Source organism: Corvus hawaiiensis, chromosome 3 (assembly GCF_020740725.1).
Source record: "Corvus hawaiiensis isolate bCorHaw1 chromosome 3, bCorHaw1.pri.cur, whole genome shotgun sequence".
Taxonomy (NCBI): domain Eukaryota; kingdom Metazoa; phylum Chordata; class Aves; order Passeriformes; family Corvidae; genus Corvus; species Corvus hawaiiensis.
In genome coordinates, this window is record NC_063215.1 from 115,490,813 (window position 1) to 115,779,170 (window position 288,358).

General features: G+C 43.4%; 1 protein-coding gene and 3 long non-coding RNA genes across 8 annotated transcripts in view; all 4 read right to left on the reverse strand.

Moving 5' to 3' along the window:
* LOC125324052 overlaps positions 1-16,108 on the reverse strand; it is a 23,150-nt gene extending 7,042 nt beyond the window's left edge. For 2 of the 4 annotated variants that reach the window (XR_007202776.1, XR_007202775.1), the window contains exons 1-4: positions 10,117-10,245; positions 7,290-7,369; positions 3,852-3,944; positions 2,984-3,147 (exon numbers count right to left, since the gene is read on the reverse strand). This is a non-coding gene — a long non-coding RNA (uncharacterized LOC125324052). Of the gene's footprint in view, positions 1-2,983; positions 3,148-3,851; positions 3,945-7,058; positions 7,135-7,289; positions 7,370-10,116; positions 10,246-15,938 lie in introns of those variants that run through there. The other 2 variants (XR_007202777.1, XR_007202778.1) reach the window with 2 other exon arrangements.
* Positions 16,109-21,842: 5,734 nt separating this feature from the next.
* BTBD3 (BTB domain containing 3) lies at positions 21,843-45,129 on the reverse strand. Of its 2 annotated transcripts, XM_048297466.1 has the most exons (5): positions 45,086-45,129; positions 31,350-31,614; positions 30,707-30,797; positions 30,089-30,207; positions 21,843-26,194 (listed from the first exon to the last, which is right to left on the reverse strand). In XM_048297466.1, the coding sequence occupies exons 2-5, from the start codon at positions 31,490-31,492 to the stop codon at positions 25,162-25,164; spliced, it is 1,386 nt and encodes a 461-aa protein (XP_048153423.1). In that variant the 5' UTR covers positions 31,493-31,614; positions 45,086-45,129; the 3' UTR covers positions 21,843-25,161. The 2 variants fall into 2 exon arrangements, with proteins under 2 accessions (XP_048153423.1, XP_048153421.1); XM_048297464.1 differs by lacking the exon at positions 45,086-45,129 and having other exon boundaries at positions 31,350-32,151.
* Positions 45,130-83,468: 38,339 nt separating this feature from the next.
* On the reverse strand, positions 83,469-88,442 carry LOC125323818. Its single transcript, XR_007202656.1, has 3 exons — positions 88,174-88,442; positions 84,708-84,875; positions 83,469-84,185 (listed from the first exon to the last, which is right to left on the reverse strand). It is a non-coding gene; the product is annotated as an uncharacterized LOC125323818 (long non-coding RNA).
* A 28,202-nt stretch (positions 88,443-116,644) lies between these two features.
* LOC125323554 lies at positions 116,645-242,594 on the reverse strand. Its single transcript, XR_007202555.1, has 6 exons — positions 242,469-242,594; positions 137,735-137,821; positions 134,521-134,607; positions 130,678-130,789; positions 128,284-128,508; positions 116,645-119,028 (listed from the first exon to the last, which is right to left on the reverse strand). It is a non-coding gene; the product is annotated as an uncharacterized LOC125323554 (long non-coding RNA).
* Positions 242,595-288,358: the final 45,764 nt, after the last annotated feature.

Genomic DNA, 288,358 nt, shown 5'->3' on the forward strand with positions numbered 1-288,358 from the left:
TCCTCTCGGACTGACAGGGCCCACAAGGGAAGTTTTTACCTCTGTGCACAGCACTGCTTCCCTGCCAGTGCTGAGCAATGCAGACAGGATGATCCATGCAGGCTGTGCAGGGGCCCTGTGCTTCCCAGGTGAGTTATAAAGTCACACCAGCTTGTGCCCTGTTTTTAACCCGGTGTATCTGGTTTTTCTCCACAGGAACTGGGCTTCCACAAGAGGAGGAGAGAGACAGAGCTTGGGCACAGCCTGGCCACCCGAGTCACAGACACATAAGGGACTGAATTTCTTCAGGACAGGAAGGGGAGCTGGAACACTTTTCAGTGTTCTTGGAGAGAACACTGACCACTAGGATATTTCTAGTTGGAAAGCACTACCTCCTCCTTCTCCTTCAGTGAATAATAACACAGCTACATGGAATAATTTATTGTTGTAATAGGAAATAATAAAAATGCCAGCAACTGTTCACGCATGACCTCCTAAAAGGAACCTTTGTGCTTTTAAAAATCAACAGTCCAAAAATGAAATGGGAGGTTAATGTGATCCCCTTGGTGCAGCTGAGCCTGCTACATATGGAAGTGCTTTGTGTCAGGTTTTTGTACTGGCACGAGCATATGGGATCAGACACAGAGGAGGAGTTCTGAACTTTCCTGCAGACAGATGAATGAATTCAAGCTGAAGTAGCAGCACAGATCTTGCACTAGCCAGTCCAAAAATAGTAAAGAAATCCCTTTTCTACATTTAGCACTGTGTGGATGGGTTTCTGTGTTCATTGATAAGCTCTTAGGCCAGCTCAAGTTTTACAAGAGCTATAGCTCTTTATTTCTACAGTCAAAAGAGTGCAGGAGTTTTGAATATTAGCACAATATTATCTCCCTTTTTGCTTTCACTGCATTCAGCACGGCTGGCTCCACTAAATAACACATAAATCTTAACAGTCTGTTATACAAAGATTATTTTGAAAAAGGGTTTCTTGCCAGACTATCATCCATTTTGTACCACTTTTTCTTCTTTTGTTCTGTCTTTTTTATTCTTCTATGAGAAAGATTTTTCCTCTCCTTTTTCTTTCTTTTTGTCCTGATCTAATTCTTGTGGCTGATATATAAGAGCACTGATACAATGTAGTTTTTCATTTTGGCAGCTTTTTTTAAACAGATTCCATAGCATGATCCGACCAGTGACAAATGACCCAGCACTTCCACTTGGAATACTAACGCTGAATTATCTGGCTTCCTGGGGTCTGATGGAGATGCAGCGAGAATTAAAAAAAATTACTGCACAGGAGCAGTGGTGACTGATGTAGGGCCTGCACGCTGAGCTTCTGACCTCCACCGTTTCTACAGTAAATGTGCAATGCATTGTGCTTTCTATTCTCAGGCTCTCCTTGGAAGCCAATTAAATTAAAAGGCTATTCATTTCATTCTATTTGTCTCCAGGACGCTCACATAGAAATGCAAACGATTCCTGTTCAGAGTTCCCCGCATCAGAGAAACTGATATTGTACTGCTAATTTGTGATAGCACTGTAAACCAATATGCAATCTGCCCTGCTTTAAAAGATGTGCATAGGATGTACAGTGAACTTACGAAACACTGATTAGGGAGATCATGAAATTAAATCTCCTGAAGGGCACGTCTTTCAAACCCTCAAGGCAGCTCTTTTTCTTGGTTTAATCAGATAGTTAATCATTGCAACTCCCGCTTTCCAAGAGCCAGATTCATCAATACTAGGAAGCATGGATTTGTAATATTGAACATTTACAGTCTCAGGAAAGCTTGGTGAAAAGCAAACCTGTAAAAGGTGGTTGGTAAGCACTTTGCTGCTTTAAAAAAAGCAATGGAGGAAATGAAATAATATTTCCTAGTAAAACCAAAGAATCATTTGAGGACTGATCCACCAATTTGAGCAAGAGACAAACATAGTCCCAAATACGCTGTTCTCTTAAGGCCTAGTCTTGTCTCCGGCTCCGTGACAAATTAACATTTTTGTTAAACTGTCGAAAACAAATTGATACAAAACATTATTTTCCTGTGTTTTTATTCTAAATTAAGCTTGTGGTATAGTTCCCCATGCCACTTTGAGCAAGTGTAATTTCACATTTGGAGGAATGACCTTCACATTGAAGTGAAACAGGAAGACTTCAACACCGTCCTGCAGGATATGAAATTACATCCTGCAACCTGCTATTTGTAGATCATTTTTGCAGGCTAGCAGCCACAAATTGGAACGTGCCTATCATCAATGGCAGATCAAATGTTAGGGCTTGTCTAATGGTCATGGTACTGAAGGTTTGTTGATAAAGAAGATGTGAGTTTGTAACAGAGGCAGCAGCCTCTGTTGCACTTTATCTGGATGTGGCTGGCAGGGTGTAATAAGCTAAACAAGGCTGAAATGACAAAAATGTCTCCAGGCTTATGAAAACCTGGAAAACTATTTCTGGGAAAACCTGGCAGTTTAGAAAAAAATGTCAAACACTTAACTACCTTTGTCAGAGAGATGAAATCATTCTGGCCCAGAATCATTCACCTGCAGTGCTAAAACCCACGGACCTTCCACCAGGGGTGAGCTTGAAGACACTTCCCTGGCTTGAGAAAATGAACTTGCTTCCCCCTGCTATGGTTAAATTAGTTTTGTTTTCTTCCCTCCCTGACTCTCAATAAAATTTCAATCAGCAATCAGTTATTGAAGTATTAGAAGACAGAAAATTTTGAAGCGAAAAACTGATAAGTGAGAATAGGCTTCTTAATATGGCTTGGAAAAAGAAGCAAATATGAAAATTCCAAGAAGATCACTTCAGCCTCTCTAGTCATCCTGTACTGTGTTGACTGGAAGGAAGTCAGTAAAATGAAGGGTGAATGATTTCGAGATGACTGAAGGAGAAGCCCTTTTCAGCCCCAGGATTTTATGCCACAAAGTATCAAACAGGTCAGCTGTTCAGCTGGCTTCCAAAAACCCTGTCATAAATGTAGCGTGTTGCAAAGCAAAGCACCTGGAGGGGTTTGTGCAGATCTGTATTCAGCAGCACAGGGGGAACAGCAGAAAGCAGGACCTGCACAACAAGGACCAGGAACTCCGGGCTGGCACCTTTGTCTGTAAATTGCCCTGCTGTGAAGTTTCTTGATCCATCTCCCGGCCTGGCTGGAATGGGCCCTGCTGAAAGAGAAGATGCTACATTATAAAATCCATAGGTCTATGGGATATGGAGCTTCAGGTGCTTCTGTGTCCTTTGCTGCCTAATTTCCTTGCTTTGAGATAGTTTTCCTTATTATTGTAATTCCTCTGCAGAACATTAACCTTGAATTTGATGCAACAATGACGGGGCAAAACTTCTTCTACCCACCTCAGTTTTGCAGCTTAGATGATGAGGTGTCCAACAAGAAAGCTCTGTCTTTGATAATTTATTTTTGTTTGGTTTTCTAAGTGTAACAGCCAGTTTCTAACAAAAACTCCCACAGCTTCTCAAAGCTTTTGTTTTTTTCTATGACAATTTCCAAACTAAGGCTTTTCCTGAATGGGATTTTATTTGAAAAGAGAGGACAGAAGGTGTCCAACATGTATTTTCAATTCATTTTTCCCAAATGAAAAGAGCTCTTTTAATAGACTAATTTTTCTTTTTAAAAAGAAAAGTAATTTTGGTGTTCAGAAAAACCCGTAGGGAGAAATTCTAAGTGGAACTCATTGCTGTAATGTAATTGTGACCAAAGCTAGTTTTGAAAGAGAACTTGATTTTATGGAAGAAACGATATTTAATTACAATAACTAATGATAAAAGGAAGTATAATGGAAGGGAAAGAAAACTTGTTTCATGTAAGGACTTAACAATGCATTCGGGGCAAGACCTGATGAGGACAGATTACCTTGTTTCTTTGTTTGTATGAGGTGTTCTTCACCATCACTTCAGGCCCGGTGTCCTGTCCAGAGGTACGAGAAGACCTGAGAGCTGGAAGTTTCTTCCAGTGAAAGTAACAGAGAAAATACACTTTTGAACATGAAAAAGTATTTCCCCATCCTGATGACTGTGAATAGTGGCAATGTTAGCAGATACTGCACCACGCACATACTCTGTTATTCTGCTTTTGTGTTTTTGTTAGGACAGAAAATTGAGTACTTCTTTGCATGACAGTGCTGAAAAAAAGAAAAACAGAAAAAACACCCTAAAGATGGCTTTGGTTTTCTGTGTAAACTTGAGTGTTTTTAAAATGTACCTCTTTCCAGAAATAAAATTATCAAGGAAGAAAAATGTTTGGTGAAGAATAAATCAGTGGAAGTTTTTAATGGTACTCCTCTTATTCACTGAAACACAGCAGCTCATTTTGGGTACATGCAACATGGAGGAGGTGATACTTGTAGGGAGCACCTATGTCTCACTAAGAGTAAATTCAGGCAGACTGTGCTGTCCAAAGTGACATAGAAGGAGGACATCTCTAAAAATAAGCCTTTCTTAAGGAAGGTGAAAAAAAAAATCTGAGTCACATCATCAATAAAGGATTACTAAAGAAAAAAACCTCTGAGACTTAAAAAACAAGCTTATAACTAGACCCCTCTTAGTTAAAGTTACATTGTTTGCCAAGGAAAGATATTGAGGTAAAAGGTGTATCACTACAGAAGAGATAATTTTTTTAGTTCATTTGTCTAATTAGAGGTTTAAGCTGTAAGGACCAGCCATATTCTGGCTTGAAAGGTCAAATGTGAAGCTCTGGAGTAATTAGATTTTAGAAATTAGGCCAAAAGAAGTTCCAAAATTAGAGAGTGTTTTGATCAAAACTTTATCTCTCAAGTAAACCAAAGTTAATTAAATAAAATGTTTCATGACTGATTAGAGTGTACATTTGACCATCAGTTGCATCTCACATTCTGCTACCCACCAGCTGGAAAGCTGAGGAGACTTTTTATAACTTCATTAGAGCTACCTTGTGGAACAATTTAATCATATAAAATCTTATAATGCAGATGCACCAGTACAACAATACCAGCTGCTGGCTTCTGCTTCTGTCATGCTGCTCTCTCCCTGTGCCATACACACTCCTCCATCGCCTGGGGACTGCCTTTGAAGGAGGCTTAGCTGCAAGAGCAAGTGGATTTTTCCTGCCTAATATCCAAAATGCAGAGTTCCTAAAGGAGCAGGAGAAACACAGGGCTTCCTAGGCCCAGATCCTACCGAGGCAAAACCGAGGCAACCTCCTGAGTGAAGTGCTTGTCTGATAACGTAGAGAATGTTTGGGGAGGGGGAGAGGGTGGGGAAGAGGTAAGTTAATATTGAGAGGACAATACCCACCCATCTAAATGCTTGAAATGATTCTTTTGACTCTCTTTCTCAAAGAACTGCAAGGCTCTGGCACAGCACTTCCCTCTCTAGCCAAAGAGAGGAAAAACCTTGGCTAAATCAAGCATTTGGATTGTCAGGATGAAATGGCTTAGTGTCATCTTTGTCACTGGCTCCACAGCAAAGCAATGGAAGAAGAATGGGAAGCATTGCAGAAAAATGAGGTGACACAGCCCCTCAACATGCAGCACTTCATGCCATGCAGCACCCTTGCATCACACTGGAATGGTACCATTTATCTTTATAACCTTTTGTTTTGCTAGACTGTAATTCATTTCTTTCTTTGTCTGACCTCCAACTCCTCTGTCAGAGGTGGTACAGAGAATATGCAGCAAGAGCAGAGGCAGAGAGAAGTATCAGTTTATGTCTCAGTCTTCATGACTAATCACTGGGTAGCATCTCTTCAGAACTAGCAATGTCAGAAAAGTTCCCATGTGTTCAAGGCTAACTCTGTGCACGTTTGCTCGTCATCTTCAAATTATAATCAGGATGTTAGAACACAACTTTGCAAAGCAAGTGGCAGGGAAGATCAGCAAATACTCCCCAGTGAGGAGAAAACAGAGCTTTGGAAGGGAGGATGTGACTCCCACCAGCTTCTGGCTGATCGGTCACACAGCCTGGGAAGGGACAGAGCCCTTGCAGAGGGACCATGCTGATGGAATCTTTCCCTCACCACTGAGAACAGGAGCAGCCAGGCTGTGTCTCTCCTGTTTCCCTCCAAAAATAACCCTAAAATAATCACCTGCAATGCAGAATGGATGTTGTCCAGATAAAGTCCCCTTGCCATGACTGGAGAAAGGATTATTTTTTCCTTCTGTGAGTAGTCTCACAAAGCAGCGGGGTGCTGAGTGATTCAGCTTTTCTGCACAGCAACAGCAGGACAATGTGCTTCAGTCCTGCCAGGCAGGCATCAAGCTGCCTTCTCCTCCTGTAGGCCCAAGGACTTCTCTGCCACAAGACTCCCCCAGCAATGCCAGAAGTGCAGCCCGTGGTGCCATGGGCAGGCCGTGGCACAGATGGGGTGCAGGCGCTGCGGGCTCTGTGTGCAGCAGCCTCTCCCATGCGTGCGTTCCTAACAGAGTTGATGCTGATGCTTTAAACCTCTCATTTCCTCTTGCTCCCAACTTGGTGCCCTGGTTTTGGTACATCATGGAGGCCTCTGCACAGGAAAAGCAGGTGTGGGAGTAGCTAACAAGATACTCATTAAGACCAGATTTTGATAGAGATGACAAGCCAAATCACTCCCAGACTTCTGCTTCTCAGTGTTCAGCTTTAAGGATCATTTGATTTACAGCCAGAAAAGTCACCTGCAGTGATACTGCTGGGGAACTAGAGCCTCCAGTCATATTTAGTTTCCATTTCAGCTACTCTGCATTGAATATTCCCCTTGGAAATTCAGAGAGCAACTATACTGTCTGTTACATGTGTTATATAAAGACAATCAGAATGAGGTATTTGGGCACTGACCTGCTTGATTTTATTTTCAGCATTTTCTCCTTCCCACCCCCCCAACATACATTTGTGAAGCATGAAATAAATTCACCCCTCCTGACTCAGTTCTATTCTTTTTCAATGACAAAACACTTGAGGTTGGTAAGTGAACTGTGCTAGGCTGGGTCATGTTTTCAAATGAAGAAAGAAACGCCCCACAACCCTGAAGCAGATTGATATAATTTTGGTTTCATAGCTGACAATCATTTTTCATCATTGTTTCAAGCATGAAGGATTTAGTGGCACAAACCTTTGATGTTCTGTCAAGCAGCTTTGCTTTTCTCCCTGTCAGACAGACTGCAGTCACAAATTACTCCCTGGCAATCCTAGGTGAGGATTATCAAGATTATTAGAAAAAGATGAGGTTTAAAGGTTTATTAGAAGTACCTTTGGATTTCAGCAACACGCGAACATGCAATTGTGTCCTTCACAAAAAGCCTGATTTTCTTATTTTAATATGCTGGGTTTTTTTCTCTCTCACCTGATCTCTTTGGTTGGGCATTTTCACCTCAGATTCCATGTAATCAAACAGTCAGGAGCATCACCTCCTAAGAGAAAGCACTGAAACAAACAAAAAGACCACATTAGCAATCTGCTTGTGAGCTGCAAACACATGCACAGAAGCTGAGCACAGCACATGTCTCTCTGAAAGGACAGTTGTGCTGCTCCGAGTGTGCCTCTGCAGGATAAAACTACGTGGCAATACAGAATTAGAATAGAGAGCTCTATTTTTTTTTGAAACTCCGGCCTTCACAAAGGAATTCAGGACAATTTTTTTGCCCTGGCTTGAGTTCCATTGGGCTGTCCTGAGTTTTCTTGTGGATACCCATTAAATTAAACAGGTCAAAATGTAACTGTTCTGTCACCACAAGAGTTGGTGCTTAAAAATTCACCTCTTACCCAGTAAAGTCTTTCACCTAAACAATGTGTACTCTTAGCTGGTTTTTTTTGGTTTTTCTGACTTGCAGTTTTACTTCACCAACAGCATCTACAGTTCACTGTATTCTGTATTTTGCTATGACACTGGATTCTGTAGACCCTTGGAGCATTCCCCTAACTGCTACTGCAGTTTTGGGGATGCAGCTCTCAGATCTTTGCTTCATGACTGCAAGAGATTTTTATCATCCAAATGGGCTTTAGGTGTAAGATGGGGATAACAAAACTTCTCCAAGTAATTGATCTGCCCAAGGTTATACAAGGAGTGGAGGTTAAAGAATATCAGCATCTTCCTCAGAGCCTTGGAAATTAATACTACAGATCATTACTAAGGTATTTGAATTTTAGAATGATGCTTAGGCTCTATTGCAAGTATTTGACAGAAAACTGCCCTATTTCAATAATCTCTAACACAGTGTGGGAAGAGCACAGAAGTTTAATGAAGGGATGAGAGAGAAGTAAGAGTAACTAGTAATAAGTCAAAGAAATAGGCTTAGTTGTCTGTGCGAGATTTGCAGATGAGTGTTTCCTGAGTACAGTCATATACAGACAGATAAGTATTGAGATCCTCAAAACTGGATAATTCACTCCAAATGCCTCAGATTTCATTGCTTACAAGATTTTAAGTGACCTCTTCAAAGATTAGGCAGTGATGAAAGTTCAAATCAAACAAACTTCCCTTTATACCTTAAGAATTCAATGAGACTGTACAAGCACCATTTAAGTGATTAGTTTTTGGTCTGCTAGTACTCTCACTTATTTCTCAGTATTTAATTATCAAATACCTCAATGAACTCCTCAGGATACAGCTACAACTCAAAAATTATTCACTGAAAAGAGCTGTTGAATAACATTTGACACACACAGGAATCCATTTGTAGATAATCCTCTATCAGCAAAATTCATTGACTAAATTATACGTGGTTAATTATTCAGCCATCTCTCACCACACAACTTTCCCCCCTCCCCTCTGACAAATTCCTAAAATGATCAAAATGCTGATCACAGCCCAACAGTTTATGCAGCCTCTCGCCTCTGTCTCCCTTCCAGTTTCTTCCCTCCAGTCCTTTAGTAAGCAAACCTTTCTGGTTCAGCAATTTGGCAAACCAGGGAAATTTTGACTTGCAATTATATAACTGCTGCAAGGCACTCCTGTCAGCAGGAATGCCATCCAGGGGATTCACAGCTGTAAAAATGCAGAAACAGCTGTCCTTCCCGACCATAGGACTTCTATTGGAACTGCAGTCCTCAGTTCTGAATGCTTTGATTTATTGGAGGGAGAAGCAATGTGAAAACACTGCCAGGCTTCTGCAGCCACTGAGATATGAGACTGATCCATTCCTGTACATCACGCTCAGGAAAAGTGCAGGAATCTGGAAGGCTATAAATTAGAAGATCTTGGAGGTGTGGGGTGGGAGGAGGAACCAGAAGGGTAAACTTAGCTTGTGATTAGCTTTAAATCCTGAGAAACATTAAACAAATTCTGGCTGCTTCATGAATTACACCTTGCCTTTCCCAATTGTTCCTTTATTTGTAATTCTCCAGCTCAAGTGCAGACCCACACCCCCCCTTGCTCCTGGCTTGCAGCCACTTGGGCCAGCAGGATCTGCCTGCTCTGTTGTGCTCCATTTCCCACATATCTTCTTTAGAAACCACTTATTAAGATCTTAGACCTGATGTATTTTTAATTCTGCTGTGAAATCCTTACTTAGGGAAGATGCTGCTTTGGCTGACAAGGCCTTCCACCCATCTGTGATTCCCTTCCCTTCCCTTCCCTTCCCTTCCCTTCCCTTCCCTTCCCTTCCCTTCCCTTCCCTTCCCTTCCCTTCCCTTCCCTTCCCTTCCCTTCCCTTCCCTTCCCTTCCCTTCCCTTCCCTTCCCTTCCCTTCCCTTCCCTTCCCTTCCCTTCCCTTCCCTTCCCTTCCCTTCCCCCCACTTTTTAAGGGATCTCTTTTAGACTACAGAAATAAACTCTCTTTTCCCACCCCGTCTGCACAGTGCCTCGTTATACTATTTATATAACAGCTCTCTAGCTATTAAAGGGTAAAACTGCAGCTACAAAATTCATGCTGCACATATTTCTAAACCTGAATTAGCCTTCCCTCGCTTGTGACAGTTTGTATTAAATTCCATGGTCCAAGGCTTTGGTGACCATTCTCAGCCCTGAACCAGACCCATAGCTTACTTCACATCTGATTTCTGGAGTATAAGGTTCTGTATGATATTATGTATCCTATCCTAATCCTGTTTGCAGGTGATCCTCCTCTGCATTGACTGATCACAATTAGCCTGAAAAGGCCTTGCTTTAGCTCCTGTCCTGCACATGAGCATGGGTTCTCTGAAATTCCCTGCACAAATATCACCATTCCTACCTTTGGCTCCCCAGACAAAAGGGACCTTTCCAGCAGAGTACATCAGATAAGCCCTTCTTACTGCAGAGCTGTCCTTTCAAGGCATTTCCTAGGGCTTTTTCCTGGGGCATTTCCTGGGTTGCTGCGGGAGATGACAGGACAGCCTGCCATTTTGGGAGGGGCGATTGGCTGCAGCCCTTTACTAGTCATCTTGCAGCTCACCCTCTGTAAGGCAGCTCTGTTCCACGTGGTAAACAGGCTTATTTATTCTTCTCACATCTCATTACTAATGCTTTCAATGTACCCTAAGTAGACAAGCAACCAGCTTCTGTCCTTGGATACCAGCCCAGTTCTCCTTGACTTCACCAGCATGCACAGACTATCTGAGGAAAGAATTCAGCTCAGTGTAGCATTTACACTGCATCCTGGTTATTAAAACAGCCACCAGCTCCTGTTTCATAAGCAGAGGTACAAATTCCAGGCCATTACATAAAACGACTTTACAGAGCATTTACTTAGCTACACCTACAACTTGCAGACCTCTGCTCACCCTTCGGACGAGGAACAGGGACAGCCCTGCTCCCCTCTCCTGCAGAGGTGCTGCCACAAACCAGGAGGAACAATGCCCATCCCACTCACTGCCTGGGCCCCAGTGGGAACTCGAGCTGAATTCTGTGAGGGATGGGGATTCTGCCCCTCTGCCTCTGCTCTGGTGAGACCCCCACCTGCAGTGCTGTGTCCAGATCTGGGATTCTCACCATAGGAAGGGCATGGAGCTGTTGGAGTGAGTCCAAAGGAGGCCACCAAGTTGATCAGAGGGATGGAGCAGCTCTCCTTGAGGAAAGGCTGAGAGAACTGGGATTGTTCAGCCTCAAGAAGAGGAGGCTCAGGGGTCACCTAATTGTGGACTTCCAGTACCTGAAGGGAGCCTACAAGAAAGATGGAGAGGGATTATTCACTAGAGCATGGAGTAACAGAACAAGAGGGAATGGCTTCCAACTGACAGAGAGTAGATTTAGATTAGATGTTAGGAATAAATTCTTCCCTATGAGGGTGATGAGGCACTGGGGCAGGTTGCCCAGAGAAGCTGTGTCTGCCTCATCCCTGGAAGCATTTGAGGCCAGGCTGGATGGGGCTCTGAGCAACCTGGTCTAGGGGAAGTGTCCCTGTCCACCTTTGGGGGATTGGAACTGGATGATCTTTGAGGTCCCTTTCAACCCAAACCATTCTGTGGTTCTGTGATTCTGTGGCATAGCAGGAAAACCAATCTGAGATCTTGCAGCTGATCCAACTAACATGAAAAGGTGAGATGGGGTCTTCTTGTAAGACTGTGCTACAGAGCAGAGCAATTTCCAAGCCTTTCTCAGGTGTCCTGTGCCTCATTTCTTCATCTGTAAAAGAGGGCTGATACTTCCCTCACCCACAGGTGATAGGGAGATGAAAGATGCTCAAAGATTAAGTATAGTCCATAAAAACATGACAAGCTTGATTCAGTATAAGCTGGCAACCACTGTAAGTTTCAAAGGCAATTCCATTCACGGATTTTAGTGCTGTTTCGGAACGTTAATGTCTACTCTGCTACTGCAGTTTGCTCTGCAAACCCACAGCTGTTGAATAGAAGTCATTAGGGGAAGCAGGGAGAAGCCAGAGTTTTTGTAAGGATTGATCAGGAGCAAATTAATTCATATTGGCTATGAATTTTGCATCAGCAGATTTCAGTGCCAATCCAGTTGTAGTAAACAGTTTATATTCCCCCTCTGGCTATTGTTTTGAGCTGTCTTCAGATGCATACTGACCTCCCTAAATTGCTTTATATGCTGTTAACATCTCAGAGCTTTTCTTTGCAGCTGATAACCCAAGGTTGGAACCTTCAGGCTAAAAGCTGACACGGGAGCTCATGTGTACCAGTTCACTGGAGCTGTGCTGATGGATAGCTGAGGGTCTGATTTGTAATTAAAGAGTAAAAAAATTGACTTCCGATAAACAATTCTGGGAAGAAGGTGGAGTCTGCTGTGAATTCAATGGCTCTGGAGTTTCAGACAGCTTTTAAATGTTTTCTGTGCAGGGAAGCAGCCTGTCAGAAGGTGTATGCTTCTGTCCCCTAACCAGTCACAACCCATTGCCCGCACAGTTGTGTTAACAGAGCACAATATTCTAGGCTGAATTTAAAAGAAATTAATTCTAGCTAATTTACCTAATCCAGTTACAGCACAACTCCAGAGAAAATTTCATGAGCAAAGCCAAAGGAGCAGGAGTGTGTGAACATCCCTAAAACTGAGGATTTTCTGGGGAAATGAAGCTACTTCTAGTGGCTTTCCCAGCAACTAGCCCTCGCAGAAATCATCCTCATCTGATACCACCTAAAAGCAAATGATGAGAGCCCATAGCCTAGAAGTCAGTTCTAAAGAAAAAAAAGATAAGGCCTAATGGAGCCCTCCTGACACTCACTGTACACGGCTCCGTGTCTGTTGTTAATAGCCAATAAAAAATTTCTTCCAGGAATTCTTTGTGCCACTTCCACTGCCCCTCATACTGCTCATTGGTGGTATGCTGCAGACCTCTTCCTGCCAGAGCTTTAAACAATGCACACAACTGACTCCAACTTAGCTCTGACACTTTTCCTCAAGATTAAATGGGCTACTTGCAGAGACAGACAACTCGGGAACTTCAAAGTTCCCTGCCTCAGTGAACAAGAAACAAATTGCTTCCCCAGTGACTCCTCCCGAGGGAGTAATGCAGGATAAACCTGTGATATTTGCATTAATTCATCTTTAAACATAAAGCAGAATAGATTCTGTGTCTTTAATAAATTTTCACATTATTTAAATGGACCTGTTTTAAAAGCCAATAACATGTTTGCTTTGGGAATATTTTGCATTTATATTTACCTTTTTGCTGGTGGCTCATTATATGGGAAGATCTGTTGAATCTAAGGCAGCTGAAGATTATAAAGATTTTAGAAAGGATTTACATCTGAGGCCCCTTTGATTGTGATTTTCAGCAATGTTACCTTTCCCAGTTCAGTGACATTTATGGGTACTGGGAATCTTTCAGTGACAGCACACCAGAAACCTTGGCTCCTGAGGAGAGCAGGGCTTTGCTGCACCTGTCCTGATTCCTGCTGCGTATAGAGCAGGTTTGATCAGCAGGTACCAAAGCACTGCTGAGGGGCGGGATTTCATCCTCCCCTTTTTGCAGTGAGGGAAATAGAGGGATATGGAAGAGTGAAGGGAACAGTATTGCCTGAAGGCCAGCAGAAGAAGGGTTAATTTTTTTCTTGTTTGCTCACAACGAACACCACAGATTACAAGGTGCTTACTCATTTTGTCCTCTCCAGTTATGCCAAAGTGCTTTGAGACCATTACTGGGGTATTCCTGCGATACCAAGTCTTGTTTTAGAATTCATTATCCAGCTCCCTACGCTTCCCTCTGCTGCCAGGGGAGCTCTGCAAAGGGAAGGTCCTTCTGTAGAAGGGACCACGTATCACCCCAGAGCACTGTCAGCATCTGAGTTTAACCTGACAGTAAAAGTGGGCTTCAGTAAAATGCTGTCAGTGGAAGGACCTGAGGCATGACTCAGTTCTGGATAGGAGGGCGGATGTACGCGCCAATCTGTGAGGCCGTGTAAGCTCAGATATCCATCAAAGTGAAGGAAAACCTTTCTGGGGCTCAGCTCCTCTTGAGCCCAAAGAGCTCCCAGGCACTCAGAGCATCGCTGTCCTGAGAAAGCAGAGCTGCTGTGCTGTGTTCATTGCCGGCCCAGCCCACAGCAGCAGTGCAGTGTCACACGGCGTCAGCGGTGACACCCCACCGCCTGAGCAGCTGCATCACTCCCAGCCTTTGTTTTAGCGTCTGATTAGCTGCAAGGAATTAGCTGTCACACAGAAATCACACTGACTCACAATCCACGGCTTGGGAACAGTGTTTGTGCAAAGATTCTCTTAAGGCAGACATGAGGTTCTGTATTTTTTAATAAAGTTCACAACTGAATATTACGAAGTGGCAAGGGAAATCAGTACTTTGGTCACTGGTTAAATACTTTTGAGTTCTTTACTGGCTTTAAGATTTACTGTTTAGCCACTCCAATTCCTATCATGTGCAAATGTTTCCTACATTAACAGGAGAAGAGTGATTTGTGGGCAGTAAATGGGAAACAGGACATCAATTTAACGGGGCCATTTGGGGTTAACACAAAATGACAGAACAGCAGGGAGCAGTTAAAAGCTTCCCTCCCAGCAATCAAAGCCCTGCAATTTTGAGTCTTTTCCTCCAATCAAGTAGCGTATTGATGAGAAACCAGTTCTGATAATGACCTTTGAAAGACCTCATTCTGGCCTTCTGGTGTAAGCCATTTCTCTAACTATGGAGTCTTAACAGGAGCTCAGCAAATGGTTGTCCTCTACACAATCACTCAAGATGCATGACAAATAGTAAGAAACCAAGGGTAAGAGACTTCTTTTCCCTTAACTTGGCTGAAGTTTTTTCCTTTGAAGGCTCCTGATCTCAGCCTGAGTTGCTGGTATTAGAGTGCTGCTTCCTCTCCTGTCTGTCCCAGCTCATCGAAATTATGGATAGACCATCCTTACTAATTCATCAGTCCTCCTGTGACTCAATGCATGAGTTCCTTCCTGTGCTGCATATTTTTAAATCTCATTCTGTAAGGCTGCTCCTAGATCAAGTCACCCTCACATTTCATTCCAAGCTTTATTTTAATTAGTATCACTTTTTTGCCAGTGCTGAAAAGAAACTCTCATTTTTCTTTCAAAGGCAGACATGGAGTGTGGAATGCTAGATTTCCTAGATGGGAAATGGTAGGTGTTGGCTCCCAGTGCTGCTAACGTCAGGAGATGTATTTCATTACACAAAAATACACCTTCACCCAGTGACAACAAACCTGCCAGCACAGACTATGCTACTGGAAAATCAGAACAATACAGTAGCTTCCAGCTGGTTTTCCTGACCATTCCACAACCTGCTTTTAGAGCTCCAGTTTTCAGTTGTAAGCCTCTGCCTTTTCCCAGGGCCCCAGAGCCGGTGATACCCATGCTCACTGTGACAGCTCTGCTGGGGAGTTCTGCCTGTAAAATGGGATGAAAAATGACTGCCATGAGCTGGTAGGAACCCCAACTTCTAAATATCTCACGTTGCACTTCAGTGATTTTCAAAGCTCCTAATACCCGCTCAGAAACGCCGTGAAATGCTGACCTGGTATGAACTCCCTCTGTCAGTTCACATTTGTCCAAACCCTCAGCAGGCGTTATGCCAGATCTGGGATCATCCATCCCCCCGCAGCTGGCAGAAGGGTGACACAGAAATCACAGTGCCTGCAGAGGCCATCCTGTGTGCCCCAGCTAATTCACCACAAAAGCAGCATGGTGAGCCTGTGCCCGACTCACACCAGGGCAGTACCAGTGTTTGATAAGGGAACACAGCACCCTGCTACTGCCATCCTGGAAACACAGTGGGGTGCAGGGAAAGCTTCCTCTCCCAGCCGTGTCTCGGGGCTCCTGCCCTTTGCCATCTTATTATGAGCCAACAAAGATCCTAGGTAGAGGGGTGAAGGGGAGTGCTCAATAGGACAATTACAGGCTATACTTGGAGATTATTTTCCTAAACAGGGTCAACCAACATGTTCATCCCCAGGCACTGAGGAGGAAAAACATCTTATGTAGCACATATGGTAGAGAAACTACCAAATGAAGCATGGAGGACAAAGGCAAAAACATGCATGGACTCTATTCTAAGGCAGCAAAACAAATTCTCCCTTTGTAGGGTCTAGGGAAGTCTTGAGCATAATCAACTTTTGCAAATCATTTAAATAGTTGTCATGACTCTATTTTTACCTTCTGTCTGTTGATTTGGCTCCCATGATGCCTGAATAGTGCTCCTGAAGCCACTTTACTGTCTATTGTCTGTGCCTGATGAGAGCTGTTATTTCTGATTAGATACTTTCCCTCTGTATTCCAGATCTCTGCCCTTCATATTCTCCCTCAGCACTGGTGGTGTCTGATGTGAGTACCACTTGTAGCAAGCCCTGGTGGGTAAGAACAAAAGCAAGAACATGTCACACCTTAGCCCAAGGCTGCAACCAAGGGATGGTAATCTCACATCTGGAAATGCCTTTATGTTGTGCTACCCCCTGTTACAGTGCGGATACTGTAACACGCATATATCAAACCAGGAGTCCAGTGGAAAGGAAATATATATATGGACTGATTCTTGATAGGTGTTTCAGAGATGTTTATTTCTCCAGCCACATGGCCGGGGCTCTGCCGAGGAACTGTTCCAGTCACGGGACCCGAGGGTCCTTCCCACGCAGGGGAACCCAAACCAACCAATGGGGAATGAAGCTGACCAGGGGCAGGGAAACCCTGTGCCTCCCCCCCCAGGGCCCCTCTCCCAGGGCTCCATGGCAGGGGGGGAGACCCCAACATCTCACCCGTTTTATTTTAATAAAAGGAGAATGAAAACAACTGGATAAACATAACAAGAACAGTTTCAAGACAAAACAAGCCACCCTCCTGAGTCTTTAAATGTCCAAACAGATTCTGTGGAACATCTTAGGGCTGACAGAAGGGAGACAGAACTCTCTGAGCATGCTTTGTGGGGAAACTGAGGCAGGAGAGGGTTTAATTTCTTCCCTCCCCCTCTTCATCCCCCACTCGGCATTGGAAAGGGATTTTTGGGGAAACAATTGGCAAAGGTATGGTTTTGTGAGGGAAACCATGGATGAAAAAACGGATTGGGAATACACTGGGGGTAATAGGACATAGGGTAAAAGGGAAAGGTGGGATTAGGAAAGGGAGACTGTAGGGGGGGCTTACAATGGAGATATTGTCTAAAATGACTACGATTTTTTGCATATATACTGCCTTTTACAGGAACACCATCAGGCCCAGTGACCTGCGATGCTTGTAACCCTTTTCTACCTTGTATAATTTTGAATTCCACCACCTCTCCATCTCCCAAGCTTGGGATGCTTTTTCAGGGTTATTCTTTTTAATAGCAGTTCTATGAACGAATATGTCTTGCTGGTTGTCACCCCTTGTTATAAAACCATAATTTTGCTTAACATTATACCATTTTACTATCCCTAAGATCTTAGTTACTATGATCTTTTCCTTTTTCCGAGTGGCTGCTGTTTTCTGTCTCGCTGTGTCTTTGCTCTCTCTTTCGGTCGCTCCCGTGTTGGAATTGTCGGGGCTGCTGGTGCCTGTGCGCTCTTCCCGGGGTCGCGTTCGGGGCTGCGCGGGCCGGGCCGGGCCACGCCGCTCAGTTCTCCGTGCGTCGCCTCCTCTGGTCGCAGCTTCGCTGCCGCTGCCAGGCGCTGCATCTCGGCCAGGCTGCTGCTCGCAGAGCGCTCGGTGCACGTGGCCTGGGCCGCACGGTCCCTGCGCCAGGCTTCCCTTTGCCAGGACACAGCTGACATTGCTCAACAGTCTCGGTAATTAAATAATATTCACGAAAATATTCTTCCATCGGTATATATTTTGACTCAGAAATTAACTGTGTCCAAACGGCCTTCCAAAACTCCTTGGTAAGAATTAAATCCCAAGAAACATAGAAAAAGTTCTTAAACAACCATGCTGGGAAGTGTTTCAGTTCTTTTTGAGCTTGAATCAAGCTAAAATTTACAAATCGTTGTTCAAGAATCATTTTAAGTTTAAGATAAATGTCCATATGCGGCTCTGAGAGCCAAGAGTCTTCCCACAGTTCCTCCATAGTTTAGATATGGAATAGCAAAACAAAACCAAGAAGAGGAATCCAAAGTTTCTAGGGTTTACTCACACAAATCAGTCGCTTAGGGATCGGGGATCGTTCTGCTCTCAATTCTCCACCATTTGTTGCAGTGGGGATACTGTAACACGCATATATCAAACCAGGAGCCCCGTGGAAAGGAAATATATATGTGGACAGATTCTTGCTAGATGTTTCAGAGATGTTTATTTCTCCAGCCGCATGGCCGGAGCTCTGCCGAGGAACTGTTCCAGTCACGGGACCAAGGGTCCTTCTGCCCGCGCAGGGAACACAAACCAACCAATGGGAACGAGGCTGAGCAGGGGCAGGGAAACCCCGTGCCTCCCCCCCAGGGCCCCTCTCCCAGGGCTACATGGCAGGGGGAGGAGACCCCAACAACCCCCATGCTCTGGAAGTTCTGCAGGATTTAGTATTTCTAAGCTAAATACATTTCCATCATTCTTTCATTCATAACAAGTCCCACTACAAAAACAAGCTAGACAAGCCAGGTCTCTGTGAATTTATTTTATCGCCTCACAACTTCCTACAAGCAGGGCATTAAAGAAAGAGATGTTTTCATGTATGTTTTCAAGGTAGATGCGAGCCCTGTCTCCCAACACCTCCCCTGAGCCCACTGGGACTACTGACTCTGGAAAGACAGAAGCATAAATTCGTCTTATACTCACAACTCTTATACCCTACCAAAGAAGTGAATTAATGCTCATTGTCCCTTTTAAGCACAACCAGCATTTCGCTGGAGAAAACTGAAATACATCTGTACCCACAAAAGAATTATCCTGCCTCTCCTGCCATGCTAGGCCAGCGTTCAGCACATCCAGGGCAGCTCGCAAGCAGTGCACTGAAACATTGGGATGTCCCACCCTCCCTCAGCCAGTCTTTCTCCACCAGGTGTTTCCAGTGCCCCCAGTCTCAGCAAAAAGGAAATCTCTGGGCTTTGAGCACATGGAAGCCTCTGGCACAGAGCAAGAACAGGCAGCTCAAGGGAGAGGAGAGCTGGAGAATCTCCCAGAGTAACAAGAAAACAAAATGAGATTCTCGGCTGTGAAAAATCACAACCACATGCCATTCAGCAGCCCAGCCATAACCCTCCATCACCAAGGGTGTTGACATACAGGATCCCAATTCTTTGGCTCAAAAAACCACCTTGCTCAGCACAGCCCCGTGTCTGGGAGCCTCCACCGCTGCCTTCATGCAGGGCATCCCCAGGGCACTTCATGCCTCCAATTCCTCGCAGCTGCTGAACTGTTTGACACGATGCTCAGCATGTTGTTGCTACCAGCACGAGGCTACACAAGGTGTTTTGCCCTCAGGGAAGTGGAAACTCTTCCTCTCTACACAACCACAGCAGCCCCACTCAGATTCCTCCCCATGCAAACCCCTGGTTGATGTCAGGCTAAAACCAGCCACGGCTGTTTTTGAAAGGCTGGTGCTCCCCAGGCAGCACTTAACATCCCTGTGAAGCTTTAAAATGAGATCTAGAAAATTGCACTTGCTACTACCTGTTCAAGTGCAAACCCCATTGGACCAGGGTGGAGAGTCCCTCAAGGCCAGCTATGTTATCTTTGTCTATAGAAAACAATTAGACAGCTGATTTTAAAATGCTACAATTAAAGGCTTAATATAAATGCATTTCTGATGGTATCAACAAGCACACAGACTTCAAAAGCTCTTTCAAAATACCAATACCTTCAAGCTAAAAAGCTGGTTTTGTTTTTTCTTCATGGTGAAGGGATTATGGGCAATTTACAGACACTTTCTAATCTTAAAAATACTTTATCTGTGCTATGCATCTTATGTGCTATGAATTCTATACACAGATTGTAAAAATATACATAAAGCCTTGTACAAATTTACTGTTCTGTCTATAGATTCATGGCTGAAGATAAAGCATTCTAGTAGAAAAGCCTGGGGGCAGGCATACAAAATCTGATGAGCAGTTCTGTAAAATTTAACAGAAATATTACTACCTACATTTTAGATAATCAGATTACAGTGAGATTTGAAAATTAATTTCCCTTTGTTTGGTGGTTTTATGTTGTGTTTTGGGAATAATCATACAAAATGAACACTACAAATGAAAATCCTGGGTTTATTGAGGTCACTAGGGCAACTCCTACTGATTTCAATTGGGCCAGGGCCTCATTTTATGAGGAAGTCTTGGGGAGAAAATAAATTCAGACTTCTAGAAACGGAGCAGCATGCCAAAAAGCCTTTTCTTAATTTTATTTTGAACATGGTCACACTGCCATCTGAGAAAGCAGCTCCTTTCATTGCCTTCAGGAAATCAGCAGGTACTCCTGCTGCCACTGATTCCCCGCAAGCATGGAAGGACAGGCTGGCTCTCAAAGCAGCTGCTTTTTACCGTAGCCAAATACTGCTCATGGGCTCAACTCCCCATCGTGTCTCACTCTGGGCCAGGATCTCAGCTGCCACCGAGTGCTGGGCTTGGGAGGCCCCAAAGGCTCTCTGAGCTTCCTTGAGCTTGTCCTGGGCTGTAGGATAACTACTCTTGCTGACCAGAGGCCAGGAATTCCTGGGCTCCTACACTTGAGAGCTGAGTATTCAGAGCCTGTTCTAGACAGGATCTTGCCCTCATGAGAAGCAGCAGCCATGTGCTCCTCAGGAGTTTCCAGCTACATGGGAGCAGGGAGCCCCTTTTCCACCAAGCAAGATATTACCTGCAGGACAAACAACTGAGTGCACCTCTTGGAGTCTAATTCCTCCCAAGCCCAGAAACATCCCAGCACTTTTTCCTTCCACTTCAAACTCCTTTTTTTTCTGGCACAAATACACATGTGATTCTCTGCCTCACCAAACACAGTGCATGAGACTGACACTGCTCTCCCTAAAATCAATTTCCAAAGCAAGTGTTCTATCACTTCTGTCATATTTCAGGCAGAAGCAAAAGAGAATGAATGGCCCTTTGGATGAGACAGGCCATCCTTTATTCGTCTTGTCCACTTAGTTCTGGCCTGTTTACCAAAGCATCTGAGGCTGCCAGCAGCAGCAGCAGCAGCAATCTCTTCTGCTACACCAAGCTAGGCTGCTGCTGCCAGTGTGGTCCTTGCTGCACCAAATCACACCGGTATCTACCACGCATTTAAGAGCTGGTGGCATTAGTACAGGACAAGGCATAGGACAGTTCCTGCTTGAAGCCAGTTCCACATGAGAAGTGTTGGGCACGTAAGAGAACTTGGATCAAGAATGGAGCAGTGCGGTGCCAAGTAGTGAAGTAACAATTCTAGAGAAACAACTTACCAAAAGTGGCAAGTTTGATGCCTGTAAACATCCTTCAATCAGAATTTTGGATGAACTATGAAGGTATTGATTTTTTCTGGGGTAGACTTCCTCAAATTTCCATATCTCTCTATCAGACTACAGAGTATTTTTTATCATTAGCCAGTAATATATGAAAGGCCTTGGACATGGACATCATGGAAGTGGGGCTTCAGCTTCACTGACCTTAAAAGTATTTAAAATGAAGTCTCAAATCTCCTGGAAGAAAATTGTTAATACTCAGAATTCTGAATACTATTATATAATTAACTTTTCAGCAGAGAACAGCCTCTTGGCACTAACCATGTCCTTTCTGATCCATCAGAGACTGAAAAGCATGGCCTTTCCTGTGCCAACTGTCTTTTAGAATAAACAAGAGACCCTCCCCCTTCATCTCCACATGCTTAATAATATTAATAGAACATGAAAATATTAATGCTAGTAGACAAGGTCTTTCATAAAGCACATAAATGAATTCATTCACTCTAGCTCATTAGCTTAATCGTCAACCTTTTTACAATGTAACTGATTAACATTTTCATTGTTCTTCCTTGTTTTTTCTTCAGACTTTTGCTTCTTTGGGGATCAAAAGATCTCTGAATACATAAGCTCAACAAATATCCCTGCACAACTGTACAACAATAGGAACTATTAAAAGAGATAACTAAGGGCGTTCACAGCTCATGCTTCAAAGATACTGCAGGAAACAACCATTTAAGAATCATTTTTATTTTTATGTTTAACGCGATTATACACATTCATGAGTCCAACAAGATCTGCACTGTGACATTAAAGATACAGTACAATAACATTCAACATGAGGTACTTCATATATTTATATATATCTGTCCTTTATAAATAATGCTGTAAGCCTGCTAAGGTCAAACACTGCTTCAGCACAAATGGGTGCTGGGACCTGAAGTGAGCCGAGTTTATCACAACAAAAAAACAAAACCCAAACCAGTTCAGTGCAATAAGTGTGTAGAAATTAAAATGTTTACTTAAATACTATTTTAGATATGCAGAAAGTATATTACATTATACTCTCTTATCACAGATTCCTCTCACCAGCAGATCAAAGATACAAGTAGCAAACACAGCCAGGAACAGTTTAGACAGAATCTGCGAGGTGATCTCTATTGACATGACGTTTACATTCCAGGCTGATATATATGGCTGATGCTTGCGAAATGTCAATCAATGTATTCAAGCTTGGGTGCTTCTGCTAAACCGACCAAATCCACATTCAGACACCTACTCAAGTGCTCTGATGTCCTAAGGTGAGTGGCACTGCTCACCTTCTTACATCCCAGTACTTGTTAGCATCACGAAGTGCTCAGAAGCAAGTCACACTGTGAGCATCAAAAGGTGTTTTGGGTGCCTTTGTTTGATGACCCACACTGGAAACCTTTCCCTGCACCAGCTCCTAAAACCTGGAATGGACTCAGAGGAATTAAGCTAGAGGCTGTTTTCATCCTACTTCATCAAAAAGACTTCGTAAAAGAATCAAATAAGAACAATAATTAAGTAACAGCTCATTTTCTACGTATTACAGCTACAGAGTATTCTGATCTCTGAACTTCTCTTCCAGCCAGTGAACGTAGCAGATACGTCACGTTTGTTTGCAGGTAAGTCAAAACAAAGAATAAATTAAAACTGAGAACCCGAGACTAGTTACACCAACGCAGCACTCTCTGACTTGTCCCACCAGCTGTGGCACATGGGTTTTTTACCAACCAAATTGGAATGCAGCTTGCTACCACAACTTGTCAATCTGATCATCACTCAGTGTAATTACGTCTGCATCAGCCACTTGCTGTAAGAAAACTTAATCAGCTGATTAGCATCTTTCTCTGCTTTGAAATTTATCTAAATAAATGGAACTGCCGCTCAGATGTTGTCTAAAAGTAAATGACCATTACCTCATCACAATCTCAGATTCTTTTTTACGATCTCTTCAGCAACTCTTTCTCCACTCCATACCATTTATACTCTTGCCTATTTTCAGCTGCAGATCTAAATATAAATGACTAGAGTTTTTTTTAAATCTCTCTCTGGGAGTTTTCCATGGAGCATTCTGTTTAGATTTCACGAGCAGTCTGGATTATGTACATCTGTTACAAAAAACAAAACCTTTTTCTATGTATTTTGAGGGTATTTACATTTCAGAAAGAGCACTGCTTACACACACATGTATGTGTGTATATAAAACATTAAACGCTAAGATGGGTGAAAGGCATAAATCCTGCAGGGTACTTTTTTACCTGGCTCTCTTTTCATTACCTAGAAAGAAGATCTGGGCTTTGGCCATAAAGTGTTTGATGACTACACTCCAGTTTTCCTTACTTCAGATGGTATTTTGGACACTGCAAAGATGTATTGGCACTTTCCGATGGCCACGGGCCAGTATTCCAACCGTCAAGCAACACTTAGAGTAATAGTATTAAACTGGTAAGAAATCATATGAGAAAAACATTTTTATTACAGAACTGACAAGTGAATTTAGGGTTATGCTACGTTAATGTGTTGATATACTGTAACATTAATCTTCAGCCAGTCTAAAGAATCATTTGGTCCTCTCCTTTTGTTAAAACGTACGCAACAAACAGAACCCACTTCGGAGGTGAAGCAAGAATGAGATGCTTTACAATGGGCAGCGTAGCCTTTGAGGAACAACTGTCCCAGTGCAGTGATGAAGGATTTTCTTATGTTTAAGTAGTACCTGTAGTTCTTATTTATACTGGTTTCCTTCCCTCATACAAGGAGTATCCCTCATACTTTTGCAAAAATGGTACAGACATGTAACAGGAAGTTTGGGGGGAAAAAAACTCAGGCAAGGAAAAGGTTCCATACCACATAATCCTCTGATTGATGTGTAACCATAAGCAGTTGCAAGAGCTCCAACAATAACACATTAGAGGAGACTTCTTCCCCCTCACTGCTATCTGATAACATACACTAAGTGTAGTATGACCACAGCTGAGAATCTTCTGTCTTTGTCTAAATTTCAACTGGTAATAAAAAGAAAAAAACCCCCTCATATTACAGAAAAAAATCGAAGTCAAGATTGATACATTCTTTTGTTCGTCTAAAATCTGCCTCTACCATGTTTTTAGGAAGAAAAACAAGCCACCCAAAACAAACAAAAAATTATCCTGCATCAGATGATTGGTATTAATTCCCATTTATTTAGCAAGGGTTCAGAGAAGTGCCATTTAAAGAATCAAGTCTGACATAGCCAAAGCTGGGTCATGGGAGTAGAGTTTCAAGAGCTGCATATACAATTTGAACATGTGCAAGTACTTCCTCACCTTCATGGTGGGATTCCTAGAAAATGAACTCCAAGGGTAACTAGCCAAGCCTACATCCCTTCCTCACTGTGAGCATGTCCATGCACTGGGGACATGGTCAGCATGCCCTGGAGCTTCCTCAAAGATGCTTCCTTCTCCCCATATTCCCCTGGAGCCATCCCAAACAACTGGCTGCAGGAGAATCTCACAGGATAAAGGTTTAAACTTGCGCTTTTTCTGCTTATAACTGAAGGACTTCTTTCAGCCCCTGTTGTCAAAAGCAGCTTGGTTTACTGGAATCTCCAAAGTCTGCAGAGCAGACAGCAGAGAGAGCTATAAAACAAAGCTCTTCATTTTCTATCCCTACCTCCCCAATACAAGCAGAAAGCAGAAAATGGAGAAAGAGAAAACAGATCAATGAAGACAATGTTTAGTGAGATACAAGAGGGGGACATCCTCTGGTGATTCACAGGTGCATCAAAGAAAAGGTCAGCATCACCAGCAAACAGGCACCCCTCTTACAAAGCCTTTAAAACTCGCTTGTTTCTAAGAGCTTCCAGTTTAAATATTACACTTAATCACCAACGATGCTACAAGTACAGCAAGCCAGGAACTTGCCCACAGCATTTAGTTACCTATTCCCTGTACTGATCACATATCTGCAGATAAAAAGCTAAGTGTCAGTAGGCCTGAACCAGACAGGTTCTTCATAGCAAAATGCTTTGCAGCCACACACTCCCATTCAAGCATAAAATATGAGTTCGGGAATTTGCCCTCCCTGTACCCCCGTGCCATTTGTACTGTCCGAGGAACACTGAAACTGAACAGTCACCTTCCCACACTGAACTTCTGTCATTCCTTCTTGTCCAAAATAGCTGAGTTCGTTACCATCCAGAATCACGCTTGCTGTGTAAAAGGTGTCAGGCTCAATCTGCACTGGATATTCAAACCACACAGGAAAAGTGTTACTAGAACCATCCGAGAAGTATTTACTCAAGTTCTGGCCCAGGATAACCCCTTGTCGCTTCAGTTCAATCTTGGCACTGTACTCTGCCGACCCACAGCTGGAGCCGTAGAGCCCAAAGCCAGCAATAAACACTCTCTTATCAACAGCAAACTGGATGCTATCACAGCGGCCCCGGTAGCGCCACTGGTTGCTGCGGTAAGCGCAGGACTGGAAGCGGTGGCAGCGCTGAGGGACAAGGCCCTTCCGGGGCTTGCTGACAAACTGCAGCTCCGGCTTTTTGGCAGCCGTGTACCACAGGAAGATGTCATTGGTTTCGTTGAGAGTCAGGATTCCGGACTGAGCAGCACCGTTGGCGAAGTCGTCGAGGGCCATGGTAGGGATGCGGATCAGGTAGAGAGCCTTGCCCAGCACCTTGCGCTTGTTCTCTATGGTGGCCGTCAGCTCTTGGCGCTGGCACTCCACTTCAGCCCAGTTCAGAGCTGCCTCGAAAACAACAATTTCTTTGGCATTCAGAGTCTCCCTTCGGAGAATGCTTTCAAGTGTCTGAAAATCAATGTCACAGAACCCCTCAGACTTCAAAGCGAGCTCAGCTTGGGCATCAATCACTTCCCAGCAGCGCTGGGTCAGGTCCGGTTCCTCGAATAAGCAGCTCTGGGAGAGCAGCACACAGGCATTCTTTGCACTCAGACTCGTCTCGAGGAAGTTGACGCAGGCGCGGGCCAGGTGAGGAACAATGTACTTCTTGGCAGCATAAAGAGTGGCCAGGACAGTGTCTGCAGCCAAATCGATCTCATCACAATAGATGTACCTGAAATAAAGCACACGGGTGTAATCCTGCTGCTTAATGCAAAACCAGAGTTTGTCAACAACAAACTCACAAAAAATCATAAACAAAGAATATTTAAATGGCTCCACATTAAAACGAAGCAGTGCTTTTGGTGAGTATTGATTAAATCCAGAAAGAAAGTACAAAAAACATTCCGCACTTAAGACCATGGAAGAGAATGGGCTTAAATCTAAGGTGAATCCAACTCCCCATTTGGGGTACATGCTATGAGACAATTGTTTAAAAACTGTGGCCCCTGCAGCTCTGTGCTCCTTCCACAGAGGCCTTGGCTGATGAGAGGCCCCAGGCAGGAGCTCCTGCCTCACTCAGCTACCACAGGAGTCTGGAGCATGTGTTACCGAGAGTCCCCGGACTGCATGTCCCCTGACCGTGAACCATGCTTTACTGAGGCGTATGCACAAAATCAGGAATGGTAACAAGTTTGTAGAAGGTAACTAGGTAATCTAAGAAGAGAAATGCTACTCAAGTATATGAGGTGCTATCCATTTCTGTAACTACTGGATTGGGTTTTTTTAGGAGGTGGCTTTTTTGTTTGGGCTCATGTTTTTGCTTGTTTTTTTTAAAGGGTGATGAAGCATATAGGAAATGGAACATTTCAGGTTTTTAATGCTCACAACATCCTACCTCAACCAGCACAGCATTTTCACTCAGTCTCACTGCATAAGGATGAAAAAAGCTTTACTGCTATGGTAGCGTGGTGGAAGAGATGAAGGTGAAATTCTATTTATGTGACTAAACTGCTGGGATTCATTGCTCAGAGAAATGAAGCATTGTACAGTTTGTTCTTTTCAATATCTCATGCTTCAGGGCCCCATTTGCAGCTGGTGAATGCAATGTGCTAAAACCATGCCAAATGCAATTTCACTCTTCACAGGGATAAGCAAGTCTTGATGGTTATGGCTGATAAAAGAGTCTTCCTCCAGAAAAGCTAAAGTTGTATGGAACCCTGTACTAATTAAAATTTTCTAGTTAGCAGGTTTCCCTACACAGTGAGTTTTCTGCAGAACAGATGTGCCTATAAAGAGAAATTAGTACCTACACTGGTCTGATTATAGATGTAAATAACTATTTGTATTTTTGCAGCTGTAAGATAGTATCCTCCATGCCACACTTGGAAAACACACACAGAGGGGATACTGCTCCAGCAATATAAAATCTAAGAGGTTACAGAGAAAAAGAAAACTTACACAGAGCCAAGCCTATTTTTAGTCTTTACTACTTGGTTTCAGCTTATTTGTAAAACCAAAGAGCACATCTCTATATCAATGGTTACAGGCGTAGCCCCTTTACCGCCCAAAAAATTCCATTCAATTAATTTGTTTTTATGATTGTCCTCATTGCTCTCCAACTCTTTCCTCCCTTCCATTACTTCTCTTTGCCTGCTAGTACAGCAGAGAGTGATGACATCTGTTTTAAATCGAAACAGTACAAAAGTTGCTATTTTAATATTCCTGAAAATCAAGAACTAATATCACTGATGTACAGCAGACACAGCACAGATCGGCTGTCAGCAATACTCCACACCTCTCCCTCTGCCAATGCACCTTGACTCTGGTCTGCGGTTACTGATATTCCAGTTTCACCCTGTTCTCAAACAGAGGATTCTGCCAGAGCACGGGGTTTGATGGTTTAGTAACACATTCAGCCTGGGATGAGATCACAGTTCTAACTTGAACAGTCAAGACTGAGATAAGATATAATACATTAAAGCACCAGTTCAGTTTGACAACTAGACTGTAAGTTTAACCCTGTTTTTAAAACTGTAGAGAACAGTCAAAGCAGTTTTACTGGGAGAATAATTAGTATCTACCAGTCATGGTGTTTCCTGTATTACACCTGGCAATACCTTGCTTGTTGTCAGAGTGCCCACTGTGTAATAAAACACACCAAAAAAATTATGCTATTTATGCTATTCATTGGCCCAAGAAAAAAGAAAAAAAACAAAACAAAACAAAACCCAGCAAGATGTCAAAACCAAAAAACCCAAACTCAATGTATTTTCTGATAAAGTTTATGATGTGGAAAGAAGCATATGAAGGAGAGGCTGCTTTGGGATAGAGTCTTTCCCTCTGTAGCAACAGTATCATGAGCCTTCTGCCATCCACAGCTCACAGCAGTTGCAAGCGACACTCACAGGGATGATTTCCCAGAGGGAGAGGAGTGAAGGGGGATGGTGGCTGCCCCTAAGCTCCACGTGCAGTGGATCCTGTAGCGAGGGGACGCTGCACTGCTGAGCACCATCCCTGTGCCTTCCCTGCACCACCACGGCTGCACTGGAGCACTCTGCAGCCTCAGGCACACTGCATCACTGGCAAGGTTACCTCAACAGCCACACAGCCCACAGACTTTTTCTGGTCTTTTGGGTTTTTTCAACAAAAGCTGGGACGGTGATGAATCCCATGGTTCTGGTCATGCTCCCATAGATAGTTTCCTAAATTGCCATGGGCTAAATAACATGCCAAGACCTAGATGTCAGTATTGATACACTCTTTTCTAGGCTTGCTTTCTGCACGCATTTCTTAATGATAAATTCAGAAAGCATTGTTTTTATATGGCACATCATGTTTAGTCACAGTGAAATAGAATTGCTGTTCAAAAAGAAAGGGAGGGGCTTGGAAGAATCCAAGTATCTTGTATTTGTGATTTGCAAAATTCAGCATGAAAGTAAAGCATAAGTCTGAGCTCTGCCACAAAACCAAAAGGGCCCAAAGTAAAGATCCATAACACACCTCCCTACATAATGTCATATCTTAACTTTATTTTTCAAGTCTATAGAACATCTGTTGAGCTCTTCCTAGCAGTTACTGATATTTGCACAGAACATTCCTGATGTTGATGATAACCTAAAAAACTCTATATGCAAGTTTGAATGTTCATCTATGGTGCCACTGAAATGCAAAAAAAGAAAAAGAAACTGTTCTGTAATCACAAGCTAATCAAAACAATCTATGAAATACAATAAATTGCTAGCTAGTGATTATATCATTACATGCAAGAAAACCTGCAGCATATTAAAAGGATCACGATCAGATACTGATGTATTTTCTGTAAAAGAAAGCAATGGCATTTATTTAAACTGAAGGAAAAAAAAATCCTCAAAGCCATAGCATTTCTGTGATAGGGCATTTCTCTTTGACAATCAGAGTTTATAGATACATTCAAGGACAATTCGGCAGGGAAGCTGCTTCATTATGCCCATTTAGGAAAAGACAGCATTTCTTACGCAGTTTGCAAGAAGGAAAATAATGATCATGTGAACTGACTAGTTTTCCTTGTTAGATAAAATCCCCTATTCATGTAAACAGGCTTTTTATCACTTTCCAAATGCATCAATATGATATATGAGGAGAAATTTATTTTTCAGGGGCTATATTGAATAACTTAGGGTCATTTTTCTAAGACAAGACCTGCATACTGCAGGTTTCTAAAAGAACTGGAACAATGTCAACCTACAAACCCAGAAATTTACTGGGTTTGAGGGGGCTTTGTGCATGTATTTTTAACTTTACACTATGCTTGCAAAGTAGAACAGTTGGTTTGGGTTTTTTTTGTTACAGCTGACAAATCTTTTTAGTAACTCCATTCCTTTGTGTAACGTGTAGTGACAAATCAGATCGATAGGCATTACAGTACACAATGTGCCCAAAGATCCCCTGTCAAAGTCATTATTTACAGCTGCCTACATTAGTCTAGGGGAGAGCAAAATGAGGGGAAAGTTTAAAACACAAAAAGAGGAACATTTTAAGCGACTGCTTTCTTTCTGTTTATATGCAAGTCTAATACTTCAGCTATGACATTGGCAGCGTATGTATACATCAGACAGGGAAACATATCCAGCAGATGAATGATGCTTACTTCAGCATTGCAAGAAAAGCAGCAGGCTCAACATCTGGTATACGGATTTCATCTTTGTCCTCAGCAAGCTCTCCGTAAAACATCGCGTGGAATACAGAGCTCCCAACAGCCAGGACGTACTGTTGAGAAAGGGAAACCTTATTTCATGCTTTGAACTGAAAACACTGCCAACACAAACAATGTGGGAGAGCCACTCTGAGCATACTGGGCTGCACTGACAGGCTCTACAGGCACACTTCAGTAAGAAATGTAGTCCAAGTTAGGAACAAATTACACATTTTCCTTGTGTTTTACTCTCCTGGGCATACATGCATTAGCTACTGGAAAACGCTCATCTCCACTGCAGAAGTGAACTATTTCTAGAAAATCTCAAGAGCAATATTAATCAACAGCACAAAGCAGTATTCCTAACTTTACTGCCCTAGCCCAACAAATGTACTGTTTAACTGAAAACACAAAGAAAAGCCAGGGATGGATTATCCCACTGCATGTGGCCTTTTCAGATACAGACTGCTGCCTGTCCCAGAAGAGCCGAGCCTCCCACGCTCTGTCCCGGCATAGCCGTGGGAGCTCTCTCTGGCTCTCCCTGCCCGAGCAGATCGTGCAGCTGTTGCTTACTTTGTGTCCCGGCAGCCGCTGGGTCCCACCTGGTGGCCCGACCACAAAATGAACATCTGCCATCAAGTCATTGTTGAACATCACTGCATTTCTACAAACAGAGGTAGCATGTTAATTTGTGGCACCCAGGAACTCTCTGCATGCCCCAGACCCATGAAATTTAATTTCTTAGCAACTTCAAGTTGCTTGTTAGCAAAGAGAAGCCAGTCACACTTTGCTTCAAGCTACTTTACACATCATCGCATAAATATACCAGAGAAAATACTAAGGAGGAAAAAGCATGTGTGGGGGGTGTGTGTGCAATAAAACCAACCCCCAAACTTCCGAGAACTTTCCAAGAAGCGGAAATCAAAGTCCAGCGCATGTATCACTGAAAATCCCCACTGAGGTCTAAAAGCAAATCTTTACGGGTATGCTGCAGCTTTCAGCAACATTTTTATTTACTGAAATAAATGCACTGTCTGGAAAAGAGATATTAAAATATTTTTCCATTACCAAAACTCTTATTTCATGCACACATACAGGGAGACAAAAAGCCCAAATAAAATATAACAGTGTTTTCCTCAGCAAATAAATGCATTCTGGACATTTTGCTACTTTTCACCTCTCCATTCAAACACCAAAAAAACTGCCCTGAACTTACCTCTCTCTGATGGTTGGATAAAGTCCTTGCCAATTAGGTGCAGGAATAGTGTTGTTGTTATTGAGATTTTGCTGATGGTACTGCTGGACAGCAGTTGTATTAGTGTTAGCTGGTTTCTTTCGGGGAAAAATATCAGCAGCCATCTTCTTCTTCTTTTTGGTCTTCAAGGTAATGATTTCATAGCAAACTGGAGGCAATTTGCTGTTGCTACTGCCGCTGCTATTTCCTTTCTTAGAGCTCTTCTTAGACCTGTTTTTGACCGTCTCTGGAAGCATCAAGAAGAAGGTGAGACATTTCATGTTCTTTCCTTTCTCATCTACCATGAGTATACTCGTGTGTAAAGCCCGACAGCCTAACTAGTTAGGAACATTTAGGAATGCACGTGGAAGCTGTTACACCAAAAGCAGCAGAGCTGAGAGTTTTCTTCTTTTCCAGCAAGACAAGGTGACCTTTCCAGCGCACCGAGCAAGAAACTGACTTTAAGTTTGATCCAGAACTCGAATCGTTAAATACATCCCCATCATTCCAGCCAGCTTTCCTTCTTTCCAGCTTTCCCGATCAGGAGCCGCCTGGCAGCGCTATGCGCCGGGCAGAGGGCAGGAGGAGCGCACGGCGGCAGCGCCAGGCTGCCGGCGAGCCGAAGTTGCGCGGGCAGGGCTGGTGGCGGAGCGGGGCCGGCGGCGGAGCGGGGCTGGTAGCCGTGTGGGGCTGGCGGCCGTGTGGGGCTGGCGGCCGTGTGGGGCTGGCCGCGGAGCGGGGCTGGCCGCGGAGCGGGGCTGGCGGCCGTGTGGGGCTGGCGGCCGTGTGGGGCTGGCGGCCGTGCGGCCGGAGCGGCAGCGCGGAGCCAATGGCTGCAGCCGCCGAGAGCGGCTCGCGCACAGTGACACCTCTGGCAGCCCGCGCCGCTCCCGCGCTCGAGCCGCAGCGGCGCTCCCGCAGCTCCCACGCAGCCGAGGCAATTAAGGAATAAATGGCACACGCCGTTGCGTAAGCGCGGGGCTGGCCAGGAGAGTGTGCGTGCGTGTGTGCGCGTGTCTGTGAGCTCTCCTCCGTGCCGCTTCAATTTTCACAGGGGAAGCAACAAGAAGTTGAAATCAGGTAGAAAGATCTATCTGAGTCTATTGCCGTGGGAACTATTTCCACGGGCGTTCGATATTAGCACAGCTTCCTTTGCCTCTAGCGTTCCCACAAATCCCTCCTGTGAGAGTTGTTCAGCAAGTGTGTGACAGATATCAGAACCGAATTAAAGCAATCGAGCAGCAGCAGCACAGACAGCGATGCAGCCAAACAATCCCTTTCAGCGCAGCTTCTACTCCAGTGTAACATGAACAGGGATGAGGTCACAGCTTCAGCTTTAACTCCTTATGTTTCCAGATAACATAACAGCCTTTGACAGGGGTCCCAAATCAATAAGCAGTGCTAATTAAGCCAGCTTACACCAGACACGGCTGCACCACATCAGAAGAAAACTTCTAGATGTGCAAGCAGATTAAAGCAAACCAGAGTGAATATATTTAATCAATATTTCAAAGCATTAAATGAAAAAGTCTGAATGATTTAGAGAGTCTTGGGCAAAAACCACTCCTTGAGATGCAAACACAATCCAATTTTACACAAATACTTTCTGAAATAAACAGGATATAAGCTATGCCAACCAAACCACTTAAATAAAAAAGAAGTCTAATTTTCAGTCATTAGTTTACTCAGAACTTAAACTTAGATCAGATTTCTTTAACAGCAGGTCAAGTGTATAGAAAAACCACCAAGCAAGCATATCCACTTAAAAACAAAAGCAGGGAAATAAAATATACTTGATATGAGGAGTCAACATATCACACCTTAAAATACCGGGAAGCAGATAATTAAAATATTATTTCAGGCTTACTTTCAGTTTTAAAGAAAAAACTCCTCTGCTTTCAAAACTAATTTAGCCACATTTTGCCATAATTAGTTTTGCTGGACAACAATACAGCAGGGAAATTAAAGTGAGAAAAGGTTGATGAAGAATGTTGTTGAAGCCCCTGACAAATCTGCCACTGATTACTCAGGCCATTTATTCAATCTCCATCCCAACTGCTTGAATCACAGCTGTGGCTTCGTGACACACACTCAGGATGTCTTTAACCTGAGAGTGTGCAGGTATTTCAAAGATTACCAGGCCTCCTTGGGACATGCTCCACAAGAAGCACTAACTGTGTGCCCCAGCCATCTGGAGGCTTTGCTGCAGTGGTTGGAGATGATGCCATTCCCAGACACATCTGCCCTCTCTGTCTGAAGGCACTACTCATGGAAGGGGGAAACAGAAGAAGACATGTCCATGCCTCAGCTGCTACATTTCACAATCTTAGTGCAAGATCTCCTTGACTGCTGCTTTAAAGGAAGATGGTGGGTTATGCCTGGTGTAGCTGAAAGGCAGAGACACGTTGCTAAATACATTGAGGAGAGGTTATGTAACTTCCAAAGAAATTATTTCTAGCAACCTTTTCTGTCTCCTCCCCGCTTTTTCTTTTTATCTGCAACAGTCTGATTAGAAAGGGAAACTAACAACCTAAACCATATTGAACCGTAGAGAGGGAAAAGGAGGAGTAAAGGAGCAGAAACTCATCCCACAGATGGGATCTTATAACTGCTCACAGCTGAGTTTATACCATGAACACAGCAGGTATTCCCTTCACAGAATTTGAGTTTGTTGAGTTTGCCTAAGTTTTTTTACTCTCCTTATGTAAATTTCCAGCCCTTCTAGTTACAAAAATAACCCTTGTGCCACTGCACAGGACAAACATCTCAAAAGAAAGAAATCTTAAAGAACCTCTTAAAGATATAGATAACCACAGACTCCAGAAAATCTGGTTCTCAGTGTTGCAGTTGGCAGAAGGTGAAAGCAGGGGTTGGAAGATTTGATTGTCGTTCCACAAATCCATTTTATAGACTTCCAAAGTATATAAAAATCAAGGTCTCTGCACGTTTCTTCAAACCAATGACCAGGAAGAATCCAAAGATTTTACACACACACCAGATAAGGTCACTGGGAGGCTACAGGAGATAATGAGGGACAGACTGACCACTTAAATCCATGTGGGAAAAACAGTAAATGAGAATCCACAGGAATCCCCACCAACCTTTGAGTTCTGTAACACACCACACATGTACAGCACGTTGTACTTTCTGGGAAAAGAAAGGAAAGGAGGGAAAAACTGCAGCTGAAGCATGTTCTGCCTGAACTCAGAAGTCAGACAGACCCCAGCACACAAGAAGGATCTGCATGACAGGATAAAAGCCCACCCCAGTAAATAAGAAGCCAAACTGCCATCTTTGCCTGCTCTTAAGCCACCCAACAAAATCTGGTCTGCTCTGACTGGAAAATAGCACTGATTCCAGAACAGAATCTAAATAGATTTAGATTTTAATAGAATTCCTATGAAAAACTATAAACGTCTCACAGGTTCATACCACCTTCTACTGCACTTCATCATCTCAGCAACTAAATCTCATAAACTAATCATTAGATGGATGTGAAATGGGAAAAACAACCCCCAAAGCATTAGTGCTATTCTCACTCACTATTCTTTCTGTTTTGGCAGCAGCTTCCACTTATTTTTGTACAACGGTGTTTTCTCCCTTTACTATATACATACTGTCAATGAATTTAGAAATCAATATGCTGGCAGTCAGTAAAAACAACCTAGGAACTGCTGCCTGTTGAAAGACCAGTCAAAATCCCCAGTTTAGATCAGTTTGCCTCCAATAAGAGGATCAAGGAAATTGACCTTCTCTGACCCAAAGATCTAGCCATTTCTGAAATCTTATTACAATGTACTCCTAATCTTCCTCAGCAAGTCTCATTTTTCTTCATTAATTATATATTAACAGAACTAAACTTGATATATACAACTGAGAAAAAGGGAAATACAGTTTTTCAAAGGCACATTAATTTTTATTTTACAAGCAAAGTAGTCAGACCAGGAATATTTCATGTTAAAGCGTGTAGGAAATTCCATGTTTAAATCTTAACACTGGCCTAATGGGTATTCAAAATGCCAGAAGAGAAGAATTAAGCAAAGGACTATATTCCCAGTCTGAGATACTACACACCAAGTTACATGTCCCTTTCAAATTATTAGGAGCAGGTTACGAGCCCTTGGAAATCAGTTCCTGACTAAACATAGTGAACTGAAGCAGCAATTTTGCTGTTCAAACCCAAGTGTGTGCAACACACGTGCCATCCCAGTTTCATTTATCCCTTAAGAACATAATATACCTTGATACCATTGTGTGGCACAGGCGTCACAGCAAAGCCCAGCTCCTGGTACAACTTTTAATAGTATGTTACTACTGTAATTATGCCTTTCTATAGGTAACTTCCAATAGGGAAATCAATTTCAGGGCTGATGGGAGTATTCTTCCTCATACTTCATCAGTTTCTCCTGCTGCAATAGAAGGGATACCAAAGTGTTTCTATCTTTTTTCTCCTTCTAACAAATTGAGTTTTTCTACATCTCTCATTTACAGGCCTGTTCCTCATATCGTAACATGAGCTAGACAATTCTATAAAACACAAGCTTTCATCAAAATTCCCAATTGTTTGTTACAACCACATCATGAATAAAGGAAAGGATTCTTAGTAAGCAATGAGGAAATGCATACATTTCTTTTTCTGTAAAGTTGCCAAGCGTCTTCTTTGGCAGTTACTATGTGCATGCATTATTAACATTGTTTAAATTCTGAATTTCCCCTTACAAGGAAACAAATTTCAGATGACACATCTTGATTAACCAAAATAAATACACAATGTTACTGTTTAACAAATCTACCTGTCTGCCCACTGCTAGTTCTCACTGAATTGAACTTTAAGCACTCATTTAAAAACTGAATATACATGTTCAAAAACCAAATAAACAAACAGAAAACCTCATTAAACCCAACCCACACAGCTGTGGTGTCTTGTTCTGTTTACCTCTCTATGAATTATTTAGTCACTTGGAAGAGTCCTTCCCAAGCACCATTCCAACCGTTCTGTTTGTAAAAACCAATTTGGAAAGGGGACTGATAGCTCTACCCTTCATTTCCTCAAGTAAAAAAAAAAAAAAAAAAAAAAAAAAAATCATTACAGTGGACAAAACCATCCAATCTCCTCTCTCCTAAGTTTCTCAATGGCAGAAGAAGAAAGATGGAAGAAGCCAAGATTGCATCTACTTCTGTCTGCTGCACGGAAAATCTGGCAACGAAGTCTTACTCAGTAAGGTCTTCTATGGAAAAATAATAAAATAAAAAGACTACTAGAAGCAGGAAGAAAGATGGGCAAAATTATAAAGACTCTCAAAGAAACCAGATTAGATGCTAAAAAAATAGCATTTACTTCCCAGAATAGCCAAGAGCCGTGAAAGAGTAGAATAGTATCAGAGTAGAATTGCATCTTGAACCAAGACTAGAAGCTTCAAACCAAAGTCCAAAATAGCTGAATTGTATTTTTCCATAGAGCTCATGCTACACCAGCAGCATACTTGTTACCAAATATTCCTGACTGCTTAGTGTTTATGAGGATTTAAATACTTTGCGTAACATTATCCACTAAGATAGCTTTTCCATTTTTTTTACTAAATGCCCTTAATGCTTTGAAGAAAACAAAAGTAGAAAGCCCTGAGCAGCCCAGTCAAAAGGTAAACACAAACTTACACAAGACAGAAACCTAAAGAATGAGTATTCACAGTTATTTTTTACTCTTGTAGTCTTTGCTAGCATACAGGCTACACATGGCATTTGTTTTTACTCTCTCTACCAAAGGAGCCTTAATCTTTTTAACATGTCCTTTTTGTACCTGCAAAATAATTTTGTTTTGTTTTTTTAAGCAATATCTATTTTGAGAAAAAGCAATCAAAACAAAATGTATTTAAGAATACTATCTAGTCCTATGTTTACTTGCAAATAAACTTCCCTTGTATGGATTTCAAGTCACTTTCCATAAACCTGTTCCTATGTCAACTGCAACATCTCCTATTCTCATTTTTTCCTGTTACTTTTCTTGCTTAGCTGCTTAAAGCCTGCAATTTAACCTCAGTGAGAGGTCGAATAACTTTGTATTTATGCCCCAAACACCAAAGACTTTGCTATGCTGGGTTTTTTTCTTTTAAAGGTTTTGTTCCCTGATGGACCAAAATAAATACAGCTAATGTATCAGAGTGAGAAAAAAAATGTTCAAAATTTTCTTGTATTTTCATTCTGATTTCAAGACCATGCCTGCTGCATGAATGACAGTCCATATAAACCACAACTGTGAGAAGGAAGGTTAAGGCTTAAACAACCCGCAGCAAAAAATATACTTGATCCCGTTACAGTGAATTACCCCACAGATATTCTCTTCTGGGCATATGGAAAGAAATAATGTCAAATGCTTCGTTACAACCTAAAATATATGATTTTACAAGCCTGCTAAGACATATTCCTCAATATCATAGTTTTGGAGCTGCAGGTAGAAAATATCCCAGTGCAGAATTTGCAACGCATTCTATGAGCATTAATTTGTTTCTTGATAGTTCAAAGTAAAACCAAGAATTATAAATGAACTCTGAGAACAGAAAACCTGCAACCACAAAATGAGAATTCAGTTCAAGGTTACAGGAGATAAATTGTTTTGCTACTAATTTAAAAGAGACAAATTATGCATTTGTTCCCTATCACGGCTACTTGAGCTTGTCCACTTCATTTCACGTAGAGCTTTGCTCTTGACAGTCCGTGGGGTCAAAAAATAAGCTCTTTCTTAGTGGCTGCCATTTATTTATTTATTTATTTATAAACACGATATTGCAAACCTGAAAGCACTCAACCCTTTTTCTAAGGCAAAGGTCAACTTTAATTCTACTCTGCCTCTTACCAAAACTGACTTACAAAGGAAAGATCAGATAGCTCAGGAAATTGGTAATGAGATACAGTGGTTTTCCTCTCTAGGTCACTAATTCTAAATTGACCAAGGTCAACAGTAATCAAAAGTCATTAGCATTTAATGATCCTTCAGTGCCCTGTGAGAAAGAAGCTAGTGATCTTCCTGCACTTCAGAAAAACCATCACTACAATCAGCACTCACATGCTGCCTGCTTCAAGGGAGAGGTCAGATCAGATGACTACAGACAGAACTTCCAATCTTGCAGACAGATCTCGCCTCTGCAGACAAACCTTTATACGAATTTTAACTTGGCTCAGAAACCATCATTTTCAAACTGAACAGTTAAATTAATACAGGCTCTCTGAGGGGCAGGCTGTGAGCTGCCTGGTCCTGCTCCTTCACATCAGCAGTTCCCAAATGTCTTTGTTCCCCTACACACAGAAAGTCTGCAAAATGCAGATGGAAACAGACCCTTCCTCAGAGAGGAAGGTTCTCACTTGTGAGAACCAATGGCAACAGAAGTAACTACTCCATGAGTATCCACAGGGGAACTGCATCACAGTAGATTATGTTGGTGTATAACTCAAGGACTACATTTTCCATGTGCAGGTAACCTACATTCACCATGTCAGATCGCTGTGTTGAAGTTCCCAGTGAGACAGAAGAGGGGGAGAGGATATTGCTACAGTGCACAACCACACCTGCTCTGTGGCCTGCACACTTCAGTCCCCTGGGACTGTCATAGTAACAGCACCTTCAGCAAGGGTAAGGGAAACAGAGGGTGTTGGGGTCCCTCCCCTGCCATGTAGCCCTGGGAGAGGGGCCCTGGGGGGGAGACACGGGGTTTCCCTGCCCCTGGTCAGTTTCATTTCCCATTGGTTGGTTTGTGTTCCCCGGGGTGGCCGAGGACCCTCGGGTCCCGTGACTGCGGGGCTCCTGAGCTGAGCCCCGGCCATGCGGCTGGAGAAATAAACATCTCTGAAACATCTGCCACGAATCTGTCCTTATATACTTCGCTTTCCACGGGGCTCCTGGTTTGAAATATACTTGTTACAGTAATCCCCACTGCAACAAACTGGTGGAGGAATGCGGGCAAGACACCCATCCCTGAGGAAGATTCGTGAGTAACATAATCACTCTAGACCTCTCTCTTCTCATCTTGGTTTGGATATTCTCTCTGGACTATGGAAGAATCGTGGGAAATGGGGCTCTCTGAGCCACAGAAAAAAATGTATCTAGAAGTAAAAGGAATCCTTGAAAAACAAAACAAAAAAGTAGCGCAACTGGGAGATCTAGAACATTTCTTCATCTGGCTTTTCAAAAGGTTCTCCTATATTTCTCGAGACTTACTTTTTGATATCAAACCTCCTGTATCTTGTGAGGGGTGTTTCTGGGACGAGATATGGGATAAAGTATGGGATCAAAGAGAAGCTTTCCGTGCATACCTTATAATCAGGGAAGCTCTTGAGGAGCATTTGTATGGTCCCATTACCCCTAAAGCAACGGATCATACTTATCCCGTGGCCGAGACCGCGCGGCCGCCATCCCGGGAGCACATGACTGCAGCCGCGCTGGCGGAGGTGCCTGTGCTGGATGCGCCTGGCCCCCTTGGGAGCCCGTGCCTTATCGCGGACCCCATCCCTGTCTCAGGGTCCCCGGCCACGCGACAGCGAGTGAGGGAGCAATGCCGCAGGCGCCGCGGGTGCCGTGGGCCACGAGCAGCCAGGAACCGGGCATCGGCGTGGCAGGCCGCTCTGAGCACACGGCTCGGAGAGCCCTGCGGAGGGAGAAGCGGCGGTTTCCACAGCGACACGAGAAGCCGCGCAGCGCAGCACCGAGCCGGAACAGGGCTGCTCTCAAAGCAGCATGGAGTTTGCGGAGCGGAACCACTCACAGGGCGTGGGGCCGGCGGCGACGGCAGCGTGGGGCCACGCAGAGCCCAGACACGCGCCGGAGCAGCACCGCTCGGAGGGCGCGGAGCAGCCACAACGCGGGGGCCCGGCCGAGACATCGGAGTCGGCGAGGCGGCGGCCACACGGGACAAGCAGCCATGATGAACACGCAAGCACGTGATAGGAGGAGTTATAGCAACAAAAGTCACAGGAACTGTGAAATGGTACAATGTCAAAAACAACCATGGGTTTATAACACAAGATGATACAGGGGGAGATCTATTCATCCATAGAACTGCCATTAAAAGGAATAACCCTAAAAATTACCTGCAAAGTGTAGGAGATGGAGAAGTTGTACAATTTGATATAGAGCAAGGAAAGAAGGGTTTACAAGCAGCAAATGTTACTGGACCTGGAGGTATTCCTGTCAAAGGCAGCCGTTATGCACAAAATTATAAACAATATCCATCCCAGCAATTTCCCTACTCACAGCCTACTTTCCCCTTTTACCCTATGCCCAATATAAACCCCTTCCTAAGTTTACCCTATCCCCAGTTTATTCCTAATCCATTTTTCACCCCATGGCTTCCCTATACAATTCCATTTCCCTACAATTCCTCTCCGATGCCGAGGGGGGGATGAAAAGGGGGAGGGAAGAAATTAAACCCTCTCCTGCCTCAGTTTCCCCACAAAGCATGCCCGGAGAGTTCTGTCTCCCTTCTGTCAGCCCTAAGATGTTCCACAGAATCTGTTTGGACATTTAAAGACTCAGGAGGGTGGCTTGTTTTGTCTTGAAACTGTTCTTGTTATCCAGTCGTTTTCATTCTCCTTTTATTAAAATAAAACGGGTGAGATGTTGGGGTCCCTCCCCTGCCATGTAGCCCTGGGAGATGGGCCCTGTGGGGGAGACACGGGGTTTCCCTGCCCCTGGTCAGCTTCATTCCCCATTGGTTGGTTTGGGTTCCCTGGTGTGGCCAAGGACCCTCAGGTCCCGTGACTGGGGGGTTCCTGAGCCGAGTCCCGGCCATGTGGCTGGAGAAATAAACATCTCTGAAACATCTACCACGAATCTGTCCATATATACTTCGCTTTCCACGGGACTCCTGGTTTGATATATACTTGTTGCAGTAATCCCCACTGCAACAAGAGGGGACTTTTGGAAAGCTTGGTTAGGTATTGTCATGGAAAACTACATCATGCCAATCCGTTTTACATCTAGGGAAGCTTAGGGAACATGCAGCTTACAACTCCACAGCAGATCAGCAACCTGTGTGTTTACAGCAGAGCATCACGGCCAGCAGCATTCGTATGTTAAACAGGAAAAGTCTGCTACAGCTTCTTGCTCCCACTGCGTTTTAAATTACAGAAGAGGAAAATCATGCCAGTGAAAGAGGAACAGGTCAGTACATCGGCAAACCAAGCACTTGATAAGAAAGACATTCTCAGCCACAGTGGCTCTCACTTCCCAAAAGTGAGAATTAAAACAAATGAGTAACAACTCTTGCAGTGCTTTTACAATTGTTTACTAACCCAAATTTTTAGATATGAGAGACCGATTGCTGCTAACCTGAGCCTATTCCAAATAGTTCAAGGAATGGAACCAGACACAACATCCATTAAACTGCATTGTCCTCAATGATTCTCCCTCTGCCACACATTAGAAGCAGTGGATCTTATTACCTGCCCTTAACTTTGTTTCCAGACTCTCCCAGCACACAGCCTCTATTTGAATCCACATGGACATAAAGATGTTCCCAAATTTTTATCTTATCCACCACTTTAGAAAATCAGATTTATTTTCCTTTGCTGCAAATACTTCAGTCACACTTGCCTTTCTTAGCAGTCAGTTATGCTTCAGTATTTCCATCAGTTTCTCCTCCTCTTTAGAAGTGAATGGCAGCTACTGCATCATGAATTTTCAAGACAAACACATACATACTCCTCAAATTCTGGTTTCAGAATATATTTTTGGGCCTTAAAATGTATTTGTCTATCAGTGTTAGGATATCTTAAATGTTCTTCTTCACAGTAACTCTGTGACACGTCAGAACTGCAGTAGAGAAAGACACTAAGGAAGCAGCAAGTAAGCAAACAGAAGAGCGTAATTAAGGCACTGTACAAGACAAACACAAATACTCATTAGTTTTATGTATTATGAACTTTTATATAGTAGGAAAACCTTTACTTTTTCTTTATATACATGGGGTAGTATCACTTTGGTCTCACAGAAGTGTAAAGGTAAAAGGCAAAGAGCTCTAAGGAATCCTCACACCTCTCAGACAAGCAAACATGCCTGAAGAGCTGCTTTCATTTCATACTCCCAGAAAACCCTTGCAACCAAGTAAGGAGACAGCACAGCTCTAATTCCAGAGAATGTAGTTTTTTGAAGAAAATGATTCCTTTAAATTGCCTTTAAATTGTGAAGAGGAGAAAATGTAGCTAGGGTGGTTATGGAGTATAACCTGGTACATAAATATCCTGTCACAGAAGGATGTTATCAACAAGTCATTCAGCCTGGTATTTATGTAGTACATGATCCTCTAGTGAAATATTTATTCAGGATATCAGGTAATCTTGGGGTACAGGTGACAGGGCTGGACAAGGTGATGTCTCAAGATACCTTCCAAATCTGTTTGCTGCCGTTCTTCACCCCACACAGCCAGGGCAGACAGCAGATACTCACAGGCTGCCAACCAGCTCCCCAGTGTTTTAAACTGCAAACACTTTCCAGACGCTGGACTTGCTTGGTTTTCACGGCAGCTTGGTGAGGTATCAAACTCATAGAGGGCAGCAGAATCAGAAAACAGATGAGCCAGGCCCCAAAAATGGGAAGTTTGCAAATTTGAATGAAGTGATGTCTTACTTAAGCTTCCCCGCTCAGTTTTCTGACACATATATAAAAGTGCTTTTGTAACCAAGACGGGTGATTGGAATTCAACTTAATGGCAGAAAACACAACCAATGACAACTTCCACCACAAAAAGCATTTAATCTTTTCCTTCCGAGATTCCCATCTCTTACTTCCCTCTTTTGCCTCGTCTATCAGCCCTTTAAGATAGAAGCTGCTGCTTTATCACTTATTTACAGAGTGCCTCAGAAAACAGAGCTTCCACACCAGCTCAGGTATCTGAACATTTGTAAAACAGAACAACAGCCAGCGAAGCCTGAGGAGTTACCAGAGACAGTATCGGGGCAGAATCTTCTTGAATTACCAGAGAAAGCTAATGCTGGGCATAAACAATATTCTGCTGCAAAACTCATTTGCACAAGTTTCTACAACAGGCGATCTAAATTTCTTCTGACAGCATAGCACATGGCCTACCATCATCAGACCTCTGTTTTAATGGAGCCTACCCTAGCACTGCTGCTTTCATCCTAACTGTTTGGTAAATTAGGAAAAAAAAATTTGCTCACAAGCTCTAACAAGCAAGTGGTCAAAACATAAAAATACTGTTGCAACTTGCATTTTTTCCCCCAGCCTTAAAGGGCAAGCTGAATGAATCCCATGCTCCTTCTGGAAGGTGTTTCCTCTGAGGCAGAGCTGAGGATCACTGGCAGGGAAACACAAGGGAAGTTATTGTGCAGTTATAGCTCCAGTGTACTTACTGTGGGGGATTTAAGAGGGGAAAGAAAAAAAAAAAAAAAGAAAGTACTGCAGTCCACGTTCAACTTTAGCAATCCTGCAGAACTTATTTCAAATGAAGGCCCTAAGAGATTTGATTTGCAAAGCTAAATTACCCAGTAAACCCCAGATACTGGGCACTGTGACATCCTGCACATACACTCTTTAGGAAACAGTGAGAACAGTTCTCTCTCACTAAAATAAAAGCTATTTTGAGCCTAACACTGGCAAAAAAGTTAACTAATGCCAAATAGAGTATTGTACACCTATAACCAAGCACTACCTCTCTCCAAAAAGCAATCAAAAAACCCAGGGCACAGATTAAAATTTAACACACAGATCACATGCTGAAAACAAAGTATGACGAGGACTAAAAACACGGCAAAAAAACCTGCATTAGCACTTCTCAGATGAGACAGTCTGTGGAATTAGACATGTTAGTAACCACAGTTCAGGAACACGCAGGTATCTTAACTTCAATTCAAACTTTAACTCACAACAACCCGCTACTCCCTCCTGTTTCAAAATGCTTCGGCACTCAGGAAACACCACAATGAATTGGATTTATAAAGCTCGAAGTTCACACGTGGCTTTCTCAAAACAAACAGGAAAAAAGGTGAACTGTAAAGGTGTGGGCCCTTTACGTGAAACCACTGAACCTTCAGACGCAGGAACATCAGGAGGTTCGGCCAACAGCGTGGGGAAAGGAGGTGGTATTTATGCCAAACCGGGTACAGCTATTTATTGTGCCTCTGGAAAGTTTACTGAATTAATGCTTAAAATACTTCTTTTATGAAAGAAGCTTTACTTTAAGCAGGAAAAAAGCCCCAAAGCCCAACTTTTGGGCTGAGAGAACGGAACGCGTCCCGGTGAAGGCTCCAGCCTGGCCACAGCCGGGTCCCGGGGCTCCTCCCGAGCCCACTCCATCAGCTCACCAGCGGCACCGCCGCGAACCCACCCCGCTGCTGCACAAAAGGCGACCGAGGGGGCACCAACACCCCCCGCGGACCCGCACCGCGACTCCGACCAAGCAAAGGCCGTGCCCGGGGGGCTCTTTGTGCGGGAGAGCCGGCGGCTCCACTCCCCTCACCGACCGCCCCCGCTCCGCGAGTTCCGCGGCGCTGCCGGCTCTCAGGTGCGGCCGCCCCGCCCCACCCCTCCCCTCCCCTCACGGCGGCGCCTCCGCGGGGCGCGGGGAGCCCATTCCCCGCCGGCACCGCCGCAGCCCGGCAGGGGAGCGGGATCCGCGGCCACATCCCGGAGGGGCGCGGCCGTGCCCTCGCGGCCGTGCCCTCGCGGCCGTGCCCTCGCGGGTGGCCCCGCGCGCCCCCCGCCCCGCACTGACCTGAGGGCGCTCCCGGGGCGGCGCGCGCGGCCCCTCCTCGCGCCGGCGCGCGCGCGCGGCCCCGCCCCTCAGGCGCGCGCGCGCGCGCGCGGCCCCGCCCCCGGCCCGCCCCCCGCGTGCCCGCCCCCCGCGAGCGGCGCCTGTGGAAGGGTTTCGCACCCCAAAAACGCCGCCCCGCTCTGGACTGGCCCCCCACACCCCGCCATGGGATCCCGGCAGCGGCGGAGAGTTGGCATTTCACCTGCGGATTGATTGGGAAACGGACCAACAAGATCCCCCCCCCACCCCCCTCCCCAATTAGAAATCATGTTAGTGCCCGAAGTTGTAGCATCTTCGTACAGCCCAGACTTATGATTTCACCTCCGGAATAAGATGGGAGACAACCTACCTACACCTTAAAAAAAAAGACAAAAAGCGCTTTTAAAAAAAAATTTAAAATTCTGCTAGTGCCTGAAGTCGAAACATATTCACACTGCGCATACGAGATGAAATAAGTTGGGACACAACCTAACAATATCTTTTTTAAAAAACAAAATAAATTAGAAATATATATTTTTTTAAAATTAGGAATCTCATTAGAGTTCAAGCATTTCACGGCTTACTGCAACCAACCTGTTTGAGGATTTGCCCTCTAAGAAAAAAAGTGATGGTTTTTGGTGCACGTACCAGTATCTCTGAAAAAGAGAGCTCACCCTTCCCTTTAGACAGCAGTTTTGGTAGATTAAAAGTTATAAGGAAAACTATTTGGTAGTTGAAACCCTTGCGCTCTTTCATCCACTCTTATTCACAACCTCCAAGCAAAAAAACCCAAAACAAAAACACTAAACCCCCCCCAGACAAACAAACAAACAAAACAAGCCCCAAACAAATACAATCAAACAAACAACCCCCAAACCCAACAGCTTACAAGAGAAATTCCCCAGGCTGCAGCAGCCACGTTTCATCTCAGGGCCAGCAACAGGCAGCCAGAGGGAAGAAACACCCTTCCCCCTCACATTTATTTGTTTTTCCCAAATAAACTCAATCACACAAGAGGAGATTAGTGCCATACAGCCTTCCTTGCTCCTGCTGCTCATAGGGTGTCCAGGTGAAAAAAACCCAAAACACGAAAACCAACCAAAAAACCCAACCCCAAACACCAAAACTTTTTCTTTCTTAGCTGCTGAAGAAATAACCAAGAGGGATGGAGCATTTTCAGGACCAGCACCCAGGATTATCCAGGAGCTTCATAAATAAGGGATTTCTCATAATGCCAGCGTATGTAGCCACGTGGGAAATTAAAATGCATTGCTAGCATTTATTTTTAAAAGCATAGCAAAAGGCTTTGCTTGAAGCTCTAGGGCAAGTTTGGGTTTGTTTTTTTTTTTATTATTTTCCCTCTGAAGAAACAATTATTTCTGGAATTGCTGCTGTGTTCCAGCTTTAGTCTCCCGTGAACACTCATTACCTATATTATATACACATTATTCTAGCAGATACCTTCACAATGTGAAATTAGGCATATCTGTGGATAATCAGCGCTTTGCTTTTCCCATTTTAATATTTTTGCTATTAAAATAGAGAAGAAACCAAACAGCAACAATAATGACTGTACACACACACACACACACACTTCATAGCTGTTACGGGTTTTACCAGCAAATCACACGCTTTAAATTACAGTGTGTAAATGATCATTTAACTGGGGCTTGGGAAGCCAACAAAATAATCGTTGTCTGAAGTGAACTTAAACATGCTGTAGAAAAACACTGCAATTTTCCATCCTTTTTGCAGACTGAAGGTAAAAGGCCCTTTTGCAAGGTGGGCAAGTTGTGGGGAGAAACCTTTTCCTGCAGGTTAGAGGAGGTTATTCTGCAGCCTGAATTCGAAATGCCATGGTAGGAAAACAAATTCTGGCTTTAATCTCAGCACACACAGGGGCTAAAAGGTGAAGCCTTTCTATGGCTCTATGATTTTTCTGCATATACACTTCTAATTGAGAGGCAGTCAGGGGCTGCCCAGATTGGGGCCTCCACTCAATAACATTGGTTTTTCTTTTTTCTGGGCTCCTCCTGCATTTCCAGCCCAGTTGTTTTGGCTGTGCAGAGGGGTTTGGACCATGACTACCTAGCTTCCCCCGGAGAGCTCCAGGCCCTGGTTTAATACCAGTATCCACATGGAATTAAACTCAAGCAGCCACCACCACCCTGGAGCAGACTTGGCACACTGGGCTGAAGGTGCAGGACACTGTACACAGCACTGGAGCACCAGTTCCAGCCCATTCTCGGCCCTTTTCCCTGGCAGGGACTTACGGACACGGGATGACAGGTGACGTTGCTCCTTGTCTGCGTGGTCTGGCTCAAACACACCCTCACAGCGCTGGCACCAAAGCGCTGATGTTTGGAGCTGCGGTCTCTCCTCTTCCTCCTGCACTTGCGCACCCAGTAGTCATTCCCTGCTTCTGAGCACACAGACCTGTCTGGGTTAAACACACCTCACTGCGTTTCTCGGGGATGTCTTTAGCTCCAAGCACTGCAGTTTGCTGACAAGTTTCAGCTCAGCTCCAGAGCAAATGAGCCACCAAATAAGCCAGACCTGGCCAGAGCTGCAGCACTGGGCCACCAAAACCATCTTCCACTAGAGGAGTTAAAGTGCCAAGCTCATGGTGCTGCTGAGTGTTTGATCTCTCCTTGTGCTGTCACCCCCCAGGGTGACTATATATATAAAATATGTATGAAACAGCTTAGGAGGAAGAGGAACCATAGCCCAAGAGCAGCTGCAGAGAAGGTCTTTGGGGCACTCCTTCATGGCTTTGGGGTCTTGCCTCGTCCCAGGTTTCTGGACAAGATCCAGCATTGCCTATGGCAAACCAAGGGCTGCACTGCCAGGGAAGGTAAAACTGAACAAATTGCATGTTGGGGAGAGCTGATCAAAGGATTTTAGCTGGTGTTTCCAGAGCCATTTAACTGGGATAAGTTCTGCTCTATGGTGGTGGTAAAAAAAGCCAAGTGCTTGTATTGAGTCACATTCAGACTCATCCGTTCTTGTGTCATGGGTCTATTTTCCAGGTATTGAGCAGTGCTTTCCAAAGGCTTACTAACTTGAAGAGCCGTTTAAATATTCATTTCCCAGCTGAACTTGCATGCTGGGTAGGTTCTTCCAAGTGCTCCAGGGTATAATTAGTTCCTCCAAAAGCATCTTCCTACCAGACACTTTGCTAGCGCTGACCACATTTCCCCTCCACATCTCCCCTCCTCCCCAACCTCTTAAAGCTTCACTGAATTTCTGTGCACAGCCTCCCACACAGGTTATCATCTTATGTTTAATAGTGGGGAAAAAGACAGCACACAAGATTTACTGCAAATGGAAGCCATTACTGGAGCAGTTATCAAATGAAAGAACAATATAATAATGTCTAGTCATAAAGATATGAAGAGTTGCCTGTCAAAGGCAAACACCTGACTTGTAAAATTAGCCTGTGCAGCTGCTGGAAGCTTTTGGCAGGCAGGATGAGATCCTTGAAGCACGTGGCTAAGCACCCAGGTGTTTTGCAACTATATAGGCTGGAAACTGGGCACCCAAACTGGGACCAGTTGGAGGGAGATGTATCGACATCCCAAGGCCACAGGACATTTGCATGAAGCAGAGCCGGGGGGAGCAGCTCAGCACCATCCCAAATATCCCCAGTGGGGTTATAACATCCCCTGGGCTGATTCAGGCATCGGATGCCTTTCAAAGCCAAACCCATTATCTCCAGCTGTAGCTCATTGAGGCTGCTGACCCCAATTTTTTGGTTAAGTATTAACTAACTAATAGCAGATGGTGTTGAATTTTGTCTGCCCCTTGACCCATAAGGTCAGGTCACGCAGGCTGTGAAAGTGCAGCCAGAAGATGCTGATTTCTAGTCCAGTGTATTGACATGGGTGATTTTCCTCATCTTTCCCAGTCCTGCCCTCCTGCCAAGAGTTGGGGCAGAAACCCTTTCAGGCTTAACCAAACGGTCATTAACCTTTCCAAAATAAAATACATGGACAAGTGGGTGCCAGTGTCTATCACGAGGGAGGAAAGTGTTATATTGGCAGAGGGGTGTTGCCTCACTCCTATGTGAGAGCTGACATCTCCTATCAAGCACTGTCCAGCCTCTCTCACCACACACACTCAGCTCTTTCCCCATCCCCCCAAAGAATCACTTTCAGTAGCACAGTCAGTTCTCACCAGCCCTTTTGTGCCAGCCACAGTTTCTGTAACAAGTTCCTAGACTCCATTACAAGAGCTTGTGCTTCTCCTGCAGCCCTTATAGCTGGAATTTGTCATCCTTAGGCCCGAGGTGCAATAGTCCAGGTGCTTTTTAACCTTTTCTCATCTATCTCAGAAGGGTCCGTGATTCCTGTGGCAGCCAGAGGTGCTGCCTGTCTATTTGGTGAGTGCAGTGTCACTTCTTTTGGTGTCTGGATGCAAAAGTGTTGGCCCCTGTGACCTGTAGAACAGTTTCAGACATGGAAAAAAGCCTGTTGGGAGTTGTCCCAAAACTGGCTGCTCATGGAGATGGTCAGCTTAGCCTGACCACAGAGAAAATCCCATCACAGCCTTGCTACCAATACTTGCTTTTAGACAGCATGAAGATTGATTCCTGCTGTCTTTAGCCAAAGCTAGAGAGCTCGAGAAAGAGCTGAGGTCCCTGTAGTAACTTCAGGAGCATCTGTACATGCCAGACCAAGGCATTTGGTGTGAGGGGTCCAAAACCCAAAAGAGCTGCTTTTCAGCATTGTCTTTTGGAGACAGAGCTCAAAGCCTGTCTCAGAGGGAGCCTTTATGTCCCCAGAGACTAAAAAGTATGCAGGAAAACTTCCCTGAACTTGAAGCTTCATATCAACCATCCAAATTACAGAGAGACACCATTGTCTGAATGCCAGGTGAACAAACCTCTGCTTCTGTCAGTAAAAAATATAAATAAAAAGATGAGAAACTTTTCTTTTTTGTTGTTGCCACGATCAAGGAACCACAATCTGTGCTCATGTTTTTTTCCTTTCTAGCAGGGTTGTCCATCAAAAAGGAAAAGATGGGAACCTGAGGTTTTCCAGGTATGGATGGGCTGCAGCAGACCTGTGGTTTTCCCCCTGACCTTGGGAACACAGAGAATTGAGATGTCATCTCCAGTCCTTGATGAATGTCACCTCCCAAAATCTGTGGGTGTTCAAGCCTGCCTCAAAGTCCTTGGAAATACTCTTAATAACTGGGAGGGTCTCCGCAAGCAGCTGCTTGCAGGATGTGATGAAAGAGCTGCACAAGTTCCCCCAGTTTCTGGCTGGTCCAGCCCACGGAAGCTTAACTTGCTTCTGAGCTCTGATGATGAAATAAGCCGGTGCTTAATAGAAAAACTAGAAAGGAAAATGATTATTGAATTTTACTGCAAAACCCCGAGGCAGCATGAGGAGTAGGATGTAAAAATGTTTGAGGAAATTAAACCAGTGATAGGGAAGGGCAGAGTGTCAGTAGCACCAGCCTTAATTATCCCAACTTACAATGGGTGCAGCCCGTAATAATTTTCAAGTATCATTCAAGTGATCTCAAGTTTGACCCACCTTTTCTTAAATAAAATGCTGTAATTATGAATAGTCCTGTATTATCAGGAGCTGCCGGAAACAACAGCTCAAGTCTCTTACTTCAGAGCAAAAGACTCACGCAGAAATCTTGCCCTTGGTAATTTTGTGCACGTGGGGCATGAACCAAGCAGGCGGCAGAGGGTGTGCAAGAGGGTGCACACAGCATCTACACAGTGTGTGGGAGGGGGCATGGGTGAATCTTAACCTCCTACAAAGTGACTTGAGGAGATCATATGTGCCTCGTTTCTCTGCCAGAGATACTCACTCATTCTTCCCCATCCATCCCTTTGCATGTTTTTCAATGATGGTGTATTAGTGGGGTGGGCAGTCTGACCTCAGCTCCATGGAGAGAGCTGGTAGCAGTGATATTCACTGGCTTTGCCTCCTGCTGAGTAAGTGTGTGTTTTTTAATCCTGTCCTTGTGGTGCCTGGAGGAAGAGGACAGGCTCCCTCTGCTCCTTGATTCTGTGCAAGAGGGATGGATTAGCCCTGAGTGAGACATCTTGAGAGCTGTGACCATCTGGCTGTCATTAGTTTGACTTGATTTGATGGAAATGGACAAATGCAACAATTAGTGTAGCAAAAACTCCTAATTAAAAAAAAAGAAAAAGAAAAAAGATGATGGTGATTGAGGATGGATTTTTTTAAAATTTAGTGCATGACATTAAAAAAAACCATTAATTAAAATCAATCAAGATTTTTATTCATAGAATCATGAATCATTTAGGTTGGAAAAGACCTTTATGAGAAGACCTTAAAGTCCAGCTACTAACCTAATATGGCCAAGCCCACCACTCAGCCATGTTCCCAAGCTCCACATCTACGTGTCTTTTAAATCCCTCCAGGGATGGTGACTCCACCGCTCTCCCCAGTAGTGTGTTCCATGCTTAGCAACCCTTCTGGTGAAGAAATTTTCCCCAATATCTAATCTTATCCTCCCCTCGTACAACTTGAGGCCTTTTCCTCTTGTCCTATGAGTTGTTGCCTGGAAGGAGAGGCAGACTCATTTTCAGGCAGTTGTAGAGAGTGAGAAGGGCTCCCCTGGGCATCCTTTTCTCCAGGCTGAACACCTTCACCTCCTTCAGCTGCTCCTCACAAGATTTGTGCTCCAGACCCTTCACCAGCTCCACTGCCCTTCTCTGGGCACGTTCCAGCGTGTCCTCAATGCCTTTCTTGTTTGTATTTTTATTCTTGTATTGGTTATCCTTGCATCACAGCGTTCTTCTGTTAATATTATTGTTACAGTATCCTTGTTCGTCTCACTTTGTAGCAAGCTGCTCCAGGGTCCCTGAACCTGCTGACAGCTCACGTCTTTGGGCCACGGCCCTTCAAGTCCTCCACTCTCTGTTCCCCTCTTCTCTCCTCCTGATTTGGGAAGCCACTGGGTGGCAAATGCTTTGAATGTGATGGTCCTGCCATAGCACCACCAGTACGTGGTGGAGGACGCTGCCACCAGCCCCTGCTTGGGGGGAAGAGGGGCGACCACCTTTTTTGTTCATCTCGTAATAAACCCCACAAAATTAGTTTTAAAAGGCCACGTAGCAAAGAGGGTTAACAAACCTGAAAATTAAACCGAGTGGTTTATGGGGCTTTTTTTTCCTCCAGTCTCCTCTGGTTCAGCCAGTGAACCAAAACTCCCCATTATTTATGGGGCTGAACTGAGTTGCACGAGCACTCAAGAATTAAATGCAATTAAATATGTGTATGCAGCCCAAGAGCAAGGTGATTTCTCTGTGAGTTGCCTTGCTGTGTATTAAGAGTTGCTGCTGGTGGGCTTGTCGCCGAGTTACATTATTTCCCCTGAGATCAAAACAAATCAACATTTCCCCGCTCGGTGTTTTTGCAGACGATGTTTCAGTAACAGCTGAACAGCAGGGTCTGGAAGAAAACGGGATTATAGACAGAATACTAAAGGAGGAAAAATTCAAAGACTATAAGAACTAAAGGAGAGGAGATGGAACAAATTATTGTTACTATTATTATTATTGTTATTTGGTTTATAATGATACCATGTGTGTTTTCTCATGGTCAGAATTTTAATACAACTGCACCATTCCCTTGCCAAAAGCAATTTGATAAAACTGGGCCAGAATATGGCCAAGGAGATGGGAAAAAAAAAGAGCAGGAGATTCAGAAATAAGGGGACCAACCTCTAAACACACCAGATTTCTTGTTCTGAAGGAAAAATCACAAGAAAACTATAGCTGCAGGCTCTCAGATAGGCATTGCAGCATATACAGTTCTTCAGTTTAGGGAATAACCAGGACATTATATTGCTGTTTTTTTCTTTGATTATACACACTTCTGTAAGAGGTCAACATCTTAAGATTATCTTTTTTGTTCAATGTTCTGGGAGCACTTTTGCTGTGTCTTTCCTCTGTCAATCTTCAGCTTTCCTCTCCTGACAGCTGCTGTCTTCCCTAAATGAAGGACAGGCTTTTCTGCAGTGAAAGATGCTTTTTCCTTTAGGAAAAAAAAGGCAAAACACAAAACCAGCAGGGGGGATATAATTGTACTCATCACCTGCAGACAGATATATTGCAATTTTTATGTGGTGTTTCAAGGATATGATGAAAAGTCCAGTTTGCTCATCTGGGTTTAATGGAAGAAATTGAGCTGTTTTTCTGCAGGTGCATGAGAAACCGTGGGAATAAGGATCCCCACGGTCTTTGGCTGGACTGATACCCACAGGGAACATGCCTCCTCGCTCAGGACAGTCTCCCATCTCTTGGACTGCCTGATCCCCACAATCAGTGTGCTCCCAGGGTTTTACAGGACTGGAAACCACTGGAGAAGATGGGGCAGGCTCTTTGCTGGTGCAAACAGTGGGGCCTCTCTCAGTTTTTAGGGTGATCTCTGCTCACACTATGCAGTTATCAGCTCTACTTTATCTAGCTGGGAGCAGGACAGGTCTTGGGGTCAGCTTCAGCCTGGGGGTGCTGTGCTGGCAATGCAAGCCTAATTTATTATTTAATAATAAGTGGCTGTATGCATGACTTTTATCATCCTTAATGCTCCTGTTACAAACCTCTTTGTCAGATTCGGTGTGAGATACAAATATCCTTTAATTTGATCAAATAAGAAATAAACCCCATCTGGCTCAGCTGGCTCGAGCACCCACCAGCCAGAGCAGCTATACTGTTTTACACCTGCAGAGATTTTGGCCCAAGTTTTGCTATAGCTGAGCCCCAGACAGTAAAAGCTAACATTGATTTTCAATTCTCCAAGTAAAAAAAAATGGATTTTTTTTTCTATGCAGGCAGGCAGAAGAATGTTACCACCAGAACAGCTTTTCTTAGCATGGAGCTGGGCTAATCACCCTCTGGCAGCCTGCATGATAAAGAGCATGGTGCCACAGAGATGTGGGAAAAAACCCCCAAACTCGCATTCAATAGAAATGTTTCCTCATCTGTAGAAATGCCATTTATTTGTATCGTGGACCTACCTGAGAAGAAATTAACTCTACCCTAGCTGAAACCAGGACAGACATAATTCCTCACAGATGTTTTCCTGGCATGGCAGGGCCTTCATTTCAAGCTATTTTCCCACTATATATGCATAATATAACGTGTCCCACCTGGAACATATAGAAAATTAGTTACCTGTCTTTCCATGTTTCTGTCAGAAGTATCTTAAAATTTTTAAAGCTTAAAGATGACTGAGATCCAGGACAATGGCAGAAAATACTAGAGAGCATCAGTAGGTCCAAACTTATGTTTTTGATGATTTTATAACAATTCTATTTTATTGAAAACTCCCTCCTTAGCTCCCAGTGTCGGGCTATTTATAGATGGTGGGCAAAGGAGAAGCTCCTCTGATAATCATGCGTATCTCTTTCGCATTTTGAAGATTTCTCCACAAATATTCATCCTGGTGCATGTTAAAGCAGCCTATTTTTGGTCTCTTCTCATAGTAGGGTCTTATTAATCTGTTGCAAAGGGTGCAATAAATAATAGTAAAGAACACCATCAGCTGACATCTGCTGCACAGGACCCAGTCACCAGGTCCAGACTGCAGGTAGGAAACTGAGGTGAAAGATGATAAAAGATGCTGGGAGCAGGGAAGAAGCAGAACTGAGGGAAGTGCTGGAGCCTTGCCATTATAAGCTGCCTCTGCCCATGGATGACAACTCCAGCCAGCTGAGGAGTGACTTCCTTCCTGGAGACCAAGATCTGCAGGTTTGGTATGAATTCAGTTAGAAAAATACATGACATAATGAGTTACTCCCTTATGCCAAGTTTGGCTTAGAGGTCTCCCACCAGATCCTTGATAAGGTTCTTCTCCTAAATTAGCCAGATCTGAAAAGAGCAAAGCCCTACTGTGTACAGCTGCCAGTGTGGCAGAAGACAACACGTGCATCTCCAGGAAAGAGTATTTTCATCATTAGGATAAACTTGAAACTGAGTTTTATTCATGTAACCAAAACATCTTTGATGATTCACTTCCCATCATTCCTGCACAGTATTCAGGCTATAAATAGCTGTGTTTTAGATATAAAAGACGTGCAGACCTTCCTTCCCATAGTCTCCAGTGTGACAGAACAACTCCAGCAGGGTTAGTGGCTGCTGGGTATAAGAGGAATATCAGTCTTACTTCATTTGTCATCAGGTATCCGGGCTGGATGGACTTGTCAGGATACATGGGGATCAGTGGATCAGTACCAGGAGAGACCCTTTCATCCTGCAGTGAGGCATTTAGGGTGAAGACAGAGATAACTGGTGAAGTATTTCCTAACTGGTCACCCAAGGACAAGGAGCATTTGAAAGGGAGCTGGAGCTTTCCTTGGCCAAATACTCATTGAAGAAATGAAGAAAAATAAATGCAGTGAAAACCTTTTCTAAAATAGTGGTGTAGCCTGCATAACCTTTATAAATGCACTGGCTAAGAAAACTGGTTTCCTCTATGTGTGTGAAATGGAAAAGTACCAGAGGTTTCAGATGAAGGTCAGGTGAGTTCTGGTTCAGGGGAAGATTAACTCCACCACAGCTAGGAGCCTTTAATGGAACATGTCCCATTAAAGACAGCAGACACAGGGCTCAACAGCAGCTTTGCTGTCCCAGCTGCTTTGGATATGAGCCTGAGCTTACAATGCAACCCCTTATGTATCCACAGCAATGGCATGGTCCTGTTAGCCAAGTCCTTTGCTCAAGAACTTGCTGCTATGGGAGCTACCCTAGAATCAAGGAATATCCTGAGCTGGGAGGGACCCACAAGGATCATCAAACCAACTTCTGTTCTGGGAAGGGTGAAAGGTGGCACCAAAGTGATAGCTGTGTGTCAGGGACCAGTAGAAAATACAAAGCCTTGTGGAGGATCAAGGCATGTGCTGATGGCTGCTGACTGGCAGTGGTTATGACAGCCAGATGTCCATGGTGCTGCCAAGCACAACCCAGCCACAACACTAAGTCATGCTCTTGAGTAGAGGACATCAAACTGCCAAACACTGTGATTGCTGTAGTGCTGGTGTTGGAGCTCAATATTGTTTTCATGTATTGCTCACCCTTCATGAGTTTTCCAGCTTGAGCCTCTGGGAGTAAAAATAATCCAGGACTTGATTCCTAGATGTAAAGTGGATGCTCTGCAGGGCTTAAGCAGGATGTGGCTGCAGCCAGCCAGCCAGCCAGTGGAAGCATTCCTAAATGCTTCCACTGTGCTTTTGGCTCTTAATTACTGGTGTTTTGAAGAAAAACACTGGATAAGATAAACACTCACTTGTTCTTGGAAAAAAAAAAAAAAATCACAATATAATTCAGATATGGCAGTGTTCAGGAAGATTTCAAAGATGCAGCCTCATGAGCTTCGAGATGGAGCAGCTTCTTGTGGCAGGAAGGAGCAACACAGGCTGCCCTGACAGCGTGGGCAGTTCATCCCCTTTAATGTGGGCATCCCGCTGCCACCCACCATCCTTGTGTCTCCCAAGATGCTGGGAATGGCCATGGGCATGGAGCAAGCGCTTGCCCTGTGCCTGATGAGTGTCCATCAGCAGCAGATTGATAGGAAGGAGGAATCTGCAGGGAGATCAGCAAACCGATTCGGACACCGGACCAGGCACCCGCAGCCGCTCTTTGAGGAGCGCATTTGTACACAAGCTAACAACTCTGCTACGCTTTCATACGTCATTAGGCTAATGGGCTGCTTAAATAGAGTCATCAATCATTTTGTTATTAAACCCCTTTGTGCCTGGCAACAAACTGATGGGAAATGAAAGCATTAGTAGGTTGTTTGAGGATTATAAAACAGTACTTGTAAAGCTCCCACTGCTTCAGCGGAAGGTGAAAAAGCACAGAGGAGCTAATTGATCGTGCCAAAACAAGCCTCCAAAAGTACTTCGACTTAAATGGAAATAACCAATTGAATTGCCTTTTATTTGTTCTGACATGCTCCAGACTTCCAAGCATACATTTGGGTCGCATTTGCAGCTTCTTTCCTACAAATCCTGAAACTTGCAAATCTTAAAAAAAAAAACCAAACCTAAAAAAAAGGAAAACTGAGGGTCTCATGAAACTTGTAGTTCCTTGTAGTAGTAGTAAGTAGTAAGTAAGTAAGTAGTAAGCTTGTACCTTAAGGAGGATGAACTGACACTAGTCTCCTTATTTCAGAATTAAAACACTATATTCTTACTCAGAACTTATTGAGTACCTAAAAAATTACATCTTTCTGCTTTTGCTATTGGATATCTTTCTTTCACTTACCAGATGCAGGGAGATATTCTAGTAGTGCCCCACTTAATTCTGTATTGAAGCTTTGCACTTAAACCATGAATAAAACTTTTCTGTCTCACAATCACATTGTTAAGTTTAACTTCCATATTACGGTCATGGATTTTTCAAGGAAACCACATTTTGTGCATCACATCCTGTATGACACACATTTTGGCTTTTACCAGGAAGCAGTTAAAAATCACATTTATTAGCCCTGTCAACAGCAGCTGTCGAAATGCTATAGCCCAACTTGTTAATTCCCACAGCTGTAGCTCCTTGAGGAGAACAATGAAAGGTCAAAGGCAAAGGCTGCCCATTTTCCTTTAGCACCGAGGTCTAAGTCTTTCCTCAGACCTTATCAACTCACAGCCCTGAGTAGCACAGAGCAGGTGAAGGCACTGGTTGTTCACTCTCTCTTCCAGCATAAAGGAAGTTTCTTTAAATGGCCCTAGCTTGAGCCGCATTCAAAAAGAGGCAAGAGGAGATCTCAGAATCACAGAATATTCTGAGTTGGAAGGCACCCACAAAGATCAGTGAGTCCAACTCTTAAATGAATGGCCTGTACTCACAACCATGGTTGTTAGCTCCAGCCAGCTGAGCTGGGGAGAAGAGCCAGGGCCTCCCTTCACGAGGATGCCAGCACGTAGGTGCTCACTTAGATTCAGGAGTAACACTCAGACTGCACAAGCACTTGGAAATCTCATGAGGATTAACAGACAGGTGAAACACTTTAGGCTATGGACCTCTTAGGGGTTGAGGGAAGAGAGCTCTATTCCTGCCCACAGGCTTCAGTGCAGGGAGCACAGAATAATGGACTGGTTTCTTTTGGAAGGAACCGAAAAGACCATCTGGTTCCAATCCTGCTGCCATAGGCAGGGAAACCTTCCACTAGACCAGGTTGCTCAAATCCCAGTCTAACCTGGCCTTGAGCACTTCCAGGGACAGGGATGAACCACAAGGTGGAAAGAGTCTCCTGCTTTCTTGTGCCAAGCAAATTTTGAATACCCACCTTGTGTTTTGACTCTGACTGGTCCAAAAGCAAGTCGGATCAGCTGTCTGACTATTAAGGGGCTTTTCTACTTACACAGCACCTTGAATTATATAAACATGGGAATATGGGAAGCAAAAGGCCTTTGAAGCTTGATTGTGTCAAGCTTTATGAGAAGCTTGATGAGAAACAGCAGATTTGTCTGCTTCCTAAGCCCTATGGAATGAGTATCTGTGGCTCTCAGCTCCGATTCCGCTGCAGAGAGCGCAGCCCGGCTCCCTGGCAGAGTGCCTGGGGAGGGTTAGGGCTGGTCACCTTGCTGTGACACGCTCCAGACAGTGGCCTTGCAGAGCAAACAGACCTTCATTTCGCACCTAGAGGACAGCAGAGCAAATTGAAAAGCTCTGGGAAGCAATGCAGGCAGCATAAGTCTTCTGCCTGTCTACTGAATGCGCTAAAGACAAAATAGCTCCCTAAACCTCAGCATGCTATAAAAACGCCAAAAGCAGAAAAAAGAAGAGACAACTATTGCACTGTTATCCATAACAATTTTATGTCTCAGAATCCTCTGTGTATGAATTTTTCATTTTTTTCTTTAATAAGTACTAGCATGCCAGAAAGTATCATAAAAGAGAAAGAGAGCATCAGGGGTAATATAACATTGGGGAGAGGAATGAATAAGAGTGAGCAGGCCCCATGATCTGGAAAGACAGCTTGTTCTCAGATATTTGGGGATGGAAACAACATTTATTTTAATTTCCTTATTGAAGCTGACAGCCCTAATTCTTCCTTCATCACTAATTAGACAAGTAACCATGACTAAGTCAATTTAGTTGGAGACTAAATAATGAAAGAGAAAAATCCCAAATTAACATTTCCACCTAAAACATTAATTCAGGGAAGAATTAAGGTGACTTGGATGCTTATTTTTTGCATTTCTACATCTTAACAACTTTGGGCTTCTCTCTAAAATGTAACTTAAATTGAGATTTGAATTCAACTTCCCAAGTGTGTGTTTTCTTGGGGCTGGAGCCTCCCTGCTGTGTGCTTTACCCATAAGCTCAACCCTAACTCTCTCCATGTTGCTTTCTAGAGCTGTAACCAAATAGATGGTGTTAATAATACAGGCTCAGACCACACGCTGTGCCCAACCTTGCCTCCTAACAGAGAATCCCTTACTTTTAATGCAAGTAAGTATGATAGCAAATTGATACATTTTCCCATTCATTTTGGTTTTGAGAGGAGCAGCGGATTAGCAAAGGAAGCAGATGCACAAACATTACAGGAGCACATGGGACGTTGGCTGGTATAATCTGCCACAAAGTCACCTCTCACTCGTGTCCTCTGAAATATTAATCAGCTGCTGCGCTGGCAGTGCCATCGCTGCCTCCACACCGAGCTCATTCCTGCTCTACTCCTTGAGGAGGTGGCTGTTCCCTGCTGGAGCTGCTCCGTAGTGTGGCACCAGGGGTGAGCTGTGTCTGACACCAAAGCAGATGTGAATTTTTGAAGTTCTTTTTCTCATGGAGTCCGTAAGCTCAAATATAATTAGCTAAAAGCCTTTTCTAATACCATCATCCTCCTGACGGGGTGTCTTTCTGCAAGATTGGGGTAAAACCTAGGCTGATAAAGGACTGAAGGTGCAGCCAGAGTGAAGCAGAGGGCAGGTGGATGCTACAGCCAACAACTAAAACCCTCTCCCCTTCCCAGCTGTGCCCAGGCACTGCAGCCCCTGCCCCTCCTGCACTCCCACACCCAGGCTTCTTCCCCACTTTCCCAAACATGGAGCAACTTCACAATGGAGATACGTAGTTACAGACCTGATTTTGAACCCACTCTGTGTGTGACACAGAGAGGCATTAAATCCACAATTCTGGAGACACCAGCTCCGTGACAGCCTTGCTCTGCTGCCTCTGCCAGCTGTACTTTGATGATTCAACGCTGCTGAAAGCCTCAAAGTGAAAAGGCAGGAATACGCCATGGCTCTGCAGGCTGCTTTTAGCCAGACAGCTGAACTCCTGGCACGCTGGTGCTATTACTTTTGTTAACAATATGAAAGATGGTAATGTGAGAGCGGGGCCTGGGGCTGGTCTGCAAAGGGCACTCTGATCACCTGCAGGGGACTTATCTCTATAATGCAGCCAGTCAAGCTTCTGGTGCATGTGCTTCTGTTAAAGGTAGATGAGAAAAAGTCCCCTTGGAGTAGGACTGCCAAAAACTAGCTCCTCTAGTCGTCTAGTTAGCCAAGCTCCTCTCTGTGGAAGAGCATTTCTTGTCCCTAAAGACCTCCTTTGTGCTCATTCCCTGCTCCCACACCTGCATCTCAGTATGGACATCTCCAGGTGAACAGGCAGGACACCTTTATAAGCTTGTTTAGAGGACAGAAAACTCCAGCAACCCAGCCCAGTCATCAGGACATCACCCAGAGCAGGGGAGACCCCAGCAGAAACCTCGTGGGGAACTTCCACCCCTCCACCCCAAGCTTCAGAGCATTTGGGGTAGGAGAAGACTCTGCTGTTTGAGCTTTGCCATTTTTTATAGCTCAATTAAGGGTTTGTTACACCACAAAGAGAGGGAAAATATGCACAAGGTGCTGCAGCTTTGGGGCACCATAGATAGCTCCAAGATATAATGATACTGTGCAAAATGTTTCAAAAAAACCCAAAACATAAAGCAAACCTGAGATCCAGAGCTTCTGAGTTTCTGGGGAATGCTCAAACCAACAGAGGCCTCACGGTAACAAAAGGATTTAGCAGCAGCACCACCACCCCTGGTCAGGATTGTGAAGATATTTTTGGGGCTCAGGTATGGGTTGGGCCCTTTGGTGCATCTGCACAGAGATTCCTGATCCCCTGAAACTACAGCATGGCTTGCAAGCTTAATAGAACATAATTAAGACAAAAACCTGCGTGTCACCAAGGTGCTGCAGCAGCTCCAGGCACAGCTAGAGAAGTTCAATGCAACAGCAACCCTCCACCACTGCTGTTCCATGCCCTAAAACCTCAGAACCAGTACAACTGCTTTAGCAGTGCCAAGGACAAATCGAAGAGGAAAAAGCGAAATAAAAGAATCTCTTCTACTTTGTGCCACAAAAGCTCTCAGAAACAATAATTCATGCTACCAAAATGCATATTAAAATATTAAAAAAAAAAATACCGTGCCCTCAAAGGAATTATTGTAAATAAATGACAAGGGAATTTACTGCTTAATGAAGTCATTGCTGGAGGTACCTTAAAGCACACCAACCAAATCCTTATGTTCATTTGGCCACATTTGGAAGGGAAAGTCTTCTGGTTTCAACTATAAATGACCTAAAATTAATTCCATCCTCAGCCTTTGACACTGCCCACATTAAGCTTTTCTCAACAGCAAGGTTAAACATGGAGAGACCCCCTGGAAATGTTCAAGGCCAGGTTGGATGGGGCTCTGAGCAACCTGCTCTAGAGGAAGGTGTCCCTGCCCATGGCAAAAGGAATGGAATTAGACGAAGCTTAAGGTCCCTTCCAGCCCACACCCTTCTATAGTTCTCTGATTTAAAAAGCCTGCAAATCAGTCATAGTCAAACATAACTTCACAAAAGGGCACAAGTAGCAACTCAGCAACCAGATTAATAAAAAATTAAGAGGCAGAACAAAGAGCACAAGGGAGATCTGCAGTGTTACGGGAAGAACTGACCTCCTGGAGGACTCGGGCCCCATATCTCACTGCAGACAGCAGTTTGCCTGCTGAAGTCCAGAGCTTGCAGTGCTCAAGGTAATGCTTGCCAGCGCCATCAGGGCCGTGGCATTTCTTGTGGCAGACAACTGGGTTGAAGCATCTGTGTGCTCTGCAAAATACAAGTGGATATGATAATTCAGTGAAATTACACTGTGCATCCACCCAGCACTATTAGGAACACTTGCTCAAAAGCTGCTTGTCCAAAGAAGCTGGGACTGGGCCAGCTTACCCAGTATTTATCAAAGCAGCAGTTCTGGCAAACCCCGTGTAAATAAGGGGTCATTCCTAGCTGATAATCCAATACAGGGATGTATGCCACAGACCAGAGAGCCCCAGGTTTGGTGCTGTGAGCCCTCCTCACTATGGATCAGGTCCAGGAATAATATATGAGAGTCCCCAGACTGTTTTCAGGGGTTCTCAGCAACTCAGTGCTGAGTTGAAAAAAAGAAAGCTGTGTTTGAGAAGCAAAAAAGCCCCAATTGTCTTACTGTGTAGTGAAAACCTACTGCAGCCAGTGAACTCCAGAGAAAGTTATTACTAAAATTAAAGCAGAAATATACTGAACACTCTTCTAGGAAACTTAGGGAGACCTCCCAAACACCACTGAAGTGAGAGAGAAAACTGAGATCTGTATTTCTACGGTACCTGTGAAACAGAAAAGAAATCAAGAATCATCCCCACACTCATCCCACCATGATCAGGGTTTTCAATACATCCAATGCTGACCTAGGAGTCCCAGGCAGCTCCAGCTGGTGATGCAAGATGCCAGGAGGAGTTAAGAAATTACTCAATCCAACTAAATATTTTAAGAAGGGAAATAATTTGGTTATAGAAATATTTCTGCCCTGGAGTGGGAAGAGTTAAAACCCCCCAAGTCTGCACAGGATTTTTTAATTCTTTGCCTTTTTTTTTTTTCCTTCCTTTGAATGGGTTTGTTTGTTTCCCTTGGAGGCTGCAGTCACACACAATAGGCAGATTTTTCAATTAAGCCATTTTTTTCCACTTTTAGTCTTCAATGGAACCCAGGTGCCAATTGTTTGCTGCTTGGTTTCTGCCTTCCCTTTCCTGCCTACAGCTTAACTCCTTTCTCTCCTTCCTGCTTTTGGGGGTGTCATTGTACAAATCCCCTCCTCATGCAGATGGCTGATAAATAATTATCAAACAGCTTGGGAATGGTCTGTATCAGGTATCAGTGACATTAAACAATGCAGTATATGCACCATCCACTGATGAATTAGCAACAGTGGAATAGTAACTACTCATCTTTCCTTTGAAACCCTCTTCATAGCACATTTATTTCTAAAGTGAAGGCATTTGGCTTTTATTGAAAAAAAAAGCCACAAATCATCAACAGCCAGCTTAAGTGAGCCTCTCCTGATTTATTTCAGGAAGACTGACAAAGACATTGTAGTGGTTTTTCTTTTAAATCCCTCACCACCCCATCGCTTACTGGGGAGGCAGCTCAGCAAGTTTTAGCACACAGCTGCCATCCTGTGCTCATGGAGAGCAGCCTCTCCAGCTGTCCCAGCCTCTGGAAAGCACAGAGGGGTTTACACAGATCAGGGATTAAGTTAGGCCCAGGCTGGGCTCAGCTCAGTCGCGGTGTGACTGCCAGAGATTTTAAACCCTTCCTTCTCTCAGATCGATTCTGTGCTGCTGTCAGCGTGCTCCGCTGCGCCCGAGCCTGACATCCTGACCAAGTGCTTGGGGTTCTGCCTCATGTATTAAACATCAAACCAGACGAGCAGATGAAACCCCTGCCCTGCCATGTGCCTCACTCTGCAGCACTGCTATCAGAGAAGGGCGAAAGACCCGGCCAGTTTTACCTCCGTGCAGAAGTCACAGCGCGGTGACGAGCGCCTGAATGCGTCCCCTGCAGCCATCAGGGGAGAGAGGGCAGGGAAAAGGGAGCAGAAGGGGAGGTAAATAAAAAGCCAACAGAACCACCAAGACTGGAGAATGCGAGGATAAATCTGAAACTACACCCTCCAAGAGCTGAAAAAGCACATTTTTAAGAACAGGACATCCAACCTGGGAGGAGGGATTTGCCCTCTTTCCACATCCTCCCAGCGCCATAACCCATTAAAAAAAAAAAAAAAAAAAAGCCATCTATGGAAATGGGATGCTCCTTTCAGCCTTGCAGAGACCTTCTCCAGCGCCACAAACCAGCCATTGCTCTTCCCATACCACTCAGGGCTGAGCCATGTGTGGGCACCTGCTTTTTTTTGTGTGTGCGTATTTGTTTTTTTTTTTTTTTTTTTAAACCAAGAAAAAATCAATATAAAAATTTTAAAAAGTACCCCCAGAGATTTGGGGAAAGTGGGCATGAATATCCAAATGAAACACAAAACAAGACTGAGCTACTAAGAGATCATACTTAGAGCAGCAGTGGTGGGGTGGAAGAAATATAGCAGACAAATTTAACACCATTTAGGAGGGTTTATACACAATGTTTACATCCCAAGCAGCATTTAGATGTGAAGGTTTAGTGATTTATCATATCCCATTTCACTCCTCCCCCATTAAAGTGATAGGCAGAACCAGCAGAGCATCTCTGAACACACTGTTCACTACAAGGCACCACCCACAAACCCAGAACAGCTTCACCCTTGGCAAACACTGTCCCCTTGAGCCTTCTGAGGAGCTGGGATTTAGGAGAAGGACTTGCCAGGGAACAGAATTTCAAATGTCAAAGGATTTAAAATATATATTAGGCTGTGAAACCTGATGGGACCTGAAAGAATTGAAGGAGAATGTGCCTAGCAGAGCATTTCTGGCCAGTGAAGCCACATAACCCTCAAAATCCATTAATGGAGGATCTGGGAGTGAAGCCCAGCAGGAGATGCTGGCAACGTGACTCCTGCTCCACACGAGAGGTCCCCAGAGAGCCCAAAAGCCCATGCCAAGCAGACAGGATCTGGCTTGGTACCAGAACATCTACCTTGGGCCAAACCTGCTCTTTATTTTTCATGAGCCACACAGAAACCTGGTGTATTTATGATCACTGCTCTCTACCAGACTTGGTTGAAATCAGCACTGGATCCCCGAACTGAAGGAGAAGCCTTGTATAGACAATTCCTCCTTCAAGGCTCAGCTCCAGTACCAGGCTCAAGGCCTGGCATGCATATGCATTTGGCAGGAGTAATAAATCAAGTGAAAGAACATTTCAGGGGTTTTTTTCAGCTGATTGTTTAGGAATTTACTTGGAATAAGCTTCCTCCCCAAGAGGGATTTCAATTCTACCCGTGCACAAAGAGGAGAAAACATTAATGCAGTGTTAAGACAGCTCAGCACTGAGAGCAGCATGCACAGGCTGAGCAGAAGGCCACTGAAGTTATGTGACACCCAAAACTAGGTATTAGCAATTTTTCAACGACAAAGTTGTGAAGTTTCCGATGACGACAGCAATCTCCCCCCCTTGAATTTTGGCCCAGTAGACACAAGTTCCCCTGAGACTCAACTGTGTCATAGGACAGAGCTCCTCACCCCTTGGCAGGGGACTGGAATGCTGCTGGTGCCATCAAGGGACACGCTTGCACCAGGTCCTCCTGTCCAAGTCATGGGAATTGTTTCTCTTCAAAGGCACACTTTAAAGATTGCACTTTGCAAAATAAAATTTTAAAAACCCCAACAACTGTGGCATCCTAAGAACAAGGTATATCCAGGTGAGACTTACCCTCTGGCTCTGCTTTCCATGCAGGTTTCAGGCTGGCTTTGCCTTCAGGATCCTGCCTGGTTCCAGGCATTACACAGCTGTAGTGATTAATTACAGCATGTTACAACTGAGATTTAAGCTTCTGTTGAATTTGTGGTTTTTATTTACCTGCCATGACCAGCTTGTGCATTCCATGGACTTGGGAGCCATCAGTAAAATGGTTCATAAAATATTAAGGGCGCTGCTTCCCAATGGCAAGGGAGAGCTGTGGGAATTGAACTGGTACCAGGGTACAATTAATCCAGGGTAAGTTTAGATCATTATGTTTTCAAGCAAAAAGGGGGTGCATAACAGCACTGGGTCTTCAGTGGCCAATGTATTTTGGAAATAGGCTAACATATGTAGTCTTTCTGAAGACTCTGAATCCAAATCCATGTGTGGATGTAATTTAATGCACAGTGCTTTATGCAATTATACCTACAGATGCCTAAGTGAGAATTTAAATTAGCATTAACTTGATAGCTTTTGCTAAAGGCAGACAAACGCAAACGGGTGCTGGGCAGATTTTGCTGTGAAGCTCTGCCGATCCCCATCAGTTCCTGAGGCACTGTTCCAAATGTAAACCCTGGGGATCTTTTTCAGCAATTAGGCACACTCCAGCAAGAGCCTGTCTGCCCAAGTGGGTTCAGAAATGAGACCCCATCTCTGTACAAACCACATCTCCACTGCGCAGTGTGTCACCATTTGGGTGACAGAGAGAATGATGCTCAAACATAAGGACCCCACAGGTTCATGTAAGGGTGATCTTTACCCAGAAATTCTTATAAATCCATATATACCAGTCTGAGGACCTGGACATGATATGAAAGAAGACCATTTTGGAATAAATTTTTGACAGAAATCTGTGAAGATTCACCCATCACTACCAATAAATATTTGCTTCTGAGGACTGTCAGACTCCGTGCAGAGGCATTTCACAGCTGGTCTGTGCACAGGCTGAGTCTCAGGCGTGTTGCATTTGCTGCACACGTCTGTTCCAGCAACACCTGCACCCAGAAAACAGGCTGACCCCTCTTCTTCTGTCCAGAAGCCCTAAAGAAGACAAATTATCAAGTAACACATGCACAAGGGTCAGTATCTCACAGTTCTTCTGAACTGAACCACAAGACATCTCTTGCCCTTAATGCTCCTTGGATGGTCAGCATCCAAACGCCAACAGGACTAAAGGACTCGATAGGACGTCTCTTTTAAACACTGAGGTTTGCAGTCAGAGCTTGTTGCAACTTCAAAGCTCCCTATACCCCCAAAGCAACCTTTACTCTGATCTCAACAAACCACTGAACTTTTCATCTCTCCAATGGGAATTTTGGAGTCCTCCAAATCAAATAAGTGGCATTTTTTTTGTCTAACTGGTGACTACACAAGCTTGCAGTGGCAGAGAGGTTTTCTCCCGGTCACTAATGAGTATTAGGAGGGCTGGCTTCCTGATGAGCCAGAAGTGTTGGCAGCAAACACACAGCATAAAAATGATTGAGAAGCAGCCTGATACCCTAATTTTATGAAAAAACAAAGCAACAGGACACATAATCAGCTGTGGTGGGGAAATGATCAGCTGGGGAGAGCACCATTTGTTTGCTGCAGATGCAGCAGCAGACTTGGATCCTTCGCTCCCGGAAGCAGGTGCAGGTCAAGCAAACTGAGATATGCCAGGGCATTGAAGCTATTGGGCATCTCCCCATTGGGCAGAAGGCAGACTGACATCAAAGGACTGCATGTCACCTGTTAAACAGCAGATTTCATTTTCCCCACTCTGCTGCAAGGAAACATGTGATGAGCTGACTCAATCCACCTTGGAGCAGTTTCTCCCTTCAGCAGCTTTCAGAATTGGCACTGGAAGGCTGATAGGTTTTTAAAACACCTGGGAAGCATTTCTGGACCTCTCACCTGTCTGAGGAATGGCATGTCTCAATGAGCACACTCCACTGCTCCCATAACCCAGAGGCTGAATTTTCCTCTTAGTACAGATCAGGTAAAGAGGCACAATTGCCTTGTATGGAAAACAGGTTGTGAATGATTTTTAAAGGAGTGGTATTAAGATGAGCCTCACTCTTGTATCCAGAGAGGGGACAGAGGACAGTCTCTCCTTTCCTGGGATCTCCTCTGGGATCCTCCATAGTTATAGGACATTCTGCAGTTTGGGTGAGCCAGGGTGCTTCCCGTGGAGAAGTTCAAGCAGCAATAGTGCAGCTACATGTCCTTCAGCAAGACTCTCATCTCGGGGTAGCAAAGCTCATATCCCAAAACTCACCACAGTAAATTCTCAAGCTCACTAAAATGTTTCAAGCCTCTTCATTTCCCCCTGTAAAGGAATAACATGACCTTGGAGCGCTGCTTTGTAGTTTGGTTTTCTTTTTTTTGCTGAACAACAAAGGAACAGCTGTTCAGATTTTTTTGTTGCTGTTGTCTTTCATGACAGGAATGTGTGTACTGAATATTTAGGACACATTATCTGAAAATAAAAGTACCATTACTAAAGCAGCTCCTGAGCAAACATGTGATACCTCCCACAGTGAGTTCCCAATTCCCATTATGGTGTGACCAGGAAAGTGGGATGGTGCTGTCTGGGCAGCATCAGGGAGGCAGGTGCTTGTTGCAGGAAGGTGCTGCAGTGGTCAGCTGGATGGAAAGGCCTTGCTCAGGAGCACAGGAGTGACTCAATTTCCTTAACTCTGACACTGTGGGACAGCACAAACAACGGCTCACTTCAGTGCTCCACCAGCTCACACTGGTTTTCCTGAATATTTCATTTCTTTCGTCATTAAACTCCCAGAGAGGAAGGCATTAACAGCAAAATGGACTTGTACCTGCTGCCCCTGATCCTGACCCAGTCTCATCATTGGTCTTTGCTCTGTCCATCAGCCCAATTCACCTTCTCTAAGGTGACTCACTGAAGGTCATATTCCTGTACCAGGACAGAGGGAGCATTCTGAAGGCAGAGAAAGCCCCACACTACAGTGCTTCAGCTAAGACACATCCAAACTCCTCTCCAAGTCTGGGAGGATGCATAACTGATGTTTCAATGCCAGGTGGTTTATTGCCAGCTAGGAGGAGGCACATGGCCACAAAGCCACTCCTGGAAACTCCTGCTGGTTTAAAAAGCAGACAAGCTTTTTCTCTTGTAATTACAGCTAATTACAAGACAATACTTTTCTAAGAGTTATTCTACATCAGTGGGCAACAGGTCTCCCAAGGAAGAAGCCACCAACCTCAGCCTAACGTTTGCTACCTAAATAGGAGGTCCCAGGCCCCACCTATAAGTCCCAGACCTCTTCAGGTGCCCACACAACTCACCCTCAGGAGCTGGACAGGAAACTTGGTCTGAAAAGCTCTCAATACCAGAACACTGCTGTTTGTTCACATTCCTGCTGTTCTCCATGTCCCCAGCCAAAAGCCACCACCGTGTGACAGGGTGTAGTTGCAGCTACGTGTGGACTCTGTTGCGGGGAAGCAGCCAGCCAGAACTTGCACAGAAAGAGCATCTATACACTGGATTCTTACACAGCTTATGGATCAGGGCTCCAGAAAAACGTGGTCAAAAGACAATGATTTAGATTTTTGAAGTCTAAATTTACATGTATAAAAGAAAATTCTCAAATACTGACAGCACCCAAAATGCACTTTGGACATCCAGAATTCTTAAGGCTCTTATCTGGAATTCCAAAAAGCAAAGAGAAGCTGGGGATGACTGGAAAATATAAACCAATTCCGTGGAGTCCAGGCTCCCAGTGGTTTTACTGCATTGAGAGGCTGCTTATCAAGAACTGGAAGAAACTAATTTTGAAACTTAGACTTCGAGGTATTCAAGAAAAATTGCCCTTCATTTCCTAAACTCTCATTTCTCAAAAGTTTTTGTGACTATTTAAATATAAATGTTAAACTGATCCTGATTTGAGTGACTGCTTAAGTCACTCAGGGGAATTAATTTAAACAAAATCCACTTCCATTTTGTTTATCTCAAAAATATCTGCAGCAGTCAGAGAGGATTTACACTGCAGTCAATAAAGGTTTGAATAAAACCTCCTGCTATTCAAAACATGCCAGACTAGGCCATAAGGGAGCATAAGCCAAGATGGGGCCCCAGTGAAGGCTACAAGAGGAAAGTCCTCTGTTTTCCCATTTTGCTGCATTCCCATGGTTAGCTCCATCAGCTGTGCTGTGTGTAGGCAGAGCTCATGCCCGTGGGCTTTAGGGGAGATGAAAGAAAAAAGTAATTTTCGAGAGGTGACGTTACTGGTGCTCTCCCTGAGGCAGCTCTGAGGAGTGCTGCTCCCCTCCACGGGCACTGCTGACCACTGCTTTAGCACGGTAATGTCAGAGTGCACAACTAAACCCCAAAGTACCTCCCCCTGCAGTTAAACAAATGAGAGTGAGAATCCTGACAGCTGATCTGGGTCTGCTGTCTTTGTTCCAAGCACAAATACAGGCTGGGCAGAGAATGGATTGAGAGCAGCCCGAGGAGAAGGACTTGGGGGTGTTGGTGGATGAGAAGTTCAACACGACCTGGAAATGGGCAGTGGGAGCACAGAAAACACCTCTGTCCTGGGCTGCATCCAAAGCAGTGTGGGCAGCAGGTGAGAGAAGGGATTCTGTCCCTCTGTCTCACTCAAATGTGACCCCACCTGCAGTGCTGTGTCCAGATCTGGGGTCTGCAGCACAGGATGGGCATGGAGCTGTTAGAGTGAGTCCAGAGGAAGCCACCAAGATGATCAGAGGGATGGCGCAGCTCTCCTTGAGAAGAGGCTGAAAGAATTTGGGTTGTTCAGCTTGGAAAAGAGAAGGCTCAGGGGTGACCTAACTGTGGCCTCCCAGTACCTGAAGGTGGCTACAAGACGGACTTTTGACAAGGGCCTGGAGTGACAGGCCAAGGGGCAATGGCTTCAAACTGCCAGAGGCCAGGATCGGATTAGATGTTAGGAAGAAATGTCAGAAGATGTCAGGGTGTTGAGGCCCTGGCACAGGCTGCCCAGAGAAGCTGTGGCTGCCCCTGGATCCCTGGAAGTGTTCAAGGCCAGGTTGGATGGGGCTCTGAGCAGCCTGGTCTGGTGGAAGGTGTCCCTGCCCATGGCAGGGGGGTTGGAACTGGATGATCTTTAAGGTCCCTTCCAACCCAAACCATTCCATTATATCCTCGATTTCTATTTGATATACACCACTAATAACCAGGGAATGGCAGTCTGGAGCTTTGAGGTAGCAGATGAAGTTTACCCAGACTGGCACGTGCAGGGCTTTGGTTTTCACTTGCACAGACCAGATTTTAGCAAGGTGATGGCTCCTCTCCCAGCCTATATATTTTTCCTGACTATAATGCACAGCACAAAATTAGAGCAGAACACTTTTTCCTTTTCTTTTTTCAATCAAGGTGGAAAGCTGAGGGTGTTTTGCGAGGTGAGGGAAGGAGGGATTCATGGCTGGGTTTAGAAGCCCACAAGCCTCAAACAACCTTTGCCTCCTGGGAGCTGCCATGAGTTATCCAACCTGTCACCAGAGCTGGAGGCTGCAGCACAGCCCTGCCTCTGCCTCTACGGAAAGGAGACCTCACGTCTGAGTATGCGGCAGAGAAAAGCTCAAAAATCCTTTGGGGAGGAAAAAAAAAAGAAAGGAAAGGAAAAAAGGCAGAGGGAGAAATGTGCACAACAGATACTATCTGCGAGCAGGCTCAGAGCTCCCACTCCTCCTCCTTTGGAAAAGCTCTCCTCAAAAGGTGAAAAACATCTTTCTCTATTTGTCTCACTCAGTGAGCAGGAAAATATGCCCCTGACCCAGCCTTATTTACCCAGGACATATTATTGAGGGAGGTTTTGATCCAAACACAGTGCTGAAAATAGGATGCATGATTAAAATGCTGACATAGGGCCCCATTTGTGTCTCTAAAGGGTGAGTGTAATTTTCCGCCTTTCATAATTGCTCTGTCTACCCCTTTGTGCCTTTCGCAGAGCATTTGCTCTTCTTGCTCTGGCCTCAGCTTTCTAAATAAAGCGTTTTATTGATTCTAGACTTTCTGTTCACTCTAGACAAGCATCACCAAGGCTGAGAAATTGGTCAGTAGTGCTTTGTCCCTGCTACATAGATGTGTTTTTTTCAGTTTTGACACAGGTACTGTAAGGACAGGATGGAAACCTAACCCCTGCTGCCTCGCACGCGACGCTGGCACCTCTGGTCTGATCCAAACAAACACAGACACCAAGAAATGGGTCCTGACAGCCTCTTGCTCAGTGCAGAGCTGCACAGCCTTTAGAATAAAAACCAGGTCACACTCTAAGGCTTGTTGTGTCTACCCTGGAAACTCAGCTCCCCTGAACAGCAGGTATCAGTAAGACACTGCTGGGGATGCAATATTTGAGATCTTTGCTGATCCAATGATATGAGATGTGCTTGTCCACGTCCATATTCCAGCTGCCCTCCCTTGGACGAGCTGTCCTGCACTCTGTGGCACATCTGATCCAAGTCCCCATGGCTGTTGTAAAACACCACATTGGGTGATTTCACAAACAGGTCGTACAAGGTTTAGGTGCCTTTTGCTCTTTCCAGCCAGGGTGCTCCCTTTCCTCCGGGTCAAAGGATCATGGAGTGGTTTGGGTTGGAAGGGACCTTACAGATACTTCTTTGCTTTATCCACACTTCAACAGATGAGAGGGTGGTGCGTCTGCTTCAGAGCCACTTCACAACCCTTCACAACCAAAGCCTGAAGGACAGGACCTCAGTAAGGAGATATTTACAGAGGCATTCAGGAATTTGTGCAGAGCTGTTTCATCACTAGTGAACAAACAAGGCACTAGGTCTGTCCCTGATCAGCAGGGTTTTGTTTAAGAGGCTGCTCATAGCTGTAGCGAGGCAGATCCTTACCAAAACCAGATCCATCCCAAAGGCTTTAAGAGCTGAAGCTGCTTAAGCATTCATGTAGCCCTAACACCAACCTCTAGCAAAGCCAAAAGCAGTTCCCTCAGGGAAAAAAACAAGGCTAGAGCAAACATAGCCATGTTGCTTCCACATACTCCTGCAGCCTCCAAGTGTTGCTGTTTGTGGAGAGCACAGAGGGACATTTCTGTGCCTTGTGCTGGAAAAAGCCAGGAGTGCAAACTCTTTCCGCCCTCAGCACATTTTCATTCAGACAAACATAGGTTTTGTGTCTCCCCAGAGTGTCTGGGGAGGGATAAGCAAGACCTGGCCAGAGTAGTGGAAGCAGAGAACAGCTATACATCCATCAGGAATTGCAGACTCCAGGCATGCTGGCCTGAACTGATGTTTTAAAGGAAATACTGCTTATAACCCCCCTGAAATGCATAACTGAGTGGCAGAGGCCAGCTTTGGTACAGCTTTTCCTCAGCTGTCCCTGGAAAGACAACTGCCTGAATAAGCTTCATTTCTGTACTTGGTGAGCAATTTGTGCATCAGTCAGGATACTCCTTGTGGTTCAAAGCACTCAAAACATATGGGTTCTGCATCTTCATTTGTTCATCATCATCATCATCATCCCTTCCCATCCTTGGTAATCTGGGGGTTTGCAGATGAAGCCAGCAGATTCCCTTTCTTTTGACATCCATGAAAGAGCACCTTCATCCAAGATGGACTCTGAACCCTTCTTCCTCCCTTTCCTTTAAATGCCCCAGCAAAGGACAAGGTCTCTGTGCCAGCAGGGCCAGCAGCAAACAAATCCCCTCACAGGACATTGACACAAGCCCCAAGATGGACCTCAGCAACTGGGCTGGCAAATTGCTGCTACCTCTGCACTAAAAGAGTGGTTTTATCTTCCACATTAGAACATCATAAAAGATTTACTTTATCATCTGAGTAATTAAAATACATGAAGCACAGAAATTAACTGACAAACATCCAAATAAAACCTCTCAGCCAGTAAGCAGGCTCAGGGGTAAGCAGTTTCCTGTGCAAACCTGCAGAGCCCAGTGCTCAGGAGCATCCACCTGGCGCTGCTGTCAGGGGAGGTCACCTTCACAGCCCTAATATCACACATCAGCAAGAGCTGGACTTGTTGAAAGGTGAAAAGCAGTGTCTCAGCTTAGTGCAACGAGGGGATAAAGTTCTCATCTCCTTTCAACAGGGAGGGCCCCACAATTGTCACTGCATGGCAAAGAACACCCTCAAGGTGTGCTGGCAGTTTTGAGCCTCTGTGTGAAGTCCTTCCAAGCATCAAATGAAGAGGGTTTGGGTTTTTTCTTTAATTGCAAGTTTAAATATAATTTATCAGCTTTTTTCCAGTGTTGCACTGCTTTCAGTCATGGCACTACCCAAGGAATTACAGCACCGCAAATATTTGCTGGGTTTAATTTGTTTTTACATAATTATTTAATCCTTCCACAGAAAAAATAAAAAACCTCACTGTGGGTGCTGATAGCATCTAAAATTAAGTCATTAGAGGAGCAGATCAATGTATTTCCAAAAATCAAGGTCTCCTAGACTCAGCTTTGTGCCAACAATGGAGACATTTCTGTCTTTTAGCAATGTGCATTCCTCTTCCTTTCTAGTTAAACCTGGAAAAAGATTTTTCCCCTTCTCTCAGCAGCAGGTTTATTTTCAAGTTGGGTAAATAAGCACCCCTGAGCGATGGCCACAGGGATTCGCTTCCCCTACTGGCCTCTCATTGTGCATTTCAGCCCAGCATCCCTTTCCTTGGGCAGTCCTAACTGGAAAATAGTTGTGTTCTGCAAACAGCTCCGGGAGACCTTGGATTAGCGCACCGTGAAAGTCGGGGTTAGGAGGCGATCATTAACAATGGCTGCATGCCCTGGAAGCCTCTCATTTAATGGAGTGCTGAGAGATTATTTACACTGTGACATTAAACATCCTGATAACCAAATGTCTCATCAGCCCAAGATGTGCCCTTTAATTCCTGCTACCTTGCTGAAACCTCGTGTCAAACCTGCATGGACTCTGCCCACACCAAAAATGAATCACTTCCCACTGCTGGAAGGCGATTTTTCCTGACCAGATTTATGTATCTGGGTAATGGGGTGTAATAGAAAGGTGTTTAGGATTCTCACATCAGCTTAGATGAAAGGATTAGCACTTAAAGAGAACAGATGAATCTTTTCTAGACCCAAAACCATCCCCTGGCTCCTGCCACAGAGACCTGCTGCACCTAAATTACTTCCTCTACCAGGTATAAAACTAAAGTGACTTTATTTATGGAACTAAAACAGAAATGGGCACGTGGTACAACTCAGACACAGACTTGTAGATCATCTCCACACAACCTTGGACCTCGTGCTTGATTAGGCAGTGAGAACATGAGCTGTGTACAGGACACACTTCGGTGCCTTTCAGAAATACTGGAGCAGATTTCATGGCCAGGCATTGCCTGGACAGGAGTGTCAGAGCATCCCCACTGTCTCCCTCCCTCCCTCCCTCCCTCCCTCCCTCCCTCCCCATCCACCAGGACGTGCCATACTGTCTCACTTGACCCTATGTTGAGCAATTTTATTTCTTAAATACATTATTAATTTCATTAACTTTGATGCTTGGGAGATTTATTTCTTTTTTAAACCCAGCCTAAAGCCGAGAAGGGCTTATGGAAGAAGTAATCACTGCTTGTACAGAAAGACAAATAGGCCAAAGGGGACCATTCTGATACTCTTTTCTGATCTCTTGCCATCTCCCAGCAAGGTCTGAACAGTCTGCAGTAAATAAAGGCTAATCTTAAACTCCTAAGAACATCTGACCCTGAAAAGACAGGTCTTTGACAAGGGGTCACCTCCTTTCTGGTATGGGTGTCCCAGGAATGGAAGTCAATGCCAGACAAGTAGGGTCTACATAATAATTTAAAAAAAAAAAAATTTAGGCTTGAAAGGCCAATACTCAATATGCATCAAGCTCATAGATTCAATTTTTAAAATTATTTTAAGAAGTTAATCCCAGCTACCACTGAATGGCTAGAAGAAGGCAAGAACAACAGGGACCAAGGTCCGACTTCTCTGAGCAACCTGTTCCAGAGCCTCACCACCCTCACAGGAAGGTGAGGAATTTCTTCCTAATGCCTAATTTAAAACTTTCCTCTGTCAGTTTAAAGTCTTTCCTCCTTATCCTATCACTGTGCATCCTTGTAAAAATCCCTTTCCAACTCTCCTGTAGCCCTTTTAGGTACTGGAAGGTGCTCTAAGTTCTCCCTGAATCCTTCTCTTCTCCAGGCTGAGCAGCTCCAGCTCTCTCATCCTGCCTTCATAATAGAGGTGCTCCCTCCCTCTGTTCACCTCCATGACCCTGCTCTGGACCCACTCCAACATGTCCACATCCTTCCTATGCTGAGGAGCCCAGAGCTGGATGCAGCCCTCGAGATGGGATCTCACCAGAGCAGGGCAGAATCCCCTTCCTCGGCCTGCTGCCCACACTGCTTTGGATGCAGCCAGGATAATTTATGCAGATTACTTTTCAATTCAAAGCAGACTAAATATAGAAACCCCACACTCCTCTTCAATAAGTTATTTGCTAAATCATATCAAGTGGCCAACCCCACACTCAGATAGATTGCTCCAGCCCTGACCCTGGAGCGTGCTTGTGGTAGAAATTGCAGATAATTCAATGATTCTTTGTGCTGGCTCAGCTCAAGGCTTCTCTTGAGCCCAGAGTTCAGTGCTATGAAATTCGCATCCCAATAAGCCAGCCCTGTGATAAAGCTAATGCCCATTTGCTTTGGGCTGGAACCAACATGTTCATTAATCCCAGTGCCTCGGGATGGACTGGGGCCAGCTCACCTCACAGGAGAGGTCACTGCTTTGTCAGCTTTGCTCCTTACATCCTCTCATTAAATTTCCATCTAGGTGCCGCATACTTGGCTTGTTAAGAAGCAAGAATTGTTTTTTTGGATTAGCTTAATGTTTGCCTGAGAGGCACAGGGCTCAGGGAGTGGGACAGGTCTGCATCCCCAGAGCACGATGCTGCCAAGCAGTTGAATTCAGCTTGGTGTCTGGGAGCTGACACAAGATGATCTTTTCTTAGGTCTGGTGAGTCCTGACTGTTATTTTAGGGCTGGGCGAAGGGAGGAAGATGTGGTACTTGGATGTTTGACCAGACTAAAGCAAACCTGCCTCATCAGGTACTAAATCTGCTTACCCTGAACCCTGAGCTAGAAATTCAGTTACAAACAGCGAGATAAAGGAAAAGAGTCAGAGAAGACAGCACAAAGAAACATTGGGAACGATTCGCTCTTGTTAGGAGCTAAAGTACACAAATGAGGAAGCCAGCAACTGATTTCTGGAAAGCAGAGGGCCAAGGAGGGGTATCCGCAGGCTGGAAGCCTTATATTTCTGGATCATTCCCTGCATTTCAACCAATTTCTAGCTCATCTCCCTGACCCAGGAAAGAAAGGTCATTTATAGGCTCCGCTCACTTCTGAGAGCTGGAGATGGCACTGCCAGCTTTGTGCCATACCAAGGCTGCCCAAAAATGTCATTTTGGGAAGCACTGGGCTTTATAATTAGTTAAGCTCTGCACAGCCCACTGGGGATCCCAGGGCAGTGAAGATGTGCCAGTGATAATTGTAGTTTTCTGCCCCATGAGAACTGAGAAGTCAAAGAGGACATGCTCCAGAAACAGCTGTTTCAAGCCTAAATAAAAACTATGCTCTCCCTAAAAAAACATTAGATACATTTTTCATCCTCCTGAGACGAAAAGCATGGGAGAACATGTCACATGGGAGAAGCATGAGGCACATTGCCAGCAGCAGAGGGGAACGGTTGATACCTCAGATCATTACTTTTCTCTCGTCAGCAGATATGTTCAGCAGAGATGAAAAACTCATTTTGTGATGGCAATCCTTTATCAAGCTCTCCCATGAAGAGAAAGTGCTATAAGCAGGCTGCTTAGCACAGTGCCTGCTGTAAAGTGACCACAGGAGATAGCTCTGGGTGGGAGTTCCAGTCTGCAGGCAGAGTAGCACACGAACCACATCATTCCCATTAACTTTTCTTTGCCCCTGGTTCAGATTCTTTTTTTATTTTTCATCAAGTGGATAAAACTGAGCCTTCAGAAATGCAACCTTCCCACCACATACATCCCATTACACTCTCACCAGAGGCACAGGCAATCCCAGAAAAGCCAAGATTCAAGAAACAAACGGGAGAAGGACTCAGACTGGCTCCAAAAGTTATTACTGTTTTTTTTCCACACCCAACCTTTGTGGTATTTTATTTCTGCTCAACACTGTTCTGTATCTCCTGCAGATTATCCCAGCTTGGGGTAATTTGGCGTTCATAAAACATCAGCTTCACAACTTTGCTGCTGCGGCTGGCAGGTAAAAACATGCTCTGCTTCGCAGCTGTTCATTGTACATCTACTAAAGCATTCCAAAGCCACAGGGGCAGGAAAAGCAGGAAAAAGTACATTTCATCCTTTTCATCATTACTGCAGTGGGCCAAATGCACAGCAGGTGCAGATAAGCATGAGATCCTCCACCTTGTTACACCACCTGCTTTGCACTTTAGTCACTCAATTCAGCCAAAACCACAACAAATGTTATTTTAGGCTGCCCAGCAAATTCTCTACATTTAAACAACCAAACTGAGGGGTTTGGGGTGTTTTTAACCCTAATGACCATTCAAGGCTTCCAGCTATCCCATTGTTCTGCACTCAGCCTGAACTAGACCTCTTCAACACTCAGGGCAGCTCATCTGCATGAGCCCCTGTCATTTTTCAGGTAAATTGGTGCAGACACAGGAATATTTGAGTCCCCATCCACACCCTCTCCCTGCTCCCACAGTCAGCCTCCTCTGGCCAGGCTTCCACTGCTGGCCCAAGGATGTCCCAGAGCTGGTTTATGAACACTCCTGTTTCACATGAGAAGGTGCTCCGGGGCAGAACTGGCACTGCGCATTCATTTCATGGAACTGAGGCCCTCTCCCCACCCCCAATCAGCAGCATCACCTGGGCAAGGCAAATCCCCCGCCCGAAGGTGCTTCCCCAGCAGCAGTGCAAACCCAGCTGATAGCATTTACAAAAAACATGTGCCCAGATCTTTGCAGAGAAAGAAGCTTAGCAGCAGGAACAACAACTGCAAAATATTTTACGTGTAAGCTAAGGCTGATGGTGCCAGGAGGAAGGTGACTCAGATCCATCTACACGTTCCTCCTCGGAGCTCAGTGCTCGCGTCATCCTGCGTCAGCCATCAAACCAGCTCTGCTTTACTACTGCAGAAACCTGTTTTTCATGTCCTTATTTCCTGCCCAATGGTTTCTTGTGTGGGAGGCAGCAGAAAGTCTATGGCACAACATTTGTAGGACCTGTCTGATGAGAGATGATTTCATTTCTATTTGAACTGGTATTTATTACACTGGGGAAACGGGGAGTTTATCCCTCGGGTTAACTTGGATGGCTTTGTTTCAGCTCACATTCCAAAATGATTGAAGAAAACAGCTCTAAGGCATTTCTAAAAGAAAAAGATGTCAGCAAATTAACAGCAGCTTTAAGGCCCTTATATTTCCAGGAGGGTGAAACCTCTGTGTCAAACCCTCTGGCTACCTCAGGCTCATCACTTGGGCTTCCCGCGTTTCTCATACTCTCAAAGTATAATTGACCCACCAAACTCACATTTGTCTCAATCCTAATCCCTGCATCATCCTTCAGGTGTATTTTCTCACCATGAAATTTGAGTAGAAAGTGCTTTAGGAAATGCTTTGCAGCCCCTCCTTCCCCAAAGGCCCAATCTGCTTTAATTAGGAATGTTCTCCAAGCACAAAGTTTGGATGCAGCCAGTGAGACTCACACTTCAGAAGGGCCATAAATGGTATGATAAAGACATAGCACTTTTGAGCAGGCTACTGGGACTTAGGAAGATATTTGAAATCTGTCGGCATGCAGTTCTAGTAGTGGAAAATGAAATACTGTTAGACAAGCCTGCTCCCCAAATCAGCTTTGCCTGGATCCACCTGCTCTGCAGCACAGGCTTCTCCCTTTCTCTTTGCTTCCCTCTGCTCAGGATCAACCCAAACCTGGGGTATTTAAATTCCTGTAAGACACAGTGCAGCTGACGGGCAGCAAATGCAGTCTTCCCAGAGCGGCTGCCGACGACCCTGCTTCCAGGGGAGACTTCAGGGAGGAGGTAGCAGTTTCCTCAGAGGGTTTGCATGTCCTCTCTGTGCCGGGCGGAAGATGGCATGCATGGCATGTCTCCCTTGTGGCAGTCAGTCCCGAGGCAGGGCTGCGGTGAGGACACAGTGAGCTCTCTCCTCCTTGCTCTGACACCTGGGCTGGCAGCGATGACACGGTGACTTGGGCGAGCTGATGCTGCCTGTGCCATCACCGGCTTGAGCCCATCTGGGCAGCACCATGGGAAGAGCTTGCTCTGCTGGTGGGCTCAGTGATGACCTTGAGACTGCTTGGAACATGGTGCTAAAAATGCCAAGGTTGTGGGTTTGATCCTGTGTGGGCCATTTGATGATCCTTGTGAGTCCCTTCCAACTCAGGATATTCTGTGACTCTGTGATGGGATACTTCGTACACAGCGGGAAGCTTTGGCTGAGAAGTCAGTGCTACCAAGGCCTGGGGAACAGGTTCCTGCTGGCAGATACCCAGGCTAATCCTCACTCTCTCAAAGGATCAGCACACAGGCATCTGTTTCCCTGGCCCAATTCAAAACCCCAGTGATGGGGGGTTTAGCAGCCGTCAGAGAGCTTCAGTCACAGCCAAAGAGCCACCACCCTTCAAGTCTCACTTTGTACCACCTCCCCTTGTGGTTAAATGCAGAACATCACGAATAAAAATCTCTCCTTGCCTCTCTCCAATCCGTGGTCCTGCAGGAGACAGAGAGGAGGAACACTCTGACCTCAGAAGTTTTGCAGAAGATTTGTACACCTACAAAATCCCTCCCTTTCTGACTCTGAAATTGGAGCCAGCAAAATCACACAAAAGGTTGACTTTTGTTTGTCCTGTCTTCAGTTTGAATAATTTCCAGCATTAATGGGTTCTTAAAATTGGTATGGTTGGAGAAGTAGATGGATATGTCCCACCAGCAGACCACTCCCAGGAATTGCTGGTGAGCCCTTCTCAGCCAATTTCCAGAGCACCAACCACCCATGGACACTATGCTGGGGGTTTCTGGTTTCAGGGCTTTGGGGCTTTTTTTTGTATCCAGACCCTCCCTACTTTTCCCCAGTTCCAAAGGCTTTTCCCAAGGCTTGCTCCTTGCAGTAGGCACTGTCTCCTGCCTTTCCTATTTACAGCTAAATGACACAAAACTCATGCATGTAATTACTGCGGAGAGCTCAATGCTTCCAGCAAGAGTGGTAAACACTGGGCAAAGGATGCAGGAGTTTTTAAGGAGAATCTGATAAAAAGAAAGGCAGAACAACCTTATATGAAGAGCCAATTGTTTTCTTTCAGGGAATAAGACTAAAAAGTGTGTATTTTTTTACTGTGCTCATGATAACAAAATCCATCCTTCACTGCCCTGAATGCTGGGGCTTAGGGAAAGAGCCAGTGAAGATTTTTTGTTTTCTTGTAATTCAAAGGACGTGGGTAGACAAAAAGGATTTTCTAAACTTGGCTCGTGCTGTAGGTACACAGATGTATAACAAAATAGGTGACAGATTTGCCCAGCTCATTTCAAGCAGCAATATGGATATTTTCCTTACTAATTGCATCATTAGCTAGTCCGCCCTCAAATTTACAGGACTTGTGATCAAATTACTACTGTGATAATCAGCTATGTGATCTTTTCCAACTCTGCAGAACAGTTCTCTTGCCCTCTTCGTGCCTCTGCTTTCCCATTACAGAGGTGATAATTTCCTTTTTCTTTTTTCTTTTCCTCTGAAAACAGGAGGCTAACCTCAGGGAAATTACACTTTTTTTTGACAGAAGATAGTGCATCAGACAAACTATTTGTGGGTATTAAGTAAGTGCAACTTCAAGACATATGTGCTGTTTCTCTTGTTTTTCATCCAAAGGATAATGAATCCTCAGGTCCTTTTTTTAAAGTTTATAAATAAGGTTTGGAAGTGCATTGAGCATGAGGGGACTCATCATTCTAATGCTGTGCTGCAGTGCCAAGACCAGGCTGGTAAATTAAACCTCCTTTCATCAGTCCAGGAGAGGGAATCTGCTGCTGAGTTATCTCCCATCCTCTTTGTAGGACAGATTACAGGGAGAAAAGGGCAGCCTGCCAGGGAGGGATGGCTCTTACTCTTTGAAATCATGAGTGACCTGTCACCAGCGTTTCTTTTTTCCCATTTGCTCTGAATTTCAGTCGCTTCTTGGCCTCATTAGAAGACTCCAGGGGCTGTTTTGGGACTGTGGTTGGTGGAAAATTGAACCAGACCCAATGAATATTCAATTAAAACAAATGAATCACAGAAAAGCCCACAATACAATTAAACCTGAAGATAACTCAGTGGCTGTGAGGAAGCCAGCGGTGTTGCAGCAATGCAGCCGCTGCTGCAGGATGGATTTGGGAGCACTGAGAGAGTAGGAATTCATTTTTCCCCTTTTTTTCAGCATGACTTCTCCTCCTGGGTAACACCAGCCGTTGTCCTGATGCAAGGACATGCGAGCCATCCAGCAAGGTCAGCTGTCCCTCCCTCCTAAGGGCCTGAGGGAAGGAGCAGCAAGGAGCCCACACAGCATGAGCGGGACGGGGAGAGCAGGAGAGCCAATGCTCTCAGTGCTGATGGTGGCAGCTGAGCCACTTGTTACTTTTGCAGCATTTTATCTGCCCACTCTGCCCATGAAATGGTCAATGGCAAGCTGGGATCAACCCTGGTTGCTCTGGAGCTGACTCCATCTAAGTAATTCTCTGAGTTGCCCCAAGAGGAGCTCCAAAGCTAAACCTTACCTGCAGCCAGAGTTAAGGGTTTTTCCTTCCTGAGAATTCAGAGAGCAACAAGGCAGTGAGATTTTTCCTGTGGTTTGTCACTGATATTTGGCCATGACCAACCTGCCCCTGTCATGCTGCACACGGCTAGAGGCGTGTGAAGTACACAGCTCCCCACAGCCCATCCTGATCTTCAAGAACACGTTTGTGCTGAACATGCCCATGAACATGAGACCTGTCTGGGGGTCATCCAGTGCTGGTCTTGCACTCCCTGGCCTGGATTTGGCCTGTGCCAACTCACTCTCAGACTGTGGTCAGACATGTGTGAGACCACTCTGGTGGAGAGGTGAAGAGGTCTCAGCTGTAGGACGCTGGCTGGGTCACGCTGCTTTCCCTCAGCACTGGCCTGCTGTAATTACTGTAGTTGTACTCTCAGGTCAAGGCAAAGGTTGTTTAAAATGTCAAACAGGCTAATTAATGCAGGTTTTCAGAGGTACTGAGTGCTCATTAATGCAGAGAATCACAGAATGGGTACGGTTGGAAGAGGCCATGGTGGGTCATGTCCCAAGAGCACCCTGGAGTCACAGAGCTGGTTAAAGGGTTGCTTTCACCTGCTGCAATCCCTTTTTGTGATGAAGCAATGGCGGCATGGATGGGTGCTTGGCAATGTCAGGAACCAGCCACAACAACCCCGCAGCAGTGCACAGGTCAGCTGGGAAAGCTGGGACAGTTTGTTGTGAAAAGCCTTTTTTGGCATCACTCAGGTGTGCCTAAATGGACAGAGAGCAGGGAGGGTGTAAACACAGAACGAGCCAATGAGGCTGTAAAATGTGCACCAGCTCCTGCTCCTCAGCTATCTCCAGCTGAGCCCTCTAAAGTGTAGACTCATCTCTGGGAATTTTTCCAGAATTATCTTTTATTTTCCCTCTACCACCAGTAGCAATAGGCACAGACAAATCAGCAGAGCCCGTGCTGTCCCCTGTTAACCAACTGATCCCAATGGGAAGTTTCCAGTTCCAACATCCTCTTTTTGGGTTCTTAGACAGTCTTGGTTCTGCAAACTACAAGCACTTAATTCTTGAAAAATGCCCTCAGCTTCACTTCTTAGCTCCCAATCTCTTACTTGTGGGAGGTCACACATTTGCCCCGGGTCTGCTTAGGCCATTTGAAGCATGCCGGGTTGTTCCCTCCCTGGGAGCAATGGCTGGGATGGGTGTGTGGCTCGGAGGGGCTGACACCGCCGCGGCAGGAGCTGGATCTGGCAGCCTGTGCCGTGCTGCTCCCTAGGCAGTGACATGTTTCCATGCACCGCTGCTCCAAAGCTAAAAGCTTGTCATAACATGTCAGGTGGCAAGGCTGAAATGCGAGTCTGACGAGACAACTCTCAGTCCAGAGCAGACAGCCTGCTCTGGGTGCTGAAGAGAGGGAGAGTCGGCATCTGAGCTACTGGGAAAAGGGCTTCGTTTGCTTAGGGCTGATCTCTCCCCTTCCTCTTGCTAGAGGAAAGCACCAGAGAAAGGAACCAGTTGGGAATTTGGAGAAATGGTAGTTTTAAAAATTGTAACCATTCATTTTCTTGGAGCTGTAAAATATTTCCATGAGCTTCAGAGTTGAGTGAACAGCAGGACAAGGTTCCCATCCATTTCCCTAAAAAAAAAAATAGAAAAAGTAAAGAACACTTGAACTCCTCAATACAGGGAAAAAGTCATTTTCCAAGTGCTAGTGCTAGGCCAGAACGTAGAGAAATCTGGGTGTTTTCCACTCCAAAAATCACATGGCCCAGCCCAGATCCCTTAGTATTTGGGGAATGTGGAAGCAAATTATTAGTGCACACTGGTTACAGGAAACAACATTGGCACAGGTTGCCCAGAGAAGCTGTGGCTGCCCCATCCCTGGAAGCATTCAAGACCAGGTTAGATGGGGCTCTGAGAAATCTGGGATAGTGAAAGGTGTTCCTGTCCATGGCAATGGGTTGGAACAAGATGTTCTTTAAGGCTCCTTCCAACCTAAAGCATTCCATGATTCTATGATTCCATGAATATTGGTTTTAAATTTTTTAGGGTCTCTCATGGGATGGCCAATTGCATGAAAGAGAGCAAGGTAGCTGGCTGTGGACATTACAAAAGGTAAGGGCAAAAGAGAAATGAGGAAGAATCCAGGCTGATGCACCTTTCCTGACACTTTCCCCTTCACAGCTTTTCCAGGGCAGTGCTCAAGTCCTGAGGGAGATGGGGAGATGCTGGTGCACATCAAGCCTGAGGTGGATGAGCACCATGGCTGTCGTCTGTATGACACTTTACCAGAGATCTTGGGTGACATGGAGCTTTCAGCTTTTCTCTGAGGGGAAAAAAAGGGTAAATAAAGAAAATAGTATCGTTTTAAATCTGCTGCAAATCAAGAGTTGCTTCAGCAGCACAACCCACATATGTGCCCTCAATAGATTATTCCAGTTTCATACCCTTTAGGCAACTTGTCCACATACCAGCACTAGCAAGGAAAAATCCTTCAAAAGCTTTTTTTCTATTTTTATCCTCTGAGTGTCCAACTCTTTTTGCTAAATCTCTACAGTTTGGAGCTCAAATTACCATTTCTGACCAGTGCAGAGACAAATGATGAAATATTCATGAGTTATTCTTACTCTTCATCTTACAGAAGCACCAGCCAGCACTAAATTTGCATGACCTAACCAAGGAAGACATTTCAGAGAAAAGCACTTTCTGTAGCGATACTGAAAACTTCTATATATTGAGGTAAAACCATCAAGTTTCTGCCCTCCCTGGTGCAGAGTCACACGTTGTTTGAAGAGCATCCCACTAAATTTTCTAAAGATGTGTAAATGTGTCATCTGGACCACAGGAGATAAAGCAGGGTTAAAACACTGAGCAAAACTGAAGTTAACAAGTACGAGGTTCATAAACCTTGCAATAGAAGCTTGCAGAAACCTTTCAAGGCTCATCCAATAATGCCCTGTGGCACTTCATTCTTCCCCCTCCTCTCAAAACTCCATCTGTCTGAGCCAGCATCAGCAGGAAATTTTGCATGGAAGCTTGCCAGTTAAAATAGCTGCTTCATCTGGCTTTCAACTGCCATTAGTTTTAGAAAGTTCTTCAAAAATATGTTAAAAATCTCTATTATTTTTTAACTATGTCCTAAGTTAGAGATGGGCCAAGTCTCGTCTGTTTGTATCTGTCTCACAAAAAGGTGATTTGTGTGTGCCTTTATATCATATATGCAAATATTTCCAATCCACGTTCTGTCCTCCTCACCTCATCCTGTACTGAAAGCTGAGAATGTTCCTGCTTGCTGGAAGTGCCCAAAAGTCCTTTTATTTATTTAAATCCATCTCACTGCTGTCTGAATTGCCCCAAAACTTCCAGATACAGCTGTCTCACAAGGCTAAGTGGACTTTACCTTTAATCCTTGCAGGGGTTAGACTTCGATATCCCTGTTCACTGGCTGACACAAAACAGGAGTTTGTCACCACGAGCTGGGGTGACAATTGACCTCAGCTCCTGGTATCTTATTTTACAAATAACCTCTTTGATATCCCTTCCCACAGCATGGCACAGGTCATGTAATGTGCCCTTAAATGCTTAAAAAAAAAATCCGTTTAATTTGACACGTGGTAGGTTTATTTTCAAGAGGATGGAGACCTCCTCAGACAAGGGCTGCCTGTGTGGGTCGAGGTGCATTTTTGTACTGTTGAGTCTTTTAGGAGATGCGTGCATGTTCCTCTACAGTGTCTTTGTAGCTTCGATGAAATTACAAGGATTGTGCTCTGTTACTGGGGTAGATCCCACCCAGAAGACTTCCAAAGTGAAAGAAACTTGACGTTCATGTGGTGAGATGTCCCGTTATATTATTTGTCCCATTATATCTGCTTCTCTTGGAAGGCTACATGGGACATTCTCATAGAATCATGGAAAGGTTTGGGTTGGAAGGGACCTTGAAGTTCATCCAGTTCCGGCCCCCTGCCATGGGCAGGGACACCTTCCATCAGGCCAGGTTGCTCAGAGCTCCATCCAGCCTGGCCTTGAACAATTCCAGGGGTGGAACATGCACAGCATCTCTAGGCCACCTGTGCTAGTGCTTTTTAGCAAGGCAAGGACACACAGAATTGCTGGAAATTGGCAGAGAAATGCAGGAAAATAAGATTCATCATATTTGGGGTTTACCAAACCTGACAGCATCTCTTTAAATTTGTAGAGCAAACATTTTCAGAGCAATAAATTTTATTTGGTGTTCTTTATTAATACAGCAGTGACTTTTCTTTCTATATTTTTAATAGTTGGGAAATGTCATTTTTGATCTACACTTTAATAATAAGTAGAATATAATTTCCCATGAAAAGTGCCAAGGAGGGTATTTATGTGAGGCTGTTCTGCCTCGGGCATTCATGAAGTATGAGATGGTGCAGCAGGTGCAGTTGTGTTATGTGTAATGATACAAATTGAATGTAAGTAATATAATTATTTGTGGTGTAACACAACGGCTGCACAAATAGTGTTCCTGGCAGTAAATGTCGCTGTTATGATAGGAAGGCACTGCTAATGCCACTAAGCATTACAATCAATTCTCGATAACATCATGTGAACCAAGCTAATAAATTGCGAATTATATGCTTCCTGCACATTTCTGCCCATGCGAGCCAGGATTTGTTTGATAATAGAGCAACAAATAATCCTGCTAGAAAAAATAGTCAGAAAAGCTGGAAGTTAACAAACCAAGAAGAATAACGTAGCACTTAAAATTAAGGATGCTCCACCCCTGGAAGTGTTCAAGGCCAGGCTGGATGGGGCTCTGAGCAACCTGGTGTAGGGGAAGGGTTTCTTGTCCATGAGGGTTGAAGCAGGATGATTTTTAAGGTCCCTCCCAAGCCAACCCATTCCCTGATTCTGTGATTCTGCTCTCCCAGCTTGCCAGCTGCACCTCTGTGAAACACAGGGCTCCTACCTGCACAAGCACGGGGTGCCCAGGCACCTCTGCCTGGACCAAAACATCCCGAGGGAGCCAAGAGGAATGACAGGCTGCCCATGCTTTGGTGGAAAGCTTCTCTTCAACCCCCCAGTTCAGGAGGTCTGGAAAAGGCTGTGAACCACAAGTCTCTAGACCGGAAAAACAGAAGAGGAATTATCCCGAGAAGTTGCATGAGCTCCCAGATAAAGCACTGGTGCTCCCTGCGGAGGGAGCGTTCGCAGCTCTCGTGGGACAGACTGAGAGGAGGGATGAGGGCTGACATAAACCTCATCATCTGCTAACAGAGAAATTGGAGAAATCACTCAAACGAGGCGGGGATTAAACTGGGACTGAGTTCTGGTGAGAGAGCTCAAGGAAATTTAGCTTACGATGATGGAGAGGAGGAGAAGATTAAAACTCAGGGCTGAGTGAGTAATGCACAACAAATGTATTCAAATGAATCTCTTCCATCGAGGCCCTTCCAGGACTCCCATCACCTCGCAATCTTTAATGCACTTACTCTGCTGGAAGGAAGACAGTGCTGCTATTTCTGTCTCTCACTTGGGGAATGGAAACACGGGGAGATTAAGTACCTTCCTCAAGGTGACCCAAAATATCTCTTCCAGAACAGGAGAATTTCAGGTCTCGGCATAGCCAGAGGAGCATTGCTCCCACCCACCTGTGAACAGCAGGTACCTCTGGGAGACACATTTGCTCCTCAGGTGTTTCCTTCAGTTGGTAGCTGTGGGCTGCACATCCCTGGTCTGGGACTCAACACCAAAGAGCCCATCAGTACCTTCCCCAGGCTCCTCTTCTCTGCTCATCCATACAATTCTGCTGAAGGCACCAGGAATTGTTTTTGAGGGTGCCAGACAGCGCAGGGTGAGGGTGACACGTGTGTGCTGGCATGTTTGGCACTCCTTTAATGACTCCAACAGGAGGTGGGAAGGGTAGAGCCACCTGCAGTAATGACAGTGTGGGGACTGTGCTGTGGGAGGGAGAGAGATACTGGGGGACCTGCCTGACAACTTGATTTGCAATGAAGTTGACTCCATTTGAATCCCACGCAGATGCATGGATCTTGTCACTGCAGGGCTGGATCCTCTTCTCCTGGGACCTGTGGTTGAAGGAAGTTTCTGGGGAGTCTCTTCCTTGTGTCTTCTGAGCTTCAGTTGGCAAAAATTTTTGAACGAGCTCCTGTGGTTATTTAATTTTAATATAAATGAATTTGCCCAGAGCTACTGGAAATTGTTCTGCTACTCCTTCCACTGCTACCAGATGGGCTCTTAGTACCCAAGAGTTTGTAATAAAAAAATCCGTCACTGATGGCAGACAAGGGGGAAGAATTCATTTTAGACTCATAGCTATAGTGCAGCTTGTCCCCAGTGCTCACACCATGTCCTAGCAGGGACCATCAGCTCTCCTGCCCTGCCAGCGAGGTGCGAAACAGCAAATGAAGTGTCCAGGCAGCACAGACTGAAGCCAGCTAGGGGAATGGTCCAACCACTTCATCACAAGCCTCCTCCTCCTTTGTCTTGGGGCCACTTCTGTTTGTGGCTGCCCACTGGCCCAGCTCCAAGAAGGAGGAGATGAGTTGCAACCAGAGCCAAAGAAGGTGCTTTCCAGGCAGAGAAGGGCACAGCATTGGCTGCAGAAGACAGCCTGGACCCAAGTCCTGGTGAGCAGGAGATTCCTAAGGGCCTGATGCAGCAAAGGTTGAGCAAAGTGAGCCCTGCTCTCAGAAGATGCCTGCAGGCTCTTGCTCTCAAACAGGTGGGAGTGATAAAATGCGCTCCTTAACCTCATGGTCCCAGATCTTGCAAGAGGTGAGGACAATTTTTATTTTATATTTAATTAAAAAAAAAAAATCTGGAATAGCTCAGCATTTATCATTTTGTAGCCAGCTGTCTGTGGCTTCCCACCCAACCTTTGCTCTCCAGAAGCACCTTCCTCTGGCCCTGGAGCCCAGAGCCTACTCTTCCTTCTGCTCCCATCCCTGTGGCCCCCCTGGGAGCCATCCAGGTGCTCCTTCTGTTCTCCTTAATGAAAAGAGAGTTGGATGCCCTTGGGTGCTTTTCAAGGTCTTGCTGTGTCTGTGCAGGGTTCCTGGGAATGTGGGGGAGATGGAGAGCCAGGGCAGCTCACAGGCCCTCCCCTGGGCCCTCCTGCACATGCCAGGGATGTGCAGGGATGCCACCCAGTCCAGGCTGATGGGTGGCTTGGAAGAAAAAAAAAAATACTCCTGGGGAAAAATCTTGTTTCTGCAGGCACATCTTGGATCTGCACTGCCCCTGAGGCTGGCAGCAATTTTTAGCCCATCTATATTTTGCCTGGGGTTTCACAGACCTGTCCAGCTGCCAAAACACATTTTTTGTTGTTATCTCATTTGCAAAAAGTTCTTCATTCTGCTTTCTCTCTTCATCCCACCAGGCCACTTGTCCCAAGTTCTGCTCCCAAACAGGCCAATCCCTGGTGTTTTCTCCAGTGTGTGGTCAGCTTGCTTCCATGCCTGCTGCGACACGTTCAGCATTCCCACAAAGTTTCATCAAACGCTCTGCAGTCCCCCAATATCTTCTGAGTGTCTCAGGGGGCTGCAGGGCTGAGCCTGGACTGCAAGGAGCAAGTGGGGCAGCTTCTGTTCCTCCTCCTGGGAGTGTGTTTTAATCCAGAGCTGCCTTGTTTTACTGGATTCACTCTGCACCCCATCCCAAACCATTATATTCCAGTGAAGTTCTCCCATCTGCTTCAGTAAGTGATGGATGGGGTCGCATCACTTTGTAAGTGGAGCCACGTGGTGTCCGGTAATCTTTGTCCCCATCCCTGGCTTGGGCTGCTTTAGCATCTGCCACCCTCCATCCCGCCCTCAGCTCCCAGCCACCATCCCACCATCATCCCACAGCCCCATCCGTGTCCTTTCCCACACAATTCCTCACAGCAGGCGCCTTGCACAGGCACAGGGATCCTGCAAATCCCCCTCCCCACCGCAGCCAGCGGCAGTGGCCGAGGGAACGTGTTAGTAACTAATTTATATGGGCACGATTTACATGCTTAATTAGCTCTGCTTTTATTTGCTGTATTCACAAGGCAGAATATTTTCCCACGAAGTTCTGTGCCTAGAGCCTGTTTGATTAGCTACAGAAAGGGAAGCATTCAGCTGCATAAAGCTGAACCACCAGAAAGTCAATACATATTAAAGGATTTGAAAGGCTCCCCCCCGCCCCTGCAACTAAACACATTTTACAAACAGCAGGGAAGACAGAATTCTGAATTCAGTGCTAGTTATTAATTTTTATCTTGCTGCTCTGCTGAAAATAGTCTCAAGGTCTTTGGGTTTTTTTTTCACTGGAGGACAAATAAGTGATGCAGAGCCTGGAATTTTTCTTAGCCCAACTTATTTCCTCTATCTCAAACTTTGTAAAAGGGCCAAACTGGAGATATGAAACCCCTTTGGCAAGAATTCTGCCCACACACCAGCAGTCTCAGAGGCTTATTCTGCTCAGAGAAATTGAAGTAAAAACTGTGCTGTTTGCAGCAGCTCCCTAACAAAAAAAAAATTATAAAAATCGCATCCCAAACTGCAGAAAGCTTGTGTGGCATTTTGGGAAGGAACCTGGAGCAGCCGTGGGTACGAGCACCATCTGTTGGCTGCATTGCTGCTTACAGGGTACAAGCTGCGGCCCACTCCCGCAAAACTGCAGCTCCATGGCATGACACGAGGGACAGTCCCAGCTTTAGGGAGCGTTTTCTGCACAAACAGCCAGGCAAAGGGCAGCAGGGATCGCCAAATGATCCAGCAATTTGCTCAAAGCCACCCACCTCCAGATGGGGAACTTGGGGTCTCTCTACTGGGGCTCACCATCCTGATGCCCTCTAGAGCTGCCTGACAATTGTTACAGTTAAGGATGCTCCGTCATCCCCTTTTCCTACACAAATAATGTATTTTGGCCTCAGCAGCTGAGAGAATTAATTCAACCAAGGTTTTGGGAGCATTCAGGGTATTTGGCCACTACTCCCGTTCAGTCATTTTAAGAACAAAGGGCTACAAATCTGCAGCAATTTACAATCTGACTTTCCAGTGAAGGATTTGATGTGGTTTTATGCCTTTTAAGTGACAATATTTGTCAGGCCATTTGTTCAGTGCATTGTCTGCATGTGCAGTTACACAGGAATTGGTTTAATTAAGGTTAATTGGTGCATAATTAGAGCCACTGCCAACACAAAAGAATGGCTGCAGACCAGGGAGAGAGTCGATTTCTATCCGGCTCCAAAGGACGAATGGTGTAAAGGGGGCATTACAGCTGAGTGGTAAAAACCGAAACTGCTTGGACCTGTAGCTGTAATTTTTGTAAAACCAAATGCCTGACTGCCTGGCAGCGCTCTCCCCAGGGCACAGAGCCCTGTCCCACCCAATGGCACATTTTTGAAGGTAGAAGGTGCTTGTGCTAATGAATCTTTGCAGCTGGGTACTCTCATCGGGCAGAGCAGGGGAACCATGCAGGATGCACCTCTGGGAAGCAAAACTGAGCAAAAGCAGGAGGAAGGGGGATGCTTTGAAGAAGCTGTGATTTATTGCACTTTAAACTCACCTGGGATTGCTGGTCTGGCACAAAGCCAGTGGGAGCAGCACCTCGGCCTTTCCACGATGCTCCCTGGTTATGCCAGCAGTGGCTGAAGGAAAACTGTGGGGCAGTTCTGGCACTGGTGACTTGTTCTGCAGCAGTCCAGTGGGATGATCCCCACAGAGCATTTGTTATGTTGTGTTTAACCCTCCTTCCCAAGGTTACCCCATGTTTTAGTACTGGAAGCAAAGCCAAAAGGGCAGTGCCCAGCTGTGAGCTCACCTGCTGCCTCCATCCTGGCCCCATTTGCTCTCCAAGGCCAGGGCTCCCAAAGATCCCAGTCCAGGGGTGCTGGGAGCACCTCCCCTTCTCCTCTGAGGTTAAGGTGGCTGGGACAGGGGGTCCTGGGCCACCATGCAGCCTCCTACTCCAGATGCTGCCATGGGCACACGGCCCTGGCAGCCTTTCCAGATGGCAAGCCTTGCTCCAGCAGTGTGTGGAGATTTCAAAATAATGAAGGAACATGAGAAGTGGGGAGTGTAAGAGTGTGAGATATGAATGAATAGGCTGAAAACAAGGTGAAGACCCCACTAGACCATAATTAAGGTCTGACCACTGTGGCCCAGACACAGCAAACTAAGGAGGGAGGGGGTGTCCTCCATCTCACAGGGGCAGCTGCTTTCTCTGAGTTATTATTTCAGCACTGACCGAATCCTGCATCTGCTGAGGGAAACGTGATCCTACTTTTGCCAAGCAAGGAACTGCAGGGATCTACCAAAAAGGCAATTGCCTCCTCTGCTCCCCTTGACCAAAGAGTTTTCACAAGAAAAGTCTCCACTGCCCCTGGTAAAATACTACAGACCTTCCCATCCCCAGTGCATACAAATTTCTCCTCGTTACCATGGTGAAAGGAGTAGCAGTGACTCTCCCAGCCAGATCAGCATCAACTTCCCCTCTGCCCCCATGCACACGCTCCTCAGGAGAGCGCAAAATGGTCAGCAAGACAAAATCAGAGAGAAGAAAACCCTGTTGTTGGCAGAGATCCTCCATCTGTCACCCTGTCCACAGCAGCTCCTGAGAGCCAGGGCAGTGCTGGAGGAGAGCAGTACATGCAGCTGTGTCAGAACTACTGGAGGCAAGTTATGCTGTTGTTGGTGCTTTAGAAAAGCTGGGGAAATGGCTGTATAGATTACAGGGAGCTGCAGAGAGCCCTGCCAGGGCTGGAAATGGGGTTGGATCCTCACACCCTGACATTCCCATACCCCTCCCAGAAAATCCCATTATCAAAACAGACTGATTTCTTTTTTTTGGGGGGAAGTGGAGGGCAGGGGGGAAGCTTAGAAACAGCAGAGCAATTTTTAAAGCACAAGCAGCTGAAGTTTCTTGATATGCGGAACTTCTGTTTTTTGCCCTCATTGGAAGGTGTCCCTCTTTTCCACCTTGGTGACACTAAGGCATGGTGTGTGGTCATGCCAGACCTGCCCCTCTGCCTGTGCAACCCCTGAGAAGGATCAGGAGCTCCTTTGAAGAAATACATAATTCTGTAATTTTAGACCTGCGGGTTGGAGTCTGTTGGCCTTAACCTCTCTATCCTTCATGTCTGGTGCTGCAGCTGAGGGCACAATGAGGGCATGAAATGAGGTGTTTCAGCACTGAAAGCTCCACAATTAATCATCTTGCTTCTACCACAGAGCACCTGAAGCTCCATGGTGCTTTCAGTGGGATCCATCCTCTCTAATTTAGCTGTCTGGGAATTAGGTGTCCAGTCAGGATCCCTCGGTGATCCCTGGGAGACACTGAGACCACCTGAGGGCAATTCTTCTTTCCTGAGCCAAACACCCCAGCCCAGAAGGCAGCCCTGTAGCTGCTGTACGTGGTGCAGGTCCCATCCCAGCTGCTTCATCTGTCTGACTTCCTGAGTTGTGACCCTATGGAAAGCCATACATCGAACAGACTTCCATGCAACCTCCTGCTGAACATCTTGTCCAGCAAAATCTAAAGGCAAAGCCAATTCCACATCAGTCCAAAGGAGCAGTCAGCACTTACACATAAAAAGCCAATAAATTATGAATTAAAAATGAGCAAGGGGATTGAGGAAAGAATTATATGCCTGAGACAGACTCGTGTTGTACAGGTGGTTTCAGGTTGCTAAGCTGCAGAGAACAATTCAGGAAAAGTTTCCAAGGGACAAAGCAATCACAGTGCCACAGAAATCAAAGGGCTCAGTATCTGTGTGAACAGGAAGAGCGGCTTCACTCGAGCTGTAGGAACAGAGCAAAAATGTAAATGAGTAAATACTCCTTCAGTGTGGTGCAAGTGTGTTAACAACCACTGTTACGTGTTTTTAATTACCATTTATGTGTATTTGATCTTTGCACTGTGATTTTCCAGATAAACCCTCCCTGTTTTAACTCCAAGTAGTTCTTGTGACTGTGGAGTTGCAAAGTGTCAGGAAAACACCACGGGAGTGCAGCAGCCAGGTCTGGGGTGCAGGGAATGTGGTTTGGCAGGAGGCATGGAAAATATCAGGATGGCAAAGCCGTCACCATGCAGTCAACCAAACAGTCTGACAATGCAGAGGATTTGTGATTTCCCCAGTGCTGCTGTAAGAAGCTACTTAGCACCTTGGTAAGGGAGGGATGAGCTTATTTCTCTGCTGAAGACCAGGGAAATTCAGGAATGGCAGCTTCCCAGGGACATGGAAAAGCCTTAAGTAAAGATGAAAAAAGTGAAAATAGCTGCTTCTTCAGAGTTTTCTGTACAAGAGCCAGAAGACAAACTGGTGTAAGTCACCACAGCTCTACTGATGATCTGGCTGGGGCCAAGTCTGAGCCCAAAAATAAGCTGAAGTCCCCTCCACCCATAACTTAAGGCAACAAAATGCTTTGAACTTCTTGAAATACCTTAACCTGAGAAAGGAATGGCAACTCAAGGGTCTTCCATGTGAGGTGGGAGCCTCACAGTAAGGTTACCAGCCATTTCTCTATGGTTATTATTAATTTCAGGATTCAACACAGCTGTATAGATCATCTCCATCCCTGAAGGCCACCCTGCCTTTGGTATGACCCTGGGGTCTCATGAATGAGGCCATGGATTAGCATCATCATCATCATCATCATCAGTGTTTTGGAAGGTAAGAGCAGCATATCTCGGTGAAAAAAAGCTTTCCACATATTTTTGATCACCTCCTTGTGCCCAAAGGGACACAACTCCTCTGTTGGTTCAAGAAGGCATCAGTTGTGTTGGGGTGAGTGTCCCCGCTAAGAGATTGTGGAGATGATCGCAGCATTTGACAGAATGGGAATTTGCTGCCTCTAAATTCATGAAGACCTTCATGCAGGAATAGGACAAACATCCAGGTGGACCCTTGCTCTCCTGCTTTCCATCTGGCCTTTCTCTCTTTCTGGATGGGCATTGGTATTTAATGTGCTCTGTTGACTGAACTCCATCCCAAGCATGCTTTTTACCAGAGGTTTTTGCTCTCAGGCTCAGGTTTACAGCTGAACAAGCAATCCCTGGTGGACTGTGAAGTCTATTTGTTGACTCACAGCATCCTGTTTAAAGGTTGCTGATGTATTGATCATCCTGTTCATCAATTGTAGCCAATAATATACTCCCAGTGAATTTCTAAATGTAACAGCAGAGGAGATTGCACAGCTCCAATTCTCTTCTTACACAGCCTTGCTTCAGCTCACAGTAATAATATTCTGAATATCTTCTCTAGAATAGGTTTAACAAGCCTGATTTGAGGATCAGAAACAGCTCATTATGCATTTATTACTCGCTTGTTACAGTAGCCTTGCTGAGCTATCAATCCAGTCAGTTATGCAAGGAATTAGGTGCCCATTAGCTACTTTAACTCTGTTAATGTGATGAACTTTGTTTTCTCATTAATAAGTCTGTTGAAACAAAATGTACAATATATGGAAAGGTTTTATGGCTTGTATAATGAAACACGTGTTAGGCCATTACTCAGGGGCCAACAAAAAGTCATTTGCCTATTAAAAAGAAATTGTGCTCCAGTCCATTCTGTCAAGGCAGTGTACGTGGGAGAGGAAAGGGAAATGGCAGCAGCAAAAAGAAACAAGTGAAAGGGGATGTTTTAGGACACAGCTGAGTAGGTTGGTGTTGGCTCTTAGCTTTAGCCCAACAATGTGAAGAGCATTTTTTAAGTGCGGGGTCAAAAAGCAAAAACAGCTTAAAAAAAAATCTCCAACCACCAATCCGAAAGACCCATGACTGTAAGTCTGGTACTGGTAACTACACTGGGTTGTAGCTACTGGCAATGTTTTCCAGTAAAGGGAGGATGGGATAGGATAGGATAGGATAGGATAGGATAGGATAGGATAGGATAGGATAGGATAGGATAGGATGGGATGGGATAGGATGGGATAGGGTATTTTGGCATTTGGGAGCAGTAGTCCCCAAGTATCTCCAATGCTGTGGAACTATCCCAGCTCTGGCTGCAGTGCTCTCACAGCCTTGCTCTCCTCTCCCAAGCTTTGCCTATAACCCACTGGGCATAAGGCCTTTCCACTCATGTCCTAATGTTCTTCTCTGCTACTTGCAAATGATGGGAATCAAGGTGGTGCTCCCAGCCCTGCATGCCCAGATGACTCCTCAGACAGTCTGTGAGGACCAAGCCAGGGCCAAAACTCTGCCAATGGCTACTGCAGAAGGAGGTTACAAGCACCCTGACACTTCAGACAGTGGCTTATTTTCCAGATGTGGCAGCTGATTCCTTTTTAGCACAAAGCTAAAGTATCCGTGGTGCAGCAGTTTTCCCTGGATTGTGCTATGATGTGCGCAGCAGGGATTTTTCTCCCGTGCACCTTGATTTTGTGTTTGGGGATGCAGTTTGTTGCTTAGCTACTGGATGCTGCCACAGCTGAAAAGTGCTGCTTGAGGAGTTGACAAGAAGGAATTGCTTCTTCAAGGGGAGGAAAAGGGAGAGGAATTATCTCCTGGAGGTTACTGTGGGTACAAAGCACCAGTGGGAAGGATGTATGAATGCCAAGCCAGGATGTTACAGGTACTTCACTATCTTACATTCGGTTAAAAAAAAATAGTAAAAAATTTTGGGCACTATGGAACAAAAATAATAAAAAAGAACAATAAACAAGAGCACAAAATTGCTGCAGAATCTGAACATACTTCTCATGAAGTGAACTCTGTTGGAGCAAGAAGAGCCCCTGTCCCTGGTGGTACCATTACCATTAATGGTGCTGCGCCAGCTCTGTACCTGTAGGCAAAGTTGCTTCTGTGCAATTTGCACTTCTTTCCATATTAATGAAGTAATTGGGGGTTGGAATTATTTTTATTGCTAATTACATTGGTTTTATATGCTTCTGGTTTGCTTCAATAAGCATTTGAGAAGAGAGAATTTTAATAGAACATTAAGTAATATGGAGAATTAAACAAACAGCTTAGAGTGATAGAAGAGGTTTTAGCCACAGTTTTGAAGGGAATTACACTGTGATGCTGGATGAAATCTCCCTTTTGTGCAGATGGTTACTTTAGGATGGTACCTAAAGTACTGTCATCTGCCAGGAATGCTGACCCCTGGAATCACACCTGGGCTATCCCAGACGTGGCACCAAGACAGGCTTCGGGAAGGAATGCCAGGCAGCCAGGGCAGGGCTCAGTCATGTGCTTGCTCCTGTGGCTGGGAAGTGAGGCTGTGTTTGAAAATCTCTGCAAAAACACGAGTTTCAGCCCGTCTCTGCTTCTGCTCTCACCTGCAGACCAGGCTGCTCCTGCCTCTCACAGCATAGCTGGAGTGGGAAACTAAAGAGATTGGACTTCTTCAGTGTAACTATGCTGATACCTCCCAAATAGTAGCTTTGTTTCCTAAGCTCGCAAAATGGTTTAATCCAACTGGTATATGGATTAATACATGGTATATGGATTATGTATGGATGTGCAAAAATTCATTTGCATAAAACTTACGGTGTACAAAACTCACTGTTTTCAAACAGCACCTAAACCTTGGGTTTTTTCTGTATTTATTTACTTGTCTATATATAGTCTGAGTTGCCTAATGAGAAACATCCAATGTATTTTAATGGTTAGTACACATCTGCCCTAAGAGAAAAGCACTATCACAGCCCCCCCGCTCCTTCTGCACATGCAGTTTTGCCTCCCTGAGTTGGTTCAGAAGAGGCTGAGGTTCTGCACCACACAGAAAACCACCATGGGAATGGCCACATGCCTTTGGATCTGGAGCTGCAGCCAGATCCGTCTCCAGGTCTGTGGATGCTTGGCTTTCATGTTTTTCCCACCATCTGCCCCCTCCACCCTGAGCTTAAAGTCTGCATTTGCTGTCCAGTGCCAGAACTGACATGACAGAAGCTGTGCTCTGGCTCTTGTGGGCACAGGTTCATCCTTCATTTAACCCCTTAAAGTCTCAGTCCCTGTCCTGTTTCCCAAGGGAGGAGACCAATCTTCCTGAGCATGGGTGGGATGGGCCAGGTTCAAGGTCTGAATTTATAGACAGAGGTGGGGTCGTTTGGTTTCTGGGCACAGATGCGCCTTGGTGCATGGATGATGCAAGAAAACCTTTTCATTGATCTCAGAGGATTTGCTGGCAGGCAATGCTTCTGCCCATGTAATCAGGAGGTATTTTGCAGACACGACAGCACCAGAATCCAGCTGCTGTCGTGCAACTGGTTCTCACTGCCTTTGGTGAGACTGGGACAGTCCTTCAGCGACCCTGAGGGGCAGATGATTGACTGAAATACTATATACCATTGACTGACTGATAACTGCAGGGGAGAGTCAATGACAGGCTTTATTAATGCCTAATTAAGACAGATAAAAGATGACTTCCCTTGGCTAATTTTCTCTTCTAAACCTGGTCACACTCTCTTTCAAAGTGAGTGGAACTTAGAAAGGCAAAGCTGGTGTGCTGAGCATCACAACTGGCTCCCTTTGCCTGCTGAGCATAATGCTTGCTGGGCCTGGAGGCTGGCTCCCGAGGGATTCTGTCCTTACAAGCAGATAAGGCAGCTGGTGCAGTGCCAGAGCACATTTATTACACAGAATAAAGCTGAACCAGCAGCTCTGCCTGGCTGACTGCCTGAACCACTCCAGAGCAGGCGGGCTGGGCTGGCAGGCTCTGTCTCAATGGCACCAAAACTGGAGCTGCTGTTCAAGGCTGCTTTGCCCTCTGTTCCCAGCAAGGACTGGGGAAGGCAGCTGCATTCGGAGCCTGTGCTGCAAGGCAAAGCAAGGCAGGGCATCTTTAAATGGTCAGGGGAAGCAAAATTGTCTCTTGTCACCTCCAAAACTGCAAATCTCTCTCACCACTTCCCACACCATTCCCTGTGCAGCTGATTCATTTGTGATGGGATGTTTACTTGCTGTTGTAGCCTTAGTCACAATATTATTAATGCTGAGAATTCAAGAAAAAGGCAAAGAAAAAAAAGAAAAAAATAGTGTTAGTCTCATATCTCAGGCTGGCTGACATGCCAGTAAATTTAGGGTCTGACTTTCAAAACTGAGATTTTCTTCTTGAGCTCAGGGCCATGGCACAAGCTTTGGCTTAGAGCAGAGCATAGCATCATAAAATCATTTAGGCTTTAAGATCACTGAGAGCAAACACTAATTCAGCACGGCCAAGTCCACTGCTGAACCTTGTCCCAAAGTGCCACATCTACACATCTTTTCAATAACTCCAGGGAAGGTGATTCCACCAATTTTAGTGCTTGATAACCCTTTCAGTGAAGAAAGTTTTCCTAATATCCAAATTAAACCTACCCTGGCACAACCTGAGGCCATTTCCTCTTGTCCTATTGCTTCTTATTTGGCAGAAGAGATCAACCCCCAACTCATTACAGCTTCCTGTCAGGGACTTGTAGAGAGTGATAAGGTCTCCCCCGAGCCTTCTTTTCTCCAGGCTAAACACCCCAAGCTCCCTCAGCTGCTCCTCATAGGACTTATAAGTCCTCATAGATTGATGGAGTCCAAAACCTGGCAGAAGCCTCCAGGCAATGCTATAATGAATTTTATAGAACCAAGAGTGCAGATGTCTGTATGTTGTGTATGCAGTCAACTTAAAAGAGAGAAGATAAACCAGAGACATTTCAAGAGAGGATCAGCCTGCAGCACCCTCAGTACAGCAGTGTCGGGGACACCAGCAAGCCCACCCCAGAACAAAGGCAGTCACACGCAGGGAGGCCAGTCCTGCTTCCAGAAACAGCAGGCAGCCCAGGATATCAAGTCCTAAGAAAACACCACGCTCCCCCAAATCAGTTCCACGTGTAGGGAATGAAGCAGAGCGAAGATTATTTGCCACAGCTTCTTTCCAAGGATGATGTAAGAGAAAAACAGTAATGAAGATGTCTGGGAGAGAACATTTGGTACCACGCTGCAAACAACCACAACATCCAAACTGGGAATGGCAGGTGTGGCCACCCCAGCTGGTGACACTTGGTCTCAGGGATAACGACCAGCACCAAGATACTTCTGATGGCACAGCGCCAAGGAACAATCTTCTCAGTATTCTTTCACTGAGAATACCTCATGCTTTCATCTTAAAACTGCAGAGCATTTTATAAACAGAAGTTACATTTCAAAAAACAAGTATTATTAACTCAGTTTCCAAACCCGTTATTCTTGTCAGCTGAGCAGTTTTTCATTTATTTGATCACATCAGTTATGCTTCATTAGTGAGATTCCAAACATGCACTGTGAACCAGTAGAGAAAATGCACTGGATTCTGTTGTCTTTGAAGAGTCTGTGTCATCCATTACTGTGGTGAGGGTAAAAAGCTTTCTCTGACACGACTCTCCTGTAATTTGAAGCCAGCAGTTTCATTTTCATTCTGAATCACCCATCCATGAGACATATTTCTGTTAGTCTGCAGCTAAAGATTATACTAAACTACAGGTAAAATGAAAGATCTCTGCCGTCTGAACCAGGGTACGTTCTCCTCACGCACTCATGCACAAGGGGTTGAAGTCACTATGGAAAGCTGGGAGCTCCCACCAGCAAGAGCAGGGCAGGAATCACCAATTTCCATGTGCACTTTCTAGGCTCAAGAGGGTGTTGATGGCATGGCTGTAACCACAGATTAGGATATGTGAAATGCACTAATCAACAGACGTTCACCTGGACACCAAACTAGGTCTCCTGAATAAAGCAAAACTACCTGATTTTTCCAGAAGTTTCCTGAATGAAGAAAATAACCTGAAATAAAAAGTTTAAAGTTGACTTCAAATGAGGAGTGGGGGTAGGGGGCAAAGGGATAGAGGGGGTTCAGCAAAACAAAAGTTAAATGAGTTGTTTGAACAAAATGTCTGGTTTGAACCGAAATTAAGTGGCTTCATTGAAGCTTTTTAAAAGAAATATAATTTAGGTCTGTCTCTAAAGAAGATACTGCTTCAACACGAAAAGTGCTAAAAGTTCTGCCTTAAAAATGCCTAAATGAGCTTTTTTCAAATTTTCCAAGAGTTTTTCCTAAAAAGAGCTTAAAGACTTTGATGTGAATTTCTGACTGGTATCAGTCCACTCCAAAAGAGTTCTTGTGTAGAAAAAGTAAAAACAATGATTCCAGTTTGATCTTTTTCCCCTGCCCTGCTCCAACATGTCCTAATCACACCACTACCATCCTGCAGCAGAAGTTTTCCCACTAGATCCTAACAGCAGGCACTGTGTGATATCCATTTCCCACACTCCCTGTCTGCCTTACACATCCGGGTAGGGGCTGTGCAGTATCTAACAGCAGGCCACCTTATTCTTATTTTCCCTTAGGCATTGTAATGCTTAGCAAGATTAATATATTTTGTGTGTATGATTAGCATGCTAAAAAAGGAGGGCAGTTGTTATTGTAGCTTTCATAAGGGTACAAAGAAATCCAACTATTGAGTAGATCCAAATGAAACCACTGGGAAACAAACTCTTTTCATATATTAGTCTTTCTTTTCCTCTACCTGTTTACTGAGAAGGACTCAAACACACCAAAACATGAGTCATGATCCTTTTGCTTTCCTCCTACACTTTCAGTTATTTTTCTCCTACAGTTGCCTAATTAACAGTTTCTAAGCACAAAAAACCACAACATTGTTGCTAATTACAGACATTGTATTGCCAGGATTAAATAAGGATTGTGAAACAATAAAAAAGTTAAAGACCGGCCCTATCTGCTTCAGTCACCCCAATGTTGTGCAATGACAATTCATATCCAAGAGTAACAGGTTTTGTCGATACTCTTGAAAGGAATAGAAAATATTCTGCAAGGTGCAAGTTTACAGAATGGCATTCACCCTTACAGTCAGAAGCGGTGTTCAGGAATAAAAGGAGGATACAGCTGGAGCAGGCCACAAACCAAACCCTTCAGCCTGGGAGCTGCAGCCCAGGACTTAAGTCCATAATTTTACAGATACAGTCATGATATCATAGAAACATAGAATGGCTTGAGTTGAAAGGGACCTTAAAGATTATCTTGTTCCAACCCCCCTGCCATGGACAGGGGCACCTTCCCCTAGACCAGGTCGCTCAGAGCCCCATCCAACCTGGCCTTGGACACTTCCAGGGATGGGGCAGCCACAGCTTCTCTGGGCAGCCTGTGCCAGGGCCTCAGCACCCTCACAGGGAAGAATTTCTTCCTGACACCTAATCTAGACCTACTCTCTGTCATTTTGAATCCATTGCCCCTTGGCCTGTCACTCCAGGCCCTTGTCAAAACTCCCTCTGCCTCTCTCTTGTAGGCTCCCTTCAGGTACTGGGAGGCCACAGTTAGGTCACCCCTGAGCCTTGTCTTCTCCAAGCTGAACAATCCCAGTTCTCCCAGCCTTTCCTCAAGGAGAGCTGCTCCATCCCTCTGATCACCTTGGTGGCTTCCTCTGGCCTCACTTCAGCAGGTCCATGTCCTTCCTGTGCTGGGACTCCACAGCTGGACACAGCCCTGCGGGTTGGGTCTCACCTGAATGAGGCAGAGGGGCACAATTCCCCCTCACCTGCTGCCCACAGGGCTTTGGATGCAGCCCAGGACACATTTGGCTTTCTGTGTTCCCAGTGCACTTGGCTGGGGCATGTCCAGCCTCTCCTCCACCAAGTCCTTCTCCCCTTCTCCATCTGTCCGTCCCCCAGCCTGGATTGACACTAGGGCTTGCCCTGACTCAGGTGCAGCACCAGAACTTGGTCTTGTTTAACCTCCTGAGATTCCTGTGGGCCACTTCTTGAGCTTGTCCAAGTCCCTCTGGACTGCATCTGGTCAACTGCACACTGATCTTGTGTCACCTGCAAACTCCCTGACCATGTTGAGGGATGCCCCAAGCCCAGATGCCAGATTTGGAGATGCCAGCCCCGGAAAGGCCGGCCTTGGAGCAAGAGCCCCCATGTGTGAGCAGCCAAGGGCAGCTCAGTGCCGTTCCTGCACGTGCCCGCAGTTCTGATGCTGGCTCTACCAGGTATCCCATACAAGTATCCCTCACTACAAGGTGAATTCCACACAAGCATGCCAGGAGTTTTGCAAAATCATGTCAGTCATGCTTGAAGTTGCCAAGTATTTCTGGATGCTGTAGTTTCGCCCCAGCTGGCGACAAAGTACCACGTGGCCGCTTGCTCCCCCCACTCTGCACCCCAAGTGGGATGGGGTGGAGAGACAGAAAAAGGCAGAACCTGTGGGCTGAGATAAGAACTGCAATCACCAAAATAAAATATTATTATAGTAGTAATAATAATAATTATAGAAGTAGAAGTAGTAATAAAAGAGGACATAACAAAAAGAGAGGAATAAAACCCAAGAGAAAAAAAAGTGGGAACCTAGAATGCAGAGAATATTTCTCTGCATTCTAGGTTCCCACAAAAAAGTGATGTTTCATCAGTGTGTCATCAACATCATTCTCATACTAAACCCAAAACACAGCACAGCTGATAGGAAGAAAATTAACTCCATCCCAGCCCAAACCAGGACACCTGATAACACTTCTGTGCGCATGACAACCACAACCAGGTAACTATTATTTTTGTGGTGAAGTTTACAGCTTGCTGGGGGGTGGAAACAGCAGTCGCTTGGTTTATTTTCAGTGTACAGCACATTTAAATCCCAATTTGATACGTTCTGCACCATTATGTCCTCCTAAAGTTGGCAGCATCTGGAACCCAAAGAAATGCTGAACAAGCATTACAGTGCCCAGGACTGCCAGATGGCATCAGCACTCCTCAGAGGGTCTTCCAAATGAGAAATTTTGCAGCAGGAAATAGTCCCAAGTAGCAAATCCCCTCCCAATCCACAGTCTGGGATGCCCAATTCTTCTAAGCAATGTGTTAAAACATGTCAGAAATTATTATTATTATTTTTAAAGTGGAGTTCAAGCTGAACATTTTGGTTTGGATGGAGGGGAGCTAAATTACAGCAGAGGTAAATATTGAAATAAAAGTGTATTTCGTTTCGATGGCAATGGAAAACTTCATTTTGAAAGTCTTAAAGTGAAACAATGGTTTGGGTTTGTTATTTCCTCAAGCAAAGCAATGCAGAAATCCATCCAAAAGCTTAAGTGATTCCATTGCCCTGAAACTACAGTGTGAACTGAGAGAAGAAAAAACAAATTCTAGGTACTCCTTGGCAGTAATATAGCAAGGAACACCAGGTAGGGCTTTACGTGCCCGAGAATCACTTGGGGCTTGGTCTCAGGGTGAGTGGAACATTGGATTTCACTTTTGTGGTCTTCTCTCAGACAGGCACTGTCAGTCAGAGGGAGCAGCAGATGTCCAAGGCCACGCTCCAGGTTGGTGTTTCCAGTAACTGGGGACACCTGAGCCTGTGATCCCCATGCTCAGTTGGTTGCAGGGTGCTCCCTCCTTGGAAGTGGATTTGCTGCTGGCTGCTGCTCACACATGTGGTTGTGGGATCAGGGTATCTGAGCATGGGTGTTTGTGGTTCCTGACGAGACCAGTTTGGGATTATTGCCTACAAATAGTTGTGGCTTGGAGCCCTACATGCTGTCACCATTTGGGTTTTGACTTTTGTCAGTCATTACTCAGCTCTGATAAATCTATATAAGAAAAAGATCCTTTCGCTAAAACTGATAAGATATTAGATCCTCTCATGTTCAAAGACAGCTGACAGCAGGCATGGATGAATAGGCCTGACAGTGGAATAAAAAGTTATTTGCCCTAACCAAACTCTCTTTATGGGGAGAAATATAATTCACAAAGAATATGTAGCAGATTGCTCCATGTAACCATAAAACTGGATGGCTGGCAAACACTTTCTGAACAGCTAATCCTCACACTGTTTCCATTACTCTGGCTGGGTAGGCAAGAAATACCATGAGACAACAAGTTCCCTGGGAGAAACTGTGGGTCCTAACCCATATGTCAGTAGCAATCATAGAGATGTAGGGCTGGCTGCTCTTTGGTAAATGCTGATGCTTTTTCAGAGTTGCTGGTTTGGCGACTTTGTGACTTTTTGCAATATATTTATGTACATATTTATAAAGGAGGGTGACTCAAAAGACTGAGATATTGTTATTTAAGATGATATATTTTGGAAAAATCTGCATGAATTTTAATTGCTGAAGAAAACCAGAAAGTGTATTTTTGTCCTGAAATCCACCTCTCAGTGCTGTCCCTGCCTGGCAGAAGGAGGAGGTGCACAGGAACGCAAGATTTCATCCACATCATTATTGCTCATTTTTGTTTTCTCCCAGGAATAAGGCAGAATAAAACCCAACATCAGCCTCAGTGAAGAGGCACACATTGCAGCCCTGTGTTTTCTTTGCATACTGCATTTTGGAAACCAAATGATGGATTGTGCATTCACACCAAGGTTACTGAGCTGTTCCCTGTGCCTAGGGAAAAGTCTGTGAATTCCTGTTCCACCTCCTCCAACAACCCATCTCTTCTATCAGTGATAACACCAGTGATGGGCTGAAATTCACCTTCATGGTGGTTGGAGCAAGGTGTGAGGTGTCTGTCCCATCCTGCTTGGGTGACAGCAGAGCCATCCCTGTCTTACTTGTGAGCCTGAGTTTCACATCAAGCATTCACACCTCCTTTTTTTTTTTTTTTTTTGGTCAAATAAACTGTGTTGAAAAGTTTAGAAAAGAAAGTATTTTTCTTAAAGGTATTTGGAATGCTTCAAAAACCAGTATTTAACTGCTTGGAGGTTTCTCCCCTCACTTTGCGTTTCTCTGCACTTATGCCTATCTGGAAAAGTTGAAACAGGTGGGTTTTTTTCCAGAAAAAAAGAAAAAAAAAATAAAAGGATTGAAATTCTACTCTTCCAGTGGTTTACAAGTGCATATTTTTCACTATATTGAAAACCAATAAGAATAAAGTTATTTTTAATCTCTTCTGGAATAAATCCATTTCCAGAAGCTTGGCTAGCAAAAGCCAAGTCAATTTGCACCTAAAGTCTTTCACTTGCTCACTTTCGTTCCACTTTGAGGACTGCAGGAAAAATTCAAGGTTGCCTGATGTATGAGTCTGTTTTTGGTGTTGCTTGCTGTTACTGAATTTAGAGCGCAGGGGGCCCATGACTTTCCCCTTCCTAACCGTATCATGTTGTCATTCAGCTTCACAGCAGGGATACAAAACTCTCCGCTTTTGAATTACTGGCATGTCAGTAACTCACTTACCACATCCTGCTTCCTGAAGGAAAAATACCCTCCAAACCCTATCAAATGTACATTTTCATTGATATGGACAACATTTCCAAATCCTTATTTCAGTGACAGATTAAGTCATTTGTAAAATGACCTCTGACATGAGCATTAATATCTCGGTCCCTGCTTTCTAAATGCTTGTTCACTCACTTTGCCACCAATGTTGGCATCCAAATTTCTAAATATCCAAATGCATGAGAGGGCATCTGAGCCACGTAGGACTGCTTCTTCTGACCTCTCTCCCTTGAAATTGTTCCTTTAAAAACATCTTTCCATGTGCTACCAGATAAGCCTGGTCGGGTTTGACCTGACTGTGAAGCAGCTTGGGCTGGGGACAGCTGGGGGATGGGAAGTCACGGTGCAAAGGGTGCTCAGAGTGTATTTGCCCATCACAGGATTGAAACCGTGTCTGTAAATCACAGGGACTTTTAATAAGCTCTTGAAAAATTAAATCCCTGGCACTGAGTCTCCTGAAGGGAGCTGCATGTCCTGCAGAAAAACAGGAATATGTCATCTTTTCCCTCTGCCAAGGTACAAAAGAGAAGGACAATGCTCCTGACTCCCCACACAGTGCAAAGGAAACTGTACATCTCTTCCCATCAGCAACCACACCGAGATCCACTGGCTGGAAAAACAGCTCCACTGCTCCTTCTCTCATTATCCTCCAGAGAGTCATTGTTTAAAATATTTGGCTTTTGATGTATCTGCATAGATTAGAGGCAGAGGAGCTGCTGACCACAGGGGTATACACACAGAGCTTCCCTGTTAACTACGCACCCTGCGTCTGTTCCAGAGCCACAAAGCTTTGCACTCCAGGGCTGAACTCGGGGTGAGCAGTTCAAACAAATCCCAAATCTCCAAGCTGAACTCAGTCAAACTGCTCGGTTCATCTTCCATATCAAAAGCATACATAATTACGAAGATAAAGGGATACACGAGCCCTGGTGTACTCAGAAGGCTGGTGAACTTTAGCCTTCACCTGGAGATGGTTCTCCTTTGCTTAGATCTGCTTGGGAATGACATATTTGATTTTTTTTTTTTTAATGAGCATTAAAAAAGCAGTGATTGTATGGAGCTGCTTTTCCAAACAGATTCATTTATCATTTCCTGAAGAACTATTACATCGCTTTGTGTTACTCAGAACTACAGTTTGCAAAATGAAAGATGTACCATTTGGAAAACTAAAATCCTCTTGGCCGTTCTCCATGTAACACCATTCACCTACTAAAATTAGCAGTAACTTCTTCCTAAGGAAGTTTTTAGAAGGGGAGCAAAAATACTTGGAAATGTTTTTCCCATGAAACCTGCTGAGCAGCCACAGACCTGAGCTTCTAATTTATTGCAGACCTCAAACCATGTTGGAGTCCAAACTAAAGTCTCAAATGCTGCTGCAAACAGTTCTTGCAGCCTGGTGTGGGACGCAAATCCTGTGTTGAAAGACAGGGTACAGCTTTGTGTCCTTCAGATACAAGACAGGCTTTCCTCCTACAAAAGGCACCTGAACAGAGGGAGAGCAGCCTCAGACCTGCTGAACCCATAGGGATGTGGATAACCATAAACAGGTTTGGGGGCACGTTGCTTGACCTCTCCACTTTTCCTTCTTTTAACAGAAGGTGCGCAAGCCTGAGGTCCTTTTGGTAAGCACTGCATTGAACAGGTAACTTCAAAATTAAGGCCAAAAGAAAGGAACCTCTCTGGGTTTTGTGTATACTTCAACTTGTGAAATAAATATTTTGCTAACCTGAGGCTGAAGTAATTTCCCTTATGTCAAATATATATTTCTTTTGAAGGAAGTGGTTTTTAAGTGTCCTGGCTGCAGGGGAGGTGGAAGATATGCAGGTCCAGAGCTGTTTCTCTGCTGCCCTGTACCTCTGTAGCACCTGGCGGCCTTTGGTAGAGCAGATATCTTTTTGTTGGGTTTGGCCCAGTCTCCTTTTAGCAGTAAGAATACTGCTCAGAAAGAATGACACAACAGGTTTGGTGTAATTTAGGAGTCCTTGAGTGAATGTTTATTTACTGTGTAAGGAGAGTCAATAAATTGACTGGCTTGTCACTGGTTGGGGGGTGCCAGAATGCTCCTCAGAATGAAAGCACCCCAAATCCACCTGTGTGCCCAAGGCACTGATCAGGACAGACACTCGGGTCTCTGAACACGCCTTCAGGCACGGGGCTGTGACATATGGCAGGCACTGAGCTTTGACAGCACCGAGGGGTCTGGGAGGAGACACACGACAGGACCCACAGCCTCAGAGAGTGATGGAGCTGTGCAGGTGTTGGTCAGCACAAATTCTGCACGCTTCAGCGGCTGAGGAACCACGGCCAGGCTGTTCCACAGAGCTGAGCACAGCCAGCCCCTCACCTGCAGCCAGAAACACCCAGGATAAAAGCAGAGGAGCAGCCTTTGCCAGCTGCCCTGTATGTATGAACAGGGTATTACAGTAGATTTTGTGGGGCTTTTTGTAATAAAAATGATATTAGATTTTCTCGTCTAAAGGCTTGAAATCCCACAGAACACCCAAAGCAGAAACCCCATAATTTTGCCTTTCATTTACTGGCCAAAGTACAATCTGGATAAGATCTGAGCCCCCAAAAACAAAAGACAAAATCTTGCACAGCAAAATCTTGGCAGCCTCTGCTTGCAAGCAGGTACTGACCTCAGCCAGCTCACCAAGCCAGGTGCCCAGCCAGCTGTGACTGGAGCTGTTGCAGAGCTTTTCCCACCAGGATTTCTAATTAAAATTGAAAGAATAAGAAGACTAATTCAGCAAAAGCAGAAAATCATGGACAAAACACTTATTCCATGCAAGGGATGCTAAGCACATGTTTGTGCCACTGGCTCCACGCACTTCTGAGCTTGCCATGCTGCTGGAGAGCTGCTTCAGCCTGTGGAGCTGATGTTGGGATGGAAGCTACTCAAGTAATCTGGCTGCAAAGTCCTCGTGCCTCAGTTCCCAACCCCCCCCCCCCCCCAACAGGCAACATTTCTCCTGTAAGGTCTGTGAAGAACCAAGCAGGAAAGGGGAGAAGGTGCCCAGCTTCAATAACACAACCAATGCTCAAGTAGAATTCCTGCCACGCCTGTTCAGCAATTTGGCCCTGGCTGCGCTCATCCTCAAAAGATGGGACCCTGAGGACACCAGGCAGCTGCTGCTGCTCCTGAGCCTTTGTTTAGTCCTCATGGTATCACCTAGTGTTAGAAAGCAAACACAAATGTGAGAGCTGCCCTCCAGTGTTTAAGCAGTTAATCACTCCCACTTAGCATGCCAAAACACTAATATAACTTTGGGACCCCCTCTGGAAAGCTTGAGGTCCTGCCTGGTTTGCAGGGACAGCAGAGCATCACTCAGGTCAGTTGTTTCCATTCCCACCACACTCCTCTCATGGAGCCTGAGCTGCCTGTGATCCCCTGGGGCATGGCAGCTCTTTAAAGGCCAAGGGTTTGGTGTAAAGCACAGCCTGGTGGCTCTGGTATAGCTGTTCTGTCTCCTGCTATGCTGACAGAGGGCTGCATGTGTGGCTCTCCCTGTATTCACAGAATTCCTGTGTTCCCCACAGCCCTTCCAAAGCTTGTTTGCTGTGTGGAGCGTGTGCCTCTCCTAAAGGGCACTCAGGTGAGGTGCTGCAGGGCAAATCTGAAAGAATCGAGAGGAGAGTGGTAGAAGAAAAGCAAAGTGTCAATGCAGAGGGATCCTAAGGGATGTGGGGATTTCAACAGAGAGCAATTCAGCCTGCCCTGGACACACACACCCTCCGAGGGACAGAGAATATTGGCAGTGTTACAGCAGCTGTGACTCTAAGCCAGGCTCTGCTGACATCTCTGTGTTGGCAGCAGCCCTGCCCTGACCAGGCTGCCCAACAGCCCTCCATCCATCCATCCATCCATCCATCCATCCATCCATCCATCCATCCATCCTTCCATCCATCCATTCCTCTCTCCATGCCTGTCCCCAGCCTCTGGATCCCAAACTCCAGCCCCATCCGCATGGGTTTTAACATGGTGCTGCTGTGATCTGCTGAAATGCTGAATTACAGCTGCCTAAAGCCTGGGTGCTGCTGAGCCAGGCCTTGCAAACTCCCATCTTTCCCCTTTTAACACGTGGAAGAAAATGGCAGTGCCTTCCCTAAATGGACCAGGTGCATTAGCGCATTCAGTGTGTGCTGAACAAGAGCGGCTAAAATTGAAGCTCTGTCAGTTTTTTCATTACAAACTGTATTGTTGGAGCTTTACTTCTCAGCTGCAAATGGCTGTAGGCTGGAACTTGGCAACATGATCTCCGACAAAAAGAGCATTTTTATTTTCTGAACCTTCTTTTTTTTTCTAATGCCCATTTTTGCATTATGCATAAAGAGTGTGCTGCTGTTAGAGGTGCTTTTGCCACCCTTATGGAATGCAGGAGAGCTGACAGCCTGTGTTTAAAGGTGAATTTAGTAGTGCAGGCCTGTGGCTGACCCCTGGATGATTTTAACATAGCTTTAGGAGTGTGAAAACAGAGCTATGGGCTAAAGCTACCCTGCCGAAGGAAAAGAGCAATGAGATCCTCCTCGATGTGCTACAGACACACGGTGGCTGCATGTGACGTTTTTCTCTCTGATTTTGCTGTCTTTGTTAAGCTGACAAGCTGTTCTGTGGAAATAAACACACCCAGCACAGCCGTCTGTCTGTCCAGGGCACTGAACTTCCCAGCAGGATTCTCAGCTGTGCCGGTACCTACAAAAAATCTGACTTGTGAAATTGTGGGTGGCAGGCAAGTGTGGGGGGAAAAAAAGGGCTTATGGCAGAAAGCACCAAAGCAAATAATGTTATGGACTTTGTTGTTATTCTTGCCCTAGATTATCTTTGTCCTCTAGTAGAAAATCTCTCCCTCAAAACTGGATTCAGGCCTGGCGCTGAATAGCTCCTTGCTTTTCTGTATCATATGTTTTTTTTCCTCTCCCTTTTACTATTAAGGGGATTCTTTGATGCTCTTTCTCCTACAGAGTCTGTTTTCCAGTTGCTATGGCCATGAACAGCCAGAGAAGCAGGGTTCCCAGGAACCAGAGAAAAATGTGGTTGGTGACAGCTTAGCACAGTGTTTCAAAGGAATAAATCAGTTGTCCTGACTAATAGATCACACAGGCTCTGACACAAAGTTCAGGTCTTGAACTTCAAGCCTGGCAGCAAACAGCTGGAATTTGGTAAAAGGACATATTTTCCTCCAGGATTACCTCAGTGTGTCCAGGCTGGTGAGAAATCTGCAGTCAATTTAAGAAATTTGTCATGCTTGAAACTAAAAAGCAAACATCACAAAAGATAGAGATTTTAGCAGATCTTTACTTTTCCCTGCGAGTTTCTCTGATGTCGTGCCGGGAGGTGTGGTGGACCATTCTGCCCAGATGTACATTTGCCAGGAACTTAAATCGCCTCCATGAGCCCTGTATGAGGTCTGGAGGCTGTTCCCTGGCAGGAGATTCAGAGCTGGGATGGATTTTCTCACGGAAGTTCACTCTGATGTTAAACCTGAATTGAACGTGAGGATTCTTGAGACCTGTGATGTGACCAAAAGTTGCCAAAACAAGAGGAAAACTAGAGGGGCCCACAAGGAGAGTTATGGTGCAGCCTTGGGGACGTGAGAAGTGGCAATCAGGAATGGCTATTTCACATCCAATTGCTTGTTCCTGAATGTAGCCAACTTCAGAGGATGATGAAAGATATTTTCCTAAGGCAGAAGGAACTCAGCCTTGCACCAGTTTAACCCAACTCCCAACTGGAAAAGTTTGGGGCAATTAGGCAGCCCTTGCTGTATTGTATTTTCCGCTTCAGTAAGATAAAGCTGTGCTGAAGACAAATGGAACTTTTTAGTCTGATATTGCATTCACTGGAAAGCATTGATTTACTTCAGTTGAAGCACTGCACAAGCCCATGTGAAATTCCTTGCTTAGAAAACAGCACACGACAATCGACAGGTAGAGTCCCTACGTTCTCAGAATGAAACATTCTGACCTTCTTCTCTGAAACCAATTCATCTTGAGGTTCACCTAGCTTTCATTTCAGTAGACAAAAAGACCTTTGCCATCTCATTCCCAAATTCCTTGCAACTTTGAGTTTAAACCAAACCAAGAAAGCAAAGTTCACGTATTTGTGCATTGGATGCCCTTGTCACCTGTCAGCTTCTCCATTTCACTCTACACCTTATTACACTTTCAGTCTTAATGCTGTCCTGCAGTGATGAGTTCCACAGGTGAATTGCCACATGTTAAAAAAGGATTTTCCTCTCTGCCTCCCAACTAAGAGCCTGCCTCGAACTTCAAAACTGGTTTCCTCAGTGTATTTAAATAAATTGCAAGCTTGCAATGATACACACTCACCTCAAGGTTCATAATAAGCATGTAGGAGCTCAGACTTACTTGGTTCTGTGGGTCCATGCTTTAGATAGCTGAGAAAACATCTGATTACTCTCTGTTCCAATAAATTGGAATGCAAACCTCAGGTCAATCTCAGAGCCTCAGTATGAAGCAGGAGCACATCCAGCTGACCCACAAAAAAATCCCTTCTTGGGCCACTGCACTGTGCTGAAAAGGGGAAATATTTGCTAGAGAACAGCAGCTCAGAAACAATTATTTTCTAATGTTGCCTTCTCTACTTGGGCCATTTTCTGCTCGTTTCCTTCTGCTGTGCCAATGCCTCAGCTCTGCTGTGGTCTGGTTCTGACTTGGGGAGCAGCAGGCATCCTGCACATCCGTTTGTGCAGACCTGAATTTGGATGTCAGCAATTTGTTATGGACGCCTCCTGCTGCATGATAGGGATGTTTTCTGCAGAGTGACAGCTGAGTAATCTCTCACTGCATGTACTGCAGATTAAAAAACCCCAAAATCCCCAGTCCCTGAAGACTGCAGGCAAGCAAACATAAGGAGACAGGGATCAGCTGGGACTCCAGCGATAAACTACATAATTACCTTGTGGTTATTAACAGCTTATTAACACAAATCTGATTTTATCATCACAGGTAGAATTCTGTATGAAACTGTTTGATGAGCAGTGACAAAGGTTTCACTCCCTGCTTCACAGCCTGCAGCACCCTTGAGAGAGCAGAGTAGTGAAATCACAAAACCCCTGGTATGTGAAAGGGTAAACGATTACTGTGGGAGGCATATAAAAAGAAGGAAAATGGTCCTATAAATGCACAGACATTTGCTTTCAGAAGCTCAGAGTTAAGGATATTGTCTAGGAGGCCAGAGCTAACATAATATTACTGAGGTTTTCCTCTCCATTGAAGGAAATGCATGTATATATACACACCTATGCATGTCTATATATGTATTTTTTTCCTTTTGAAGCTACAAGAATGATTTCCCATCTTCAGTTATTTAGGAAGAAATGGTCCCTGTGACTCAGGACAGAAGGGCTGCCTGCTCTTTAATCATCACAGCTTTTGGGTTTAACACAAAAGCAGCAGCAGCCAGAGCTAGCCAGACCAGCCCCTTCCTCATTTCCCCATGTCGCAATGACTTCCAGGCAGAAGGATGCAAAGCAGTTTCTTTTTCTTTACTCTTCAGTGCAAATAGATAAAATACTTAGGCTTTGAAATAACTAATTACCCTCTCTTTGAACTATCTCAAGGACAGTTTTAAAGAAAAGACAGAAGATTGCTGATAAATCCATATTGGATAAGGAGGAAAGCAGCAAGGAGTTGAGGCCAGAAGTGTGCCAGGCAGTGTCACGTCCCTGCCACCTTGTGACAAGGCACTACAACTGCAAAGCCCCAAGCCTGCAAGCCCTGGAGCTGTCAGATGGCTGGACCTGGCTCTCTTCGGGGATCCCCAGAGGGACACACAAGGGCAGGTGTCCATCCCCAGGGGTGCACACAGAGCCCCAGGCAGGGATGGAGTCACTGACTGCTGCCTGGGGACGAGACCCTCCCTGCAGGTGACAGTGGCTTGTCCTCTCCCTGTGGGATGGGCACCTCCAGTGTCTACGACCAGCCTCATTTTGCCAGCATCCAGGTGCTGTATTAGAGCTGGAGGGGTCAAGGCTCGCTAGAACCATAGGATCCTTTAGGTTGGAAAAGCCCTCTAAGGTCATCGAGCCCAGCTGTTCCCCCAGCACTGCCAAGTGCCCCACCAAACCAAGTCCCTAAACACCATACCTACACGTCCTTTAAATATCTCCAGGGATAAGGACTCAGCACTTCCCTGGGCAGCCTGTTCCAATGCCTGACCACCCTTCCAGTGAAGAAATTTTTCCTAAAATCCAGTCTGAGCCTTCTGTGGTGCAATTTGAGGCCATTTCCTTTTGTCATATCACTTGTTACTTGGGAGATCTTGTTTCTTAAAACTTATCTGCTTGTTACCTAGGAGGTCTCTGGGCTGCCTGGATGAGAGGAGAAATACTCCCAGCACAGGGAATGGAAGCTCAGGGATTCCCACACCGAGGCAGGGAGAGCAGCGGTCCTCAGCAGAGCTCGGGTATCAGTTTTCAGTGGTTGGCTCTGCTTTTCCTCTCAGGCAGATCTCTGCAGAGTGCTTCAAAATTGGCTGTTTAGGAGGGGGAAAATATAGGTTAGCCAAGTTTTTCATCCAGACTTATCTGATGTTTTTGCCTGCTTTGCCTCTTCCTGACTTCCTTGTGCTAAGAAAACAGCTGCCTTTGGACTTCTAGGGTGAACTTTTATGTAATGCTTGAAAAGGAACAACAGAAAAGTGCCTTATTTTTAAAGAGTCAGCCAAGAAGACACATTATTGCAGCTTCTCCATCCCCACTGCATGCAGAGCTGTGGCACCAGGCCAGCTTTGCTCCTCCTTCAATTTGTTCCCAAATCTGCTGGAAGAACTGGAGGCTCCTTTGGTTTTCCATTGTTCTGGTTTTCCTGAAAAAGATCTTTTTGTGCTGTTATCCTTCCACGGAAAGGGCCTTCCTGCTCACACACTCAGTGACACAAGGTTACACAAGGCTATGGCAGCCTCTGCTCTGGAGAGGAGGGGTTTTCTTTCTCCTCTGGCACCTGGCTGGCACAGGGTGCCCAGGGAAGCTGTGGCTGCCCCATCCCTGGAAGTGTTCAAGGCCAGGCTGGATGGAGTTCTGAGCAATGTGGTTTAGCGAAAGATGTCCCTGCCCACAGCAGCAGGGTTGGAATGAGGTGATCTTTGGACACCCTCCAACCTAAACTATTCCATGATTCTATGAACTTGATAGAGCAGGGCACACAAATAGGTTTGTGCCTCTGATGCTGTAAAGGATGAGAGGTTGTCTGTGAGACAGAGGTGCATTATCTTCCTTAATATTTGCTTTGCAGAGATGCAAACACCTGAAGGAGGAATTTTTCATTGCAAAGGTCTCTGTTGGCTGCACAGGACGTGGACAAGGTCACAGGGAATGTAGCCAAAGGAGGGGACTGGCAAATTTCATAGAAAAATGATAAAATGCAATTGAAAGAATTATTTGCTCTGCTCAACACCACTTGGCTCAGCTTTCCACAGACCCTGTAAGAGGTCGGTTTCACCACTGATAAAAAGACAAAATGTATGGTTGTACTCAGAAGTAACCATCTGAGAAAGGAGGGAAGAGGAAACAGGTTCTGCCACTGCTGATGTAAGAACATGGGGTAGCAAGTCAGGGGATCAGGGCTCAAAGCAGCTAAAGGAGGCAGTTTGATATCCTGATATCCTGAAATGGCTTGGAGGCCTATAGAAAGCGTTGCTGGAGGATGGGGTGGACACAAACAGCTTACACAGGCTCAAGAGGAGGCTCAAAAACACCTGGAGAATTAATCTGTAAAGGTCACTAAATACATTTTTATGTATTGCACATCCCCATCAGGATTTTTTGAATGAAAACTAATTCTACAAAGAGGGAGAAGTATTATCTGTATTTGCCCTTTCTAGCTTTCAGGTTTGATTTTAGCTATCATTTAAAGTTGTATTTTCTTTTTAAACAATAAATAGTATTAAAATAGCACTTTTACACTATTGCAGGAATAAAAATTGCTGCCGCTGAGGCCATGTCATTCTTTATGGAGCAGAGCCACAGAAATCTATGACAGAAATTTTATAGGACAAGTCACTCCACAGTGGGTACAAACTTCCATGTGAGTTGGCAATTCATCTCCTCTACATCAGAAGTCCAACTAGGACAAGCCAACCTCGGGCTTCACGAATGGCAAGATAATAAGAGACACATTGAGGACATGCCTTAATAATACCATTACAATTTCTGCATCAGGCAGGAGTTTGGATGGCACAGAGAGGGGGCAGATTCCGTGCTCTCCCATTCTAGAAGTCCCCCAAGCTGCAGTAGATGCTTGGGGTCTGCATATGTTAGTTTTGAAACTGAAGATGCTTAATTCTGCTAGTGAGGGTTAATCGAGGTTCTTTAAATAAAAAGGAGGCTTGCAAAGGTGCAAGTTGTCTCTGTCCCCACGCTGAGCCAGCTGGAGGCCAATGAACACAGTCAATGCTGTCTTGGGTCGGGGCTAACTCGCTTTCACACCTTCTCCACCAGGTAAAGCGGCACCAATTCCCTGTGCTGCCTGAAACAGCCCGTCACCCCTGGCCAGGGTTTATGCCCTAAACATCCCTGTTCTGTAGTTCAAAGGCACACGGCAGGACAGCTTTCAGGCAGTGGAGGTGTAGCTCGGAGACAGCGCAGTCACGGGTCCTGTTATTCTCATCTCTGCTGGGGGAGGATTCACAGCCCATCGACTCCTCCTTTGACAGACACTTTAAAGCCCTGGCACCAGCAGCAGCAGCAGCAGCAGCAGCGACGTTTCCTGAACGCGTCCCGCCTTTGTTAGCACCAGCTCCGGGCCGAGTAATCCTTCGAGCTGGAGGTGATCAGCCACCAGCGACGGATTTAATGCCACGGCAATTACACCTCGCAGATTAGACTGGGCCTGATGACACGGAGTTAAGGATGCCCGTGGCAACCAGCAGCCTGTCTGGCTTAAGGCTGCGTGCAAGCAAGAAGGGATTTCGCCTGTCCCACGATACTATGCGCTCTTACACTTTACAGAATGATGAGCCACAGAATCTTTAAGAGAAGGAAAGGATTTTTGAAGACTCCTGCTGCGAGGACAAGATATCTGAGGGAAAAGGGAATGATATCCAATGCCTCTGAAAATCCCACAGGAGCAGGCTGCAGAAATATTTTTCTGTGATAGTTTGAGATAGATATAAGTGCAAACAGTGTAGAAGAAGAAATAAATTCTAGATTTAATGTGTTGGGATGAACAGGACCTTTAGGACTTCTGCTTGTGTAAAAGTCTGTGTGGTCTCTGTGTGAACGTGTGGAATGGGGATTGCTCAGCTCGGGTAACACATCTGGGAGCACAGCAAAGCAGCCTGGTCGAGGGAAAGGTGTCCCTGCCCAGGACAGAGGGTTGGAACTAGGTCGTTTTTAAGGTCCCATCCAACCCAAACCGTTCTATGGTGTGATGAAGCAGGAGAGTTGTAAGAGAGAGGAAGGATGAATTCCTTTGGAAGGATAATTTTTTGCCTCTCTAGTAGCAGGAAAGTTGGAAGAATTGTTTTGCTCTTACACTGGCCTGGGTTGAAAGTGTTTCACTGTGCAGAGTGGTAACAGCCTGATGCACACATTGTTCTTTGGCAGATCACAAGGACCGAGAGGAGAAAAGCCTGTCCTAAAAAGCACAAAAAGCCCCTAGTATCTCTGTAACAGGAGCTGAACTCCTCGCCATGTTTGGAAATATCCGCTGGGGATTTTTCCAGCAGATGGCAACAGCAGACCGGTTTGTAGTGCAAGGCCAGCGTTTGCAGGCTGCAGAAACCTGGCTGGGCTGTACCCAAAGCATCTTCCAGGTCTGCTTCTCCCACTCCCGATATTGAGCCTACCTGGTACCCCAGGGCATGACTGTAAAATAGAATAAATCGGTGCTGCAGAAAACTGCTGTACAAACTCTGGAGCTCTCAGTGCGTCTGCAGGGCTTAAAACATACCTGGTGCACTTCTAAACAGCTGAAAATTATGTCTCTCTCTGAACAAACATAATTTCTCTCCTATATATCTTTTTGCAAAATAATAATTCGAGGGGTGATCAGAGTGGGAGCACAGACAAACACAAAGATAAAAAATACAGTGTTTGACTGGAGTTTTATCAAAAGGTGTCTCTTCCCTGCTGTGTGCAGAAGCTGGATTGATGGACCAAAATTTCACATCATTCTTGTCATTGCTCCTTAGCCATCTTAGCCAGCTGCTCTTGGGAAGTGCTTGTTATTGCCTTGGAAAGGTGATTATCCTGCTCGAAATTGTAGACTCAGTTTGGCCTCTGGAGGAAGGAGTTGTGCCGCAGATCCCAGGTGCTGCAGATGCTGATATCCGTGGAAGAATCAGGGGGACTCCACAGCCAAGTCCCACCTCACTCTGCCCAGGCCCTGGGGAAGATGTGGGAGTTATTTTTCACAATCATCACCCCTGCAACATCATTTTTCATCAACATTTTGAGAGCACTACCGTTTTTAATAAATAGCAACATTGTTTTGCCATTTGCAAGTTTACTATATGAATTAACCTTGAAGACATAACACAGGATAAATTTACAGCTGAAGGTTCCAAACTTTTTCTCCAAAATTCAATCAATGTGTAGCTTTTCCCTTAAGCTGAAGTACAGGCCAGATTCATAGAATCATTCAGGTTGGAAAAGGCCTTCAGGCAGTGAAAATGAACATTTAGGTGTGATATGAGGCTTGGGGAGTGCTGAAGAGGCTGTAAAAGTCAACTGATATTCTTTGGAAATAAAAAAAAAGTGGAAAGAATTAATTCATAATGAATACCCTGCAGAAAAGACACAAGGGACAGGCTGCAGGGGAGATCCCTGAAAGCCAAAGCTGTGCCTCAGTGGGATCTAAGGTGGGAATTCTGCAATATGCCTGTACACAATTTAGTTTTCACTAGGGTCAGCGAGCAGTGGCCGCCCCAGGGCAGGAGGTGTCCCATCAGCTGTGGCTCAGGAGACTTGGCTGGGAAAAATGCAGGTTATTGTCCCCAGCCACATGGCAGTGTGCAGGAAAAGGGTGATATTGGTTATTTTTGTTACTCTGTTGGCTAAACAGAGGAGCTGCCCAGCCCTCTTCACTTGACCGATGCTCTCAGCTGTGGTGCAGGTGAATGCCACCTGTCTTGGGTGTTCCACCTCCCTGGGTATTTCTGTGCAGGGAACTGCAATGCCATTGTAACTTTTCTGCTCTCACATAATTCTGTCAGAAAAAACTGTATGTTGAAGAGGAAACTGCCTCTCACCGTCCTAAAATTCTTTATCTCTCGTGGTAACTTGCGGCACACTCCCTGCATATGTTATCTTTATGTTAACACTGTTTACAAGTGCTGTGAATAAACCCAAATCCAATCGAGAAAGTTCCTCTTTGCTCACATTTCCATGCAGGGGTGGGATTATCTACCTCTACCAGTGGTAGATGCAAAAGGAAAAAAATCCAACCTATGAATGCCTGCCACACCACAGCACACAAAGCTACTGCTTTTAGTGGGTTAGGCTGAGGGCTTTTCTGTTGTTCCTTTGCTCTTCTAATGAGGAGGACTGTGAGATGTCTTTGAACTAGCTACAGACATGAAAGATTTAGTAAACAAGATTCTTTATCCCATTTCTGGTAAGAGCTTGTCCTGACGGATATCTTCTTCCTCCTGTGGTTTAGACCACAGTTTGATCTTTTTTTTCCCTGTAGCCCCTGAAGCATTTCACAACATGATGGGCAAGGGCCTAGCAGTAATTAGACTGATTGAACACTGGAAGTGTAGACAAAAGAGAAGGTTGGGAATCGCTGTTGTTCTCCAAGCTGACACTACCAGGTCCTGAGGTCTCAACCCTCACAGCCCATGTTTTCGAGAGTACCTGCATACTGGTGTGCACAGACCTTGGGTCCTGCTGCAGCCTGGGGGATACGGGCTGAGATATCCCCGCACAGCTCCTGTATCTCCTGGGACAAACCCACCTCTCCCTGCTGCTGCTCCAGTGTTGTGCCTGTGGATAACAGGTTAACACGGTGGCAGTGCACAAGCTGCCAGGTGGCACCCACCTGACCTGCACTGAAGAGAAAATCTTATTTTTCAAAACTTTCCATCATGCCATGCAAAACACAGATTCCTTCCAAACCTGGAAGTGATAGCCTGGCATGATGCCCCAGGTCATGTCTTACATAAAGTGTTTTTTTCCTTCTGCACAATACTCTACATCCTACTTTTTCAGATACTCACCAAAGCTACCTTAACTCATAACAGCCAGGCCTCTGTATGACTGTGCTTAACTCTTGCTCAGCTCAGGGCATCTTCCCATTCCCCAGGCTTCAGAAGCCACTGAAACTCCCATGTTTTCCTGGTGGCTTGCAGCTGCCCTCCTCCCACCGACTGGGTCACCTGCCAGGCTCTCCACTGCACTGGGCATGGCAGCCTCCAAGAGGAGTATCTGTCTGTTTGAGAGCTGATTAAAAGCCTGAGGAAAAAAAAGCTGACGGTGCAAGCTCTGAAGGTACAAGAAGCATTAGCCCTGGAGATGTGAAGGCCACCTGGTTATGTTGAGCACACACTGTGGTCAATTTACCCAGCTGTTCAGCTGGAGAGATCCATTTCCATGTGCTGGGGTTGGTCCATCTCCAGCCATGCTGTGAGAAGGTTATTAAAATGCCCTAGGGTATATCATTGTGTCCCGCAGCCGTAGGGAGGAGGAGAGAAGATCCAGCAGGCAGGAATGGTGCAGCAAGATTGATTTATTTAATTATTTTACAAACTCTTTTATAGACTTTTTTCTTCATAGTCTAATTGGACAAGGATCAGCCACCCCTTGGGGTGATTGGCTAAAATCCTAAAACATCCATTGTCAAAATATTTTTCTATTATACCATAAACAAGATTTTTCAAGGTTGCAGGTGGCTTGTTTACATTCCCTGCTACCTCTTCTGTGAGAGACAAAAGTCTCTCACGGACTTAGAAAATAGCAAGAAAATCCTTGCTAGCAGCATTTTTGTATCCACAAAGGTGTTCTGGGGTGCTACCCCTGCCTGCTCAGCAGAGGCTTGCACACACCCTGCCATCAGCAGGGGCAGCCTTTGATGCCACACCAGCCTGGCAGAGATGTGAGTGAGCCCTTCTGACAGTGTTAACATCACCACTGGTGCCTGAACTTGAATCCCGAATTTTGCCAGGGCAGTTCTTCCCAAATTTCTGCTAAGAGCTGTACAGTGCAGCTCCTCTGCTGTTTCCCAGCTGCTGATGTGTGTCCATCCCACAGAGTCCCAAAGGAGGGGCCCTGGGGAGTCCTCTGTGCTGACTTGAGGGGACCAAAGGGTCTGATCTTGAATTTAAGGGCTGTTCTACCCTCGGCCAGGATTCAAGCTGATGGTGCAGTTGAACAATCTCTCCTCAGAGAGAGGTGGATCTGAATCCCTTTACTTGCCTCGTTCCGTGAGGTTTATCCTAAAGAAACCAGGTTACAATTGTCCCTGCTCTGCTTAAAGCTTTGTGGAGTAGGTTCAGATGACCAGTTACTGTGAGCTTTTTGCTGGTGCAAACGAGCAATTTGCCAGAAAAACTTCACATGACAAAACTTTTATCCCAAAATCAATTTCTAGTCATTCTGAATTCAGAGATGTCCAATGACAAAAGGCAAAGGAAGCCATGCAGATTGATGCATGGCTACAAGGGACAGGAAAGTTAGACACTGATATTGAAATATTCAACCTTTAATCAGCAATGCTATATTTCTTATGGGGGAAGGAAATAAAGAAACATACAGCCACGTCGGCCAAATGAAACCAATAGAGAGTAATTAAACTTGCGTTTACCAACACAAATAGCCAGCACAGAAATACCAGTGTATTTTCTTTTCTCAACATCTGTCTGATAAAGACCTTTTGGCTGTAATATTGACATTTTTGTGACTTTTAACTCATTGGAGTCTCACTTACAATAAAATAAAATAAAATAAAATAAAATAAAATAAAACAAACCCCTACTTTTAAGCACCAAATTCTCTTTACTAAAGCCAGCATTTTACTACTGTGTACTTGGGCATACTGGGCAGCTTATTTTCATTCAGGAAAATAAAATAAAACAAGCTTTCCCAGTACAAAAACCCTCTCCAGCAGCAGAGGATATGCTGGCACTAGTGTAATTAGAGAGGTCAGGAATCAGGTAACACCACCAACATTGCTTTATCTTTATCAGCTGAAATAAAGAGTTGAGTAAATGCCTTTAAAAAGTTAAAGCTGCTGAGGTTAATGCATTTGGGGTGGTTGAATGTGCTTTATTTGTGTGGTAAATTTATTTGTCAGGTACTGCACAAGCACAACAAACCATGATGTTTACCTGGAATTCATGAATACTCAGTTATGGGCAGCTTTAAGCACCAGACTGAGTTGGGACGCAGTACATGGTAGTGTAATTTGTTGGAATAGACTGGTCTGCTGGAGAAAAATGTTTTGAAAGATTTTACATGTTTGGGGAAAGAGCTGGCAAAGTCTGCAATCCAATTCCCATCATGAGGTAACCTATCATCAAACACTGGCTTCAAAAACAAAATCTGGCAGATCCGAAGTTTACCACATTATGTCTCCCAATCTGCTTTTGTAGCCTTTTCCCTTCCCCGAACGTTGGGGCTGCACTGTGTTTTCCGTGCAGTGCTGAGAAAACAGAGCGCTGTGCCAGCGCACTCCTTACTTTTGGTTATTTTTAAATCTCTGCAAAAGCTCCCGCTTTCTTCTGTAGCCAATGCCTCTTGTTTGTGGAAGCAGTTCCAATTTACTTTCTATAAGGAAAAAAAATTCTACTGCCTCGAAAGCACTGCAAGTATCCACATTGTTCTCCTGCATTGTTTTCCTTACAAAAAGGAATTCTTTGGAACCACAGAGGCATTGAGTGGCCTCCACTCACTTTTTTTTAACCCCTCCCAGCTCTCAAATAATGGCTTTCAAGCAGTGACCTTTCCTTTTCGCGAAGGCCACCTTGTTATTTTGGGTTGGATTTCCCTGCCGATTGTTCTGCGTTTCCTCCCGCGTTGCTCTGCGGCGAAGCTGCTGCCGCCGCTCCTGCTCCCGATGGGATAACCAGGGTGAGCACCCTGGGCTCCTCACCCACAGCACTGCTGCTCCTGGGGGGCTGTGTGTAACCATAGGGAGAGCCAGACCCCTGGCAGCCTTTCCCATCTTCATGTGGATGGCCAAAAAACATCAACTTCTCATAACAGCCACAAATAATAAAATCCTGGCAACAGTGGCCATTAACCACCTTGTACACGTTATAGCCGTCCATCAGATGCTCGGAAATGCAACAGCAGCTCTCTAGAACTGCTCTCAAAGAGCTTCACCCATGAGTGTCATAGGAAGACACACATAAAAACCTGACCTTTCCTAGTTAAACAGCTGATCCACTTCTCTGTGTGGGAATAAACACTGTGTTTGTACTCTGTAGGAGTAATTATTTGTCATCCCTACATTCTCTTTCTTGTAACAAGCTTTTTTTAAAAATATTACAAACTTCTTGGAGGGACGTACAGAACCCATCCCTTTTCACACAGTACCTCTGCAGGACCTGAATTAGTTTGTGTCACTACAAAACACTGAATCCACAAGCAAAAAGTGTGAGACACGTGTAGGATCCAGAGCGAGCCTTGAAATCAGTCAATGTCTCTAATATAATCTTTAAACAAACACCTTGGCTACTTGAAGCAGAGAGGAGCAAAGTCCACCCACTCTGGGATTTTGTTTTTGAGAAAGCCAAGTTAAGCTGTAAAATACAGATTCACTCTGCTGAAGGATCTCATCTCGATTTCTAGATGCTGACACTGAGCCTGGCAACAAGTCCTGTCAAAAATAAACTGGGACATTCTCAAATACACTCAGCAGCAAAACATGTGCATCTTGATTCCTTGAGGACTGCTGCAGGCCTAGGAATCTGGAGCTCTGAGCAGACAGGCTTTGTTTTAGAAGCAACATGTTCTGCTGTATTCATAAGAAAATATTCTCAGAAATTCCAACTCACCAGGAATTTGAAAGCTCCTCATTTTGGTTGGATTTTGGGATGTAACCCAAGTGTGAAGAGATGAGGTTTCTTGGGGTCTTGTGAACTTGAAGTGCTCCTTTTCAGCCAAAGTCGATCGTTAGACCCTGCCCTCAACTTGCACATACAAGGCACAGAGACAATAAGTGGAGTTTCCTAAATACTCATTTATTTTTGAAGTTGTTTATATTTCAGAGTTCAAATTGAGACAAATTGTGTTCTTTCACCCAAAATATTTGTAAAATTTTTTGCTTCTGTTTCTTTCCCAGTAATAGTTTCCATCTGCAACTGGCTGTGTGAAAAACCTCAGTGTCAACATTTTAAGAAATGCTTATCTGTTTTTACATCTGTTTTACAAACTTCAGGTAAAGGGGAAAAAAAAGATGATTCTAATATAATCTTTATCTTGTACTTATTTCATTGAGAGGTGTGATAGGAGGCCGAGATCCTGTGCTAGCCAAACTTTAATGCACTACACTAACAATATAGGTAAAGCCGTAAGTAATTGGAAAAATAATAAAATAAGTGGGAACAAAAAGGAGATAATGACCCCCCACCAATCCTTCAACCTTGGAAAACATCTACTGTGTTCAGAAAACAGAGCGTGAGACAGAAGGAAGGTGACAAAAAGGAGAAAAAACAACGTCTGAAATTTCAAAATGTTTTCGGAGGATCGAAACGAGATGAAAATTTAAATTTAAGGGAAATATTTTGGTGCACCAAATACTTTTTATACAAAAGTCTCTATTTTGCAGGATAAATGTTTGAGACACAAATGTTGGCCATCTGTAACTGCAGCAGTGAGTGAGGCAGCAAGATGGAAAAGGTGTCGTGGCAAATTGCCTTGCCTCCCTCTGGAGCGCTGCATTGCAATGAGCTGGCCCGAGTCCCAGAGGCAGCAATGCCATATTCGTGTTGTGAGAAATGCAAGGTGCTCAGGCCTGGGAAAAGACCTCTTCTTGTGTCCACACTGATTGTTCCAGAACTGCTTCAATGCCACACTTCTCACTGTATCCAGAGTGAAAATTTTCCTCACCTCTATTTCTGCTTATAGACAAATCACTTTTCCTCCTTGTGGGTAATTTGGGCTACAAATACAGTGATGAATATGCTACCTAGTAGTAAAAAGGGAAATAAATATGTATAAGTGACTCTCCCCCTATTCGTGTGGGCCTGTGCATGCCTGAGCACAGGCAAACATAAACACACACATATCTTATGCCTCCAGAATATTTGTGTGTGTTCAGTGGCTCAGTTCCAGTCCAACTACAAACACCCCTGCTCATTACAGGAAAATGTGTGATGCTTATTTTAAAGCCCTCTGAAATCTCTGAAAACATAAAGGCACCTGCCTCACACAAGACATCTCCCCTGAGCTCGTTTTATCTAGCAGTGTTTGTACTTGAAGTGTACGTGACACTGCTCACTTGAGACACCATTATCCAAAAGTCCTCCAAAGCTCATTCCAAACTAGCTGAGAAAAGTCATCCTTCTTCAATCCCTCTTTTAACCAGTTCTTAACACATCTCCTCACCCCTTCATCGATGCCTCTCCCTGGAACACTTCTGTTCATCCCACTAATGAGAGGCAGATTGATTTCCATCATTTCACCTTCTGTTGCCTTATTGATGCCCTGCCTGCCCAGAGGGAGGACAGTCACCCTGTGGTGGCAGCATCAGAGAAGCTCAGTCAGAGGACACTGATGCTCTGAGTTGCAAGGAAGTGGGGTCTATTCTGATTTACACAAATCCAGTGTCTTTCACCTTAATGATGAGGACTTTTCGAAAGCTAAAGCTAAATTATAAACTGATCAGAGCTTCCCGGCAGCAGCGAGTTTGGTCTTTGTTTCAAAATGAATGGCTATCTTTACAGAATCTGAGATTATCTGCTAAGTGATTACATACCTACACACATGGCAAAAGATTAGCACCTTCCTGCACCCCCCTGTCAGTGTTATTCTTACGTGCCCAGTCACCTCCACGGACCCACGCCAGATGTGAGCCGTGAGAAACGCAGCAGTTGAATTACAGGGAAAGTTAAGAAAGTGGTGTGGGGGGCACATCTTTCCAGCAGTTCAAAGACTGTTCAAACAGTTCCGCTTCTTCTGCTTGTCTCTTTTTTTTTTTTTTTCCACACTGAGGCTTTAGTGTCTCTCTCTTTTCCCAGGGGTACATATTAAAGGAAGTTCAAGTGATCATCAGGCTATATCCCATTTCCACGTTATTCCAGCCTCGCTTGAAGAGATGATATATCTGATAGCTTTTAGCTTGGCTCTATCACACTGAATTTCCCCTCTTTTTCCACTTCGCACTTATGATTTGTGATGGGCAAATCTCGAAAGATTAGAAGCTTGGCTTGGATAGGTTTGAAGTTTACATTTCAATTTTCAGAGATCAGGGTCACTGCAACAAGTGTATGAATTATCTGCCTAAGAGTCATGGGATCTGAATGACCGAAGACTTTGGCATACTTCAGGAAGAGGAACAAGCTGATATCTGTATTTCCAGCTAACATAGTTACATTGCCCCAAAATTAAACAGACCAAGGGGATTTACTGATTTTCAGTGGCATCAGAGGAAATGAGAGCTGAAGGCATCAGAGGGTTGTTTGACTTTGGAGCAGGACTCAAATGCTGTATCCCATGTAAGGGCTTTACCCCTTGGATCCTCTGGCCAGACAAGGGGCAGGGGCAGAGCTGAATGCTGTGAATGCTTTACAGGTGGTATCCTCTCAGAAAATAAAATGTGTGTACTTCCCAAATGGACCAGTGACACCTATATTTTCCTCTGGGCTGCAGAGTGCACTCTTAGCTCACCCTCCCTACAAGACTGTGTTATTGTTCCTGTGAAAACTCTGATTCTTCACTGACATTTGGCACCACTTTAAAATCAACTTTCCATACAGATAGATTGACTGCAAAATTGGCCTTGACTGTATTTTCTCACTGAGAATGCAGACAGGAGATGAAAATCAAAGTTTAATCCTGTTGCCTGCTGTAGCAAAACACAATACAATGCCTATCTGGAATGTAGCATCTCTCTTTTTATTTATCTATTGTATGTCTCTGTCTGAGACAAGTATGTTCTTGCTCTGTTTCCAAACAGAAGAGCATCACAGAAAACACTTCTGGTGAACAAAACAAATATACCTACTTTTCTTGTAAGGTTTTACATCACCTAAAGAAAATCTGGCTACAGACAACAGAAAGGTCTGACTAAAACTGGGTGGGGGGTTGATGAAATTTTGCTTTGTCAAAAAAGTTCTCCTCAGGGAGCTCAGAGGATCATAAGCAGGAGACAAAGCAGTTTACAAGTTTTTTAACTCAGTTTTTGCAGACCTGAAGAAGTCTAGCTGTAAGCATTTTGGGCAGGAGCTGGGTAAACATTACTGATATTGGCCACAGGTATCTAAAGTGGCAACACAAAGGGAATAATTTCTCCAGTGCAGGCAAAACAGGGGCTGAGCTCTTTGGAAGGTCTGGCCTGAGAAAGTGGCACAATGAAAAAAAAATGGTTTCCTCAAATGGGTGGTACAAGGCTTGGGGAATGAATGTTTGTGGAGCACTCAGCCCCTGGTATGAAAAGGTGCTGTAGAAGTTCAAAGTATTATTGTTATGGCATACTTACTCAGCAAGGCAGGGAATATCAAAGGCTTTCTTCTCCCAGCTGGCTCGGCCTTATCTCCAGGAACTGTTGGTGGGTGGTGATTGCTCTCAGGGACTGGTGATGACAGAGCAGTGAAGGCACTCACTTTGCTTGCAGAGCTGCTCTGGGCACCCTCCTGGACCCGCCAAGGCTCCAGTTCCTCCTTGGTGCTTTTTGGTGCGCACACACCTCGTTCCAGAGAAAAGCCTGGAATGAAAACAGAGAGCTCTGACACCTGGCTAATGGAGGCACTCAGGCAAGGGCTTTCACTTGCCACGTCGGGAAATAATTGATACAAATTGCTTCAGACATTCAAGGTTGCCGGTCCTCCTTCCCACAGGTTATTTTTAGGCCCAATTAGGCAGATGAAATGACACCAGAATTAATTTGGGTAGACTCAAATACTTGGGCTCGCTTTTTTTTTTTTTTTTTAATGCTTCTCTCCAGATATATGGCAAATGTCTGAATTACAAAAAGCAGATAAAGGGATTCTTTTCTTTCCCCCCTCTTCTACTAAGCGATATTCAAGCACTGAAAGACTTGCTCACTGCAAAACCACTTAGGGCTGATTGCTGGGGAATTTCCTCTCACCACCTTAAACCCAAAGCAAATAACAGAATATGAAATAACACATATTCTTGGCATCAGGCTGGACGAGAGCTCCCCCAGGTCTGTCATAAAGGAAAGGCTACCAACCCACCCATCAGAAGATAAAATACAATTAACCGATTCATTATATAAATATTTTGGGTGGGGAGATATGAATTGGCTTATCTCTATTATTCTTATCATTATTATTAGCTACTGTTTGCTAAGACTGAGTTTTTCAAAGCCTTCTTTCGTGTTAAGGATCCCAAATTCCCATGTTAAATCCCACCCTAAATTTGATGGTGATAGCTTTTGCAAGCTACTGGGGAACACAAGCAGGGGGAGAAATAAGACAGGTGAGATAATATTCATGGCTGTTATTGCCAGAATTTATGGACAAACTATTCCCGTGCTATTTGAACATAATTCGTACATTTGGGCAAAAGGCAGATCCATAAGTGTTCTCCAGCAAAGCCCCAACCTGTGCAATGTTTTCTCAGAGAAGGAGCTACTGTAACTACCATGGAATATGCAAAACCTGACTGCTGGCCTCTGTGGTTTTTGCACTTTCCCAAACCCTTCCAAAATCAGAAAGCTTCCCAGCTCTCAGGAAGAGGCAAATCATGAACTACCCCAGGCTTGCAGGCTCAGAGGCTGCAGATCAGCTGGTTGAAATGTTGGCATTGCCCAAGGCAGCAGGAGTTCTGCCCCTGAGTTCAGCAGGGCAGTGCTCTGCCCTCGTAGGGCGAGCTGGTGAAGAGGTCTGCCTCCCATGCACATTCCTGTGGCTCAGCGTGTGAGGACACGTTGTCGGTGCGGGGCTGACAGCTCCTGTGCAGTGCTCAGCCTGCAGGATGTGCCAGCAATGCCACTCACTTGTGGAGGGAGGAGAGGGGGAGAAGTTGCATTTTGGCCTTTGCAACAGGCAGGGCTCGTAGGATCAGCTGCCACAGCAGGTCTGACGTGCCATGCCTTGATTTCTGCTGAGGCCTCAGTAACCCCAGGCTGATACATGACGGGAGGTGGTCATGAAAAGGCACCTGATTGTGAGATACAACCATCCCACCCTGGGGAAACGGGGGCTCCACTCTCTGCTGTAAACACAGCACTGGTTCAGAGCATTCCAAATGGAATTGAGTGACAGGCTTCCCTTACTCTTACGTCACAGGCCCAACTTTTCACTGTGCCACGTCATAATTAAGTACAAGAATTTGAGTCTGACTGCAGTTCACCTTCACATAAGCCAAGCTTTAATAAGTATCTGACACTTTGGAAAAAACCTCTGGTAAGTCAGCAGGAATGAGGGTTTCTTTCTCCTTATTAGTACCTTTTATGATATCACAAATATACTTCCCCCCTAATCTCTTTCTGAAGGCAACACATACATAATTTTTGGGCTTGAGTTTTTTTCTCACCTGTATCTTCTAAGCATGTCTCAGCACTTGGATGGTTGGTGACAGGGGAGTAATTAATACTTTCTGATAATAAACTAATAAATCTGAGGCAGAAAAACTTAAAATATCACCAGCTGCTCAATATTGAACTGCTCCAAGATGCATTTATTTTAGACAATCCAGGCTGTAACCTTACCTCAAAATACTGGGTCATTATAACTACTACATGAACAAAAGTCCTGATCCATTGAAAAAGTTCTTTTAAGTATGGCTTTTAAACCTGAAGTCTTCATAAGGTGCTTGCCCTATTTCATCCCCTAAAAGGGTTCATAGTTCCTGTGAATTCCTGCCTCATCACCCACTTCCCTGGTTCATATCTAAGCACCATATTCACCTTCATATCTCCACCTGTGCTTTGCAGTGAATCTCACTGTGGCATCTCTTCCAGCAATCCCAGCTGGTGGTGCTAAGACCCAGTAACAGAAAGATCTTCAGTCTGTAAAAAACTAAAAAAAAAGAACAAAACACACCGTTTGTTAATAATATATTTTCGGACACTTGCAGGAAACACTGGCAACTGGTCTCTACCAAGATGATGAGCCATGAGGAAAATACTGAGCTTCCAAAATTACAAAAGTAATACTCTCACAGGCACAACATCAGGGGAGATTTGTCCTCTTTCCTGTCTGTGACACAGATAATGAATTCCTCAAAATCCCTGTCTCTCAGCAGCTTCATAGCAGGACATCCCTGCAAGGTCGTTGTGTGAACACTAAAGGCTGGATCTCACAGACAAAAGTCACTTTCCCATAGTCTTTCAAGAAGTCTTTGTAAAAAGGGACGATGGAGGGGAGAAGGGAAAGGAAGATCTGCTGTAAACATCTGAAAGTTCAAAATTAAAAGAAAGTTGGAATTTATCTGCAATAGCGTTGTGTTGACACTAGGTATTCATGCATGAAAATTTTCCTGACTTTTGTAATAGAAATTACTCCGAAGGAGTAAATGCTTTGCTTCAGTCTCATTTTGTCATGCCCATGAACATACCAGAGATGAAAGGTACCTGGCTGAATTTGGGTAAAAATAGATGGGATTTTGAAAAGCGGGAAGAAATGCCTGGGAAAAGTCACCTACATATGGTCTTAATCATGCCAATGGATAACCCCCACATTACCCTTTAAAAGGTCATCTGATAAACATCAACACTGGGCTTTTCTCACAAACCCAACACCTAAAATTGCTTCAGGCTACTGTAATACAGCATGAGAAGTTAAATTAGAAGCATATATTTGGTAATAGCACCTCTGAGAGGGACTCTTCAAAAGCCTGTGCCCCCATTAAAGGATTAGAAGTCCAGCACACATATCAGCAACGACTCTCCATCCAAAGAGAAGCAGAACAGGGGACAGAAATCAGCATTTTGTTCTGATTAGCTGCTCTGATTGATGTAATGTCTTAATTACCTTTTTTTTTAAACATTGCTGCAAACCTGCCATTGAGGGAAGTACTATAAAGAATACCACTATGAAGCAGAGCTTTCAAGCTTTCCCTTATCTCTTGTGGGTCTGGTGCTGATCTTTCCAGAATATTTTTTGGTGAGACACACAGAATGAAGCAGTCTCCAAGCAGCTGGTAGTCTTGGGTTCAATTGCTTTCAGGAGCACCCAAAATCCAAGTTACAGACTTGGAGGTAAAGTCATTCAAAAAGAAGAATGGAATCATTAAATACTTCTGGAAAAGTGCTATTTCTGTATGAAACAATGGAAGAGATATTAAAAAAGATGCAGGGATAATTAGAGTCAGCACATTCAAAAGCACTTCCTTTTTATTTGGGCATTTTCTCTCCTGCAAGCAAATCCGTTCAATTTTCCCTGAGTGACAGTATTTTGAGGTTATCTGCCCCAAAGGCAAATAGATCTGATTGTCCAAGAAATAAGGATGAAGGCAAAGGGCACATCCTAAAGATTGAAGACTGGCTGAGAAATTGGAGGGTGTAAGATGAAAGAAGTTCTCTGTCTCAAGGTCACTGATGATTTTAGGATGTCTTTAAATGGGGGAGAACACTCCTAACCACAGTTTTTATACTTTTGGTGTTTTCCTCTTGTTCCCGACTCAAAGTGGGACAAGTTCAGGTTTTCTCTCCTCTTTCCAAATAGAGTCCTGAGTTTTGCTCTGGCACTTGTGGGCTCTAAGAAAGGATAGATGGAAGCAGAATTTTGCTCCCATTTTGAAAGCCTCCTGCAGCCAGTCAGAAAATCCTCTGCACGTGGGCTTTCATGGAATTTCCTATTTATTTCATCCCAAATTCATCTTTTCAGTTCATGAACCAGGAAACAAAATTTCCTCAGTGCTGGCTCTACAACTCTTGCCCAAGAACTGATGATCGGGCTCTGCTCCTTTTCCCAGATTTCAGGGTTTGATTTCTGAGACTGTTGGAGGTAAGCAGGGCATGACAGAAGTGGCCTTGCCCTCTCACAGACACAGTGACTCTGAACTCCTAAATTTTTGTCTCTAAATTCCTAAGTTATCCTCATGGGTTTTCTCCCCTGGACTCATGAGAGCAGTAGAGTAGTTCAATGAAATTTTCTTTCCCAGCTCCCACTGAAGAGGGGACATTTCTGAGCCCATTTTCCCTGGTGTTTCTGTATTTAACAGGTCCTGCCCCCATGGACTCCTATCTTAAGAGCATACAAGCAGGAGCAGGCTGCTGCAGCAGGAATCCAGAAGCTGGAGCTGTCAAACTGAGCCTTATTAGATACCAAAGGGGCTAATAAAAGAATGGGTGTTTGTTGTATTTCTGGCAGGGATGGTTGCTGAAAAGCCTGGAGAGAAGGATCCCGAGACACTTCAGCTCCCAAGTTCCGATGGATGTATTTCTAGTTGATCAATCTCTGTCTCTGTGGCTGAGCTAACTTCCCACTTCAGGCCTCTGACAGCTGGACAAAGCAGGGTTTGAGCCATGCCTTGCTTTAAGTAAGTGTAGAGAGATGTTTTCAATCTGACCTTGCCAAATCAGGCCCGGGCTTGGGGCGTTTGCTGAGGTCCAGGGAAGATTTTCCCACTGAATGGCAAGTGGCAAAAGCTAATTCTACCCAGAGCAATGTGATGGAGTACTGAAGTGACAAGTGTTTGGGGAGATAGGAATCTACCTTGTGATCTGCAGAGCCTTTAGCTTCATAAAACAGAAGAAAATACTTATATATGCTGATTTGGTAGTGGTGGTGGAGATTGTTAAAAGCTAATTACAAAGTATAATTTTCAGAGACAGAGGAATATATTTAACCACACAGTGGATGTGTTCATGATTATCCTTCTATATTAAAGAGATAAGATTTGGCAAGAGCAAATGTGGGCTTTGTTTGGCTTTTTGCTCTTAAGTTCTCATCTTTTCTTAAAGTCCATCAGATAATGAGATGTAAAAGCACACATACAGCAATAACGTGGTACAGTAATGAACAAAATATAATACCAGACAACAAAAGCAAATCTTCCACATTTAAACACTTCTGTGCATTTTTCCTCTCTACTTTTTTTCTCCTGTCCTTAAGACAATAAAAAACTCCATTCAAATAATAGCAAATTCTTGTCAAGATTCTACCCAGGATTTCCATGCCATACAAAAATAGGTCCCCTCCCTCGCTTGTTACCCTGCTCTCTGTTTCTTCCCTCTAGTCAGAATTCTTGCTGTGCTAAATACTTATGATGTCACTGGCCTTTTCAAGATCACTTTTGACACCTAGGGCATTTTTATTTCATATATCACTCTGAGTATTTTTACTGTCATCATCAGTGTTGTCTCGAGACAATATTTTGCATGAGTGTATCACATGTTAATGGTAAATACAGCAGCTGATACTTCATAGAGGCAATAATGGGCCTTTTAAGAAACTGCAGAGAATTGCCATTATGCTTTTAAATAGCAACTCTTCCATAATTTGAAAATTAATAATAACAATAATAACAATAATAACAGCAATAACAATAACAACAACAACAATAATAATAATAATAATAATAATAATAATAATAATAATAATAAAAATATTCTCGGGCCTCTACCAAGTGTACCAACTTGTGTCAGAGATGGAGAGAGTAGAATTCACCCTATTCATGTCTTCCTTTCTCCATAGGAGTAGAAAAGGTGTGACAACAAAACATGCTTCAAGACTTGCTCTTGAACCTTCTTTTCAGCTGGCCGTAGCTAATATTTGGGACTAGAAGAGGGCAAGCAGCCAGGCACCTTAGCTTGTATTACTCTGTACCAGTCTGGCTCCACATTTCTGTATTTCCTGGTAATCTTCAATCAGGCACGAATGCAAAGGGGAGCCTAGAATGAGTAAGAGAAAAATGAGATGTCAAATCTTGCATTTAGAGGATTTAGCAAGGTGCGTAAATAAGTTATGGCATTGATATCCTGACAGATTGCTCAGCCAGGGGACTGGGAATGGAAAATGAAAAGTCTATTGATTAAATAAATTAATTTTTAAATCTAAAAGTGGTTTTAGTAGATTAATAGCCTCTTACACTGAATCCAAATTTTCTCCCCTAGGCAAGCCTTTGACTTACACATATGCTGCAACTTCTCCACCTCAGCCAGTCAAGCCTTTCTGCTTTACACAGGGGGAAGCTGTGACCCTGATTTCAAGAACCATACCGTGTGTCCAAGGCCAGGAATCCCAGATTATCCTACAGAAGTCAGTTCCCGAACTCCCTCCTGGCATATTAAACAGCAACATGTTCAAACAGAGCATTGCAAGGGAAAAGCCAAACTAACCCTTGTTGCTTGAGCACACCCTTTAATGCATTTCTACCAGCTCCTGTGAGCAGCCTTTCCCGGCACAGTCATCATTTGACTCCCAGAGAACTGGATATTGTAGTGATGTGAGAAACCTGCTGCCCCAGAAAGGCTTTGTTTGCCAGATTTCTGTTGAGGGAGCAAGAAACAGCAGCCCTTTTTGGGGCTTCTCTCTGCAGGAGATAACTCAGACAAGCACTCGGTGGGTGGAAATGTGGGCTCGGCAGATGCGGGTTCCACGTCCGGGTCTGTCGCTGCCCTCCTGCACAACATCAGGCAGGTCATTTCATGCCTCTGTATAGTGCACATAACGATACTGAGCTCCTCTGCAAAGTGCTTTGAGACTCACTGGGAGAAAAATCTGTAACCCCCCCCAAATATTTCATGAATAACAAACTGCAGGGATGATAATATGTGAAACATGTCAGAAAAAAAAACCATTTAAAAGCTCAGTGCATGGCAAGTTAACAAAATATTGGTGAACTGGAGGCTCAATTCTCATAATTCTCCCTCTCATCTAACAAAATGGCTTTTTGAAGTCTGGACAAGTGAAAATGGGATTACTAATTGCATCTCTAGATGGAAAGATTAATCACAGGAGCCAGATGGGGGTTTTTTTGGCCCTTGACTGGTTTCCTCTAAGTGGTCAGGGACATTAGTAGGATGTATTAGTGGGAATCACTCAGCAGTACCAGTTCTGTCTGAATCAGAAAAGAAAAAATTAGTCTTCTGCCCGTTGTGAGCTTGATCCTTTTGCATGTTCAACTCTTTCAAACATGGACCAGGCTGATCCTAAATCCACTATGCTGTGTTTAACTCTGGAGTCACTTTTCCTACCTGATGACTTAAGACTTGGGAGTGGGTCTGTCTGCCTGCTCAAACCCGAGGTGGGAGACAAGGCGACTGGTGTGGCGGGATTCTCCACAGCGCCGAGTTATCCCCATAAACACGCAACGCCCGAGTGCTCTGCACCACGGCTTTGTGTGTGATTTGGATGTGTGGAGGGTGGCTTTCAGCGTGCTTTTACATGTGGTTTGGCCATGTTGAGGCTGTTTCACAGCTTGCTTTTACATGTGGTTTGGCTGCAGCCAGGCTGGTTACTGTGAGCCTTTACATGGAGCTTGGCTGTGTTATACTGAGGTCTGCATGTTTGGGATTTTACTACCCCTGCACTAAGACAGTGCAGGTCGTAATGCTGGGGAGCAATTTAGATAAAGTGAGAAGTCAAACCCAGCCTGGCACTGCTTCCTGTAGCACCATAATAAAAATCCTGGAGCACTGTTATGCCCCAGCTTCCTCCACCACAACCAAAGTCCTGCTGCTCCAGCTCCTGAAGTCGAATGTTTTCTGTTTCAGATGCAGGGGATTAGACATAAATCCTTCCCTCCATTTCGGAGGTGGGATCCAAATGGCTTCCAGCCATGTCAGCTGCTCTACCTTTGTGTGGGTTGAATGTATAGTCAATAATATATTACATAAAGAATGTGAGTTATTAAACCTTTTCTTAACCAGCAGTCTACAACCAATATTTCTCCAGGCAGTTTCAGCTGCATATATTTTAAAGTGACAAAACTCCCAGAAATCATTATTCCTGACCCACACAAAACACGCAGGGAAAATTTAATGGGTAACTCTGAGGTATAAACATGGAAGTGTTATTTTGATGCAAAGATTCAGGCATGACTTCTGTCTAACATCAGCTCCTTTTGAAGCATTTGTCTGCAGATTGGCCCTTAAAAACTGTAATAACTTTTGTCTGTGTAATATTAATCAAGTTAATTCCTTTCAGAGAAATGGAATTATTCACTAATTTTTCAGTCTTACTCTTCTCTCCCCTGTACATCCCTGGTTTTCATTGCCTGGATCAAAATCCCCATTATCTGCAATTCTCTTGTTTTATGCTTCAAATGCAAGATGGAACAAAAGCCTTCCATGTTTCCTATCACATAGCTGCCAGTACTGTTCTAATTTTGATTTTCCTTCCTTTTATGTGCAGTAACTTAGGTTTACATGTACACAGGTTTTATATCAATTGTCTCATAACTTGTCTTTTTTTCTGCCTGTCAGGTCTCAAAGGAGATAAGGCTAGGAAGGAAGGTAAAGGGGGAATTACAGTTATAGTGAATTCTCTTCCAAGAATCCACCTAGAGAGACAGATATAATTTCCAGATGCTATTGCAGGACTTAGAAACTTAACAGGGCATTAGGTGTCACTCAAAACTTTTAATCACATACCAGGGACTGAGCTGCAGAAAGAGTCCAACAAGCAGAATACTGTAATAAAGTAGAGCAAATGCTACTCAATGTGCAAGTTGTCTAGAAACAAACATGCTCAGCACATGAAGTAGAAAAGGCAGAACAAATCCTTTCGTCTTTGCTCGGTTCTTGAAGCAGTAATCTGAGTGAGTCATCAGAAGAAACAAATATTTTCTGAGTGAAAATGCAAAGGAAACACTCCACCCATTAATGCTTTGACACAGAGAGAGCATTTGATATTAACGATTTTTAAATACTTCTCTGTATTCGCTCTTTGTAAATTCTGCCATTTGGTGAAAGCGTTCTGCATCCAGTGCCACTGCTCTGACCTGGATGAGTGCTGCATCTTCCAAGGAAGATGTGTGACTGAGCACAGCATCGTCTGGATGTCACCGTATTTTACCTTTTTCATTTTCCCTCAGCACAGCAAGCTTGGTAGTACCTCCCTTTCCTGAGTTCAGAGTGGGTTTCCAGAATTTCCTCTCCGAGACTGGAAGACAGATGAAAAAATAAGTTTAGAGGAAGGTCTTGCTTTGTTGTTGTTTGCTTGGGGTTACTTTGTTTTGGTGTTGAGGTGGTTTTTTTCTGTGCTTTCTTTTTTTTTAAACTTTATTTCTGAATTCCATAAAATAAAATTTTTGATGATATAAATACATCTCTTTTTGCTTCAGAAGTGAGATTTTTTTTTTCCGTTAGCATTTATAGAATAATTTAAAATTTCAGGTCAGTTTTCATAAACATAGAAAAAATTCATAATAGAAAGTATTTTCATTGAAATTATGATATGCTCTTAGTAGAAGAGATGCACTTCAGATCACTTTTCTCTCCAAATACTTTTTTTTTTTCAGTAGAGTTCATGACTTGCCATGCAATGAGGGGACACTGGAATTTAACAGCTCCATGTTTCATTTATCTTTGTGATCATGCTGTAAACAGTCCACATGGAGACACCCGGGTCATCACATGCACTCATAAAACACAGCAAGTAACACTGGCAAGGGAACCTGCACTGTCCTCTCACACCAAATTCCTGGCTAAGCCTCTGAAGATAAGAGTCAAATTAAGCTGCTTCTTCTGGTAAAAAATGGCGCTGCTGGAGGCAGAAAGGCTCAATATTCCCTGGGGGCTCCAACTATGAGTTAATGCTTTCCAAACCCTTCCATATGTTGGCTGAAATGGACCCAGGGTTTCTTCACCACTGTTGTCATATCGGTTTATATCAGAGTCAGGCATCTGAAGTGAGAGGACTTGTTTTCAAATTAACCACATATCACAGTTATTTAATCTGAAATTTTTACTGCCACTAGTTTATTGGATCCTCAGGAGATGGATTCAGAAGTTTTAAGAGCTCAAAATCAAGAGTTTCAGAGTTCTTGCCCAAACTTGCCTAGAACTTCTCATTGTTAGGTTTGTCTCCCAACTAAGAAAAGATAGAAGCCTCTTAAATTTATTTTGGAACAAAGTTATGACTTTTTTCTCAAGAGCATCATTCCCATCTACACTTGCAGGAAAAGTGCTGATAGCAAGTTTGGGATACAGTCAGAAGAGCTGCCTAAAACAAAAGCAAAGTTTCTTCACCTTTGCACCTTTTGTGAGTTCTGGTGTTTCCCCTGTGGGTTTTCAGAGATAATGAATGAACAATTGTCCCCTTGTCCTCAGAGGCAATGTGATCTCAGCTGTGCTTACCAACACCTGACACCTGCAGGCTCCCACAGGGCAGAAGATGTTTCCAAGACCAGTAGGATAGGACCATGCCCATGGTATGTCTATCCCAGTATTTCTGTTACTATTAGTGCCAGGCAGCAGGACAGTGGACTGAGCACAGGGTATTGCTTTTTAAACACCCTGCAGGTACAAACACCAACAGCTTTTCCCTTGGGAAGTTAGTGCTGAGCTTGGCTCTCCCAAGGCTGGTTCCTATCGTTCCCAATGACCTGTGCTGGAGCAGCAGACTTCGTGACAGAGCCAGTTGGAGCTGCCTGAGTTATTTCTTTGAATTGTTTTTTCAAATGATCCCTTCTGCCAGCCCTCCCTCCCATCCTAATACCACCTGTGGAGTCACACTGGCAGCTGGTGGGAATGCTGCACACATTGACAGCCAACATTCCTGCTGAGGGCAGAAACAGCCAGCTGTGCAAGGAAGGATTGGCAGGTTGTGTTGTTTCCTCTACCTACTGTGAGCAGACACCTCACTGAACTGCTCGGGCAGTCCTGAAACATGGAGATGTTTCCAGACATCTCAAGGGAAGGTAAGGTGAAGAAAGTTCAGAGAATACTGTAATGAAGACTATTGTTGTTCTACTTTTACTAGAAATTCCTATTTTCCTCCTTTTCCTTTTGAAAACAGACTAAAGGTTAGCTGAATGACTCCTGAAAAACTTCCTCTTCCACTTGGGTGCATCGGGAAAGACCTCAGGCTGGGATCAGGGTTCTGCCATTCCATATCTTTGCTAGCAAAGGATGGAGGGAACGAGGGTACCACAGGCAATGCTGAATCTCTCAATAAGGAAAGGAAAAAGAAGACGAGGATGAAGAGCAAATTCAGCCCTGGGAGAATGGACATCCCCAATCCCTGGCAGAAATAAATGAAGATAATGCCTTTTCCATTCACTGCTGTGAGACACAAGGGCTGGACTGGCTGCCACAGCATTTCTCCAGCAGCCACTGCTCCACAAATAACAAACCCCATCCAGTCAGGGTGAGCCACTTACAGAAACTTGCCAGATGCACAAAAAGATTATGTTTTCCTCTCCTTCTACCCAGTCAACCCTCCTGCTGGACACAACACTTCTGCATATCCACATACAAATACATATTGCTGCTAATGGAACATATCACTGAATTCTATTAACCAAATATCCACAGCATCAGAAGAGCAGTTCAGCCTGAACTGGTGTTTTGCACTGACCACTTAAAATGCTATAAAGATACTGAATCCTGGGAGCTCAGGGAAAAAAAAAAGATGCCATGTCAGTAGATGAACTCAAACTTCAAAAGCTTTTCCTATTATTTTTCTACTCATTAATGGCTCTCGATTCAGTCTGTACGGAAATGACTTCTTTCCTAAGTGCTAAACTCTGCACTGGACCCTCCTGTTGATAGAAGAGTTTGATGCAATCTGTCTTCTCTCACTGTTCCTTTGCCTACAGAACTTGAATTAGGTCCCAAAACTAATTCTCACGTTAAAAAGAAGTTCCTCACATTTCTCAGAATTGTTTGAGCATGAAGAAGGCATTGAGAAGGGATGCTTCTGTCTACAGGGTGATTAGACCAGAGAGGTTCCTAAATTATAATCAGGAGAAGAAAGACTTTGCCATTAAATAATGTAAAGTGTAAGCGATGAAATAGAAGAAGGAATCAAGGTAGGAGACCCAATTTCTGGAGATTCCAGAATAATAATTCATTCATTACTGGGGATAGGTCACACTGAAAGTGCTTGTAGATGTAAATTTTGACTGATATTTCTAAAAACTCTTCATCATCGTCATTTTAATTATATTGAAGAAAGAGGGATGCAGGAACCACAGAGCTGTAAGGACTGAGTAGGATCCAAGCAGTTATATGCATAAATGCCAAAAAAAGTCTTCTGATCTAGAGAGAATCACAGACTCTGCCCTTTCCCCTGCTTCTTCTGGCCTCGTGGGCACTACCAATTAGCAGTTAGTGGAATTGTTACTGCAGCACTCGGAGAACCTGCCGTGCGCCACTGGAGAGAATTTCCAAATGAAATTACGTACCTTGGCTCTATAACCAAAGAAATTTCACAGGCTCCAGGCCCTCCTGTAATGCACAAGAAAATCCCACTTACTGAATTTGCTTGCAAACCACCCTAGTTCTGGAATATTATTTAGCTGAGCAATTACAGAATGATATTAGTGCTCCGCAGATAAAAATCAACTGGAACCAAATCCTTTGTTAGTTCTGTTTTCCTCCTTCTCTAGGTTTTCTCTTTTCCTTTGATTTTTAACAGCAGTCATTGCTCATTATAAAGTTTTTCATCAGCACTAAAGCCTCAGTGCTGCAGTCTGAACAGGCAATGATCTGCAGAGAGAAAATGCCACACGTGCAGAAACACTGGGGCCTGCCTAACCCAGCTGGAAAACTCCTGAGGCAAAGGAAAGAGGGAAACTAGGCAAAAAAACTGTCTGTGGAAGTATATCCCATTGGAAAATTCAGGTTTCACATCTGCCTTGGCTGGATTATAAATAAAACAATAAAAACAATTCAGTAGCTTGCCATCCTAGTCTTACCTAGTTGCTTGTGTTAGAAATTTAGCAGCATTAGTAGAGAGTTTATTTGGCTGCTGAAGAAAACGTCTTTCCCATGACTTACTGTGGTGTACACTCAAATGAGAGCTCTGAACACAGTCCATGTTTGAGGTGAAGAGGAAAAATATAAGTACTTTAAATCTAAGCACAGAATGGCCGTGCTTTGATTTAAAATTCATATGTAAATGGATTTTTAATTTGTGAAAGCCCTAGACAAGATGCAACATGACCCTCCACAAAATTGTTCCTTGGCCTCAGTGGTGAAACTCCTGATTACGATGGTTCCCATGTTGCATCCAATTTCAGTGCAATTTTGAGTGTGGTCTTCCAACAAAAATCATCATCTCAGCATGTTGTCCTGGAAATACATCTTAATAAATCACAGCCAGTATTGAGACTAAAAGGGGGAAGGGAAAATTTTTCACTAAGTTGTAACCAGAAGCCTTGAAAATGAATTATTCCTGCTAAAATCCCACTAATTTTTCTCCTGTGAGCAGGCTACATTGACTCTTGTAAATAAAGGAGTCATTGCTTCAATTAGATGGAAGAGTTGCATCAAATTTGATTTAAATTCTGAAAAGCTAAAGAAAATTGCTGGTTTTCTGATTAGCCATACAACAAGTAGGTTTCTCAGTTGGATGCCCTACCTTTCTCACTCCTCGACAACTTAGTCCTAATATATCATCCCTTCCTCCTGCTTAGATTTTATTTCAGTCATTTATCAATTTAATTAATAATTGGTTGATAATTGTGCAAATAATCTCTATATGAAGACAGTCAACTCTCTTCTGAAATGGTTTAGGATTTACATTGCCTTGGAGGAGATGGGCTTTTTTCCCTCTCACAAGAAGCAGGAATAGTTTTTCTGTCATTGTGGAAGTGAATAAATGCTCAAAGGTTTAAAAACGTCCTCTTCTGGCCATCAAGGGGTTTATCACTGCATTTTTTTAACACTATCATGTAAGATTTGAGACTGCTCTTAATTTTGGGCCCATCAAATTTATGGGGACTCGCCTCTACTTAGCGCTGGCACCGCGTGGGGTCGGGTCAGGGAAACCTTAGGGAAAGCCAAAGCCTGCAGAAAGGTGAAAGGAACACCTTTTTCTCTTTCCCACTTCATTTTATAACCTTCTCTAGATCCATATAAAGAAGTGTATGTTATATATATTTTGTCTTGCCAAAATCTGTAAACAGGAGTCCACTGTGTGTGTAAATATCCTATCTTTTAAGAGATACTATTCATAATTTCTAGGAGTTAAAGAGGGGAAAAGAAAAAGGTTGCTTTTCAGAAGCAAAGACTAGGAAACACAAAATTAATTGCCAATGCTCAATAGAGGTGAGTCCACCTAAGTCTGATGGGCCCAACCTTAGGAGTAGGTCTCAATTCTTACATTATACTCTTAAAAGGCCGCATTGATAAACAACTCCAAATATATGTAGCTAGGAGGTAAATGACAAAAATAATTGGAATTTCTACCTCCTGAGCCAGAATAGAGTCCAGGCTGTCAAAAAGATTCATGATGCACCCCAGACTGGGTTTAACAGGCCCAAGCTGGGTCTATTAACTCGGACCCAGAGTCAAAAGCAGAGGCCAGGGTATGTAGGTGGCCTGTTCTGATGGAAACATTTTCCCCACTGCTGCTACATTAACAGTCTGTTCTTGAGTCAGGGAGAAATATCCCACCCTCCCTGACCCATCCAGTCTCCTGGACAGAATTGTCCTTGGCAGGGTCCTTGCTGCCCACCCTCCCTCATTTCCTCCATGCTATAGTGTGGAGTTCTCAAGAACCCTGTGAACTTAAGACAAGGACTCAACAGGAGACAATTTTTCTGACTATAGTGAGCATTTATAGCATCAGAAACAACTCAGGTTAAGGTTTTTTTCTTTCTCCCTGCTTGGACACGAGCCATTCCAGAGCTTGTATCTGAATATTTGGTTCTCATGTATATTTATTTACTTAGGAGTGGCATTCCTATTTTTATAGCTCTGAGTTTTTAACTTTCTTGTTAGCAGAATTAACAAGGTTCATGGCATATAAAGTGAGCTGTGGCATTTAAAAAATGCTGGCCTAATGTAACACCAGCCTTTTTTTATATATGTGTTCAATGGCAAACTCCTACTGACAGGCAGAATGCAATTCTATGTCTGGGCAAGTTTATAGATGGTGTTCCCACCTCTGGGCCACAAGGTCACAAATTTGTTTCTGATTCTATTAAAGAAACACTCAACAATGGTAAGTTTGTGTGCTTCTTTTCTTTTTTTTCCTTTTTTTTAAATGAGAGGGGACTGTTTTATATGATCCACGATCTTAAAGATACTCCAAGGGATCTCTGTTGAGTTCTCGGCTTTTCACCCCTGTGCCCTGACCAGAGAACACTGGTAGCAGATTTGAGAAGCTTTGTCTGTTAGCAGCTAGATAAAACAGATTTTGGAGAAATCTTGCATGACTGAAAAAAGAACAGGCCCTGGTTTCAGTGGGGTTTCATGGGATTTGCCTCTGCAAGCGAAAGGATGTGGAGAAATTACAGATTCACAGTACCTGTTGTCTGCTCCTCTTTCCTCAGCAGATCCTCTGTATGACTCTGAGCACCTCACCAGCTTTGCTGCCTGACCCTGCACACCTGTGGGATGGAAGGAACAACACTCCTCCCTTCCCTGCCATCACCTCTTTTCAAGGTTTTAGAGGCAAGGCAGTGAGAGATGGATAAAGGCCTTTGCACCACATACATTAATAAGGATATTTACTGAACTCATGGCTAGGACAAGCAGAAAGATGGATCAGAGGTGGCTGCTGTGCCCTAGGAAACACCAGCCTTATTTTCTCTTGGAATTAGTTTAGGTATGTTCTCCTTTACGCCATGTGATGGCTTCAGCTGCAGCTTCCTCACCATAAGTGTTTACTGCCTCACACCCAGCCTCGTTTAACAAGAGAGGAGGCACAATCCAGCCCGGCCTCAGCCATGAAATCCCTTCATGCTGGAACACGCGCTCTGGGACTTTGTGGCTACAAACATACAGAGCCTCGGCTTGAGAAATGAGCGGGGGCCAGCAGAATGATTGAACTGCTGGGGTGAAATTAAGAGCATGGGAGAGAGAGAATGCTGGTGAGCTTGGAGGAGGGAGGATAAACTCGAATGTCTGCTGAAAGAATTCCAGCATCATCCATTACTGTCCAGAAGGCAATCAGAAAAAAGCAGAAGGGCAAGGAGCACAGCCCTTTCTGTGGGATGCTTTGGCTTGTTGTGGTTAGGAGGATCAAGGCTAGGTATCACATGCCTCCACTGAAGGGAGATGCCCTGGAATAAAGCAAGGAGCAGGAATTTCTAGGCTAGGGAAAAGGCTGATCATGTTGAAACTGAGCACAGGAAAAAGAATTTGGCTGTAGTGTCTGACTGGAGGACTTTTAGCTACATGAGAGGACTCCAGGTCTATTCTTTCTCTAATTTCCTTATGCCCCCAAGGAAGCTTTTGCTGGAAATTTGCTTCCACTTATGGGAGCACTGGAAGAATGAGAGCCAGTCTGTGACTGAGCATCTGGCAATCAGAAAGAGGGTTCAAAGGAGAGGAAACTGCTCAAGCAGGATCTGAGAATGCTATTCTGCACTGAAAATTGACCCCTGCAAGCGACAGGCTGCCACTGCTGGTCATTCCAAGTGGGTATTTCTGCAAAGTGACAGTTCAGGAAACTCTCTGTGGCCTGGATCCAGTAAGCTGACTTTGCTCTCTGAAAATTATCATCACCACACAGGTTCTTGTGGCCCAGTGAATTCCTAGTCGATCTTTTGTTATCACCTGCTTCAGATTCTCTCCTCCATGATAACAATGGGTCTGGCTACCAACAACAACCACAAAACCATTACTGAACATCTTTGCTCAGAGGACACACATTGCTTCCTAGCAAGTTTTTTCATTTTTCTGTGCTGTATTTTGTCACCTGAAATATAATTGTTTCTGATAGCCGTGCAAAACCTTTACTAAAACAGGTTTCAGGTCATCTTGCTTCTCCTGAGAAAGGCAGGTTTTCTTTTGGCGTTGGAGAAATCTGCGATCTTCTTACATTTTTAAAGAACTCTGACAGAAATCCCCTTAAAATAAAGATGTACAGGTAGGGAGCAGGTGCATATCTCCCACAAAGCACAGGCAGTCCTCCACTAGAGCAAAGAACCTTCTTCAGTTCCTGTGATCTCTGTTAATTTGGTTACTGTTACAAACAACTTGGACAGTTTACAGCATCAATTCTGTGAGAAAAGCAAAAGCAGGTTTAATGTGTTTGTATTTTGGTAAGAAAAGAATCCAGAACAGCTGGGGTGGCTTGTCCACGAGAGACAGGATTAATAAGCAAGCAATGATCAATTGCTTTGCCCCGTATTTAGGCTTTCTACTTTATTAAATAATATAGACACTATGATTGTCCCAGAAATGCTGGTGAAATGGCTGCAAGGTAATGAGGAGCCTGTGCCTTTTTTTGGGTTTTGTTGACATCATGAAACCAAGAAAGAAGTTGATCACAGTCTTCTATATAGAAAAGTAGCAGTTATTTACCTTTCATCCCTATCCCCACCTACAAGACCATCCTGTGAGATAGTTTTCCATAAATACTCTGTACCATTAGGCATGTATAACAAAATACTTCCAAGCCATTTAACACTCCTGCTTCTGCTGAGGAGTCTCCCCTCCTGCAGTGTTCTGCACATGTGAGCCCAGTGCTGAAACAACAAAGTACGGTGACAAGCAGTGCTACTCATTATTCCCAGCAGCATTCTCTACAAAGCACCGTTTATGTGACAGTGCTGGAAGACTTAGAGCTTGCTCCTGGGAGGTAAGGATGAGAACCACGGCTGCTGTGCACATCTGGTTTGGGTTGGATCCATCACTGCAACCCCCCCAGAAGTGGCTGTTCTGCAGCACAGTAGCAGACCTCGAGAGTGCCCTGGACTAGACCCTCCCTGGGTATAAATCACAGGAACTGCACTGAAATCAGCCCATGTGCTGCTCTTTGTCACCTCTGGTGTGGGACTGCCAAGGACCACGATCACCCTCCAATGTCTTCTTAGAGACAGCCACAAACATGCCACATGCACCCAGCCCTTCCAGTAGCTACACCCTGTGCTCTCAGGGATTCTCTCCCTCCCCTCTACCCTTTCTTCCCTCCCTTCTTCCCCCCAAAACCAGCATCTCTCAGCATTTTGGCCAGGAGACTAATTCTTCAAACTGAAAACATCAAAACATATCTCTGGTTAGATCTCATCCCAACCCTCCGAGTCTGTTGACTTGGAAAGTGAATAACTAATAAGGCAGCATGCCATTGTTTTCTGTTTATGATAATGGAAATAAATTGTTGGCTCCAAGTCAGGCACTGATTGTTCCTTTGATACCACTGCCAGGAAGCAAAATAAAATGGATTTTTAAAAATCACCTTTCACAGAGAGTGCCACAGGCATTTGAAAGATGAGACTTTTTCCATGTCAAAGGCTCTACCAGAAGTGCCAAATACATGAGAAGAAAAATTCAAATCCTTTACTATTTAAAAAACCAACAAAAATAAGAGCACAAGAGAGGATATGGGATAGCCCGGGCAGCAGGATGGCTTGAGTGGGCTGGCACTCCACAGATGTCCCAAGAGTGCTCCTGAGGGAGCAGCGGAGCTGCCTCCATGGTGAGGAACGCTTCCTGAAAAATATAGAACACATCCTTTGCATTTCCCCCCCAATAAAAAAAGCACAGGTGGGCTGGATGAATTACTCTGTCTGCCGGCAGCTCTTAAACTGATGATAAGAGACTTTAGGAACAAAAAAGGCAGGGGGGTGCTTTGCCCCAGAACCTGAACCACTCATAAATCTTGCCTGTGTTTCTTTCATGGTTTGGGGGGTTTTTTTTAGCTACATGAAGCAGCAATTTCCTTGCACCTCCAACGCCTTCACAGCATTTTAGTGCCTTCCCCATGGAATTTTGGGTGCAGTCTTTCAGCTGTTTGAGTTTTTCTCAGGGTGCTACCACTCCTACCTAACACGTCAGGCATGGGCACCACTGTGACACACAGAGAGAGGATGTTCCTCCTCGGAGTTTGGTGCTGGATGCAGATCTTACACGATCAGAACATGGCAGTGTTTGGTTTTCGTGACGTGCTGCAGTTTGATTTGGCTCAGAGCGGAGGATGGAGCAGAGAGCCAGATTCAGATCTCTGGCCAAACTCAGATTTTGTGTTTCAGCTACCAAACTTCATCATGGTTTGGCAAAGATGTGCTCTCACCTGCTCACCCCATGTGGGGAACACCTGTGATTTGCTGGAGAAGAACTTGCTCCTGCTGTGAGAAAGTCCCAGCAGGAAAGCTAGGCTTCGAGAGCCTGCTTTGGCTGACCCTGGCAGCTGCAGGTGGACTGGGAGTGCAGAGCCACTGGAACACGCTCAGACTCCTCAACTGTGGAGGAAAAAGAGTGGTGTAAAGAAAAGCTGTCAGAAGCAGAGCGCAGCTTTGTGCCTTTCCTTGGTGCCACGCTTCTCTGAACCTTTTTATTTCTAGCACTGGGACTCAGATGCACAACAGCAGCAGCAGGACCTGAGAGCAAAACAGGAGAACTCAGAACTAAACCAGTTTCCACAAAAGCCTGCTTTTGAAATAATCCCCCATACTGCCTCCAGCCAGTGTTCTTGGATATCATTTTTGGAAGAACATGCTAGAAGACTCTTTTTTCCAAAGCTCAAACCAATGCCATGACTTAAATGGCAAGAGATCTGTGTGACAAACAGCGTGGCCTGCTAAATATTAAGGCTGTTTGACATAGATTTTAGGCCTATGCTCGGCTCAAAGTGCGTCCTTATTCTGCAAAGCATTTAAGCAAGTGATTACCTGAAAGGCTGTAGCTGTGTCCCACGGAATGGGGCAACTTAATTGGGACTTTATGAAGTGCTTATGACATAGGTGCTGTTCTGAATCGAAAGGTTTGAAGGGCTCCCACCAAAGTGCCCTGGAATAAAGTAAAGACTTTTGATTGGCTTCAGCAAATATTCAGCCAGGTCATACTTTTTACACTTATTACTAGCTTACAACAGGATATTTAGAAAGAAAAAGGAAGGACCTTTTTCTCCAGATAATACCATCTACTTTATTTCTGAAAATTAAGGGTGTGATTACTGACCCATAAGTACTTTATGATCACACTTTGGTTTGAACTTTTATGAGTGTATGTAGGTTTACTAACTCTAGCACTGCCCAGTAATTTATTTCCCAGGTGGGCTACGAAAGTCATCTGGAAGAAGGAAAACAGTGTCTAAGGGCTTGCTGTGCAAAGGGATGATTGTGCTAGCTGGATTTGTGCATGGATGTTTTTGGAAAGAGTTTTCAGAGGAGAGGTAGAGTTAAGTTTTCTAATAAAATCCAACGTTTTCCTTTAACCCAGAAGCAGTGCTTCAAATTCTTGCTTATTTTTTCAGAAGATTGATGATTGCTATCTGCTTCTCTTTTGAGGACAGAAACTGAGCTCAAAGGCAGCAAAATCCTATTCAGACCCCAAAAGCTGCTGTGACAGAAGTGTGAAGAAGCTCTGAATGTCTTTGCAACCCTGTCACTTTTCTTTCCCCAGAAGACAACCAACCTCAGGGGCTTTGCACAAACTTTCATGCACTGAACAGCATGACCCAGAGTTGTGGTACCTCCAAGGGCAGCACAAAAGCTTCAGGTGCCAAAGGGAGCTTCTCTGTGCTCAGTGACTGCCCCTTTGCTGGTGAGAAAATCTGAGTAAACGATGCTCACCTGAGGCAGCTGCAGATGCTGTGGAACTCTACAAGTTGACTTTTTAGTGCTGTTTGAATCCCAGAGCACCATAGTTTAGCTGGCAGCACCTGGCACACCTGTAAATCACTTGCTGAACATTGATCTGGCTTGGCTGAAGAGACAGAAATTAAACATCAGACCTGAAAATGCAGTCGGCAATGATGTTCTGGCACATGAACCATTACAGGATATTTACAGGCCCCTGGAGACCATGGAAGTGTTACACTGTGCCATGCAAACCCAATATTAAATGAAATCTCTGCTTCTACAGCTGATGTGGCCTCTACTCATTCCACCCAGCAAGTTCCTGGGAATATTTCAATGCAAAGAAAAATTGACTTTGTTCTCTTAAAAAAATTCTCTTTGGCAATATCTATGAAACTTCAGGAAAGTGATTCCCAAGGAATCACATCCTGGACACAGCACAGTTCAGATTGCTGCGACACTCATGCTAAAGTTATCTTGGTTTAACTTTAAAGCAGCACCTCCCTGAGGACCCCTCAATTCTGGCACGAGCGACGTGTTTCTCTGTTCTGTGAGAGCCTGGATTATTTTTAATCTTCTGGACATGTTACAAAGATCAATTTATAGTCTCACAGAGACGGCAAGGACAAGGGTTTGCGAGCAGACAAAATGGGGGTTGGCTGTTGTTGATTAGGGAATATTATTATTTCTGAAAAAGAAGAGATTTTTCAAGGCAACTTTGACTTCCTTGCACTGCTTGCTTCATTTCAGAGAAAAAGTGGTGGGAACTGGCCCAGATGCATGGACTGTAATGGAGCCGTATTCTCTTTGCCCAGCAGAGAGTTTGATCAATACATTACAAGCTGTGCAAGCCCTCACAGCTCTGGACAGGTGCTGTGCACTATAAAAACACAGAAGACAATAAGAGCAATGCTTTCTTTTAGTCTCTCTGTCACCATTTTATATATGCTATAATGAATTATCTCAATGACTTTGTTCCCAAATTTCCTGAACCTGGAACAGAGTCTTGCTTGTAATTTTGAGAGATACAGCTTGTTAGCATTTCCAATATTATGCAAGGCTTCCAATGAAAATAGCAAGAACAGAGTTTGAGCAAATCTATGGGATGTGCTTCCCATAATATTCAGCCATGTATGTTTTCAAATTCTCTCTTCCTTCAGGATGCAGACCTAGCAGTTCAAGTATTTACCACAGAACATAGCACAGACATGCAGACAGAATCTGGATACCTTGCAGGCGTCATAAAAACCAGTGAGCAGAAATTCTTTCAGTTCTGCTCAAATCTCACTTGAACATTGCTTAGTAAAATGCAATTGCTAACACTTCAAAGGACACCAGTACAACTGTTTCCTTAATTTTGGCAGATGAAAAGCAAGAACCACAAAGTTTTGTGTTATTTCCAACCAAAAGAGTCAAATGGCCTAAGTTTGCCCAAAGTTTTACTAACAGTTTTGCAAGAAAGAATGTCAGGACACTTTTACAAAATGCTGGTCATGTCCAGAGTTCCACACTCCTGAATTTAAAGCTTTGCCACACTTGTTTTACACAACTTCCACCATGATTGTTTTCATACCCTTGTAAACACGGCCAGGACTTTTTAGACTGGATCACTCTCCAGGAATTACAACAAAGAAATTTAACTTTTGGGGTAGAGAAAGGGCTTTTTTCTTTGGGAAATGTCATTCCTGGAAGTGCCATTCACTCAAATCCCAAGGGACCAGTCACAAGAAGCACTGAGATGAGGTGACACTGTGCAGGTGGCTCCCAGGGCAGGTCCCTCGGTTGCCATTTCAAACCACATGGGCCCCTTTCAGTTCTTGGAAAGCCCTCAGTGACACAAAGAGACATTTAAAAGTGTGGCATGTCACCAGGCCATCCTCGACTTTCGGTGGGAATTTACTCAAGTTCTCCAGCTCCATCATGTTTCTGTCCCCGTGGAGATGCCCAAAGCCTGGGGTGATGAGACAAGGCTGTGCCCTGCTTGGCCTGAACCCAGGCACTGTGAGCAGGAGGGGTGGCAGGTTCACTTCCAAAGCTTCTCATCTGAGCTAGCCCCTTCTGTGGGCTATGGAAGTGCTTGTGGAGGTGCACCCTGAGTGGGAAGAGCTGCTACAAATACAAAACAGATGCCAAAGGCCTGAGAAACATATTCAAAGAGTAAAAGTGACATTTTCAAAACCAGGGTTAGAAGCCAGAGCCAAACCAGGATTTGCTCACTTCCTCACCATTGTTTTATCTAGACTGCTGCTTCTTGAATTCAATCTTAAATCTTGACAATTCATAGCCTTTCCTGGACATCTTTTATGCCATGGTTAGCACTCTGTAATGTTAAAGGTTTGAATATTAAAATAAACATCCCAGTTACAGACTGTTATCTGACATCAGTGAAATGGTGAAGTTCCTATTCCCCAAATACCTGTAAAGCTTTCATTTTCTCTCTCCAACAAAACCAAGATGACCTTCTCTTCCCCTTCCCCTGGTACTTCTCTTCCTAAGACCCATGGGACTTTCTTGGCCTGTCTTAGCTTCAAATCAGAATAGAGATGGATTTTCAATATGGGCTTTATGGTTAGTAGTACCCCCTTCCCACTGAAATACTGCAGATCTCTGTGGTAATTCTACTTCCAGCACTGTCAGAAGTATGCAAAAGCCAGGCTTGTTACACATGAACACAATTTAAAGGGATAATAATCCAGTAGGGAGTTATTTTTTTATAAAGGCAGAGTTTTACTGAGATATGGTATGGTCCAGAATTGGAACCTCCTATAAACCTGTGGGTCTTCTCTTATGGAGGTCACTATGTTCTTCGGACACTGAGAACAGCAGTCCTTACTCTCTCACCGCACCTCTAATAGCTCAAACATTGCCAGTGGCATTTTAATTCCCTCACTGAGAGTTCTGACAAGCACTCAAAGGCTGTGACTTCAGCTTGGCCCAGAGAACTTTCTCTAAATGGTCTTTTACACTTTTCACAGACTGGATGTCTCAAGCATCTGTGGCTGCATCAAAGAGGTGCAGACTTCAGTTCATGTAACCAGAGTGAAAAACCCACTCTCCCAAGCTGGCATGTCACCTCAGAACCTTGTTGGTCTCTTTCAGAAGAATCATTCTTCCCTCAGAGCATCAGAAAAATGATCATCCCTTAGTAGCACAGGCCCCTGTAGACCCAGGTTTCTCTACCTGCCCTCCAGGTTACCCAGCACACGAACTGCACCCCTGTTAGCTCAGTCCTGCACCTGATGCCAGCCCAGGCACATTTTGGCACTGTGGGCTACACCACCAAGCTCCTTAGCTCCCACTCTCTAAAACCAGCATGCCACTGTGGGAGCTGGCTGGGAGGAATCTGTGCAAGCAGCATCTCCCAGCTCAGAGGTTTCTGCATCAAAGGAACACGTCCAAGAATTCAGAGATGATGGCTGGAGTCTATCCAAAATTAGACCTTGTACCCCATCTCCAGCTGCTCCTGGCTGGGGCCCCAGGGTGCACCCTGGCCCTGCTTCATGCACTTGCTATGTTTGCAGCAGCTGTGCTCGTGTACTGCTTGCATGGGGGTCCCTTCTCCTTGGCCTCATCTGGGGACAGCCCTGCTCCTGCTGCTCTCTGGCAGCAAGGCTCAGGCATATCCTTGAGAAAGGCTGTTTCAGGTTCTGGCTGAAAAAACAATCCTTTAGCCTTCAGCCCTGGCAGTGGTGTTGCTCTCCATTGCTCCGTGTGTATGAGCTGCAGGGATGACAGCTCTGTAATTTTCTTATAAAGCAAACACGCTTGTTTTACCCCTGACAGCAGCAATCCAGGGCCAGCAAATTACTGGCAAATGCCTCCTATATTCATCTCTTCAAGTGTTTTGGCTTTTCTTTACTTTTAATTTGCCTGGAGGCAGACATTTGAGATAACAGCTGTTATGGTGATATTATCAGTCAATCTGCATGTCAGAGAACGCCAGGAAAATGCCTGTGGAGAGGACCTCTTGGGTTTTTGGTTTTAACTGCTCTGGGGCAAATCCACTCCTTTGTCAACGCTCTGCTCAAAACATGAGAAGAGAACATAATGGGACTGGTTTCTACCCTCTGATTATGAAAAAATGCCTTTTCCTGCTGATAGAGCATGGGTTCCCTTCCTGCTCTTTGACGATCTAGAGCAGTCCTTTGGCAGACCATGTCACATTTTTTTCTTGCTGGTGAGGAGTGTCAGAGCCCACCTGCCACCAGCAACATCCCTGCAACCCTCTGGTGATTTACTTGCTGTAGAATAACCGGGGAGACCCTAATGAGCCTGCTAAAAGGGATCTCTACCCTCCCATGGAAGACCCTGCACAGCTTTCTTGGGTCCAGTTATAATGTTTGCTGGGGAGGAAAGTTTCTTTGCTTCCGGAGGTGGAGGGCTCAGTGTCAAGAACCATCAACAAATAGGTCCAGAACTCCCTCTCACAGAGCTGAAACATCTGCAAGAGGGTCAAATAGATTTATTGGTTCTTTAGAGGAGATGCCATGATGCCACCAGGAGGGTGTTGGCTTGGGAATTATTGCTCCACATTTTTATTTTTTTTCCAGAGAAATACAAGATGACAATCCAAAACTCTGTAGCTTTGGAAACAAAGTGGGATGTGCCCCTGTCTGGTACACTGATGATGATAAGCCAGTTTTTCCTGTTAGTTTGATGAAACCTGACATGCTTTGAACTAGAGAAACTTATTCATTATGCTTTGACTGAAAACAATTTGTATCTGAAGACCTTAAACTACTTTACTGACATCAAACCTGTGGGAAGATAGGTGGTTACACCTATGAAATGACCGTGGTTCCAAAGGAGCAATGGAATGCAGGCATTTTGTGTGTCTGCAGTCCCAAAGGAATGGAAAATAAAGGCGTCTGCTTGCATCTTTAACTGCTTTCCCATTCCCTAATATTGCTTAATTATGTAGCAGCAGAGATTCCTCTTGCCCATTACGTTAACATTACAAAAAGCTGTTTTGATGGAAATTAAGAGCCCAGTTCGAGTCTGTACCACACATCTCCTGACCAACTGTGGGCAAAATATTCCGACTACTGTGGTCTGTCTCCTCACTTGGAAAATGAGGCTATATCCTAAAAATAGGGTTAAGCATTCCAATACTGCCGTGACAGAGTTCACACAGGCACCTGCAGTAAAAGAAATACATGTGAAATAGAAAGGTGATCTGGAAGGCAAGCCTTGAACAGAGATCACAAAGGTTCCATTCAAGCAAACCGTTACCAAGTAAATCTTGTGGTTTGTTTCCCAAAAGTGGCTTTCTCAGCTTTGAAATGCCTGTTCCCAAGTATCATCAGTTTATTAAAAGAAGCTGGCATTTTTGTGGGCTTGGAAGATGCACAAAGTAGGTGTGTGAAATTTATTTTCACCCATGGCACTCAGGTGCAGCAGTTTGGAACAAAGTTAAACGAGTGCTCAGGAGAGTATACTTCATGCTCCAAAAATTTTCACTGAACTCAAAGAAAGTATTAGCAGCCTTTCTTTTTGGGCCTTCCAGAGGCAAGAAGAACCTGCTGCCTGCTCAAACATGGTGGAACCAAACCAGGTAATCTGTACGACAGTAATTTACCAAGCACTGCTTTGCCTACGTGCTTTCATCACTGCTAATGTGGAAACAAAAGGATTTGTTCAGCACAGCTGAACTCCCTCTTCCAAATGTCTCCAGGCTTTTGGGAAATTGCAGTTTCTGGGACTGAGGTCTCACAGTGAGTAAGCTTTGAGGGATGGGCTTGCAATTGTGAATTTCCTATATCAGTGTGACAGGACTGTTGGGGCTAAATAAAGTGGCTGAAAAATGTTTTTTCTTTGATTTCTAGGGAGGTTGACCCAACAAGAAAAAGTTAAATATTTGAACTGTAAAAGTTTGTGTTTCTTGTGAAAATTTGGTCCATGAGATTCGCATTATCACACAGATGGACTGCCAAGAGGACAGAGATACAATTTCCTGCTGTGCATCAGAGACTGACCATGGCTGAAAACAGAGGTTGGTCTTAAAGAGCTGATATCTGATAAAGACATCACACTCTTGGAGCTGAGCTGCCAGAAACAAAGGTGAGAAGAAATTCAAGGTTTCATTACTTTAAAGCTACTGGTTATTACTTATGGTTTCATTTGGATACTTTCTCTCTGATATTATAATATCAAATACCCTCCAAGCCATCTTCCACTAAGATGTGGTTTGCTGGATAACAGACAGTGCCTTTCTCTGTACTCACCACCTGGAATTTAGAAAAAAGGGCTGCGCAAATCTGCAGCAAGGAAAATTATAAAAGGCAAACAAGGAAATGTCAATTAAGATTAATAAGATACTACCTGGAGTAACTGGCTTGGCAGTCATGCATTTCCTTTAGCATTTTCTGTGTAATTCCTTTCTGTCAGATAAGTACAGCCATGGACGGTAAGAGGGGATCACTGATGAAACAGAAAATTTCAAAGAAAAGCTCTCTTTCATACTTCTGGACTTTTTTTAATCAACAGTAACCTATCATTTGTTAGGCACAATGACAGACAAGTATCCCACACCCAGGGGTTGGAGTGGGAACTCAAACACCCAAGAAGGTTCTTGGACACACACAGGTAGTCTTTGTTGGTGGCACCTTTGATCTTCTTCCTGAGGTTTTCGGACTCTGGAGGAAGGAAGAGGGGTCTTACAGAGACCAGAAGGGAATCTGGGAATGACTCTAACTCCTTGGAGAAGAAAGATCCCTTCTCCAGAAAATAATTATGAGTTTCAAATGTAATCATCTTTAGACAAAATATGGAAACAGTCTGAGGGAAGAAACCAAAACAAGGTGTCTCCTGCACCTCCTTTCCCAGACAGCATCCCTCATCACCCATTATTACTTTCCCCTTTCAGCTCTAATCATTTCTTTCAGCACAATGGCACCACTCATAATGGAGCTGGGAAAAAACCCATCCTAGCCCAGCCCACAGCCTGGTACGAGCTGTGGGTTTGAAGCCCTGAGGCAAGGAAGCTGTGGATCCGGGGCTCCCAGGTCTCCCAGTTGGCTCGCTGTGGGATAACTACATGCAAAAGAGCTGCCTGCCAGGAGGGCTGGCCGGGAGCCTTGCGGCGTGAACAGGGGCGGATGGAGGCAAAGCCTGGTGTTGTAAGACAAATATGTGATGGGAATTCAGGTGTCCAAATTCCCGTACGAAAAGAGGAAATTCCCATTTCTCTCCTATCTGATCTCTGATGTGCCCACATTGTTTGTAGGGAGGGAGTAGAAAAAATACATTTTAAAGGGTAAGCAGCTGGATGCCACTCTTCTCATAGCTGGAATTAGAATGAAATGCCCTATCTTCTCCAAACTGTGCTAAGAAACATGGCAGACTTTAAATAAGCATTTAGCTCCTTTTTCCCTTTCAATGATTTATTTTACAACTGGGGCATTTTTTTGCCTGATGTGTGTAGCTGTACTCTTGTTCACAGACACAACTGCATACAGGACTACATGTTAAAGAAATAAACCTGTGAGGCTCTAGGAGGCTGGAAGGGAGATGTGTAGAGAGTGGATAGCATTAACTAAGGGCTCTCACTTTTAGGATGGCAGCCAGAGGAGATGTTGGCCAAGTGAAATAAAGGGATTACCACTCAAGTCATGGAGCCAGACATGCTGTAGCTTTGTTCTGGGAACCTAAGTGGGGGCCTGGAAGACAAAAGCAGACTATTGCTGCCCTAGAGAGATCACCATCCCTTCTTGAGGAACACCAGAGTGCTTTAACATGGGCCCAGAGAGCATTCCTGTAGGACAGGCTGACACATCAGCTCCTTTGTTGTAGACATTGCTTCAGATCTTCCTTTGCAGAGGTGCTGGGTCTCATTCAGGTCCCTTTTCGAGCTTTGCACAGCTCTGGTGTGGTGGGTCTGCACTATACTGCTCAGAGAGAGCTTCAAGAGCTTGTAGGGTTACCAGGTTATGCTTGCAGGGTTACTGTGCCAGTCTTGGGAATAGGGTCTGTGGGAGAAGGGACAAGCAGCCTTTTGAATTTCCTTTTGAATTCAGTCTGATTGTCTTTTTTATTGACCAGAAAAATAGTGAGGCTTCAGGGACAGCTCAGAGGGAAAAGGAGACGTGTGTTGGAGTGGTTACCAGTGTGGGATGGGCCCTGCTGCCTGTCCTGGGCTCCAAGGAAGTTGGCTGGCTGGCACAGGGACTGGGACACTTCCCTGCTGCTCATTTTGATGCAAGAAATTCACATAACCTGTAAGCACATGTCTTTGTTGCCAGAGACTGTGCCGTTCTCTCTTGCCTCATCCAAACCAGCCCGTTATTTCCCAGCTCCTCTCTCTGAAGGCTTTATCTGCTGGGAGTGACCCACTGCTTGTTTTTGTGGGGCACTACAGGCAAGAGGGCCAAGGATACCTCAGTGTTTACATACTAGGATGTAATGGCCTTGTGATGCCTGCAGATGTATTCATACCACTGCAAGCCCAAGGACAGAGATCTTGTTGATGAGTGGTGTTTCTGAGCTCTTGCTATTCACACACACAGTTCCAAACTGGGCTAGACTTGCCACAAGCTGCTTACAAGAGGCAAATCAAGTCCTGCTCTGCTCTCTCTGTTCTGGCCGTTCATTCTGTGGGAGGCAGGAACACCACTGGAGACTGGCAGTGCTTTGGAGCAAAATCCATTATCTAGCAAAACACTGGATGCACGAGACTTATGAACATGCAAAGATCCACTTGCACCAGTGGGATGGTGGTTTTTTGGAATGGATCTGCAAGGCTGATCCTCTAAGATGCCACCAAATGACTTCACATTGACGTCAATAATAAGAATACTCAAATATTTGAACACTGGGGGGGACAATGTGGCATTTTAAACAATTGCTTTTCTCTGAAAGTATTTGATCTGTGAGGGGTAAAATCAGCACTTAATTGGAACATATGTCTGAGGCATTCACTGACAGGCATGATAAAGAAACTATGCAGTGCATATATTTTAATTTTAAATAAATCAATGTGATAATTTGGGATCAGGTGGGATTCTGCAGCTGGAAGGAAAGGACAAAGGGAGGCCATTAGTTATACTTTTAATAAATCAATTTGTTAATTAGGGATCAGGTGGGATTTTCCAACATGAAACAGAGGACAAAGAAAGCTCATTAGCTGTGTTGTAAATAAATCGATGTTTTAGTTGGTGTGGGATTCACCTGAAAATACAATGCAAAATGGAAAATATATCAAAACCTATCACTGGAGAACATGCCTGATAAGAAAAAAGAAAATTTCCCTACTTAGGGCATCTGTATTTTCTAGGCACTCTTTAATACAAAGCAAGTGTGGTCAGACAGGAGCTCTCAAAAGGTTCAAGGAAACAAAGAGAGAAGACCTGTAGTATATTCAAGGAAATAAAGAGGAAAGGTTGTTTCAGACTTGCGGGGCTCACCACAGCTGGAAAATTGATTTCAAAACACTGCAGTGTTAAGAATCACCAGATATGTCTCAAGACCTGGGTCCTTGTCCTTTACCCAAGCCTGCCTCACGAAGGTAGGCACTTTCTCTGCAGCAATAAAGCTCTCTGGGCGCTGACCTCATCTCCCCCATGACATATCCAGATGTGGACAACATTGTGGTGGTGCAGCAGCTGGCAGCAAAACATTATCCAAGAAAGGAAGGCAGGAAGGACGGAAGAAAAGAAGGTTAAAAAGGACGATGTTCAAATGACCAAATTGGGCAACATTCAACCTATTTATTCTTTGATGCTGCAGTGGAGGAGAGGAAATCAAAGCCATCAGAACATATTAAGGAATGCCAAACACTACAGGAAGTGAAAGGTTTCATCATAATCAGTATCCATTTGTTCCCTCCTGTGCTGCATGTTTAAAAGGATCTTTAGAGGCAGCTTTGCTTCAGCAGCTTTCCTTCTTGTCTTGTTGCAGTTCTGTTCTACCTGCACTGCACACAGGCAGTCCTGCTTAGTGCTGATGGACAATAACATGTCCTGCAAGGTTCAAAATTTCCTGAGGATACATCTTCTCTTGCTGTCTGCAGAACAGGATGCACATGAGAATTACCTCCTAGGAAGGCAATGGCTCATCTGTGTCACTGCCATAGCTGCCCGTGGCTAATAGGTGTGCAGGACTTGCTGTGAATTAAGAAACCACCTCCTTTCAAAGGCCGTGAGATCAAAAGTTCAGGTTTCATTGGGAATTGCCAAAGTTCCGCTCAGTGCCCCAGCAGGCTCCTCGTCTGCAATACCCAGGAGTCATGAGCAGATTAACTTGTGGTGCTGTTTCAACAGACATATAAAACCAGAGACCCAGTCAGCTGCAGCAAGAAATAATAAAGATACTGAGTTTGCATACAATCCTCAAAAATTTCCTCAAAGGGTCTCCAGTTTATTTTCTCACCTCAGTGTGAGGCCGAGCTTTAACAAAATGGCTGCCAAAGGGATGATTTAGCCCTCGGCTTAGACGGGCTGTTGTGATGGATAGTGGATACTATTTCCACAAAGAAACAGGGCCTCGAGTTTTAATCAGCTATGTAAACTAATAGAACCTAACTCAAAATATTTTTGGCCCTTCCTTTGTGAGCAGAATCTCCACAGCAAGTAGAAAAACACATCCTATACATGACTTACAATGCTACTCTTCTAAGAGGAGTCACACCGAGTCCAAGCACAGCAGCATCTTCAGAGGTTCAAAAGTCAGCAGCCAGATTGAGGCTCTGCTGAAACCTGACCCATGAGACAAAGGGCAGTTTTATTTCCCAGATTTTTCAGTAAAAACTTTAAAGTGATTTTAAGTCTCCAGAATGCAAATAAAGAGCTGAAGATTAGTATCTCAAGACTCTTCTTTTTTCTTGAAGCAGTAACTTAAAGAACACTTCATTTCTTCAACTGAAGATCCAGAATCTGTTGCCCAATAATTTTTTTAAAGAAAAAAACTTAGTGACTTATTTAAAAATAATTTTCTATACATAATCTTAAAAAAAAAAAAAAAAAAGAAAAAGAGGAAAAGTGGTGTCCTTGTCCCTCAAGACAGGGCCAAGTTTCTAGAAAGTTCCAACCGAGATTTAACAAACGTGAGCTTTCCTGTAGTTCCCAGGCAGCCACATTAGCTTGCTCTCCTCCTTCAGAGGAACTACCACATCCCTGGAAGGGGCAGACACAGAACTGCAGCTGCAATTCAGAAGAACATCAGTCAGCGAGACACTCAAGTGCATACTTGACTGCTATTAGCATAACTGGGACACGAGTGCATGATTGAAGCTAAGTATGATTAAAGTTAAATTTCTTTAAGATAAATGGATTAATGCAGATGTTTAGGTAATCTTGAGCATTAAGGACAGCAAATGTAAGCAATTTGTCCAAATTTTTAAGTGATTTTTGCAGGAAACCACCATTTCGACTCTCACAAGTCCCAATCTCAGCCCCATAAATGCTTGATATCTTGTTATTCCACTCATGTGAGTATTAACATTGCCTGTTTTCTGCCTAGTCCCATGCTGCCTTTGGAAACCTCATCAAGGAAACAACAGGGCTCCCTAGGCTCAGCTTGAGGACAGGACTGGGCTGAAAGGGCCAAAACTTCATTACTAAGAAGTTTGTCAAGGCGATTTCTGGACACTGGCAAGCAGAGACACCAAAAGTGTGTGCCTGGCTCTTCTATAAAGCCAGAGGAGAATCAGGGGCTGAACCTTTGTGCCTCTTATCCTGCACACATAGAATCCAATGTCAGCTATAGGCAGTCAGGAGCTCCCACAACAACAACCAAACCCGCACAGAAGAGCCCAACCCACCATGGTGCTGTTCATTAATTCACAGTGACTTCTTCCTCTTCTTTGCAGTCTCTGATTAGAATTTGAAAATCAAATCCATTAACCTCCAAAATGCTAAAATGAGACACTCTATGAGCACACAATGGGTCTCACTCCCTTCAGAATCTGCCAGAGACAAACACAGCCTGGGCTCCAGCCTGACTTTATCTGAGTCTTCCGCCTGATATCCACTTTGGTGATGTTGAAGCTCTGCTGGATGGCTTCAGATTTGCTTCCAGACTGTTACTAATTGTTCTCCTTTATTCTTTCAGCTGTGTTAGGAGAGACAGTATGCTGGTAGGGGAACCTGCCACTTTTGGAAGAGTTTTGATTAAAATATAAGTTGCTGAGATTAGTGGCTTCCCTGTAGTGTAAGATAAACACCATCAGCAGTTTTGGTTGATGCTCATTCCTGAGGCACATGCTGTGAAGTTACTGCACTACATCAAGCAAAAGTTTAAAATGAAATTATTGTAGCCAGCTAGGACTTGGAATTATCCTGAGACCAGAAATCTGAAAATCTAAACCAGAGCAAACCAACACTACCTTCCCCCATCTCTCAAGTAGGGTTTTCCACAATGGCAAGTCCAAGAGATTAGGGGTGAGTTTTTTCATAGCTGGGCATTTATGTCAGAGGAGGAGAGGTATATTCCATAGCTAATTTAATGCTTTATGTCTTTTCATTCGGCACCAGAAATATCACAGATTTACCCTTCCCTTCGGGTGGTGAAGCTTGTTTGAATCTCCCGGCTGGAGCCTGGAAGAGCTCTCTGAAGTGTAGCGATGGTCTTTATGTCAAGATTTTAAATGCTACTTTTCCTTCTTCTTTTTTTTTCTTTTTGCCTTTTTTCCTTGTGAAGGCAAAACGATGTCTATTACAGGAAACTAGGATAGCTGTTAGCACATAGAGCCTTCGTGGAAATTGTTTGTTGTCTGTACTACAGCTTTGTATGCAAAATTTAAGTTTTGGAATTTGTTTTAAATTTTCTAATGCTTGAGGCCTACATTTCCAGGGAAGAGAATGCAAAAAAATTACATGATTAAATATGGCAAGAGAATGGAAAGCAGCTTAATGGTGCTACTTAGAAGCTCATAAAAGAAACACAGGTGTAAGAGGAAAACATAGGGCTATACTCTGATTTTTAAAACTGAGCTTTTAATGACATTTTATTATTTCCTAGGAGAAGGGCGATTTCTCTGCTCGGGGTAGGAACCAGCCCATCTTTCCTTTTGCCATCCCCAGGACTGGGCCAGATCCCCAGTAAATACAAAAAGGTTGAGCATCCCCAAAGTCAATGAAACTGCCCCAAACGAGATCCAGGTGATGGATTCTCCCACTCCTTGCAAGGGTGGGGGCAGTGGGTGGGGGCTGCTGTTGAGCATGGCCCAGTGGCACCAACACCTCTGTGCACCTCTGTGCACCCCTGTTCTGTCCATTCGAGGGCCTTTTGTCATAAACCTGCCATAAAACTGTTTTACAAGCCAGGTCTCACTCTGCTCTCCAGCTTTTTCTCATTAAGGGCATTGCTGCTACAAGGAAGTTCAAGCTGCAGCACATTTCACATCTGCATTCCTTGACGTGTTTTGAAATAATTTTAAAACAATTGGGAGAGAGGAGGACCAGGTTTGGGGGGTAGGGGGGGCTGAGTTCTTCAAAGAGAAAGTAGATCAATGTGTGAGCCCCAAATTACATAACCAGTCCCACCAAGGAAATAAATTAATTTGTTTCCCAATGGCTTATTTATATAACCCTTTAATTACAGCCAACTGTATCACCAGTATTATACCATGGGAAAATGTAAAACTGTTAAGAAACCTGCCACTCCGCCCTCCCCAGACCAACAGCACAATCATTAAGCAACTGCTACATGTTGGGACATCACCTTCTCTTTTGTCTTTCAGAGGTATACTTCAATAATGTGGCTATGAAAATGTGACCTCAACTCTAACTCCTTTTCTAGGGCTTTTGTGTGCTCCTAAACTCTATCTCCCTGCTGGGTTGTAAAAATGGGACAGCATTTGACCTGCTCACAGCACAAAAAGGGATATTGTTCAAAAATTTGCTATTTTCCCACTCTGCCCGTGAGTCATAATCAGCCACTGAGTCCTGTTAACTGCGGGTGCTGCTCAGCCTGTGCTGGCTCCTCAAATGTGGCAAGTTTAGGTGGCTCTGTTGACTTCAATTAAAGCATTTCTAATTGTTCCTAATTCCTCAGGCACCAGCTGAGCTCTGGCTTTTGCCCTACAAAGGGCCAGTGTGTTAAAGCAGCTCTCTGCAGCTCCCAGGGCCTAATGAGCGCCACCCATTAGGAGTCATTAGAGCCACCCGCGGTGCCAAAAGCATCTCAGCAGCCACAGGGAAGATGTCGCAGGTGAGAAATGGCAGAATTTTCTGAAAGTGAAATTGTCTAAGCTGCTGTTTCAGTCTGCTTCAGAAGACAAGATGAAAATATTTCTAACAAAAATTATCCTGGTGATTGGAGGTAAAGCTGGCTGTGGATGTGGACAATGCTATCCCTTCAACTATGGGGCTGCAAGAAGTGTTTTGTTATAAATGATGGAAATTCTTCCCAATATTTTTATGTTTGCATTGTCTTTCAGCACTTGCATTAGTGGAATCTTTCAGGTACCGTGATCTTTTCTGGGAAGGGGTAAGCCTTGGTAGCTTAGCAGCACTATAATTTAAAAAAAGCTTTATTTAGGGACAAAGATAACTCATCTTAATGCTAGATTTACCAACAGAGTTGCATATTAATGCCCTATATATGACCAAATTAGAACAGATAATCAAGGAGGCTTTGGAACCTCCATCAGGCAGACTCCATCCATCAAGCTCCATCCATCAGTAGGTTCTGGATGTGCCAGGTGTTTTGGGAAGGCCTTCTTTGATTAGAAGAGTCATTCCAGGCTCTGTATTCAAGAATTAAGGATACTCTGTCCAAAGCTCAAAAAGAGCTAAACAGAAAGTACATGCAGGAATTACCCACAAGAAAAAGCCTCAATTAACTTGCTAAATAATCCTTTCTTTGTATTAATATTTAATTTAAAGATGGCATGAAGTGAGTTTCAGCAAACCATTCCTGCATGGAGAGATGAAGCAACGCTGTAATTCTATCTTCTCCACCCTTTGAAGCAGCATTTCGCTGGCCATGTCTGTGATGCCTGAGGAAGGCCTTTAGACTGAGTTCCATGTTAAAAACAGATCAAAAGAAAGTTGGTCATGTCCTTCAAAAGGCAGCTGCTCTCCTCTCTTTTCTCACAGAGCTGCAACATGAAACAAGGCTTAGAGTGAGGAACATCTTCTCTAATTCCGTATAAATGTTTTGGCTCCCAGTCTCTGCTTTTCAGATGGGAAGAGCAGGTTACCCAGTTCAAGGGAGCTTAATTATTTCAATCTCTGTTCTGAGCTAGGAGGGGGCAAAAATGAGGATTTCAAGAAAAAGTGGTGGTTGTGTAAAAATTAAAATGTTGAGCCTCAGGCTAGCTGCTAATATACCAAAGGCATTTTATCACTGGGTTTTATTATGACTGAAGAAAGATACAAGATTACTTTAAAATCTTAGCTGCAATAAATAAATACATTTCCAGCCCTCATGGTGGTAGAATAATGCCATCAAATGTGAGCAGCGTGTACCTACCCCAAAAGACTGACAACAAGAAAAAATAACAAGACAGCAACATTCTTGAACAGCATGCTGTAATTTCATGATTTCTCATCCAGACCTGATTATGGCTTGCAACAACGAGATCTATAAAGACCCATACACCTCTTGCTGACATTTCAGATGATATCCTTACACAAAACAGGATAACTGTCCTGAGATGTAGAGGATAAGATTGGTCTGGAGGAAGCACAAACTGGTAGAAATCCAAAAGTCGAATTCCTGAATCTTTACAAAAGTTTAGTTAATATATGTTTATATATTTTTCTCACAAAATATCATTTCCTAATTTTGGCTGGAGATAGTAAGGTACTTTGACAAAGCCTATTTCCATGTTGTGTTTAGCTCAGCAGAAGCCAAGACCTACAAGAAATCTCTAGGGAAAACAGCCTTTCCTTTCCTCCTTTCACTGGTTGGTTGGCTGTCAATCTTCTCCAGGGTTCCCTGATGATTCTGCATGGACTTAGCAACATAAAATCTTTCACTGTACTTCAAAGTCTTATTTTAAAACAAATGTTCTCATTCAGAAATGCAAGAGCAGAAAGCTGAGGCTCTCCAAGCCTCCCAGGTTAGTCTAGACTCAGCTGGCTGGAGCTCTGCAGCCCTGGGAGCTGGACTTTAATGGGAATATCCTACTGGAGAGGCCTGGTCTGCATTAGAATTTATTTCTGCACTGTGAATTGGTTGCTTCATTGCATCTTGCAATAGCCAGAACTGAGTAGGAGCTGTGAGCGGACAATTGGCAGGCAGATGGGGCTTCTAATAATCTGCTCTTCTTTTGGGAAAGTAAGGAAAAATATCCGGTAGCCAAAAAAAAAAAAAAAAGTTTAAAAAAATCTATCAGAAGACCTGGAGAGACATTATCACCTGGAAAACAAGAGTATGATCTGGAACTCATTTCCATTCTCCCTAATATTCCTCAGCAGAACAAAACGTCTGTGAGTTAGATTGCTGTAGACAGCTGGTTCTGGAGAAAGGCTGGAATTCACCCCACCAAGACATAACCTACTCCAGTGGGAATAATACCACCACAAAACACCATCAAACCAGAATGGTTCTCGCAACTGTTTGCAGTTCAGGAAATCAATGTGCCGCACTGCTATTTGTAACCAATATAATTTTATCTCCACTCTGTGCCCACTGTCTGGTAATGCAGCTCAGTCACGCTGCTGACAATGTGTGAGGAAATGGGGATTTATGGTCCTCTATGCTATGGCTAATGAAGTTAACAGGGAAAAAGAAAACCAAAACCAAATTCTGTGTTATAATTCTTTGGGTTACTCAGCTGCGCAAATGATACATGGAAAAAAAAACCAAACTGGACTTTTCTAACGAAAAAAAAAAATGGAATCATGTTGACTGAAAACTATACAGTTAAATTCTGCAAGAAGAATCTTTTCAGTGGAGAAAAGCCAAAATTAGATCCCTATGGGCAAAAATTACCAATAAATAGATTTTTTTTTCAGTTTGCAGAGAAAATGTTGGCATTTTCAGTTACCTCATGAAAAATTAAAAAAAAAAAAATGTATTCAAGGAGCACAAAGGAGCACAGGCTCTTTCCTGTGAACGTCCATGTTCAGCTGAGAGCTGCGTTTTCTGACTATAGCAACTGTTTACAAATAATTTTGACCAGCCGAGGACACTTTGGCACCACGGGTATAAATGATGCACCACTGGCAGCTCTTGTTCCCTGTGTGGCTTCCTTCTGTAGCCTAGACTCCAAAGGAAGAGCCCATCCATCAGGAGCTGATGCCTCAGGTTTTACTTTTATATTTTTCAAATCCTGTAGTGCCTAGTGTGTAACTCTGAAGTTTCTTGTAGCCTGTTAATTTCTGCTCTCTTGTGCTAGGCAGACATAACAAAGCCTCTCCAGGCTTTGTCTTCAAGGACACCCAGACCGTCCTAGGCCCAAAAAGTACAAACCAAAAGCCTCTGAGAGGGGGGCAAGCTGAGGGGAATTACATCATTAAACTGAAGCTTTAATTGGAGAATTAACCCTGATACACAAATGAACCAAACCTATAAAAGTGTGAAGAACTCATGACCTGTCATCCATCTTGGGGTCCATCTCGGCAGTAGCCTCTGGCTCCCCAGGGTGTACCTTTGAAGGCCCTTCAAATAAATACCTACCTTTGTTCCCTTATTCCTGTCTAGTCTCTGTTTCTAGGTGGCTTCTTCAGGCATCAGAGCTACCTGGAAGCTGGTGGGATGTGCACTTAATCTGACAAGGCCATCCTTGGTGCAGCATTTGCTAAAATACTAAAGTTTGTTTTTTTCCCCTGAATCCTCATTGATCTCATAGCAGAAGTGTTTATGCTGACAGCACATTCCTACCAGCCAAGGATCTGGCCTTATTTCAGCCTCCTTGACTGATTTTTTGGCATGTTCCTGCAAGCGGGATGGGACTGTGCCAGTGCGGGGGTGAACAGAACAGCATTCCTGGCCTCTTAGTAGTGTTGACCATTGTCTTGATGTGAATGTATAAAAACCTTCAAAGGCAGAAAGGTGACTCCCTGTCATGTGCCATGCTCCTTCAAGTCCTTTCAAGGCAGAGATGATCAGCATAGTCTGTCCCTGAACCCAGGGCACCGCTGCTGTCTCCCGTGAACGGGCGATGGAGATTACTGTGGTGAATAGTAACTGTAGATGAGGTGCTATCTTCTCCTTTAAATTGAGCCATTCAATTTGTCATGAATGGCTGAGTATTCCTTGCTGGCATCTGGGACTTGGATTTCAGCGCTGGGAATAGAGTGAATAGGATCAATGATGAAGCTGGAGTACAAAAAGAAGGAGCAAAAAAGGGCAAAGGACTAAAACCGATAGAGACAAGCAATTACAAGGTGTATTAATGTACACTGGGCTAGGCTGGAAAGAGGGAAGAACATATTGTTATTCTGGGGGATTTTTTTCCACGGAAGATAAAGGGGTTGGGAAGTGAATATTTGTTATTCGGGCAAAGCCATGGCTGCAAAGAATAAAGAGACCTTTTAGAGCATGGCAGCTGCCTCTGAGCCTGGAGCGTGGTACTTGATACTCCAATCTCCCCTCCTAGTGCTTTTGGGCCAGCTTTTGAGAACAGCAAGGAAAGCATTCAGAGGGAAGACAATGACAAATGTCAAGAAAGAGAGAGGAAACCTGGAGTTTAAAAGACTATTGAGTGACAGGCCGGTTAGATCAAAGGCAGACGTTTACCAGGTGTTTATCACTGCAATGCTAATCAGGTTAATCATAGAAAGCAGAGCCCAAGGGCCGATGCCTAGTCAGTCTTAAAGCACACACATATATGTATTCAATGCACACACATAAAAAACATGTACATGTACATATTGTACTTCAAAAGCCATTCAATCAGTCACTGTCACCCATTCTGAGATTTAAAGCAAAAGAAGCTCTTTGCAGGGAGAGCATCTGAATCCCTTTTGCTGCCAGAACCAGTGCGTTGTTTTGGAGGGAACACACAAGATGGGGCTCATGCCTAAATCACTGGAAAAAAACAGAGTCAGAATTTGCTTCTTTATAAAAAGGAAACAAATCCCACAAAATCTGTACCCAGCAAGACTGTCTTTGTTTTCATAGCTTTTAACAGAGAGAAAGGAGGATCCTTATTAAAGGGTTTTTAAACACAATTTCTTATCTTGCTAATTTGGAGGGCTGGATTTTCCAGGACCTCAGTACGAGTTACACAACCAGATGCACATCAGCTTTTCTAAAGGCTGCAAACATGGGCTCAACTTTGAGCATTTTGCTTACCAGCCCTTTTCAATCTTATCTCTCTCACAGACATGCACTCTCTTGTTATCATTCTTCCACCCATTCCTTTCCTATGCCACACATAGATTTCAAAAAACAAAACAAAAACATTTCCTATGGGAGTCTCTCCACGCTCATTTTAAGAAAAGGCCGTTTTTGTTCGCCCTCTGTGGTGTGCTGCAGTCCCAGCTGTGTATTGCAGCAAGTACAGCTACAACAAGACTTACATGTGTGTAGAATAATTCCTTATACCACAGCTATGTCTGATTTTACTAGCAAAACCAGTCCAATGTGCTGCACTCCCAGATCTAGAAAAAGAAATGTTATGTGTAAAAAAAAACCACCCACAAACTATTAATGAGAGAGCATAGCAACACTGAGTGAGTGATGGTGTACACATCCAAATCTCTTCTCCCAAAGACTGCCAGTGACAGAACTTTTCTGTCCATGAATCAATAGCAGAAGCACTAAATCTTACTACATGTCTGGACTAATTCCTGCAATTACAGAGTCTCTGTCAGGTGTTTTAGGAACATGTATCACAAATAAAGGCAATTTTTGAAAATGATATTAATTATTAGGGAGGTATCATGTCTATAAGAAAAGGTGCTTCTGGTCATGGGCTATAAACTTCTTAGCCAGCCACCATCAGAAGGCAGTTTTCTCCATATATAGTCACCATATTCATACTTTAATAATGTGAATTTTGCTTCCTTTGTGCTAGGTCCGGTAGAGACGTAAATATACACCTTGTGGGCAAAGGATGCCAGAGCTGGGATTAGATCCTGGGGTGTGGCTTCCCAACCTCCATCCTGCCAACGGGATTGGAGATCCTGGATGGGCAGCCCAGCAAAGAGCACAGCTTGAGGGTTAGGGTACAGCTTGAGGGGTGCCAGTGCCCCAGAGGCTGCGTGGGCAGGAGCACATGAGCCGGCACAGACGTTTTGGGCAAGTCTGAACAGCCTCTGCAGAAATGCTCATTGTGATACTTCCTTTTGCAGAACTGGAAGGAAGGGGAATAGTGTGGGAAGGGCAGAGAAAGACACACACCCACACACAAACCAAAATTAATTTCTGGTGTTTACAGTGAAATCACAGCAAAGGTTTTGTGGGCTCCCTTATTACCTCTAGCCAAAGACAGGGAAACTATCATCTCCTACCTATCATTTGCATGCATAATTTTTCACAGGGGGTTCATCAAGCACACAGATCAGAAAATACAAATACCAAAACCTGAAATAAGGGTCTGTTTGAAAATCTTTTTGAATTAATGCAGCTAAGATGTGTTTCTACATGTTTTTGCTAAGTGAAGGCCTGTGACATCATTACACTGCGAAGGAAGCAGGACTTTAAAAGGTTAAAATTGGGCCAAAACCATAATATGCCAGTTTCTATCTGGAGCAGGATTAGGTTGACATTCAGAGGGTCAGGTCTGAGATACAAGTTTCGGTCTGTCAGCATAAGCAGCCCGTGAACAACTGAGCCAATATTCAGCCCCAACAGCGGAAAAATTGTACATTCATTTGGAGGCAGTCTGGTCTTGCAAGAGCGCTGCCATTTTGGACAGCATCCAAAAGGCAAGCAAAAAAAAGCCCATAGATTTTTTTTTAAAAATAATTATTGTTGTTATTATTATCATTATCATTATCATTATTATTATTATTTAAATCCCACTGTCAGTTCTAAAAAGTTCAAACCTGGCCAGACATACTGAAACAAAACCACCCTTCATTTTGGGAGTAGGGAAGATATGAAACTCCAGTTTGGCCCCCATCCTTACTTTAGTGATATCTTCTAAAAATTAATTAAGAATTACAGCAACCTCTTACCTCCTCCCAGCAAATAAAAATCCTACTTGGATTATTTTGCAGTAGCTGAAAAGTTAAAAGCCTTTGTTAACATTTAACAGGTTCAATTACAAGAACTCAACAGTGTTTTGCCATCACATCTAAGATTGCTGATCTGATGGAGCACAGAACTTTCCATGTTCATCGTTATTCTCCTCCACTGTACCACTCTGCATAAAGGAGCCACTCCTGGGATAAAGCTTCTGCTTCTGTCAGGACATCAGAGTGTCCTTGAAAAATCAGTGTTCCCTGACCATTTGAATTTCCTTTCACATAATTGTCAAGACTACTCTCTTCAAGTTATTGTGACTTTTAGTCACTCTTCTGGTCACTTTCAAGAATTTGTACTAATAAGAGACTGAGAATGTGGATTATTATCTCCCCTCTTTTATTTTACATCACTTTTGGAAGGGAAAAAAGGTTTTTCTGGCTTGAGGTTGCAGAGTGTACTAAAAAGTTCTGGAGCTGAGTAGATGTTGCAATTTTATTTCCCATCTCAACCACAAGGTAGCATACGTATATGCTCCTGCACCACCTTCCTGAACATAGTCCCATGTATTATTCTGCTAGAAGGTTGCCTAACTTCCAGACTTCTATGTATTAGCCACTGCTCAGTTGTAGGGAGGTGAAGGGTCACTGAAACCTCAAGCAATAATTGATATCAACTCCCTTTTGTTTCTGTTTTTATATGGCACAGTTATATCCACTGGGCAGAGAGCCAAAGCTTCCTAATAAAGAGGACTGGAGAGAAAATTTTCTCCGTGCTCAAGTGCACAGTTCAGTCCTTCAAAGAGATGACACCTCACAGGTCTGGTGTAACAGGAACCCAGAGAAGGAAGGCAAGTCTGGGTGCTCCTTTTCTTCCCCCGGGTCCCTCTGCCTTGGAGATTAGCGTCACCACTGGCCTTATGGCACCTCCTGAAGTCACAGCAAAGCCAGCCATGGTTACATTCACCCCTGCTCATGATCTCTCACTTCTGCTCATCCAGACAAGCAAAACCATGTGACCTATGGAACTTCAAGTAAAAGAACTGAGTTCCCAACTTCTACAAGCTGTCAGTGCATTAGCTACCTCCTCCTGGCTGAAAAGCGAGCTGCTGAAGAAACACAGAGCTCCTACTCCCCCCTCTGTACTGTTATTCCCACATTTGCGTGTTTGCTACTGCCTCAGTAGCTCTTCCCTCTTTGCACAGATGGAAATGAGGTGGCCCAACGGGTAGGATGCTAATCAGCCTTTCTATTCAGCTGTTGACTCTGTGAACTCTGCAGATCTCTGCAGCTCAAAGGCATGACTGCATATCAGACAGACATCCCTGATCCAGCTTGTTCAGAGGTGGCCATGTCACTGTGGCTCTCTATTAGTGGCTTAGTGGTATTTGACCAAAAAACTCTGCAGCTCCCAGTGAACCTCTCCCCAAATCTCAATTCCTGTGTCACCACACCCAAGAAAGGCAACTTAAAGCCAGTGCAGGTGTGGCAATGCCTGCCAAGCTCTTGACGGCAGTGCCAAGCTTTGACAGTGCCTATCTGCTCTGACAGACACAGAACTTTAAAATTCATGAGATCTTAATATGACTGAGCAGTCTCTTAAGGGCTTTTGACTAAACAGAAGATCCAAACAGCAAGGAAAGAGGAAATTCCTTAATTTCAAATCTGGAAGAAACTTCTGCTTTGCTTTGTGGTCAAGACTGTCCCATTGTATAAGCCAAACATGTTCCCAATCCTGTGTGTTACAAAGAGGGGATATTTCACTCAGCCTTGGCTTATCTTGCTCTGCCTTCCTCATAACCGTCAGCAGCACTGCTACGGCTGAATGTTGTTTCAGCAGGAGCTGTGGGAGACAAGTGTAAGAGCTGGAGTGATCAGGAATAGAGGGAGGGGGCAAGGGAAGAAAAGAAAGAGGAGGAGGAGGAGGATAAACACACGGATAATGGGAATCTGAAGAGCATGAAGTGGAAATGGAGGAGTGAGCTGTAGCTGTGAGTGAGACTGGAAACCCAGCTGGACAGCTGCCATCTGCTTGAGGGCCACCAAACCTTGGAGACTTCCATTCTCTGAGCCAGTGGCAAACACCAACTGCCTGACTTAATTAACTTTGCTGTCATTAGCATGCATCACCAAGGGATAAGGAACACACGCTCCGTCGTGTGATAGGTTCCTGTTGTGTCCCTGGTATGCACAAACATAAGGCTGTTGGCTCCCTGAGAGGTAGGACACAAAACTCCCATCCTATCCACAGGGTTTTGAAAAGTGGGAAAGACAAAGCCTATTTTTTATTTGCTTCTTGCTTTCTATTTATTTGCTTTTCATTCTTTCCCAGGCACTTTCTTCCTTCTAGGTCAGCCAGTTTAAATTGGAGCCTGTAGCAAGAGATCCATTTCCCACCAAACAAACTTCTCTACAGTAAAGCTCATGTCTTTTAATATATTTTTGAGCAAATTTTCCCTCTCCTCCCCCTGTCTGAATTTGGTTGTTTTATTTGTCAGCTGATAATACGGACAAAATTGTGCCTCCCCCCTACAAGGGAAAGTCAGTAAAAGAGCTTCTCAGGAGGGACTGGAGCAGCTTGGGAATATGTCTACCTTGGCAGCAAAGTTCCAATTCCTCCACTTTTTGAGGTTTAATAAATTCCTGCTCTCTTCAGTAATAATAAAATAAAATCAGTCTCCTGGGGAAGAATTCACTCCAACAGACTGTACTATTTCAGTCATTCTGAGCTCTCATTGGTGGGAGATATAAAAAAACAGGATGATAAACTCTTCCCAAAAAAAGATAAAAATAAACCCATCCTAAAAATGGGCTTCATCCTTCTCCCCAGTCCTTGTATGGAGTTTCTGTAATGGATGCTTAGTGTGTGGATGGGAAGCAGTGCTCGGTTAAGAGCACTGAGTATCCTCAAGGCTCTCCAAGTACAGAAGGTAGAGATTTTAGGTGAATACAGTATTCCAGGATTATAGAAGGTGTACGTTGGATTTATACCTCCCATGCATCCTCCATGGTACTTTTTAAACAGCTTGTGGTTCCACTGCCACATCTATTTCACACACATTCCTGTAGGAAATCCTGGATCATGTCTCTGCTCTTCCCATATCCCACTGCCTGGGTGAGTTTGGGAAGGAAATGGAAGGAGGGTGTTACACTCTGCACAGACCAAGGATGATCTTGTGTCTAAAAGCCCACATTGTTCCCAGCTGCCCTAGTGAAAAATCTCCATCAGCTGGAAAAGATCCATAGGTTTTTCATCACAGAAGCCCTGGCATTTTGTAAAGGTCTCCACACTTGCAGTGCTGTTGAAGCATTTTATGGAATAGGCAATTATTGTTGCTGGGCAAGAAACTGATTCTCTTCATTCACAGACAAACTATGATGAGTTAATCTGAAATAGAAATAAGGAGTAACTATTTTGAGACAAAAAAAAAAAAGGCAGGAAAAACATTCAGTTCAGAACAAATTAAATGTTACAGTCAACCTTACATAAAACACTACATTTTAGGGATAGGCGTTTCACAAAGACATTTCAAAATCCAGTTGAAAGAACTGTGGTGCAATTTTCCTGGAAAATAAATTTTACTTATGTGTATTAATAAGGTTTAGGTAAACATATCAGGAAGTCCTTATGTTTAAATAGGGAAAACATGCAGAAAGGGCCCCTTTTCACAAACTGAGGGCACGGGCAATGCACCTCATGTTCAGCTGCAGGATTTTGTACAGCCCCACTCCCACCAGGCACAAGGGAGATGAGCCACCACCAGGACATTACAAATGTACCTTTGGAGATACACTAATTATGAACCTAAGGTGCAAAACAGAAAGTATTGCCTCAGAAACTAAGAGGAGGACTAAGAAGTTTACAAACCAGACAATTTCCTAAATTCCAGCATATGAATTTATGAGAATCAAAATTTGGATTCAACAGCCAAAGCTTAAAAGAACTGGAGGGTACTCAAGAGTACCACTTAATGTCAGTTTGGCCATTAAACTCCCTGAACATTGCATATTTGTGTATGAACAACTGGTACATTTAAAAATAATTGAATGTATGCTAAGAAGGAGTACAGCTGCCTTAGTTGGTGAAGTCAATATTATGAGTATGTTAGCAATGAAACATAACATTGAAAATGAAAGAGTGAAACTAATGCTCGTAACAATTGTTTCAAATCCAGACAAAATCCTAAAATAATAAAGGAAGCACAGATATCCATCATAAACACATTTATTATTTCCACATGGTGTTTGTGTGTGTTTGTACAGTATATGCAACCGAGCTCGCCTTCACAAATTGGAAATGTTTCGCATTCCATAGACACAATGATTGCTCACATAAGAGGCCTCAAGGTTTGTTTTCTGACACACTGGAGAATCCAGGAACCTTGAGAAATTCAGTGTGATCTGTTTAACAGTCCCTCCTTGGAGCTGGGTGACTGGCACAGGATGTTTGCGCAAATGTCCCACATTTGAGCCAAAGCCCACTGAGGGCTGTGGGGCCAGACCCCTGCAAAAGTATATGGACATCTCTGTTCCCATCCACGGCTATCAACATTTCCAGGAGGGCTCTTGGGAACACTGGCACAAGTTGAGAGTTTCAGCTGAACAGAAAACAGGGTGACCAAAGTGTAAAAGCTGCTTGTACTGATCCATGTGATCCAGGAAGGCTGCTGAAGCCCAGAAGTTGACTTTTAATGCCCAATGAAAGAACTCACATCCAGGTTTTATCTGCTTCTATACAATAAGACCTCATTGGTTTTACTTCAACTTGAGTTCCCTAAAACTCATTAACAATCTAGACAACACTACAAGGAAAAAGTACAGATCAACCCATGCCATTAGCATGGGATAATGAATGGCTCACTGGTGAGCAGTGTTGCTTTTGGTGGTGATGAAAGACCTAGCTTTTGTTGATAATGAGATGTCTTTATGCGGCTAAGGGACTTAAAGTAGAACTTCCTCTACTTTTATGATTATGTGTGTTGTAGCGCCTTGTATTCTTGGATCTGCCTTAGCTGCATGACTCCCCACCCCTGGATTTGCCCTGGAATAGCAGCAATAATCTGCTCAGCTAAATGCTCTGGGATCGGCTGCCACATGAGAAGGGCTGCATAAGACCAACAAATGTTTTTAAAGTAGATATTTAACCTCAGCCTCAGAACAAGTAAAGAGCTGTGAGTTGGCATCCCTTCAGACCCTGAAGACAGAATGCACCATCACGATACTCTTTTAACTTCTGGGGCCAAATAAAATATTTTTTTGGCTATTAAATTTAGCCTAACAAATTCCTAAACTCTTAACAGTTCTAAATATTTTCTGATACAGTATTTTCTATGTGTATGTGCAGAGCTGTGAATGCAAAGTAAGCAACCACCTTTTTGAATGTGTAAACAAGCAAAGCAGCTTTGGAGGATTCTCCTGTAACTCTTTTCTCCACCTGCCTCTGGATCCTTTCTTCTTTATTACCTGAACATCCCCCTAGGGCAGAACTTTGCAAATGCCAGTTACTTTCAAGGAAGGAAGGTTTTAATTGATCAGGAAATGAACCATTTAACTACAAGGTCTAGCACATAATTTCTTTCAAACCTCTAGCCTTCTATTTTAATGATTTGATTGTTTTCTTTCAATATCTAACCTTCCTAATTCTTTTTATTTTTGTTATTTTTTTCTCCTGCCAGTCACAGTACTCACTTTTAAACACTTACTTACATTTAAGACTAAACAGTTAGTTATTTTAGATTTTTGTCTGGTTTTAAAGATTGTTTTAACCTTTTTGTCAGTGTTCTTGCTCTGCACCTGCTGATCTACCCACATATCACAACACTGGAACCAGTGGGAACTTAGGACATGTGACTGATGTGCCTAAAGCACCACAGCAGACAACAGCACCTTTTTTTAGTGTGATTTATCCAAATATTGCCTTGCAAGAGTAAAATAAAATATTTCCAGTAACACAGCCATAAGAGACATGCTTTGAAATCACAAGGAAAGGCATCACTCCAGGGCTGCTGCCTGTGGTCACATGAATCTCTCAGAGCAGTCAGGGAGCAATGATGTACAGCTTCCACCAGAGTCTCTGTGACCACCTTCCTACTTGACCCTGGAAAACTCTGTTAATATTTGATTTCTTCCAAAAGGATTCAAGTGGAAAATTCATAGAAAATAAGACCTTATGACTATTAAAATGCAAGCTCTGTCTCAGCAATCCCCTGGCCTGCCAATTGGAAGACGCTACAAGGGTTTATCACAGAAGATTAAAGCATTTTCCCAAAGATTCTTTCCAGCACATGAGAGGGGAGGTTTCACTTCCTGCTGGAAAGCTGTTTATTGTTTAGCCACATTGGACTTTGGAGGTAAAGAAACCTGAATTTCATTTGACATTAATCAGCACAACTGTGGCATCAGAAGGGCCCAGTCAGACCGACGCTGGTGGTGGTCTGACCCCGAGGGTGCAGACCTAGAACTTCAAAACAGCAGTTGATCTGCACTTGTGTCCTTCAGACCACACTCCTTTAAGATCTTCCTACACTGACCCTGATGCTTAAAAGTTAATAACTGCAGCTTAAAGCAGCCAAGTCAGCCCAGTAGAGAGTTCTCAATCCTGACACTTTTATCTCTAGAAGTATCTTCATCCAAAACCAGTCACTCAAATCAAGAGATGTGCCTTCACTAGGAGTAGCAAGCTTTTCCCAGTGTTTATTCAAGGGTTTAAGCTAGTCTTACTGAAACCTCCAGGAATTTTCCCGTGGATTTCACAGGATTGTTAGTGTTGGAAGGGACCTTTGGAGACCATCTAGTCCAACCCCCCTGCCAGCTCTGGGTGGCCTAGAGCAGGTGACACTGGAACGTGTCCAGCTGGGTTTTGAATTGTCTCTATCTGAAAAAGGTAAAACCAAATATTGGAGTGGTGGCACAAGATAGGATGCAGCTTAGAATCCAGATGTCCTGGGATGTGCGTGGAAGCTCCTTGCATGCTCCACAGAGCAAAATCTAGCCTAGAATTTTTCCCACTTTGCATTAGGAGCTGATAGGAATCTTTCCTGTCACTGAAGATGCCCATACAATAGACCTGTGACCATCAGAAGTGGGTGCCAGGGATGAAATTTGTGAGTATTAGGGACTTGCTTCAAAATGCTTTTTAAAAATACAATTGTAAAGCCAGTTCTGTTTCCCTAAGACATATTAGTGAGGGAGGCTGGTGGATATTAACACTGTACTGCCAGGACAGTGGCAGCTTGTAAAATATAAAACTAAATAGATTCCCTTGGAAAAAATTCCCCTTTCTTGGAACAAAGTCCTCTTGGCACACTGGTATACCCTGAGACTGAGCAAACTGAGAATGAAATTCCCTTCTGCTTTGGCCAAGACTTTGAGGGAAAAAAAGAATGCTGATACTCAAGGAGAGAACGTGTACACTTGGATAAGTACAGGTACAGTTGTGTGCAAGAGTTGTCCTCAGAGACAAAAATTACATCATAGTCTTCCACCTTTGCAATTAACTAGAGCAGATTCCTGCCTCAAGATTTATTTACCGGAAGTTGCCTCTCGAGATAATTTGTGCCCTGAGTAAGTACACCCAAGAATTACAAACAGTGAGCAAAGCAGTTGTGAAGAGGCCTAAGTGCAGCCCTGGCTGGTTTGGCAGGTCCATCTCTGGCAATATGTACTTGCACTGCTGGATAAAGGAGCAGGGGTTGGGAGAATTGTTACAGTGTGTTGTGAGGTACAAATATGTGTGAGGTTCTACCAGACTGACTCAAATATCCTGGGTGATAGGTGTGGTGTGCACATGGATGACTGCGGGAGTAGGTGCATCTGAAGGGACAAGGAGGCTGTAAAATACAAGTACTGGGGTGCTGAGTTAATGCTGGATAATTGGATTTCATTACCAAGAGCTGGAGTGCTTGGACATTGCTGTCTATAAGGGGGTGTTTGTATAAGAGAGCATGCCACATTTCCCAATTTATGCATTTTAGGCACAGTAGGTGCATTATTATCTCCTGTACCAATGGTATGAAGCTCAGAAGAAAGTTAAGATTCCCACCTAACCCAGTTGTGTAGCAGATGTACCTTCCACCTCTACTTTTATTCCTTTCCACCTATGATTTGATTCTGCTGGTGTGAAATACAGTGCAGTGCTGGGGGGCAAACAAAGGACAGAGCAGAGCCTGCATTACAAAAGGAGAGAGAAGTTTTGGCTGCCACCTGACTTAAGTACTTGCAGCTAACAGCAGCTCAGACACGAGGATCAGCGCTGGCAGGGCTGCTCAGCAGCTTCGCATCACTTGGTAGGGCTGCAGCGCTCAAATGATCACCCAATTAGTGCCCCAGTGACAATGTGGCACCAGCCACAAATCCCACAGCCCGTGGCCAGAAGCCCCAGGCAGAGGACAATGAATGTGCCTGCTCAGTTCCCGCACAAAAGGAATATGAACTATTTCTGACCTCCTCTCTCCCGTACTCCTGACCTGTGAACAGCCAGACAACTTCTGCTGATAATGGTTTATTTTTCACTAAGCAGAGACTCTGCTTCCTGGGCAGCTTGGTGCTATACACAGTGCTAGGTAAAAACAAAACCCACAAAACTTAGTCCCTGCCACAGGATGCTGCTCCTGTGGCAATCTGGAAATGATTACTTGACACTTTAAAACTCATCACCATCATGCAGGGCATTTTTTCCTCTGAAAGGTGACTCCCTCTGGATGACACGTGAAGAACTGAGGAGTCAAAGCACCAGGCAAAGGTTTAGCACTTTCTGTGGTTTACTATCAGTGAGTAACAGCAGTATCATGCATTTACAGATGAGTAAACCTAACACAGAGCCAGGGTTGACACACCACCAGGGACTTGCAGAGCTTGGGAGGCACCTGATTCATCTCTAATGGCAGAGAAGCAGAGCAGGGGAGGTGCTGCTTTCCCTTTTTCCTTACTTGCCTTTAAGTATTAGATGGGAAAGGATGACTAAATCCATTTTTTAAACAAGAACTAGCAACAGTGTTGAAATAATGGTCTGGGCCAGAACTGAGCCATACAGAGACCTACAGAAACTGCCATCTTTACTGCACCCATGAAGCATAACTCCAGCTTGCCAAAACCCTTATTAAAATTCCTTTCTTTGCAATATTCCCAAAATATCAGCATATTCATACTTATTTTAAGCAAGCACAGAAACCTGATTCCAGCAGTAAAATTGTAGTTTGTGAGTGTGGGTCAGAGTTAAATCTGTTCTCACACAGAAGCAGATTCTCAGATGAAATTTTGGAGTACAGATGCAGACAAAGAAGGCAGAAGACACAGAACAGCTGAAGCGGGCTCAATTCAGTGCTCTGGACTTTGGGAGCTCTCCTCATCAGCGAGGGCTACACAGCCTGAACTAAGCCATGGATACTTTTATGATTATAATGGTAGAAGCAGCTGAGACCTCAGCCAGCTTAAAGCTTCCCTCCTTCAAGCTTTACATTCATAAAATCTTAAGGACAGAAATGCTGAACTGGAATACATCATGGCTGCTTTACAAGCATAACATCTGAAAGGCCTGGCAGAGCCAGGGTCCACTCATTCCCACTGCCCTGTGGATCTGCTAAGCTCCAGAGGGTTCCTGGGCTCCTTGGCTGGACCACACAGCTCTTGCTGCCCACTGCGGCTGCCAAAGGGCTCCCCTGTCTTGCTGGCACAACAAGAGCACCATTCCCCTCTGAAAATCCAGGGTAACAACTTCCAACAAGGAAGTTCTCTCCCAAATAGCAATACTGATGCCTGCATTCCCAAGTTACTATTTTGGTAAAATTACGGCAGAACTCATTTCACGTAAACGGGGTCTCACTCTTTCCGCAGCAGAGGCAGCAGAACTTGAAATTTGGTCCAAAGTGGTTAAAAGTGATAACATCTTTGTGGTTTGGGGTGGAAAAAAGTCATTTACTGTGTGTTTATGCACATCTATTTCTATGTGAATGCTGAAGTTCCCACTGAATTTCCTGAACAAAAAGGGTGCCAAAGACTCAGGAAACACTACTTTTTTTCATGTAAGAAAATCCTGTAATTTGAAAAGTGTAGATGAGATTTTGGAGGCAAAAAATCCAGATTTTTTTTTCTCTAACAGTTATTCAGCTTCAGAAGGAAATCTTACTGCTTTGACAAAACAAGAAGGGAGAAATGTGAGTTTGGATTGAAGGGTTTGGGGATGTAACTCTGGACACACGTCTCCATCCTAGATTTTCTGAGGTGTCCGTGGGAGATGAATGTGCAGCGCTGACCATCAACCTCCTGTCTTAATTTGATTAAGCAGAGTGCTCACAAAGTGCTAACTGGAGCCTATTATTCAGTTCATTCAGCTCACACCTTGTTCTTAGTGAGATGTTACACTGCTTTAACACAATGAACTGCGGTTTTATTGCTCTCCGCTATTTCCTCCTCCCTCCAGCATGAAAAGCTACACTTCAATCAATGGCTGATGTCGGCGTGGGAGTAATAACCTTCATTTAGGGCAGCAAGGAGGGACATCTGGACAGGCCAGGGAAAGAGACAGGGAGTAAAGCCATCAGGATGTGCAGATTACATTGCTATGATAAGAGTGCTTGGTTTCAGGACAGCTTTTTAGTGAGGAAACATCCAAAATGCTCCTGCCCTCGGCTCGGACTTTTTCCTCTGAAGGACACAGAAAGACCAAGAGAACTGGGACTGACAGCAAAGCAGGGGAAGGTAGTGTGCTTATAAGTGCAGAAAAAAACCAAATCCAAAGTGTGTTGTAGATGTTCAGGCCAATCCTTAAGGAAGGTGAAGGAGAAAGAAGAAAATCCAGTCAAGTGCAAGGAGTGTGACCTTAGGGTAAGGTGGCACCAGGTGCTGTGCTCAGTTCTGCCTTCAGGACAAACCAGTGAAGCTTTTGTTGCTCTGCTTTCCCTCCCACCAACACAGTGATAACAGTAAAACTTTTAAAATTTTTTTTCTCCCTATTATTTGTCTGCCTTGAAGTCTGCCAGGTTTTTAGGGGACAAGGACCATTTGTATGTTACCTATTACTACCTGGAGCTTTTAGGGCCAGCTGTAGAGGAATTAATAATCAGTGGAGGAAGGGTACTGAAGGGTACATCCTCCTTGTACTGATGTCCCATGAGAACCCCAGCACATTCTCATCTCTGTCAGCATGTCAGCAATGAGGATAGAGACTATACCTGCTAAAAAAATTGCCTTTCTTTTGCACTTCTTAAGAAAACCATAAATCCCTGAAGAATTCATGACATTGATATGAACAGGCACTTAAACCTTCCTTGAACTGGGAAGTTGGTTTCATGTCAGGAGCAAGTGTGAGTTTTTCTTGGGGGTCTGTTCAGCTTTCTGTGGTGGAGGCTTAATGCCAAAAACCTTTTCACATGGAAGGTGCTATAATTCCAGCCACTGGACAAACCCATCACTTTTATTTGCTAAATAACTTCTGAAGGGAAATTCCATTTTCACGGAGAAACTTAAGCATTTCCACAGCAAAGATGATATTTCCTGGCAAAAATATATTTTTCCCTAACCATGCTTGCTGTTCATCTAAAAGCAGAAAAATAAATTATTTTCTTTACAAGAATGAGAAAAGAAATAAAGAGGATAGAAGCTTGCTTTTGTTTTTAGATAACTGAAACAAAAATTAAAAATTTTTTGCACAGTTCTAGATTACAAAGCAACCTCTTGTTATCCAGAAAATACTCAGGATTTGGTTGCTACAAATCAGGTTTTTCACCCACAAAAACCCGAGCATTCCCTTGGTTAAATACCTATGCCTTTAGGCACTTGGATCCCTTCTCCAACATGTCAGAAATCAATTATCTGGTTATCCTCTAATTTATTAAACCTCATGTCTCGGATTCTGAAAATGTTTGGGAGCTGCTGTAATGCGCTTTGCACTGGCGGAGCAATTTGCGCCAGTCCATTTTTCCCGACGCAGCCGAGGCATCTTGGCATCCCGAATGCGTGTGCGCCGCGCGGAATCCGGTTTAATTAATGTCCAATGTACCGTGCCTGGGCGGAGCGGACAGCTGGCGGCTTATCTTGCCTGACCTTGGGTGACAGACACAATCTGGGATCATGCTAATGTGTGTCTTTTGTCAGTTGATACTGGGGCAGCCGAAAAGTCAGGGCTGCAACGACCAAATGATTAGTACATATCCACGGGGATAAAGATGGGAGGGGAAATATGTCTGCCATGAACTTGTCTCGGTGCCTTGTGATCCACACACAGGCTCGTGCCAGATGCAAGGCAATAACTTTTCATTTTGCAAAGTATCTTGCACTGCTTTCAGCAGAAGAATTAGTTGTCACAAAGAGGGGATGTCGGCTGGGGCAAAAAGGTAAGGAATCAGGAGTAGCAAAGGATTTTGAGGAGCTGAGGGCTCTGCTTACCAGTTTAGGGTGCCGTCACCGCTGACAGATGTGGGTGCACCTTTTATGAAAGAGGTGCCAGCGAGGCAGGTGGGGCCCTGGGAGGAGCTCAGGTATCGTACAGAGCTAGTGCCTGGTTTTGGAGCCCCTCAGAACCTCCCCCTGCCCATATTTCTGGACAAAACTCACGGAGACACAGAGTCAAACTGATGGAGAAAAGGCTCCGAGGACAGGAAAGACTCGTAAAGCCAAGAAGTAACGAGAGAAGTGAAAGAGGACCTTTGGGATCAGCTCCTGATTGCTCACATTTGTACGCGGGGAATTGCAAGAGGTTCATAAAAACAGATTAACTTGTTGTTCAGAAATGCTAATAAAGAAAACATATTACAAACATAAAACAAAATAGAAGCTTTAGAAAATCATCCAGTTGGATGGACATGGAGAAATTATGGGGGAATCATCTTCCCAAAGGATAGGGAGAATTTGCTAAACATCATTTTTCCTGGTCCAATTACAAAACCGAAATTGGACACAAACACTGGAAGACCAGAAATGGAAAACTGAGGTCAATGGGCCACCAATCATCTTTGCACAGATGAAGATATTAAGTTTCATTGTACATTCCCTGTGTGAGTACAGCCCACTGAAGACAGAGAAGCCTTTCTGCAGCTCAAGAAATATTAATAGGAATTTCTAGTAATGACTATTAGAAATGGAGAAATAGTCAAAAAAATTCTCTTAAATATGTCCACATCTTACTCTTTTCACTTCTAAACATCTTGTGAAGTCATTGCTGATGTTCCTCTGGCAATTGGAAGAGAGGCCAATGGGAAAAATAATGCAGTATCTCACTTAACATAATTGCCAGTGGCAGCTGACACCCTAATTTCTCTGGACTGCAGAATTTTTCTCCCCTAACTTTTTAAGTGGGATCATGCTGGAAGCATTCCGTGGCTGGTGTGGAGCAGCAATCACAGGAGGGCCTTGCTGAAGGTTCTGATCCTGGTTCCTATCTGCTGCTAAAGTCCAAACAAATAATAATAAAACAAACAACCCGTTATTCAAGAATAAATCTGGGATTGGTTTGCCAAAAATTTTCCTTGTGCAAATTATTTTCAAGTTTCTGTTTTTCTTCCATTCCCTTCATGTAGTCATATTCTGGGTTAATACCTCATTGCTGCCAGTTGCTGCAAGCTTTATAACATGGGAAAGTGTAGCACGATCTTTTTTAATGGATATAAATTACTGAAAGTAGGTTAGAAAACCTTAAAAGCATTTCCAGCAGGAGATGAAATTCACTCTATTTCAAAGCATTTCATGTTAATGAAATTTTGTTCTGCAGTATGAATTGAAGGCGATTCTGATAATGTTAAAATATTTTCATTTTCATGCTGTGGCATGGAATATCTTTGGTTAATCTGTAAAAAAACCCTTAAACCTTATTTAACATACATATAAATACATATGTATGTACAAAAAGACATAGTAACATAAAAGAACACAGCGTAGGCAGCTCTTTGGCTTCCTTAAGTGTGGCCTTTAACTTTCAAAACCAGGAAGAAAACCACCACTTTCATTTTTTTAATCGTAGTGCTATGCCACTCATAGATTGACTCCTTATCACAAAAGAGAGCTTGAAATCTATAGCTGAAGCCAACCTCAAATCACTGTGTATGCTTCCAAAATCTTCCAAATAACCCTGCCCAGGAATTGCCAAACCTGTCAACTTTGCGCACAATGTTCTGACACCACCACCAAGCCTGGCTCTCAGGAAACAGCAACCTTCCCTTACTGCTGAGCTCTCATATCACCTGAAAACTGGCTTGAAATGAGTCTTTGTCATGTCCTCACCTCTCCTTTTCAGATTAGGGCAAAGAAAAAGAAAAAGAAAAGTATTGAAAAATCACAGATGGGGGTTTTCTTGTTCTTCTTGTTTTTCTTCAATCTGGTACAATTTATTCAAAGTTGATTTTCCACTTTTTCACCAGGACTCCTCTGTCTGACCCAACTCTGAAGTCTGAAATCACACTCAGGACAAGACTGGCTCCAGAGCCTTAATAATATTATAGCTCAGTTTTGCTGGAAAATTACAGTGCACAGTTCTTTTCCATTTCCCCTGTTTGTCAGCTGAGCCCCAAACACCTGCATTAAGTGGGATATTAACTCTGTTCCCATCTGGCCACAGGTGTCTGCACTATCTCTCCAGACTTACACATCTCCTATCTTATCACTGCATCCTTTTGATCAAGCAGTATCTTTGAGCAGATCTGTTCTCCTTTTCATGGTCAGTATAACCTGTCTAATTCCCCCTTCCTGGTCTCACACAGGAGCTGGGAGATGCACTCAGGCAGGCGATTTGGGAAAACTGGATGACAGGCTCAGAAATCCTTCCTTGCTGATTTTTTTTTTTTTTTTTTTTTGCCATGTTTCTCACAAACAACTGGTGTGAAGTAACAGCTGGGAAGGTAAACTCGTCACCTCCTAATCTCCTCCTCCCAGGATATGTTAGAAAAAGCGAGATTTCACATCCCGCAGCAGCTGTACTGTAAGAAAGGCGACTGCTTCAGGAAGAAAATCTGTCAGCCCCGTTAGGTGCCACATTCAGGAAGGTACTTAATCACTCCTGTTGCTCAATAACAGAAATAACTCTGCTGACTTCAGTGGGACAACTCAAGTGCTCTGAGCAAGGCACACTTTTCAAACTGAGGCTACATCCAGCACTGTTATCTGTGTGCTCACATGGAGCCTCTCTGCAGGACAGCTGGAACCATTATCCATGGCCGGAGTCTCAAGCTGAGCAAAAATTGCTTCATTTTCAGTGCTAAAAACAAGCACTTGGCCTTCAAGCTACTCATGGTGAAATGATAAACAAGCAAAGGTCAGATTTCAGACTGCCAAACTATTATCAGGCCCCCCTCCACAGCAACTCTTCAGGAAAACGCATAATTGCAGAACTAATGAGTCATCTGTACACTGCACAATTAGCACAACTGCCCATGTAATCATAGTAATTGCACAGAACAAAGCGTGGATGGGAGTACCCGCAGCACCATGGCCCAGAAATCGGGGCCAATCAGTTACAGATGAGCACACAGAGGAATACTCACACGGGTTTTGGATGGGTGACTCGAGTCTACGTGTGCACAAACCCATCATCCACACTCCACATCCACATCCACTGCCTACACTGGATGTAGGCAGCAAAACCAGGGAAGGCAACATGAAATACATAGAAGAGAAGAATGGAAGATGAGGATGTGATGGAGAGGAGTTAAGGAAGGAATGGGAAAGGCACAGTGAAGGAAAACTAAGGAATACACACTATCTATGAAAAGACACATCAACAGCAAAGAACTTGGCAAAGGTAGCAGGCTGAGCTCCCTCAGTTTGCCTGTTTCTCCTCCCTAAAGAAGGGGGGGAAAAAGAAACATGAGAGAGAAAGTAAAGAACAGACAAACAATAGAGCACGGAGGTAGAGTGAGTCAGGAGAAGAGCAGATAAAGGAGGACTGGAGGAGAAGCCACTCTAAGCTTTGATGGCATATTATTTCATTTAATACATTTAAGCTCCTGTATTGCTGTATGACTTTGGCAAAGGTCCTAAATCTCTGCAAGTGTGAGAAAAAGACACATGGCAGCTATTTGGAACTCCTGGGGATTTCACTGTTGCTGGCTACTTAGTGAGCTTTGTAATTAAAGGCAATTTAGAAAAGGTAGAAAGAGAACCTACTGTTCACCCAAAGCCACAGCCCCTCCCAGAGTAAACCTCCAACTCCACAGGAAAACTGATCTTTAATTATTACTGGAGCCAGAGATTCAAAGACCAGGAGGAACTCTCAGGATTTTTAAGTTTGTTTTCACAATCAAAGCCACAGAGTTCACCTGGACCCCCACGTGGCCTCCAACGCACTGCAGGCAAGCTAAAGGAGATGTTTTAAAGAGATGTTGAAACCCTGATTTAGAGAATTCACGTGATGGTAACTTGGCAGCATGTTGGAACAGCGGCAGGACATGCACAAAATCCTCAGCCTCTTCCCTGGGACACGAGGCAGACTCCTTGGCAGGGAATCCCTTCTACCCCAAGGTGCTCAGCGTGCGGGTGAGAACAACATTTGCACACTAAAATGACAGGGTTTTAGGTCAGGGAGATGTTTCCAGGCACAGCTAAAAAACCTTCTCCAGCTGCAATCCTGGCGAGTTAAACCGACCTTCCTTTAACCTCAGCCACAGTGTTGGTTCATTTACTGTATGGGAAAGAAATCAACCCAGGCTCCCTGGATTCAGTAGGTTTGTTTCAATATTTTTTATACCGTTCCACAGTACGTGCCATTGGGCTGCTAATATGGCCCACACTGGGAGCCAATGTGAATAAAGGATTTAATTACAGTTGAGATGTCCCTGGTATAGCTTACTGTTGTCCTGTAAATCCTTCTTCTTCACTTATTTCCAGCACAAAGAGGCATCTTTTCCCCGGTGAGAGGGGGGAGGCAGGGGAGTGTGGTGTGCGCAGTGCAAGGATCCCTTTGTTGGCCGGGCTTTGTGTGGGAACGCGCCCTCGATGAATGACAGCCAGGCCTGAAAATTAGCTTTAGCTTTTGAGAGCTCAGTTTTCCTTCTAAATTACTGCACTGCTGTAACCTCAGAAGCCAGGTATTTCCCTTGACAGGGAACGAGGCGATCCTTTGGGGCAGGCTGTGGGGCTCTGAGTGCCAGGCATGACTCACAGGTAACGCGCTGGTATTTTACAGAGCTCTGAAAGGACACCACGACCATCAGGCAGTTTTAACTTTGCTCTCAACCACAGACACTCTCAGCGCTTTTGCCTCTATTGGCCCTGCAGTGTCAGGATTTATTATTTTCCTAAAATTTATTTCCCCACTAGATCTAGCTACTGTAAAGCTCTGGAGGTCTGTGTAAGACAGATGATAATGCTTTCATCAAATCTCAGCCAAAGAAAAAGCCTCTAGGGTAGAATCATGAATGCAATAAAGACGTTTTCGTGACTGCAGTATTTACATAATGTTATATCCAGTGTTATGCCCCAAGTTCCCAGTCAGGAGGGAAGCCATCTGCACAAGGACACACTGAGACAGTCTTTCCCCCAAACAGACCACGGGCTACACTGGCAGGGCAGGAGGTTGAAGACAGGCAGTTTAATTACGCTGCTACAGAGGGGAAACTGAGGCACCCAAGTCATGAAAGGGAGCTGTGGTGCAGCTGATAACTACATCAGACATTGTAATTCCTCTTTTTGCCTCAAATTCAGGCCCTAGGGGCCACACACACTCCAAATATATGTTATAGGTCTGTCAGTTATTCTCACACATATTTCTGATCACGTGATGGTTCCAGCTGGGGTAGAGTTCGACACTGCTCTTCCATGGTTTGTAATCAATTTTTAAAGGAAAAAATAATATTATTGGTACAAAATACTTGACTGAAAAATACATCATCTTTGCTCCTGATTTTATTAATGCTTCCAAAGGCCTGTTTCCCATTGGGATCAATCCTAAGCAAAGCGCCCCAAGATTGCTGTGACTGTAAATACTTAGGCATTAGACAAGCTTGGCAGGGAAGAAATTTTCCAACTTCGTGTGAGCAAGCCCGGCTGTGTTAAAATCAAGTAGATTAGACATAACGAAGGAATTCCTTACTGTGAGTGTGGTGAGACCCCTCATGCAACCCCAGTGAAAAAAGGAGTGCCTGAGAGAGTTCTGCTCAAGGAGGGCTGAGATGCAGTGAGAAAGTGTTCCTGATTCAAGCAGGTCCTGGTCAGTAGCCTGGACACCCATGGGCAGCTTGGGGAATTTCTTGCATTCATTTCCACCTCTCAAACACAAAGGTACCCCACTACCAAACTGCACTTCCAGAAGGCCCTGCAGGTTTACAGGCTCTCTGCTTTGCTACAAATGATTTCCTCATGCCTTTCAACTCCTGGGCAGTGTTTGGCTTTTGATGGAGAAAAGTAATGAGTTCTGCCCATTTTCAAAACGAAAAGTGTATCTCACAACAAAAGCAGTTTTATTTATTGATACATTTTAAAATGCTGCAAGCAAAACTGAAAGCAAAGCAAAGACTTCATCAGGAGAGAATGTTGTGCTCTCTTTACAGCAATTTTTCGCAGTTTAATTGTAATGAGAAAACCTTCCTGTGCTTTGTAAAAACCTCAAAATGTATTCCTGTTTTCCACTATTTTCAGCTCAGGTGGTTTTCTGAGCTTGTTGCTATTTTTCAGTGTGCAAATCCCAAAAGGATCTGCCTTGCAAATACTTGTTCAATCTGCTCTTAAATTCAAGTAAACTTTTTGCATTTACAGCATCCTTTGGCAAGGAGTTCCCCAGACTGCTGCTCCCTCCAGCACGCCTGATTTCCAAGCCGAGGAGCGCGAGTTTACTCAGTCCTTCCTTACGTGGAAACTGCTCCAAAACATTCCTCATGCTTGCTGCCTCTCTCCAATCTTGTTTGCTCTGCTGTGCTCTTTCTGAGCGGAGTGTCCTGGACACCAGTGCTGGATTTCAGTGGAGCTGAACCAATGTTTTCTAGTTTGTGTTCCATTTCTTTCATTTGGTTTGCTTTTCTGAGTGCAGCCAAGCACTGATGGAAGAATCTGATGGAAGCAGCTATGACAGCCCCAAGGGCTTGTTCCAGAGCAGCAATGGTCAGCTCAGAGCCCACATTTCATGCGGGGAAAAAAACTGGGCCTGTATCTCCCTGTGTGTACCGTTGTATATTTATGTACCCTGAATTTCATCTGCTGGTTTACTGCCCAGCCACAGGCTGCTGCTGTAAGAAGCTTCTCTGCTCCCATACAGCCCTTCCTCTTCCTTATCAACATGATAACTTTGTAACATCACCAGACTTCATCATCTCCAGCACAGACCCCTGCAGAACCTCACTACAGACCTCCTCTGTGACTTTACAGCCATTCACACCAATCTGCTGTTTCTTCTTTTCAGACAATTATACACCCGTGGCAGCAGCATCCCTTTACTGCTTGCTTTGTTTCTCTTAAAAACTACAAATGAGGAACATTAGTAAAATCAGTCTGGGAATTCATGTGGACTATATTTTTTGGACCACTCATACCGACATTAACCTTTCCAAAAGGTGCCTTAAAAGAGCTCTGACTTCAAATGGAAACACTTGGTAGAATTAAAATACATTCAGATGCTTTTGAAAAGCCAGAGCTGAGTGTTTCTCTGAACAATTTAGTCAAACACCGTTGTCCTGTCTCGTTGTAATTATCCAAGAACAAGTATTAACTAATTACTTTCTGTTTATAGGTGCATTTAGCCTCACATTTTATGAGAACACCACTCCCTACAGCATCTTCTGCTAAAAACAAGCTCTTCCTGCATAAAAGGGAGAAGCACTGGAGGAATTTGGTGGATGTCAGTCATTTCAGCCTTCCTTCCTGGGATATTTGGTAATCTGGTGGTAAATTTGGTAATTAGATAACTATCACAAAAGTTACAAATCTCTGACACTATTTCCCCTTGGTGCTGCATGGCTGATAAATTTACAGGTTCAGGTTGCATCAAGGAAGGAGGCTGAGCTGCCACACTTTTATTAGGAATGGGACATAAAATACCTTCATGTGTGAGAGTTTCTAGAAGCTCTATCAGGACAGAAGAAACTTTACCGGGCGTTTCCCGTCTTCCTGTGAAACACATTTTATGGAGTTCTCAAATAACTGTTGCTTTCTTCTCCTGCCATGCTAACAAGCAGATGTGCTCAGTTTAATGATACACTCTGACTACACCAAATTACTTAAGTGAGACACAGTGTCTGGGTTTGGCTTTCTGCCTGCAAGGTGCAGTCACCTCACAGTGAAGGGCAGGCAGTGCTGGTTTTACCTTCCACTCCTATTTGCAGACTGTTCCTAATTTGTTGGCGTTCTCGAGGCAACGTGGTGAACCTGCACAATTACCTGGTGTCCTGGCCATGACCCTGCCTCTGCTTTGAAGGGTCTTTTCTGGTTTCTGATGCAGCAGCTCCTTGTGCCAGGCAGTTCTGTAGGCTGGCAAAAACCACAGCAGAACTGGCCAGGAGCAGGGTGTATGTGAACAACCTGCATGTTTAAATACATACAGAGGTTGGTCCCATTTCCCATGTTCTTCATTGTGGTCAGGAGGAGAATTTGAAACTGCACATCACTGAAAACACAAAAATTTTGTCCATAAGGCCAGACAGGGAAATGTCAGTATCTTCCACACATTAAGGACAGGTAGAGAGAGGGAATGCTGGAGACCAAATGAATTAAGACCTGAAAAAACCCTCAAAAAAAATTACTGAGGATGGAAGTACCTCTCTCCATTTGTGAGCTGCCACCTGTGCTTGGTTTGCCATTTGCCATATGGCAAACCAAATATGTAGAGAACAGGGAAGACTTAATATCTTTCTTCCACATGAGCTGAAGTTCAGCCAGATGAGTGGAAAAACAACCTCGTGGCTGCTGACAGCCACAACAGCACTTTGCTCAAGATGATGCCTTGAGAGGCCACCTAAAAACAGAGACTAGACAAGAATAAAAGAATAAAGGTAGATATTTATTTGAAAGGCCTTCAAAGGTACAGCCTGGGAAGCCAGAGGCTACTGCCGAGATGGACCCCAAGATGGACATGAGTTCACACTTTTATAGGTTCACACTTTTATAGTTCTTCACACTTTTATAGGTTTGGTTCATTTGCGTATCAGGGTTAATTCTCCAATTAAAGCTTCAGTTAATGATGTAGTTTCCCCAAGCTCACCCCCCTCTTCAGATGTTGGTTTACACACTTTGGGCCTAGGATGGTCTGAGTGTCCTTGAAGACAAAGCCTGGAGAGGCTTTGTTATGTCTGCCTAGCAGGAGAGAGCAGAAATTAACAGGCTACAAGAAACATCAGAGTTACACACTAGGCAGTACAGGATTTGAAAAATAGGGAAGTTAAAACCTGAGGCATCAAAGACAGGTACATTATTCACTAAAGCTATAGCAGGTCCAAGGATATAAATTTGTCACAGTGGACTTTGGCCTATGCAACACCCAAAAGTGCCAGTGGAAATACCCTGGAAAGGAAGATCAGGAATAATTAACTGAGCTCCTCTTCTTCTGTGTCCTGGTGGCCATTCGTGCCACAGCCAAAATTTCTTTTTTTTAACTTGAAATTTGTTTTCCCTCTTCTCTTCTCCCTATACTTTAATTCTCTTCTGCTTATCTCTATTAGAATTTGATTAATGCCCAAGTAATTTTCCTACCTGCCTTTCAAATTTTTGGAGATCCTAAGACGCTCTAGAAAGGGTTCTTTCTGCTACAACAGAGACATTAGCAAAGGTAAGTTCAGTTGCCATCCCTATGTTAGAAGCCCCTGATGCAGCCTGATTCCGCACCCACTTCCTCTCAACTGACAAAATTTTGTTCTTAGTATATTTCAGATAATTACATCTTACTATTTTAATGTGAAAAATTTATCAATAAAGCTCTAGAACCCAAGTTAAGTGCTCTTAGGGTACCTCTAATACTTGCATTACTGGGGTGGTGTGTGCGGGCAAGGACATTCTGAACAGGGTTTCTAAATATTCTTCAGCATGACAGTAGCAGTCATGTGTCACATCTGTGCATCAGAGAAATCAGCTGACAACATTACAGGTTCTAGTAAGCAAGGCCACTACTCAGGTAGATAGATTCAGCTCAGAGTTTTGTTCTTTTAAAATTAAAACCTCTCTTTGAGTGCTATTAAAAGTATACACATTAAAAATTACCTATGCAGGAGTGTCTGAAATTTGCAGTGCTATAACTGATCACCATTACTCACTGTATTTTACAAATGAGAAAACTTTTCTGTTTCAGAGCTTACACTTAGTCTTGCAATCAGACCTGTGTTATTAAAGGAGGTTGTTCATTTGAGGAGACAATAAGTTAGCTTTAAACTAACTGTCCAAAGCTATCCAGAACTTCCTTCTCTAGCTAGCATCAGAATTCAGGGACTGAATTCAGCAACTGTTTAGCAACTTGACACTGAGCCACCCCTTTCCATATCTGAACTAATATTAAGGCCGTAGGAATAGTCCAAATCTATTTCCTTTCATGTAATGAAATTAAATAAAACAACAAACACCACATGACAATGCCAAGAAAACCTATGCAAGGAAGAAATTCAGGCTTGAACACATATATTCACAGTAGCCAAACCACAATCAGTCTATCACCTTGCAAAACTTCAGAAAACTTCAGCCACGGCACTAAGTTTAAAGATTAACACTGTTAAAGCTTGAAATATGATGCTTATCAAATTTGTTGGCATGTAGAGGTTGAGAAGAGGTGACAGTTTGTAACATCAAATGTGTGGTGCTCGGTATCACCAAAAATATGTCAAGTGCAAAGGTTTATCACCTGGAATCCAGAGCACAGAAACCCTCAGCCTTAACCCAGTCATGTTAGAGGTTGCCTCTCTTTAATTAACAAAGGCTTTTTATTTTGTGATATGACACCTTTGCAAATCCCACGATAACATGCTGAAATGTGCAAACAAGATGTCAGGGAAGGCAGGGAACAGCTTTTACAAGATCATTATATACATTTGGTGATATAATTTCACCAGTGCCAATTTTTGCCTGGTTGTTCTCATTTTCATCCATTCCAGTAGACTGAGAGGGAATGGATTGAAAAATACAATTTATGAAGTAGAATTGAAAAGTACTCAGTTCAAACTTTTGAAAGGAGAAGCAAAGCAAAATTATATATTTCTATTTTTATGTAGCTCACTAAGTTCTGATGCTTCAAAACACAAAGAAAGTAGAAGCAAAGTCAGTTATCTTTATCTTAGCAACCTTTTACTTTCATTGGTGTGTTCTCTTTTCCTCAATTATTTCCCTCCTTCAGTATCTTCATCAGTTTCCTGAAGAAGCAGAACAGCACAAATCTCTGAACAAGTGCAACTGTACTGACATGACAGCAAAAATCCCTGAAAGATTTTTACTTACTTTTATTTACTACTTCCTCACTAACATGCTCCAGAGCTCAGATTGCTTTGTCGTCCTTCCTCAGATGGAATAAATATAATAATCCATAACTTGTGCCACTGAGAGATGTGGAGACAACAATAATGAAACAGGACCCTAAGTGGAATGATGATTTTTTTTTCCAAAAAGCTTTTTCCTTCTAAAACTGAGCTAAAATGTTATTCTTTGAGTCAAATCTAGCACAGACTTAAGCTGGACCCTGACCTGGCCTACAGTGCATCGCTATAAACACACGCCCATGCTGAGCAAGTAAAGCTGAAATACTGCAAAAATTGTGATAAACTGAAAGAAATCATTAAAACAACAAAACAAGGATTAAGGGAAGGACATCATAAAGTTAATTCCCAAATCTTCAAGGCAAAATGAAGGCCTAATTAAGATCTCTGGGCAAGGTTTAGTAGTTACATTAAGAAGGCACACATACATTCTCCTCCCTTCAGATAAATCAGTGTGCAATTACTGCAAGGCCAGCAGACTGGGAAATTAAGAGGAAACCCCCCTGTGTTACAGGCCCCAACTTGCCTGTTCCCTGTATTCCTGCTGATTTTCTGGAGCGTTGGCCTCCACCAAAAATCAAGATGAAATTTTAATGTAATGCAATTTCCTCGTTTTCAAGAAGGAACTTGTGAAAGCAGAGCAACGACCCAGCCCCACTGCACCTTTCCCTTGTGCAGCCTCTGACTCCTAAACAGCACCAGCAACCCGGCTGGAAAGGAAATCCCATGGTCCTGTCAGCCACTGCTAAAATGAGATGCAAAGGTGACAAGAGCTCACCTTTTTATAGCAAAACTCTAAGTATAAAATATATGTTTTTGAAGAATAAGAAATATAAAATACTTGTTTTACAGCAATACTTTGAAATCGAGTACTGAACACTGTAACCACCTCACCTGTGCTTCAGCTAAATTGAGCTGTTACATGCTTCACTGGGAGATGAAGTGTTTTCAAAGGAGGGAATAGAAATTAATTAAAATGAATTTGACATAAACCTGCTTTAAATGTCTTTATACCTGTGGGATTTGGGTTATGCCACTTTGCTCAAGTGCACATACTCTAACATATAATCAGCAAATATAAGTAGAGAACTGTGGGAGTTTTATTCCCCAAGATGAACAATGTGAACAATATTTATCCTGGGAAATGCTTCAGGTTTCTCTCAGCTACTGGCTTACAAAAATCTACAGGGGGAAAGGGAAAAACAACCTAAGATCTAAGTCTTACATGTCCTTATGTTATTTTGGGGTGCAGGAGAAATGTATTTCAAGTCCCTGAAATGCTCCCCTTCTCAGAGAGGAACTCTGAAATACTTCCTGTTCTTCCTTTTGAGTAGCCCACTTTCTGCTCCAAATCATTTAGCAAAAGCTCATCTGTGAATGCAAACCTGGTTGCAGAGATTTTAATTTCTGGCTTGGGATGCATCCATAATCACTATTGTTGTTGTTGTCTCTCACCAATATGAGTCACCATCTGGCAGCGAACTACAGCCCAGGAAACTTCTATGACTTCCCCTTAATTTATTCTCTGGGTTTCTCACCCTCATTTGGGATGATATTACCAGAAACTGATCCAGATGTTACAGGGAGAGGCAGGAGATAAGTAGCTATGAACTGGCTCAGACAATTCTGTGCGAGGCTTGGGTTCCCAGAAGTTGTTTCAGACACAACTGTAAAGCAACCACAGAAAACTTAAGAGTTCTTTTGACTGGAGAATAATTAAATGGATAATTTATACAGGTCATGATGCAGCCAAGCATTTAACCACACAGTTAACTTTGAGTGTATATTGAAATCAACTGCAAGTGGTTATTAGCACACATGTTAAATTAAGTCCTATTTCAGAATTTTGTGAAATCAGTGTCTGTTGTGTGAAGGAGAAAACACATCTGTGACATAGACAGCTGCTGGATTGCAAGTCTAAGTCTATTTTGCCTCAAGTAGGTTTGGGCTGGGATTTAAATTAGATTTGAATAAACTGCACCAATGCGAAGCTGAAGTATCCTAGAGTTCACATATACAAAACCATTTCTATTAAATATGGTTATGAGAAACAATTTCCCCCCAGAAAAAAAAAAATTAGTAAGTAGTAAAAGAAGAAAAGAACAAAAAGGAGAAAAATTCAGAATAGATTTAAAATTAAACATCAACTTCAGTGATTTTCCAAGCACCTCCACTCTCTGGTGAGGGCAAGTCTCCAATCTGAGAAACAAGTATGTTTGAAAAGGCCTGGAATTCTCTAAATTCTGGCAAGTGAAGTTCAGAGGTGATGCCTTCAGTCAAACAGAAGACACTCTCATGTATTTCTATCTTGGAAGATACCTCTCACCTCTATAGGTTATTACGAATTTTGGTGATGGATTCTGGCCTTCTCTAGTGGCTGGAGTCATCTTTTTCCTTTCCTCAGAGTCTCCTGCCAGAGTCATGCTGCAGTAAGAAAATGATGGCAGCATTTACAAGCTCCTCCAGGCTCCTTGGGCTTAGAGCACTTCCCCTATAATCCACAGGGCTTTCCTGATGAACGCCAGATCCTCACATACCAGCTCCTAAGCTGACCAGAGCAGCTCAGGGAGCTGCATCTAACATACTTGTGAGAAATGCATTAGGGTGTTGTGTCCCACAAGCACAATGTATTCATCAAGGCTGAGAGGGACACAGGGCCCTGTGTCTGCCAGGTCATTCAAAGTCACTGCTTTCACTAGAAAAGTCTCAGGTGTAGAAAAATTACTTATTTAGAAAGCATGGACCTACAATAACAGGACCAAGTTAGAGAAGAACCACATGCATTATTTAATCCTTAGCAATCACAATCCTCTTCAGCTGCTCTGGCATCTCGGCCTGTGAGTCGGGCTAATTGCTCCCTCCCAGTGACTTGGCGCTGGCTTTCCCAGGGTGTTCTCAGTGTGATGTGTCTCAGACCTATCTGTGGGGACACACCAGGAGCTCATAAGGCTGGGATCATTAAAGATGGATTTTAAACCTGCCCAGAGCCCTTGGCTTTCACTGAAGTACAGCCACTTCTTTTTTCCTGCTTGCCTGGCTCTCCTTTTTTTCTGTGAATGGGCACAGGGATATCACATGATAACACAGGAGAGCTCCCCTCCCTTCTCTCTCCTAAGAGTGTTTTAATTAACATTTCTATTATACACACTCATTACCACATTCCTGGCTTCGGCTTTAAACTGGTCATTCTTGTTACAAGCCCTCTAGGACATAGTGGTAAAACTTTACACATCTTATATTGCAGCAATTATTAATCACAGGTACATTTTAGTGATTGAACTGCAGCAACTGCTACCAGTCTCAGCATAAGATTTAAACAGAAACAAATGACAACACTGGGAATGGTGGGACCTGTGCAGGGCGACACTCTCTTGACCCCATTAGATTTATAGAACCCTTTGGGGGCTTTATCACAACTGCAGCTATTCCACAGCCCCACTGTGTCCGGCCAAGTGCTTCTGTGGCAGAGCAGGTGTGTGGGATGCACTTATTAAGGAGAGCTGCTAAATCCATAGATCACCAAAGCACACACTTTGGTTACTGGGTGTCAGGAAATACTCCTCAAAAAAGCACGAAGATGATTGGAAAATATTTCTTGGTGGAGATGGAGGTGGGAAGCAGGACTTCCCTGTAAAGCCTACAGGGTTAACACCTGAGACAGAGTTGGGAGTGTCAAAAGAAGGGCTGAGCTTGGGTAAATCCTTGCAGTGGAATGCTCTTAGCCAAGAAGAGAACAAGCAGCCACTAGAAGGAGGGATTATATCTCCCAGCTGGACTAGGGCTCTCCTGCCCATCTCCTGCACCAACTTGGTACAGCCAGAAAAGCAATCAGGCTGAAAAGCATCTTTGTTGGTGTTACCGGGCAGCTTTCAAGTGGATCCATTCCCTCTCCAGATCTGCTGTGTGGGTGGAAGAAAAGCCTGTTCTGTACTTGTATTAGTCCAAAGGGACTGCAGGAACATATCACTGGCCTAACTATAGGCTGGTGGTGTTTCATTATTTTTTTCTGATAGCACTTCACCCTTTTTGTGTTTGCTTGGGCTTAGATGGTGATTAGTAGGCGTCTTATAAGAATGTGGAACAACTGAAATAGGAAACTGAAAGGGAGGCTTTATAAGCAGGCTTAGCCTAGTGGGAATAAGATCTTTCTTAGATCTCTCTAATTGCTTTAATAATTAAGAAACAATTTTGCTAAGCTACATTTTACTTGATTTTAATAAAATCAATCATGTTGAGCCAGGAACTTAAGCAGCGCTTCAAGCGCTTGCAGAGGAAAACACATCCTTCTTAATTCATGCCTTCAGGAGAAATTAGTAAAACGTGTGTGAATATCTAAACTGAGTTTTAAAAGCCTGCTCTACGTCCATGAATTCCTCCTGTGCTGGCAAAACGAATGACACTGGTCAATAAGTGCCCCAACCACGCTGTTTTAGGGACTTACGGCTCTGATGCAGGAAAACCATGTGCTTCTCTTGCATCAGGACCGTGTGCTTCACTTTAAACAGTTAAATGATCACATTCAACTCAAGGGAACTACATTTAGACCTAAAATAAAGCATGTTCTCAAGCAATTTTATTCGGGGGGCCTCTACTTTCCATTGTTTACATAAGCCAATGAATTTTCATTCTAAGTTAAAATTAGCCAGATTTTCACGTTTGAGACAATAGGAGATCTCTGATTTCAAGGGGTGGAGGCCTGGCAGCTTTGTATCTCAGAGCTGGCATTTGAGAAACAAGGTTTGAAACCACCCATATGTATCTTGAAAGGGAAAAAACTCTGGGCTCAGTAAGGCTGCCATGAAAATCGCAGGTGGTTCCACAGAAAAAAAGAAACACCCACATGAGTGATCCCATTGAATTTTCTATGCTTTGGGTTATTTCTTTACATTTCCATTTCTCCACACATTCCCAGGGTCAGTGACATCCACCAGTGCACTCCAGACCTGGCTCAACTAAGAAGCCTTTATGGATTATGAGGCGCTTGCCTGGTGAAAATAAGTAACCACACAAAAAGCACCTACTCGGGCCTAGATAAAATGCCATTTATTTAACAAGTCTCAAGCAGAAAGGTATCCATCCCAAAATACAGAGGTATCCCAGCCACAATAAAGGAAGTAAAGAATATACATATGAAAAGGATGGGGTTTAGTTTTTGTTTTCAAACTTTCATACTTAAAAAGCATTAGGGTTTTTTTTTAAGAACTGTTAAAAGAGTTTCTTCTTCAACCTACTTTTGGAAACACGTCCTTTTAGCTGCATAATAGTTCAAACAATAAACTCATTCTCTGTGTCCATTTGTCCACCTTCCAGAGGTAAAGTAACATTAGAAGATATTTGGGGGAAATAAAAAAAGCCCAAGAAGTGCTGCCACAAACGGTACTGGGAAAAAAAAGTACATTTTGCACCACGCCAAGATAAGACTGTAAACTTAGTGTCTGTATGCAGCCAGCTGCTCGAGGGTTAAACACTAACCTGGCAAGGTAGGAATTTCTGTACCTTTGGAAAACCCCCCACATCGGCGTCAGAGAAGTGGCAAAATCCCGAATATCCGTGCTGTAGCTGTACCTGCAGCTGCTCAGCTGCCTGCGCCGGGCAGTGTCCCCGGCTTCCCACTGACATTCCCTTTGTCACTAGATGTCACTGTACACACGAGAGTGTGCCTGGGCTCGGGGCAGCCTGGCACCGGGACCTGAGGACATGGGCAGAAGGAACAGCCTGTTTGGGCACTGCCCTGGGGCTTTTGCTTTTGCCGCCTGCACTTGCATCCATTCCTGTGTTCATTTTGGAGCAGAGGCGCATTTATTCACTTCCACAGCAAACGTTTCGTAGTTGATTTGAGGGCTAATTCCTTCGGTTCTTGCCCTCTGGCTGTGAAAATTCCTTTAGTGTGACACTTTAGTGTATCCCAGCTCGAGCTGGATCAAGCAGAGGAGCTGGCATTTGGACTGGTGCACAAAGGGAGCTCGGGCCTCGCCCCTGGGCTGAATTTAAAGGACACCTTTCCAGAGCTCAGCGTGCAGCCAAGGAGCAGAGCCTGAATGACTGCCTGAGTTCCCAGCAATGCGCACAGAGCCAAGGGTGCAGTGAAGGCCCCGCATCGGTCTCACCTCGCTCCCGTGTGAGCCCATCCCTTGCAGTGACCAGGATTAACCCTGCTAAAAAACACCCCTTCCCTCAAGACTAGAGCTCAGCCTGAAGAGAAAGCCAGCCTGAGACCTACCTATCCCAGTGTATCATCAAAGTCCTTTACCCTTACTATTATCTGTCCATGAATTATTCCTGTATCCTTATGAATTATCCAGCAATAGAAACTTTCACATCTATTATCCATCCATACATAGGAAAGCAGTTGACAATGTTTTGGCCATAAATGTCTTTCAAATGTGACTTTTCTGTGCATGTCCTGTGAGATTTTTCACTAAGTCACATGATTTGTGTGCCTTCTGATTGGAGACTGAAGCAATAAGAAAAAAATTGAAAATCAAAGTGATTTCAAGACAGCTGCACCGATTTCTCATTAAAAGACACTTGAAAATAACTGCATGATTTTTACTTTTTGGCAAACTTCCTTTTGGACAAAATTCATTTACTTAAACATTCACATATATTAAATTACACGAGTCACAGAAGGAATTAAAGTGAATGCACAGGGATAGATATTAGCTGTTGTAAAGCAACACTACTCCAGAGACTTCTGATTTGCATCAGTTAGGAATTTGGCGAGCAGGTTTTATTTGGTTCCATGTTCATAGAAGATTTCCCATTCAACCAGATTTACTAGAGCTTGTTAAAATTCTCTTGAACAATTTTAGATAGGAAGCTCTATAAACCACTGATTTTTTTTTTTTTTTTTTTTTTTTTTTTTTTGGTATAAGAGATGATACATTTGCAAAGAGGTTTTTTTATGATTTTAAGATAGGCTGAAGTGTGGGAAAGATACCGAATGGCAAAGGCAGATTAAAGTATCTTGATCATCAGCATCCACTCAGTGTAAGAAGAATAAAGGAGCATTTTATGGATCCCCATCCTTTGCTCTCAGAGGTACTTACAGTATAATATTGGATTTGGTAAACAACCAGAATCAAGGCACACAAAGGGTAGAAAGACTGCAGCAAAAACAGCTTAGAAAACTCCCAGTGATAAAATCTGAATTTGCGTTTTGCTTCCACCAAGAAAAACTAAATCCCTGTGCTGTGACTGGAGGAGTGTCTGAGCATTTCCAGCTTCCTGCAAATGCATGTAAATTTACAATGTTATCCACAAAAACCACTGCTGCATGTGATTTTGACATTTGCTTTCAAGAAATGTTTATACACAGTTAATTTGAGATATTGACTACTCAGAGAGAACACGGACAAGAAGCAGTCATTGCAAAAGACAGTGATGTAGAAATTCCAACATACCAATATTTACGCATTACTTGCCTGGCTAGGGAGTACCAGATTGCTGGCTGGGATGAACCAGCGTCATCCTGTTACTTGTGTCAGAAGACAAGCCTTAGTGCTAATCTCTTCTTTCTCTCTAGCTCTAAATATTCCATAATTTCTTGTTTTTAAAAGAAAAATAAATCTCTCTAAACTTTTGCTGGAGAGAGAGGAGTCCCCAGTGCCCTCAAAGCTGATCTAGACACCCCCCGACAAAACAGTTCACACACTTTGCAGGTGTCTTTTTGCAATGCTCATCCTGTTTTACATCTCAAAATTAAATAACCTTTGTTCTTCTTAGCAGTATTTGAATAATCCATTTTATTCTATGGCAGACAAAATCAACATCTGACATATCCTGCTCTCTTCCTTCCACACCAGTTTCACCCTGCCATGATTTAGCTCAGAAAGCAATTCAGTTTTCTCTGCCAGCCCAGCACCTCAGTTCAGCAATAAATTAATTTAATTTTCAACAGTATGCAAATTTGAATGAGAAGAGTGGAGCAGAATAAATTCTTTAGCAAATGAAATACTGTCTGCGTGTTACTGAAAATGTTTCAGAGGCTTTATCTAATATCCAATGCATCACTGCAGGCTATCAGTTCAGTTTAGCCCCAAAACAATATGGGCAGCTCTGTCATGTTCATTTTCTAGCTACAGAATTACCGACATAAACAGCAGCACTGGAGAGAAATAAACCTAACAAGCCCCCTGCAAAAACACCATCACTCTCCTGGAAATAGAAAAGTCTTTCAAAATTTTTCTTCACATGAAAAGAGCATTGTAAAATTACAAATTCAGTGATTTCTAAAGAAAGGCTTTGACAATAATTTGTGAAGGAGTGAAAAAACACGAAGTGGGAAAAGGCTGCCCTGTGTGTTGTGCTGGCAAACTCCACATCTCAGACCTGTGTGGTGGCAATACCCACCCACAAGGGATAGCCAGTTCCACAACACAAGTCATCCCAGCTTTGGGGAGCTGACTCTGGCCAGATGGTTAAAGGATAACTGGGCTGTGGGAGCCAACTGCATCCCCTCCCCAGCATCCTGTAGCCAAGGCACTTGCAGTTCCACAGGAAAATGGTCCCACTGAAGGCCCTCAGGAGACTTTGAACAGTTCCATAATGTCCACACTTAGCATATCCTCTCACATCCACAAAGTGCTGGACAGGTACAGGAAAGGACAAATCCTAACCTATCCTTTTCCTCTAGGGCACTGCAAAGCCCTCCACAAAGGTGGAATTCTCCCATAGGAAGGCAGGCCAGGACAAGACATGGATAAAGGACTTCATCAGGCACTGGGGAGTAATAGGGACCTGAGGTGTAACCAGCACTGGCAAGAAGGGATTCAGCCACAGAGTGAGGACAGGAAGGATTCAGCTGATGGAACCAAAGAGAAACCCACATAAAACCTGTACTGAGGTGTGGACGTAGTACTGGAGCCTGAGGTTATTCTTACTAAGCCTAGTAAATAAATATGGATTTGGCAGTTCCTTAAACCAGTGCTCCATCTGAATGTGTCACCCACACAAGACCTATTTACTCCAGGGTCATCTGAAGGGCTATTCTTGGAGCTCACAAGTTGCTTGTTTTCTGTGCAGGAAAAGTGTCAAACCCCATTGCTGCTCACAATCTCAACAGGGAGAGAGAGAGTAGGAGCACATGCAGACAGACCAGCTTTCTCCCTCTGCTGCATCTGAGGTTTGTTTGTCCACCACTCCTCATGATCTCAGGGTGTAATGCCAGTCCAAATGATGAACAGACATTGGCCTTTCCCTTGATACTGGGGGGAAAAAACCCAAGAAAGTGAGCAAACTGAACCAAGACTTGTATGTACCCTTTGGATATTGGAAAAATCTCTTCTATTAACCGTCTTTAAAAAGAAGTTTGTTCTCTCCTGCATCAAGATCTCTCCTTTAGCACATTTACTGGTGAGAATCAAGGCAGTGGTTTCTGTTTAGGCCCATGGGAAGGAAATAAAAGGTTAGTATCCAGCAATCAAAGGAGAGAGGAGTAAGACTTCTGATGTTGCTCTGAGTAGTAGTGACAGTCTCGATGAGGTCAAGATCTGGCCCAACAAATTTATCTTGAGTGGAAAACATCATGACAGAGGGATCCCAGGTATTTGTGCATAGTTTGTTGAATTCACATATCCCTCCAATGACTGCTTACTTGTCCAGTAAATCTGTGGGAAGATTTCTCAGCTGGTTTGGGATAAACTTTTGTCAGCCCCAAGGGCAGCTCTTTTGGTTTGCTGGGACATCTTTGGATTTTGTCACTGATGTTACTGGGATCTTGCTGGGGCAGTTTGCCATGTTCCACTGACTAACACTCTTACAGCTGTTTTTTAAAAAGTTCTTTAAAGCAGGTGCCAGTACAGCCCATTTTTGAGGGTTTTTTTCCCATCTAGGCCTGTTGTAGGCGAGGCAAGGGCTCACCTGCCATCAGCACATCAGGAACTCATTCAGCTGCTACACCACTTTCTTTTATTGTCCTGTGGCTGCCCTGTGGCACATAAAACCTTCTGGAGCTCTTGGCCTGAGGCAATTAGTGCAATCCCTGCCCCTTAGGTAGGGAATAAATAAAGACTCTGTCACCACCAAATAAGCTGTGAAACAAAGCTCCAAGGACATTTGCCAGAGCAGGTGACCAAGAAGGCAAAGTTGCTTTCTTGGCCATTAATGTACTGTGATGGAAATAAGTGTATGATACAACTTGGCTGCCAGCATCCTTAATTACAGGACATGGCATCATTTGATTCACAATGGAATAAATGGTGATATTTATATATTTGGAGGTTTGAATGAGGATTTCCTGATTTCCTGATGAAGTCATTCCTTTATTACAGCGGCACCTTTCGTGGCTCTCTACAGCTAAGGTCAAGTCAGCATTTCCATTAAAAATACCAAACCTATTTTCAGGGCTTGATTATTACCCATTTATAGAAAACCTCTGTGCCGGATAAGATTTGGCATATAGGACCTCAGCCCAGGGTAGAAAAAGGGAGAGGTGCAGATTTTTCTCCCTTCTTTGCTGTAAGTACGCAAATAAATACACAAATGCTAAGTAGCAGAAAGTGATGTCTTTTAAAGACTAATAAATCCTGCAAAAGCTTTTTGCTGTAAATCCTAAACACAAACTTCTGCTCTGGAGTACATGGGGGGAGAATATTAACAACTATTAAGCACTTCTGTCTGCAAAAGCAACTGCTTCCCATGTGCAGCGACTTCTTTTCCAAGAATAATTTTACAACACGTTTTACTAACTGAAGACTCCGCACAATTAATAGAACAGAGTGCAGACAGGGGCTGAGCACAGTAAACAAACTGAGAGCTTTATTCCAGCGCTGCTCTTGTATTGATGGAAATGCAGAGAGTTCTCCCAGCAGCAGCAAGCCTGTGCCAGGGAGAGCAGGAGTCAGGCCCTGTGCTCTGCCCGGGAGCCCTTGGACAGGAGGTTGTAATGACTTCAAAGGAGCCGTTGCGCTCTTTCATGGGAATAATCAATGTACAATGCAACCTTGTTTATCCAAAGGGCTCAGGTGACACTTAGGACCTCCTGATAAAAGGTGCTGGCCATGAGGGAGGGAAAGGTCCAGATGGGTGTGACAAGATCACCCTCCAGAGACTGGGAGTCACCTCTGCCTGCTGAAAACTGGGAAAATATGTCCCCCAAACCTTTTGGCCAGCCCTCTCTCTGCAGCAGACACTTTTTGGAACTCAACCTAGTCCTAAAAGAAAGCTCCTGCCCCAGCTCAGAGCAACCATGGCCATGGAGATGTTTATTCCGAACACACACAGTGTCAGTGCACAGAGAGTATTTGTCCAGGACTTCTGGAACGGGACACTGATCCTGCCATGCCCCAGTGTGCCCAATCACACACACATTTGGTTTCTTCCATTTGGTGGAAGGAGGCTGCAGAAGGAGCCTACTTTGCCCCACCCTCGGCCTTGTCCAAAATGCCACCCTCGGAGAGCCAGGGTCCTGTGCCTGCAGCGGCCAGGAAGGGCGGAGGAGCTTGAGCTGTCAGGAGGTTCGATGGTTCATTATTTGATTTCTTTCTGCTTTGTGCTTTCTTTTATCTGCCATTCTTGGGACCAAGCCCCGGCTCAGAGTGATTCCAAAGGTGCCCTGCAAACACCTCCCAAGAGCTTTTTCCCAAAAAGCAGACCACCTGAAAAGAGACCTACTTGGCTAAATTTTCACCCCCCCACACTGGAATTTTAGATTTCCGAATGCCTTGCCCATTGACTGATCCTCCTGCACACACTGCTGGTCCCTTGCTTGGCTGTGCCATACTCCCTTTGGCACATCAGGGTGGCTCCTTGGTGTTCCCATTGATTCAAACTGAATGGGAAATCCTGAGCAATATGCTGTTCCTAGAAGATGGCAGATGGGGTGCAGTTTGGAATGCAGTGTAGCTGTATTAAAAGGGAATGAAGGAGCAGGGATTACAAAGGATTGGTTAATGGATAGGCTGAGAGTAAGATTGCCACCTACATTTTAAATTTTGGCACTGTTCTGGTTTTATATTTTGCAGAGCCCGTGGAAATGGAAGATGCTGCAGCAGCTGGGTCTTCAGTGTTATGGTAATGTAGAAATCACTGTAATTTAGAAATGTTGTTTGGGTGTTCTGCTTTGTAAAACAAGAAGAAAAACCCAAACAAAACACACACACACACACACACACACACACACACACAAATATATGCATTCCAGCAAAATAGAAAACGTTTTTCCTTTCTTATTTAGGGACATGAAGGTGGTAGCATGTTGTGACCAAGGAATCAGATGAAGGAAGGATTGGATGAACTCTGACTTGACTGCTGTGTCGCTGTCACTCACAAAGACGAGCTCACAGGCATTTCACTCACAAAAGGAGAAACTTTCTAACATGAGTCTCCCCTTGGCACCAGGGCTGCCTCCACCACTTCTATTCCCAGGGCGTGATGAGCTCAGCCTTACTGAAAACTGGTCTAATGGAAATGGTGGTTTCAAACCCAGTACATCAATGGGGACCATTTCAGAATATCTCCAGGACATGCTGTCCACATGTGCCAGGACAAACTGCCTGATGATTAACCTCCAAAACATGTCTAATGCAGGCAAAGTCCTGGGTAATTCCTTTCCTTGAAGCACAGTCAGTGCTGCCTGGCTGGTGGTGCTGCCTAGCTGAGGGTTCTGCCTTTTCATCCAGAAGAGCCCCACATAGCACAACCAAACATGAGTAGCAGGGGTGGATAAAACAGCTCTTAGATCCACCCAAATTCTACTCAAGTCTTAAGTATCATATCTGTTGCTTATTCAGAGGCTCATACACAGCAGGAGAAACCAAAGCCAGCAGCTACTACGAAACCACTTTGCATCGGGGTATGAGGCTCATGCGAGAGTGGGAATGCAACCCTGATCTGCTCAGGTTTGACGTGATGTTCTGTGCTGTTGGAGTCACTTCCATGCCAACATCATAAACCAGGCATTGCCATCCCTTAGACCACCACCTAACCCTCAGGAGGATTTTGTGCTCTAATGCACAGAAATCCTCGATGTTTTCTTTGTGCAAATCTGCTTGTGTAAGTGGGATGGCAGGGCTGTAAAACACTGAGTGTCTGTAACAAATGTTTCATGCTCACTCACGTGGGCCAGAAGCCAACAATTGCAGCGCTCAGTAACATCCTTGTATTGCACCAGCATTTGTGAGTGCACACCCACTGCTGCAGCCCCCTGTATCCTAAACACATATGCTGCTGAGCACATAGCTGCTCCAGAAAAGTCTTTGAACAACACAGGGACAGCCACACTGGGGCAGGGTTCCACCCAGCCCCCTTGTTGGAGATCCCGTCTCCAACAAGAACCAGTAGCCCAGACCTAGGGACAGAGAATGGGAAACAGGGCAACAACCTGAGCACACTCTGCATGTCGGCAGAGAAGACCAAAGATGCTGTTTGCTATTTGCACTTTGGAAACTTCATGTGCTCTTGGTGCAGTGACCTACAGAGTAAGGAATCCCTAAGAAATCATTAATAGGTGGTGTCTCATACAGCTCCACTGAGACTGAAAATGAGAAATATAACACAGACTCTTTGGGAGAGTTGCCTGTGTATTTCAGTGAAACATTTTAGATTTCCAAATGTTTCCTATTATTTATCATTTTATATATTTGCTCTTTTGAATTCCAAGGTAATGGGCCAAGTCTAGGAAGACTAGAACAGAATCCAACCAAACCAGAAAAGAAAATTAAATTGTCACTTTGCTAAACACAACTCAAGCCCACAAAGGCAAGAAAAATCAGCCTTAGGGCTCAGATGCCATCCTTGCCTCTGTGTGCTGACTTTCAGAGAGTCTCCAAAGCAGGGGTGATTTCACAGGTCACACACAATGCCCAGGCACCACAGGATGGATTAAGGAGGGAGTCCCAGCCTTAACTCCGCATGTCGCTCCTCCTGTGGTTTCAAGTCAGACTCTCGATGTTAGTTCAACCTATTTTTTGTGGTTTAATAAATCACATACTTTAGCTTATGTAATGACTCAGAGTGAGTGATTGTATTCTCTTCTGGCCCAGAGGTGATGTGGTCATATCCCAGCTCTGTAAGGCAATGGAAATCAATGGTTGCTGCTGGATTCATTTCAGGCAGGCTGGGGTGTGTGGAGGTGGTGAGGGGCTGGCTCAGACTTTGAAAGTTTACTAGTTCCAGATGGAGTTGTTTACAAAAAATAAAACATTTTTGAATCAGCTTGTGGTTCAAATCTCCTTCCTGACCTTCCCTTACCAAAACAGACTAAAAAGCCATGGCCGAATCCTTCTGCTGACTGACAGCCTGTTACACATGATCTACTTTTCTCCTTGTTTTAAAACATTTTGCGAGTCCAACTACCTGCTGAAGTTTAAACATCCTTAAGAGCTGCACGGGGATGTGAAGTCACACGCTGCTCAGTGCCAAGGTTTGCTCTCCTGCACATCCAGCAGTGAAACCTGAAGCTGCACATATCCCCCTCATTAAAAGGCTTTCCCATTACACAGAACTCTCTTGCATGAAGTTCTTTGGCACCCTGATGGATTAAATCCCTTTGAAATCGTCTCCATTACAACACATCTCTGTTGCTGAGAACAAGGGGGAGGAGTGGAGGGAGACTTTGCCTGTGTTATAAATTTTTGGGTTTCCCTGCAAAGGAGAAGAAGCAGAAGAGAATGAGCAAAGGGCACTCGTGGAGGGGGCCTGACCCTGCTGGTACAAATGGCAGAGCTGGACTCAGGCCTGAGACTGAGCCAAAGTGTTGCTCAATCCTACTGTGCTCCTGGCACCCAAGGGCCAGCCTTGCCCAGTGGGAGGGTGAGGCTGGAGATCACATGGACACAAGGAGCAGTGGAGTGACATTCCTGCAGGCAGGAAGACCAGCCTGAGCCGTGGCACCCCCATTTTTGTTATTCAAGCACCAGCCTGCCATGGGCCCTGCCGCCTTCAGGCTCTGCAGGCAGTGGCTGAGAAAGGGACCTGCTCTGACAGAGGCATGGCAGATTTCCCCCATGATTAATTGGTGTAAGGGACAACCCGTTGCCACTGCAACTTTGTTGAAAGCTCTTTCTCTCAGCAAACCTTGAGAACTTGGGACTCAGCCATCTACATTTACAGAAGTCACTGGTTTCTCATAAATAAGACTGAAGAGAATTTGTTGCAGGAACTGTGTCTGAAAAATGTAACCTAGTTTACAATTTGAAGGGGGTTTATTACCTTTTTTTTAAAGAATCAAATCCATACATCATGTGTCTGGCATTGTTTGTGCTCTGTGGGCAGCTTATAAGAAGCCAGCAAGAATGGCTGGATTTCCACACAGGGTTGCCCTGCTGTGATCCACAGAAACCCCCCCACCCTCTTCAGAAGGCATCCCTCCCCTTTGAAAATGTGGTGTGCACAGTTTCCTCTCACATAACACAATCCAACAGGCCCCCATCACATCCATTTTCAGGGGGCAGGATTCACATGTGCAAAGATGCTGCAGAGAAAACTGGTTTGGTGGTGTCAAAAAAGCAAAGGAGCAGGATAGTTGCCTATAAGCATTTTGGGGGGACTGAGGCTTGTATGGCAAATGTGATGTGCCATGTGGGATACACCAGTGCTTTCTGAGAAATAAAACAACCAACCTATTGGAAGACTTTTGGAAAAGTCTTCCGAACAGGAAAGGGAATCAATGTATTTGCCCCAGGTAGTTTGTGTCGATTTTCCCACTTGTAAACCTGTGACTTTTCTGCCTGAAGAGAGAGAGAAACACAGGGTGAAAGCTGTTTCCATTTCCAAATCCCATGTCTCATGAGTCCTAGAAACAGAGACTCCAAGGAATAAAGTTTTAAAGTGAAAATAGCTCTCTTCAACTTCAGAGCATACAAAAATACTGCTCTAAGTGCTCAGAGACTCTGCATGGAACAAAAATGAGAATTCGTCGTTCTGGAGAATAATGGAAAGAGGAAAAAAAACTTCTAAGCTGCCTTTGCTCCAGCGTCCTCTAACCAGCACTTCACATATATCTTTTAGCTGTAGTGTTTCACATATCTGATTTTGAAGAGCATTTTCACACTTCCCTTTGAATTGTTATGTTTTTCTTGGTTCTCATTACAGCAGCGAGGGGACCCAACAGCCATCATAATGAAAGGCAGATCAAGGATGAACAATAAGAATTGGAACTTCCCACCAAAGCCTGTGAAAAAAGCAATTATGGTTCTAGCTGAGGACGTGGGGGACCAGCAGCCACAGCAGCTCACAGAGCCTGTGCCCACCCCACGTGCTGGTTCCCAGCGCTGAGCTCCGCCTGCAGCCTCCTGGCTGGGACGTGCCAGCAGCTTGTGGGAGCAGCCCATAAACCATGGCACTGAGTGGATCCAGGCTTAAAAATAAACCTGGAAAACGATGAACCCAGATCAGTTCACTGGTTTGGTTTAAAGAAGGCCAGTTGGGACAGCACTGAGGGGCTCAGCAGTGTGACAGGCACCTGAAAGAGAAGGTACTTACACCACTGTTCCTGCCCAGTTGTAGCTGCAGGGCCGGGTTCCATAGTGACATTTGGGGTAAGGAATGAAGGATCTGCACTGCAAAACCTCCAGAATTCCTCCAGTGGGAGCAGTAAGAGAATGGCTGATCTTCTCCCAGCTCTAACCATTGCTTTGCCTCTCCAGGCACAGTAACTTGATTGAAGCACTCTGTACATGGGGTAGATCCTCCACTAGTCCCACTGCCCTGGGATGAGGCTCCGCTTCCCTACTTGCATCAATTATTCTCCAGCTTCCCTCCCTGCCACCCCCTGGACTCCTCTGTATTTCAACATTCTCTCCCTTAATTTTCCTTTGGAGTTAAAATAAACCTTTTGAAGAGATATTTCCTTTCCAGTGTCATACTACAATGTAGACCAAGTCTGCATTTGATTAGTAAATTCATCCCATGCTGGTGTTTTTGTATCCTCAGTGTCATGTACATTTAATAAAATGCTATTCCCTTCTCTGTCCTCACTTTTTTTTTAAAGGGAAGATGTGTTTTAAAGTGGTAGGAATATTCTTGATGTAGAAAGGAAGAGAAATTCTGAAGTGCTTAATAACCAGAGGTTTCCGAAAGAGCCAGCAGAAGTTACAGGCAGCAAGCACATGGGTCACTGAGCACTTCTGTGTCTTCCAGCCATGTTTGAAGGACCTTTGAAAATGTCCAGGATGCTTCCAGCTGCCTCTGCAAACTGGAAGGAGATGTCACTGTCAGTGCCTCCACTCCACGAGCCTTTCTTCCAGCCCAGGGACAACATTAACCTTGCAGGCTTCTGGCCAAAAGCAGGAAGGGAGCCAGGAGGCAACACTGATAGCAGAGAGGAGCCAGGGGAAAAGCAGAGAAGGGAAATGGAAAGAAAAGTGGCACAGCCAGAGGGACAAGAAGTAGTTAGGACTGTACACCTGGACAATTTGGGCAGAAGACAACAAAAAGAAGTAAAGAAGGTAGGAAATAATTGCCCCAGGGTAGTGTCCATCCCTCTGCACTTGTGTCCTTCTGGCACAGATGAAGCTTAGTGCAAATCATTGCAGAACCAGCACAAATTGACATATCCAGATCCTATTTAGAGTAAAATGCTTCAAAGTTGTGTTCACAGGTGGGTTATACTGGGGCAGACAAGAACAAAACCTTCACGGCCCAAAGAATAAAAGCACTGGGGGAGGTCCTTAGTTAGTCAAATTAGATATTCTATCAGGAGCTGCCAGCATCCTTCCCCCACATTTCCCTCAGCTCCCAAAACCAGCCCCGAGCTCAGACCTGAGCAATGAAATGTTAATCGGATTCACTGCAGCCAGCGATTTAAAAAAACCATCCCAGAAGTCACCTCTTCTACAAACACACCCATCTAAAAGGGATATTAGTTGATGCTTTTGCAAAGAAATGCCAAGACAAGGCTGCTTTTGTTGTAAGAAAGATGTCCCGGTGACAGACAGCTGCTGCTCCGTGCCACGCACAGGGCTGGGGCAGGAATTACCTCACAGAGAAACAGCTCAGGCACTGCTCTTTTAAACGTTTATCCTCATTCTGGTGAAATGAAACGGGTCTCGGGCATTTCAGAGAGGATAACCAGGAATAAATGCTGACACAACCTCTTAGCTGGCACTTGCTGGAAAAGAGCCTCGTTAAAAGTAAAAGTAAGGAGAGGAAAGCTCACAGAAGTGCTTGTGGAGATGGCTTACGTGAAGGAACTGAAAATGAGCAGAAGGGTTGATAAAAGGCACGGAGGTTTTACACAATGGCATATTCTCCTATAAACCACCTAATTCTTCTGCTTGGTATTCATCACTGTCAGGAGCCTTTATAGCAGTGAATGAAGGCTTTATGCCTAGCCTCATTATCAGCTCAATGATAGAGGGCAAGCCATGCACATGAAGTTCAGTACCAGAGATATGTTGTTAAAATGCTGCAATTTGTCAGCATTTAGATAAACAAATGAGGGGCAGAGTGAGTGTGTGAAGTGACCTCTGCAGCATTCACGGGATATTTTGCCACTTGTTCTGAAAAACGTATTCAAGTCGCTCTAGATTTGCTTGGGTGGAATGAGAAAACATTGATTTAAAAAAAAATCTCTTTGAGCAAGACAGGGGTTTACTCTCACTTTCTTTAAGTTGTTTCTCTCTCTGTAACCCTGTTCTTTGTTTACTATTGTGCTTCCCATAGACCCTGACATTCCAGTAAGGCTTCTTGGGCTTGATCCTGAGCAACTGGACTTGCCAGCACATTCCTGGTGGCTTATTCGCCAGGACAGGCTGTGTGGCCTGTCATTCCGGGGTGTGAAGAGTTCAAGAAGAACTAATAAGCCATGTGAATTGATAACACATCAGTGATGCAAACTGAAGGAATGTGCTCTTCCCTACTACCTCAGCTAGTAAATAGGGAACCACAGCATAAAGGAAAAAAATCTCTTTAAAGATTTTGCATCCTCATCCTTCCCCATTGAGCAAGCTGATCTCTACGTTTTTATTTGCTGTAATATTTACTCTGAGGCTTACGTTTGCCTGTTATCTGTCAATTCTTTCTCCCAGTGTTCGCACGAAACACGCTTGAGGAGCAGACAATGCTGCTTTGCAGAGGACTCCATTTCTCAGTTTCTTACAGAGTTTTTAATGATGCTGTGAAGGCCAGACACCCGAGAAATCAAATCAAATGAATTGTAACACTTTCTGAAAAGCAAGATTACGCTACAATGGGGTTTCAATCACCTCCGGGAGAATGTTTGTCTGAAATCAGGCCTTCCTCAGATTATACACAGCTGTTGAGCTGCCTAATGCTTTCACAGTTTTCCTATGTTGAAGGAAAACCTTGGTGGCATGGGATCACCATCAATCTCAATACCTCATACAAAGTGGAGTCACTAAAGTCTCATTTGCAGCCCCTTTTCTTTTTTGGCCTATACACAAACTTTTCTGCTCATTTGAAGAGAATTATGTGGGCTTAATTAAGTGTAGTAACTTATTGGTAGCACAGTGCCCAATCAAAGAAATGTGCAGATGTGATGTGAAATGATGGGGCGATGCTGTTGTGAAGAATACAAATCAGGGTGACGGCTATTATTTGTACCCAAAAGAAGTTATTCGGGACTCAATTATCCCATTCATAGTAATTGTGGTGCACCAGATGGTTACAATGCAGAAAAGTTTTCCATGACCATAACATTTCTTCTGAGCATCTTTTCTTCTTCTCTAATTCACCATACGACGATTAGTTTCTTATTGGGTGTTTATTGAAATGAGGGGGTCTAAGGAACAGATTTAGTGCACCAAGGAACAAAAGGGAGGGGAGACCCATGAATCAAAATAAGAGACTGCAGCTTGCTCTGTTGTTTTTCAGAGGCCTTGAAATAGTCGCCTTGCAGCTTATCTGCAATGACCTTCCCTCCTCTCCTTTCTCTTGCCTCCTTCTCTCCCCACATCCAGGAGATGTAAAGTTTTTCAAGTCTGACCGGCTGCTGCGCCGTCTGTCAAAGCCTTTCCAGCCAAGTGAGCAGTTTTTCATTTAATTCACTGAGTTGTCCTCAATAAAATTAATTCCTTCTCATCGGCACCATTGAAGCAGCGAATAGGAACAAAACCAAACGAGGTTGTGAATATAGTGCTGGTCATTAACTAGGGGCACTGACTCCATCATCTGTTCACCCCTTTGGCTCACTGAGGTGTTTGCAATAGAAAAGGAAAAGCCAAGTGGGTGGGGAGAAAGCGCGAACAGAAAAGCCTGAGGAGCCTTGTTCTCAGCAAGACAAAATCAGTTTATTTCCACCGCAACCAACGAAGCAACAGCCGCTTGTACCAGAGGGATCTGGCCCTTGGCTTGGCCCTGTCTTGAAGCTCTTGCCCATCCCCAATGGCAATCAGCTGGCAGGAGTTGAGCAAATGTGTCTGAACACGGGTGCTCTGCGTGTCTGTCCAACACGACCCTTGAGAAACCATTTTGCACCTGTTTGGAAAGGGGAGCAACTCGGCACCTTGCAGCCACATGCTAGCAATTTTTATGTTTCAACCTTCCTTTTTGGGAAAGGGAACTTTCTGCCTGGGCTCTGGGAAAGTCCTCCAGACAGCAGCTGTCTTGGGCTGGTGCTCCATGTTCGGCAGCACTGTGCAGAGCCCTGCATTTACAGCAGAGTGGGAAATCTGTTGAGAATCATGGAATCATAGGATCATTTAGGTTGGAAAAGACCTCTAAGATCATAATGGTCCAACCATTAACTGAGCAGTCCCATGCTCAAGACTAAACCATATTTCCAAGCGCCACATCCCACATGGTTTTGAAGACTTCCAGGGGTGGTGACACAACCTCTTCCCTGGACAACACATTCCAATGCTTGACCATCCTTTGAGTGAAGAAATTTTTCTTAATACCCAATCTAAACCTTCCCTGGCACAAGTTGAGACTATTTCCTCTCGTTCTGTCACTTGTTGCTGGAGAAGAGACCAATACCCAGTTGCAACCTCCTTCCAGGTAGCTTCACAGAGCAATGAGGTCCCCCCTTATGACCTGGCCTTTTCCCTTGGCAATCTTCCCTTTCTGACACCTTTTTCCTCCTGAGCCCAGTGGTGTCGTGGTGCTCCCAGACTGTCCCACTGCAGGATAAGGAGCAGGCAGGCTTTAATTGGAGCATACCTGTTGTTATGGTTACATTTATTTGTTAAACATAACGATGGCGTCGGGACTCACACATCCAGGACTTTCCTGACTAAGACAACGGCACAGTTCTGGTGGCGTCTGCTTGAAACCTGATCATGTGGCTCCCGAGGCTGGCAACCACATCCTACTTCGGGGTTAGCCAAATAAAACTATAGTTTGGTTTAGTGCTGCTAGCTTTGAGGAAATGATGGTTATGAAATTTGGGCCAGAGTTTATGTTTACTTAAACTTCGGCTGCCACGAGACAGAGTCCATCTTTCCTAACAAAGAAAGCTGTGGGTGAAATGTGCCTTTCTTAATTTTTTGAAGGTGCTTTCCAGCTTAGACACAGACCCTGCATGGCCACTTGTGTGTGTTCTGAAACCTATATTAAACTGACAGTAAGCTGCAACCCACAAGCTCAAGCCACGCTTTGCAAACTGTTTATTATTTGCAAATACATAAAGCTCGATGACATGTATCACACAGATCTAATTTTAACCATGTCTTTTCTGTAATAAGCAAAACATGCTGTACCAGCAGAGCTACAACCAAGTGATGATAACATCTGGTTTTCAGACCATGTACAGATCAGAAAGATAACTTTTTTGCCTCCCAAAACAGCAAGAAAATGGAAAAAAAATTAAGAGTATAATCCCAAACCTGGCTTTTGAGCACTACTGAATAAGCAGGGGCAGATTTTCAAAGATAAACAAGGGTTTCACCATTCCTATCCACTATTGTCTCAACCACTATGCTGAACGTGGATGTAGGAATTCAGTGCTTCCCTAAAATGGGTCAATTCAAACAGAGCATACACACACTGAGACATTTCACGCCTGTATTACAAGAAAGATGAGGAAACAGAAGGCAGAGAACCAGAGTTACAGGAAATTGATCTCACAAGTTTGATGCAGACCTGGTTTGCCACCATCAGAAGTGAGCATAAAACCCAGGAGCCCTGATTCAGATCATCTTCTCTACATCACTGCCTTTCACTAAGTAGATCAAACAGCCATACACTTCCTACCCCACTTTTTGAGCACATCCCTTCGAGGCGAGTGGAGAGGCAGCAAGAGAAAAGTGACACATTCTTATCTCAAGAAGTGGAATGAAACTTTTCTCCAGGGGTGAGTGGATTAGAAACAATATAAAGAGTTATATTTGATGGAGAACAAAACACTGCCCTCACTCCAGGCAATGCAAGCCTTCCCCTGACCTCAATGAGTACACAATTTCACATAGTCCTTTCAATCCTGTACCTTAATATCATTGCAATCCAAGGGTGTGATAACGGGATTTCAGATTCCTCTTCAAAGCAGACTGCAAAAAATGGAACTTTAGCACATCTCTCCTGACCATTATACATTTTTTTTAAATTGGGAATCATGTTAGTCAAAGGGAATTACAGTCTGTACCCTCTTCAGTAAACTCTAGGATAATTCCCCAATTTGATTTACAGACTTGCAAAACATCAGTGAGATCTCATCTCACTGCAACTGGGAAACAGAATAGTTACCCAATATGGACAAAAGAATAGAAATTTGTTCCCATGGTGTTTTCACTTTAGGCTTTATTCAGAATGCAGACCCTGTTCTGAAAAATTGAGAAATGAAGCTAAGGTCTGTTCCGATTTTCTGCTCTGATTAATTCTCTACTAATTCATCTGAACACATTCAGGCCCAGCTGCCAGCAGGTGTGCTGGAAACTTCAAGGCTATGGGGAAGTCAGATGCAGAGGGACAGCTCCTACCCATGGCACTCTGCATGCTAAATCCTCAAAGATTTGCCTTCCCCTACAGTTATTTTTACTGACTCTTGTTCACCTTCCTGTACCAGAGGGCTCAAGTCAGGGCACTGCTGCACTGCATCTTTTCTGACACATCATAGAGGGGACCCTCTGTCCTCAGAGCTTCAGGGAGATGTAGATTGGTTTTTGTGAGAGGCACGTAATTGCCTCTGAGGAACTCAGTCTTACTGACTAAGAGTTGAGACAAGGCAAACAGAGGATGCTAGGAGGGCCAGAGGCCAGGAGGACAGAGCCATGAAAATCCCTGGACCTGCGAGCGATGGGCTCCCAGTGGGTGTGGGCCCACACACTTCCAACAGCTCTGGCTTTCCCAGGGATGCCAGTGAGGTCCCCGGGCTCAGGAGTGCACAAAGTCAGTGTCAGATGTGACCACAGGTTCCTGACTGCTCATCTTATGCTGCAGCTCCTCTGATGTCTTAGCTTTTGTTTTTTGCAGAAATGGTTTTGGTGACTGTACTTTCAGACTTCCACTCACACTGCCTTATTACATCAAATTACAACCCCCCCAGTATTTATGATGTTGTTTTGTCTCCCAAGCACACACAGAAATTTCTTCCCATACATTTCATTTTGATCTTATCTAGGGCTATAGCCTCTTTACTCTACCCAGGTCTCTTCTATTTATTCTTTGGTAAGAAGAAGCCCATGCAAAAATATGTGTGATGAAGCCTTAAAACCCCTGAGACCTTTTCAATCTCGAACTCTGCTATGAACTTCAAAGTACAAAGGAATGTCTCATTAATGGACATTTATATATCATCTGCATAATGACTCTTTTTCTATTCCCTCTCCCGTTTTTATGCCTTTTACTGTTTGACATTGACCATACATTGGCTGTCAGAGGTCGGTTACAAGACCAAGATTTGGATGAGAACATTGCAGGACACACTATGGAGAATTTAAATATATAGCGGCCACTGACTCTGTCAAAAGCCTCTTTCCATATTTAAGAACAGAGTTGAAATGAGGATTAGATTTAATGTTGATCAGGGTCAAGGTCAAAACCAGTCATATCTCTTTATATCTATTGAATTAATTATAAATACTATGTGGTTAGGTGGAGTTATTTCAGTTCCAGGGGCTTCTGTGCCTTTCTAAAGCTATTTTCAGAATAACTGGAAATAATTATTTGGACTGATTTTACATGATATTATATGTATCTATCTGGGTTTTTCAGGCAAAAAATTTAAAGATCATAAATACTCAGATAGCTGACTTCAAAAAAAGGGAATGCATTTTTGTTCCAAATCTCTTCAAACTAACAAATGCTTCAAACTAACAACTAAGCAGGATATTTCTACAATATCCCCTTTCCTCAAACAAATGGTTTTTCCAATGCTGAGAGAAGTCTATTGTCCCCCAAAATACAAATATTTAGGTAGGAAAGTAAAAAGAGCAGCACTTAGGGACCAAAGTTTGCATTTTTTCACCACGGCCATAGAAATATTTGTGAGGCCAGATATTTGTTAAGGATAAGGGGTTTTCCTGCAAGGCATGACACTGATTTGCATCTCTGGTCCCAAGCATGAAGCCCAAATTGCTAAAATATTCACTTAAACATGCAGGACCCAAAAGACCTTCAAGGAGACTTGGAGAGAGGTTCCCACAGCAGAAGAGAATAATGCAATCTGAAGAAGAGCTGGCTAGGAAAATGTCACTATGCATCTCCAACTGTCTCCCCACAGGAGTTCTACAAAAATGGTTTAAAAAAAAAAGAAAGCCTTGAAAAAATCCTATTATGGCTTTGTTTGGAGCAGAAAACTTGATATTTCCTTTTTAAAATGAATTTTCTTTTCAAAATATACTTAAGACTACATCCATAACAAACAGATCAACAGATAGAACCACAGTGTGCCTGGGGGCACCCGGACTTGCAGTGCCCACATCCCTGGGGTCAAGTTCCGTCCATCACTCCTGGAGTTGTGTGGTTGGAGTCACACATCCCATAAACAGCCCTAATACACCATGCAGTGGAGATCTCCCAGTGCTGTAGCTGCCAGTCTGATAGGGAATAACGACGGAGGAATGGGATGGTTGGTGGGAACAGCCCTCCTGAGCCCAGTCCCACCACACAATGCTTGGGAAAGGACTTTGGCCATCATCTTCCTCTCCTCCAGGGATGGGAAAGGCAGGATGAAGTCTGCATTTATTCTCCTTGCTCTTATTACTGAATAGATTTGGCTTGCTGCAGTCAGGGCCACTTGAATCAGGCAGAGTTTCCTTGAAGATTGCTTGGACTCCAAAATTTTCCCAAAATTTCATATGACATGAGAACTTCTGTGGTGGCTGATAAAGTTGTTTGTTGAGATTGGCAGCACCTAACTTCTCCAGTCCTCGGAGCTTCCCTCCTTTCCTTTTCTTCTCTCTCCTCCACCCCCCAACTTTCCCTGCCCTTTTGCAGCATCCCCAGCTCCCAGACTCTGACTTCTGCCCCCATGGCACCCGATGTTTTGCAGCAGAGCTGAGGGGGGGACACTTCTTGATGCACTGCAGATGTGGGCAGTTAGTGGTGCTTTCACATGGAACTCAAATTGCTTGAGAAGGTTTAACCCTGGGACTAAATTCTCAAACCTGCAAACTGTAAGCAAAGCCCATGCTCCCATCCAGGCTGAAAAGGGCAAGTTAATGAAAGAAACCCCCACCCCAGCAATTCACAGGATGCATGAAAAGAAACCTAAACCCCCCACATTCTCAATGCTAATTAAGCAATAATGATCAAGGCACAGAGTATTTCCTGGGGATTAATAACTAACTGGGAGGAGATGATGACCCCAGACAGTCATTAATCCTCAGGAAATGCCCTGCATCGAAGTTGTTATTGCTAGTTCAGGCTAAATATGTGAGAAAAGAGATTTTTTTTAAGTCCTTCTTGCCAGAGGTTTTTCCAGTATGTTTTCCCTTTGGTTGGGATTATGAGCCCCCTGGAGTAGGACCTCTCAGACCCATCAGTCAACCAGATAGCACAAAATATTCTTCCAGACCCCAGCATGATAAGAAATAAAAATTAAATCATAGCTCCTTAACTAAACCCTTCTGCAGATGTCTCTTGAGACATTCAAAGCCTGATCCTGAACAGCACAAATCTGTGTCAGCTCCCTCTGAACTCCATGAGGAGCTCAGGCTCTGGGACCCCAAACTTCTGTAACCTCTGAGAGTCTCCTTATCCAACAGGCACCAAGTCCATGGAGCTTAATGCTTCTGGATACAGGCCCCGACTTTAGGATGTGCTTGATTCCAACCTCATGCTTAACTTTAGGCACAAGTACACTCAGCTGACTTGAATGATTTAACAGATGAAGTGTAGTAACCAGGATCACTTTGCAAAATATTCCATGTAAGGAAGACCTTGAAACACACAAACACACACATGAAAACATATGCAAAAGAGAAAGGGTGAGAAAAGCTCCTACTATCACATCACAAGCCTGTCCCTTCTCTCCTGACATTCTCAGGCCTGCTTAAGAAAGAATTTGGCTTCTGCGATCAAAAAAACAGAAGTTAAACAAAAACTTTCTCATTCTCATTGGTAGTCCTTAAATTTTTCCAAAAGCAGAGCTTTTTTGTGTGCCATTAAATAGTCCTTCATCTTCGACAGAGAAAGTAAGCAAAGATAAGAAAAAATAAAATTAGTTTCATGTACACTAATCTTCCCAGCTAAGTTTGAAAAAACATGAGCACACTAGTATAAGTAACAATAGACAAACTTTCTTTTCTAAAATCTTTGCTGTCTAAAAACTATTAAAATTAATAATGTTGCGGGGAAACAACTACATGGTACACGTTTACATGTGTATATGTATGATATGTATTAAGAGCAGTTTCAGTCCTAAGCATCATTCTCTCAGCTCCTCTGTGTCACTCCTTGCAAAGAAACCCCTGAAGGATGGAAAAGAAAGGCCTGACAACAATAAGGCCTGCCTGAGTTCAGCTCCTACATTGATTTGAAACCATTGAAAGCATTCAGTACCTAACAGGATTAAACTAGGGAAAAGGCTTAAAAGAATATAGTTAAAATTCAGCCCCAACTACTAGGAAAAAATTAATTAGCTTTTTCTTATATAGCATCTCTAATCATAAGCAGAAAGAGCCAATAAGTCAGTGCAATGTACAAACTACAGAAAGCTCTTAAAGTAATGAACAGCTAGATAAATTAGCAAACCCCACTTTCTAAAGATTTCTGCTTTATCCTCCACATAAATCTCTTCACTTTACAGCAACACCAGCCCCAAGTGTTAATAACAGAGTGTCAGCAATTTTGGTAAGATTTATATAGGAAAACTACACTGAAAATTGCCTAGTCATTATACATTCCTTTGGAACCAATGAAACACTACAAATCTTTAAATACATTTTGCTCACGGGATTCAGACATACTCCCCAAGTGTACCCTGACACTCATTAGAGGACACTTAAGCATGGTGTGGCAGAGAAAAAAATATAATAAAGTCTCCATGTTGTTTTGGTTTTTTTTAATGGTGTACATAGAGAGCATATTGCAAGAGCAGGGCTCAGAGATCTATTTGTGAGATGGAAATTAATAACAATTCCAAAGCAGAACCAGCCCTACAGCTCCTCCATACCATGAGAGCAGTGACTTGGTCTAGAGTTTCAGGTTGGCCTATTTCTTACTACCTGGGCTAAGCTGGCATCAGGGGGCTATCATCTGTCAAAATATCAGCAGGAGAAACAATTGACAAAGCCACTACTTGAGAATGTTGAGTAAACTGGGTAAAAAGCAGTGAAAGAAGTTAATGTGCAACCTGGCACACAGTACCAGCCCAAGCCGTGAGAACCACTTATGTGATAATTGGTCCCTCACAATATCTTCTGCTCTGTAAAACATTGTCCTGAGCTTGTCTTTCAGCAAAGGAACGGATCCCTTTGAGGCACAATGAAACAAACACCCACCTGAAAGCCCCCTCCAGCTGACAGGGGAGGAATTCAGGTGGGAAAGCTTGCAGTTTCTGAAGAGCTACAAACAGTTTCAGGTAACTCCAGACTCACCCAGGGTCAGTAGAAAAAAAGCAAACCCTTTTTAGAAAGAAGAAGAAACACATTTATATGCAGCCATTTATCCAGTTCGGAGAGAAATTAGTAACCTCTGGGATTCAAAGTATCTCTCTCTCTCCACTTTTATCCTCCTTGTTGTCCAGCCTTTAAAAAAAAATAAATCCTTATTGTACTGGCAAAGCATTACCAGGGGGAGAAATGTAAAACCAGGAATCAGAAGAGAAACAGGGAAAATTAACAAAGCTGGTCTGTTTAGAAGTAGGAACCCAGGCAGCAGAAATAGAAGAACATTGCAATAGATTATGAAACATCTTGTAACGCAGGTGTTCCACATGGCATCCAAGCTCCTCTCAGCCTTACTTTACATACATATGTATACATATGATATAGATACATACATGCATCTACAAGCTTTTCAAAGTTGGAGGAGTGGGAGACAGTGGGCCTAAAATCAAAGCTAGTGATGTATCACCACATTAACATTCACACTCGTTCATATAGAGAGACATTTTGCAAGAGAGAAGAGGTGAAAGTCACCATCTGAAACCTACCTGGAAAGGAAAGGTGGTGAAAAATCTTTGAGCAGAGGGGTAAAATTCACCCTGTAAGGAAATTATTTTTATTTCTAAAGTTGGTTCACTTTAAGCTTGTAAAGTGACCTAGGAGACTGTTCTAAACTGGGATCTTCTTGAGAGAAAGGGTCTGATTTGTAGCTACTGGAAAATATGAAGTCCGTGTATGTTTTGGCACATCTTTAGATTCTCAAGAGTCAAGAAATGGGCCTCTGTGTTTTTTAGTGATTCAGAGAGTGGCAGCCAGTCCTTACAAAGTGGGAGAACTCAGTGTTTGTAGAGCAAATATGATTTCTTTATGACAGAAAATTTCCCATAGTGGAATCTGTTCTTTTTTGTGGTGTTTCAAAAAACAGTGATCCACATTCAGGCTTGTTGCTAGAGCAACAAACATGTAGGCAAATGCTGCTCTCCAGAGATATGTTCACTAGCAGGCCAGGTGTTCCTTTGTATGGATCTGGGCTTTGTCATACTAACAACTGTAGATGAATCATGGCAATTTTCCTTCAGATTTCACTAAAGCTTATGATAGCCATAGTTTCCTACACAGCTTGTGCTAAATCAATCCCTATTTCTGAAAAGTGCCATCCTTTTCCTAAGTAGTCATGTAGTGACCAGTCTCAGAGTGTCAACGGAAAAGTTAAAGGACAAAGCCAGTGTTTGGCATCCAAGATTAATAATAAGCACTATGGGATTTCCTTTGATGAGATCACCCAGTGTCTCACAAAAATGGCAGCACTGCAGCCAGAACAACCATGGAGAAATAAGAGAGAGAAAAGGATAGCACAGAGATGAGACTAAAACGAGCTCCCAGGTGAATACGGCATTATATCCTGCTCTTATCCTGTTTCGTAATAAACTGTGCAAAAAACATGGTAACCTCTGCTATACCTGGGCTCCATTCAGACATGGGGAAGGTACAAAAAGGTCCTCATCTGAGTAACCATGTCCACATGTGATGAAAAGGGCTCCATGGGAAAAGGATGCTGCCATGCTGCACAGGTTCCAGGTCTAGGAGGCAGCTCTAGAGCAGAAATCCACTTCTGTACCATATGTCATACCTCTCTCAGATAAACAAAAGAGGTTCTAGAAGAGCGTTCAAACACTGGAACCATGAGCATCCATAACATATAATTGCCATTTTACTCCCTGATCATATCCAGACTCCTCCAAGTAGCTCCCTCCAGTACCACGTCCAGGCCCAGGCTAGCAAAATGACACTTTGGGGACTGCTCTCAAAGCAGCAGATACATGACACGGTGTGACCACCCCAACAGCTCTGCAATGCCACCCCAGCAGGCTCCACACCCTCAGGCACTGCCACGTGCCCTTGTGCCACAGCCCTGTGCACCTATCACCAGTTTCATGCTGTAACAGCAACATATGTCAGAGCTGGAATGCAGCACCACTCTGCTTCAAGGACTTGATACCAGGGAAAAGACTCAAGTATTCATTCTGTAGGATCCTCCAGGAGCCCACAGGGGTCAGATGAATCCCAGATCAAAACGCCATGAAACAGGAACACTTACTCTTCTCTAACAAGAGCTTGGCATGAACCAGTCTGTGCCACTTCGCTGTGGGCACAGGGACTGTTCTCTGCATCTCTTGTATTAAGAGACCTAGACACAGCAAAGGAGACCTGGGCCCTCTGAAGTAAAAAGTTGTGATTTTAGTCTCCATAATCTGCTTTTATTTGTCCTCAGTTGCCATGGAGTTTTCCCTTGTTCTTCTTTTCATTTGCCTTCCCTTTAACTGAACTAGGAAAAGCTTACAGGAAAAACAGGCAACTTTCTTTATAAGGGACATCAAATCTTGCAAGCAGAGTGTTATGACATCAGAATCATGTTGGTCCTCAAACAAGGCCTGACTAGACTTACCCCATTGCTCCTGGATGGTGTAACCCCATTGATTTATTCCTGATTTACCACTGCCTAGAGAAAACCTGACCCTCCTTTCCTTGTGAGAGGAATTTTGTTAATGAACTGAATCGGGAGGAATTCAAGACTGTTTTAGGCTTTGCCTGTAGGTCACAAATGCTGAGAAGGATAATTATCAGTAAGGAAGCCATAGCTTTCTGTATCCTTTCCTAAGCCAGTACCAGCATATGGAGTGCTCAGAAGATGGAGGGGCACAGTTATGCATCTGGAATGCAGGTGCTCCACCAGATACTTGGTGGCATTCCAGCTGGATCTCTCTGTAGGCACCCTCCACTGCTTACTGCCAAGAAAGAGGTTTTTCCTGATTGGCATTAACAATAACAACAATACCTCCTCCCCCAACAAGCTTAAGGCTGGAGCCAGTCATAGATGTCACTCTGCTTCCCTTTAACTTGCTTATGATTAGACCACCCTCCTCTTCATCTGCTTGGCAGACTGTTACACCAGGCTGGATACCAGGGCCACCACCAGCTGCAAGGCCTTTTTTGTTTGTCAGCCCCTCAGCTGAGCGTATTCTTTATTCCTCAGCAGCTGGAAAAGAACCAGAGGAAAGCAACAGTGACTTCTTGAAACTTGAATTTCTTCAGTTTTGCTGGTAGGTTTGAAAGCCTGACCATGGTTTGCTGTGCTGATGAAGGATCAGAGGGGAGGAGAGAAGTTTACAGCCCTTTAATACAGGATAGGTTGAAATATAGCCACACTAAATGAACACATTTTTAGGATATAGCCCCCTTAATTCCTGTAGTCATGCGCCCTGTTTGAGCTGCGCTAAGCAGCTCTACCAGTGAAGATGAAAATGTGCCTTGTAACCTTCTACAGACTTGCTCTGTAGCCCACTCCAGCCAGTGCTTAAATGCCTGTTCCCCTGAAAATATGCCACAGAATTGCAAAGAAAGTACAAGGAAAAGGGGGATTGAGTTGTTTAACTGAAACTTCAGTTTATATCTGATTGCTAATCCATGTGTAAGAATATCTTATTTTTCCACCCCAGTTAATTTTTTCTTTCTCAAAAGTATTAAGGACCATTGGGATTTAAAATACGGTTTTTTATTTTAAAGCCTTAAACAAGCTACATAAACCCTGCCATGCATATCTGGAATGCTCCATCTGAAGGCCTCTCCCCAAAGAGCAGAGACTTGCCTCAAGCAAAGAGTGGGCTATTTGATTTAAAAGGCCTTGTGGCATCCTGCTACTGCTTTCCTTCTGTAACACCTTTTTAGATTCTAGCTGGGTACAAATCCATTACAAAGTTAGTAAAGTTTTAATATTAGGATCTATTAATCCTTTCAAATTGTTATTACAAAATATATACTAAGTAAAAAGGTTTTTGATAATAGACCTATAGAAAGCAAAATGTTAACAAATCTGAAGTGGTTCAAGAGCAGTTACTAGAAAGAATCCCTTTGCACTCACTCTCTGCACATGGAAGTTTGTAAAATTCCTCTATCAGGCAACTTCTGAAGATTTCTTGTTGGTCCAACATGATAGAGAAGTCTTATTTTTCCTTTATGAAAAAAATACTGGTAAATTACTCAAGTGAAAAAGGCTTTATCCACACAAAATTGTGAAAGCTTCAAGTATCAGTGATCCCAAACTGTCCTATTGAGCGAATTGATGGAGATCTCAACATCAAAAATAAATTATGTTTAGAATAAATTAAAAGCCACAGGGTGATCTCATTGAAAACTTGTTAAAAACAAAGGCAGAGCTCAGACAGTTGTTTGGTTCTGTTTGGTTGTTTGGTAGGGTTTTTTTAAAGCCATAAAACTAAATTTAAGTTCTTACGTCAATATTTAGTTTCTCGAGTGTCCAAGCAATCTCAGTTTTTACCATACCTCTTATACTACAGCTGCCATTCTGCAGGCACCCATGACAAGTCTGCAATTCCTTGGATCTCTTATGAGGATGGAGGTTGCAGTTGGGAGAAAGGAAGTTGTGTTAATTTTTATCGCTTCAAAACGATGCTTTGAGGAAGTTCAGTCAGGTTGGCATGGCTGGATCATGGATGATCCCTCCTGCCAACCCCAGGTGGCCTCACTAAGGACACTGGCATGGGAGCCAATGTGGAGGGGGGATAAAAGGGAGGAGAATCAAGGGATTTTCTCAGGGATCTGAACAAAAGGAGTGTTCATCTCCTGTGACTGACAGCTGAGACACTGGAGGTCGAAAGCAGTTTGTTTCCCCACACAGCTTTAACGAGGGGATGCTTTGACAGTGCTGTCCCTTGACCCTTCTGTTAGTGGAAAGTTCCTTAAGACTTTCGTGTTCTCCAAGGTCTTCCTTTTTCTCAACAGGGACTGAAACCACATACCACACCACAAACATGTGCTATTTCAGGCACTCAGATAGAGTTTTACAATTCCAGGCTGTGATCACTTACTGACTATTTGAGATTTATAACAAGTGCTTTTTCCACAGAACGGAAATCTGATGGTGACTTCAACTTGCAACTCCAGTAAAGCTGAACAACTGCTGTTTGAAGAAGACACCCCAAATGGATCCATATTTCAAGATTTAGCAAACTCAGAACAGGCAATTTTTGTGCCACATTTAATCCAACAATCTCTGTTAAAGACTGAATCAATTACAGTGGACTCGTGTACAAAAAATTTTACATAAAGGTAGGATGTGAAATTAGTTACTGTGCAGATTCCCTTCTATAGCTGCACATATGTAAATGTTTATTGTACCTCTCCTTTTCAGATTATTGTTGTCATTGGGGAAATAAACTAAGCCAATGATATTCTGGAAGAGTACTCTTGCATCGATTACCAGTTAGCACCTTTCAATTAGAAGGATGGTCGTGTCCATGGTCAAGAGAACACGGGATACATGTACTCACATCTGACCACTTCAACAGCCTACCCGTGTAATGAGGTTCCTAAATTTGGCACAACAGCGAGGTGCCTGAGGGTGGATGGGGTGGACACAGACCTAGAATTCCCAGAAAGGGCACTCTAATGATGTAGAACCTACAGTCTCTTTACACAACACTCACAGGGACTTAATGTAAAGTTAAAATCTAATTTACTTCAGGTCCATGCAAAGGACAAAGTATCTAAGACTGTACTGTGCAACTCCACATCCCATGGAAATGCTGCAGCTAGCTTAGAATAATATCTACAGAGCCAGAAGTGGTATAACTTTATATCACTGCGCTAGAAATATCACACTAGATAGCTGTGGTAAGACACAGATCCAATGGTAACGTGAATTTTCTTCTTCTGAAAGCCACATGCAGAGTTTTGCACTGAACTGTGAAGGTGACACCATCTCAGCGGGAGCTTCCTGCTCTGACAGCATGAGGATGTGGCCATGCCCCCAGCAAGGCCTTTCTTTAGTCACCTAAGTCATGTCTTAATACAGCAAGTGATGAGAGCTGCATGGGGCAAATACTTACTATATTAAAACTACCAAGCCAGACTCAGAAACTGGGATTGTGATCCACCTAGAAAAACTGCAGGAAGAGGGAGGAGGTGTTATTTCTCATTTAGAACAAGTTCTGTGTCACTCCTTCTGTAGGAAAAAGCAAAATGCCTATGGCTTTTCCAGCCATAGGAAGAGGTAGGTCTGCACTCCAGAGCGGCTCAGAACCAGTTTTACTTCAGAGCAAGGTTTCAGGAAGAGTGTGGGTGAAACACTCCCTGTTTCCATTGTGTAGGTAAACGTGGGTCCAAACGAGAGGTCCATGGTCATGTGGGAATTCTGTCCTGAAGCTGGAATTGAACTCAAATCTCTCAACTTCCTGCCCTGTATTTTTCCTACCCAGCCTAGGTTCTCATCAGCCCTAGGATATCTTAATGGTTAAACAAACTATTTGCATGCCCCTGAGGATTGCAGTCACTCTCAGGAATACATGTATATATATATACACACACACATAATATATATTTCCTTCTTGCCCCCTCCCCATCTTATATATTTCCTTACTGCCCCCTCCCCATCTTTTTAAAGCCTTGCAAAGAATTTTTAAGAGAATGCTCTGCAAAAGTCCAAGTGAATTGCCTTGTTTCTCCGATGTACATCTGTAACCCATCTTGCTGATTCGGAACACAAACAATTTTGTGCAGAAAGACACTGAAATTTCCTTTTTCCGTGACTGCCTGGGTTTTATATACCTCCACTGCTCTGTCTCAGTAGTTCTAGCACCAAACCAGTCACATTGCAAGTAGAGCAATACAGATGTATTGACGAGCCATGCAGATGCGTTCCAAGTGTTTGGGGTAGGACTCAAAGTCATGCACAGCTGGTTTTCTTGGCTAACTTTCACCCTTTTGGAGTTTTCTATGCTTGTAATGCTCTTCAGGACGTGTAAGTAACGGACTGTGTAAATACAAAGCATTTCTGTAAGAACAGATCTGGATGTCCTCAATTACAATGCTTTCATCCATGCATTTCCTTGAAAACCACATATTGTTTTTCACAGGTATTTCCAAATCTGCTCCATAACTGCGAATGAGGAGTAGAGCCAGTAAAATTTTTCAGCTGGACAAATTTCCCATAAAAAGGCAAGGCTTCCTTGAAAATGAAATTTTTCATAGGACTCTAGAGTTACATTTATCAGAGTTGAAGGCCCAGAATTTTCTGTTAACTTCACAAACACTCACTCCAGTGTGATTCTATCCAGGTTTTTTTTAAATATTGCAAACACAGTGTGGACATTCATAGGAAGAATTAAATCTGTAAGGAAAGACTATACTTTCAATCACATTGAGAATGCAAGAATTTCCTTTTATTCCCTAACTTATTACTTCAAATTTTTCTAACCCAGTATGTTTAAAGACTGCATTCAGAATTTTTAAATGAGGTTCACTATTATCAAAGCTTTTTCACTGCAACTGAAAGAACAACTTAACAACTTTCTGATCCATCTGATCCCAGTGCCGTGGAAAGGCTTGAACTGCAGTACAGGGTGGGGTGTGGAACATCTGTCTCACCTTTCGGACCTGCAGAGGCACCCAAACAAGTAAGAGCTGGAGTATTTGATAGTCCTACTGAGCTCTTCAGTTCAGTGCAGTATGACATTATTCTGTAGTTGCATGTTCTTTCCAGCCCAGAGAAAGTGGATTTTTCAATTTTTTTTTCCCCACATCAGTGGGTCAAGGATGTCCAGGTACTCCGACATCGTTCTCTAAGATTTCTTCATTTCTTCTTTTCCAGTTTCCTAAGGTTTAGCAGTTGGTTTGCAGGTGGATGGCTTGTCCAGCTTTCATCCTGTACAGTATGTAACAACCAGAGTCAGGTTTTTCTCATCTTTTTTCCCTCTTTGAATTTTCATGGATGGTATTTGCCAAGGTTGATTCATAGAACGAAGTCATGGTGCGTCCACCCGTCAGCGTCTCTGCTGAAGCAGCCAAGCCTTCCCTGGGTGCATTCCCATCCCTCATCAGGCTCCACACAAATGTGCACCATTTTACTGCTTGGCTTATTAGTTCTAAAATCTCCAGATTCTTTACCTCATTCTGGCAGTGAAAAGCTGGGAGGAGGGCTTTTAACTGAACATATATTACAGAAACACTACATTCAAGCCTCCTTTATAATGGAATGGAGAACTGACCCTAAATTTTTCAGAGCTGTAATGAATAAAAGGTTCGTTGCATGACTCAATGTGCTCTCACTGTTTGGGGGGGGGGGGGGGGGGGGGGGTGCTTTATCTTTATTACACATCTTATAATCTTTTTAAGTTTAGAGCATACACTCTACACCAGGATCTAATCTGCCTTGCTTTCTTTGCTTAACTTTTTTATACTGAGACGAATAGTATGTGTGCATAATTCTCTTATTTTTTAATTAACATTTTCGTTGCTACTAGAGCAGCTGGGCAAACTGATCATTCGCATTCTTCTAAAAACCGTTCCTTTAATAATATTTCTGTTTAATAGTATGATCTCAGACTAGAGTTTATTGCTGCTTTTTTTTTCCTTTCCTTTACAAGATTTCTTTTAAACCTGCTATTTTAAGTACATGTAAATAGTTGTTCTTCATCTCAGTTTGATACTTGCTAATCCTGAGTGAGTAAGAACCATACACTTGGTTCAGATTTGTCAGTGCACAGAAGTATTAACAAATATACCTCTTCCCATTCAGCATCCTATACTGGTTTCCAGTTTACTCTAAAAGGTTTAACACCAGGTAATTGAAAGCTTCGAAGGCCAAAAAGGCCAGCCATAATTATTAGCAGGTACTCAGGAGACTACAAGGAATTATGAGTTAATGTCTTTCATGTGTCTGGAATTGTGGAGAGGATTCCCTGTGTTAAGATGAAGCTGGGCCCTTATTAAAGAAGTCTCACAAATTGATGAGGTGTCTTAGGTTTCACAGTTGCATTCAGACCACGTGCTCCCTAAGCTGCATACGACTGACCTCTTGCCTCTTCTGTCCTATCTGCCATCCTTCAATTTGTAGGCAGGTTCCCACACAGTGTGTATTATCCAATATCCTTGCTGCCTGCTCGGCTGGAATCCACACAGGCTCCTAGCTGGGATTCCTTTCCAGACGCCAGGTTTTAAGACATGAAAGGATAAGGTGAAAGGCTCGATGCCTGTTCTGAGCTGGCCACACCATTCCTGCCAGAACCACTGCACAGGCTCTGCAAATGTACTTTTGACACATCTCTCTGTGGATTCTGATGGAGCCATTGATGGATCTGGCCTACTTGTAAGCTGCACTCACAGGAAGAACCAGCCTAGAAGTGGTCAAATGTAAGATAACCAATGGCTCATGCAAGCTGCTTCCCATATCTACTCACCGTTTCCTTCATAAGACTGGAAACTGGAAAGCAGCTATTTTGGGTGTTTCAGAGGCCCTCATCAGATTAAAGATGTCATTGCACAAGGTACCGTACAGAACCATATAAAAATATGGTCCTTATTCAGTCTAAATTACTTTTGGGGGTTAGGATAACTTTAATTTAAGAAAGAACAACATTGCACAAGGTACCTAGAAGCATGGTCATGGATCTGCACTCGCTTCCACGTGATTTTTTGGCAAAACTGAGTTTGGAAGTAGCATTCAGCTGATCAGTCTGTGCTGACTAAACTGCTACCCTTCCTAGTCAGTAGGAAAAATTATGCAGCTGTTTTAAGGGCAGCTGCATAAATTCAGCTAAATCACAGAAAAGGCTTTATATTCATTATAATATGGCCTGGGGCAAAATAAAGCTGAAGTTATTAAACTGTAACTAAAAGCTGGCCACAGTAAAATATATTGAAGTCAAGATTAAAGCACATACAGAGTATGAACTCCTAGTGCGGAGGGTGGAGGTTAAGAGAGGAAAAAGCCTAATTCCTTGGTGAAAACCACATTTCCTGAAATCTCTTTTCCTGTATCCAAAGTGGATTCTGGGAATTGAAAACTGATATTGAATGTCTGCATCATGCAAAAGAAAAAAGTATCAATCCAGTAATTTTCACTTATAAAAACAATAATAAGAGCATGTTCTTTCCACAGTGACCTGGATAACTTTTTTAAGAGCTTCAGACAGCATCCTATGTCAAACAGTAGTTTTTGCATGGCAGGGTTGAACTGCTTTGAAAATGCAACAGTTGGTGAGGATAAACCTTTATCTTCATTTACCCATTGTTACTCGTATTTTTGTAGCCTTCTGGTAGCAAGAGGTCACATTTCCATGAAGATAAATTCCTTATTAGATCCAACTGTGGTCTGAGGTCATTGCATATCTGTGCCAGGACAGACTTAGAAGTGATGGTGAATAGGAAGTTTTTGTGTTGTATTGTCCTGGCTTATGGCAGCTGGAGCCAGACAGCGTTAGGACCAATATCAGCATGGGCTAAAGCAGGCATATCTTTCTATTTGCTCATCACACAACAATGAGTAAATAAACACTGTCCTCCATCCAGACTGAGCTGTCAGCCCAATTAGGCAGGAGAATGTCCCAACGCCCCATGTTTCCTATACCTTCACCTCCTTCGTACCGCTCGCACGCCCGGGGTGATTTCAGAGCGACGTGGCTGTATTTAAACACAGCCTCAGTGCTGGCAGGGGTCAGCTCTGCTGTGTCAACACTAATCCTTCCTGTCTGCTATCAGCTAGTTTGACGTTTGATGTGTGTCAAGTTTCTGTGGCCACTGGAAGCCAAATATCACAGCTCTGAGATAACACTTTGCCCCACTTTCCTCCAATCTCTGAATAACTTTGCCTTTTCTCTCCTCAGACTGAGTCAAGGGGGTCACAAGTTACTAAGACAACCTTGCATTTGCCTGAGAAATTACACTAGAATACCATTTCCTATCCTTCAGTTGCAGTCACAAAACAATTAAACAGAATGTCCTCGAGTACAAGAATTTTAAGCCTGAAATTTTGAACATCTCATTGAAATGAGCCCTTTCCTTTTCCAGTAGGATAAATGGAGCAGGTCTAACACTGAGTTTTACAAACTTCTTAAAATTTGACACAAAAAAAGCCAGCCACCCAAAGTACAGAATATCTCAATGCTCACATCAGACTTGTTCCAAACGAAGCCAAAGGCTTCTCTCACCCCCTCCAACTCCACCAAACAGTTTATTATGACTCTGTGATAAGGATCAGTATCTACTGAGAGATAAGGCAGGACCACCACCAAACTGGGCCTTCAAAGCGGGCTGAACTGCATTATACCCCAGTGTGAAAGGATATGGCTGTCATGAAGGTGCCAGCTCTTGTCAGAAGGCTGTTCCTCCTATTTTTGCACCAGAGGAGCCTGTCCCAGGAGCCCCACGAGCCATGGGCTGTTAATTGTGGGCTGAACAATGCACGGAGCGTGTGGTGCCCAGCTCTGGCAGGCCTGGTGATCCGCTGTGACACCTACACGGGCTCAAACACAGACTGACACACCTGGAGGGTTCTGACCTGCAGCGTCTCCACATAACAGAGTGTTCAAATCAAGGCAATTTCTCATGCTTAGGAGCATTTTATTCTTCGGGTGCACAGACACAAGTAAATATGGGAGAACTTGCCTAAAAAACAGCATCCAAACACATTTTCTGACTTGGCAGCACATGGTCTGTACAGATTTGAGTCTGTGTGAAAAAGAGGAGCAGTAACACCTCTGAAAATTAATTTCCTCACAAAAAAGGAAAGAGGTGAGGTAGAATATATACTCATCCAGATCCTGATAGAATATATCCAGACCAGCTAACCAGTCACCTAAACCGGGAGAACTGTGCACAGTACAATAACCCTCTCCACAATCAGAATTTTCCCCTCAAGGAAATGACTTAACAAAATTCCATATTGGTGTTAAAAAGTAAAAATTCTCTCACTTGTGTTATCAAAGTCACTGAATTTGAAAGTGTTTTTAGTGTCAGCTCCAGATATGAGCAAAAATAACACTACAAAAATATATGTGCATGCATATGTGATATAGTCATTATGGATGTAATTATATACTTTACATACAATTTAAATTTAAATATATTTCAGCAGGGATTCAGGATTTTCTTTGGCAAACAGTGTATTGGAGCCAACAGTAAATATTCAGGCTCTTTGTAGAATGGTCTGTCTTTGCAACACACATTAATTACCCTCTATTCTAAATGTTTTGGCTCTTTCAAATTTAAGGGATAAATTATGAAATAAGAGTTCCTCCTTTACACCAGAGTTACTAAATCCCTCCAGCCTTTCACACTCACCAAACCACATAAGATGTCTGTGGCTGAGGCACACTAGGAAAGAAATGCACCCTCTCCATCTTTAATGACAAAACCTGACCTTGATCTCATTTGAGTCTCTGGGAAGGATTAAGCTTGGGACAGAGAAATCCAAAAGGCAAACATTTCTTTTAAATTCACAACTGGTAGCAAAAATATAAATAGACACTCAGAAAAAAACCAAAAAGGACAAAAAAGGCTAGAGTTAATTAAAAAAAAAAAAAAAAAAAAAGAAGAAAATGCTGAAGTTTAACATAAACATTGGATAAAAAGTAGATATTTAAAGCTACAACAGAAGTTTAAAACCGTGCAGCAGCAACCCTTATCACTCTTCTCAGTGAGAGGTAATTTCATTGCTGAGTCACCAGCAGCAGTGGGTAAGATTATACTAATTCCCAGATGTATTTCCATTTGCCTGGCTGTGTTCTTGCACTTACCATTCTCAGCTTTCTAAAGCCACAGGGAGAGTGCTCAGATGAGAGGTTAATTTTAGTCATCATATCTTTATCATAGGTGAGCCACATAAAAACCAATGTATTGGAGTTTAGGTCTTCTAAACCAATAGTTTATAAATTTTACTTTATAATCCAGACAGTAAACATATCTCCATTCCTATCGAAGATTCTGCAAGGTCTTATTTGAGGGCAGGTGAGAGTCTTGATCTTACAGGAGTGGCTGTAAAGAGAAAGAACCAGAGCGAGCTTCAAGCCTGTCACAGATCCTTTATATATCAGAGGAAATAATCTGTGTTGCATAAGGAACAGCAACATGCTTCTCTCATCTTGAGAGCAAGAAGGGAAAGGAGGCTCTTAAGCAGGAGTTCTCCTGTTCTCAATATTATTTCATGAAGCACAACTCTTTACAAAGTATATAGATGCTGGGATATTTCACACAAGTCACTGCTCTGCTGATACTGAACATAAACTTTTGGGTACACTATGAATCAGATAATTTTAAGGCATAAGCTTTCATTGAAGATATTTTGTCTACTTGATCTTCAGGTGATGTCCTTCATTACAGCTGTTAACACCTAACAGGGAGCACAATATGATCAGCGTGGCCTTGTCCCTAGTGCTGAGTGGTTTACAAACAAGGCTCCTCGGCTCTTTTACAAGCAATTCAGGATTTCTTGGGGTTTTCCGGCTGCTTTCAGATCACTGGTTTGACTAAGTCACAACACGGCCTACCCAGCCTCTTTTCCCAGACAGGAACTGGAACATATGGCTTGTGGTTGCGGTAAATTAATAAGGGGGTGAAAAAAAGAAATAAACGGAAGGGACTTTTCCCATGTGTTTTACAACAGTGCAAATCTGTCCCGCATCCAGTTCATCTGCAGCATACCATTCTCCTGCCAGCCATTCCTGCGCTCACTTGCTGTATGATATAACTCCAGTCTCCCCCCACTACAAGCTTTGTTTTTAATGGGTTCTCTGGATTTCGAAAGGCCAGATACTGATGATGTAAACTGGTGTCAATCCACTCTGGATTTTGAAACCAGATCCAGATTTGCTTCTAAAATATGTATTTAAATGGATGAGGAATTCCCTGCTTGTAATGTATATAGCCTTAAGCCATAATTATTGTCTCTACTTGCATAAGAACGTTTACATAGCTATGCAACAAGAACGCTCAGAAAGAAGTATCTCTGCAGACCGAATTTCACTTTGCATAAGTGTATTGCAAATTAGGCCCAGAGATAATAGAGCATTATAAATTATTCAAATGCAGTATTCTTCAAAGGTGAAAAATTCCCACTAAAATGCAGGATTTCCTGAAATGTTTTACAAGAAAAAAAGTCTGTGTTGTATTTTTAAACTGCATCCTCCTCACTACCATTCATGTGTCAGTGCAATAACCATTAGAAGGTTTTTATGTGGTGTGGGTGTGAGTTTCTTCATAATTATCAGCAGAGTATCTCTGGAAAGCCCTTTCCCTTCATTTCCACAGGTCTGAGGAGTGTGACAGAACTGACAAATCTTGGAAACATGCTGTGAAGAAGCACAGCCGCTCAGCCACTCTTCATTCTTTGGCAAAGCTTGGGTCAGCCTGTGGTTTTACGTAGTCCGAGAAACCATTTAAGCATCATCCAAAATTACAGTGATCGAGAGTTGCATTTCAGCAGAGGAGACCCAAAAGTCTGTATAACTAATTTTCCCACAGTCCACAAACCCAAAACTTCAATCCTAGTGTATTCTTACCCTCTGCTTTTATACAGCTGATCAACATTTGTAACCAGCTGATCTGTTGTCTGTCAAAGGATGGGGAACTAACTCTTCCTCAGTGTGATGTTAAGTAGGTGAAACAAACCACCAGCTGCCTAAAGCTCCCCAGAACACGTTGGGGAAGTCATTTAACTTGTAAATAAAGAGCCTGGCTATGGCCCTTTACAACCACTCTTGGATGCCCAAGTCTGCATGTTCTCAGAAATCTCCTCTAGGCAAAGTATGAGATCAGGCTCTGGGCCTCAATCCAAAAGTTCACGGAAACCCATGGAAATAATTCCACTTGTTCACTGCAGTTAGCATGGGAAACCAAATTGCTCTGAATGCACCTGAAGTATATCCACAGTCAAGTACTTAATCTCCACATGCAGAACTTAAACCCTTAGGTGTCTGCTTATTCATATTCTGTGCATTTACCGTAACATCACAAGATCCACTCCTCATCCAAGACATGACTTAAAGCAGATGATAATTGTTGGCAGTAAAAACAAGTATTATGGTCATGCCCAAAATTCATGTCTGTTATGCCAAGCATTACATATAATTAATTTGTGATGTGTAATTTGTCTCATAGACTTTATCATGTCTCCTCCTCAGTGGAGAAGTGTAGCCCTTCAGTGCTACACCACAGCTGAAAACAGGATTTGTTGACAGGTTTATAATGCACAAAGCCTGGCCCAAATCTAGACCAGCCATATACTATAGAGACTGCACTCAGACTTCACCAATTATCAGAAAATGATGTTTAATAGACCACAAATGTAATTTGAAGGGAAAATAATGAAATAACTTGGGTTTGATAAGCTGAAACGTATGCAATTATTGCATGACTTCAAACGGGCTCCACCGGCTTCTCACATACCACACCAATGTACACTTACTATGGCCACCAAGGAAAAACAAGGTACAAAAATAGCTAAAAGTAATGAAAACAAAATTCTGATGATATAAATATGGAGGCTTCTAAAACTACTCCATGATATCTAATTTATTCCTGGGAACTAAAGGTTGGACAGTTGTCTATGCCAGTAGGTGTGACCATCTTAGCAAGGCTCCAAAAGGAATCAAATCTCTCTTGATTGGAAGTACCTGGGTTTATCGCAATCCAGAAGGCTAACATGAGATCTGGAATGTTGCAGTGGGGATCCTGCAACACGCATATATCAAACCAGGAGTCCCGTGGAAAGGAAACATATATGGACAGACAGATTCTTGCTAGCTGTTTCAGAGAGATGTTTATTTCTCCAGCCGCATGGCCGGAGCTCTGCCGAGGAACTGTTCCAGTCACGGGACCAAGGGTCCTTCTGCCCGCGCAGGGAACACAAACCAACCAATGGGAACGAGGCTGAGCAGGGACAGGGAAGCCCCGTGTCTGTGCCCTCAGGGCCCCTCTCCCAGGGCTACACGGCAGGGGAGGGACCCCAACACCTCACCCGTTTTATTTTAATAAAAGGAGAATGAAAACAACTGGATAAACATAACAAGAACAGTTTCAAAACAAAACAAGCCACCCTCCTGAGTCTTTAAATGTCCAAACAGATTCTCTGGAACATCTTAGGGCTGACAGAAGGGAGACAGAATTCTCTGAGCATGCTTTGTGGGGAAACTGAGGCAGGAGAGGGTTTAACTTCTTCCCTCCCCCTTTTCATCCCCCACTCGGCATTGGAAAGGGATTTTTGGGGAAACAATTGGCAAAAGCATGGTTTTGTGAGGGAAACCATGGGTGAAAAAACGGATTGGGAATACACTGGGGGTAATAGGACATAGGGTAAAAGGGAAAGGTGGGATTAGGAAAGGGAAACTGTAGGGGGGGCTTACAATGGAGATACTGTCTAACATGACTACGATTTTTTGCATATATACTGCCTTTTACAGGAACACCATCAGGCCCAGTGACCTGCGATGCTTGTAACCCTTTTCTCCCTAGTACAATATTAAATTCCACCACCTCTCCATCTCCCAAGCTTGGGATCCATTTTTCAGGGTTATTCTTTTTAATAGCAGTTCTATGCACAAATATGTCTTGCTGGTTGTCATACCTTGTTATAAAACCATAATTTTGCTTAACATTATACCATTTTACTATCCCTAAGATCTTAGTTACTATGATCTTTTCCTTTTTCCGAGTGGCTGCTGTTTTCTGTCTCGCTGCGTCTTTGCTCTCTCTTTCAGTCGCTCCCGTGTTGGAATTGTCGGGGCTGCTCGTGCCTGCGCGCTCTTCCCGGGGTCGCGTTCGGGGCCGCGCGGGCCGGGCCGGGCCGTGCTGCTCAGTTCTCCGTGCGTCGCCTCCTCTGGTCGCAGCTTCGCTGCCGATGTCGGGCGCTGCAGCCACGTCTCGGCCGGGCCCCCGAGCGATGACTCCCCCGCGCCCTGCTCCAGCGCGCGTTTCGGCTGGGTGCGGCTCCGCTCCACCGCCACCGCCGCCAGCCGCTGCCCGCGCGCCGCCCCTCTCGGTCGGGCGTTCCCGGGGCTCGCTCCACCACGCGCTGCACAGGACCGGGCGGGCACCGCCGGGTCCCGCCGCGCCTCGCTCCGCCACCGACACTGCGGCTCGCGTGGCTCCGCCCGCGCGCGGGAACTGCCTCGCTGCTGCTCGCAGAGCGCTCGGTGCACGTGGCCTGGGCCGCACGGTCCCTGCGCCAGGCTTCCCTTCGCCAGGACACAGCTGACATTGCTCAACAGTCTCAGTAACTAAATAATATTCACGAAAATATTCTTCCATCGGCATATATTTTGACTCCAGTATTAACTGTGTCCAAACGGTTTTCCAAAAGCCCTTGGTAAGAATTAAATCCCAAGAAACATAGAAAAAGTTCTTAAACAACCATGCCAGGAAGTGTTTCAGTTCTTTTTGAGCTTGAATCAAGCTAAAATTTACAAATCGTTGTTCAAGAATCATTTTAAGTTTAAGATAAATGTCCATATGCGGCTCTGAGAGCCAAGAGTCTTCCCACGGTTCCTCCATAGTTCAGATATGGAATAGCAAAGCAAAACCAAGAAGAGGAATCCAAAGTTTCCAGGGTTTACTCACACAAATCAGTCGCTTAGGGATCGGGGATCGTTCTGCTCACAAATCTCCACCATTTGTTGCAGTGGGGATCCTGCAACACGCATATATCAAACCAGGAGTCCCGTGGAAAGGAAACATATATGGACAGACAGATTCTTGCTAGCTGTTTCAGAGAGATGTTTATTTCTCCAGCCGCATGGCCGGAGCTCTGCCGAGGAACTGTTCCAGTCACGGGACCAAGGGTCCTTCTGCCCGCGCAGGGAACACAAACCAACCAATGGGAACGAGGCTGAGCAGGGGCAGGGAAACCCCGTGTCTGTGCCCTCAGGGCCCCTCTCCCAGGGCTACATGGCAGGGGAGGGACCCCAACACTGGAATGCTAACATGACATTTTGTAATGACTATTGGACCTCATGTCTTGTAGTTTAAGCCAGACAACAGCTGAAGCAGAACAAAAAAGGTCTGAGAATATCTGAAGCCTAAATTCTGTAAATAGAACCAAAAATAATCAGGCAAATTGGCTCTCCCTACCCGTACACATGCTGCCTTTCTTTTGTGAAATATATGATTAGCCTGCACAACTAGAGGTGTAAGAACAGAATTTAAAAAGTAATAAAACAGGCAAAAAATGGGGATGTCTCCTTTAAGAAACGACAATTTTTTTGTCTCAACATTAGAATTTATTCTGCAATTGGCACATGCATTCATCATATCCTTTTTTAATTTTATCCTTTTCATTGTAGCAGGAGATATAAGCCAGATCAAGAAGATACCTATGCAGTGAGGTAAAATGTGATCTAAGAAAATTATCCTACATTTCAAATTGAAATATTTTAAAAACTGTTATTGAAAGGCTGTTCCTGACCTTTTCCTTTTGCCCTCCCAAATTTCAGCTACAGGCTGCAATAAAAACAGAAAATGTGCTAAGGAATTATGAATCTTCCATACAGGCACAAATTAAGGTACTTACAGGTACATGGACACCTTCAGATGCCTCATGAATGAGGTGGTTAAATTGCTACTGGCTCCAAATGCACTGATTTATGGTAATGGGAAACTATACAATATGCTCTTGAAATGCAGTTTGAAATGATTGATAAAGCTTTAGTCTGACTGAACACATACAGTAGACAGATTAAGTGTCTGGCTTATCTGTCTGGTCCTGGGTGTTCATCAGTCAACCTCACTAACAAGCTGAAAGTCAGGATTGTGGTCAGCAAGTTCATATCCATCTGAAAATATGGAGTCTACAGCGAGCTCTGTCACACAACGGCAGCACACTGAACCTGTTTAATGTTTGCTTACCCCTGCTAATGCTCCAGGAAAAGAAAGAACTGCAGACTTGAGAAGCAAGTTCACCCCTTGCATTTACTTTCCCCCTTCATTACTTTTTAACATCACTTTGAGTAACAACTGCTGAAACCCATTAACAAACTCATTTTATGGTGCCAGAAATCTCAATAGCTCATAAAATTGTATTATGAACCACGTTAAATTTTGCTCGAGTCAAACGTGATTTAATAGCTTTTAATCCAAACACTGGATTTCTGTGTGAGGAGTGGCCTTCCAGCCTGGTACACAAAACAGCTTCAAAGTAAAGGCCCAGCTCATAAAGGTGAAGTGGGGTAAGAAATGTGTGGTGTAGAGGATGTAAGTCCAAACTCCCAGTGATGTAAAGCAGCATCATGCCATGGCCCTCATGAAATCCCAGCTGCCAGAGCTAAGATGTTGAGGGGAATATCTCTAGAATCAGTTGCTTCACCAAAAACTCGAATTTCACTGATTTAAAAGATGTGACTATCAATATTTTCATGGGCCAAACAAGGTATTTAAGCTGGATTTCAAGCTAAAATGTAAAGAATGTCCTATGGAACACAGGAAAAATTCAGCACAAGATGAGCCTTTTCTGAAAGATCAGCTTCCTCCCCTCCCACCATTCACCACTTTGGGGGGGATTTTAAAAAAAAAAGGATCAATGAACTCCAAACCCCTTTGCTGTTAATCCATGCTGAGCTTCAAACAAGCCTGTGGAAGGACAAGACCTGAAAAGGTATTCGCAATAAAAGAGGCAATGGACACAAAAGTATATGCTGCTAATTAAAAATGTAAAATTATATCACAATGACTTTAAATGAGAATGATCTCAGTCTAATCACATAATACTTTCTTTTGTGCTCTAGGTCACGCCGTCACTCAGATGCAGCATTCAGGAAGCACATTTCATTAGACTAAATAAAGCTTCAATCATGTGTAAAATTTCCAACTTGAATAGGCAGCCATCATATCATTCATCAGTCTAGATGTATTTAATGGGTGTAATTTCTTCCTCATATTTCTGTGTTGTTTCATTTCCATTATAGAAATCTTTCAAGGTTGCTCCTTTTGCTCTTCTCAGGATAAATAATACTTTTTTTAAGTTGCATCCCAAAAATACATCCCTTTTTGTTTGTCAAAAAAATTGGGTGATGGAGATTAATTTAAACCAAGACAGAGAGAAACAACAAACCTAAATCATAACACACACCTTCCCTGCCAGGAGTCAGATGGTATTACCCGTACTTGCATGTCTTGCAATAAATAATTATGCTTAATCAAAAACAAATTGAGCAGTCTTGTTCAAACATAGCAGCCCCCTGTGGATGCTGACACTCTTGCTACAGATGGATGCAAAGGGATTATGTTTAACACATGACTTTAAAGCAAAACACAAGAGCCCATCTCCATCCCTTGCTTCATCCTTCCCCCTTTTTCACCCTGACATGCATGCATAGACAAAATAAAATAAAAGAAAACAAAGCCTTCTGCCTTTCAAATTTCAAATGGAAAGGGTGAATTAACAATTCAGGGAAGATTTGCAAACTCATCAGGAAGAAACCATAGCAAAGAAGTGTATCTTTCCAGCACCAAATGTTAGTCTTATAGCTTAATCTGGAAAAGAAAATATTTTCTCCTAGACACTTAATTTGGATGCACAGCTGCCTTGCTTATGAGAGGCAAAATTATGACAGTTCTGGGCTCCATACATAGCCAAGGTTTCTGCACCAGCAATATAACTTTGTAGTTTTCTATCTGGTCTACTTCCCACCACCACCACACTTCTAAATTTTTTTTTCCACTGTTTATTCCTTTCTATGCCTCCACAGAAGACAGAAAGGCAAAATATCACATTGGGATTGGACTAGATAGCCAGGTTAAGCCTCTCCTCCTCTGCCCAGCACAAACCTTTCCCGGTTCTTCTCCTTTGCTCTGCACTCCTCTTTATGTACATTTCAACCATCTGTTGCTTCCCCCGTGACCCAGCCCCAAACCTGCAATGGGATCTGTTCTGCTGCATGGGGCTCTGCACAAACAACGATTTCCATTTCAGAATCCCCACTCTAACTGGGTCCCAAAGCCTTGCAGGCTCATCCTTATTAGCAGCACAACCAAGCTGCTGGATGAAAACACAAAAAGCTTTACATGTACCTTTTCTGATACGTGAATATGCTTCAGAATCCCAGGCGAAGCAAAGAGGATGGAAGATTTATCCATCAGGCTGTTGCAGCTCCAACCACAGGATTTTCCCAGGCAGTGATTTGAAGTCCATGGAGTGGAGTCCTGAAAAAAATCAAGCAGTAAAAATACAGATTTAGTAATATTCCTTTTTGATCACAACTTTCAATGAAGACTAGTTATTTTGGATGTCATGATTATTTTTGAGGGTTGAGACAACATGGGAGGAGAGTGGCTGGCAGAGACATAGAAGACAGCCTCAAGAGGCCTTGTTTCTCTCCTCATGGTTGAGACAGAAAGCTGACATGTTCAGTTTTGAAAAGAAAAAAACCACAAAGCCAAGGCTGTTACCTGGTTGCAACAAAATCCAGAAGAAGTTCCACTACAAATGCTGATGACCTGAATGAGAATAAAAAGCGCAGTGGAAAGTCCTAAGGAGCACCATTCTGGCCAGGGTAGTTGGGTACAGTTCAGATCATTTCTGATAACACATCTACTCATCAGTTTGATACACGACCTAACTTTCATTCAAGCCAGTGGTAAAATTCTGCTGGCAGATGCTGAATTGGAGAACTTTGTCCAACACCCAGAAGGAAAGAGAAAAGCCAGAATCCTTCTCCAAGGACCATGGGGAGACTGGAACCACTTTTCAGCTCTGCCAGAAGTTTCCCACGTGACCGCCTGCCAATTTTTAATTTTGTCTGACCAAGAAGCTCAAATATATTTTTAAAACCTAATGAACTTTATAAGCCAGTGCCTCTGTGGCATAATTCCCATTAAAAAGGAAAATTTAAAAAAACCAACAGTGCCTGGGAATGTTTTTAGTGCAAGAATTTTTAAATGGTCAACTTTTTCCCTCTTCTGTGGCAAAGTGAGAATAGGTATAAAACTTTCCTCATCCATAATATGTGGCACAGGATTGATTTTCAATTAATCCACTTCATACTGTATTTCTCTGATCAGAGTTCTTAATGTGAAAAGAAATCTCTACATTTCATTGGAGACATCCTTATACCGTCGTGGATAAAGAAGAGACGGAAACCTGCCCAGCAAAGGGAAGCCTGCATCTCCTAAATCCACGATAGGGTCACTTTTCAGCTTCATATGTGTGATTGGAGCATTTAAAACACAGATCAGCTCAGCTCAGCTGCAGCCTGACAGGTGCACAGGATTCCATAGTGTCGCAGCATCTTTAATCTTGGAATGTTAAGAGTCCAGATCATCACACACTTTGAAGCATGGACTTTTTCCCTGTGTTACCATCGTCTTTAGTGTCCATGAAGGCATCCAAAAACTCTCAATCAGATTCCACCCTGTAATTAAGCCGTAGCAGAGGATTTTGGAGTCGAGACTGGGACATGATCTTGGTATTACATGGACATTCCAGAAGGGGATGCACAGGGGTAGAGAATTTCCCTCTCAAGACTTGCTCAAAAAGAGCTGCCTTCCTCCCAAACTCAACATGTATTCATATTTCAATTCCTATCAGCATTTTTTTTTTTTTTTTTTAGCATTTACAGGCTCCACTCATATCTGAGATCCTGCTGCCCTTGGACAACCACAAACAGTTAGGAACTGTATTTAGAGCTACAGCTTTCCAACTTGGGCCTGTCAGAGAGATCCTAAAGTCTTTTCAGGTCAATGTCTGCAGAGCACACAGCCATTTCCCAAAGGCCAGCAAGAACACTGTCATCTGCTTCAGCAGGCACAAGATCAAAATCCAGCCATGACCATGGATGTATTTCCCAAAAATGTTCTACCCGATAAAAATATTTGCACTCTCTAAGGGAAGTCACAAATGAGAAAGTTACAGAAGAGTTCATAAACACAGTCCCAACAAAAAAGAGCTCTGCCTCAGACCCAGCTTCAAATTCCCAGCTCATCTGTTTCTCTCATTATGCCTGGCAGATACAGAACAGTTTTGCTTGTCATGAGCTGAAAGGGTTAATGCAAAGCTGGAAGTTATTTACAGTTAATAGCAGTGGAAAAATTGCAGAGCAGCTTGGTCCAGCATCTAATCACAAAAATAGTTTCTTGTAAAGAGACTTGAGGGCAGAGACTCTGCAAGTTCTTCACATATTTTATGCTTTTTCTTCAAGAAATGCCAGTAAACCCAGTATTCTGGGATCAACTTTTCCATAGCTTTCTGGTGACCTTGACAAAAAGGAAGTCAATAACTGGCAGGTATAAGAAGGAAAAAAAAAAGTTGGCCCAACCTGTCCTCATTTCACCAACTGTGGTATTCCCAGTTTTTTGACTAGCATATTTAGTCAGAAATAATTTGGGGTTATTTTAAGCATGCAAAGACACTGGAGAGAGTAGTAGTGTACAGTTAGATTAACTTTATTGCTTTGAAATCCTGATGGTCATCTTCAAAACCAAATGTCAAGAAATCATACAGAGCATAATAAGCTATACCATAAGCTAGGTCCTTTGGCTTTGATATACAAGAAAATCTCCCAAAATTCAAGTCAGCAGTTGCAGTAAAAGTTTTGTTGAACCATTGATGCAGCTTTTAAGCATTTGAGAAGCTCTTGATTCAAAAAAAAAAAAAAAAAAAAGCTTCACCTTCACTGAAAGACAACACTAAAAACCAGGTGGCCTTAAGAACCTGGCTTAGAACGACATTTCTGCAGTGCCTAAAGCTTCAGCTGCAGCATTCGTTTAAAAGGCTCTGAGTATGCTCAGCAGAATCAATTCAGAGCATGCTGTTATTTCAGTGCATATTTCAGTGCATATTAGATCCAGCATTAAATCAAATCTTTGGAGGTATTTATATGTCTATTTCCATAGAAATCAAGGATTTGGGCTTTTATGTTTTACAGCAGACCAGAGTAAGACAGAAGAGGAAAAGCCTAACTCAAAGACCTAGTTTCTAGAAGTACTGTTATCTGGCAGCCAATACCGCTGCTGGAGATCCCTGACCTTTATTTCTGTCAGATTAAAATATTCAGAGCTTGAACCAGAGGGCAGCAAACTAAGCAAAGGGCTGTCATCCCTCACCTGGGATGAGTGCTCCTGCTGCTGCTGCTGCAGCATTCCTGGACAGTGAGAGAAACAGAAAATTCTCTGACCTGACAGCAGCAGATAGAGTTCTACCAGTGAGAATATCAGATTCAAGTAATAACTCAAAGCATTTCTTCTGTTGAAATCTGTGTCTCTCAGTGCATATTTGCACAGTGCCTTTGTTTTGTCTGAGACCTTTGACTGCAATGATCATCATGATGAGGTGGCAGAGCAAGGGGGAACGGCTTTAAACTGACAGAGGGCAGGGTTAGATTAGGTACTAGGAAAAATTCTCTACTGTGAGGGTGATGAAACACTGGAACAGCCCAGAGAAGCTGTGGATGGAAGTGGAACACTGCCCCATCCCTGGACATGTTCCAGTCAGACTGGATGAAGTTTTCAGTCTGGTGGAAGGTGCCCCTGCCCATGGCAGGGTGGTTGGAACTATGTGGTGTTTAAGGTCCCTTCCAACCCAAACCACTCCTCAATAAGTCATTGGCAAAATACAGTTCAGGCCCAAAGAGCAGAGCAGTTTCCTGACGTGGAGACAAGATGGCCACAACCGCTCGTACCCAGTGGCTGACAGAAATGCTGTGGAGCTGCCACATTTTGACAGTTCCAAACCATCCATGTAATCAACAAATGATAGGGTTTTCTGCCTCCCCCCTTCTTCTGATTGTTTTCATTTCCCTTGTTATCAAACAGTTTGGAGGAAGTTAGTTTATGAAAGTGAACTAGGGTAGGCCCTTCTCTGGAAAATTCCCACTGGTCTAACTTCAAGGCTAATAAAAATGCTTTATTGTTTCTTCTGCTGATCCTCCTAACTGGTCAGCAACCCCCCAGGGCACAGTTAGTGCAACAAATTCAGCTTGGAGTGCCTGGTGTCTCATGCACAGCCCCAGTTAGGAATGAGTTTCCTGTTGCAAAAGAATGCTCCTGTCAAAGAGCTGCTGCCTTTTTTTTAAATTTTTAATTTCTCACCTTGTCCTTGTTTAGAGAGAGCTCACAAAGATGATGCTTATTTTTCCACTGCACAATTTTTGCCAAGTGTCCAAAATAAGAATTCTATGGTATATTGAAAAAAAATAGACAGCTGGTTCCCCACCACCACTTCTTACCTCTGCCTGCACTCAAAGTATCACCTCCTAAATTTTTCCTGCATGGTTCAGAGGGAGATGTAAACTTGTCTGTAATCTACCTATTCGAGATGGATTTATTACACCAAAAAATGCTTTAAAAAGCAGCAAAAGGAGACCGAAGGCCAAAAGAGTAAAAATATATATAATTCAATATATTTGGGCTTTTATCACCTTCAGCTATTTTACAAGAATCAGAAGAATATGGATTTAATATCTGCCATTAGTGCAAAAATTAAGAGTGAGGGCTGATGTAGGTACCGAAGCACAAGCAAACAGAGCCCTGTTACACCCTTATAAAGCAGCCTTCCCTCAGATGAGGGAAAGGGCACAGAATAAAGTTCTCCCTCTTCTGAAACCAGCAGTTTCCTATGCCACAGGTAGCCTTTCTAACCTCCCTCTGAATTCAGGTGGAGTAGAGAAAATCTGAGATGGATTCTCTGAGTTCAGCGGGTGAGTTTCCACTAACTTCAGAGGGGTTTGGAACACACTCAATATAAATAAGGATGGCAGAATGGCAGAAAAAAGCAAAGGTACTATTTAAAGCTATGAAAAAATCCATTGTGGTTCAATACATCTGAAAAAAATTCAAACCCATGCTTCTGAAACAGGCTAAAAGAAATTTTGCTCTTACTGCTACTCTTACCTAGAATGTTTTTTGTATTTCTCAAAATTCTATACGGTCTACTAAAACTCCAGAAATGTGGGAAAAAGAAGTAATAACAGTCTTTCTTCTTTCAGGATTATCAACATAATCCTGGTCTGACTGAAGCTTTATATGGATTTCTATGAAACCAGAATTTCAACCCCTGAGAAGAAACTGCAACCCCCATTTACAAGCAAAAATCTGTCAAAAAAAAAACTGGCACAAAAACATAACTAAACAAAGTACACAAGGGATTTCAAATGAGATTAGAAGCATTGTTTTGACCCTGTGGCTTTCAGAGGGGTGTGAGAAAAACACAGCAAAGAGCACAAGAGGCCTTTGCAAACTGGGCAGCCGAGACAGACAGTTTAAAGGAATTGGAAAAGAAAGTCTAAACGGAAATGGAGTGAAAGGAAAATACAACTCCATCTAGGGTGAAAGGAATGAAGACCAATAATCATTGGGATTCAGTTTTGTTTCTGTGGTAGGTGCTCTAAAATCTGTGTTGGAGGAGCAGACAGAAAGGTCAGGGAAGTCAGAATTATTATATGAGAAAGGAAGTAAGGAACAATGGGCTCAGAGAAGTCATGACAACTGAAGGATTGGTGGTCTTCACTGGGAAAGAATGGGCAGCCTTTATTGGTGGGCTCTTTCTATAGCGATGAATTACTGCGTGCAATATCTGCACAGACCAGAAGGGCACTGGTGACAGACTTGCTGAGTTATTTGCTGTGGATAAACTATCTAAGTATTCTTTCCTGGTTTGATTTTGAGCAGGTCTAACTGCTGCTGCAGTACCTCACAAAGCCCAGCCCAAGAAAGCACACACATATGGTTCTTAGCATAGGAGGCCTCCTCAGCCCCAGACGGACTACAAATGTCCTTCAGCTGAGCAGAAGGCTGTCATTCACACAGAACAAGATCCACTCCACTAAACACACGAGCAAAGTCACATGAAAGTGACCCAGAGCAGCAGAGTTTCACAAGCAACACTTAGATGTCTTCTGTCATTTTTTCTGCAGCTCTGGCTACTGCTCCTTGACTTTGTTTCCCTTCACACACCATCCTTTTTCTACTCCCTTTACTAAAGTTTCAAGTTCTTTAGAGCAATGGGCCTGTAATTCACTACAAAGGACCTTGGTGAACATTAATTCATGTTTCCAAAATTACAAGCTATTACAGATTTGGGGTTTGTGACTGATCACTAAATACATGCTCTGTTCTATTCAGGAATATTAAACAAACGAGGTGAGTAAAGAAGAGAGAATAGGTGTGGATTTTTTTTTTTTGCTTGTAATAACTGAGTTATTCATGTGAAGATACTCCTCCAGGAGCAATGAGCAAAATCTGTGCCTGTTTTCACAAGGACAACTGAGGCAAGCAGGCAAAAAAGACTGAAATATTTGCCAGGGAATTCAGAGGTTCCATTGCCATGAATGTCCTGCTATAAGTGAGGATCAAGGGAGTGGGATCAAGTAATACTTGTTTACTCCAAGTTTAGCATGAGAGACCAGGTCACAGGTGGGAAAATGAGCTACGTTCAATCTTCTGTTCAAAACAAAGCTGTTCATTGCAGTGGTGAAAATAAAGCCCACGAGGACTGGCAGGTTTTTGTTAGAGGGGCATTTTGCAGGACAAAGCTGTGGGAATCTGTGGGTGCGTAGCATGCTGAGGTTTGAACTTGGGAACTGTGAATGCAATCTTGACATCCAAGAGCAGCAATGAGCAGAAGGAGCCAGCGCCACAGACCACCTCATCTCTGAAAAGCCCGAGGCAGAGCCATCGCCCACAGCAATCCAACCTATCTGCATGCCACGAGATGCCAGCCTGCCTTATGTGCAGACATATGAGCATCTGTCCCATCGTCCACATGGACCTGTTCTGTGTCTTTCTGTACCTCCTGCAGCTTTGAATACATGATTAGCCATATGACAAGTGCTTTCTTTCCCTCCCAGCACCCCCTCCTTTTTTTTTTTGGTCAGGAAATGCCAGCCCGTGTGAGGATCTCATAGAAAATGAATGGGAAATTTGCAAATTCCTGTAAACACCCACAAACTTTCTCATGATCTCTTGTCACTCTTCAATGGATGGTCCTTTACAACTCCAAGAAGCCTGGGCTGCTGAATACAGCAATCATATTGTACCAGCCTCTGAAAAGTGGGGTTGTTTCACAAGGCTAATGCCCACACTACCTGGAGCTGGGCAAGCACACAATCACTGTAGTCTAACAGAGTAATTCTGTCTTTTTTTCTTTCTTTTTTCTTTTTTTTCTTTTTTTAAGCAACCAACACCACAAATACAGGTCTGTTGAGCATTGGCTTTCCCAGAGTACCGCCTGTAAAAGCACAGGCTGATCCAGGCTTACCAGTCCTTTACAGGGTGCTGCTGGAGGTTTTCTGGAGTGCTGAGCTTACACTTCTTAGCATCAAGTCTCCAGCAATTCCTAAAAATAACATCTCCAAGCCCGCTAATCCTTGGCACTGAAGGAGCCTAAACCCTATCACTGTGGAAGAGCACTGATACAGTTTCACTGACTCAAACATCGATCCCGCGGCTCCCAGCTGAGCCAAGTGGCCATTTGAGAAGGACACCACATCTTGACCGGAATACAGAAGAACAGATGAAACCGCAGTGGGGAAGTCTAGCAGCAGATTTAATTTGCAAGTCCCCAGAAGTGCCACAGTTACTGGAGAATAGCATCTGGCAGGTTATCTTGTTCAAGGGAACCAGGTAAAGCCCAATGAAATCAATTCTTTTTGGGATGTACAAGCTCCCACAAACCCTCAGCCAGATGACCCCGAGTTGCCCTTACAGACTCATCAGCAATTCAGCAGCAGCCAGAACAAGGAGGAAATCGGGGCCTTATTAGAGACCAGCCAACGCAAAACAAACCAAAGACTTGGTTGCCACTGCCAAAAATCTGCTTTCACAAGTCAGGAATCCTGATCATGCAGCTGCCTCACTTGCCCCTCATTTGCCCACATCCGCTGAGTTTACAAATTAACCTATTAGAAGGCATGAATTTCTATTTTATTTGCCAGGGGGAAAGATGGTAACAAAAGGAGGCTGTGAGCGAATGAATATGCCAATGTTCCTTTTGATTTTACTGGCATGTCATTATATTGCAAAAATAGAACTTGATTTTTAAAATAAACACAGCATAATATGGAGGTTTCTGTGTAAACAAAGGATTGTACATGTGGTGGTATGATACAAAATTTCATGATCAAGAAATTTCTCATTCAGTTTGTCCAATCAGCCAGAACAAACTTGCAGTCAGTAGACTTTAATTATAATTGCATCTAATTGATTCTTTTCCCTTCTTTTTTTAAATCTGTGGTATTGTGGTGCTGCATCAACAGCAGCTCTTGACACAAGGATGCACATTATGGACTCCAGGGTAGGAAACAGAAAGAATTGAATGAGTAACCATCTCATACCCACTACATTGGTTACTTGTTATTTATTTTCCTCCAGAAATGTTCAGAGAAAACAGCAAACCGAGCTCTGAACTTGGAGAGACAGCGCTCTCCTGCCTTTGAGGGGAGCCCCTGTCCATGCAGGGAACACATTGGGCCCCAGAGCCTACAAGGGGAGCTGAGTCATGAGTTCTTAAACTGCTGCTAACACTGAGAGTCAAGGAGTGCTGGCCACAGCCAGATACCCACATAATTCCCTTGGGAAAATCACCAGCAGAAAGAGAGGCATCTTCAGGCTTATATGACAGATAAATGGGGATTTTCAAAAATCTAATACAGAAAATGTGGGCACCAGTCATAAGTTCACATCCTTCTCTCAAGCAATTGCTGCATGACTTATTCTAGGCAGTACAAAGTCCCTGTGACAGTTCAAAATTGCATCCAGATTGCTTGACTCAGCCCTATTCTTCCCTTAGGCACACTGGCTAACGTGTCCAGCAATGGATAAACAAATTAGGATCCCAAACCACCTTTTCACAGGATTTTGGCATAACATAGCATTAAAACAATGCAATATAGGTTCTTAATTCACTTAGTCATTTTTGAAAATAAACAGAGGGTTAAGAAGGATCATGCTAAAAATACCCTGCTGCTTTTTGCAAATATTTAAGGCTTGCTATCTGCATATGCTGTGTCAGTCTCTTGACCTCTGCATGTATGAAGACGACAGTCAGAATTCACACACCCTGCTGGTGTTTCTGTCTGGCCTTGCTAACTGGCCCTTAACCAGTTAATGCTGCCTTTTTTTAGGAGAGTTTTCTAAAAGCCCATGAAAAAAAATAGACACTGAGAATCAGATTTTGGCTTCATCAAATGGCACTTTGTAAAAAAAAACCCCAAACCAAGACTCTCAACAAAGATGTCAGTGACTCAACAGCTCTCAGTAACCGCAGCAAAATAAACATTCGGCAGTAATTGCTACATAGGGGTTGAGCATCTGCTAAGAGGAACCATATTTTCATTGAACTATGATTCTAACAGAGTAATCTCTCCACAGCAGAAATATGGCTGAAGGGCAATACTCCAAACGTGGAGTGTGCTGATATTCAGCAGTCACCCCTCGCACACCAAACACACTGTTCTCCACTAGAGAAATCACAGAAGGGTTTTGCTTTGAAAGAAGATGTTTGACAATAAAAGATAGCATTTAAAGTCAGCAGCTTTCTGGTTACTTGTGTGGTATCATGTCCCACAAAGCAAATGGCTCTGAGGGTACCTTTATGTGTGGGGTATAACCCACAGCAGGGAGAGGCTGCCCCGTGCCAAACCAACACTGAAATTTAACGTGCTGAAACCCCGTCTCAGCAGGAATTATTAGCCAGCATGAATCCATAAAGGTACTCAGCCAGATACTTCCCTGTGCCAGGGAGCTGGTGTGGTCTGCTGAGATGTCTCTGCCACACGCTGCACTGGGAGCCTTTGGAATAAACCCAACCTAAACCATGCCGCACTGATAGTGACACCCTGCCCGTCAGCTTTGAACCAAACATTCCTGGGAAAACACACTCTATTTGGGATCTCAAACTCCTAAAAGAAAGCTCCTTTTGATGGCAAAGCTATGGTAAACTGGAGGAGTGTTTGCTCTCTGCCATAATCTTGGATAACAGAGCTAGTTTTCTAGACAGAGCTGAGCTTTGGGAATCGGCTATTCCTGTCAGGCCCGGATTCCTTGCAGCAAGAATGCTTGCAATCCGTGCGACTCTGTCCCAGGACAGTATGGCTGTGTAAACAGAAGGCTACAGTGGGATTGTACTGAAGTTTCATATCATACTCTCACAGCAAGACCAGCCTCCAAAGCCCTGGCTCTCTATTTTTACCTGTTGCGGTGTTATGTGGGAAATGCAGCTGGAACAGAGGGAAATCATTGTACTGCTCTCTGCATGACAGGAGGAAGGGTGCAAGTCTAAACCAGCTTTACTAAACTGTGCATTTTCTTATTCTTATAATATGTTGTGCACAAGAACATGGCACACAGGAGATATCCAGGTGCTAAGCCAAGTATGGAAAGCCACCCAAGTTTTCCATACCTGTTGGGGTACCTACAGTAGTGCAGACTGACTTGCAGAAGTGCTAAGAACCCTCAGATCCCACTGGAGCAAAAAGGCAGAGCCAATAATAGCCAGGCTGAACAAACAACTACTGAAGCCCGTGTCTCTGCACAATTAGACTCCTAAATGTCTTAGAAAAAGCTTCTTAATGCTGCCAAAATTGGAGCACTTGTTTTTGCAAACTTAACGACAGAATTGTAGCATTTTCACAACTGTATAAACAACATCAGCACTAAATTTCAAAATCAGTATCTTACAGGCTTCCAGCATTCCAGTCTTCCCTATACTTTTTTAAATATATGTACAATTTAAGAGATTAAATTGTGCTTGTTAGCATAAACATCAATATTACATTTGAGCTCTCCTCTTCTCCATCTCCACACCTTTGACTAAACAATACTTGTATGCTTCACTTCCAATTAGGAGTACCAAATTATTTTCTGGAATTTCAATCGAGAACAAAGCCAGTTTTTAATAAGAAGGAGGATTTCTTTTTTAGCCTGGCTGTGAAATATCATTTTCAGAATACTCTAGAAAGAAAAACAGTTGAACTTGACAAGTACAGCTGATAGAGAAGATAGGAGTTGATAGATGACAACTGCTGCAGCTTTTAATATCACTTTGTCAGTCATGACACAAGCGATTTCTGATGTGGAGTCATCCTTATAATTCCTCTCAGATGCTGATAAATCCAAGTGGCTGGAGAACTAAAAGTCCTGATCCAAAGTCCCTTAAAGAAACAGGCTTTAAAGAGGGACTCAATAAAAATTCCCACCCCAAGCTGCCTGTCAGTGGAAAAAACAAAGAAGAGAGACTCTGAAGGGCAGTTAAGCAGCCAATTTCACCGAAATGTCAAGGATTTTGATCCTTGCACCCCCTTTATAGCACTGAAAACCTCCTTGTACCTATTAAAATGTCACGAAGGAAAAGAAGGCTTTGGGATGAAATCTAGCTTGCATGGAATCAGACACCATATAAACACACAGGAAGGAGGCAGCCCCTTCCCTGAAAAGTTTACAACATAACTGGAAGCTGTGGAGCTGGATACAGCACAAGGAAACAGTGAGGCGAGATTGGCCGTGGCAAAGCACATCAGCTGCCTCCCCTCTCCTCTGCAGGCGCTCCAGCATACTGCCAGAGCATGAAGCCTCCCCACTTCACCTGAGAGGAGCAAATCACAGCTTGCCAAAAACAAACCAGCCTTTAACCTTTCCAGTCTTTTAACCTTTCCGTAAACTGTGCTTGTTTTCCCCTGCGAACAATGGCCTTATTGTTTGACTTAAAATACAGTACGTGACCTGTGATGTTAGGAAATGAGTGAATTGTTGTGTTGTCAACAGTTACTTTTTTTCTATGTCTCCCTATATCTAGGAATTTCTTTCCATGCACTTTAGTATTAAGGAAAGGACAGCACTTGTGAGAAGGCTGCTGATACCTCAAGTTGACAAGTTATAGTAGGGAAATTATGTGACATAGATTTTGAGCGATTCAGAAACTCCTAATCTCAGCCTGCATTACAAAAGAATTCTCTCCAATTTAGGCACATAACATTAATTTTCAAGAGTTTACATTGCCCAGAAACTCTGATTTCAGACACACAGCAGAGACTTTACAAAACCTGGCTACTTATTAAAATGCCAGAATAGAAGCAGAGCTCTTCTGAACATCTGGCCAGACTGTGGGTATGTGACTCAAGATGACTGCATGAGAAAATACAGGGTAGGTAAGAGAGCAACAGAAGATTAAGAGGAAAAATTCAGACACTCATTCAATATTAGACATGAAGGCCATCTTCAAACACTCATTGCTTACTACAAGTTCATTTAAAATTGGAAAATGTCCAAAACTGTTATGGCAAAGATGAAGATAAAACAGAATTTTTACATAGAACAGAGAAGGTATCCAAAGCACCCCTCTTCTCAAGGATAAGAGACAACAACGTAAAAATTAAGGAATAAAAACTTATGGAAAGGGATCCTTAGAGTTCAGAGAAGATTTTAAGAAGGAATTCAAAAACAATACGAAACATCCCTTAAGCAATTACACAGCAGTTACTAGATTAGAACACTTCAATCAGTTCAGGAAAGGAAAGATTCTCACTTTTGTGAGACTCGCTGGACGTTGAATGGACATGGGAACATATGTTTATGTAAAGGAAATATTTACACAGGTTGGGCTTGTTCTTACATGAAAGGACAGGTGTGGAAGCTACACATACAAATGTACATTTCCTGGGCCAAAGCACTGTGTGACAAAGCTGACTGCAGACCTCATTACCCATTTCAGCCAACAGCATCATAGCCTGAGCCAGCTTTCATTTTATTATATATTGCCTTGAGAGAGTTTAAATTTAGGAGAATATTCTTTTTTGGCTGCTTTTGCTCATCAGTCTCCCTTCAGCCACTGCTTCCACGAGCTCCTGGGAAAGGACCAAAAATATTCATCTGATTGCTCTTTTGTGGGACATGCTTATGTATCACAGCAATGTGAAAGGGATACCACTTCAATGATATAATGCATATTTTAATCACAGGGTAAGGAATTATTACCCTACAGCTCTGAGATTTTAACTTACAAAATTCTATGTGAGTACTCAGGTCAAGAAGCATAAGGCACCCCTAACATACTACCTTCAGAAAACTAGTGTGAAAATATCTTCAATTTGATAGAAGTAGAAATAATGTAAAGAGAAAGGAAAGAATATCAACGGAGAAGAGGAAGGTCTCCCAAATTAGGGCTCCTGTGAGCTAACAAGAATGACATTTCCATGCTTTTCATCCAAAAAAAAAAAAAAAGAAAGAAAAGGAAGGGGAAAAAAAGAAATGGTTCCACATAATGCAACAGCTCCTCAGTTAATGTAAACTGGCGCCAGTTCATTGAAGTCAATGGAGCTGCAGTGATACGTACCAGCTGAGGATGGGGTTCTGAATTTGTAGGCATTTGGCATAATGCCAGTCTCTGTCTGCATACAGAGTAGTATTGTGTATGTAAACACTGTCTGACTCTCTAAAAATCATAATTCTTAAAAAATGCTTTCTAGTCCTGGTGAATTTGTCATGTAAAACAAATCGCAGACTCCGTGTGTTCGGTGCCTCCATCCAAGCAGCAGATCCCGGCAGCCCCGCATGGGCTCTGGTTTTGCTCACCAAATCCCACCAAGCAAAAGGATGGCTCACTCAAAACACAAATCAGAGCAGAGCCCAAAAGAACAGCTGCTTCCTCTGTTAAAATAAAATTTTAACATTTCATCTAAGACTGTTGTGAGAGGGTTAAAGGGTGTGCTAGGAAGCAAAGGGAGGTGGTTAAGCTGCACCCCACTAAGAACCACCAGGACTTCCAGATTCCTCTCTCCACTTCCAATCATTATCATATCCTCACACCATAGATGAATACTTTATTGTCGTCCTAGCCCAGAGTCCCTCATTCCCCACAGTGAAAAAGAAAAAACTTTGGCCCTATCTTGCCAGATTCTTACACTTGTTTTGGGAAGAGACAGGGTCCAAATCTATTTAATCCCTTAAAGAGTTTGATGCTCTGGGTTTCCACATGTTTTCCTCTGGTGTGTTACGTTACATACCTTACCCACCTATATCTGCAGTTCAGGATAGATTTTTGTTCCTCACCAGTGTACTACTAATTCTTAAACAAATGTGTTCATATAGAACACTTTGTGGGTATTCCAGACACGTCAGTCTAAGGGGGCTGACTAATTCTAGAGCATCGATGCTTCTGTTTCCAAAGGGAACACCACAATAAAAGAAAACATAATTTTTTAGTTGCCAATTATTTGATTTATTTGCATGAACGCATAAAACAAAGGAAGAAGAAGCACACATGCTTTTTCTAAGAAGTTCATAATAGGTGCTCATTTGAGGCAGGTAGAAATGTCTGAAAACAAAGGTGCTTGGCAGCGATAAGATCAGAGACAGAATCCCAGTTGGACTTGGCTTTCAATCCATTTTATCAACATACTGAGATTTCCATAAGGGTATACAAACCTGAACAAGATCAATAAATCTGTTTCTATATTGACTCTCCAGCTCTTCTACTCATTTAAATGAAGTCATTAGGATTTATACTGAAAACTGAGCCTTATATCAAATGTGTATTAGTCGTCCCAAGATTTGCTTTTTAAGTCGTAGTACTTGGAGGGAAAAAGGAGTTTTTAATCCTTATCTTTGTGCCAGATTTAATAAACACATCTGAAAAAGACTGCTAACACAACCACTTAAAATATTTGGGTAGAATCTATGCCCACTTAAATATACTCTGTCATTTATCCAATAAAATGTAATTATAAAAACAACAAATTCACCTGATTTATGAAATATTTACATCTCATTTTAGGACCAAAACCAAATATAATTAATAACTATAAAAACAAGGGGTAGGAAACCACCACTGTTTTGTCATACTTTCATTTATTGACAGTGGTTTTGGTTAATGGAAACATGTGGCCTGTGAAGAGGAGGGGGGATTGTTCTCGGGTCTGATATTGTTATTTGTTTTTTTGTTTTGGGTTTTTTTGCGATCACAGATAGCGATGGGAGAAAAACTTAACAATAACCAACAAGAGATTTCACCAAGAATTCAAACCAACCAAAACTGAAACCTGTTTTGATTGGAAATGAGGAAAAGGAAGTGGGTGCTCAGATCCAGATCTAAATTAGGGTTAGCCAGTGGTTTGGGGTTTGGTTTCATAACCAAATCAGGGCTGGGGTTCTCATACAGACCTGATGATGATGAAACCTTGATAAACTTGAATCATGTAGCGTGAAATCTTGTAACCTGTTGTCTTGAGACTTTGGTTCCCAAGACTGGAAATCTTTTTATAGTTAGGGCTGGTTGACTGACATCACTGTTTTCTATGTGTCTTTTGGAATGGATTCTTGACATTTCTCTTCCACAGCCACTGTTTTCCATGATCATAGAATCATCAAGGTTGGAAGAGACCTGTAAGATCAAGTCCCACCATTAACCCAGCACCACCAGTGTAACATGATGCATAGGAAGAACTTCATACAAAAACCTGACATTTGCAACCAATATTCAAAACGCTTTAATTGAACTTTAACCATTTTGGCCCACATGCAAAAGAATGACCTTCGGCTTTCACTAACACATAGCAGAATTCAAGATCCCAAGGAACACGAGGAAGGAAAGTAGCAGAGCATAGACCCTGAACTTCAGGAAAGCAGATGATGTCTGTTATAGGGCACTGGTGGGTGGCATCCTGTGGGCTCTGAAAGACTGAGGTTGTCTTCAGGGTCATGTTCTTCTCAGCACAAGAAAGCTGCACCCCTGTACTTAGGGAAGCAAGGCTGTGTATCAGCAGAGCAGCTTGGCTAAACTGGGAAATCCTGACAGAGTTCCAGCGCAAAAAGCCATAAACAGATGATAGAGACAAGCGCAGGTGACAAAGGACGAGCACAGAAACATTGCTCAGGCACAAAGGGATGCTTTTAGCAAAGTCAAAGGGTCCAAACTGGCATGTTAAGAACTACAAAAGCTTCTAGAATCACCTTAATGGCAGAAGGAATAAAAGCAAGTGGTTCCACTCTCAATAGGGGTGGGGGAAATGTACAACAGCACACCTGGGTAAGGCTGAGGTGCACAATGTTTTCTATGCCTCAGATTTCACCAGCAAAGTCTATCCAACCTTTTCACTCACAAACAGGGCTCGAGGACAGAAGGAGCTCTAAGCAGTCAAAGCAAAGTCAGGGATCTCTTAAGAAATCCTGACCCTTGTAAGATCCTTCTACCAGAAGGGATGGAGGCAGGAGTGCAGAGACCACGGTGGCATGGCAAGGACACTCTCTTACCATTGATGGAAAGTTATGGAGACAAAGGGAGGTCCCCAATGACTGAAGAAAGGCAAATGTTTGACCTGTTTTCAGAAAGAGTAACTAATGGAGATGACCTCAAATCCCCAATGCAGTACGCCCTTCAGTGGAACACTCTAGAGGACTCCCCAGGGCAGCTCTGCTTCCCAGTTCCTTATTGTCCATGCTACAGAACTCTTTTGACTGCACTGATCCATAACAGTGGCAACACCAATTTAAAAAGGGGACAAAATGTGCCACCAAGAGCAGGAGTGTGAGTGAAGACAGTCTGTTCCCAGATCAGATGATCCAAGTCTGTACTGCTTCCACTGGCTGTTAACTCAGTGTTCACAGGCCACAGCATCCGTGTAGTCCCACAATCTACAGTACGGAATTATTTCTATAAATGGAAGCAGTTATGCTGGTAATTGTTGTCTTTGGGTCAAACTAAGATGTGACAAGATGTGCTTAAAGCAAAATTCACCCCTTTACTAAAAAATAAACACTGCCTTTGCAATAGATCCAGCTCTTTTTTCTCCCCTGTATTTGTATATGTACATACATAAATACATTTATGTATACATGTATTTCTTATATACATATATATATATATATATGTGTGTGTACACACACTCCCCTCTCCATATAAGGTCTTGGTAAATACGAACTGGATTTGACTCGGAAGGGAAAGAGACAGTTTAATTTTAATAGGCCAAGCACACATGTCAGACAAAATGAAAGACAAAAAAAATCCCAAACTAAGACCATGTAAGGTATGTATCAACCAGTTCTGAAAAAGGTTCCCACTGGAATTATTCCAGACTAAAACAATGAGTCATCCCCTTAGGAATCCTGTTCTCACATGAAATATATAAATCATTGTCCATTTTGGAAGGGTTACGCCAATAGCACATATCATTAAAATGTTATTTCTTTTAATAGTGCTAAGACAAAATCCAGCATTTTGCTCCATAGATCCTGATTTGCAATGTTACCAGGAGTCTCACCATGGTCCCCCAGGGACAGAGTCACAAGGACATTCAGTTCTTGCACAGTCAATGTATGTTCCCATATGCCTCAGCAAATCTGGGCAAATGCAAACACGATCCCAGCTTTCAGAGGTTCCCTCCCTTTTTTTCCTTTTTTTTTTTTTTTCTAAATTCCATGAGACAGAAAAGCTCTGTGAGGTGGTTGTGGTAGAACAGAGAAGAACAGAACATCCCAATGCCATGCCCAAAAATCTCAGTCCTTGACTTACATGAGCAGCTTCATGACTTCTCAAATTAAGATGCTGTGTCTGTTTTATAGTCCTGGTATAAAAATTACTGGACTTCTGCTATTTTCTGGGAAGGACAAAAAGGTGATGAGCTAGCTAAGGGAAAAATAAGGCTGAAAATATTAATGGAAAGCATAAGATTAGTGGCATAAAAGCTGGGGTAAATAGAACAAGTTCATTATATGATACCCCAAGAGAGCAGGGATTACCTTCTATCAGGTATTTCTTATTAGAAATGTAGAATGACAAACACAATTTTCAGTGCATGATTTTGAAGAAAGGCCTCTCATGTGGCACTGAAATGTCACACAGATAAATTAATTGCTACTCCTACATATAATTTGTTCTTCACAACCCCCAAATGCTTCACTCCAAGTATCACTGAACTACGTATTGTATAAACATATGCCCCCACTAAAGCTGTCTCGTAACTCCAGCTGGAATGACTGGTCCCTAACTCCCATGGCAAGAGAAATAAAACAGGGGTTCTCCATTTTCAAAATGAAACTCACTAATCTGCATAGTTAATGAAGACACCCTTAGTATTTCTTTTCTTCTGGGCTTTTTTCTCTGGAAGCATTTCCTTCACGGTCTCAGCCAGGAGTTCACAATGCAGCTTCACAAAGCTATTCACCATTTTATTTTGCACCCAGTAGAGACAGTGGCCATTAGTCACAGTCAGAGCCACAGTTATACCACTCCTCAGGCATCTGGGGCATGAAAGAAGGAAACTGGTGAGCACTAACACTGCTTAGTCACTACTTCATTCTGGCCCACTCTGGATCAGTTACCTCACTGGAAATGTATGGTTTAGGTGCTGAGGTCAGCATTTCAACGGGGTTCTAACACAGTTCCCATGAAGCTGAAGAAACACAATCTTTCTCTTTGGTCAAGTCTGTAACATTAAGCACACGTGGTACAAAGTCTCAGTGTCCCAGAGGAGTTTGTTCTTTTTTATGAATTGATACACATGAACAATTGAAATAATCATGGAACAGGTTATGTGGGATTTTTTTTTTTTTTTTTTATGTTACCTAAACAAACATTATAAACATGGTATGCTGGAACAGATAAATAACTTTTTTTCCAGGCCTATCAATTTTGTTTCATTGTCCCAAACCAAGTTATAATTCTATGGTATGTCCAGGAAGATAAAATGAACTGTGGGACTCTGAAGAGGAAAAAGCTTAGAAACGAGCTTTGCAGTCAAACCAACCAGTCCTCATCAGCCCAAAAATACTTCCATCTTTACAATCTATTTTTTTGTGATTCATTTTAATTTATACAGACGGCTACTACTGCTTCCCTTGGGAGAGCATACCATAACAGCTTTCACCACCAGGAAGGTTTTCCTGACATCCAGTCTAAATATGCCTTTTTCTCAGTTTTACCCCATTAGTTCTAATTAAAACTCCTCTGTATCAGGTGAAATCCATTCAGTCTGGAGTGTTTGCGTTCAGTTATTACTCGTGGGCAGCTCACTGTGCATCACTTCACACTCGCATTAGAGCTGACAACCATCTAAACACAGCAAAGCTCAAAGACCAGGGAAAGATTAGGATTGTTCCAGCTTTCATCAAGGAACCACATTTTAGACTTCTGTTAAAGACTTGAATGCAAGCTGTACTGGTAGCACAGTATTGTGTAAAGCAAGTAATTTGAATTTCCAGTGCTGGGGACGACGAATATTTGTCTTCTTGCGTAATGTTCATATAAATTCCTTGATCAAGTATTTTTAGTAAACCTAATAGTGGTTTTGAAAAAGTATCGAGACCCATAATATGCAGAAAAAAGATAAAGACAGAACACACTGATTTTTATCTAAACCATTAGCTATTCTTACATATCCATGCCTTTGAGGCCAGCTATGATAAGACTAGTAATCTTTGAAATATTTCAGCATTTTTAGGCACTGTATTATAACTGACAGAGTTTGAAAGACAATGACCTGAGCTGTTGTTCTGCTCTTGTGAGAGAAAATGCACCAAGAGTAAAGCTGTGAGTTTAAAACATAGTTTTATATACTCTGATGAAAAGAAATACTAAGATATATTTTGGTGCTGGACAAAAAACAGTTTTAAAAAAAATCAAATACTGGCTGAGCAGTTTGACTGAGTCATCACAGCAGTTCTCTTACTAAGGACATGATCCACGACCACTGAAATCAAGGAAAAGATTCCTGCTAATGCTTACAGGCTGTGGATGAGGCCTTTAAAAATCTCTGTGTCTCTGGGTTTGCATCCCTAAAGTGGAGGTAACATTTTACCACTCAGGTGTTGCGAGGACAACTCCATTAATCTGCGCTTAGTTAACAAAGTGATGGGAACCTCGTATGTATCTACACATAGAAATCCCTCAAAACATGAAATGGAAAGATCCCCATAGCCAAAAGCTAGAAGGGATTTATCATTACACACTTCCATTAATATGCAAAGCTGGACACAGTTTGTCATAAGGCTGGGAATACATGACTCATGTGGATACCAAGGGCTCCTATTTATGTTCCGCTTTGCATCAAATCATAGTTTGTGCAAACAATATTCAACTTTCCTTCTCTTCTTTTTTAAATTATTTTATTTTTGGGCCCTGCCTTCCTCCTCCCATTTCCCCAGCAAGAAGCTGGCAAGGGATGTGGAGCATCTGGGCTCGAAATGACAGCTGGTGGGTGAGACAGCATCAAGCTCTTTGCTGGCTTTTACTTTGGTCTTCTGGGAATGAACTAAAATGAGATTTCTTCACAATAATCACCCCATCTTTTGCCCTTGAATAAACTTCAGAAGGAATCATGAGCCAAGTCCTCTTTGGGCAAATCAGAAGGAGTTTTCATAGCCCATATACCAGAGCTGGTTGGAAAACAGGATCTCTGCCCCGTGGGAAATTCCAGTGTTCCAAAACATGTTTTGTGCTCCAACTTGGAACAAATAAAACTTTTTTCAGTATGAAGGTTTCCTCAAAAAAGTTGTCTTTAAAACACTAAATTCTAAATATAATGTTACTTAGAGCATGATCTAGACATAGAATACTAAATGCAGTACAAGTATTAAATTTTATCAATACCATTTAGTATTAAATATCACCAAAAAAAAAAGCCAAACAAAATGGGGAAAAAAGAAAAAAAAGCAAAAATAAGCAAAATTCCATGTCAAATAAATAAAAATATGCCTCTTAAACAAACCCAGGCAGTGGACTGTGTGAATGCAAGTGCTGTTTGCAATAGTGAAGACACCTTGGAACCTCTCTGTGGCACTTTTTTTGCAAATGCAGAAAACACCACTGATGTAATCAAACCTTTTTTGGTTTGTTTTTTTATTCTTACCTGACATTTAATGAATACTTGGGCATGTATTCATCTAGGATTCATTACAGGAAACCCCTATGGCTGTAGTGAGCTGCACTGTTTGAGCGGTGGCCGTCCAGCTCTAAATTGCTTCATCTGTAGCCCCAAACACTGGATGGAGCTGGTTTTTTCCTTTCAGTAAAAGTTGTCTTATCAGGTTATTGATACTGCAGCTAAAAGGCAGCAAATATCTTTTGATTTATTATTTGAATGGGAAGCACATCCCACGCCTGTGCTTAAGCCCCACACCTTAGTGCTTTGCTGGGAGAAGGACACAGACAATGAGCTCTCTATGAGTGAGGCCTGCGTAATGCTAACATGGTCAAACTCCTTGTGCAAGCACAGGAATATCAAAGGCAGGCAAGGAGCAACTGGAACCTTGGAGACAGACTCCTTTTCACAGACTTTTGACTAATGTGATGATGTATCTGCAGCACTATGTGCACTGGGGCAAGGAACTTGCCTTTACAAGCAGTAACCTTTTGCCTGTCAACAGGGTTTACCTGAAGGAAGCAGCCCCATTTGTACAGCAGGGCTCCCACCAGCCTCAATTACGTTATGAATACCTTGGGTATGAGGCTATAATGCAAGAGAATAATGCTGGTGCCGGGTGCCTGAGAACGATTTCACCTGCACATACGCCCTCATTGCCTCAAATGGGGTTGCAGGGGGAAAAGAAAGGAGAAAACCAGACCAAGGTGTCCTCAATATATGACAGCAGCACTACCAGTGTTCATGATATCCAACAGCCATGACAGCCACAGAAAATTAGATGAAAGCTGCAGCAAGCAGATAATTGGGGCGTTCATCAAAAAGAATCTCTCTCTGAGAATGGCTGGGAGTAAACAACAAAGTGTGAAGTGCTGCTTTGGGCATGTGGACTCATGTTTGCAGGTTGGGATGTAAACAGACAGCTCTGCAGGCCAGATCCCAGTCTCTCAGCAGTCACTGGGAGATTTTTACTGAACTCAACCAAATCCACATCAAATCCTCAGTGGGTACAAACATTTCTCCTCCTGGCTGCACAAGCCCACTCCATTGGTTTTGCTGTTGGTCCCTGTGAGGAACGAAGGGCTGCATCCATAGGTGTCCCTGAGGGATGAGCTGCCACTTGGCTGTTCTTCCTCCTCCCTCCATGGCTGACCCCTATCCCTGAATGCTCCAACCTGACCAGGGTCTTTTTTCCCCTTTTCCTATGACCCTGTTCATTATTTATGCCAACACACAAGCGGTCCTGATTTATCAGGGTATTGTCCATCATTCCATTACAAAATTACTTTTAGATTCTCCATATCTCAAACTGCTTCTCCAAAGGAATTGCTTCGGAGCCAGGGATTATTTACTGGCAACAATGAGTATGTCAAACCCTCCAGATGTTTATTATTACTACTACTTTCCAGGGGTGTCAGCCAATAGTTCTGTTTGTGGCTCGCCCTTCACCAGGACATCAGATAACTGCAACTTATAGTCCTGGATTTAGCACTGGACACCCTTTGATCCAGAATTCCCTTTGCTTTTTGCTAGGCTGTAAAATGGTTCAGCATTAGTCTGTGAAACTGGTCTCACCACTATGTTGGTATTGAAATACTTTATTTATCAGCCAAAGGGATATTACAGGCTGTTAAATTGACTGATTCTGATTTTGGCCTTGTAAAAGGCTAACAATTCTGTGGCAGGGTGTATTATTGGCAGATAATACAAGGACTATTTTAAACGGCACAAACTTTATCCTTCATTCAATGCTCAAGATAACCTCTGTATTGGGGAAGGTGAACTTTCCAACAGGACAGAAGTAGACAGTGTTCTTTGGAAATTTCAGTCTGCTTCACCCAGCACATTTTCTCTCTCTCCTCAGTGAATAGTCTTCTGCTCTTCTTGGACGTCAACTTTTTAACTGGAATTAGTTCCAGTATCCTTCAAATAACTAGAATAAATCAGCTGGGGCCCCCTGGGCTTCCAGATAAAACTCCAGGCACACAAGTCCTATTAAAATCAAACTTTTCCCGAAGTCCAAAGAAGAGAACTGAGTCTGTTCTTCTTCCAAGCAACATCCCAAAGAGAGAAAGAGCTGAAGGAGTGAGCACGGAATTGGGAAAAGCAATTCCTTCAGCAGCAGCAGCAGCAGCCGCCTGCTGCAGAGGATGTGTGCCAGGTACTGGGTGGAGATAAAGCAGGGGATGAATGGACAGTCTCCCAGGGATTTCTACCAGCTGCCTGAGACTCAGAACTGAGCTAACCTGTGCCATGGGTGGGGCAGGGCATCAGGAAACCATAATCGCCTCCCAGCTGTTCCTTCCTTCCTCCACCCATGCTCATTGCTGTGGAAGCCAAGCACGGAGGAGGGTTTTGGCAGGAGAGCACTAATGTGCCAATGGCAGAACATGTGTTTAGCTCATAGAATTCTTCTGTGGATGCAAGGATCAACATGCCTGTGCTCCACGCCTAAGTCCTCATAAAGGAGAACACCGGCTTATATAAAACCGGCTAACAGAGGTGAGAAGCAAACAAGTGGTTCACTTGCAATATTTTTATGGATGAAAGTCATTTCTGTTTTGTTTTTGCTGTGGGAAAATTCCTGCTGCAATAATAACTTTCATTTTTATGGATCTCTCATGCTTAACAATTGGACAGACTATTTGTCTAAGCATCCCTTCTCCCACCACGGAAATGGAGGAGTCTCCCGGAGTAAAACATGGTGTCTGTTTTGGGGCAGTGCTCCAAAACTTCTGGTCATTTGGAACAGCGAATGGCCACGTTTCCAAACGTGTCCAGAGCACACTAAAGTACCAGCTCAGGCTCTTACAGGCAACCAAAGTCAGGCAGAGTTCCTGTTGATTTCTGGTAGAGTTCAGAGAGTATTAAAATTCCTGCTGAAGTCCAAGTAGCTAACTGCCTTGGAAGTTTAGCCTGAGAAAAAATTCCCTTGAGACAGGCAGCGATCATCACTGTGCTAGAACCTGACTTGGCACACCACTATCAGCAATCAGCATCTTGAAAACCGTGCCAGAAATCTATTTTTCCCCCAAGAGAACAAATTCCTTCAACTCACCAAATGGATACAATTTATTCTACCCAAGTAGTCCCAAAGTCATATTAAATTATGAAAAAGGATTAAAAGGACACAGAATTACTTTATTAGTATTCTTGCACGAGGTTCCTGTTCTCTGAAACCTCAACAACAACATTCTTTGATGCATCACTTTTAAACTTTTAGACTTTTTAAATACTACCCAAGATGGTAAGGCTGTAAAATTAATAGTTGCAATTTGCAAAGCATGTTCACCTTTGAGATGGTATTGAGTGAAAAGTTGCACTCAAGTTTAAATATCAGAGATTAATTCTGAGCTGAAAACTATCTGTGTTAGAGACCATGACTCATGTGGGACTGAAGTTCAGATCTGTATTCAAACCAATAAAAGGGGATTATTGGCAAAATGCTTTATCTATGGACCACCAGCCACTAAAATGTCTCCCTTCTCTTTCCCAAAACAGTCAAAGTCTGTAACTTCCTGGCTTGATTTCAAAACTATTTTACCAATAAATCTCTGAAAATGATTGCTGATTGGGGATATAAGGTTAGAAAACTGTTGGAGATGTAAGGAGTATCAAAACTCTGCTTCACGGACCTTACTGAAATTAGTTCTTTTAAGCTGTGCTAGTGCTCTTGACCTTGAAAGCCCCAAAAACCCAAGCCTCAAAATCCCTCAGTGAATACATGTTTAACATTTTCTTGTTCCCCTTCTGTATTTTACCTCTCTAGATATAAATCTTTTCCCTAAAACTGAGGTTCTTTGGTTAAAATAGCACCTGCTAGATTAAAGGAATTGGGGTGTAAGAACTACAGCATTCTCAATAAAAGTAGAGAAGATTTTTTCTACTTTTACTTTTTCCTTTTTTTTTACAAGACATAATAAAACTGCTAGTTACAAAGAAACTGGAATACATTTTTCCTAATGCACATCTTGCCGGGAAGAATCACAAAGTAGAGAGCAGAGGAGCACATTCCAGCATGAATTCTCTACAGACTCTCTCACAGGCTGGCCCAAGCAGTTCTCATTGCCAAAGTGATGTCAAGCATGGGTAAGAATCCCAAAAAGCTCTAATCTATCCAAGTTTGAACATGAAACACTGAAACAGCTCTAAAATATTCGCCATAAGACACTTTCCCCAATGAAAAGCAGAGATGAACACTTCAGTTTCCAGAAGAGAAAGAGGGAACAAATCACACCCTTCAAGTCTGTAATGGAAAGAGAATTGCAGTACATAGCTTTCCCCTCTCCGACACCAGTGACTAACAACGGACCCAAGACACCTCTCCTCTCCTGAGATGGGAGGGAAACATCCCAGGAAAAGACTCATGTTCATTAACTGGAGGAGGGGAAGGTTTAAGCCAAACCAAAATGAAACTAAGTAAAGTTTTCCAACAGCCAAAATCAAGTTCATGTGTTCCATTAGTAAAGAAGAAACCTGGTGTTGGAGAATAACAGACTGGGTTTTCCAAAGCACTCTCCACAGGGAAGCGACCTGGGTCACAGGGAATGCTGAAGAAAGCTGGCTTTCTGGCAAAAGAGCAGCTGAGCAGGAGGAAAAAATACTAAAACCCTGAGGTGGACTGGTCTGCTGGGTTTCCCAGGCTGTGTTAATGCTAAATTTGTGTGATTCTGTGATGCTAAACTGCATGGTGCTTAGCACAGCCCTGATTACACACCCTGCATGGGGAAAGGGAATCCTTTGTAAACCTGGTGCATAGAGTCCAAGTGCAGTTGGCTTCACAGGAAAAGTCATTTGGAGGCCTTTTAAGCTCTTAAGATGGAGACACACACAAGTGACTCTAAAAACAACATCACAGAAATAAAAATGTAAAGTTTGGAAATATTTAGCTTCATAAGCTGAATTCAGCCCCACCTCTAACAAAAAGAAAATGCAATATGAGAACAATCAACACATAAGTATCTCTAGCAAGGAAACCTTAAAATAAATTGAATTCATGCAGTGATAACCATACTCATCCAGTAATAATGTATGCATAATAAAGGAAAAGAATAAAAAGAAAGAAAAGAGGAAAGGCACTGAGGTGCCACAGATGCAGGACATGGACAGAACACGTAACATGTACAGTGAGGTACAGCACTTCCATGGTTGCTTGCTAGATGAAAACCTATTCTACGTATGCAGCTCTGCCACTTGGGAGTAATGTGATCATTTTTACTGAACAGCAATAAAAGTTGATGGCTTCCCCCACTGCTTTGCATCCTGTAGCCATCACTTCCTGCTAGTCCTTCAAATTCTCCAGTTCAGTGTAAAAAACAGCTCCTTCCATCTCAGAGTTAACAAATACAGGCTAAGCGTCTCTATTAGCATTGCATCCCATCTGCAACACTCTGGCATTCTCAAATATCATTTTAAATAACCTTTAATCTATACTTTATCTGTTTACTTAGTAGTAAGGTGGGCACATGAAACCATCTGCAACACCTTGTATTTTGCCAAGCGAAATCCAGCTCGGTTGTAGGATTATTAAGCAGCAGGATGTCTCTCACCATGCCTAGCACCAGGGACTGAGCCAGGAACCCTAAGCCATGAATCACTGCAACCTGAGCTAAATCCAAGTCCTGTATTTGAGATTTTTATTAGACATTGCCTGCTTCACTGGCCTCTCCAAGAATTAGATGTGTCCTCTCTACAGTGAATTCAGCTTCGGGTTTTCAAGCTGCCTAAGGTAACACTTTTCTCCTGGATAGCATTTGCAAAGTCTCAGAGCATTTTATGAAAAGGAGGTTATGTTCAACACATCCACACAAGCTAAATGAGTCACACAGATGAAGTGACTTATCTGAGAAATAGCTCAGGCCAAATGGTGGATCACCTTCAGGTATTCTGAGAAGAATATGGACAGTTCAGAGATGTCTGAATGACAGCTGCCTTCTAAAACACTGCAGTTGATCCAAGACTTCAGGCTTATCCTAAACTGATTCACTAAAAATATGACACCATTCACCGACCTGAGTAAAACAAACCTGTGGTGTCAATAAGGCACAGAAGAAAAAAAATACATATTTCAAGAGCATGATTCACACTCCATTGCCCGTTGCTCCTAAGAAAGAGCCAAAGCACTAAATGCAGACCCCAATGTGACTGTCACTGTGGCCACAGGAATTGCTGCTGCTCCCATCAGTGCCGTAGATCAGCTCTGAAGCACAAGTGTGAGGCAGCTGGGGACACACATCCCCTCTGTGTGCTGCACCCGCTCTTGGGTCACTGACAGAGCTTCAGCTTTGTGCATTTGGCCTGATGCTGACTCTGACAACTGCCAATTTTTATGTATTTTTTCTTTTGCTATGCTATGCACACCCTCTGAGGAGCTGCACGTATTCTAGCTGCAAATAAATATTGGATGCAGAGGAACTCTTTCGTAAGAAATAAGAGCAAAGCTCAGCATGCACAAATTTGATTTAAACAAGTTCCAGGGGTATCTATACTTTGTACTGGAGACTTATTTTAAAATTGCCTTAAATAAGAATTTTAATGGAAAAAAAACAGAGGAAGGGAGGTGGGAGTGATAATAGTTTCATCCATTTATTTCATGACTTTGGCCATCATGGCAAGTTCTTTCCCCTTTGAGGCTGTTTTATATTGCTAGGCTGTCCCAGCAAACAGTGGCACCAATTTCACATCCTGGTTCTATGTTATGAAGCCAGTAATTTTTATGAATGGCACATTATCATGCCCAGAGATGGAAAGAAGAGCACCAAGTATGAATGCACCCTGGTGACAAGAGGTGACAAGACTGAGCAAGGTATTTTGGGTTATCTGGTTTTGGATATTCCTGTTGCACAGTGCACATTTTACCACTCAGAATCCTCAATGTAAGCATGGCTCAGGCTAACCCAACTGTGCAGCTAAGGCCAGAGCCCATGCAGACTGACACGTGTGTAAGTGCTGCGAAAGTGTTTCAAGGTTTATTTAGTTACACCTTTTTCATTTATGTATTTTCTATTGGAACAAGAACTGCTTCAGTTCAAAAAAAGAAAGTGTACCTCTTGCTCTGCCAAACATTTGGCAGAAACCTCAATTCCATGCACTGTGGGAGCAGCAGGTAAGTGGATTCAGTTGTTAGCGTTTCCCTCTTTCACTTGTTTGTGGCGTACTTAGTAAAAAGTGTCATGTTAGTGCCTGTTGGAAGGCAAAGGATCTGTGCACTATTCCAGCCCTGTAACACACATCTGAGGGGCTGGAGCTGCAGCATAAAAGAGAGGCACATGCAGGCCTCACAGGCAAAGCATGCTTTTCAAATAAAGCCTCAGTACTCAGAAACAGACAGTCTCCGCTCTCATTCTGAGTAATGTCTGCCTTCTATTCAGTAGAACGGCCCACAATGAGAGTAACAAAGACATGCCAGATGAAAAACATCACACTGCGAGATCCCTGTTCGCTGGAGAAAATCCTGTAATTGCTTACTGAGAAATTTCCCTCCAACTATGCAGGGATGCCTCATATTAGAAAGGGGGAAGGGGAAAAAATGAAAACTATTTATGCCCAGATTGTTTCCTTTTAAAGTCTTAGTCTGATCAAAATCTGATTTCCATGGGGTTTTGCTGCAGAGCTTGTATGGGGTTTCCCCATCTTGGGTCCTGTAAAGATCCGTTCACACTCATACCAAATAAGTGCTTGGCACCAGTTCTGCTAAAGCAGGACTAAAGGCCTCACTGGCAGGCTCCAGCCAGGAGAAAAGCTTGTCCATGTGAAGGGCCTGGAAGCTGGTCTACAGTGACATGTGATTCCAGCTCATGTGTTAAAAGTGGCCACAGACATTGGTTAGGAGAGGTAACTCACGAGAAACATATTGATTAGCAAGGACACTGAATTGACCAGATTCTTTAATGACATATTATTCATCATTATATATCTTTATTAGAGAACTTATTCAGTTACCTGACTTGCTTTGATTTCCTTTGGGTTTACATTATCTTGTTTCAAAGGCATTCTTTTATTTGTGTTTATATGCCTCACAAATAATGAGTCATCCTAAACTACTTACACAGATCAATACTCATTTTTCTTTTCAGAGTAACTATCATTCATTTTTCTATCTCATTTTATTGCAGAGAATAATTATTTAGAAAGTACTAATAAAATAGAAGACCTTAGCCTATTAAAATCATACATCAAAATCAAAATATGTAGGCAGCAAACAATTCATTAGTTGAAAATAAATCCTCTGAACTATTTGGCAAATACTCACGCATGAAATTCACATTCATATTAATTCTGTTGATGAATGATCTGAAGAGTGGAAGAAGTTTAGCAGTATACATTAATCAAAAAGTTTAATCAACACCATTAGCTAACAGCATCTTCTATAAAACTTAACCCGGTCCTACACAGTAGAAGATGAAAGAGAGGCAAAATCAACACACAGTGTTTTACTAGAGAGTAATAACCTGCCTAGAGATTCTCCAGTCACTTCTTGACCAGAAAGTTTGATTCTGATGCTGACATTTTAGCTCAAGCTGAAGTTACAACCCCATCCTAAATCATCAGAAATTCGATCTCTTCACTGTGCTCAGACTTGAGATGAGAATAGTCCCAAATCTCCCCTGTGCCATTCAAACTCAGGAATATTTGAATAACATCACTTTTGAATGACAGATACAGCCCATTGCTCTGAGCCGGTGGCTTTCATTAATCCCACATTCTAAGAATACACACTGCTGCCAAGGAAAACCAACAAAATACCTGTGGCACTCTGCTCTGCAAAGCCTTCACCAAGTTTGCAACATCACACATTCTCACACTCAACCATCCCTATCAGCATGTGGGAAACTCAATTTACAGATGGTTCTGGTGGGGACCACTGGTGAGGAGAGGTGGGGGTTTCTTTGGTGCAGCATTTGGGGATGAGGTTACCCTTACAAAACAGCACTTGTACAAGACTCTGCTAACCAAAAACCTGTCTGAAGAACCTGACATTAAGCCTCTATTTCCATTAGCTTATGATGATTCACTGCTAATCCAAAATACCTTCAGAACTAGGCCCAAGATGTGGTACAGTACATTCATCTTCTTTGATCCAGATGAGAACAGGTTGAAGCAAGCATATTTGGAGAAAAGGCTTTTTGATGGGCTTTTCAGCCTGGTTTCTTATGGAAAGAGAATTAAATAATTGATTATGAGTTGATTACTGACCTTCACCCAACTTTGAAGTAAACTAAAATGATGTTTCAGTTACCTTTTCCCCAATTCAGTGATTTTATGTAAAGTAAGATAACATGCCATGGCTTCTGCTTTGTTTATTTTGATTCTTTTAAAACAGATGAAGTCAGAAGTGTTGAAACCTCACCAGAAATTCTGTTCAGCACAAATCCTTACCCAGCAGAACTGCTGTGCTACCAATGACATGTTCAAGCACATTTATGTGGCCCCCAGGAAGAAATGTACCTCATCCAAAGCCTGACAGCAAGAAAATACCCTTTGACTTCAGGGAGCTTTGGATTAGGACTCAAATGATTAGTGACCTGGGGCAAAAATAGCGAACTATTTAATACCACTTCTCTGGGCACTCAAATTATCATATTAAAATCCATTTTATCATTGGCAAATTCAATCAGGTTATAAATGCAAACAGATGTTTTAATGTGTCTCTGGCATTTGGCTTCAGGCAGAGTAAATTGAACATTTTCAGTTTCATACAGTTTAGTTTCTGTGCGGGTAAAGTAAATAATTATTCCTCCCACAGCATTTTTACTCGCTGTCACCGCACTGATGTTTACTTTGTCACAGGCGATAAAAGCCCGGCTGGCCCGATGACACCGAACCTGGGTCGATTGGAAAAATAGGAAAAGGGGGAGGAGGGAGGAGATTCACTTCGAACTCACTGTCTGTGCAAACTGAGCTTTTTAAGGTTTGCCCACCCATAAACCAAGACACATGATTCTGTTATCCTTGGAGCCTGGCTGTCAAAAACACAGTCAATATGTCCTGTGGCATTGGGCTGCTTCCACTTGGTACGATAACAGTGTTGTGCTAAGTCATTCCCAAATGCACTTTGATATACTATACACATGAGCTAATGCACACATGTATTTATGCACTGCATGCTCTGGAATGAAAAGGACAGGAGGCAGTGTGGGAAAACCAGGCTGAAGGGGGGAAAGAATGAAAAAAAACCAGAAAAAAGCAGAAGGGACTCTACGATTCCCATAACTCAAGGGAGCATATTGTTCGGCTGAGGCACAGGCCAGTGCCTCGCAGGCCCTATCACTGGCTGACAGAATTAGATTCTGATTCATGCTCTGCAGCTCGTGTAATGCCAGCCAGGGACGAGAGCCTTCCATGGGAACGTTTCAGCCGGTCCCCTCCTTATCAGCTGCAGAACAGTTGCCAGACTCGAAGGTCGCTTGATAGAGAATTTAATTCTTAAGATTGCACATTAATTTCTAAATTCTTTCTTATCCATATGCTGTGATTTGAGACTGCATTCAATGCAGCCCAGCACAGGGCAAGCCTTTCCCATCCACACCCCTCCTTCCTGTCTACAAACTTCCTTCCTACAGATTTACCCAGACATCTTTGAGCTAAATTAACACCCTGTACACTTCTTTGACCAAGCACTAGCAGATAGGAAATCTGATTTTGACCTCTCACTGGCTACCAGGCAGAGAGATTTTAAAATACGCTGTATGTGTAATAGATTTAGTTTATTAATCTGCCTTTACCAAGAAGTAAAGGAGTATTTATTTTCACCCAGCAGCTAACCACTGTAGTACATCTTTAAAATAATGATTTCCCACCCTCTCAATTCATTGTCAGGCAGAGATCACTAAAGGCTGTAAAATGGTTTCAAATCCCTCGACATATTATGCAATTTTTGAACAAGTATTACCCTGGTTTATAATCCTCTGCTCTTTCATATTCATATATTTTTAAATTACTCTTTACTACAGTCAAGAGCACTGCAGAATAAATGCATGAAAACAAGAAACCAATGATTGAAACTTTTGGCAAGTCAGAGTGGAATTGAGTTACAGTGGAAAAAGTCAGTATTAGAGTTCAATATGACCAGGTCTCCTGGTTTGCTTAGGACAGTTCCAGGTTCCACAATTGTTTCCTGGAAGGATGTAGGCTGTGCCTGTAGTAAAATGAACTCTGTGTGCAAGAGAGAACCAGAATCCTCTCCTTTCCTTGATAAATTGGCCTCTTTGGTGTGAAGTTACCGTTGGAAAAGGGGCTCCTTCTCCAGAAGGGCAGGGAATAGTGTGGGTATTGCCATTCCTCTGCTTTCCAGACTGCCTAGTTATGGGCAGTCCAACAGATTAAGTCAAGCAGACAGATCAAATTAATTTATTCCAAATCTTTAATTCTGAAACTAAAATAACAGCTCTGTTCCAAATCACTGCAACTGAAACCAAGCCCTAAATAAATACAATTACAGGAACCCAGATTGGACCAGTGATGTGTCTGGCATGATCACACCATGACCAACACAAGCCCTTCAGAGGAAGATGCAAGATATACCAGAGGAGACAAACACTCAAAAAATTTTGAGAGGGAGCCACATTCCTCCTTATGCTGCCCCAAAAACCATTTGGCTTCTACCCTGACTTTATAAACATGATTTTCTTTCATTCCTGATCTTTAAATTGTGAACAATCTCATTAGAAGTGGAATTAGAGATGGAATTAGAATTAGAAATGGAATCCCACCAAATTTCAGACTTCATAAGCATGAGGGGAATGAGAGCCACAAATTGATTATGCACTGTACCAAAATAATGTCTTTCTTGCTGCTTTCCAACACTATTGACTCCCTCCCACCTCCTCATCCTCTACAACCTGACCCTTACTTCGCATATTAATGTTAATAGCTGTTCCCTCTTCTTCTGTCATTTCAACAAGAATAATGGAAGACAACTAACAGGCAATCAAGGGTAACAGAGAGAAAAAAGATCAAGGTCAATGTTAAAAAGTATTAATTTTGTGCAATTTTATCCTGCACTTACCGATAACAAATTCTAGACCACGGTTATAAAGAGCGTCCTGGAAATGTAATCTAAGCTTGGGGGGAAAGACCTGTGTGCCCACATTTCAGTCAAAAGATCTCCAATAATTGCTTGGATGGAAACAACCATTCTGAGGGAATAATGAAGTGGAAGTAGGTTGATGCTGATATGCACAGATTTCCCTCCTATGTATCAGATACATGCCAGTCCCCAGAGCTTGTGGTCATAATTCCAAAGAACAGCAAGTGGTGATACTGTTGTCCAATCTTCTCCCTAGGAGAGGAAAGGGTTTTGATGACTCAAAAATTTGCTGTGGAAACATGATCTACCTGTTGATGCCCTGGCTGGTCTTCAGCTTTTCCCCATGATGTAGCCTATTCTTGTTACCTCCCAGCCCCAGATGGACTCACTTTTAGCAAGGAGTTTTTGCCTGGTTTTCATTTGGTTTCTGTCAGTGAAGCCTAAGGAATAGCTTAGGCTCTCAATACCAAAGCCCACTCTCATTTTATTACAGAAGATTGATGAATTTTAAGTCCAAAATCTGTTTTAAACACGGACTATTGCACTTAGGAAGAATGACTTACATGTGTATCTCGCAATGCTTTCCATTCCCCTAAGAAAGTTGTGCATTTTAATTACTTGCTTACTGTTATTTCTGTAGCAACAACAGTTTATGCCCTTAAATCCATTTTAACAATTTTGATGCTATTAGCAGCAGCAGAGCTAAATGTTCTTAGGAAAGGTTGTGTCACATCAGAAACTGGTTTTGAAGCCGGATCCCTCAGGCCACCACTCCTTCTGGGTTTTTTTTTCTTTTAAGTTAGCAAGACACGGAAAGATTTTTTTTTTTTATTATTAATTTTCCTCCTTTTTTTTTTTATTTAATTCCACATAGTTATTTGAACCTTAGAGGCAAGTAATTAAATAGAAGTTAGCCAGCACTCAAAGACTTCCTTTTGCAGCAATACAGACAAAGAAGACCATAATTTGGAAAAATAACTTTTTTTCTAACTTTCAGGTGGTTAGCACAGACCTGATTCCCATTTATATTTCACATCACTGGTACATAAAAGGAAAGTAAAATAAACATATTTACAATTGCATTCACATTAAGGAGCCTGATTCCACTCTCCCATGGACGGAATCATGTAGATGGTCCCTCTAGTGAGAACAGGGACATTAGGGCTGTGCAGAAGTTGGTGAGGGTAGGATTCACAACACTCTGCACCAGCTACTGTGGTAATACTGCAAAGGCTCTGAAAGTGTCAGACAGTCACAGGAGAGGATGTGGGAATGCATGCTGATGGACATGTAAACCTGAAGAGGTGAAGCAAAACTGGGAGAGAATTTATCCCAAAAAACACGCACATTTTCAGGAAGATTTATCATTTTTCACGTTCTCTATTATTCCAGCAATCTACTGGTCTAGGTCCTCTACAAAGCTGAAGATTAAGTCATAGATGGACACTTAGAGTCAGGATCTGATCTTGGAGGACACTGTAGGTTCACTTGGTTGCAGAATAACCAAGCTTCATTTTTACATTAGTCTAGATAAAACAGTCACCTATCAAACCTCATTCACTGGGAAAATTGGCTTTGTCGGACTTGTTCTGTTTCCTCTTCCTCTACATCTGCAGTACCAGCATAACCTGCTATTCCTGCAGCTTACCAATGAGGACTTTTCTTTCACAGAATGGGTCAGTTTGGAAGGAATCACAGGGTGGGTCATCTGGTCCCACCTCCCTGCTTAAGCCAGATAATGCCAGAGCACATGGCACAAGATTGTGTCCAGCTGGTTCAGGAATATCTCTGCTGAGGGAGACTCCACACCCTCTCTGGGTGACCTGTTCCTGTGCTTGGTCTCTGCACAGTAAAGCAGCTCTTCCTCATGTTCAGGTGGAACTTCCTGTGCCTCAGTTTCTGCCCATTGCTTCTTGTCCTATTGCTTGGCACCATGGAGCAGAGCCTGGATCCATCCTCTGACACCTCCCCTCAGCTACTGACAGGCATTGATGAGATCCCCTCTCAGCTGCCTGTTTCTTTCAGATTATCCTCTCGATTCTTTCAACCATACAGCCACACTTCCCCGGACAAGGATCTTTGGTAACAGTAGTACACAAAAGTCACAGATTCAACATTTCTGCCTAACACAAACTGCAGAAACATCCTGTGATGCACAGGGTCATGCCGGTATAGATCTCTGAAATCCGTGCTCGTTCCCAGGACTTGGTGCTGTAAGAATGCCGAGAGATTTCTTTCCACAAATAGACGTTTCAGGCATATTTGCTTAAACCCTTGAGGTTGACAATCAGCAATACTTCTTCCCAGCCCAGCAACTGCTTGGGAACTGCCAAGTATTGCGAGCAGAGAGTCCGTGAACCATCTCCCAAAGATTATACGTGCTGCTACAAGAAGTGGGGATTGAATCTCCCATAGCGAGCTGTCTGCTGCTGATCTTTCCCAATTAACGGTTGCGTAATGTGAGGGGAATTAGGGTCTAAATATCTTGGCACTATGCTGTTTGGGAAAACCCTAGTGCCTGACTCTTTCAGAGCTGTAAAATGTTTCCTGGCAATTAGAGGAAGAAGAGTATAAAAAAGTAACAGGGTTAGTCCAGCTATAAAAAAGACTTGTATCGCGTGTATTTGCAATGAAGATGGAGATATTAGAGGGCTGTCACTTTTCCTTCCCAAGAAAAGACAATGAGTTCCATTTAAAATGGTGGATCTCTGAAAAAATTCCTCTATTTTGAATTATTCTGAGGGGTTTAGCTTCGAAAGAACTTCTTCCCAGAGGAAGCGTGACAGAAAGGGGATTTCTACGATCTTGTCATGTCCTTCAAGCAGCTCTTCAGGCCAACAGCCAAATATGGCAACCAGCCATGGTGGGTAAAGTCAAAGAACACATGGCTGTTTTTATATATATATATATTTTTTTTTTTTTTTTTTTTTTTTTATCTTGTCAAATGTCATGACACAAAAATTCATGAGAAAATGCCTTTCAATTCCCAGGAAGCCTAAGACGGGGAAGCCTCTTTATTAATAAAAAGACATCTAGACTCCTAAACCTGCCCTAGGACATAAGGGAGCTGTCTAAGCAAAGAGGGGGAAAAAAGATACTCAACAACTTCCTAGGAAATCCAAAAAGGCATCACATTCCTTTCTGTCTTTCTTAACACGATGTGTAATTACACAACATGTATTTAGGCAACTTATGTTTAGCCTGTGGGCTCCACCAGAAATTATTACAGTGATGAGCTTAATAAGATTCATAGTTGTCCCCAAAGAAAGGGCCATGTCCTCCAAAGCAGAAGAGGGATAATTTGTTTAGCAGAAGCAAAGATGGAAAGTTCCTGCAAGACTCCTTCAGTGTCACCCTCCGCACTGACCAATCTTGTGCGGCTGAGTTAGAACAGTCCAAAAAGCCTCTCCCAGTTATTGCACATCAATATAATCACTGGCATGCTGGAGTCTTCTGGTATCTCTCTTAGAAGTTCTGTTACTCAGAAATATCCTAAGGAAAAGCCAGTCCAAGATGGGTAAGGATGGGAAAAAACGCAGAGTCCAAAGCCATAACCTGCAATTGGATCTCTCTGTCTAAGACCAGCAGGACGCTATCCTGTGTGGGCTCACAGAGTTTTTCCAGGAATGACAAATTGTCCTGCTGTGCTGACTCTGCAGAAGGTTACAAGTTGGGTACATTTGGCCTTAAAACTTCTAGATAAAGTGTTTGAAGAGTAACTTCAGAGTCACGTTAGTGGAGACAGCAACATCTGCCACACAGAAATTGGAACGGAAGTCAAGTGCTCCTCCATCCAAAAGCCTTATTGCATCTTTTATGGATCTGGAGAGACTGTACAAAGTCTAGCGTTGCCCAAGTTTCTTCATAAATGTGCACATCCCACAAGGGAGAAAAGTTGGGTGGTTTTGAGGGTGTTATTAGGAAGCTATTTTTATTTTGTCATCTCTTCAGCTGAATTTCATAGGAAACATGGAGCTCTAGCATCGTTAGCCTTTTGGATTAGAACGTACTTCTTGCTCTGAGCTTCTACTAACACTAATTTCCAATTCACTCTTTATTCATTAAATAAGTTGTAAATGATAGAACTATTATTCAAGAAGGACTCAAACATGTATGAAAATAAAATCTGGAAATCTATGACACACTGAAACTGCATTTGTGTCTATCATCATTCAATATCAACTATCAAGCCAGGGAACCACAGAAATGCCTCGAGGCAGTATAAAATTTAAGTCTTAGTCTTCAAATACAGATACCTGTTTGCAATAAGAGCCTCACTTCAGGACAAAGCTGCTGGTGAGTTTTAAGGGGTTGGGAATTCATCTACACATCTATGAGTCACAGAATCTGAATGTCTTGATAAATCATGCTTGATAATCACCGATCACATTTGAGAGAATTGCCACTGGATAGGAGATAGCATTTCTGAAAATATACAAAAATCTGAATCCTGGTTATGTTACTTAAGGACAGGTTGAATCTCTTTCAATTTTTAATCATATGTCAGCTGTCTCATTAACTCGGAGCCATATCTACCATGACAAAGGAGGTGCAGATGCTCCCAGTCACCCTTCATTCTTATTTCAAGTGGTTGTGATATAGATTTATACCAATATTTTGTAGCTTGGAGCTTTCCGGTTTTAAAGCTTTCTTTTCTGTCCTGCAACTGCTTGGGAACTGCCAAGTATTGCAAGCACAGAGTCCATGAACCATCTCCCAAAGATTATACATGCTGCTACAAGAAGTGGGGATTGAATCTCCCATAGTGAGCCATCCATCCAAAAGCCTTATTGGATCTTTTACAGATCCATCTCCCATGGTTTTTTATGTCACCATCTTATTATGTAGCATAAAATACACCTAACAATGATTTATTAAATTTGATATTATTAGATTCACATTAAAAGCTCCCAGTTAGACTTTTTTATAAAAACACACTCAAGAAATCCCTTTTAGAGAACTGCATTGATACATTTCAAGACTAGGGTGGATTTTCCTTTAAATAAGTGTTTCCTAGTTCTTAGGCTCCATATGGAAATCACTAGGTGAAACACTATGGCCTGTAGGTCTGGCACCATAACCATAATGGTCCTTTCTGACCTCAGAATCTATCCAAATGTTTGACTTACAGTGCATCAGCATGAAAAGGAGATTATTTTTTTCCACATCATTTTTATAGCATTACTCAGGCATTTGTGAGCAGAATGTAAAGCAGGTCCCGCACGTCATGGATTTTGAAACCACGGCATTCACATGTAAGAAACAGAAGGAGAATTACATTGCCAAGACCTCACCCCCTTTGTAGGGAACTAATGGGAACAACAGTATAAAAGGGCCCCAGTTTTAATTGAACAATTAAAGATTTTTGTGATGTATTTTGTAATTAAGTGATGGAAAGCTGATTTTTTTGGCCATTGCTGCAGTAATGAAATCTTGCCACAGAAGCCATCCTGAAGTGCTTGCTAGCCACAAAGGATGTGAAAACACAGAGAAAAAAATCTACCAGATAAGGGAGATTATACTTCTTGTTGATACTGTGTCAAGCAAACACTATTGCAGGTATTTGGTTAATTCAGAACATATTTAAGTTGCCTATTACTGAAACCTGTCCTGTCTCACTATGTCCCAAGGCCCCTCTGCACCAAGGCTGTTTCCACTGCCTCCATCTACCTCTCCTTTATTAGATATCATCTTCAACGCAGGGACCATCTCTGTGTGATCTGGTGATGAGTGTCACCGAGCTGAACCACGACCCAGTGGCAATGAGGAAGAAAGTCATAAAAGCCAACATTGTTTGCTAACAGTTAATACTGTCTCATCGTGGCTATGGCTCTTCACCTAAGTTATGATGACACTCTGTTTTCATCACAAACACCAAATATTCTTGCACACAAGCCCTCAGCACAGACCCAGCAGATTTGGGAGCTTTTAAAGCTCTCTATATATTTGTACAAGACACCATACTGCTCTGAGAGCCATCCCACCTACACTCCTCTAAAACACCCAAAAAGGATCGTGTAGTTTGCTTTAGACTCTGAAATGGATCTTCCTTTTCCTTTTGTATTGGAGAGCCCTCACAACTGGGATTTCCTTTGGATCCTTCACCTTTTACTCTGCATAACCCATGCCAAGGCTTGTGCTCTGTCAATGTTTTTTCCTCTAAGTTTCCAAAATGGAAAATGCACTAGAGGTAAGTCCAACAGAACAGCAGGATTCACTTAAGCGCTGTTGCAAAATTCAGCTAAATTCTACCAACTGAAGCATCGGAAAGATTTTCCTAAGAGACCTTGCTCCAACAGCAGCACAATCTTAGGACCGAAACCTGTGCCTGCCGAGGATGTTTTATTCCCCTCACACAGGGAAGTTGGGCTGCACTAACAGGCCTGATTTAAGGCTCAGTCAAAAAAATAGCTCCCAAATTAGCTCCAGGTTATCCATCATCCTGATACCTCTATACAAACACCATGCTTGCTATTAATGAAGTTGATGGAAATAAAATCTGGAAGTGAGTTAAACAACTTACAATATGGACTCCAGAGCAGTATGGTAAGGCAAACTATTACAGGATTACAGGCAGCAAGCTGAAGGCCTTGCTATTTTCTCTATATCAGATGTAATCACTATCAACTTCTTCCTAGTAGCCTTCAAACGTGCTCAAAATATCTCCTTCAGTATCAAGAGGGAGCATGAACTAGCTTGGATAAAAGGTCAGATCTATGAAAACAAAAAAAGGCATTAAGCAAACAGACTTGAAGAAAAGGATGCACCATTTAGAATGTTCTAAGTAGAACAATCCAAATACTTCAGTATTAGTGCCAAAAGAATCTGAACCAAAATCACACCCATATAAGTATTCAAGCTCACACATTTAGATCTCTGTCCAAAAAACAGAATCAAATATTCTCTATTATTTTTCTGTCTGGCTTTAGAAAGACTTTCTGGAAATGTCAAAGCAATCTATTCTACACTTGAGATAAGAAAAAACAATCAGAAAACATGTAGCACAGTGTTTCAGGACCCTATTTGGACTCTTTAACTATAATGGAAACATTATCAGAGGCTTGACCCAAATTTACCACAAGGTAAGGCATGGCTGAGGCAGTCACTCAAATAAAGAAACAAGTCAGCTTAATATATTATTCCTGCAATAAAAGCAGTTGATGCATCATGAAAGTGCCACATTGCAGGGGTGCAACAAACCAACCCTTTTTCCACAGAGTTGTGTTATATATACTGTTTCTATACCACACAGCCACGACTCATGAATGCACATTATTTTTTGTGGCAGTGCTAGTCTGAGCATCCCATTCCTAAAGCTGATGTAGATATGGATACAAAAACACGAGCTGAGATTTTGCTGAAGTAGTGATCCATTTGGTACTGCCCAGGTTTAATAGGATACTGCTCAGGATACTCCCCTGAGATACATTAACCCCGAAGGCAGCAGCGCTGCAGCTCCGAGGGGAAGAACACAGAGGTAAATCTGGAGCTTTATGTTGGTCTTCTTGTTACATGTACAAGAATGTCAAAGACCAGGAAAAAAATGGGTTTGGACTTCATGGACTGATCCCTTCACTGTTGCAGGATGGGATTAAAAATGCATGAGCCAACTCCTGCACTGATTCTTCAATTCCATACATCCATCCTCTTGCTCAAACCTGAAGTTTGAACCTTCCTTTTAAGGCAGGAATGGTGTTGGGCTGCCACAAGGATGATGATGGCCACAGATGGCAAATGATTACAGCAGCAATAATGAAAACATTTGCCATTAGCATGGAACAATTTGACACAGAGTCTCAGTATTTAGAAAGCCACATCCTGCTATTTGCATCCTTGGGCTCTTTGGCTGAGATGCAGGATTTGATGGGTGGGGCAGGATCAGTCAAATGCCATGTTTGCTCGTATGGGGAACACTACAGTGAGAAATAGTGACCCAGAGCACTACACAATAACAGTAGACAGAATGATTTAGAGTCTGAGAAGGGCTCAAAAAACTTCCTACAAATAATGGACACAGAAAACTTCTTCTGCAAAGAAGTTAAGCAGAAAATAAATATCAGGTGAAATTCCAAAGAGAGTATTTAAGCTGCCAGTTCCACCTAGCACTCTCCTGTAAGAGTTCAAGGAAAAGTCCCCAGAAGAAAGATATGTAAAAGTGTTTGAAAATGTTTAGCTATCCCCCAAACTTGCATAAAGTGAAGACAGGCAGACTTAAGAGTCCAGCTTTCCTGATACGAAAGAGAAAAGCTGATAAGCATTTCAAGTGTATCTTGGACCTCATTTAACTTGCAAAGAAAAAAGGTTAATCCTCACAACTTCCTAGTAGGGAACATAATAAAGGAAATAAGTGGTGAATTTAGCAAGCTGGAGTTTCTGTATCCTTCGCTGTAGACATCAAACAACTCAACCACGTTGCGTCAAGTAAAAGAAACAGGAAGGGAGAGATCACACAGCTTGAGTTCCTTGGCTCCAGTAAGGCCGAGGCGCTGCTGCTGAGGAGGATGGAAATCCTATATTCTTCCTCTGGGGCAGGAAGTACCTGTAAACATCTCAGAAATATTCTGCTTTAGCATACTGTAAACAAGAATACATCATATCCACTGCGCCAGACCATGTAGGGAAAAGAATTGGACAACCTTGGATTCAACCTAGAAGAGGAGAAGGCAGGGGAACTGAGTCATAGCTTAGAAAAACAAGATTAAAAAGAACTTTTGGATGGGACAGGAACTGAGGTTTTAAGTGGGGCAATTCCTAAGGAAGGAAGGACACCTACTACCTATTCCAATAATATTTTGCATTTATGTAACTGCAGTGGCTGCCGTCCAAGGACCTGAAAATACTAAGAGCTTCCAGTTAACCAGATTTCAAATTCCAGGGAGATTATAAAGCATTATTCTTCATTTTTGCCACATGTCAAGACACCTAGCCGAGAACCAGTTTTACAACTCCAGGCAACCAAAGACCCCCAGTCAGTATAAAAGGTCATTTTCAAACAAAAATCAGCTGCTGTGCAGCGGAGTACACCAAGGTGATGGTCCCAGGCATGCCTTTCCAAATGGACATTATGTGTGTGGACTATCCATTTGGACCTTCTATGACAACATGTCTCATGTGAAGACACATAACATACATATGGCCACCCTGAAGACTGTGTTCAGAAATTTATGTCTACACTCCATTTATTGAGATCCATTTGTTGCCTCTTTTCTGAAGCAAGATCCTGGAAAGCAGACAGCAACTCAAATCACAATTCTCTGTTTCTCAGTCCTGCTACTGTTCTAAGAGTGGATGTAATTTATTATATAATTAAATCTCAATTTTATTTTAGATAGACTGTTCAATCAAAGGACCTGAGCTGTCTCTGTGTTGGCCACCATTTGTATGAGAGACTCAATGAATCTAAAGCCTGGCACTGACTACTACAAAGAGGATAACAAGAAAGTGGAATAATTCAGGCCAACTTCCAAATGTTTAGTCTTCTGGCAGAACTTTTTACCCTTAAAGCAGAACATTCAATGTAATACCTGTGTCCAGAATGGCTTTGGGAAGCTCATTTAATCTTCTTTAATTTCCACTTGTATGAGACAAGAATTTTTCCTGGTCTGAGGAGCAGGATGTGATTTAATGATTGATTGAACATCCCTCTTGTGAATGTCCAGTGGCATTTCAGTCTCTGCACTCTCATTTTTTCTAAAGCAGACACCCATGTAGGTGCATTACTGCTCTGTCGCACTCCATACAGGCCACTGCCACAAATGCCTTTGTGCACTTACTAGAAAAAGATGCCCACATCATAATGTGTTTCTAATTTGTAAAGGCTGGGATATAAACTGAGATTATTTCCAATTCTACAGAGCAGCGTGCCAAGTGTGAAGCTCAAAGATCTTAACAATATGGAAGAAGGAGAGCTGAGTTGTATGGACTACAGGAGAGCAGGAAGAGGAGTTTGGTGGCAGTGATATTTTGGCCGTGATCCAGCTAACTGTGAGACAAGATTGATTGATGCATTCCCGTGAGGATCTAGAGGCAGAGCAGTACAGAGTAGTGATCACAGCAGCCTAGAGGGTAAAGGTTACAGGACAACATCCAGGTATCATTTGAATCAAGATAATTCTTTTTTCCTAAATCTATTAATGTGTAATGGAACTGACAATTAATATAAATTTTCAAATAGCAATGTCCATCTCTCTGGAAACTCCTCTGTCCAAAGAGACACCACTGGTCAGTAACAAGTCTTAGATTAGGCTTCAGCAGAATAACAGTGTTTTGTAAAAACAGTGGTGTTCTGGAGTAAAAGAGAGAGGAAAGAACGAGTGTTGATGCCAGCACACCAAGGGAGCCGTTTCCTTTATTGAATGGAGTCTGTGGAATGAGGAAATACAGTGCTATTATTACCCTAATAATTAAATATCTCTGTGCTTCTGTGGAAAAACATGAATCTCTGTAATGGATCCCCTCAAAAAAGGGCCTGAAAACCATTAGTGGAAATCCTCAGGAAACCTAAAGCCAGAGCAATACACTTGAAATGTTCTACCAAAAAGCCGCATGAGTCCTCCAAATATGTCACCTGTAGGTTCAGTAGAAATGTGAAAAACTTTGCTTTTTCATTCCAAGAGTCATTTACAAGTATTTGAAGAGGGCTCAAATAAGAAATCTGAATTAAATAAAGACATCTCTTTGCTGCAAAACACTCCCAGCACCTGAAGGAATGCAGAAATAAACATTCCCATTACTCATGCGGTGCAATGGGCTGACCTGGTCTGAGGTTTTTTCCTCCACAGTGGCTGAGGAAAGTCTGGTCTTCTTTTATTGCTCCAGTGGTGGGACTGTGGAAAGCCATTGGAGCACTACCAGCATCTGAGTGCTTTAGCTTGCACCAGCGCCATGGAGCAGAGACCAGAGGGACAGCAGGGCACAGGTTACAGTCCCTCCCGCCCCCAGCTACACCAACAGCTGGCACCAGCACTGATTCTGGGTGTCCATGAGAAGATGGGGAAAACTCAAGCAAAATCCTGATCTAACTGAGATGAATTCAAGAGCAGATTCTGGCAATCAAGCCTATTTCAACTCCTGCTCCCACACCATAACCCACATGACACCAAGCGTACCGATGGGACAATGAACTACAGTCCTTAGGAAAGAAAACCAAGCCTACATTTAATCAGAGACACATGACATGTTAATGGATAACTGCAGATTAATTGAAACCATTGCTGCAACGAACTAGGAGCTTAGAAGGCAATAGCATAGAAATGGTTTAGAGCTACTTGTGCTGATTAGGCATCAAAGATCTTAAGCAATGTTGCATATATTGGATATTCTGTTCTTTGGATAAATTGTTTGATGGGCACTTTAGAAAAGTTAGCTGAGCTCAGCAGACAGAAAATTGGCATGGAGACCATGCCAATATAGATCTGCCACTGTTTGGAATATAAAGGAATAAAACCTCTCTTTGTAATCTGCTGCATGAGAACAAAGCAAAAAATCTCTCTAAATGAGAAAAGAGTTTGAAACACCAAGTTTTTTCATGTTGTTATACATCTCTGATGTAGCAAGTCTGCACCAAATGACCTATAAAATTTAATAGGGGGGGAGAATCCTTCCCAAAGAATTAGCTGCACAAGCAGATGAAGCCTAATATGAGGAGGAAAGGAAAACAAACAGCTTTCAAAGCTGGGTATTTTATTACATAGTTAGCTGGCTATATATTAAAAGAATCATATGAAAGAAGAATAATATTCCTGTTTACATTCATATGTTCCTTATAACTCAGCTATGTCAGACAAATCCTCTACCATGTCTGTTATGTCAGACAAATCATCACGGATCTGTGCCTGTCCAATGGATGTGCATCAATGTGGTTCCTCAAAGTTCCCTGCCAAATCTCTGGGTGCCTATACCCAGACCTACAAGGAAACTTTTAAAGAGCTCTGTTTTCACATCCCCTGTGTCTGTTGTGGATCATCAGGGAAGCAGCAGTTTGGTCCATGTGCAAAGAGCATCCTGCACCCCTGTCTTGGTGGTGTGTTTGCTGAGCACTCACATACACACAGCTTGAGGGGAAAGCTGCCTTCTAACCCTAAAATATTCACCATGCAAACCAATTTCACCAGAAGTACTGAGAAACAACCTTGAGAATCCCATTTGAAGTCTACAAACTCCATTATGCTCTGTAAAGGAGATGCAATCTTCCAGGAAACACTGGATTTGCCATTAAAATGCTAGATTTTCATTAGAATTTATCATCATTCTTATTCTGAATGTATTTTAGGCAAAGTTGTCGGAAAGAAGCACAGGACCTTCCTGGATACCATTTTCTGGGTAAAACACACCTCTCCTATCATGGTAAGTGTTAATAAAAGCCAGACCTAGTTGAAAAGATCTGAATGAGAAGTTTGAGGAAGATGCTCAGGCCCTACCTCTCCACCATTGAGGAAAAAGAGATGAAAGATCAAAAAATAGAGTGGGAGAGAAATTTGTCTCCCTGCCAGCGCATTTTGGCAGCTCCATGAAGCTGGCATGCTCATATAACTGCTCTTTAATTACTCTGCTTGCCATCCAGCCCAAACTGCCTTTGGAGTGCCTGGGGATTAACAGCATTTGCAATCGTCACTAAGCTGCTTAGAAAATCTAAACCTTCATGTGTTAGAAAATTGGGGTTTCAAACTGATATTTTTATTCTTTCTTTTGCTGTGCATTGCAGAAGGAGCCTGATTGTCTCCCAAAGAAGTCATTAATCTTTTGTTTAAAAGTGTTTGCTATTGTTATGTTTCTCCTTTTTGCTTCAAGTGTTTTTCCTCCAAACTTTTACAGGTTTTGGCACTTCTCACCTGAAAATGTATTTACTTGCTGTAAACTGAAGAAACAGCCATGGGTTTTGACTTTCCAATTAAAATTGTCCTTTAATTTGCTATTTTACCTTCTAATGCAGACATTAAAATATTTCCTGAGCAGCTCAGCATTACTGCAGTGGTCTTTTAAAGCTGTACACTGCAGCTGGAAATCAGTTACAAAAATCAAATTACAGTTCAAAGCCAAGCTACGCTGAAGAAACTTGTGCTGCAGTCTGGAAGTAGCAGCATATATTTATAAAC

Coding starts and splice junctions, on each gene's coding strand:
- BTBD3 (XM_048297464.1), bottom strand. CDS start 31,672: ATGGTAGATGAGAAAGGAAAGAACATGAAATGTCTCACCTTCTTCTTG. Junction 30,798..31,349: donor TATCCAACCATCAGAGAGAG/GTAAGTTCAGGG, acceptor CTCTGTTTGTAG/AAATGCAGTGATGTTCAACA. Junction 26,195..30,088: donor GCTTTTCTTGCAATGCTGAA/GTAAGCATCATT, acceptor GCTTTATTTCAG/GTACATCTATTGTGATGAGA.